We start from the raw sequence: 246281 nt of genomic DNA on the forward strand, positions 1-246281 counted from the left end.
GTGGGGACTTCATCAAGAAGTTTTTGCAGAAATAAAATGTCTTTGGGGACTTCCTCAAATAGACATGATAACGTCACGCCTCAACAAGAAGCTTCGGAGGTATTGTGCCAGGTCAAGGGACCCTCAGGCAGTAGCGGTGGACGCCCTGGTGACACCATGGGTGTTTCAGTCGGTCTATGTGTTCCCCCCTCTTCCTCTCATCTCAAAAATATTGAGAATCATAAGACGAAAAAGAGTGCAGACAATACTCATTGTTCCAGATTGGCCTCGAAGGGCCTGGTATTCAGATCTTCAGGAACTGCTCACAGAAGATCCATGGCCTCTTCCTCTCAGGGAGGACCTGTTGCAGCAGGGGCCCTGCGTGTTCCAAGACTTACCGCGGTTACGTTTGACGGCATGGCGGTTGAACACCGAATCCTAGCTGGGAAGAGTATTCCGGAAGAAGTCATCCCTACTCTGATAAAGGCTAGGAAGGAGGTGACGGCAAAACGTTATCACCGTATCTGGAGGAAGTATGTTTCTTGGTGTGAAGCCAAGAATGCTCCAACAGAAGATTTCCATTTGGGCCGTTTTCTCCACTTTCTACAGACAGGAGTGGATATGGGCCTGAAGTTAGGCTCCATTAAGGTACAGATTTCGGCCCTATCTATATTCTTCCAGAAAGAATTGGCTTCTCTCCCTGAAGTCCTGACTTTTGTAAAGGGAGTGCTACACATCCAGCCCCCTTTTGTGCCCCCAGTGGCACCATGGGACCTTAACGTGGTGTTACAGTTCCTAAAATCTCACTGGTTTGAGCCTCTTCAAACGGTTGAATTAAAGTTTATCACTTGGAAGGTGGTCATGTGTTGGCCTTGGCATCTGCAAGGCGGGTGTCCGAATTGGCGGCCTTGTCTCATAAGAGCCCCTATCTCATTTTCCATGTGGATAGAGCAGAGTTGAGGACTCGTCCTCAATTTTTACCTAAGGTGGTGTCATCGTTTCATATGAACCAACCTATTGTGGTGCCTGTGGCTACGGGAGACTTGGAGGATTCCAAATCCCTTGATGTAGTCAGGGCCTTAAAAATTTACGTAGCCAGGACGGCTCGGATTAGGAAAACAGAAGCTCTGTATGCGGCCAACAAGGTTGGCGGTCCTGCTTCTAAGCAGAATATGGCTTGCTGGATCTGTAACACGATTCAGCAGGCTCATTCTACGGCTGGATTGCCGGTACCAAATTCGGTAAAGGCCCATTCCACTAGGAAGGTGGGCTCTTCTTGGGCGGCTGCCCGAGGCGTCTCGGCTTTACAGCTTTGCAGAGCGGCTACTTGGTCGGGGGTCAAACACTTTTGCAAAATTCTACAAGTTTGATACCCTGGCTGATGAGGACCTCATGTTTGCTCAATCAGTGCTGCAGAGTCATCCGCACTCTCCCGCTCGATTTGGAGCTTTGGTATAATCCCCATGGTCCTTATGGAGTCCCCAGCATCCTCTAGGACGTAAGAGAAAATAAGATTTTAAACCTACCGGTAAATCTATTTCTCCTAGTCCGTAGAGGATGCTGGGCGCCTGTCCCAGTGCAGACAAAATTCTGCAAGACTTGTATATAGTTGTTGCTTACATAAGGGTTATATTACAGTTAAGATCAGTCGTTGGCTGATACTGTTTTGTTCATACTGTTAACTGGTTACGTATATTCCAGGTTATACGGTGTGGATGGTGTGGGCTGGTATGAATCTTGCCCTTAGATTAACAAAAATCCTTTCCTCGTACTGTCCGTCTCCTCTGGGCACAGTTTCTCTAACTGAGGTCTGGAGGAGGGGCATAGAGGGAGGAGCCAGTGCACACCCATTCTATACTAAAGTCTTTAGAGTGCCCATGTCTCCTGCCTGCGGAGCCCGTCTATACCCCATGGTCCTAACGGAGTCCCCAGCATCCTCTACGGACTAGGAGAAAAAGATTTACCGGTAGGTTTAAAATCTTATTATTAAATGTGTGATTTTATCCAATCCATCCAGTTTATGTATTTGTATTACATGAAATAAAGTAGTGTTTTGTATATTTATTCCTAGACTGAGAATCTAGGAATACTAGGGAGACTGACTATCCCTAGTTTTAACTGCTGCTAGGAAAAACTGCATCTGTATAGATTCATACTTAGTATATCTGATTTTTCTTTTCTTGCCACTGTACCTCCACTAGCCTTACCTCTGGACATACTCCCCTTGTCAGAGTTAGAAGAGCAAGGGAATAAAAGAATTGGATAGTTCCCGCTGTACAACCTAGAAGGATGTGGAGCCGCTAAAAGTAATATTCCTCATCACAATTTCCTTGTAGATAAGAGGGCAAATGGGAAGAGAAGGAGCTGCTGGCTGCACACAAGGCAGAAAGGCCTAAAATCATGTACCACACACCAGGGCCCAGCAGTGAGGGATGACTGCCATGCAAATGTGACTGCCTAAATAACCTCTGTCTATTGCAGGACTTTAATGACAACCAGCCTCCATCTGACTGCCATGCATCCACTTCTCCTAAAGTTCCAATGCTAGGGTTCCCTGACACCTGCAAATCTGATACCCACACCAAGAGTAGTTAGGAGACACTTCTCTTACTGCCACAACTCCAGTGTACTCTCAGGTGCCTGTCCAAGTGTGATGGCTGGAGATGTGGAATTCATTTCCTGTGTTGGTAGTAGCAGGCATCCCCAGCTGCAACAGTGGAATAGCAATTTAAAAAGTGGTCAAAGACTGCGTAAAATAAACCTGTAACAATAAATGACTGCTAAAAGATGACATTGCATGAAGCCATACTCTACTATGAGGTCTGACAATTAAGTTCGAGAACTTGCCACAATGTGCCTGCTGTGGCAGCACTGGACAGAAACCTAAGTATTGTCTAATGACATTGACATATCAGCATTTCACAGCTGTTTTGTTGATCTACGGCAGTCTCTTCCTGGGTGGCATCTATTGTTGTCTGTGTGTGTTTTGGTGTGCTGTCGCGAGAATGTTGGAACTTGAAGTAGCGCAACGAACAAACATTACATTTGTTGTTAAAATGGACAAGAGTGGAAGCAGAATCAGAGAGCTGTTAGTGTAAGTTTTCAGGGATAATGCTATGAAGAAAACAGCAGTTTACAAGTGGGTGAAACAATTTTCTGAGGGAAGAGAAAGTGTCACTGACAGAGAGATCAGGATGACCAGATACGAGCAGAACTGAAGAAAACATTGCAAAAGTTTGTCAAATTGTGCGTGAAAATCGTTGGGTGACTGTCGGGAGCATAGCAGAACAAGTAAACATCGAAAGAGAATCGGGAAACTCTTAACTGATGAAATTGACATGAGGAAGGTGTGTGCAAAAATGATCCTAAAGGATCTAGCCAAAGAACAAAAGTACCTGCTCACACGACACTTGTCTGTGAGGGAGTTTTTAGCTAGTAAACAAATAACTGTGTTGGAACACCCTCCCTATTCACCGGATCTAGCACCCAATGACCTTATTTTCTGCTCCCGAAGATAAAGATAATGTTTAATAGAAGGCATATTGATGGCATTAGGAGTAATATGACCGGTCTGAAGGCCATTCTACAAAACCAGTTCTAAAATAGTTTTAAAGGGTTGACTAGGTGCTGACATCGGTGCATAGCTTCCCAAGGGAAGTACATTGAAGGTGACCGCAGTGATATTCAGCAATGAGGTATGTAGCGCTTTTAGCGATGAGTTTGTGAACTTAATTGTCAGACCTCGTATAACTTACATTGCAGTTAGGAAGTCATTATGCGATCCTGTACCATATGATATTGTATAAGATATCGGATCGGATCATGTGTACACACTACAAATGATGTCGAATGAAGTCTAGAAACAAAGTCATCACTGGAGTTCAAAACCACACAATGGGCCTAATTCAGGTTGGATCGCAGTAAGCAATCCAACCACAAAAAAATATGAAAAAGATGCGGGCGCATGCACAGCGCACGTCCTGCGCATGCGCCTGCATTTACTGTGGGGGAGACGCAGAAAATGTGATCGCTTCTGCCTGTCAATCAGGCAGAGGCGGGGCAGGGGGGCGGCAATGCATCATTTCCAGTGCAGAGCGTCCCGGGGGTGGGGGGGGGCTGCGGAGGCCGGCAAATGGATGGGGGCGTGATCACGGTGGCAGCGTGGCATCGCACGCAGCCTCCGTGATCGGAAACATGGCGTCAGGCTTTCCTGCGGGCGCTGGAAAGGAGGCAACCTCAATTTCTGCTAAATGCGTGGCCCCAGCATGCAAACAGAAGGATTGCAAATTCTGCTAATTAGCAGAATTTGCAGTCCTCACTGAATTAGGCCCAATATCACCTCATCAAGACTGCATGCAGTCCGACGTATGACGTTGAATGCGACCCGCAGGAGCGCGCATCGTATGTCGGATCATGTGCACACATTATGTAATATCATTCAGGACCGATCAATATTGTTCGGATCGTAAACGATATTGCATAGTGTGTACGCAGTATTAGTCTATAGGAGTATCTGATCTCAAGCAAGTCCAGTACATTTGCATTTGGAAAAATGTATTACAGTGATTAATAATTACTTGGATGCTTGTACAATATTTTGAATAAAGTCTACTTTAATATATTGTTCACTGCACAGGAGAAGAGGGGAAAAAATAACAATACACAATTCACCATACTGCCCAACAGTCAGTTGTTGTTCCAGGGGGGAAATGTATATATATATATATATTTATTTATTTATTAACTATTTGTTTTCCTAAATTGGCAACCAAAACACATCTTTTTTTCCCCATACATTTTATCCTGGTAATCACGCCAGTTTTAGTGTGCGCAGAGCTACATAAAGCAGCTCTTGTCTTCACTAACTGTTCAACTAACTGTAAACTGTTGTAAGAATTTATTTTAAATCTCCCTTTCTAGCCTAACACTGGCAAACTTTTTTAAAATATAAGTAAACGAATGACATTGACTTGACTAGAAACATCTTCTACTTCTAGCATCCGTAGTGTTACATCTGGTCTAGTGTTTTCCACACTGGACTGTTTTCGACAATGTGTGCTTTGGCCTGGAGAAGTCTGTCACGTATGTCATCAAGGTAAGGTTTGCATGTAACCTGTAATAAATTGCATATATTTAGGCACAATTTCTGATGAAGTGGGATATTACAGTGGCATTCCTCCCAACATGACCCTTTCCAGGAGAGACAAAATGCTCTGTTCCTGGACTTCCTTCTAATTTAGGATTGCTGTCACCTGCGTTGAAACACCTTTGGTATCAATTAACCTGTTCAACATAGGTGACGGCAATCCTAACTTAAGAGGGAAGTCCAGGAACAGAGTATTTTGTTCCTCCTGGAATGGGTTATGTTGGGAGGTATGCAGGGGTTCTCAAAACTCTGGACCCCAAACAGATCACGTTTTCCAGGTCACCCAGCAGGTGCACAGGTGTATTCATTACTCACCGACACATTTTAAAAGATCCACAGGTGGAGTTAATTATTTCACTAGTGATTCTGTGAGGAGACCTGGAAAACATGCACCGTGTGGGGTCCTGAGGACTGAGTTTGAGAACCCGTAGTATATTATGCACATTACATCAAACACACTTTATTGATCTAATGTGAATATTACAGTATTAATATAAAAAATATTCACACTGTAGGACATTGTTTTACCTTCTGGCAGTGCATGTTTGTTTTACGCAATTCACTTCTCTCTTCCCAAAGCCCTCCTGTCAATCTAATTTGTGTAATTATTCTTATGCAATATAATGGTTTATCAGCCAGGTGTAGTTTTATTAAGGGCCTGGACTCACATCTGCTGTAGTGGGGCCATATGGAGAGTGTGGAAGAATGCCCAGGGAAAAAAAAGAGGAAAGTGGTCATAGCCTCAACTATCTAGTATGTGCCCTTGTTAAAACAGTAGATCCAGTATTCCTATATCGTACAGTCAACTGTGCACCTACTTTTTAATGTGCCATGTAAAAATAGGATTTTAATTACCTACCAGTAAATCCTTTTCTGGTAGTCCGTAGAGGATGCTGGGGTCCACATTAGTAACATGGGGTATAGACTGGTCCCTTGGGAGCCATGGGCACTTTAAGAGTTTAATAATGTGGGTTGGCTACTCCCTCTATGCCCCTCCTACCAGACTCAGTCTAGAAACTGTGCCCGAGGAGACGGACATTCTTTGAGAGAAGGAAATACACAGATAGTGGTGAGATTCACACCAGCTCACACATAACAGAAATCGAAGCTAACCAGCTTGAAACAATTCAGTAACGGCTGAACAACAGCACTTAACCAAGTGACAATGCAGTACTTAACCAAGTAACAACACGGTACTTAACTAAGTAACAAATGCAGGAAAATGAAGCGCTGGGCGGGCGCCCAGCAACCTCTACGGACTACGAGAAAAGGATTTACCGGTAGGTAATTAAAATCCTATTTTCTGTTACGTCCTAGAGGATGCTGGGGTCCACATTAGTACCATGGGGATGTACCAAAGCTCCCAGTACGGGAGGGAGAGCGCGGAGGCTCCTGCAGAACTGATTGACCAAACTGAAGGTCTTCAGAAGCCAAAGTATCTAACTTGTAGAACTTAGCAAACGTGTTTGATCCTGGCCAAGTAGCCGCTCGGCAAAGTTGTAAAGTCGGGACACCCTGGGCAGCCGCCCAGGAAGAACACACTTTACGAGTAGAGTGGGCCTTAACGGATTTTGGACACGGCAAGCCTGCCATAGAATAAGCATGCTGGATAGTACACCTTATCCAGCGAGAAATCGTCTGCTTAGAAGCAGGCCACCCAACCTTGTTAGGATCATAAAGGACAAACAGAGCGTCCGACTTTCTGTGATGTGAAGTTCTCTTCACATAAATCTTCAAAGCCCTTACAACATCCAAGGACTTTGAAGTAATTGAGGAGTCAGTAGCCACTGGCACCACAATATGTTGGTTGATATGAAAGCCGATACAACCCTTTGGAATGCTGACGCGTCCTGAGCTCAGCTCTATCTTCATGGAAAATCAAGTAGGGGCTCTTGCAGGACAATACCCCCAATTCCGACACACGTCTAGCAGATGCTAATGCCAGCAGTGTGACCGCCTTCCAAGTAAGGAACTTGACATCAACCTCCTGTAAAGGTTCGAACCAATCCGACTGCAGGAACTGCAGCATCACATTTAGATCCCAAGGTGCCGTAGGAGGCACAAAGGGAGGCTGGATGTGCAGCACCCCTTTCAAGAATGTCTGAATCTCAGGGAGGGCAGCCAATTGTTTCTGCAAGAAATTGGACAAGGCCGAAATTTGGACTTTTATGGAGCCCAACCTCAGGCCCACATCCACACCGGCTTGCAGAAAGAGGAGAAACTGCCCTAGTTGAAACTCCACCGTAGGAAACTTCTTGGATTCACACCAAGACACGTACTTTGTCCAAATTCGATGGTAATGTTTAGATGTTACTCCTTTCCTAGCCTGTATCAGGGTAGGAATAACCTTGTTCGGAATGCCCTTCCGAGCTAAGATCTGACGTTCAACCTCCATGCCATCAAACGTAGCTGTGGTAAGTCTTGATAAGCGAACGGCCCCTGTTGCAGAAGGTCCTCTCGAAGAGGAAGAGGCCTCGGATCTTCCAACAGTAACTCGAGAAGATCCACGTACCAAGCCCATCTTGGCCAGTCCAGAGCAATGAGGATTGCCTGAACTCTTGTTCTTTTTATTAGTTTGAGAATCCTTGGGATGAGTGGAAGTGGAGGGAACACATACACTGACTTGAACACCCACGGAGTTACCAGGGTGTCTATCGCCACTGCCTGTGGGTCCCTCGACCTGGAACAGTACCTCCGAAGCTTCTTGTTGAGGCGGGAGGCCATCATGTCTATTTGAGGTACGCCCCAAAGACTTGTCACCTCTGCGAACACCTCTGGGTGGAGGCCCCACTCTCCCAGATGGAAGTCCGCTTCCCAGTTGTCCACTCCCGGAATGAAGATTGCTGACAGCATCACCGCGTGTTTTTCCGCCCAGAGGATGATCTTTGTTACCTCTGACATTGCGGCTCTGCTCTTCGTTTCACCTTGTCGGTTTATGTAGGCCACTGTCGTTACAATGTCCGACTGAACTTGAATGACCTGATATTCCAGAAGATGTGCCACTTGCAGAAGACCGTTGTACACGGCCCTTAGTTCCAGAATGTTTATCGGAAGGATGGATTCCAGACTTGACCACCTTCCTTAGAGGTTTTCCCCTGGGTGACTGCTCCCCAACCCCTGAGACTTGCATCCGTGGTTAGGAGGATCCAATTCTGAATCCCGAACCTGCGGCCTCTAGTAGATGAGAAGTTTGCAGCCACCAGAGGAGTGATATTCTGGCTTTCAGTGACAGACGTATCCTCTGGTGCATGTGAAGATGAGATCCCGACCATTTGTCCAGGAGATCTAGTTGGAATCTTTCATACTGTAGAGCCTCGTAGGAGGCAACCATCTTTCCCAGAAGGCGAATGCACTGATGAACCGATACCCGGACCATTGCCTGTATCACCAATGCTTTCTCCTCCGGCAGAAACACCCTCTGTACTTCCGTGTCGAGGATTATCCCCAGGAAGGACAGTCCACTTGTCGGCTCCAAATGCGACTTTGGAAGATTCAGGATCCACTTGTGATCCTGGAGTAAGTGAGTTGAGAGAGCAATGCTCTGTATCAGCTTCTCCCTGGAAGACGCTTTTATCAGCAGATCGTCCAGATAAGGAATTATGTTCACCCCCTGCTTGCGGAGGAGTAGCATCACCTCTGCCATGACCTTGGTAAACACCCTCGGTGCCGTGGAGAGGCCAAACGGCAGTGCCTGGAACTGATAGTGGCAGTCCAGCAGCGCAAATCTTAGATAAGCCTGGTGAGGCGGCCAGATCGGAATATGAAGGTATGATTCCTTGATATCCAGGGATACTAGAAATTCCCCCTCCTCCAGACCTGAGATCACCACTCTCAGAGACTCCATCTTGAATTTGAATTCCCTCAAATAAGGGTTCAATGACTTTAGATTCAATATTGGCCTGACCGAACCGTCTGGTTTCGGTACCCTTGTTTGTTAAGTGAGGTGGAACTGGAACAATAACATTTGCCCTTAGCAATTTTTGAATGGCTTCCTGTAGGATAGCACTTTCTGTCAGCAAAGCTGGTAAGCCTGATTTGAAGAATCTGTGAGGTGGAAGTTCTTGAAACTCCAGTTTGTACCCCTGGGCAACAATATCTTGTACCCAGTGGTCTAGGCCTGATGACGCCCAGACATGACTGAAATTTCTTAATCTTGCTCCCACCGGCCCGATCTCCAGGCTGGGAGGTCCACCGTCATGCCGAGGATTTTGAGGAAGCAGAACTCTGTTTCTGTTCCTGTGAACCTGTTGGTGCAGGTTTTCTGTATTTCCCCCGACCTCCTCTAAAGAAAGTGGAAGGGGGTTTGGAGTTGGACTTCTTAACTTTCGCGGTCTGAAAGGACTGCATGGTAGACGTAGGATAAGATTTCCTAGCAGGTGGTGTAGCTGAGGGAAGGAATGTTGACTTACCTGCAGCTGCCGTGGAGATCCACGCATCTAACGCTTCACCAAACAGAGCCTGACCTGTGAAGGGTATGTTCTCCACACTCTTCTTGGATTCCGCATCCACAGACCATTGGCACAGCCAGAGTCCCCTGCATACCGAGATAGCCATGGAAGAAGCCCTCGCATTGAGATGGCCAAGGTCCTTCATGGCCTCCACCATGAAACCTGCAGAGTCCTGTATGTGACGCAAGAACAATTCAATGTCACTTCTATCCATAGAGTCTAATTCCTCTAGTAATGTGCCGGACCACTTTACTATGGCTTTAGAAATCCACGCACAAGCAATAGTAGGCCTTAAAGCTACGCCAGTAGCTGTGTATAAAGATTTGAGTGTAGTCTCAATCTTACGGTCAGTCGCTCTTATAAAGCGGTGGACCCTGGGACAGGTAAAACCACTTTTTTTAGACAACCTAGATTCAGAAGCATCTACTACAGGTGGGATTTCCCATTTTTTCCTGTCCTCCTCAGGGAAAGGAAAGCAATGAGAACGCTTTTTGGAATCTGGATTTTTTTCTCCGAGTTTTCACAGGATTTTTTAAATGCGTTTAATTCCTTAGACGCAGGGAATGTAACAGAGGATTTCTTAGTATCAGTAAAGTAAGTCTCCTCTGCAGGCTCGGGTACCTTATCAGTAATGTGTAAAACGCCTCAATCAGAAGTTGCACCCCTTTAGCAAGGGATGTATCTCCCCCCTGCATATCCCCATCACTGCCCCCTGTATCAGAGTCGGTATCAATGTCAACTTGCATTATCTGGGCAAGAGCACGCTTCTTAGGGTAATTAATTGGGGTCTCTGAAGAGGTAGTGGGAGCTGAATACGACAAAACCTCAACAGACTTTTTCAAAACCTGTGTTTTAGTCTCATTATGAGCTATCCAAGATGAAATCTGGGATATCATTCCCCTAATAGAATCCACCCATGGGGGTTCGGATTCAGAAGGCTGAGACAGTATATCACAGTCCTGAGTACAAGGAATAGACTCTTCTGGAGAAGATACACACTCTGCAGCACAGGATACAAAGTTCTTAGACATGTTTATGTGAGCTATACAAACACACACACACACACACACACACACACACACACACACACACACACACACGTAAATGTCAGACAAAGTACCTTCAGACAGACACAGAGTATAGGGAGTCAGCCACACAGCGCCCCAGTAGGCAGTTTATACAGTAAACAGCCGGCGCTGACTTAATAGATTAAACAGTTAATATCTCACTCCCTCCCCTGTCTATAACACCCTGGCACTGCAGAGGTATGCTGGAGTTATGTGGAGGGCAGCGCTCCCTGTCAGCGTCTCTTCAGTGTGATCTGCAGGGAGAAAATGGCGCTGGTGAGTGCTGGATCCGCTCTGAGGAAGAAGCTCCGCCCCCTGTAATGGCGCGTCTTCCCTTACTTAGAGATTTTACTGGCCTGAGGTAAATCTGCAGCAAACAGTAGGTTAGACCTTGTAAGCTATACTTGACCAGTGTAGGGTAGTAAGTAAGGAAAGTAAGAGAAAAGTAGATTTCATTTTTGGGAGCAACATTACAGAAGGTATATAAAGTGATGGCACAATTTCTGGGATGTTCCTCACTTTGTGGATGGGTGCACAGCCACATTTACTCTGCAAAAATTTTATTGGCAGAGTAAACCTGAACCCGAACATCTCTACTTTTAATTAGATGTATTTTGAGCCTTCTCTGTTGTATACATTTTCGCCCTCCCATACTTTCCAAAGGGACAGCGCACATAATGCTTAAACACGTAACGCCCCCTGTACCAGTGACGCTTACACACGCAACGCCCCCTGTACCAGTGACGCTTACACACGCAACACCCCCGTATCAGTGAAGCTTACACACGCAATGCCCCCTGTACCAGTGACGCTTACACACACAACGCCCCTTGTAGCAGTGACACACACGCAACGCCCCCTGTACCAGTGACGCTTACACACGCAACGCCCCCTGTACCAGTGATGCTTACACACGAAACACCCCCTGTACTAGTGACGCTTACATGCACAACGCCCCCTGTACCAGTGACGCTTACATGCGCAACGCCCCCTGTACCAGTGATGCTTATACAAGATGCAATGCCCCCTGTAGCAGTGACACTTACACACATTATGCTGCACAGTCACACATACACCACATACACACATGCACATACTGTACATACATTACATACACACATATACACAGATACTGTATACACACACATACTGCATACATATATATATATATATATATATATTTCTCTAACGTCCTAGTGGATGCTGGGGACTCCGTAAGGACCATGGGGAACAGACGGGCTCCGCAGGAGACATGGGCACTTTAAGAAAGAATTTAGATTCTGGTGTGCTCTGGCTCCTCCCTCTATGTCCCTCCTCCAGACCTCAGTTTGAATCTGTGCCCGGACGAGCTGGGTGCTGTTCAGTGAGCTCTCCTGAGCTTGCTGTAAGAAAGTATTTTGTTAGGTTTTTTTATTTTCAGGGAGCTCTGTTGGCAACAGACTCCCTGCATCGTGGGACAGAGGGGAGAGAAGCAGCCCTACTCTCTGAAGCTAGGTCCTGCTGCTTAGGCTACTGGACACCATTAGCTCCAGAGGGATCGTACACAGGATCTCACCCTTGTCGTCCGATCCCAGAGCCGCGTCGCCGTCCCCCTCGCAGAGCCGGAAGACAGAAGCCGGGTGAGTATGAGAAGCAAAGAAGACTTCGAAATCGGCGGCAGAAGACTCCGTTCTTCACATGAGGTAACGCACAGCACTGCAGCTGTGCGCCATTGCTCCATACACACCTCACATACTCCGGTCACTGTAAGGGTGCAGGGCGCAGGGGGGGGGCGCCCTGGGCAGCATATGGACCTCTGTTGGCAAAAGTAAACATATATACAGTTGGGCACTGTATATATGTATGAGCCCCCGCCAAAAAGATATGTATTTTAGCGGGACAGAAGCCCGCCGTCGAGGGGGCGTGGCTTCTTCCTCAGCACTCACCAGCGCCATTTTTTCTCCACAGCTCCGCTGAGAAGAAGCTCCCTAGGCTCTCCCCTGCAGATCACGGTAGAAAGAGGGTAAAAAGAGAGGGGGGCACATAATTAGGCGCTAAAAACACAAATACAGCAGGTACTGGGTTAACATTAAGTTACTGTGTTATTCCTGCGCTGTCTCACCAAAGGGCCTTGTGGGGGAACTGTCTTCAAAAAGAGCATTCCCTGTGTGTGTGGTGTGTCGGTACGCTTGTGTCGACATGTCTGATGAGGAAGGCTATGTGGAAGCAGAGCGGGAGCAAATGAATGTGGTGTCTCTGCCGACAGCACCGACATCTGATTGGATGGATATGTGGAAGGTTTTAAATGATAATGTTAATTCCTTACATAAAAGGTTGGAAAAAGCTGAAGCCTCAGGACAGTCAGGGTCCCAACCCATGCCTGATCCTATGTCGCAGAGGCCGACAGGGTCTCAGAAGCGCCCACTATCCCAAATTATTGACACGGATACCGACATGGATTCTGACTCCAGTGTCGATTACGATGATGCAAGGTTACAGCCAAAATTGGCTAAATCCATCCGTTATATGATTATAGCAATTAAGGATGTGTTGCACATCACAGAGGAAACCCCAGTCCCTGACAAGAGGGTTCATATGTATGGGGAAAAGAGGCCGGAGGTAACCTTTTCCCCCCTCACACAAGCTAAATGAGTTATGTGAAAAGGCTTGGGAATCTGCAGATTTCCAAAAGGATTCTTATGGTGTATCCTTTCCCGCCAACGGACAGGTTACGCTGGGAATCCTCCCCTAGGGTGGACAAAGCTTTGACATGCTTATCCAAGAAGGTAGCCCTGCCGTCACAGGATACGGCTACCCTCAAAGATACTGCTGATAGAAAACAGGAGGGTACCCTGAAGTCCATTTATACACATTCAGGTACCTTACTGAGGCCGGCAATCGCGTCGGCTTGGGTGTGTAGTGCTGTAGCAGCATGGACGGATACCTTATCTGAGGAATTTGATACCTTAGACAAGGATACTATATTAATGACCCTGGGGCATATTAAAGACGCTGTCCTTTATATGAGAGATGCTCAGAGAGACATTAGCCTACTAGGTTCTAGAATAAATGCTATGTCGATTTCTGCCAGAAGGGTCCTGTGGACTCGGCAATGGACAGGTGATGCCGACTCAAAAAGGCACATGGAGGTTTTACCTTACAAGGGTGAGGAATTGTTTGGGGAGGGTCTCTCGGATCTGGTCTCCACAGCTACGGCTGGAAAGTCAAATTTTTTGCCATATGTTTCCTCACAGCCTAAGAAAGCACCGTATTACCAAATGCAGTCCTTTCGATCACAGAAAAACAAGAAAGTCCGAGGTGCGTCCTTTCTTGCCAGGGGCAGAGGAAAGAAGCTGCACAACACAGCTAGTTCCCAGGAACAGAAGTCCTCTCCGGCTTCCACTAAATCCACCGCATGACGCTGGGGCTTCACAGGCGGAGCTAGGCCCGGTGGGGGCGCGTCTCCGAAATTTCAGCCACAAGTGGGTTCACTCCCAGTTGGATCCCTGGGCAATAGATATTGTGTCTCAGGGATACAAGCTGGAATTCGAAGAGATGCCCCCTCACCGATACCTCAAATCGGCCCTGCCAGCTTCCCCCTTAGAGAGGGAATTAGTGTTAACTGCAATTCACAAATTGTATCTTCAACAGGTGGTGGTCAAGGTTCCCCTCCTTCAACAAGAAAAGGGTTATTATTCGACCATGTTTGTAGTACCGAAACCGGACGGTTCGGTCAGACCCATATTGAATTTAAAATCCCTGAACATGTACCTGAAAAGGTTCCGGTTCAAGATGGAATCGCTGAGAGCGGTCATTGCAAGCCTGGAAGGGGGGGATTTTATGGTGTCTCTGGACATAAAGGATGCATACCTTCATGTCCCCATTTATCCACCTCATCAGGCGTACCTCACATTTGTGGTACAGGATTGTCATTACCAATTTCAGACGTTGCCGTTTGGTCTCTCCACGGCTCCGAGAATATTTACCAAGGTAATGGCGGAAATGATGGTGCTCCTGCGGAAGCAGGGGGTCACAATTATCCCATACTTGGATGATCTCCTCATAAAAGCGAGGTCAAGAGAGCAGTTGCTGATCAGCGTAGCACATTCTCTGGAAGTGTTACGGCAACACGGCTGGATTCTAAATATTCCAAAGTCGCAGTTGGTTCCTACGACTCGTCTGCCTTTCCTGGGCATGATTCTGGACACAGACCAGAAAAGGGTTTATCTCCCGATAGAGAAAGCTCAGGAACTCATGACACTGGTCAGGGGCCTATTAAAACCAAAACAGGTGTCAGTGCATCACTGCACTCGAGTCCTGGGAAAGATGGTGGCATCATACGAGGCCATTCCCTTCGGCAGGTTCCATGCGAGGACCTTTCAATGGGACTTACTGGACAAATGGTCCGGATCACATCTTCAGATGCATCGGTTAATCACCCTATCCCCCAGGGCCAGGGTGTCTCTCCTGTGATGGCTGCAGAGTGCTCACCTTCTCGAGGGCCGCAGATTCGGCATTCAGGACTGGGTACTGGTGACCACGGATGCAAGCCTCCGAGGGTGGGGAGCAGTCACACAGGGAAGAAATTTCCAAGGTCTGTGGTCAAGTCAGGAGACTTGCCTTCACATCAACATCCTGGAACTAAGGGCCATATACAACGCCCTACGTCAAGCAGAGACCCTGCTTCGCGGTCAACCGGTTCTGATTCAGTCAGACAACATCACCGCTGTGGCTCATGTAAACCGACAAGGCAGCACAAGGAGCAGGGTGGCGATGGTGGAAGCCACCAGAATTCTTTGCTGGGCGGAGAATCACGTCACTGCACTGTCAGCAGTGTTCATCCCGGGAGTGGACAACTGGGAAGCAGACTTCCTCAGCAGGCACGACCTCCACCCAGGGGAGTGGGGACTACATCAAGAAGTCTTCGCACAGATTGCAAGTCGGTGGGAACTACCACAGGTGGACATGATGGCATCCCGCCTCAACAAAAAACTACAGAGGTATTGCGCCAGGTCAAGGGACCCTCAGGCGATAGCTGTAGACGCCCTGGTAACACCGTGGGTGTTCCAGTCGGTCTATGTATTCCCTCCTCTTCCTCTCATACCAAAGGTGTTGAGAATCATAAGAAAAAGAGGAGTGAGAACAATACTCATTGTTCCGGATTGGCCAAGAAGGACTTGGTATCCAGATCTGCAAGAAATGCTCACGGAGGACCCGTGGCCTCTTCCTCTAAGACAGGACTTGTTGCAACAAGGGCCTTGTCTGTTCCAAGACTTAGCGCGGCTGCGTTTGACGGCATGGCGGTTGAACGCCGGATCCTAGCGGAAAAAGGCATTCCGGATGAGGTCATTCCTACGCTGATAAAGGCTAGGAAGGACGTGACGGCTCAACATTATCACCGTATATGGCGAAAATATGTTGCATGTTGTTAGGCCAGGAATGCCGCTACGGAGGAATTGCAGCTGGGCCGTTTCCTTCACTTCCTACAGTCAGGAGTGACTTTGGGCCTAAAATTGGGTTCCATTAAGGTCCAGATTTCGGCCCTACCCATTTTCTTTCAAAAAGAGCTGGCTTCTCTACCTGAAGTTCAGACGTTTGTTAAGGGAGTGCTGCATATTCAGCCCCCTTTTGTGCCCCCAGTGGCACCTTGGGATCTTAACGTGGTGTTTCCTGAAATCCCACTGGTTTGAACCACTCAAAACGGTGGAATTGAAATATCTCACGTGGAAGGTGGTCATGCTACTGGCCTTGTCTTCGGCTAGGCGTGTGTCAGAATTGGCGGCTTTGTCGCATAAAAGCCCCTATCTGGTTTTCCATGCGGATAGAGCAGAGTTGTGGACCCGTCCACAATTCCTGCCAAAAGTGGTTTCATCTTTTCATATAAACCTACCTATTGTGGTGCCTGTGGCTACTCGTGACTTGGAGGATTCAGAGTTGCTTGATGTGGTCAGGGCTTTGAAGGTTTATGTAGTCAGGAAAACAGAATCTTTGTTTATCATGTATGCTTCCAACAAGCTTGGTGCTCCTGCTTCAAAGCAGACTATTGCTCGCTGGATCTGTAACACGATTCAGCAGGCTCATTCTGCGGCTGGATTGCCGCTGCCAAAATCAGTTAAGGCCCATTCCACTAGGAAGGTGGGCTCTTCTTGGGCGGCTGCCCGAGGGGTCTCGGCATTACAGCTGTGCCGAGCGGCTACTTGGTCAGGTTCAAACACTTTTGCAAAGTTCTACAAGTTTGATACCCTGGCTGAGGAGGACCTTGAGTTTGCTCATTCGATGCTGCAGAGTCATCCGCACTCTCCCGCCCGTTTGGGAGCTTTGGTATAATCCCCATGGTCCTTACGGAGTCCCCAGCATCCACTAGGACGTTAGAGAAAATAAGATTAATCTTACCGGTAAATCTATTTCTCGTAGTCCGTAGTGGATGCTGGACGCCCGTCCCAAGTGCGGACTTCTTCTGCAATACTTGTATATAGTTATTGCTGCAATAAGGGCTATGTTATTGTTGCATAAGGGTTGCACTGATGCTCTGTTGTTGTTCATACTGTTGACTGGGTAAGTTTATCACGAGTTATACGGTGTGATTGGTGTGGCTGGTATGAATCTTGCCCTGGATTTCCAAAATCTTTTCCTTGTACCGTCAGCTCTTCCAGGCACAGTTTCTCTAACTGAGGTCTGGAGGAGGGACATAGAGGGAGGAGCCAGAGCACACCAGAATCTAAATTCTTTCTTAAAGTGCCCATGTCTCCTGCGGAGCCCGTCTATTCCCCATGGTCCTTACGGAGTCCCCAGCATCCACTACGGACTACGAGAAATAGATTTACCGGTAAGTAAAATCTTATTTTATATATATATATATATATATATATATATATATATATATATATATATATATATATATATATATATATAATATGAGACATTCCTATAACATGAGAATCCCTCTTCAGCCACAAGAAAGAAACCAGCACACCAGCAATAATCAATCCAAAAGAAGCTCTATTTCAGCATGGCAACAGTCAGAGTTGAAACCACATTATTTTCCAGTAAGGATAAACATGATACATCACATGTCCCTCTGGTGAAAAGGAGAATCCTGATCCCCTCTGCCCAACAGCTGTTTCGATGTCACCATCTTCCTCAAGGGCATCCATACTAACACTGAGCCAAACGCTGCCATTTATCCACAGCCTGACGCCTGTCAACAACCTCATAATCCCACTCACCTGTCCATACTAACCACCGCCACCTGAGACCAGTCACGTCCGCACCGCTCAGGGCCGGAAGTCCCCGTCTTGGAACGCATTCAGTCCGCAGTGGAACGCACTTCCTGTCCCGGCTTCCGTCACGGGAGCACCATACATCCGCATGCATCCGCATGACGCGGCCGGGCGCTCACGTGAGCCAGTCCAGTGCGTGTGTAAAAAATTCACCTAGGCAACCGGGGTAAACAAAGCCTTCTCATAATATAGGCTCATCTAGAACCATACTTTGGTTATCACAATGCTGAGATCCCAATATACCCGTAAACCTTAATGTGACAGGGACTGAGGCATGCCTGACAGGCGCCACACTGCGGAACCTATGTCGGATCAATACAGAACCCAAAATCAACAACAGAAAACAAAATCAAAAAAAGCATACATGACATTATATACATACAGTTCTTTATATATATATATATATATATATATATATATACACACATACATACATACATACATACATACATACATACACACAGATACTGTATACATATACGGTCACACACACTTTCACTCTTTCCAGCCACTTACAGTACATAAAGAAGTCTGACAACTCGTCCTCCTGTGTTTGCAGGCTGCAGCCTGGTCCTGTGTAGCTCCACCCCTTATTCCCATGTACCTCCACCCACCACGCTGCACTGTGAGTGTGTGACAGGGGAGGGGGAGAGGACTCAAGGAGGCTTCATGATGCCGGCGCCGCTGCATGTCATAGAATGTGACAGGCGCAGCAGCCGACATCAGCAGGGGAACTTAGCACTGGGATGCAGAGCGGGGAGAGCGCCTCTCCCAGCCTGGTGCCTACCTGCTTTGCATTTACTTACCTTAGTCCCAAATGTTTCAACCTTACATGATTAATTTAAGAAATGTATTCTAAATATTACATGTAGTGATAGGGCTGGTTCTAAGGTTTTAGGAGATTCTCCACTACCTCTGCATTGGGTAAGGGCCGGCTATAAGAACCCAACATGGGTTTAATGCTCCTTGGAATCTTTTACCTGTGTGGGTGCTATAACTTGCTGGAAAGGGACGTGTATCAAGTTATAACACCCTAATGGGTAAAATGCTTTGAGGGGCATCAAATCTGTTTTGGGATTTCAGCATCTACACTGTGAGGTTGATACACAGTACTCACTGTACACATAATGAGTGTCTACTTCATGACTGCATACCACTCAAACCTACTGTAGGTGTACTTCTTCTTAGCAGAGCCTCTCCCAAGAGAGGAGAGTTGCATTAGACCAGTGCAACCCCAAGGCACTTTGCAGTACGCATTCAGTGCACTTTAAAAGTGAGATAATGGTGGTCATTCCGAGTTGTTCGCCCGTTGCCGATTTTTCAGTCGCACTGCTGATCGGTGAGTGATTGACAGGAAAGGGGCGTTTCTGGGTGGTAACTGAGCGTTTTCCGGGAGTGTGCTAAAAAACGCAGGCATGTCAGGGAAAAACGCGTGAGTGTCTGGAGAAACTGGGGAGTGGCTGGCCGAACGCAGGACATGTTTGTGACGTCAAACCAGGAACTAAACGGACCGAGCTGATCGCAATCTAGGAGTAGGTCTGGAGCTACTCAGAAACTGCAAGAAAATATTTAGTAGCAATTCTGCTACTCTTTCGTTCGCTATTCTGCTAAGCTAAGATACACTCCCAGAGGGCGGCGGCCTAGCGTTTGCAATGCTGCTAAAAGCAGCTAGCGAGCGAACAACTCGGAATGAGGGCCAGTGTACAGCAAACGTAAATGCAAGCAAAGTTAACATAGTAAAATATAACCTTCACATATTAAACTTACCTTTGCTATAGTTAAAATGCTTTTAACTATATCTGCGCTATTATGGGCAGGAATTATTCGCAAATTACTTCCAAGGAATCTATTCAATAAATAGGAAAACAAAGTATATTTAATATGTAGAGATTGATTTACACAGGGAGCATAGTATTAAAAAGTCAATGACAAGGTTATGAAAATTATGGGTGATTAACACATTCTCTACTGAATTCACACCCAGAGGTGGCGGCTTCTAAAAACCTGTGCTTCCAATCATGTTTATGCATAAAATTTAAAAGGGTAACGAATTTACTAGTAAAACACTATTCGTAAAAGCATTGCCGTTTTACATTTTGTGCACAAAAACAATTGGAAGCACTGGGTTTTTTAGAACCTGATGCTTGGTAAATAATCCCCCTAGATTCACCGTGTGGATTTCTGTTCAGTAAGTTATTGGTGACCTGCAGATCTGTGCACTCCAACAGGGATCGAAATCCTCAAACAGCTCTAGAACACTGCTATTTCACAAAGCCGCGCACTTTGTAGCCAGAGGCCAGCAAGCATAAAACTGAGCATGCAGCTAGATGAGTGATATTGCTGTGGACAATACCTGTGATGATTCCCCTGTAAATACCACCAGTTCCTGATAAAGAATAGAAGTGAGAATACAGAACAATTAATGGGGCAGATGTATTAAACCTGGGAAAGGGATAAAGAAGTGATAAAGCAGTGATAAGCGCAAGGTGATAACGCACCAGCCAGTCAGCTCCTAATTGTCATTTTTCAAATCCGTAATGATTGGCTGGTGCGTTACCACCTTCCACTTATCACTGCTTTATCCCTTCTCCAGGTTAATACATCTGCCCCAATAGACTTTATATGAAGCTTTTTATGGATCCACATGGTTTTTCCTATGTTTACAGTATTATTTGCATACTGGCCAGTGACTGTAATACATACTTATGTTCAGTATACAGCCCAATGCTTGGCATATTTTATTTATTTATTTATTAACAGTTTCTTATATAGCGTGATGATACAATGATAAGACAAAACTGGGTAATAACAAACAGAGGTAATCTTACAATCTATGGGGAAATAGGCATTGATACACAAGGATAGGGACTATCGCATAGTTGACCACTAGATTGCAAAGGTTCTTGGTGGGCTGCGTGATATCACATCACAGCAGTGATGTACCAGGGTCAGGAGGGAGGGAGAGTGAAGAAAGAAAATATGTGTGGATATGTGTGGACTGTACTGTGGGGATATAATTGGATAGGAAAGTTTGTGAAGGTAATGTGAGCGGTTCTGGAATTTGATAAGCTTGTCTGAATAGGTGAGTTTTCGGGGGAATGTTTGGAGACTAGAGGAGAGTCTTATTGTATGTGGTAGTGGATTTCACAGAGTGGGTGCAGCCCGAAGAAAGTCCTGTAATCGTGCATGGGAGAAAGTAATGAGTGTGGATGAGAGACATAGATCTTGTGAAGAGCGAAGGGGCCGGGTTGAGAGATATTTGAAGATAAGCGAAGAGATGTACATTGGTGTAGTTTGGTTAATGGCCTTGTGTGTGAGTAAAAGTATTTTATATTGAGTACAGTAGGATACAGGTAGCCAATGGAGGGACTGACATAGTGGGTCTCTTCTTAGTAAGACCAGTTAGGAGACTATTACAATAATCAATGCGGGAGATAATGAGAGCATGGATTAGAGTTTTTGCAGTGTCTTGTATGAGGTATGATCGTATTTTGGATATGTTTTTTAGATGCATTTAACATGATTTTGAGACAGATTGAATTCGGATAACTAAGGACAGTTCAGAGTCAAGGATGACACCTAGGCAGCGAGCTTGTGGGGTACGGTTTCAACAGTGATAAAAATATCAGGTTGGTAACTACTATTGACCGGTGGAAATATTTTAACTGTTTTGGAAATCTTAAGTTTGAGGTGACGAGATGACATCCAAGATGAAATGGAAAAGGCATTCAGTGACACGGCCCAATACAGTTACAGATAAATCAGGGGAGGATAGGTAGATTTGAGTATCATTTGCGTACAGATGACACTGAAATCCAAAAGAGCTGATTAGTTTCCCAATAGATGAGGTATAGATTGAGAAAAGCAGAGAACCTAAGACTGAGCCGTGCAATAGACTTTAGACTCAAGACTAGAGTACAAATTCCATATAATTGGTATTAATCCCCCATGTTTATTTTCCTGTCCATTGTATTAATGGGTTGTGGATGGAATCCCGACGGTCGGAATCCCGAAGGTCAGAATACCGACTCCGGGATCCTGGCCACCAGAATGCCGGCAGTAGGGCGAGCACTAGAAAGCACCTTGCAGGCCCAGTGGCTCACTGCACTCACCACAGGTTCTATTCACACTCTATGGGTGTCGTGGACACCCACGAGTGGGAATAGCCCTGGCGCAGCTGTCAGCATTCTCGGCGGTCGGAATCCCGGCATCGGAATTCTGACCGCCGGGGATATTAACTATATCTCGTATTAATGATCAGTGTATGCATGATGCCCAGTGTATTGCCCCATTATCTCAACTTACCCTGTTATCCCATAAAAGACAACATTTATCAAGCAACATTTAAACAAAATCACAGGATTTTCATAGTTTCTTTTGCTGGTGATCTTGCCTATCAGTATGTGTCCTCCCCTTCACTAAGTGGCTGTGGTAAGTAGTATCACCAAGTAGCATTGGGCCCTTTCTGGTACACCTGGCCTGTGGATTAGTTTTTTCCGTCACATGGTTAACTATATTATGAACTCCATCGATGGCAACATCAATACTTATCATCAATTGTTGGAATCCACTGACAGAAAACCATTGATGGTTCAAACCATCAATGAGTGACATGTGACGCAGGTAATCAGAAAAGACGGGCGTGGATTAGCAGCTGTGCTATGGAGTGTGTGCCTAACAATCCGCCATTATCCTTTGTCACCATTATATCTCTGGCATTAGTTTTTTTTGCAGACCATTGATTTTAAACCATCAATGTTAACTTAATGCTGATGGTCAACCCTAGTGTGAATACCATTAAAGATAGTAAGTTACAAAGCTCTCATAGATATTTGTCTAGATATAATAGTGCCCCATTACTGTATATTATCCTTTTTCCACACCTTTGGCAGTCATTTCTTCATAGTGTAGTGATATATTTAGTTACTTATCTGTCATGTTCTTTTCTTGGTCCAATGTAATTCATTTGTTTAAAAAAAACTTTAAAGACGGGACACTCAAAAAGGTACCCAATGCAAAGTGAGTTAATGTACAGTGGGGGTAATTCAGAGTTGATCGCAGCAGCAAATTTGTTAGCAGTTGGGCAAAACCATGTGCACTGCAAGGGGGGGGGGGCAGATATAACGTGCAGAGAGAGTTAGATTTGGGTGGGGTGTGTTCAAACTGAAATCTAAATTGCAGTGTAAAAATAAAGCAGCCAGTATTTACTCTGCACAGAAACAAAATAACCCACCCAAATCTAACCCTCTCTACAAATGTTATATCTGCCCCACCTGCAGTGCCCATGGTTTTGTGCAACTGCTAACAAATTTGCTGCTACGATCAGGTCTGAATTGGCCCCAGTATGCCCTCCTATCTAAAAGCCCATATAGACGGGCCGATGCAGGAGAGATGTGTGCTGAGCGAACCGCTCAGCACACATCTCTCCCACCGCTCAGCGCAATCTGTGCTGAGCGTGCGGGGGGAAACGGGGGGGCCGCTCACTTCACCCAGCGGGTGAAGTGAGGGACCCGCTAGATTGGCCTGCATGCAGGCCAATTTAGCACCAGCGATAGCGATGCGCGGGGCTGCGCATCGCTATCGCTGTAGGGGGTACACACGGAACGATCATGCTCAAATTCTAAGCAATCTAGTCAGATTGCTTAGAATATTGCTCCGTGAGTACCCCCATTTACAGACATACAGCAAAGGGTGTGGTATGACAATGTCAAATTATTGACATTCGTCCTGTAGACCCCGATGTAATGTTGACATGTTAGAATGTTGACATATTATCCGTGGTGCCCCAGTAGTGACTTATCTGCTCCTTGCAGCGGCTACAGCACAACTTCCGCGTCCCTGTGGGCATGTGACTGTGATCAGAGATGTGGTACTCCAGCATTCCGGTAAGTATTCCCTAACCCTCCCACCTGCAGCCTAACCCTAATGTTGTCATTCTGACAATGTTGGTGTGTTGCTTGTAGACATTTTTACAATGTTGATACCATAACTTGACATTGTGATTGTAAATCCCATCTTAATGATTAGATCCCCCAGCAAATGAGTTGCAGTCTCCTTGTCAGATCCAGTTAACCTGTTTTTGGAGTGTGGGAGGAAACCTATGCAAACAATTGGAAACTCCACGCATAAGGGCCATGACTGGCAACTGACCTCCGTGTCGTGAGGCAATAATGCGAATTACTGCACTATTCTGTTTCCCTGTACACTTTCCCATAGTAAGTGTGGCACAATAATATATATTGCTATATATTTGAAACCGTAAGGGGGGAATGTAATAGGGTGTGAGAATCGTAGAGTGAGAGATTTTGGGAACATTCCCCTGATTTTTTAAAGTGGCAATCATTTACATGGCAAAATCAACCTGGTTTTGCCATGTAAATTATTGCCACTTTATAAAAAAAAAAAAACACAGGAGAACTCTTCCAAAATATCTCACTTTAAGTGTCAGAAAATCCAAATTGTATAAATGAGTGATTCCCAAACATGGTCCTCAAGGCGGGAGGCAGTCAACTGACCGCCTGTCGGGATCCCAGCGATCAGGATACCGATGCCGGAATCCCGACACCTGCTGAAATACCGGCAGTCGGAGTCCTGACCGCCGGTTGGTTACCCCTCCTGGGTGGTGGTCCACGCCACCACCCGGAGGGGAATAGGAACCTGTGGCAACCTAAGGTAGTCACCGGGACCGAAGCGTGGCGAGCCCACGAGGGGACACGCTGCGCTCGCTGCCGGGATCCCGTCTGTCGGGCTCCCGGCGTCTGTCTCCTGACCGCCTGGATCTCGTACTGATCCCTAACAGTGTAGGTTTTAGGTATAGCCATGCTTAAGCACAGCTGGTCTAACCAAATTGACTGAGGTACATGGATATACCTAGAACCTGGACTGTTGGGGTGCCTTGAGGACCAAGGTGGTAATTCAGACGCAGCAAATTTGTCAGCAGTTGGTCAAAATCATGTGCACTGCAGGTGTGGCAGATATAACATGTGCAGAGAGAGTTAGATTTGGGTGGGTTATAATGTTTGAAATATATATCCCTATACCGTATATATTATGGTATAGATGGAAGTGCTCATTCCCTGGTTCTGATCTAGGGAGGTGTGTTGGGTTTTGCTTCTAAAAGATGTTTGTGTAGGTGCTTGTTAGAGAATTTACTGAATGAGTGCTGATGTCAGCCCTTGCTGTTTTAGGAAGGTATGGCCCCTTGTTATAAAGAGGAAAAATTACCTCTTGATAGATTCATGGTAATCTTTAAATATTTTCAGTGAAATAAAATGAATAGGCCTGCTTAGATTTTCAGCAAGATCGCTCCGTGTGTAGCCCTAACAGCGATAAGCGATGTGCAGCCCCGCGCATCGCTATCGCTGGTGCTAGATTGGCTTGCATACAGGCCAATCTAGCGGGTCGCTCACTTCACCCGCTGGGTGAAATGAGCGGCCCCTCCGTCTCCCCCTGCACGCTCAGCGCTGATCGCGCTGTGTTGAGCGCCGGGAGAGATGTGTGCTGAGCGGTTCGCTCAGCACACATCTCTCCCGCATCGGGCCGTGAGTACTGGCCTTAACAAATAGATTTGGGACACCCATATTTAAAAGTCGCGCCTTTGCTGGTGTGTTTTTCATGTTAAAATTTTTTAGAACTGTAATTACCCAACTTGGATTATTCAGCTAATGCCAATATTTTCATAATTTTCCAATAGCTATATTGCAAAGACCTTTGCTATGAATGAAAACTGACTGCACAAAAAATAGCTTACAATTATATGTATTATGGCATTTTCTTTTTTTCAATAATGCTGTTGTATTCCTTGTTCAAACTACATTACAAAATATGTTTAGTTATAGAAGAATGCACTTACTGAATACACAAGTTAGCCAGGGATCTACAATAACTAAAGAATAATTTACAATCTAAATATTGCATGTACCTCAGCTGAATCCGGAACATTAGGTCCCATTCCTCTGGCCCATGGAGAGCGGCCACTATCACTAAGAAGCTGTTTCGATGAACAGATATGAATTGTTGTATTCTAACAAATACTGTTTCTCTCTGCATTCCAAGGAGTTCCTGAGTGCTTGCCAACAAAAAAGCTATGCCTTGATACAGAGGGAAAAACATAAGACATGATGTAACGATTAAATACATGTGTCTAATGCGATAAAAGAGATCATAGGCCTTGATTCAGAGTTAGGAGTAATGTGCACCATACACCTAGGCGGTGATTGCCCGTCCTGCCATTTCCGATCGGCGGACTCCGATGATCGGCCGTTTGACAGCAGATAAGCAAAATCCAGCATGTTAAAAAAATCCCTGACTTACAGATTCCGATCTTTATTGGGTCGGAATCGGCAAATGAAGGATTTCAAACATGTTAAATTGTGCCGATCCCCTGCCCCAGAAATCGGCAGAACACCGAATGGCCACAATTAATCCCAGATGTATGGGTTCCTTAAGACCAAAAAAGAAGAGCAATTTTCCCCTGGAATAAACTACAGTATGTTGCGAATACTGAATATTTTTGCTTGTAATGTACAAATACTCCACAGATGCGTTTTTACACTGAAGTTTAGGATTACGCTAGGACATGCGCTTCACAACTAGAAATATCTGTACTTTTTAAGTGTGTTCTAACTGCAGTGCAGATTGCGTAAAAGCAAAGGGGGAAAAAAGGCACAGTCAGGCCCATAATGTGTAAGTACCAATATATATCAAATAAGTTTATAACCATTGAGTTCAAAATTTACAAAGACAGTGGAATTAATTATGCCACAGTTAGAAATAATATAGGCTAGCATTGCATAAGCATTATAATAGTCCAGTCACCACCACACAAAATCACTCTTTTGTACGCATGCAAATCATGAAGGGTTTAGCATCTTTAATGTCTGTTTACGTGGCTGACATAGACAGTACTATGGGGGGAATTCAAATGTTATCGCCCCCGATCTGCTGTCTAAAGTGACGAGAGATCACAGAGGGTGATATACAATTGATGTCCCCTATTGCACTGATCGAGCCCATTAGTACCGAGTTTAGCCACAAAAAGCGGCAAAACCCGACTAAACTAATGGGCACGATTGGGAAAAGTGCCTTTTGGGCACCCAAATGGATCACTTTTCACACATTGCAGCTTGCCACCCTTTGCGGGTGCGAGCTGAAATGTAGACACCGGAAGCTGATCACGCCCAAACGGAGCTACATTAGAATAGCTCCGTTTAATACCATGTAGTACACAGGACATATAGCGCACTCAGTGGTAACATGCAACCATATACAAATAATTCGTAATAGAGTAAAAAAGGATTCACCCTTCTTTTTAATAACTTGAATGTATCGACTTGATATTATTCCAACATCCAATAACGAATCTAAAAAACAAGCGTTTCTCTTGCCACACAAAACAGGTAGGTGTAGGAGAGACACATATAAACAAATATAGTGTAGTATTTTTTAAAACACCATTCATTTAAAATCCCAAATGTACACTTACAAACGTAAGTAAAATCACAGCGTGTATAGAGGTATCCTGAAAGGCAAAACTGCTCCAAGATGATTTTCTTTCAAACCGGTCTTTCAACACAGAACCTAGGAGAACAAAACCTCTAATCCCTGGACACTTTGCAGTGTATCCAAGTAAAGAGGGATAAGAATAATAGTGCAGCAGTTCTTCATTAAAGGTAACAAGATTTAATACTGATTGCACTTACAAACACATAAAAAATGACAGCATAAAGGAACTCCAAATAAGGCAAATTGCAGACAAACAGGGCTTCCGTCACCTTCCCAGATGGAACAAAGATGGGAAAAGGGGGGATGAAGTCCGGAATTCCAGCCCCTCAGACAGCGATTCCTGATGTCCGTTTGTGCATGGAGTCACACGTAGGTAGTCCCGCTTAACGCGTTTCAGACCATATAGGTCCTTCCTCAGAAGCGTACAGGACTAGTTTACAGAGCCACTATATATACCCCCACACAAAAAAAACACAGGTGAAGTCACTCGCCACTAACCGGCGTGTCCGGCAAACTGCGCATGCGTTCGTCATCCGGAACCCGGAAATCCGATGCATTCCAAATGCGTTCCACGCGGCCGTCGGATCCAAAGTGAAGTTCCTTCGTTTTGTCTATAGAACAATATTTGTGTACAGGTTAGTTACTCCCAGCGCTTAAACGAATAATAAAAGATAATTATCTATTAAAAAGAACCAAAGACCAAAGTAGATTCAAAAGTATAGAAATTTATTTGTTAGAAAGGAAAGATTTTCTTTTCTGTATATTGTTTCTACGTCCAAATGGTTCAGCTAGAAACTACTAGAGGACTATTGCACATATAGTTCAATACAGAATAAAAAAAATAAAAAAGGGTATCAGAAAAATGAAAATAATATGTGGTATCTAAAAAAAAATGTATATAAAAGCATTTATACATGCATGCAATAATAAAAAAGGGGAAAACAGGCACGTAGTTTATATTAAATGTGTGTGTGTTCCTAATACCGGTATACTTACACAATAAACACTTGACGACACATATAAAAGGAAAAAGAAGAAAGAAGAAAAAAGATAATGAACAAATAAAAAAGTACAGCTGAGCCGCGGATTGGACTCACGCTTCTGAACGCTGACCACCGTTGCTAATATCTTTTGTCTGCCGGCAGACACCTGCTTCTATTTATCTGCATGAGATCTGAACAAGCAGCCTAATATGCACCAGTGGGATTAATCAAGAGCGGTGAGTGCACTATGGACTTATCCTGATCAACTATTACTGCCTCACTAGTGATCAATTATACTCCCTGACTGGAGAGACTTTTCAGACTTTCAGAACTTGATACAAGTAACAACTTACAATACAGCAGCAATATAGTAGCCACTAGAAGTTAAACAGCTTCATTCTAATGGATTTTTCTTAATAGAGTAAACCGCAAAAGCGTGTCTATTGAGTACTTTTTTATTTGTTCATTATCTTTTTTCTTCTTTCTTCTTTTTTCTTTTATATGTGTCGTCAAGTGTTTATTGTGTAAGTATACCGGTATTAGGAACACACACACATTTAATATAAACTACGTGCCTGTTTTCCCCTTTTTTATTATTGCATGTATAAATGCTTTTATATAAATTTTTTTAGATACCACATATTATTTTAATTTTTCTGATACCCCCTTTTTTATTTTTTTATTCTGTATTGAATTATATGTGCAATAGTCCTCTAGTAGTTTCTAGCTGAACCATTTGGACGTAGAAACAATATACAGAAAAGAAAATCTTTCCTTTCTAACAAATAAAGAAATTTCTATACTTTTGAATCTACTTTGGTCTTTGGTTATTTTTAATAGATAATTATCTTTTATTATTCGTTTAAGTTTAAGCGCTGGGAGTAACTAACCTGTACACATTTAACAAGGGCCAGTGGAATCCCTTACCCTCCTTAGCTGCTACTTAAACTCAAGGTATTAGCGCAGTCCTCACAACATATTTCTAATATAGAACAATATTTCCCAGGGTTCGTAGTTCCGGAGGATAGTGGTCCTCCCAAGCAAATAGTAAAGTCCATAAGAGTCCATATATCCATAAAAACAAAAAACAATAACAACATATTAAAAAATACATATTAAAAATCCGATAATTCATTAGCCCCATAAAGTGCAACATGCATGGAAAGTGAACAAAGTGGCAGAAGAAATGAAAAAAAAAAAATATATATATTTTTTAAAATACAGGTATATTAATGGGGATTTAATTAAGTCAAAAAGCATTTCAGCTCAAAGTCCCCATTAAGTCCCTTGGGAACAAGGGTCTTTAGTTCATAAATCCATTTCATCTCAGATTGTGATAGACGTTTATCTAAATCTCTTGTTCGCCACTTGGGTAGGATTTGTTGTAACCCACAAAAGTTTTTAATATAGCATTCTTTGCATTTATGTACCTTTTTAAAATGGGCTGATACTGTATGAGTCTCAAGGCCCTTGCGGATGTTATATACATGCTCCGCAAGTCGAACCTTGAGGCTTCTTGAGGTCTTCCCCACATACATCAAACCACATGCACACTCCAGTACGTATATTACATTCCTGGAGTTGCATGTGATAAACTCCCTAATTGGGTATATTTTGTTGTTCGCCTCAAACTGTTTAAAGTTACTTTTATTTGATTTGACTGTTTTACATAAAAGGCATAAGCCACATCTGTGGAACCCTTTTGTTCTTATACTTTGTCTGGGTTCTCCATCTAAGGTGCTTGATACTAATTTATCTTTAAGTGCAGGTGCCTTTCGATAAATAAAAACTGGATGTTCAGGGATTAAAGTCCCTAATACGGGGTCTTGTTTCAAGAGATTCCAATTCTTTCTAAAAACCTTTTCTATATCTTTATGACAAAGATTATACTGGCTGATAAAAGCATATTCAAATCTATTGTCCCCATTAGGCAAAGTGACCCGTTGTTTAAGTAGATCTTCCCTTTCAATAGTATCGACCCTATTTTTTGCTTTCTCTAAGATATCAGGCTTATAACCTCTCACTAAAAATCTGTTGTTGAGGTCTTCTAACTGTTGCTCACAAACAATGGGTTCTGAACAGTTTCTCTTTACCCGACATAATTGGCCAAAAGGTATTCCATCTAGCCAATTGGTATGGTGGTGGCTAGTCCTTTCTATAAACCCATTTGAGTCAGTTGGCTTTCTGTAGGTCTTCGTGTTCAGCTTTCCTTGTTTTATATAAATATTTAAATCTAAAAAGGATACTTCATTTAAACTATGAGTAAAAGACAACTTTAATGATATCTCGTTGGAATTTAAACTGGTGCAAAAATTTAGGAAGGAAATTTCGTCCCCACGCCAAATAAACAAAATATCATCAATAAAGCACTGCCAGGACACCAGGTTTGCCACCAGAGCACCATCTTTCCATATCTGTTGCTCCTCCCAGTACGCCATAAACAGATTTGCATAAACGGGGGCGAACCTGGTGCCCATGGCAGTGCCAATCCGCTGAATGTAGAAGGAACCATCAAAATAAAAATAGTTATTTTTTAAAATAAATATAATACTATTTAAAATAAAGGACTGCAATTTATCGCTTAGATTGCTTTTCTCTAGAAAAAAAAAATGCTGCTTCCAGCCCAGTTTCCATCTCAATAATAGTGTAGAGCGTGCTTACATCTGCGCTACACAACAGATCACCTTCCTTCCATTCATAAGTAGAAATTTTTCTCAAGACGTCACTTGTGTCTTTCAAATAAGCTCTAGTGGTTACAACTTAGTGGTTGAAGATAAAAATCTACTAGTGCCGATAACTTGCTTGTTAAGCTGTTACAGCCCGATATTATTGGGCATCCAGGGGGGTGTATGGGGTCTTTATGGATTTTTGGCAAGATGTATATTGTTGCTATTGATGGGTGAGGAATGTTTAGGAACTTAAATTCTTTCTGTGAGATTACTTTATCTTCTAAGGCCTGTTTCGTTAGACCCAAAAGCTCCTTTGTTATCCTTAAAATGGGGTCACCTTTAAGTTTATGATAAGTCTTACCATCATTTAGTTGTTTGAAAATTTCTTTCATATAAACATCTTTATCCATTAATACAACCCCTCCCCCTTTATCGGCTGGCTTTATTAATAAATTAGTATCATCCTTTAATGCTTTAACAGCGTCTAGCTCTTTCTTTGTCAAATTCAACCTCCCTTTTCTGTATTTATCATTTTCTTGATTAAGAATACGTCAATTTCCTCACAGACTACTTTATTAAAGCAATCTATACAGCTTCCTTTCGACCTTGTAGGATAAAAGGTAGATGGTGCTTTAAACCTAGATTTAGAGGGTATTTATACTTGGGGATTCGACTCTATCTCACTCTTTAAAAAATGTCTTTTAATCGTTAATTTTCTGACATATATTTGAATGTCTAAGAAGGTATTGAACGGATTTGGTTTGTTTGAAGGTGCATATTTAAGACCTTTTTTTTAAAACAATGGTCTCTTGCTCTGAGAGTACTCTACTACTCAGATTGAACACCTTCCCTTCTTCCTCATTGCCAATATTTGTTATCAATTCCTTAGTTTTTAATTGTTTGTCCTGTTTTTTACTGGACGGTATTCTTTGTTTGGTACCTCCCCTTTTTCCTCATTTTATTTTCTTACTTGGTTTCTTCCCCAATAAGGGTCTTTCCTTGGGTTAATGGGATCCCACTTTAAAAAAGAAGAAGAGGTATTGGCCTCTTCATGCTCTTCTCCATAATGTTCCATTCGGGTGGGATAACTATTATATGAGTCTAGATCTACCGGGGGATCATACCAATTTTTATTTCTATTCGGATATTTCCTCATTTCCCAATTTCTGGGGATTTCGAAATTTGATCTAGTTCTATTTCTCCAATTAGTATTTCTATTTGTATATCCATCGGATTGCAAATAGATTTCTCTAGAGGTGGTCGAATTATCTCCTTTATAGTGCCGATTTCTGTCTATCCTAAAAGGTTTTTGCCATTGATGGATCTCTGATCTATTTTTATGAGATTTATTGTTATTCCAAATCTGTACTTTATTGGATTAAACAAATTTTTTGATGTTTTTAGAAATTTTGGGGGTTTCTAAAGGCTCTACCTGATCATCCTTAGTTTAATTAACGCGTTAAGCGGGACTACCTACGTGTGACTCCAGGCACAAACGGACATTAGGAATCGCTGTCTGAGGGGCTGGAATTCCGGACTTCATCCCCCCTTTTCCCATCTTTGTTCCATCTGGGAAGGTGACGGAAGCCCTGTTTGTCTGCAATTTGCCTTATTTGGAGTTCCTTTATGCTGTCATCTACACCTACCTGTTTTGTGTGGCAAGAGAAACACTTGTTTTTTAGATTCGTTATTGGATGGTGGAATAATATCAAGTCGATACATTCAAGTTATTAAAAAGAAGGGTGAATCCTTTTTTACTCTATTACAAATTATTTGTATATGGTTGCATGTTACCACTGAGTGCGCTATATGTCCTGTGTGCTTCCTGTTAATTTTAATCTATTCTTTGAGTGGTTGTGGATTGCCTCTCTAGCACATAGTTCAGCTGCACCTGGTGGTTTTATTGCGCACATTCTTGGAAATTTTATCTATAATACCATGTAGTGGCTGCTGGCCAAAAAAATATTTGAATTCCGCCCATTAAATGACAAGGGGCCAGATGTACTAAGCCTTGAAAAGTGATACATTTCACAGTTATAAAGTACCAATCAACCAACCCGCTCCTGACTGTAATTTTTCAAACCCAGCCTGTAACATGACAGTTAGGAGCTGATTGGCTGGTACTTTATCACCATTAAATGTATCTCTTTTCAAGGCTTAGTACATCTAGACCAAGTTTTTTTTTAAAGTGCCTTAGCAGGATAGGTGCAATACAGATGTCTGTCTAGGCAGCCTGTATCTTTTTATTTTTTGTTTACCACTATGAAGGTAGAGGAAGGAGGTTTCGGTCATGGACCTCCTGTTGTCATCACACGGCACCCAACATGGGACTTGTCATCCTGCACATGAGGTACTGACACCATCAGACCTGTAGTGAAGGTGTGGCATGAGGGTTCAGCTTATATGTAGAAGTAATGTCACTATCTAAGATAAAGATTATAAAATTACAGTATCTATAATATGTGTAGGCTTTGTATTTGTGCTACAGGTGGGTTCAGGGTCGGACTGGCCCACAGGGGAACAGGGAAAACCACTGCCTGTGGGCCCACCGCCTCCTCTAGGGATTAGGTTCCAGACTGTATCCGAGTGCACTTTAATTATATATTATACATATGTTACTTTATACTGCACAGGACTATGCACCCAGCCCATGCACTCTCTTTCGTTTAACCGGGCCTCTGTGGTGGTTGGCCACACCTCCACTATTGCCTGGCCACACCACTGCATTTCCCCGGTGGGCCCTTCTTGCCTTAGCCTGACACTGGGTGGGTTACAGGTAATCTTTTACCCAGTTTGTATTACATTCTATTCACATTCTTCTTGGTAAAGGAAGGATGCTGTAACAACGCTCACATACAGTACAAATGGTGGTTCCTATGCTTAATGATAAGTGTATATGTGTATGTAGTACAAGCCAGTGGCTGTACCAGACCACAATGCATTTTAGGTACACATTCCTGATAACATGACAGAAGTGATGCGCTTAATTCCTACAAGTATAGTACATATTAGGAAGCTGGAGCTGACTTATCACCTCCAGTCACTAATGGAACTAGCATGGTTGGTTACAGTTTCCAGCAGGCAAGCACCACTAGAGAGAATTTGACAGTCTCTCAAGTTTTTCAAAAAACTGCATTCCATATGTCCAATGTGTTCTTATCTAGAATAACTAGGAGGTTCTGCAACAAGCCTGCTCCATTTGTATGGATGAAGTGGATTGCATAGGAAGGTTGCACCTTACACTGTTTGCTAGCTCAGGGTAAGCTGCAACCCGCCAGGTACGTGTTCCCCTGTCGTGTATGAGAATTTTTTTAAATGATTATTATTAAACACAACGAAGGGGTCAGTGCAGAGTGACTCATTATGCTGTGTGCCGCTGCTGTCCATCCGTCCGCCGCTCTGCCCCCAAATAATGTGCAGTAGAGCAGCTGACAGGCTGAGCTGCCAGCTGTTGTCAGTGCATCCCAACCGGAGGAGGAGATCTAATGTCACAACACCGACATATATATATATATATATATATATATGAAATCTCAACAGCGGCACACAGGACACGATCACAGCGTCATTTGGATGAATATCAACGTTTCAAACCTTTAATGGTTTTTCGTCAGGATACATAATACAACAATCAGAAGTGACTTACCTAAATACCCGCCACCATACACGTGAGGGACCCGCTCGCCGGCGCCGCACGCAGCTTCCGGAGTCAGGCGCCCATCTATGACGTCATCGCACCTCCGTGCGTTTGTTGTCATAGCAACATACACCATTGTGACAATACACTGAAAAGATATATAAACAGACTTTCAACGCATTGTTCCTTGAAAAATATCAACCGCCTTAATCCTACATTGTTATGCACACCAGTGCCTGCAGGAAAGTACTGGTGTCAGAACTGTTATGCACTCCAGTGTCTGCAGGAATGTACTGGTGTTTGAACTGTTATGCAAAACAAATGGACTCACAGACAAACTGGGGAATATGACATAACGTACACAGAAGGTGATAGGGTAACAAAATACACACAAAGTGAACAGAGAAGCCCAGAGGCTAAGGAACTGGGTATCTCCCTTGTATTAGAACTGCTCAGATGGAAATAGCAAGATGTTGTGTTTTAATACGTAGAGAACCCGAAATGCTGTTGCTAAGGGCAACAGCAAAACCCTAAAGGGTTACCAACGGGTGTGGCAGTAAACTCCTTGGTCAGAGATGGAATGATAGACACAAGGAGAGACTCCACAATCCTGATTCTCACTTGCAGTGCACACGTTTTAGCTTACTGCCACTAAACTGACCCCTGACACCTAGCACAGTGAGACAGGATTAGACAGGCAAGTCTTAGAATACAGCCGCAAACTTGCTAAGTTCACAGAGTAGTAACAGAACCCCAGCAAGCTAAACGACTGACTCCAGTCTTACTGCTAGGTCTGGATTGGCAGAGTGTAATACCAAATCCCCAGGCCTATTTGCAGTAAGCAACAAACAAATACAAAGCTACACAGTACTGGCTAACTTTCATGAACTGACTAACCAACAAAGATTCAGCAGCATCTGCTTACCCTGAAAAGAGGCCTTATAAAGCAGGTGCTGTCCACGCCCCACTCAGACCTCACAGACTGTGAGCACAAAAACCAGCACCGGATCCCCTGCCGTGCACAGAGCCTATAACCACTGCACAGCAAAAGACCCGAACCGGAGTATCAGCTGCACTCAGGTTACTCCACTAGCACTTGTCTCCCGGTTGCCATGACGACGTGGCAGCACAGGGCAGGAGACCCTAACAGTACCCCCCCTCTGACGAGGGGTCAAAGAACCCCTACCACCGGGTTTATCGGGGAACTGCGAGAAGAAAGAGCGTATCAGTCTGGGGGCATGAAGATCACAACTGCGCACCCACGACCGCTCCTCCGGGCCATACCCCTTCCAGTGCACCAAAAATGACAGCCGACCCCGAACCACCTTGGAGTCAAGAATCCTTTCAACAACAAACTCCCTCTGGCCACGTATCAGAAGAGGGGAAGGTCTTCCACTGGAAGAAGGATTACTAATCGCCCGTTTTAAAAGGGAACAATGAAATGTTTTATTGATACCCAAAGAACGGGGCAGATCTAACTGAAATGCCACCGGATTGATAACCCTGGTGATCTTATAAGGGCCGATGAACCGGGGCCCTAACTTATGAGATGGCTGTCTCAACTTCAAATTCTTGGTAGACAACCAGACGAAGTCTCCTAATTTGAAGCTGCAGGGTCTTTTCCGCTTATCAAAAACCCTTTTGGTCACTAATGACACAGACACAAGGGCTTTCTTCACTTTCCGCCAAATACCTCTAAGGACCGAAACCACAGAGGAACCACCAGGCGTGGAGTCCAGGGGGTCAAAAGAATTGGCCTTAGGATGATGCCCATACACACAAAGGAAGGGAGAGATCCCTGTAGCAGAGTGAGCCGCGTTGTTATAGGCAAACTCCGCCATGGACAGATGAGCAACCCAGTCAGTCTGACACTTGGAGACATAACACCTGAGGAACTGCTCCAAGGACTGGTTCACCCTTTCAGTCTGCCCATTAGACTGCGGATGGTAGCCTGACGACAAGCTGACAGAAATCTGGAGATCGGAACAAAATGCCCTCCAGAATTTGGCCACAAACTGGGATCCGCGGTCAGAGACCACATCAAGTGGCAACCCGTGGAGACGCACAACATGCAGCATAAATAATTCAGACAGGCGTCTGGCTGATGGCAGCCCAACCAGTGGAACGAAGTGCGCCATCTTCGAAAACCTGTCAACGACAACCCAGATGGCTGTCATCCCCGAGGATTTGGGCAAGTCCACCACAAAATCCATTGAAATGTGGGTCCATGGCTTAGATGGGATAGAGAGTGGATGTAATGGGCCAACAGGAACCCCTCTAGGAGTCTTATTTTGGGCACAGATGTCACATGCCCGAACCCACTGATCCACATCCTTAGCCACCGAGGGCCACCACACCGCCCTAGATAGCAACTCCCGAGTTCTGGCAATACCCGGGTGACCTGCCGACTTCTTGGCATGGAATTCCAGGAACACTCGCTGTCTTAACCTAGGAGGCACAAACAAAAGACCTACCGGAAGGTCTGGAGGAGCCTGCTCCTGTGCTCTAAGGACTAATGATAAGAGGTCCTGGGTAATGCCCACTTTAATACATGATGGGGAAACAATGGGCAACGGCTCCTCGGTGGTCTCCTGGATTGGAGCAAAACTCAGCGAGAGCGCATCAGCCTTGATGTTTTTTGACCCAGGGCGATATGTTATCAAAAAATTAAAGCGAGCAAAAAACAAAGCCCATCGTGCCTGCCTGGCATTGAGACGCTTCGCTGACTCTAAATATGCCAGATTCTTATGGTCAGTGAGAATTGAGACCACAAACTTTGCCCCCTCAAGCCAGTGTCTCCACTCCTCGAGTGCATCCTTAATAGCCAACAATTCCCGGTTACCCACGTCATAATTCATCTCGGCAGGCGAAAATTTACGGGAAAAGTAAGCACAGGGATGAAGGCGATTATCAGACACTCCCATCTGAGAAAGCACTGCCCCAATACCCATCTCAGAGGCATCCACCTCCACCACAAAAGGACGCTCTGGATCTGGGTGTCGCAGCACCTTGGCCGAAACAAATGCCCTTTTGAGACGGGCAAAAGCCGCTTTAGCCTCACAAGACCAGTAAGCAACATCCGCCCCTTTCTTAGTGAGTGCCACCAAGGGCGCCACTATAGACGAAAATCCAGCGATAAATCGTCTATAAAAATTCGCAAAGCCCAGGAAACGCTGAAGCGCCTTCAAACTAGTGGGCTGCACCCAATCCAGGACTGCCTGTACCTTGGAACCCTCCATTTGGAAACCTTCTGGGGAGATAATATATCCTAGAAATGCGATTTGCTGAACTTCAAATTCGCACTTCTCCAGCTTCGCCCCAAGCCGGTGGTCTCTGAGTTTCTGGAGGACTAAGCGTACATGCTTCCGATGTTCCTCCAGGGAATGGGAGAAGATTAGGATGTCATCTAAGTATACAACTAAGAATCTATCCAAATATTCCCTGAGCACATCATTCATGAAATCCTGGAAGACTGCCGGGGCATTACAGAGCCCAAAAGGCATCACCAAATATTCATAATGCCCTGAGTGGGTATTAAAGGCAGTCTTCCATTCATCCCCCTCTCTTATTCGGATTAGATTGTACGCACCGCGTAGGTCAATCTTAGAAAAAATGGTGGCAGTACGAAGCTGGTCAAACAAGACCGAAATGAGAGGCAGTGGGTATGAGTTTTTAATCGTGATACGGTTCAATTCCCTGAAGTCGATGCAGGGTCGCAACGAACCGTCCTTTTTACCCACGAAGAAGAACCCCGACCCAACTGGAGACTGTGAAGGTCTGATAAATCCCTTAGCCAAGTTCTCCTGAATGTACTCTGCCATAGCCTGAGTCTCAGGACGTGACAGGGAGTACAGCCTGCTCTTGGGAAGCTTAGCATTTGGCAACAAATCAATGGCACAGTCATAGGGGCGATGGGGAGGTAGTACCTCTGCAACTTTTTTGGAGAACACGTCCGCAAAATCTGCATAACACCCTGGCAATCCTGGCAAACTTAGCTGCGAGAGCCTGACTGGGAGGCTCAAGCAACTCCTGAAACAATCAGTACCCCAACTAAGAATCTCCCCAGAGACCCAGTCAAATTGAGGATTGTGGGCCCTTAACCAGGGTAACCCCAACACCAATGGGGCAAAAGTACAGACAGTCACATAAAAGGACAATTTTTCAGAGTGTGTGGCTCCAATAAACAAAGAAATCTGGCTAGTGCAAGAGGTAATTTTACCTTGGGATAATGGTTCCCCGTTTAACCCACAAATCTCAATTTCCGATGCCAAGGGTACTAAGGGAACAGAGCGTTTCAGGGCGAATTGGCGGTCCATAAAAACCCCGTCGGCCCCACTGTCCACAAAGGCCTCAGTCTTGACAGTTTGACCGAGGATCTTCAAGGTCACCGGAATGATAAAAGTCTTCTTGGGAAATTCTGACTTCTGGCCTGACAGGATATTTCCCATCACCCTCAGGCCCTGAAGTTTTCCGGCTTTTCTGGGCATGATACTACCACATGACCTTTATTCCCACAGTACAAACACAAGCCCTGCTGTCTCCTCCGCGTCTTCTCACGCGAGGAGAGGCGGGTAGCCCCAATCTGCATAGGCTCCTCAGAAAATTCCTCAGAGTCTGAGGTTCCCTTGGGAAGGAAGGAAATCTCAGTCTCCCTTTCAAGCCTACGCTCTCTCAGCCGTCTATCCACCCGGATGGATAACTGCATGAGCTGATCCAAGCTATCAGGCAAGGGATATTGTACCAGTTGGTCCTTTATCTGGTTAGAAAGACCTCTTCGGTACTGGTGTCTCAGGGCTGGGTCATTCCACTGGGTATCATGGGCCAACCTCCGAAACTCCGTACAGTAAACCTCAACTGGCCTTCGCCCTTGCTTAAGGATCGAAATCTGAGCCTCGGCTGAGGCCGTCTTGTCAGGGTCATCATACAACATGCCCAGTGCCGTAAAAAAAGCATCAACACTTTTAAGCGACGGACAGTCAGGCTGCAACCCATATGCCCAGACCTGTGGGTCTCCTTGTAGCAAGGAAATCACTATGCCCACCCGCTGAATCTCCGAACCAGAAGACTGAGGCCTAAGCCGGAAGTATAGCTTGCAGCTCTCCTTGAAACAAAAGAACTGCGAGCGATCTCCAGAAAAACAATCCGGGAGATTTACTTTCGGCTCCTTAACCCCTGCAGGTGCTGCTGCTGCGGGAGCTCCGCCAGCAGCCTGGGAGGTGTGCATTTTAATGGACAAATCATTAAATTGTCGAGTCAGGACCTGCACCTGATCGACCACCTGTTGCAACGTATTTTGAGGGGTATGCTCCATATTCCCACAAAATTTCAACAGGAGTATTAGGCTGCTGAATATGTTATGCACACCAGTGCCTGCAGGAAAGTACTGGTGTCAGAACTGTTATGCACTCCAGTGTCTGCAGGAATGTACTGGTGTTTGAACTGTTATGCAAAACAAATGGACTCACAGACAAACTGGGGAATATGACATAACGTACACAGAAGGTGATAGGGTAACAAAATACACACAAAGTGAACAGAGAAGCCCAGAGGCTAAGGAACTGGGTATCTCCCTTGTATTAGAACTGCTCAGATGGAAATAGCAAGATGTTGTGTTTTAATACGTAGAGAACCCGAAATGCTGTTGCTAAGGGCAACAGCAAAACCCTAAAGGGTTACCAACGGGTGTGGCAGTAAACTCCTTGGTCAGAGATGGAATGATAGTGTCAAAGTCAGAAAAATATCCCCATACACGCTGCCATATTTGCACCTCACGCTGGTCCGCGCTGCGCATGCGTGCGCTTTCCCGTGATAGCGCATACCCGCTGATGCGTGCACCCGCTCGCATCAGTATGCGTATTTACGGTAAGGAGTATGTAGTCGTAGCGTGCGACCCAATCGTTACATATTTCCACAATTAATGTAGTTTGTAGATCATGGTCCCTTTGATAGATTCTGAAAGTTTGGTTAATATAGAATGTCCCTGAACGGAGGAATCCCTCTTTGTATTGTAGGAAGGGTCTAACAGGAGTCATACAGTAGTGTTTGGTACCCATCGGAAGAGTATTTAATTAACAATATTCCGGTGTTGGTTTGGAGCGTATTAATCGCTCATGCGGATAGTTATGGACATAAGAAGTTTATGTCCATTTCTATTATTTACGCATACTCAGGTATGCGGCGGGAAACCTAGTTTCCCACCCACCTGAGCTGTTTGAAATCGTCACAGCCCACCTGTATGAATCACCCTATGACCTTTTGTTATTATGCGAAGCCGAATTCCTGCGTCCAATGGACAATGAGGTTGTAGGGACCATTAGATTGCATTGTGTGAGTAGCATAAAAGACGGGCCTGTGGCATCCAGCTTTCACTTCTCATCAAACGGTTCTCATTGCTGATAATCGGGAAGCTGGATGTCCAGAGGCGCATGCGACCATACCCTTTGTGCGTAAGTTTTTCTCCGTAATCATATTGTCTTACTGTGAGCCAATCTCTCTCTCTCCGTCTCTCTCTCTCTCTGTCTCTCCCTTCTCTTTCTCTCGTATCTCCCATTGACTAGTATTGTATTGTATTAGATCAGCATAGTATTGTATTGTATTTCTTGTATAGTTATTCGGTTAGGAAGTCTCTGTTATATTGTAGTGTATCATTTGTACTGTGATTCTTTTTGCAAGTATAATAGTTATAATACAGATAATAGGCTTTGGACCCTAAACCAGTATCTGTGTATTTCCTATAGTTTTAAGTGTTCACTTGAGCGTCGGTGACGCTCAAGCAGCTTTGTAGTTAGTCAGGTTACACAAGGTTGCACTTACACCCTGTATTCACATTAAGGTATTCTGTGTATTTCATTGATAAAAGGTTTAGACATAAAGGTATAGCGTTGTGAGCGTCTGCGCCGCTGGTGATCTCCTCGTGGTCTCGAGCGTCCGCTACGCCATAGCGAATCATTACTCTAGTCATCACCAATAACGTGCTGTCCTGTGATCACTGGGCCGTGAGCGAACGTGACGCTTGAGCGTCTCGCCTACGGCTAAGCGATCGTTACGCAACTAGCGTACCCTTACGGTACTTCTTAAGTAAACAGCGTACTGTGTTCTTAGACTTCATTAAGGGTTGTTTATACGACAAAGGAATTTAGCATTGTCAATTGGGGACTCGTCCTGTCCTTCTCATATCTGCACTAGGTAGATCAGCAGACATTATCCCCCAGCAAAGGGTGGGAGGTTGTCTCGCAGTGCTGACGGGATAAGCGTCTGCTTCACTTAGATAAAGAGTGCTGAAGGAATCCGGGAACCGGAAGTAAGAACAAAACGCTTGTGTCTTTTAAAACTGTTTATTTCTCTTCTGTCTTGCGTATACACGCACGCATACATATATATCTGCATTTCTTTTTCAATTTCGTATATCACTATTCCTGTTTGCCAATTTTTATAGTTGATAGAAAGTACTAAAAGAGACTTGCTGTTATTTCATAGTTTAAGAATAGAGGTAATAGTTAAAAGTGTAGACAAACACACAGGTTTGCCTGGGAGATAAGGCAAAGCCAGTGGGGTACGCGGTAGATGATCAGGGATCGTTTACATTGATAAAAGAAATTGTGTTACGGTGGATCTTTTGTTTTGCGTACACGTGTCTCTAACAAAGACTAGCGTACGCAATCCAAAGGCAGACGCACGCAGCGTACATTACGCAACGTAGCGTCCGGCTACGCCCACGTAGCTCAAGTTGTGAAAAGGCGATAAGTAACGCACAGCGGTAGATAACGCGACGCGGTAAATAACGCAAATCTATTTTTGGAAAATTTGAAATTTAGTTTAACAGATCCTGCTCCTAATTGGTAACACAGCTGGGCTAAAGAAAATTTCTGCGCAGAAATAGATATAGAAACGAAAGTGTACATGTGTTGAGTGAGTGTGTTTTTATTACATAAGTTTATATAACTTAGAGGTTGAACCAAAAAGAAATCGGGTAGGACATACGTGTAAGTGACATATACGGTGGCTAAGGAGGCATCCTTGGTTAAATAAAATATGAGCATTAGAGTATAGCGGACCAGTATACAAGACCAGGAGGTCAGACCAGGAGGTCGTACAGAACAAGACCAGGAGGTCATAAGGAGACAAAGAAGGTCCGCTATAAAGGTACAAGAAGCACAACCCCGGGGGTTGGTGCTAAAACCCATATAGGCCATTGGAAGCTCTGGCTGAAGGAATCCGCAGCCGCAATTTTCGATTCCATTGATCTCTCAGTACATAACAGGTAGTGCTTATGTACTGAACGATTGTACCGCACGTAATTGTGTGCAGTAGTTAGTAATCTGACCTAATACCATTAGAGTAAAGTGGTCACAAACGCTATTTGTACATTCTGACGTGATTTGTGTAATTTTTTATTTTTAAAGGGAAGTTCGCTGGTCACTCAGGAACTATCTAACAACCCCACCTTTACTGGAAAGAGTAAGTGTCCTGCGGGTAACCCTCGTATGTTCCAGTAAACAGAAGGTTTCTGGTAGGGCCCTGTATCGAGTACGCCAGCACCATATCGGTGTGATCAGGTCGTATTGGTCGAGGTGGGCGAGTGAGTGGGGTACTCGGTAAACCGCCACCGCCGGCCTATTTTGAATAATTTGGTTTGCTGTAAGGGTTCGCTGAAGACCGTGATATAAAGATCAAAGGAGTAGTAAGCAACACCTGCAGATTATGGGGGCCAATTGTTCAGGTAGGGGGCGATCAACCTCGGTTCGGGTTGATTCAGAGAACCGACCAGTCGGGTCGGCAAGGTACATCATGTGTGAAAAATACGGAAGTCACACAGAGGTTTTATGTGATGAATGGGAGAGAATGACTGTACAAGACAGGGAGAAATTCCCAAGAATAGGTAGCTTCAGTCCAGAAGTGTTACAAAATTTAAGGAGGAGGATATGTCTCATAAAATCAACAAAGAGACGAATTCAGCATCATGATTATTTACAGTTGTGGCAACAGGAAGGTGAGATACAGAGAGGTTTGGCTCTGGCGGCGGGATCTGGGGCAGTCAGGAAACTGATAGCCACAGCCCCGCCACCACCATACATAGCAGGAGAGAAGTTGATTACGGAGAGAAACGCACTGGGTTGTAAAACACAAACACTTAGTAACCCTGTAAATGTTAATGATGTTAACCAAGTAACTCATGCAAGTATTAACCCGTGCAAGTTGTACCCTGTTTTGAACTTTCCTCAGGAGTGTGATCAAGAAGACGATCCAGCAACAATTTCAGCTCTCTCTCTCGCAGCCACCATAGCAGAGACCACAGTAGGCACAGCAACACCCACGAGATTAGCAAAGGCCCCTAGCGGAGGGATAGGTGAGGTCGTGTCAACGGGTAAGTACGGCACCATGCATTATACTGAAACAATTTCACCACAAGTTGTAGAATCTACACAGAATGAGGTTGTTAGAGTTAACCCTGTTAGAGTAATAGCAGTTCCCAATGGGAAAACAGATGTATCAGGAGCCACTCCCATAAGGAACATTGCCATGTACACTCCATTTTCCCGAATGGAATTAAGAACAATAGTGTCTGAATTTCCTGACCCCAGGAAAGACTTAGTTGCTAGCCAAAAATACATCAGGGATCTAGGTAACACTGTAGAACCCAACAACAAGGATTGGCAGATACTGCTAAGAGCTTGTTTACCTTCAAATGTCGACTCAGTTCAATTCTTAGCTGATTGTGGACTAGATAAAGATGTACCACTTTCAGATGTGTACAACAAAGATAACGTAAAAAGGATAAATTTACAGCTAAAGGAGTATTTCCCAGCCGTTGTTAAATGGAACAAAATATTCTCCATTAGACAAAAAGAGTCCGAAACGGCAACAGAATATTTTCATCGGGCACTATTAGAAATGGCAAAGTACACTGGAATAGAAGACATTAGGACCAACCCAAACCACCAAGAAGTAGCAGTATCTGTACTGATGGATGGTTTAAAGGAAACATTAAAGACTAGGGTTCAGACCACGCAACCATGTTGGCGAGGTCTGTCGGTGTCCACATTGAGAGAGGCTGCTATTGATCACGACAGAAACATCACTAGACACAGGGAGTCGCAAAGTGATAAGTTGATGTCAGTAAGTATACAGGCGCTGACCACAAGGCAGCCTGCGTATGTACCACCGAATCCTGTGGGTAAGTCAAGTGTAATAACATGTTTTTCTTGTAACAAACAGGGACACTATGCACGAGACTGTAGAACAAAGAGTGTACAAAGATCTTTTCAACCCCCTAGACAACGACACGACACACGACATTGGGAGCAGGGTCCACAGAGGCGGAGTTTTGAGCCACATACAGGGGAAACAAAAAGATACCCCCCGAACAGAGATTGGCATGCCTCTGGTAGTTCCCAGCTAACTCCCCCACAAGTAGTTGCTGCCAAAGGGATTCAGGGAGGTCAGCATACCCAATAGGGGTGTGGCCATACCTGTAATCTGCAGCCAGTGAAATTGATTGCCAGTCTTGGAAGTGAACCAGAGATTGCAATCAATGTAGCTGGTAAAACCTTAAACTTTCTTGTAGACACAGGGGCGGCCAAGTCAGTGATAAATTCGACAGTGGGCATGAGAACCACTGGTAGGACAGTTCCAGCCATGGGAGTAACAGGAGTAGTCCAGCACTACCCTGTTAGCAAACCAGCCGAGATTACAATAGGGCCTTTGCATACCAAACATTCGTTTTTGCTAGCTGCATCGGCACCAACCAATCTCCTGGGAAGAGACTTACTATGTAAAATGGGTTGCGTCATTTATTGTACTCCTGAAGGTGTATTCTTGGACATTCCTGAGAATCACGCTCAGGAAGTACGAGACATGTTAGACTCCCCATCAAAATTAATGTCACATCCCATTATGACAAATAGGAATCCATCCCAAATAGAAGAGATGACATCTCAGATACCAGAGTCACTTTGGACAAAAGATGGACAGGACACTGGATTAATGGCAAACGTAGCTCCAGTAGTTGTACAAGTAAAAGATGGTAGGATAGCTCCAAAAATCCCACAGTATCCTCTGAAGCCAGAGGTGGAGTTAGGAGTTTTCCCAGTAATAGAGCGCTTGCTACAACAGGGCATTCTAGTAAGAACGTCCAGCACAGCAAATAGTCCCATCTTCCCTGTTAAAAAGAGTGGGGGGAGGGGTTACAGGCTAGTGCAGGATCTAAGGGGGATTAACAAAATAGTTGAGAGTCAGTTCCCCGTAGTGCCTAATCCAGCTGTCATCCTAATGCAAATTCCTCCCACTGCCAAATTTTTCACTGTTATTGACCTCTGTTCCGCATTCTTTTCGGTACCTCTGCACCCTGACAGCCAATATTTGTTTGCATTCACATACAGAGGAGTCCAATACACGTGGACTCGGTTACCCCAAGGTTTCATAGATAGTCCAAGTATATTTTCTCAGGCTTTGCATGATTGTTCACAGTCTTTCCAACCGGAGAGTGGATCAGTATTGATACAGTATGTAGATGATTTACTACTGTGTTCAGATTCGCTGGAAGCTTCCCTGAAGGATACGAAACAGCTCCTGTTTCATCTTTCAGACACAGGACATAAGGTTTCCAAAGACAAATTGCAATTATGCCAACCTAAGGTAAAATATTTGGGACACTGTCTAACACAAGGACTGAGACACCTGACCGCTGATAGAATCCAAGCCATTAGAGACATGACACTGCCACAAACCCAGCAACAGATCAGGACGTTTTTAGGAATGTGTGGGTATTGCCGTAATTGGATCCCAGGGTTTTCCATATTGGCGTTACCTTTGCAGGAAATGGTCTCCTCAAACAAACCTGATAGGATCTCGCATACAGACGAATCCGAAACAGCATTTGAGAGACTCAAACAGTGCCTAACGCAGGCGCCAGCACTAGGTATGCCAGACTATGGGAAACCCTTTGAACTATACGGAACAGAAAGTGCTGGTTGCGCAGCAGGTGTACTAACCCAAAAACACGGTGATGCCAGCAGGCCAGTTGCATACTACAGCGCTCAGCTAGACACGGTAGCGCGATCCCTTCCCACATGCTTGCGTAGCGTTGCGGCGATAGCATTGCTAGTGACAAAAAGCGAAGATGTCGTGCTAGGCCACAACCTCACAATCCATACACCACATGCAGTATCTGCCTTATTGAATTCTGCCCAAACCAGACACGTCTCATCAGCAAGGTTTACAAGATGGGAATTGGCATTAATGGCCCCAGTAAACATCACCATAAGGAGATGCAGCGCATTAAATCCTGCAACATTTCTCCCAGGTGTGCCTGGTCAGACACAAAGGGTGGAAGGTGAGAGTGATGGGGAAGGAGGATTTAATACAAAGGAAGATGCACATGATTGTATGGAATATTTGACCCAAAATTTTACCGCAAGGCCTGACATCAGTGACAATCCACTGGAAGATGCAGAACTCACGTTCTACACTGACGGTAGTTGTCATAGACAGTCAGACTCGGGAGACTTGTGTACTGGATACGCAGTCGTAGATGACCAAGACACCATAGAAGCGGAACCGCTAGGTCCACCTCACTCAGCCCAGGTTGCTGAACTGGTCGCCCTAACCAGAGCATGTGAATTGGCTAAGGGTAAGTCAGCCAATATCTACACCGATTCTAGATACGCCTTCGGGGTAGTACATGATTTCGGAGCCCTATGGCGCCTCAGAAATTTCATGACGGCAGCTGGTACACCGATAGCGCATGCAGCTTATATAAAAAGGCTTCTAACAGCGATACAGGAACCCGACAGAGTGGCTGTTATCAAATGTAAAGCACATACATATAGTCAAGACCCAGTGTCACTTGGTAACAGCCGAGCAGACGAAGCAGCTAAGCTTGCAGCTGCTACCCCCATACAGACAGACACCACACAACTGATGGTATTTAATACCATCAACACACAGAAGTTGTGTGAGATGCAGAATTTGTGTTCCACACAGGAAAGAGCAGTCTGGAAGGCAAAGGGATATGGCCAGGAGTCCTCAGGGCTCTGGACGGATGGACATGGTAAACCAGTGGCCCCCAGAGCATATCTTCCATGTCTGGCTGAAGCAGCTCATGGGTTGACTCATCTAGGCAAGGAGGGGATGTGCAAATTGGTAAGAGCATACTGGTGCGCCCCAGGATTCTCCTCTCATGCGGGTAAAAGAGCAATGTCATGCCTTACCTGTCTGAGAAAGAATATTGGAAAAGCAATACCTACAGAACCATCCCATATCCCACCTGCCGGCGGCCCTTTCCAGGTAATACAAATTGACTTCATTCAATTACCCCCATGTCGAAATTTGAAATATGTACTTGTTTGTATAGATGTTTTCTCGAATTGGGTCGAAGCATTTCCAGCAGCTACAAATACCGCTATGTTTACAGCTAAGAAAATTGTGCAGGAATTTGTATGTAGATATGGTATCCCTAGAATAATCGAAAGTGATAGGGGTACCCATTTTACCGGTGATGTCTTTCAAGGAATGTGTAAATTAATGGGTATTGATAGCAAGCTGCACACTCCGTACCGTCCACAGGCGAGTGCGAAGGTCGAAAGAGTGAACAGCACTATTAAAAATAAATTGAGTAAAGTAATGGCAGAGACAGGATTGACGTGGCCAGAAGCTTTACCCATTGTTTTGTATAGCATCAGAACCACTCCCAGGTCCCCTCTTAACCTGTCCCCTTTTGAAATTCTGTTTGGTCGACAACCGCATGTCATGATCAACCCCCAGGATGATTTGAAATGTAACAATGAAGTAACTGTAAAATACTTGATTAACATGAGTAAGCAGTTGAGGAATCAAAATGATAATCTGAAGTTGGTGATTCCTGATTTACCAGATAGTAATTGTCATGACATTGAACCTGGGGATTATGTAATGATACGAAATTTTCTACGCTCAGGTTGTCTTATTGATAGATGGGAAGGACCATACCAGGTCTTATTGACTAGCACCACAGCATTGAAGGTTGCTGAGAGAGAGACTTGGGTCCATTCATCCCACTGCAAAAAGGTTGCTGATCCAGAGAAGTCCCGTGATAAGGAACAGACGGTAGAGGTTGTATCACTGGAGTGTCTGTTCCAGGAGGACTGAGGCGGCACCTGAGCCTTGAAGACCGAAAGCAGTTGTTGACTCCCTTCTCCCTTTTATTGTTTTTCTCCACTCCCCATCCCCTCTCCCTTAAAATTTCTTTTTCCCCCTTCTCATTCTTCTCTATTTCCTCCTCAAAGATGGACTTGCCCCAAGAGACTGTGATCCGGATTTTGATGTTAACCATGATGTTGACCAGAGCAGTCTGTTCCGGCGAGAGTACCATAGAGGTCGAGAGAGGTTCTGGAATGGGTTCCGATTATGATGATGGAGGCGTAGTTTTCCAAGATCAACCAAACCAACAAGCAAAGGCGAGTATCAGAAAACGATCCGATAGAAGAAATTGTGATGGATTGTTAGCTGAAGAAAACTGTATCTGTAGGCTCTGTGACAATTTGATTGAGGATGGGTGCATAAAGAAATGCCAATCCAGTTTTAATATCCATATGGACCGGCATCCATTGAGTGACTATCACTCCTTAGTGGGTAACGTATTAAACCAAACAGATTGTTGGGTATGCTCTCAAGTACCTCAGGGTCATAGCAAATCAGGGCTAGTACCATTTCCCTTAACGTTAGGGGAGGTACTTGAGCTAAGTGGTGGGAGACCGGTGGACCGGAGGTTTAACATCTCCAGCCCTCCTAGTTTGAAGCTCCACCAATACCATGTGGATAGGTCCCTCTTATGTTTTAATATCTCCAATCCCCGTAAGCCGGGAAATTGGGAAGTGTCATGGAGCAACCTTACCATGACCTTTTCACACAGAGCAGATAGAATGCCTACAGATACAGAGCTTGTACGCCACATAGCCAGTAGAGGAAAATCTTTCCGGTATCGATATACCTTAGGAAATAGGATTACGAGAGTTGGAGAAGTATCACCAGGATACTGTGCACATATCGTACAAACTGATACATGCATTAAGCAGATGGAAGAATTAGGGTCAGGAGATTTCACCTGGAAGGTGTGTAATATGGTAATGTCCTTCTCTGTCCCATATGTTCTCCCCGATGATGCATATTTCATATGCGGGAGAAAGGCGTACAAGTGGCTTGCCCCAAACTCTGAAGGATTGTGTTATATTGGAAAAGTATTGCCTGAAGTGATGACGGTAACACATGACAAAATGAAAGACATACACCGTGGTGCCCAAGCTCCTTATACTCACACTCATTACGAGCACCGAGTTAAAAGACAACTGTCAGAAAGGTTAGAGCATCCGGCCTCTGATCTTATCCATGAATCCACCGGGATTCAGGTTCTGGTAGCGTTAGATTTCACTCGCACCGCTCGAGGAGTGATGAATTATAGATACATTTCCGCACTCGCCAATTTGTTAGATAATATCACTGAAATGTATGATGACACGTTCAGATACACTGGAAGAGAACTTCAAGCTTATAAAACAGAACTAGTTCAGCATAGGATGGTTCTTAATTATCTTACAGCAGTAACAGGCGGATATTGTGTTACATTGGCAACACAGTACGGCATAAAGTGTTGCACGTATATCACAAATAGCACCGAGGATCCGGTAGAGGTCATAGACCAAAAGATGGACGATATTCTCCAATTAAAATGGGAATTTCGCCGAAAACACAATCTCACCCTTGCCGCTGTAGGAAATGAGCTGACTAGTTGGGTGTCATGGTTGAACCCGCGAAATTGGTTCTCCGGTTTAGGAGACTGGGCTCAAGGAGTCATAATGGATGTTGGAAAGTTTCTCCTATGTATCTTAGGTGTTGTTATATCTATTGGATTGATATTTAGATGCGGGCAGGCTTTAATGAGGTGCAAACAAAGTACAAAAGTGATGAGCTTGAGGAGTGAGGAAACTGTAATTAACCTGGATTTGATTTATGACCCAATGATAGAAACCAGGATGTGATGAAAAATGCGATTATACGGTCCGTTTCTTTCACCTGTTTTTCTGCTTTTCCCCAAGATACAAAGACCCCCTTGGACGAGGAAGTTGACGAGACGCTATACAGACAACAGACAAGCACCAAAGATGAAGTTTTGACCACTTGAGAAATGGACATTTGATGAACTTTGCCATGGATCCCCAGTTTCCCTAGTATTTTTAAACTCACGCTAGCCCAACATTTTTTGTAAATCTGATGGCACTGACAAAGCTATTTGCTCATGCCCAAGGAGCAATACAGCGCAAAGAAGACGACTCTCAACAGATACCGAACAAAACTTCAACAACAGATGTACATTTCCCTGACATAGAATACCCCCGCATTTACCGTAATTATGTCTTTTCTTCATTTCTACAACCCTCAGGTAATGACACACATAGTATAGGGAATACAGGCACAGATATCAGCAATCACATATTCCCCCATTCATGTATCATCAACTAAAATGTGCTCCCCATTTTGTTCAAAAGCCGAAAAGAGCTCGGTAAAGTTTGACAGCCCATCCACAGACCTGTACCACGGGATAAGAAGGAATTCAAATGTATACTTCGCAATACCTCGAAGCTTGATTTACCACACGTACGGCACGATGATACATGACCCTCCAAACATGGACTCATACACACATACTTCTGCTATTTCACTAGGTCATACCCTCTTCACACCTACTCCTCTCTTCTTCCTTACCCAACCATGGAAATGAATTAACCCCTGACTTATATTTTTCTCCTTTTTGAAATGTTTTGAAGGTGGCAGTTATTATTGACTGCCAAAGGGTGGACTGTCAAAGTCAGAAAAATATCCCCATACACGCTGCCATATTTGCACCTCACGCTGGTCCGCGCTGCGCATGCGTGCGCTTTCCCGTGATAGCGCATACCCGCTGATGCGTGCACCCGCTCGCATCGGTATGCGTATTTACGGTAAGGAGTATGTAGTCGTAGCGTGCGACCCAATCGTTACATATTTCCACAATTAATGTAGTTTGTAGATCATGGTCCCTTTGATAGATTCTGAAAGTTTGGTTAATATAGAATGTCCCTGAACGGAGGAATCCCTCTTTGTATTGTAGGAAGGGTCTAACAGGAGTCATACAGTAGTGTTTGGTACCCATCGGAAGAGTATTTAATTAACAATATTCCGGTGTTGGTTTGGAGCGTATTAATCGCTCATGCGGATAGTTATGGACATAAGAAGTTTATGTCCATTTCTATTATTTACGCATACTCAGGTATGCGGCGGGAAACCTAGTTTCCCACCCACCTGAGCTGTTTGAAATCGTCACAGCCCACCTGTATGAATCACCCTATGACCTTTTGTTATAATGCGAAGCCGAATTCCTGCGTCCAATGGACAATGAGGTTGTAGGGACCATTAGATTGCATTGTGTGAGTAGCATAAAAGACGGGCCTGTGGCATCCAGCTTTCACTTCTCATCAAACGGTTCTCATTGCTGATAATCGGGAAGCTGGATGTCCAGAGGCGCATGCGACCATACCCTTTGTGCGTAAGTTTTTCTCCGTAATCATATTGTCTTACTGTGAGCCAATCTCTCTCTCTCCGTCTCTCTCTCTCTCTCTCTCTCTCTCTCCCTTCTCTTTCTCTCGTATCTCCCATTGACTAGTATTGTATTGTATTAGATCAGCATAGTATTGTATTGTATTTCTTGTATAGTTATTCGGTTAGGAAGTCTCTGTTATATTGTAGTGTATCATTTGTACTGTGATTCTTTTTGCAAGTATAATAGTTATAATACAGATAATAGGCTTTGGACCCTAAACCAGTATCTGTGTATTTCCTATAGTTTTAAGTGTTCACTTGAGCGTCGGTGACGCTCAAGCAGCTTTGTAGTTAGTCAGGTTACACAAGGTTGCACTTACACCCTGTATTCACATTAAGGTATTCTGTGTATTTCATTGATAAAAGGTTTAGACATAAAGGTATAGCGTTGTGAGCGTCTGCGCCGCTGGTGATCTCCTCGTGGTCTCGAGCGTCCGCTACGCCATAGCGAATCATTACTCTAGTCATCACCAATAACGTGCTGTCCTGTGATCACTGGGCCGTGAGCGAACGTGACGCTTGAGCGTCTCGCCTACGGCTAAGCGATCGTTACGCAACTAGCGTACCCTTACGGTACTTCTTAAGTAAACAGCGTACTGTGTTCTTAGACTTCATTAAGGGTTGTTTATACGACAAAGGAATTTAGCATTGTCAATAGACACAAGGAGAGACTCCACAATCCTGATTCTCACTTGCAGTGCACAGGTTTTAGCTTACTGTCACTAAACTGACCCCTGACACCTAGCACAGTGAGACAGGATTAGACAGGCAAGTCTTAGAATACAGCCGCAAACTTGCTAAGTTCACAGAGTAGTAACAGAACCCCAGCAAGCTAAACGACTGACTCCAGTCTTACTGCTAGGTCTGGATTGGCAGAGTGTAATACCAAATCCCCAGGCCTATTTGCAGTAAGCAACAAACAAATACAAAGCTACACAGTACTGGCTAACTTTCATGAACTGACTAACCAACAAAGATTCAGCAGCATCTGCTTACCCTGAAAAGAGGCCTTATAAAGCAGGTGCTGTCCACGCCCCACTCAGACCTCACAGACTGTGAGCACAAAAACCAGCACCGGATCCCCTGCCGTGCACAGAGCCTATAACCACTGCACAGCAAAAGACCCGAACCGGAGTATCAGCTGCGCTCAGGTTACTCCACTAGCACTTGTCTCCCGGTTGCCATGACGACGTGGCAGCACAGGGCAGGAGACCCTAACATACATGCACTGGACTAATATAAAAAATACAATGTCATTTAATCACTTGACATGAAAGGTTAAGGCGATTGCTCAAACAGCCATAGAGCAGAACATAATCATAATGCAATATATATACCACAATATATCTGCTGCATTTAGAAGATGACTTAGTAAGGATCCATTTATAAAGCTCTCATACTAGAAAGAGCCAATACTTCATTAATTAATTAGAGCAAGATAACGGGAGCATTTCATTTAAGCCCCTTTGGCGCTATTACATCTAGTTTATTGATCCAAAAAGATTCTTTCCTAAGGAGTAATTTACCCCGATTGCCCCCTCTACGTAAGGGCGGGACATGGTCAATCATACGGTATTTTAAACTTGCCAAACTATGTTTTGCCTCCACAAAATGCCTCGCCACTGGTTGGTCCTTTATACCTCCTGCCAATGCCGCCCTGATCGCCGACCGATGAAGGGTCATGCGCTCCTTGAACTTCCTAATTGTTTTCCCTATGTACGATAGTCCACAAGGACAAATCAATTGATATATTACATAGGTACTATCACACGTCAGGCGGTATCTAATGGAATACTTTCTTCCAGAATGTGGATGAAAAAACGAGTCGCCTGACAGAAATCCACATGTAGTACAGGGGCACTTGAAACAGCCATTACTATGGGCCATAGTCTTTTGGAGGTCTGGTTAATGATAGGTGATCTCACATTGAACTTATTAACCCATATCAATTTGTTGGCTTTAGTTACAATTTCTTTCTTTTTCAAAAGATCTTCTCTATTTAACATAAGAATTTTACTCTATATGAACAGAATCATACGTACCATTTTTACTCAATAACAGTCTAGTGGCAGATAAACCCTCACAATGAGGGATGACCGTGTAAAGGCCTGACACGTCGGCCGTAATCAGCCATAGATCATCAGGAAGAGGAGGTAATTGCAGAAGTTTATTCAACAAACACAGCAGTTTGTTGACTCCATACTACAGCCAATTGTACAAGGACATAAACATTTCCTTTTGGATACAACATCCCTTTTGAATAAACTTCTGCAATTACCTCCTCTTCCTGATGATCTATGGCTGATTACGGCCGACGTGTCAAGCCTTTACACGGTCATCCCTCATTGTGAGGGTTTATCTGCCACTAGACTGTTATTGAGTAAAAATGGTACATATGATTCTGTTCATGTTGAGATTTTGATTAATTTACTTGAGATTCTTCTAACAAGGAATTTCTTTATGGTGGAGGGCATATATTATTTGCAGACGACCGGTTGCGCAATGGGTTCTGCCATGGCTCCGGCGTATGCGAATACATATATGTTTGCTATAGAAGATGAGATCTTTTTTAAGGATGCAGACATTATGTCCAAGGTATTTTTATATACCCGCTTTATAGATGACTTAATAATTTTTTGGAGTGGCAGCAAAGATGAGTTTATGAGGGTTGTGGAGGATCATAATAACTCGGATTCTCCTGTAAAATTAACCTGTAATATGAGTCAACTGTCTGTCAATTTTCTTGATGTATGTATTGCTATACAGGATGGAAAAATTTCCACCACGGTATATATAAAAGATACCGACCGGAATTCAATTTTACATTTTAGTAGTTGCCACCCTAAGTCACTAAAGATGGGATTGCCATACTCTCAAATGATACATATTTTTAGGATTAACTCTAACCCTGAGACAGCAATGATCCAGATGGATCAACTCATTGACAAATTTGTAACACGTGGCTATAAACGTAAACATCTTGTAGATACGAAGAGTAAAATTCTTATGTTAAATAGAGAAGATCTTTTGAAAAAGAAAGAAATTGTCACTAAAGCCAACAAATTGATATGGGTTAATAAGTTCAATGTGAGATCACCTATCATTAACCAGACCTTCAAAAGACTATGGCCCATAGTAAGGAGTGATCGTGAAGTGGGGATCCCTGATCACTCCCTCATGCACTGTTATTCTCGTGGGAATAATCTTAGGGACATTCTGGTTAAAACAGATTTACCTAGCCTAATCCCAACCACTGTAAAAACTTTTTTACCCCGGGCCAAAACGGCTGTTTCAAGTGCCCCTGTACTACATGTGGATTTCTGTTATCAAGCGACTCGTTTTTTCATCCACATTCAGGAAGAAAGTATTCCATTAGATACCACCTGACGTGTGATAGTACCTATGTAATATATCAATTGATTTGTCCTTGTGAACTATCGTACATAGGGAAAACAATTAGGAAGTTCAAGGAGCACATGACCCTTCATCGGTCGGCGATCAGGGCGGCATTGGCAGGAGGTATAAAGGACCAACCAGTGGCGAGGCATTTTGTGGAGGCAAAACATAGTTTGGCAAGTTTAAAATACCGTATGATTGACCATGTCCCGCCCTTACGTAGAGGGGGCGATCGGGGTAAATTACTCCTTAGGAAAGAATCTTTTGGGATCAATAAACTAGATGTAATAGCGCCAAGGGGCTTAAATGAAATGCTCCCGTTATCTTGCTCTAATTAATGAATGAGGTATTGGCTCTTTCTAGTATGAGAGCTTTATAAATGGATCCTTACTAAGTCATCTTCTAAATACAGCAGATATATTGTGGTATATATATTGCATTATGATTATGTTCTGCTCTATGGCTGTTTGAGCAATCGCCTTAACCTTTCATGTCAAGTGATTAAATGACATTGTATTTTTTATATTAGTCCAGTGCATACTGACATGTAGGATTAAGGCGGTTGATATTTTTCAAGGAACAATGCGTTGAAAGTCTGTTTATATATCTTTTCAGTGTATTGTCCCAATGGTGTATGTTGCTATGACAACAAACGCACGAAGATGCGATGACGTCATAGACGGGCGCCTGACTCCGGAAGCTGCGTGCGGCGCCGGCGAGCGGGTCTCTCACGTGTATGGTGGCGGGTATTTAGGTAAGTCACTTCTGATTGTTGTATTATGTATCCTGACGAAAAACCATTAAAGGTTTGAAACGTTGATATTCATCTAAATTACGCTGTGATCGTGTCCTGTGTGCAGCTGTTGAGATTTCGTATTTACTGCTGTCATGCAGTTATGAGGGCACCGGACCAAGCTGTTTGATTCTATATGGGAGTGCCGAATCTTTGTGCTGCTATATATATATATATATATATATATATATATATATATATATATATATATATTTCTGCAGCGGGATACACTGGGTTCCACAGGGATAGCATCGGGGTGTAGAGTAGGATCTTGATCCGCGACACCAACAGGCTAAAGCTTTGACTGTTCCCAAGATGCTCAGCGCCGCCTCCTCTATAACCCCACCTCCGTGCACAGGAGCTCAGTTTATAAGTTGGTGCTTGCAGTGCAGGCAGCTAACAGGCAAGACTGCTCCAGCAGCCCTCAGAAGAGCTTTTTAAAGTCTTCAAGGGCTGCAGCAGAGGCACTGTCCGTGCTAGATGTCATTCTGACATCTCCTGCTGCAGCTCCATCACCTCCCCCAGCGGCGCTGTATATTCCCGTGTCCCTGGTTGCCAGGTACTTACAGCGGAGGCTCCGGTTCTCTTCATCAGACACACACACCAGCCGCAGCTCTCCGGGATCACGTGGCCGCACTCAGGGAGGAGGTAAGAGGGTCCCTCAGACGGAACCCGCTGGAAATCGCGATCCGGCACGGCTGGTGAGAGGCAGGCCGCGCGCGCTGGCGTGGACACTGTGGTAATACAGGGACCCCACTAGACCACCAGAGCAGGGGCACAAGTCTGTTTTACTAAAAACCGTTTACATATGGCCCACAGTACCCGGTGGTGAAGTCCAGCAAGGGGATAAGGCTCTGACCTGTAGCACCTCCCCCAGCCCCAGGGCGCCATTTATAGTAAATGTTCCCGCCCTGGAGCTGTATCTATCTCTCTCCCTCACTCCCTGTCAGCATTTAGGCGCCATCTTCACATGCTGAGCTTATCCTAGGACTGTTTGGGCAAAGCCTCCTCTGTAAAGCCGCCTGCATGTCTGAAGTGCTGTGCATTTTACAGGACACTTGAGTATTCTACATGTCTGTTGACAGTGTTAGTTAATTACTTCAGGGCTATGTAGTACAAGTACCCTTTGATATACATCCAGTCTTTACTGTGCATTGATATATCTATTGATCTGTATAGCTTTACTTAGTATTACGTATTGCTAGTCCAGTGCAGTTTTATTGCTTGTCATAATTTCTGCATTGTACATGTGAATGTGTGTGTGTGCATATAGCTGCTGCGTAATTTATATTCCATTTATCTCACTCAGATTGCTATCCCTATATTCTGTACCCTGAGGGGGGCTAAGTGTGTCAGGGTGATTTGATATAGGTATTTCACAGGATATACTTATTGTGTGTTTTTCTCTGTAATTTTCAGTCACTATATAGTATATACCTCTTGAATCCTCTGTTTGTACTATCACAGAGGGTTCTTGATTAGGTATTAAACTGCTGATATTGTACTGTGTTGCCCGTGGTTCACGCTTTCATATTATGTCAACTTCAAGGGGCGACGGTACTGCGGCTGATCCCACACTGCGTGGTGGTGACGCTGCAGACACAATGGAGAACATAGCAGCGGAGGGTTCAGGTTCTGGGGGCTCCTTGCCCCCAGTAGAGCCGTAGCAACGGGGGCCCATAATGACCCACCTTGGGCTACTTTTCCTCTCTACTAAATACGCTGGTAACTAGACTTTCGCCCCCTATGGGACCTCAGGTGCCGGTACAGCCGCATTTTGTCCCTGCGGTTAATCCTGCGAATCACTCTATGAACAAACAAAAACCTAACCCTCGCCCGCCTAAGACCAAGGGGTCCTCTTCGCGGGCCATTACTTCCTCACAATCCACCCATGTTCCAGACACTTCGTCTGATGAAGATGGCATATATACTGACCCCTCACGCACAGACCCAGATGTTTCTGATGGGGAATCTGTTTCACAGGTGGATGTTCCTGACTTGTTGGAGGCTATCAGGCTGATTCTTCAAATTGATGATGACCCAGAACCTGTTGTTACCTCTAAGAAACCAGATGGGTTTAAACGTCAGAAGGTTATTAAACAAGTTTTGCCTCATGCTGACCACTTAGTTGACATACGTCAGGAATCCTAGGAAAATCGAGGAAAGAAATTCACACCTTACAAGAAGATGCTGGCTCGCTATTCCCTTGCTGCGGAGCTAAGTAAGAATTGGGAAACACCACCGCCGGTGGATTCGAAAGTGACGCGGCTGGTAGTGTTGTCTGCTCTGCCTGTAACTACCATCACCTCTCTGAAAGAACCGACGGACAAGCACGTGGAGGGTTTCTTAACAGCTATTTACACCCTCGCAGGAGCTGTGCATCATCCCACTATTGCAGCTACCTGGGCTGCAGAAGCTATTGAAGCGTGGGCTCAGGAGGTGGAAGCAGAGCTGCCATCCAACTTTTCTGATAATGCTAGACAAATGCCTCTCGTATATTGTCACAGCATCTCATTACGTTAAGGAGGCGGCTTCTGATGCCGGTATTCTGACGACCAAAGCTTCTACTACGTCTATTTTGGCCCGCCGGATTCTCTGGTTACGGTCCTGGTCTGTGGATCTGGACTCTAAGAAAACCCGGGAGGTGCTCCCTTTTAAGGGAGACATTCTTTTTGGTGAGGATTTCAACAAGATTGCGGCTGACTTAGCTTCTGCTAAGACGGCATTTCTACCTAGTACTGCTCCTTCGGTCCCGAAGGTTAAGAGTACTTCCTTTCGTTCCTTTCATCCTCCAGGTAAAGCAAAGGGTCAGGCGTACCCGAAACAGGCTTGCACTTCCAAAACCACTAAGCCCAAACCTAAATGTGCCTGGGCTGCCCGTCAGCCTGCTTCCAAATCAGACAAGCCTGCTGCATGGCGTGGCGGACCTCCCCCTGGGGGATCCTAGGGTTGGAGGCCGACTTCTAAGGTTTACCCAGGAATGGTTGAAGACCACTTCAGACGCCTGGGTATGGGAAGTCGTCACTCACGAATACACCATATCCTTCAAGAATCGCCCCCCTCATCGATTTTCCCTGACAGACATCCCTTCGGATTCGGTGAAGGCAAAAATTCTTCATTTGGTGGTACAATCCCTCCTGGACACAGGAGTGGTAGTACCGGTGTCTCTGGCTCAGAGAGGCAAGGGGTACTATTCACCGCTGTTCCTAGTCCTGTAACTGAATGGTTCCTCCCGGACCATTCTCAACCTCAAGTCCTTGAACAAATATGGTGAGTCTCTCCAAGTTTCGTATGGAAACTCTTCGCTCTATTGTTCTGGCTTTGGAGCCTGGGGACTATATGGTCTCCCTGGACATACAGGATGCTTATATCCATATTTCTATTGCCATGTCGCAACAGCAGTACCTGCGGTTTGCTATTGGCAACCTCCATTATCAATTTCGGGTTTTACCTTTTCGTTTGACCACGGCTCTGCGAGTCTTCACGAAGGTCATGGCGGTAATGACTGCTTTACTCCGCCGTCAGGGTGTCAGAATCCTACCGTATCTGGACGACTTGCTGATCCTGGTGAATTCCCTAGAAATTCTCCTCCGTCATCTGGATCTCACGGTCCAGTTTCTGCAAGCCCACGGGTGGCTCATCAACTGGAAGAAATCCTCCTTGGTCCCTGCTCAGAGCATGGTGTACCTGGGGGCATTGTAGGACACTCACAAACAACGGTTGTTCTTGTCTCAGGAGAAGGTCCTGAACCTTCAGGACAACATTCGATGCTTCCTCTCTCGTCCGCGAGTGTCGATTCACTCGGCGATGCAAGTACTAGGCCTCATGGTGTCGGCTTTCGACAGGGTGGAGTACGCTCAATTTAATTCCCGCCCTCTGCAGAAGCTGATTCTTGCCAAATGGGACGGCCTGCCTCAGCAGATCAGGTTTCAAATGATCTCATTGTCTCCGGAGGTTCGTCTGTCACTGAACTGGTGGCTTCAGTACCAACGATTGAGCAGGGGTCGTCCCTTCTGGATCTCCAACTGGGTCCTTCTGACGACGGATGCCAGTCTGAGGGGTTGTGGTGCATTGTTGGAGCCGGTCAGGGTCGGTGGACCAAGGAGGAGTCTCTCCTCCCGATAAACATTCTGGAATTGTGGGCAGTGTTCAATGCTCTGAACCTGGCCCAGCATCTGATACAGAACAGGCCTGTTCAAGTACAATCGGACAACGCCACCACGGTGGCGTACATAAATCATCAAGGCGGTACTCGAAGCCGCATGGCAATGATGGAAGTGTCAAAGATTCTTCAGTGGGCGGAACGCCATCTACCAGCCATATCGGCGGTGTTCATTCTGGGGGTCCTCAACTGGGAAGCGGACTACCTCAGTCGTCAGGACGTACATGCGGGAGAGTGAAGCCTCCATCCAGAAGTATTTTAACTCCTAGAGGACAAGTGGGGCCTACCAGAAGTAGACCTGATGGCGTCTCGACACAATCACAAGGTTCCGTTCTTCGGAGGAAGGACAAGGGATCCTCAAGCAGCGTTCGTGGATGCACTGGCAAATCCATGGAACTTTCGGCTGCCGTACGTGTTCCCTCCAGTGTCACTTCTGCCCAGAGTGATAAGGAAGTTCAAACAAGAAGGAGGAATCCTTCTTCTGATCGCTCCAGTGTGGCCCAGACGGCATTGGTTCTCAGACCTACAGCGCCTATCGATAGAGCGTCTTCTTCTACTTCCACAATGCCCAGACCTCCTTGTTCAGGGCCCTTGTGTATACCAGGATTTGGCCCGGCTGGCTTTGACGGCGTGGCTCTTGAAGCTTCCGTTCTGAGGGCCAAAGGCTTTTCTGAGGTGGTCATTCAAACCATGTTGAAGGCCCGTAAACCGGCTTCTGCTCGGATTTATCATAGGGTCTGGAATTCTTACTTTGCTTGGTGCACAGCTAACAATCATGACGTTTTCAAGTTTAGTACGGCCAGACTTTTGGCCTTCCTACAACGGGGCCTGGACTTGGGCCTTCGTCTGGCCTCCATCAAGGTTCAAATTTCTGTCTTGTCGGTGTGGTTTCAGAGAAGAATTGCGACTCTGCCTGATGTTCATACATTCACTCAGGGTGTGTTACGGATTCAACCTACCTATGGAGCCTGTGACTCCTTGGGATTTGTCGGTGGTTCTGGAGGCATTGCAAGAGTCTCCATTTGAACCTCTTGTGTTTGTGGACCTTAAGTGGCTTACTCTTAAGGTTTTGTTTCTTCTGGCTATTACCCCTGCTAGACGGGTTTCAGATTTGGGTGCCTTATCCTGTCTGTCTCCCTTTCTGATTTTTCACCGTGACCGGGCAGTCCTTCGGACACGCCCTGGTTATCTACCTAAGGTGGTATCTTCTTTCCACCTTAACCAAGAGATTGTGGTCCAGGCCTTTATCTCTCCTGAATTGTCATCCAAAGAGTGGTCTTTGGACATAGTACGGGCTCTCCGTATCTATGTGAAGAGGACAGCTTCCATTCGGAAGTCTGATTCTCTCTTTGTACTTTTTGGTTTTCACAAACGTGGCTGGCCTGTGATAAGCAGACCCTGGCCAGATGGATTAGAATGGTGATTGCACATGCTTATGTACAGGCTGGCCTTCCAGCTCCTGCTACCATCAAAGCCCATTCCAATCGGTCTGTTGGACCTTCTTGGGCGGCCCGCCATGGTGCGACCCTTGAACAATTGTGCAAGGCGGCTACGTGTTCCTCAGTGAACACGTTCATAAGGTTCTATGCCTTCAATACTTCCGCCTCCCAGGGTGCTTCCTTTGGATGCCGGGTTCTTGTGCCCGCTACAGTGCATCCCCTCCCATGAGGAACTGCTTTAGGACATCCCCGATGTTATCCCTGTGGAACCCAGTGTACCCCGCTGCAGAAAAGGAGATTTATGGTAAGAACTTACCGTTGTTAAATCTTTCTGCAAGGTACACTGGGTTCCACAGGGCGCCTACCCTGACGCACTTAGCTTCTTTGGGTTTGTACGGCATTAGCCGCTGATACCTTCTCCTGTCGTGAGAATGTGGTGTACGTGGCTACTAACGGTTGTCGTCTCTTTTGCCTGCTACTGCATTGGACTGGTTAACGAAACTGAGCTCCTGTGCACTGAGGCAGGGTTATAGAGGAGGCGGCGCTGAGCATCTTGGGAACAGTCAAAGCTTTAGCCTTGTGGTGCCTCGGATCAAGATCCTACTCTACACCCCTACACTGGGATCCACAGGGTTCAGATGTGAGAACATCAGACATTCATTGAAAGACATTATTGGATGAATTAATTTAGAATTTTTATGTCAGGTTGTGTATCAGTCTGTATTTTAAACTTTGTCAGGTTGATAAAGCCTAATAATTATCTTATTTAAAACACTATAAAGAGGTTAAGAGACACAGTACGCAATTGGCGCACGAGGTACCGTAAGGGTACGCCCTTAGCGTAGCGGACGCTGTATCGGGAGCGAGCCGCTCGAGCGACACAAACGCTCGCGAGAATACGCTGTTGGTATCGGGCACACTATAGGTGAGCGACTACCGTAATGCTACGCTATCAGCGTAGCGGACGCTCGAGACCACGAGGAGATCACGAGCGGCGCAGACGCTCACGAGATAACAATCAGTAGACCTTGAATATAACACACAGAAAGGATATTCTTATACTGTAGACCTTGTACTGAAACACTGTAGCGATATAACGCTGCTTAACCTTGTTTACACTAAAGCTGTTTGAGCGATAGAGACGCTCCTATTACCCTCTGCAATATAATGAACACACAATACCGGTCTAAGGGTCTAACGCCTTTTAAGGAAATGAATGAACGTTCAATTGCAAAAGAATAATACAATACAAGTTATACACTACCAAGATAACATAAAATACCTAACCAAATCACTACACATAAAATACAATAAAGATACAATTACATTTAAAGGGGGAAGGAGAGAGAGAATGGCTTATAACATTAAATAAGAGACAATATGGTTGCAGAGAAACTTGTGCATAAAGGGAAACAATCGCATGCGCCTTCTGGATGTCCAGCTCCCGATTATCAGTGATGAGAACCGTTGAAGAGAATAGAGAGCTGGCCCAGATCGGCTTGTCCTTTTATACACTACACACAATACAGTACAATGGCCCCTACATTCTTATTGTTCATTGGACACAGGAATTCGTCTTCGCATTATAACAAAAGGTCATAGGTTGATTCATACAGGTGGGCTGTGACTATTCCTAACTGCTCAGGTGGGTGGGAAACTGGGTTTCCCGCCGCATGGGTAATAAAGTGCAAATACAGTAAATGTTCATAAACTTCTTATGTCCATAACTATTCGCACGAGCGATTAATCCGCTTCAAACCAACTCCGGAATATTGCTAATTAAATACTCTTCCGATGGATACTAAACACCACTGTATTACTCCTGTCTGACCCTTCGTATCAAACAAAGAGGGATCTCTTTGTCTATGAACATGCTACATTAACTAAACTTTCAGATTCTATCAAAGGGACCATAATCTACAAAATACATTATATGGTTAAAATATGTTACGATTGAGTCGCACGCTAGACGTATACAAACTCTACCGTAAATGCGCATACCGTGCGCCCGCGGGTGCACGCAACAGCGAGTATGCGCACGCACGGGAGAGCTCATGCACGTGCAGCGGGGACACGCATGAGGTGCAAATATGGCAGTGTGCAGCGTGATATTTTTCTGACTTTGACAGTCCACCCTTTGGCAGTCACCAATAACTGCCACTTTCTAAAACATTTCAAAAAGAGAAAAATATATGTCATGTATAATACATTTCTATGATTGGGTAGGGGAGGAGATGAGAAGGTAGGAAAAGGGTATGACCTAGTGAGATAGCAGAAGCATGTGTGTATGAATCCATGTTTGGGGGGGTCATGTATCATCGTGCCGTACGTGTTTTAAAATCAAGCTTCGAGGTATTGCGAAGTATACATTTGAATTCCTTCTTATCCCGTATTAAGGGTCTGTGGATGGGCTGTCAAACTTTACCGAGCTCTTTTCGGCTTTTGGTTGCAACAAAATGGGGGAGCACATTTTAGTTGATGATACATGAGTAGGGGGGATATGTGGGTGCTGATATCTGTGCCTGTATTCCCTATCGACTATGTGTGTCATTACCTGAAGGTTGTAGAGATGAAGATAAAGAACAATTATGGTAAATGCAGTGATAAACTATGTGAGTTTAATATACATTTGCCGATTGAGGTCTTGTCTTGTCTTGTCTTGTCTCGATGTGCATGTTGTCTGTAGTCTCTTTGTGCTTTTGCCAATAAACGCAAGCAAAGCTTTATCAATGTCCATAGACTTACAAAAAGTGTTGGGCTAGCGTAAAATTAAAGGTACTAGGGATATGGGGGGTCTATGGCATAGTCCATCAGTTGTCTGTGTAAAAGGTTGTCAAATTCTTCTTCCAAGCGGATGTCTTTTTACCTTGGAGAGAAACAAAGGAGAAACGGGTGAAAGAAACGGACCGTGGAATCACATTTTCATCACAACATTGTCTCTATCGTTGGGTCATAAACCAAATCAGTCGTTGTTATTACAGTATCTTCACTTCTTAAACTCATCACTCGGGCGCTACGTTTACACTTTGTTAAAACCCGAACGCATCTAAATATCAGACCTACCAATATGATGACACCCAGAGTACACAAAAGAAATTTCCCTACATCCATGATAATTCCTTGAGTCCATTCTCCTAAACCAGAGAACCAATTTCGTGGGTTCAACCATGACACCCAACTGGTCAGCTCATTACCCACAGCGGCAAGGGTGAGATTGTGTCTCCTGCGGAATTCCCACTTTAATTGGAGAATGTCGTCCATCTTTTGGTCTATGACCTCGACCGGGTCCTCGGTGCTATTCGTAATATAAGTGCAGCATTTTACGCCGTACTGCGTTGCCAGTGTGACACAATATCCGCCTGTCACTGCTGTGAGATAATTAAGAACCATCCTATGCTGAACCAGTTCTGTTTTATAAGCTTGAAGCTCCCTTCCGGTATACCTAAAAGTGTCGTCATACATTTCAGTGATATTGTCTAATAAATTTGCAAGCGCTGATATGTATTTATAATTCATCACTCCTCTGGCGGTGCGAGTGATGTCTAACGCGAGTAGAACCTGAATCCCGGTGGATTCATGGATCAGGTCAGAGGCCGGATGCTCTGTTCTTTCTACTAGGTGGCGTTTAACGATGTGCTCGTAATGAGTGTGAGTATAAGGAGCTTGGGCACTGCGGTGAATATCCTTCATTTTAGTGTGGGATATGGTCATTACCTCAGGCAGTACTTTTCCAATATAACATAACCCTTCTGAGTTTGGGGCAAGCCACTTATACGCCTTCCTCCCGCATATGAAATATGTATCATCGGGGAGAACATATGGGACGGAGTAGGACATTACCATATTACATATTTTCCATATGAAATCTCCTAACCCTAATTCTCCCATCTGTTTAGTACACGTATCAGTTTGTACGATATGTGCACAGTATCCTGGTGATACCTCTCCAACTCTCATGGTCCTACTTCCTAGGGTATACCTATATCGGAAATATTTTTCCGCTACCGGCTATGTGGCGTATAAGTTCTGTATCTGTAGGCATTCTATCGGCTCTGTATGAAAAGGTCATGGTTTGGTTATTCCATGACACTTCCCAATTTCCCGGCTTTCGGGGATTGGAAATGTTAAAACATACTAGGGATCTATCCACATGATATTGGTGGAGCTTCAAACTAGGAGGGCTGGAGATATTAAACCTCCTGTCCACCGGCCTCCCACCACTTAGCTCAAGTACCTCCCCTATAGTTAAAGGGAAGGGCACTAATCCTGATTTGCTATGGCCTTGAGGTACTTGAGAGCATACCCAACAATCTGTCTGATTTAACACTCTACCCACTAAGGAGTGATAGTCACTCAATGGATGCCGGTCCATGTGGATATTAAAACTTGATTGGCATTTCTTGATGCACCCATCCTCAACTACATTGTCACAATGCCTACAGATGCAATTTTCTTCAGCTAACAGTAAATAACATGGCTGCTAGATCGTTTCCGGTACTCGCCTTTGCTTGGTGATTGTGTTGCTATTGGAAATTTACACCTCCGTCTCAGTCATCAGAAACCTTTCTGGATCCTTTCTCGACCTCACTGGTACTCTCACCGAAACAGACTGCTCTGGTCAACATCATGGTCAACAGGAAAATCCATATCACAGTCTCTTGGGGCAAGTCCATCTTACAGGAGGAGAAAAGGAGAAATTTGTAATGGGGGTACAGAAAAACAGTTTGAGGGGGAGAGAAACTTGTTACGATAATTAGTTCTCTAGTCTTGTTGTTCTTCTTGTTCTGCTGTCATCTCAAAGGTGCTGTCTCTCAGTCTTCCAACCGAACATTCTGGTGATACAATATTTCTTCCAAACCAGCGATCTTTCTGTAAGGAGCAAAAATCTTGCATCACCATTTGTCTAACTGATGTGTGACATACCATCTTTAAAACATGAAAACATGAGTGAGAAGAGAGAAAACAAAAAAAAACAACAGAGAGAGAGAACAATTCATATACATATATATTACATAAACCAACAATAAACATCAACAGGAAAAAACATTTTTCAAACATTTTCAGATCTGTTGTTCATCATCAGGCTGTCATATCTACATGTCCAATGGTATCCTTGCTCAGTCCCTCCCACCAGCACCTCCATACTCCACCCTTTGTATCTGGCCAGGATACTTTGATGCGGATAGGTCATGCTGGGGTTTGGTAGACTTCTGCAAAGACCAAGTAGCTATGCAATGTTTGAGTCCTGCCGATAACCGTCAGAGATGGGGAAAAAGAAAACATTTCACAGATACATTACAAATTTTACCCGGTCATTCCTGTGTCTTCAGGGAATGACCTCCCAATTTGTTAACAATAACCTCAGGCTTACCATCAGTCCTAATGATCACCTTTCCAGACTACATATCATGGGTGTGGCCCAAAATTCTTCCTATATGATCCCTGATTATAATTTGATGTGTCATAACTTTGCTCGTGTTCTTGTCTAGGGGGTCTGACTTTATGTGAGCTGTTACAGTTACTGGCATAATGCCCTTCTCTTTTACAAAGATAACAAACCCTGGGCTTCCTCCAAGTGTCAGTGACCTGAGGTCTTGGTTGATTTGATGCCTCCTCAAACGCTCGGATGCTCATCACCATCAACCGTTTTCCCTGTACTTCCCTGCTTCCTTGGATATCATGGTTATGTTGTTGTCTAGGGGGTTGATATGACTTTTGTCTACTTCTTGATCTACAATCTCTTGCAAAGTGTCCCTCTTTATGACAATTGTAACAGACTTCCACATTTGAATTTCTCGCAGGGGTTTGGGGCTTATGCTGGAGTGGTCTTGTGGTTAGGGCCTGTATACTTGCGGTCATTAACCTATCACTTTGTGACTCCCTGTATCTAGTGATATTCCAATCATGGTCAATAGCAGCCTCTCTTAATGCGGCCACCGAGATATTTCTCCAGTTTGGGTTGGTGGTCTGTACCCTTGTTCTCAACACCTCCTTTAAACCATTCATTAACACAGATACTGCTACTTCTCTATGATTTACATTTGTCTTGATGTCCGTGATCCCAGTGTTTCTAGCCATTACTTGCAGTGCTCGATTAAAATAATTGGAAATACTTTCCCCTTCGTTTTGTCTTATGGAGAAAATTTCATTCCACTTGACAACGGCAGGGAAATACACTCCCAACTGTCGGTTGATCTGCTTAATACATTCCTGATTGTGTTCCTCCGTTTGAGGTACTTCTGTGTCTAATTTACAATCAGCAATAAATTTCGCAGGGTCAACACTGGAGGGCAAACATGCCCTCAGCACTGTCCGCCAATCTTTGTTGGTGGGTTCTGTTGAGTTTCCTAGTTCTTTAATAAATCTCTGACATGCAACTAGATTTTTTCCTAGGATCAGGGAATTCAGACATAATTGCTCTCAATTCCATCCGGGACCAGGGACGGCGCATTGCACTGTCCTTGACGGGAATGCTTCCCTGATCTTCAGTCTTCCCATTGGGGACTGTGATCACCCGGACAGGACTAAATTCAATTACATCACCTTGTGTTGGTCTTACAATATGAGGTACATTTGTTTGTGCGTGATATATAACACCGTACATACCTGTGGACACGACCTCACCTGACCCTCCATTAGGGGGTTCGATTACTGCCTTTACCGATTTGGTCGCGTCCACCTGGATGTCTTGTGTGATGGCTGCTGGAAAAGGTGCCGACATCGTGCTGGGCTCACGTTCTTGCTTATAGTCCTGAGGGAAGTTTAACATGGGGTGCGACTTGCACAGGTTAACATTTGTAATTTTTACACTTTCATTTTCATAAACATTATTACATTTGTTACTTTCATTCTTAATACAGTTACTAAGTGCATTTTTATCGTACCCCATTGCGCCATTCTCTGCAACCATAATCCTCTCCATTGCCATGTCTCTCTTCCCAAGATGAGAGTCAGATATGTAAGTTAAGTTTCTTTGTATTTCACTTTCCTTTTGCCATAACTTTAAACAATCATAATGTTTGATCCGTCTCTTTGCTGATTTAATGAGACATATCCTTCTCCTTAGATTTTGTAACACATCTGGGCTAAAACTACCTACCCGGGGAAACTTTTCCCCGTCATGCACAGTCATCCTTTCCCATTCATCACATAAAACCTCTGTGTGTGATTTCTCACACATTACATACCTTGCCGACCCGATTGGTCGGTTTACTAAATCAACCCGAACCAAGGTTGATCGCCCCCTACCTGAACAACTGGCCCCCATACTTGCAGGTGTTGCTTTCACTACCTCTGACCTTCAAATCAGGGTCTTCAGCGAACCCTTACAAAAACCAAGATGTCCGGGGCAGGCCGGCGGCGAAGTTTACCGAGTACTCCACTCACTCCTCGCCCACGTTGGCCAGTACTGCAATCACTGATTCAGAGCTGCTGTACCCAACCAAGGGCCCCTATGAACCTTTACTTACTGGGGCGTGTTGGACCTACCAGTCCCCAGCAAGTATCGGTTGTTGGATAGTTCCCGAGTGACCAGCGAACCTCCCTTAAAATAAAAAAAATTACACAAATCACGTTAGAGTGTACAAATAGCGTTTATGACCCCTTTCGTACGCAAATGGTACTGGTCAGGTTACTAACTAATGCACACAATTACGTGCGGTACAATCGTTCTGCACATAAGCAACTAATCTTATGTGCGGAGCGACCAGTGGAATCGAAAATTACGGCTGCGAATTCCTTCAGCCAGAGCTTTAATAGCCTATATGGGTTCCGCACCAACCCTTCCTGGTGTTGTGCTCTTTTCTCTATAGCGGACTTCTTAGTCTGCTGTACCTAGACCTCCTGGTCTGTTCCGGACCTCCTGGTCTGTGCTACAGTAGACCTCCTGGTCTGCTATACTCTAATGCTCAAATTTATGTTTAACAAGGGATGCCTCCCAAGCCACCATGCACGTCACTTACATGTATGTACCTCACGAGAACTCGACTTCTTGTGGTTCAACCCAAAATTGTAAAAACTTATATATACAAACACTCACCACATGTACACTTTAATTTTTTTTTTTTCTGCGCAGAAATTCCTTTCATTCAGTAAACAGTCTAGACCAGATGAGTCGCAAATTGGAGAAGGATCTGTTAGCTTAAAATTTTGGACACTAAAATTGACTTGCGCTATTTATCGCGTTGCCTCCTTTTCGCCTGTTAAAAATAATACTATCGTGTGATTTGAATTATGTGGGCGTACCCGGACGCTCCGTTGCGTAATATACGCTACGTGCGTCGGCCTTTGTGTTGCGTACACTAGTCTCACCCTTTTGTTAGAAACACGTGTATGCCAGCCAGATATGTCCACAGCGTTTATCAATGTAGATGATCTTTAATTGTATTCATCTACCGAGCACCACACAGGTCTCTCCTTGTATCTTAGGCAAAGCTGTGTGCGTGCTTTACAAATTACCCCTTAATGTATTACTTTTACTCTTTAACTACTAATAGCAACAAATCTTTCTTAGCACGTTATCAATTGTGAAATGGCAAACAGGAGAGTGATAAGTGAAAATACACGAATGAAAAGAAATGCAGATATATGCGTGCGTGCGTGCGTACGCAAGACAGAACAGAAAAAAAAAACAGTTTTAAAAGACACTAGCGTATTGTTCTTACCTCCGGTTCCGGATTCCTTCAGCACCCTTTACTAAGCGAAGCAGACGCTTATCTGGTCAGCACTACGAGGAATATTACCTCCCGCCCTTTGCTGACCGATAATGTCTGCTGAAATTACCTAGTGCAGATATGTGAAGGACGGACGAGCCGCCAATTGATAAAGCCTAATAATTATCTTATTTAAAACACTATAAAGAGGTTAAGAGACACAGTACGCAATTGGCGCACGAGGTACCGTAAGGGTACGCCCTTAGCGTAGCGGACGCTGTATCGGGAGCGAGCCGCTCGAGCGACACAAATGCTCGCGAGAATACGCTGTTGGTATCGGGCACACTATAGGTGAGTGACTACCGTAATGCTACGCTATCAGCTTAGCGGACGCTCGAGACCACGAGGAGATCACGAGCGGCGCAGACGCTCACGAGATAACAATCAGTAGACCTTGAATATAACACAGAGAAAGGATATTCTTATACTGTAGACCTTGTACTGAAACACTGTAGCGATATAATGCTGCTTAACCTTGTTTACACTAAAGCTGTTTGAGCGATAGAGACGCTCCTATTACCCTCTGCAATATAATGAACACACAAAACCGGTCTAAGGGTCTAACGCCTTTTAAGGAAATGAATGAACGTTCAATTGCAAAAGAATAATACAATACAAGTTATACACTACCAAGATAACATAAAATACCTATCCAAATCACTACACATAAAATACAATAAAGATACAATTACATTTAAAGGGGGAAGGAGAGAGAGAATGGCTTATAACATTAAATAAGAGACAATATGGTTGCAGAGAAACTTACGCATAAAGGGAAACAATCGCATGCGCCTTCTGGATGTCCAGCTCCCGATTATCAGTGATGAGAACCGTTGAAGAGAATAGAGAGCTGGCCCAGATCGGCTTGTCCTTTTATACACTACACACAATACAGTACAATGGCCCCTACATTCTTATTGTTCATTGGACACAGGAATTCGTCTTCGCATTATAACAAAAGGTCATAGGTTGATTCATACAGGTGGGCTGTGACTATTCCTAACTGCTCAGGTGGGTGGGAAACTGGGTTTCCCGCCGCATGGGTAATAAAGTGCAAATACAGTAAATGTTCATAAACTTCTTATGTCCATAACTATTCGCACGAGCGATTAATCCGCTTCAAACCAACACCGGAATATTGCTAATTAAATACTCTTCCGATGGATACTAAACACCACTGTATAACCCCTGTCTGACCCTTCGTATCAAACAAAGAGGGATCTCTTTGTCTATGAACATGCTACATTAACTAAACTTTCAGATTCTATCAAAGGGACCATAATCTACAAAATACATTATATGGTTAAAATATGTTACGATTGAGTCGCACGCTAGACGTATACAAACTCTACCGTAAATGCGCATACCGTGCGCCCGCGGGTGCACGCAACAGCGAGTATGCGCACGCACGGGAGAGCTCATGCACGCGCAGCGGGGACACGCATGAGGTGCAAATATGGCAGTGTGTAGCGTGATATTTTTCTGACTTTGACAAGGTACACATTACTCACTGCAAATGTACTGTTCAAGGACAATATGTGAATAAATGTATTTTAATGATTCTGTGGTCAAATAATCTTGGAAAAGAACCTACATCTAAAGCTACCATTACACAGCTCCCTTAGACATTTTTTTGTTTCTTATATATTTATATATATATATATATATATATATATATATTTTTATATATATATATATATATATATATATATACCAACAAGGACAAATGAGGCGGCACTCAGAGTCTTCAAACAAATTAAGAAATTGTAATGGTGCTTCAACGTTTCGGGGTCTCCCCCTTCATCAGGATTAGTGCAGTACAGAACAAAATATACTTAAATAGAACTTACCCCCCTTCAGGAACATCCCCTCCAGCGTGCGTCCGTGGCCGCGCCATCCCGGCGTCCAGCCCACCGCCCTCAGCGTCTCAGCGGAAGTGACGCGTCGGCGCCCGGAGGCGCGTCCATGGTCACGCTGCCTAGCAACAGAGAGGAATGTAAACACCCATTAGTGATACAGGGACGTGATCCTTACTTGAAATCACTGTTCTTATGCCTGTATACTTATCATACAATAGTGTTAAAAATTGGTGTGCTCTCTTGATTTGGTGCTAGGTGATAAAACATTATTTGCATATACATACAAACAACTTTTTTAAAAAATTTCAAAAAATTAATAAAAAACAAGTGAAAACCACTAATAAAAACACAATATCACATTAACATGTACTGGTGAACCCACCCTTTTGACTCCACCTCAATCTATAATTACCTCAATTCATATATATATATATATAAAGCATAACATAGCAAAACATGGACATTTACAGATATCCTGCACTGGTTTTACTCTTTAAGCCGGCTAACATATTCTTCTGCTTGCTGCTCTTAGCTAATTCATTTCAACGCGCAGTGGCCGGGGGACGCCTCGCATCCTCTCTAAGCGGAAAGTCTCCGCTGGTATCCTGCTGACTCTAAATAGAAGAACAGCTATCCTGCCTAGATAAAGTTAATGAGACCCAAATTGTCATTTAACCCAGCGGGTCTAAGTGTATTTAGCCTATGGATCCACCTAGACTCTAATTGTAAGAGTTTTTTACCTCTGTTATTGCCTCGCATAGACTCAGGTACATGGTCTATAATTCTATGTTTGAAGGTGGCCATGGTATGTCTATGTTCAACAAAGTGTTTTGCTACAGGTTGGTCCCCCTTGCCTGATGCCAGGGCGTTCCGGATGGCCAACCTGTGTTGTGCCATCCTGATTTTAAACTGGCATTCAGTCTTGCCAATGTAGTATCTGCCACACGGGCAGATGATGGCATATACTACAAATTTGGTAGTGCAGGTTAATGGCCATTTAATGGGGATTTTTTTTCCTGTACAGGGATGTGTTATACTATCTCCTACCGACATATGCGAGCAGGTTGTACACCCCGTGCATTTAAAGCAACCATTTTTGCGTTGCAGGAAATGCTTTGGGGTTTCCTTAAATTTTGCCATGTCTGTTTTGACTACCATGTCCTTGATGCTCCTTCCTTTCATGAAACTGAGCATCACTCTCTGATGGCGGAACATTGGTAAATCAGGATCTGTCGCTACTAGCGGCCATAGTTTCTTTACCTGCTTTTGTGTATGGTTACTATGTGCATTGAAATCACACACCCAGGGGATGACATCGCCCAATTTTTTTGCACCCTTTGGTACTAAACTTTCGATTCTATTCTTACTTAGGGCTTTTTCTCTGGCCTGTGCTAATAGTTGCCGTGGGTAACGTCTGGCGAGCAATCTGGATTCCATTTCATCCAATTGCTTATCTCTCTCAGCAGGGCCGTCTTGACAGTAGTGTAGGCCCCTGGGCACAGCAATGCGCTGGGCCCCCTACCCATCCTTCAGAGGTAGGGGTGGGGGGTGCTATCAGCGGCAGCTTTGATGTCCCGCGGGAGGTAGAGGGTGCTCTATCTTCTGCTCAGCATGTAGGACCTGGAGCAGTAATTTCTGCTAATTTCACCTTTACTGCACAGATGGTGCTAAACTGTAGAAGGGGGCATTGGGCTGAATGAAGAAGCCCTGGTACATGACTTCTGGGGTGGTAGGGGGTGTTTAATACGTAGGGAAGGGGTGGATAGTGGAGTGGGCTTAATATTTGTTATTTTTGTGTGGGAGGGCAGCTTGCTTGACTGCAGATATCTCAAGTTCCTGAAAATGTATTTCTTAGCTTTACGGGATAAAAAATCTAGAGAGTCCCACCTTTCATATGGTTCTGGGGACTTGGGGATCAGAGTTCAGGAGCCAGAGCAATTCACCAACGAAAATCTAAAACTGCATATTAGGCGTGTGGAGCTGAAGCAGGGACCATCTGCTGGAAGGCTGATATCTCTGGTTCTGGGCATAGTAGAGACAAGCTGTCAAAGTTCACCGAAAGGGGAGAGTCACAGCTTTTGGATTATACCCTTGGAAAAACTCTAAATCAGACAGTACCTGAGATATCTGGCTGGGAAGAGCAATTAACAGGTTTGGATGGGGACCACTGGTTTTAAGTCGGATATCTCCGGTTCCCCAGGGCCGATTTTCAAAAATCTGGTACCCCTGGAAAGAGGGGACCCTCAGCTATCAGCATAGGGCCCTTAAACTCCTGGGGCCCTTGGGCAAGAGCCCATTGAGCCCATACGAAAAGACGGCCCTGTCTCTCAGCTATATTGCTGTTAATCCTGCACACTCTCAGGAGTTGAGAATACGGTACACTCCTGACAGTGGATAATGGATGACAACTGTCGTATCTAAGGATGGTATTACGATCAGTTGGTTTTTTGTAAAGAGATGTCACAACTATGCCATCCTGTACACTAATCCTCAGATCCAAAAAACATATGTCTCTACGACTGCTACTCAGTGTCAATTTGATTGGACTATCGGTGGCGTTGTGTGTTTCAACAATCTCTTGTAAATCAGTCGCCTCGCCATGCCACATTAAAAACAAATCGTCTATGTATCTGTAGTATTGAAACAACCTACTAGATACCAGGTGTTAGGCGCCGGGGTCCGCTCGTCGGTGCGGCCCGGCGCCTAGCAACCAGGGACGCCGTGCACTTTTAAGGTGGGAGATAGGGTATGGTTGTCGACTCGTAACATTAAACTTCGACAAACCTCAGCTAGATTGGGCCCCAAATTTATTGGACCATTTCATATTATTAAAAAAATCAATCCAGTTGCTTTCCGGTTACGTTTACCAAGAGCTCTCCGGATCGGAAATACGTTCCATTGCTCCCTGTTGAAACCATACGTTTCTTCCAGTAGATTTCCTGGGAAGATCTCTCAGGGGAAATCACCAGTAGATGTACAGGGTCATCAGGAGTTCTTGGTGGAGAAGGTTCTCGATTCCAAATTGTCCCGGGGTCGGCTTTATTTTCTGGTGCACTGGAGAGGCTATGGTCCAGAGGAAAGGTCTTGGGTCCTGGATAAGGATCTCCATGCCCCGAGGCTCAAGAGGGCATTTTTTCGGGAATTTCCTCGGAAACCTGGCTTTAGGGGTTCCTTGACCCCTCCTCAAGGGGGGGTACTGTTAGGCGCCGGGGTCCGCTCGTCGGTGCGGCCCGGCGCCTAGCAACCAGGGACGCTGTGCGCGTACAGCCGCCGGCTCCCTGGCAACGCTGGACGCCGGGCGCACGGAGCCGCACGGACCCTAGCAACGGGGACGCCACTGACGGACCGCGTTCCCCGTTGCTGGGTCCATTTTAATTAATAGGACACCTGTTTCCTGGCCATGCAGCTAGGCAGCTGTATGGCATCTAATCCAATCAGCCTCTAAACAGCTGATTGGAGGACTCCCTGTTAATTACACTTCCTGGGCTTCTCACAGACGCCGGTAATAGCTTCTTGCATGATGTATCTGTTTGCTGAGAGTGTTTCCAGTCCTGCTGTATCCGGTCGTTCCTGTTCTCAGTTGTCCTGTACTCGGAAGTCGTCATCTGTTCCTGGAGTCCTGACTGAGCACCTTTGAACATCCAGTGGTGTTCGTGAGTCACGGCGTAGCCGTGTGTTGCGGCTTGGCCGCTTTATCATTTATTATTTATTATTTGTGTTTCGGAGTTTTTGCGGAGGATTCCGCTCCCACAGATCCACTCTGGTATCCAGCGGTGCTGGGTAGGAGTAACGGACTAGTGGATTTTGGTTGTCCTTTTCCCTGGCGGGTTTCCGCACATACCTCAGCTTTTGTCAGTTAGCTTGTAGCCCCTGGCCTGGTTGTTTAGTCAGAGGGCCCCTTGTTATCACCCTGTCTCGGATTTCCCTTTGTCTCCCATTAAGACCTGAGGGGGCATCGGAGTTGGGCAGACATAATCCGCCCTTCAAACGCGGCTGCCATGGGCTCAAGCAACCATAGTCTCGCAGGGGATTTCTGACAGCACGGGCGAGACAACGGAGTTAGGGCGCCAGGGGCTACTTTCTATTCCCGCTTCCTTCCCCAGCATTACGTTCCAGTGCTCCGGTCCTTGCAATAGGACCTCCTCAGACCAGAGTGCTGGAATCATAACATTATTACCGGCCCCACCCAAACTTAAAATTAAACAGGGTTTGATTTTTTCCTTATTCAGTTTTGTAAGATTTATCGGCCTCATGAATCCCACTGGTTTAGGGCCAAATCCTGGCCAGCTCCTAGTTAGCCAGATTCAAGAACTTACTCAGATGGTTCAGGATCTTTCCCTTCGGGTGAAGTCGCAGGAAGATCTTTTACGAACCTCCCCGAGGGTAGTCCCTGAACCAAAAATGCACTTGCCTGACCGCTTTTCTGGTGATAGGAAGGAGTTTTTTTAATTTTAAAGAGTCCTGTAAACTTTATTTTCGTTTAAGACCAATCTCCTCAGGTACTGAATCTCAGCGGGTCGGAATTATTATTTCTTTGCTCCAGAGGGATCCTCAGACCTGGGCTTTTGGTTTAAAAGCAGAGGATCCGGCATTGTTGTCAGTAGACGCCTTTCTGGGGTCTTTAGGGCTTTTGTATGATGACCCTGATAGAGAGGCATCCGCTGAGAGTCAGTTACGCGCTCTCAGACAGGGTAGAAATCCTGCAGAGGTTTATTCTACGGAGTTTCGCCGTTGGTCGAACGACTGTGGCTGGAATGACCCAGCCCTGCGCAGTCAGTTTCGCCTCGGCTTATCTGAGTCTATAAAAGACAGTCTCCTTCAGTATCCCGCTCCTGAGACTCTCGATAAACTCATGGAGCTTTCTATTAAGATTGATCGTCGTCTCAGAGAGCGGAGGGCTGAAAAAGGAGCACCTGTCAGGTCTACTCCATGTGTATTTTCCATTCCTGAGGACATAGAGGAGCCCATGCAGATGGGTCTCTCCCGGCTGTCTCCAGAAGAAAGAGCCAGAAGGCAAAACTCTGGTCTTTGTTTGTACTGTGGGGGTAAGGGACATTTTGCCCGTAATTGTCCGAATAAGTCGGGAAACGCCTCGACCAAGTGAATTGTGAGGGGGTTCACTTTGGTCTGCAGCTTATCTCCTCGAATAACTCCCTTTTAGTCCCAGCTAAAGTTTCCTTTGGCAGCCTCAGTTCTTCGGTGTCGGCTTTTGTTGACAGTGGAGCTGCAGGGAACTTTATGGACTTAACGTGGGCCAAAGCCTTGGGTATTCCTCAGTTAGCTTTGGGTAGGTGTATCACCATGCATGGTTTAGATGGGAGTCCCTTGTCCAATGGGGTTATTTCCCTCTGTACTACTTACGGTAGGAGCTCTTCATTCCGAAAAAATTGAGTTTTTCCTTACCCATTGCCCAGCAGTTCCAGTGGTTCTGGGTCACCCTTGGCTGGCCTTTCATAATCCCATCATTGATTGGCAGTCGGGGGAGATCTCACAATGGGGTACCATCTGTAATAAGGAATGTATTACATTTCCCGTCAGAATAGCTGCTGCCATTCCCGAACCCATTCCCGTGGAATACCAGGACTTTGTTGATGTATTTTCCAAGGGCAATGCGGACATTCTGCCTCCCCATCGGCCTTATGATTGTGCTATTGAGCTAATTCCTGGTGCCACATTGCCAAAGGGAAGGTTATATGCATTGTCCGGGCCAGAAACTGCGGCCATGAATGAGTATGTTAAGGAGAGCCTAGGGAAAGGATTTATCAGGCCATCTAAATCCCCTTTAAGTGCAGGCTTCTTCTTTGTGGAGAAGAAAGATGGATCACTCAGACCTTGCATTGACTTTAGAGCCCTGAATAAGATCTCAGTTAAAAATACTTACCCTCTGCCACTGATTTCTGTCCTCTTTGATCAGCTGCGTTCGGCTGTGATTTTTTCTAAAATTGACCTGAGGGGAGCGTATAACCTCATCCGAATCAAGTCGGGAGATGAATGGAAGACGGCGTTCAGTACTCAGTCGGGTCACTACGAGTATCTGGTGATGCCGTTCGGCTTGTCTAACGCTCTGGCAGTTTTCCAGGATCTCATTAACGATGTGCTCCGTGATTTTCTAGGAAGATTCGTGGTCGTTTACTTAGACGACATCCTGATCTATTCTGACTCTATTGAACAACATGTTAACCAGGTGCGTCAGGTTCTTCAAAAATTACGTGAAAATCACCTATATGCCAAGCTGGAGAAGTGTGAGTTTCATGTCACGGAGGTATCCTTTTTAGGGTACATTATTTCCCCTCGGGGATTCTGTACGGAACCTAAGAAGCTCCAAGCCATCCTTAGTTGGGCGCAACCCACCAACTTAAAAGCAATTCAGTGCTTTTTAGGGTTTGCGAATTATTATAGAAGATTTATTCATGCTTTTTCCGACCTGGTTGCTCCCATTGTGGCACTGACTAAGAAGGGAGCGGATCCTACCAACTGGTCACGTGAAGCTGAGTTATCCTTTCAGGCCTTGAAACAAGCTTTTGTCTCAGCCCCAGTCCTCAGACATCCCAACCCTGAATTGCCCTTCATTGTTGAGGTTGATGCCTCGGAGGTTGGAGTGGGGGCTATCCTATCTCAGAAGGATCCGGACTCTCTAGAACTACATCCTTGTGCCTTTATGTCCAGGAAATTCTCATCCGCTGAATCCAACTACGATGTTGGTAACCGGGAGTTACTGGCTATTAAATGGGCTTTCGAGGAGTGGAGGCATTGGCTTGAGGGAGCAACACATACCATTTCAGTATTGACTGACCACAAAAATCTTCAGTACATCGAATCAGCTAAGCGGCTGAATGCCCGGCAGGCTCGTTGGGCTTTATTTTTTACTCGTTTCAAGTTTATTATCACCTTTAGGCCAGGTTCCAAGAATACCAAGGCGGATGCCCTGTCACGCAGTTTTCTTCCAGTTCATAATAACAGTCCTGTTACTCCCATACTTCCGTCTTCAGTCATTTGGGCAGGCCTCACATAAGATTTATTTACCCAGTTAAAGCAGCTTCAACATCAAGCTCCTGGAAATACTCCTGCTGGTCGTCTTTACGTCCCTGAGTTTTTGAGAGCTACTGTTTTGACTGAGTTTCATGATAGCAAAGTTGCCGGGCATCCGGGGATCTCTAAGACTTTGGAATTAGTCTCCCGCTCAGTATGGTGGCCTGGTCTTTCTAAAGACATTAAGGAGTTTGTTTTTTCTTGTCAGGTCTGTGCACAGCATAAGGTTCCCCGTTCCTTGCCTATCGGGCAACTTATGCCCTTAAATGTTCCTCTCAGGCCATGGTCTCATATTTCCATGGATTTTGTGGTAGACCTCCCTCTGTCAGCCGGATTCCGAGTCATATGGGTGGTAGTGGACCGTTTTAGCAAGATGGCCCATTTCATTGCTCTTCCCCGACTGCCATCTGCCCAGGGATTGGCAGTTTTGTTTCTCCGCCATGTTTTCAGACTTCATGGGTTGCCCACTGATATTGTTTCTGATCGGGGTCCACAATTCATTGCACAATTCTGGAAGTCTTTTTGTGCCTCATTAAAGATGAAATTGTCTTTAACATCCGGCTACCATCCCCAATCCAACGGGCAGACCGAGCGAGTTAATCAATCATTAAAACAGTATTTGCGTTTGTACTCAGCCAAACTCCAGAATGATTGGTCCGAGTTTCTTCCTTTGGCGGAGTTTGCTTACAACAATTCTTGTCATTCCTCCACTAATGTGTCTCCTTTCTTTTCAGTTTTTGGTTTTCACCCCAGAGCTAATTCTTTTTTTCAACATTCCTCTGTTTCCTCGCTAACCTTAACCTCTCATCTCAGAGTCATTTGGAAAAAAGTGCACCTTGCTCTCAGAAAAGCGGCATTTCGAGAGAAAAATTTCTCTGACAGGCTCCGGCGTCCTTGCACTTTTAAGGTGGGAGATAGGGTATGGTTGTCGACTCGTAACATTAAACTTCGACAAACCTCAGCTAGATTGGGCCCCAAATTTATTGGACCATTTCATATTATTAAAAAAATCAATCCAGTTGCTTTCCGGTTACGTTTACCAAGAGCTCTCCGGATCGGAAATACGTTCCATTGCTCCCTGTTGAAACCATACGTTTCTTCCAGTAGATTTCCTCGGAAGATCTCTCAGGGGAAATCACCAGTAGATGTACAGGGTCATCAGGAGTTCTTGGTGGAGAAGGTTCTCGATTCCAAATTGTCCCGGGGTCGGCTTTATTTTCTGGTGCACTGGAGAGGCTATGGTCCAGAGGAAAGGTCTTGGGTCCTGGATAAGGATCTCCATGCCCCGAGGCTCAAGAGGGCATTTTTTCGGGAATTTCCTCGGAAACCTGGCTTTAGGGGTTCCTTGACCCCTTCTCAAGGGGGGGGTACTGTTAGGCGCCGGGGTCCGCTCGTCGGTGCGGCCCGGCGGAGCCGCACGGACCCTAGCAACGGGGACGCCACTGACGGACCGCGTTCCCCGTTGCTGGGTCCATTTTAATTAATAGGACACCTGTTTCCTGGCCATGCAGCTAGGCAGCTGTATGGCATCTAATCCAATCAGCCTCTAAACAGCTGATTGGAGGACTCCCTGTTAAATACACTTCCTGGGCTTCTCACAGACGCCGGTAATAGCTTCTTGCATGCTGTATCTGTTTGCTGAGAGTGTTTCCAGTCCTGCTGTATCCGGTCGTTCCTGTTCTCAGTTGTCCTGTACTCGGAAGTCGTCATCTGTTCCTGGAGTCCTGACTGAGCACCTTTGAACATCCAGTGGTGTTCGTGAGTCACGGCGTAGCCGTGTGTTGCGGCTTGGCCGCTTTATCATTTATTATTTATTATTTGTGTTTCGGAGTTTTTGCGGAGGATTCCGCTCCCACAGATCCACTCTGGTATCCAGCGGTGCTGGGTAGGAGTAACGGACTAGTGGATTTTGGTTGTCCTTTTCCCTGGCGGGTTTCCGCACATACCTCAGCTTTTGTCAGTTAGCTTGTAGCCCCTGGCCTGGTTGTTTAGTCAGAGGGCCCCTTGTTATCACCCTGTCTCGGATTTCCCTTTGTCTCCCATTAAGACCTGAGGGGGCATCGGAGTTGGGCAGACATAATCCGCCCTTCAAACGCGGCTGCCATGGGCTCAAGCAACCATAGTCTCGCAGGGGATTTCTGACAGCACGGGAGAGACAACGGAGTTAGGGCGCCAGGGGCTACTTTCTATTCCCGCTTCCTTCCCCAGCATTACGTTCCAGTGCTCCGGTCCTTGCAATAGGACCTCCTCAGACCAGAGTGCTGGAATCATAACACCAGGCTGTTAGTGAAAAACAGATTGCGTTCCACCTTGGTTGGCTAAAAAAATTAAATGAACAAGTTGAACAATATAAAAACAGTTTACTGAAGTTCAAAAAAGAAAAATTAAATAAAGTGCAGCTTGATTACGCTCACCATCGTGTGTATCCCTGGCTGGGTTCTACCACCAATATTACCACAGGGGGTAAATTTCAACGGTTTCGTAAAACCAGACAAGTGGAGCGTTCTGACAACACATCAGCCAGTGAATCCGATGAAGCACACAGGCCCTCACCATCTACTCTACAGCATGAGACCCCTTTAGGGGCAAGCTCCCGTGCAGGGCTTCCAGCACGGGGAAGAAACAGAAATGTGACATATGTTTTTTGGATCTGAGGATTAGTGTACAGGATGGCATAGTTGTGACATCTCTTTACAAAAAACCAACTGATCGTAATACCATCCTTAGATACGACAGTTGTCATCCATTATCCACTGTCAGGAGTGTACCGTATTCTCAACTCCTGAGAGTGTGCAGGATTAACAGCAATATAGCTGAGAGAGATAAGCAATTGGATGAAATGGAATCCAGATTGCTCGCCAGAGGTTACCCATGGCAACTATTAGCACAGGCCAGAGAAAAAGCCCTAAGTAAGAATAGAATCGAAAGTTTAGTACCAAAGGGTGCAAAAAAATTGGGCGATGTCACCCCAGAAGTCATGTACCAGGGCTTCTTCATTCAGCCCAATGCCCCCTTCTACAGTTTAGCACCATCTGTGCAGTAAAGGTGAAATTAGCAGAAATTACTGCTCCAGGTCCTACATGCTGAGCAGAAGATAGAGCACCCTCTACCTCCCGCGGGACATCAAAGCTGCCGCTGATAGCACCCCCCACCCCTACCTCTGAAGGATGGGTAGGGGGCCCAGCGCATTGCTGTGCCCAGGGGCCTACACTACTGTTAAGACGGCCCTGCTGAGAGAGATAAGCAATTGGATGAAATGGAATCCAGATTGCTCGCCAGAGGTTACCCACGGCAACTATTAGCACAGGCCAGAGAAAAAGCCCTAAGTAAGAATAGAATCGAAAGTTTAGTACCAAAGGGTGCAAAAAAATTGGGCGATGTCATCCCCTGGGTGTGTGATTTCAATGCACATAGTAACCATACACAAAAGCAGGTAAAGAAACTATGGCCACTAGTAGCGACAGATCCTGATTTACCAATGTTCCGCCATCAGAGAGTGATGCTCAGTTTCATGAAAGGAAGGAGCATCAAGGACATGGTAGTCAAAACAGACATGGCAAAATTTAAGGAAACCCCAAAGCATTTCCTGCAACGCAAAAATGGTTGCTTTAAATGCACGGGGTGTACAACCTGCTCGCATATGTCGGTAGGAGATAGTATAACACATCCCTGTACAGGAAAAAAATTCCCCATTAAACGGCCATTAACCTGCACTACCAAATTTGTAGTATATGCCATCATCTGCCCGTGTGGCAGATACTACATTGGCAAGACTGAATGCCAGTTTAAAATCAGGATGGCACAACACAGGTTGGCCATCCGGAACGCCCTGGCATCAGGCAAGGGGGACCAACCTGTAGCAAAACACTTTGTTGAACATAGACATACCATGGCCACCTTCAAACATAGAATTATAGACCATGTACCTGAGTCTATGCGAGGCGGTAACAGAGGTAAAAAACTCTTACAATTAGAGTCTAGGTGGATCCATAGGCTAAATACACTTAGACCCGCTGGGTTAAATGACAATTTGGGTCTCATTAACTTTATCTAGGCAGGATAGCTGTTCTTCTATTTAGAGTCAGCAGGATACCAGCGGAGACTTTCCGCTTAGAGAGGATGCGAGGCGTCCCCCGGCCACTGCGCGTTGAAATGAATTAGCTAAGAGCAGCAAGCAGAAGAATATGTTAGCCGGCTTAAAGAGTAAAACCAGTGCAGGATATCTGTAAATTTCCATGTTTTGCTAGGTTATGCTTTATATATATATGAATTGAGGTAATTATAGATTGAGGTGGAGTCAAAAGGGTGGGTTCACCAGTGCATGTTAATGTGATATTGTGTTTTTATTAGTGGTTTTCACTTGTGTTTTTTATTAATTTTTTGACATTTTTTAAAAAAGTTGTTTGTATGTATATGCAAATAATGTTTTATCACCTAGCACCAAATCAAGAGAGCACACCAATTTTTAACACTATTGTATGATAAGTATACAGGCATAAGAACAGTGATTTAAAGTAAGGATCACGTCCCTGTATCACTAATGGGTGTTTACATTCCTCTCTGTTGCTAGGCAGCGTGACCGTGGACGCGCCTCCGGGCGCCGACGCGTCACTTCCGCTGAGACGCTGAGGGCGGCGGGCTGGACGCCGGGATGGTGCGGCCACGGACGCACGCTGGAGGGGATGTTCCTGAAGGGGGGTAAGTTCTATTTAAGTATATTTTGTTCTGTACTGCACTAATCCTGATGAAGGGGGAGACCCCGAAACGTTGAAGCACCATTACAATTTCTTAATTTGTTTGAAGACTCTGAGTGCCGCCTCATTTGTCCTTGTTGGTATCCATCTGGTAGCTATACCTGGAGGAGGGCACCGGAGCAAGTCAGCCCCATTGCCGGGGCACTGCCCAGTGCCGGAGCATAGAACTGGTTATATATATATATATTTATATATATATATATATATATATATATATATATTTATATATAATACACACACATGTATAGACCACTGCAAGAAAATGTATTTGGGCACAAATCCTCTTTATACCACATTCATGCACTTAAGAGCTCGTTGTTATTCAGTAATAATGCCCTTTATTAAATAACACATTTCAATATACTGCTATACCCAGGGTTCAAACATATAACCTGTTGAATTCTAATCAAACACCCTACTCATTGAGCTATTTGATCCTGCATAAAAACTATGAGAACTTTATGAAGCTACTGGTACTTTGTAAAAAAAAAAAAAAAAAGATTTTACTCACCGGTAAATCTATTTCTCGTAGTCCGTAGTGGATGCTGGGACTCCGTAAGGACCATGGGGAATAGCGGCTCCGCAGGAGACTGGGCACAACTAAGGAAAGCTTTAGGACTACCTGGTGTGCACTGGCTCCTCCCCCTATGACCCTCCTCCAGACCTCAGTTAGGATACTGTGCCCGGAAGAGCTGACACAATAAGGAAGGATTTAGAATCCCGGGTAAGACTCATAACAGCCACACCAATTACACGTATAACTCGTGATACTATACCCAGTTAACAGTATGAATAATAACTGAGCCTCTCAACAGATGGCTCAACAATAACCCTTTAGTTAAACAATAACTATATACAAGTATTGCAGACAATCCGCACTTGGGATGGGCGCCCAGCATCCACTACGGACTACGAGAAATAGATTTACCGGTGAGTAAAATCTTATTTTCTCTGACGTCCTAAGTGGATGCTGGGACTCCGTAAGGACCATGGGGATTATACCAAAGCTCCCAAACGGGCGGGAGAGTGCGGATGACTCTGCAGCACCGAATGGGCAAACTCTAGGTCCTCCTCAGCCAGGGTGTCAAACTTGTAGAATTTAGCAAATGTGTTTGACCCCGACCAAGTAGCTGCTCTGCAAAGTTGTAAAGCCGAGACCCCTCGGGCAGCCGCCCAAGAAGAGCCCACCTTCCTCGTGGAATGGGCTTTCACTGATTTAGGATGCGGCAGTCCAGCCGCAGAATGTGCAAGCTGAATTGTACTACAGATCCAGCGAGCAATAGTCTGCTTTGAAGCAGGAGCACCCAGCTTGTTGGGTGCATACAGGATAAATAGCGAGTCAGTTTTCCTGACACTAGCCGTCCTGGAAACATAAATTTTCAGGGCCCTGACTACGTCCAACAACTTGGAAGCCTCCAAGTCTTTAGCAGCCGCAGGCACCACGATAGGTTGGTTCAAATGAAAGGCTGATATCACCTTAGGGAGAAACTGGGGACGAGTCCTCAATTCTGCCCTATCCATATGGAAAATCAGATAAGGGCTTTTACATGACAAAGCCGCCAATTCTGACACACGCCTGGCCGAAGCCAAGGCCAACAGCATGACCACTTTCCACGTGAGATATTTTAATTCCACGGTTTTAAGAGGCTCAAACCAATGTGACTTTAGGAAATCCAACACCACGTTGAGATCCCAAGGTGCCACTGGAGGCACAAAAGGGGGCTGAATATGCAGCACTCCCTTAACAAAAGTCTGAACTTCAAGTAGTGAAGCCAGTTCTCTCTGGAAGAAAATCGATAGAGCCGAAATCTGGACCTTAATGGAACCCAATTTTAGGCCCATAGTCACCCCTGACTGTAGGAAGTGCAGAAAACGGCCCAGCTGAAATTCCTCCGTTGGGGCCTTCCTGGCCTCACACCACGCAACATATTTTCACCAAATGCGGTGATAATGGTTTGCGGTCACTTCTTTCCTAGCTTTAATCAGCGTAGGAATGACTTCCTCCGGAATGCCCTTTTCCTTCAGGATCCGGTGTTCAACCGCCATGCCGTCAAACGCAGCCGCGGTAAGTCTTGGAACAGACAGGGCCCCTGCTGCAGCAGGTCCTGTCTGAGCGGCAGAGGCCATGGGTCCTCTGAGATCATTTCTTGAAGTTCCGGGTACCAAGCTCTTCTTGGCCAATCCGGAACAATGAGTATAGTTCTTACTCCTCTTCTCCTTATTATCCTCAGTACCTTGGGTATGAGAGGAAGAGGAGGGAACACATAAACCGACCGGTACACCCACGGTGTCACTAGAGCGTCCACAGCTATCGCCTGAGGGTCTCTTGACCTGGCGCAATATCTTTCTAGCTTTTTGTTGAGGCGGGACGCCATCATGTCCACCTGTGGTCTTTCCCAACGGTTTACAATCAGTTGGAAGACTTCTGGATGAAGTCCCCACTCTCCCGGGTGGAGGTCGTGCCTGCTGAGGAAGTCTGCTTCCCAGTTGTCCACTCCCGGAATGAACACTGTTGACAGTGCGAACACATGATTTTCCGCCCATCGGAGAATCCTTGTGGCTTCTGCCATCGCCGTCCTGCTTCTTGTGCCGCCCTGTCGGTTTACATGGGCGACTGCCGTGATGTTGTCTGACTGGATCAGTACCGGCTGGTTTTGAAGCAGTGGTTTTGCCTGACTTAGGGCTTTGTAAATGGCCCTCAGTTCCAGAATATTTATGTGTAGGGAAGTCTCCTGACTCGACCATAGTCCTTGGAAGTTTCTTCCCTGTGTGACTGCCCCCCAGCCTCGAAGGCTGGCATCCGTGGTCACCAGGACCCAGTCCTGTATGCCGAATCTGCAGCCCTCTAGAAGATGAGCACTTTGCAGCCACCACAGCAGAGACACCCTGGTCCTTGGAGACAGGGTTATCAGCCGATGCATCTGAAGATGCGTTCCGGACCACTTGTCCAACAGGTCCCACTGAAAAGTCCTTGCATGGAACCTGCCGAATGGAATTGCTTCGTAGGAAGCTACCATTTTTCACAGGACTCGCGTGCAGTGATGCACCGACACCTGTTTTGGTTTCAGGAGGCCTCTGACTAGAGATGACAGCTCCTTGGCTTTCTCCTCCGGGATGATAAAGCTAAATATTTATCTTATTTAAAACCCTTTAAGAGGCCTAAGAACACTGTACGCTATTGACGTATGGAGTACCGTAAGGGTACGCACGTTGCGTAGCAATCGCTTAGCCGAGGTCGAGACGCTCAAGCGTCACGTTCGCTCACGGCCAAGAGATCACAGGCAGGCACACTATTGGCTGCCGACTAACGTAATGGTTCGCTATAGCGTGGCGGACGCTGTATCGGGAGCGGGCCGCTCGAGCGATACTAACGCTCGCGAGAATACGCTGTTGGTATCGGGCACACTATAGGTGAGCGACTACCTTAATGCTACGCTATCAGCGTAGCGGACGCTCGAGACCACGAGGAGATCACGAGCGGCGCAGACGCTCACAATGTTAAACCTTTAAATCTAAACCATAAACAATGTAATATGCAGTAAAACCGTAGTGTAGAGATAGGGTGTAGATGCAACACAGTGTAACCTTATTAACTTAAAAGCTGTTTGAGCGTCACCGACGCTCTGTGAATACTTAACACTATAAGAAATACACAGATACCGTGCTTAGGGTCCAACGCCTAATATATATATTATGAATGTTATACTTGCAAAAGAATTAATACAATACAAGTCATACACTACAATATAACAGACTACCTAACCAGATAACTACACAGGAAATACAATACAATACTATTACGTTTAGGAGAGTACGAGAGAAAGAAGAGAAGAGAGAGAGAGAGAGATATGGCCCATAACAACACGAAAGACAATATGATTGCGGAGAAAACTTACGCACAAGGGGAACGATCGCATGCGCCTCTGGACATCCAGCTCCCGATTTTCAGCAATGAGAACCGTTGAAGAGTGAGCTGGATGTGATCGGCTTGTCTATTTATGCCCCACACACAATACAATTCAATGGTCCCTACAATCTCATTGATCATTGGACACAGGAATTCCTCCTCGCATTATAACAAAAGGTCATAGGTTGATTCATACAGGTGGGCTGTGACGATTTCCAACTGCTCAGGTGGGTGGGCAACTAGGTTTCCCGCCGCATGGATAAGTAAGTGCAAATAATAGTAAATGGACATAAACTTCTTATGTCCATAACTATTCGCACGAGCGATTAATCCGCTTCAAACCAACACCGGAATATTGCTAATTAAATACTCTTCCGATGGATACTAAACACCACTGTATTACTCCTGTCTGACCCTTCGTATCAAACAAAGGGGGATTTCTCTGTTCATGAACATTCTACATTAACCAAACTTTCAGATTCTATCAAAGGGACCATGATCTACAAAATACATTATATAGTGGAAATATGTAACGATTGAGTCGCACGCTACGAACACATGAACTCTACCGTAAATGCACATACCGCGCGCCCGCGGGTGCCCGCAACAGCGAGTATGCGCACGCACGGGAGAGCGCACGCATGCGCAGCGCAGACCTGTATGAGGTGCAAATATGGCAGTGTGCATCGTGATATTTTTCTGACTTTGACAGTCCACCCTTTGGCAGTCCACAATAACTGCCACTTCCTAAAACATTTCAAAAAGAGAAAAATATATGTCAGGGGTTAATACATTTCCATGGTTGGGTAGGGGAGGAGAGGAGAAGGTAGGAAAAGGGTATGACCTAGTGAGATAGCAGAAGCATGTGTGTATGAATCCGTGTTTGGGGGTCATGTATCATCGTGCCGTACGTGTTTTAAATCAAGCTTCGAGGTATTGCGAAGTATACATTTGAATTCCTTCTTATCCCGTGGTACGGGTCTGTGGATGGGCTGTCAAACTTTACCGAGCTCTTTTCGGATTTTGAACAAAATGGGGAGCACATTTTAGTTGATGATACATGAATGGGGGAATATGTGATTGCTGATATCTGTGCCTGTATTCCCTATCGACTATGTGTGTAATTACCTGAAGGTTGTAGAGATGAAGAAAATACATAATTACGGTAAATGCAGTGGTATTCTATGTCAGGTAAATGAACATTTGTCGGTTGAAGTTTTGTTCGGTGTCTGTTGAATGCAGTCTTCTTTGTGCTTTTGCCCATAAGGTGCGAGCAAAAAGCTTTGTCAATGTCCATAGATTTACAAAAGTGTTGGGCTAGCGTAATTTTAAAATTTCTAGGGAAACTGGGGATCTATGGCAAAGTTCATCAAAAATCTGTGTATCAGGTTGTCAAAACTTCTTCTTTAATCCATCTGTTGTCTGTATATCGGCTCATCAAATTCCTCGTCCAAGTGGGTCTTTTTACCTTGGAGGAAAACGGAAAAACAGGTGAAAGAAACGGACCGTAGAAATCGCATTTTCATCACATCATTGTTTCTACATTTGGGTCATAAATCAAATCCATTGGAATTACAATTTCCTCACTCCTTAAACTCATCACCCTGGTACTTCGTTTGCACTTCATTAAAGCCTGACCGCATCTAAATATCAAGCCAATCGTTATGATAACACCTAAGATACATAGGAGAAACTTCCCTACATCCATTATGACTCCTTGAGCCCATTCTCCTAAACCAGTGAACCAATTTCGCGGGTTCAACCATGACACCCAACCAGTCAGCTCATTACCTACAGCAGCAAGAGTGAGATTGTGTCTCCTGCGAAATTCCCACTTCAGTTGGAGAATATCGTCCATCTTTTGGTCTATGACCTCGACCGGGTCCTCGGTACTATTTGTAATATATGTGCAACATTTCACGCCGTACTGCGTTGCCAGTGTGACACAATATCCACCTGTCACTGCCGTGAGATAATTGAGAATCATTCTATGCTGAACTAGTTCTGTTTTATAAGCTTGAAGTTCTCTTCCAGTATACCTAAACGTGTCATCATACATTTCTGTGATATTGTCTAACAAATTTGCGAGCGCAGATATGTATTTATAATTCAAGACTCCTCTGGCGGTGCGAGTGATGTCTAACGCGATTAGAAACTGAATCCCGGTGGATTCATGGATCATGTCAGAGGCCGGATGCTCTGTTCTTTCTATCAGGTGCCGTTTAACTACGTGCTCGTAATGGGTGTGAGTATAAGGAGCTTGGGCAACACGGTGTATATCTTTCATTTTGGCATGTGATACAGTCATTACTTCAGGCAGTACTTTTCCAATATAACACAACCCTTCAGAGTTTGGGGCAAGCCACTTATACGCCTTCCTCCCGCATATGAAATATGCATCATCGGGGAGAACATATGGGACGGAGTAGGACATAACCATATTACACATCTTCCATGTGAAATCTCCTAACCCTAATTCTCCCATCTGTCTAGTACACGTATCAGCTTGTACGATATGTGCACAGTATCCTGGTGATACCTCTCCAACTCTCGTAATCCTATTTCCTAGGGTATACCTATATCGGAAAGATTTTCCTCTACTGGCTATGTGGCGTACAAGCTCTGTATCTGTCGGCATTCTATCTGCTCTATATGAAAAGGTCATGGTTTGGTTACTCCATGACACTTCCCAATTTCCCGGCTTTCGGGGATTGGAAATGTTAAAACATATGAGGGATCTATCCACATGATATTGGTGGAGCTTCAAACTAGGAGGACTGGAGATATTAAACCTCCTGTCCACCGGCCTCCCACCACTTAGCTCAAGTACCTCCCCTATCGTTAAAGGAAATGGTACTAGTCCTGATTTGCTATGACCTTGAGGTACTTGAGAGCATACCCAACAGTCTGTTTGATTTAGCACACTACCCACTAAGGAGTGATAGTCACTCAAGGGATGCCGGTCCATGTGGATATTAAAACTGGATTGGCATTTCTTGATGCACCCATCCTCAACTACATTGTCACAGAGCCTACAGATACAGTTTTCTTCAGCTAACAATCCTTCACAATTCCTTCTATGGTCAATGCTATCGGATCGTTTTCTGATACTCGCCTTTGCTTGTTGATTATGTTGTTCTCGGAAAACTACGCCTCCATCTCTGTCATCAGAACCCATTCCAGAACCTCTCTCGACCTCCATGGTACTCTCGCCGGAACAGACTGCTCTGGTCAACATCATGGTCAACAGGAAAATCCGGATCACAGTCTCTTGGGGCAAGTCCATCTTATAGGAGGAAACGAAGAAGAATGAGAAGGGGGAAAAATAATTTGAGGGAGGGGGGATGGGAAGTGGAGAAAAACAATAAAAGGGAACAGGGAATCGACAACTGCTTTTGATCTTGTGATTCTCAATGCTCAGGTGCCGCCTCAGTCCTCCTGGAACAGACACTCCAGTGATACAACTTCCTCTACCGTCTGTTCCTTATCACGGGACCTCTCTGGATCAGCAACCTTCTTACAATGGGACGAATGAACCCAAGTCTCTCTCTCGGCAACTTTCAATGCTGTAGTGCTAGTTAATAAGACTTGGTATGGTCCTTCCCATCTGTCAATAAGGCAACCTGAGCGTAGAAAATTCCGTATCATTACATAATCCCCAGGTTCAATGTCATGACAATTACTATCTGGTAAATCAGGAATCACTAACTTCAAATTATCATTTTAATTCCTTAGCTGTTTACTCATTTTAACCAGGTACTTTACAGTCACTTCATTGTTACACTTCAAATCATCCTGAGGGTTAATCATAACATGCGGTTGTCGACCAAACAAGATTTCAAAGGGAGACAGATTAAGAGGGGACCTGGGTGTGGTTCTGATGCTGTATAGTACAATGGGTAAAGCTTCTGGCCATGTCAATCCTGTTTCTGCCATAACTTTGCTCAGTTTATTTTTTTTTTTTTTTCAGTATTATTTTTTATTAATCACCGCAATTATCAACATCAATTTACAATCTGTGCATAGAATACATTATATTATTCAGCAATGTGTATTCAAACATCAATTAAAATCAGATAAAGTAATCATATCACAGTGAAATAGAGTAATCAATGTTAAAAGACCATCCATTTATCTATAAGACAGTGTATAATTTATCAGTTAGAACTGTAAACTAAAGAGCATTATAGTACTGTCATTTACAATACACATTGCCAAGTGAAATGACGGAAGAGGGAAGGGGAGAAAATGGGGGGGGGGGAAAGAGGACGAAGAGCCGCACATGCCCGCAAGAGCCAAACCTCGAAGTGTCAGTTATGAGCAGTAAGAGGGGGGAAGCCATTAACCGCACTTTCTCATACTTCAAAGGGGAGATCACCTGCAACTCTTCTCTGGTGGAACCACGTTGTGTTCGTAAGTGATTCTATAATTCTGTTCCGAAACTCCCCGGGCAAAATAGGGAAATAGCTTTCCCAAGTTTCAAAAAAGGGCGAAGCCAATCGTTCTTTATTCAATGAAGTTTCAATCCAGTCCATATTAAAAATGTGGAACAGCTTATTTCTAAACATCTGCATAGAAGGCGGGGAAGCAGAAATCCAACACTGCAGTATAGACTTGCGGGCAGCTGCGCTTATGGCTAACAATAATTTCCTGCAACCCTTAGCAACTCTTTGTGTAGTAGGTACCGTCCCGAATATTGCCCATTCAGCGTCAAATGGAATGTAATTGACCAGATGCTCCAAGGAGAACTTCCTCACCGCCAACCAAAATCTCCGGAGCAAAGGACAAGACCAGAAGCAATGGAGGAAGTCTGCTCGGGGGGACATGCATCTCAAACAGTTATGAGAAGCCGTCATACCTGCCAAGTATTGCCTATGGGGAGTGAAATACGACCGGTGAAAAATGTTCAGGAACATTTCTCTATATTGTTCAGCGGGCAGTAGTTTACAACAACTGCGGAGATTTTTTAGTATATCGTCGCATGACAAGGAGGGGAACGAGGATATCCATTGACTAACCCCCGAGGTAACCCGCCCGTGTTCCATATGTTTTCTTAAAATCGAGTAGTGCCAAGAAATAGCCCTTTTATTCGGTGGAGATAATCGAAGCATACTATCGGTGGCATTTTGCCAATCTTGCTCTGAAAGAGCCCTAATGATTGAGCTTGCATAATGTTGTGCCTGGAAGAATGCCAAGGGGAAACTATGAAGAACTGGGTATTTTCCCTTAGCTTGTTCAAACGTCATCAGACTTTTAGTAGACGTGTCAACTATATTACTTATATCTTGCACTCCTCCCCTCTTCCACAATGTAAAGGGGAAGGATGCTAATCCACTTTGAAAGTCCGGATTGGACAGAAATGGCATAAACAAGGATTTATGAGCATTTAAATTATTTTGATGGCGTAGGATATGCCACACCTTCCTCGTGGACCACAACAGTGGATTTTCTCGTATTACCTGATCAATTTCTGCATCATGTTGATGTAAGAAGGTAATTAAGTTACCCTCCGACAGAAATTGTTTATCCAAAGACGAGTCTGTATAGATTCACTATCGTGTAACCAATCACGTAAATGTCTTAAAAGAGATGCATGGTTATAGTGTGTTATATTCGGGAAATTGATACCTCCATTGCCCCTGGTCTGTTGCAGCTTCACCAAGGCGATCCTGGGACGCCTATCTTTCCACAAAAATTTTCTGAATAGAGCATTGATCTGTAGGGTGTCTTTTTGCGTTAAAAGGAGTGGCAAAGATTGAAATAAATAGAGTAGACGTGGAAAGGTGACCATTTTTATTAGACTTGCCCTACCTAGGTAAGATAGCAGGAGATGGCTCCACCCCCCGAGCTCCGCCGCCATGGATGAGATAGCCTTAGTGATGTTTAGCCGGTAGAGAGCCGATGGCGATTTTGGCAATTGAATCCCCAAATAGGTTATGTGCGACTTGGCCCAAGACAATGGCAGGTGACTACTCCACTCAGGCCGGGTAACCCCTGGTTTCAGAAATAAGCCCATAGATTTAGACATATTCACCTCAAAGCCCGATACCCGCCCAAAATCAGTCAATATATTTAAAATTATGGGTAAAGAGTCTTGGGGGTTGGATATATGCAATAGGACGTCGTCTGCAAAAGCCGTAAGGCGGGTTTCTACTGTTCCGATTTTGATTCCCTTGTAGGAGGGGGAGGCCTGAAGAATTCTAAATAGCGGGTCAATTGCCAGGTTGAACAATAGGGGCGAAAGGGGGCATCCCTGGCGTGTGCCTCTTTGCATATTTATCATAGGGCCACGTACTCCGTTGACAATCAAGGATGTAGTAGGCGAGGAGTAGAAATATTGAATTAGTTGTATAAATGATGGGGTGAATTCTCGTTTCTCGAGGACCCCAAATAGATGGGGCCAAATCACTGTATCAAAGGCTTTATGGGTATCTAGACTTAGTAGCATGCAATCAGGGCCCATGGGTTGAGAGGCGGCAATTACTGACGCAAGAGCCGTTCGTATTGCCTTTACTGAATGGCGCCCCTTAACAAATCCGACCTGATGGTGCGTGAGCAAGTCAGGGAGAATGTTTTGGAGTCTATTAGCCATGATTTTTGCAAAAATTTTAAAATCATTGTTTAGCAATGAAATTGGTCTATATGCGTCTACCTCATTAGGGTCCTTGCCCGGTTTGGGGATTAGTGTAGTATGTGCCTGAGAAAATGAGGGGTATGTCGGAGTGGTTTGAAAGAGTGTTCTGTAAAGCTCAAGAAGGGTAGGGGTAATCTCGGTTTGGAGAAGTTTAAAGTATATTCCCGTGTATCCGTCCGGACCCGGGGACTTGTGTGGCAGGAGATTACTAATCACCGCTTCAAGCTCTTCCTCTGTGATGTCTGCCGACAGTATGTCCCTCTGAGCCTGTGTAAGTACAGGAAGGTTTGCATCAGTCAGTAGTTTAGAATGTAAGTCAGAGTCAAAAGATTTTGCTGAATATAGTTCAGTATAGAACTGAGTAAATTTAGATAGTATCTCTGATGTCTTAAGGAGAAGTTTACCCGAGGTTGAATCCTTTATGGAAGATATAAAAGTACGTTTCTTCCCAGGCTTCGACATCATAGATAGTAATCGTCCTGGTTTATTACCCCAGCGATAGAACGAATGTTTGGTATAATCTAAGCGTTGGGTTGCCTGTACAGTCAAAAAGGATTCTAACAATTTTTTGTGTTGCAAATAGCCCTCCAATGTTAGGTCAGAGGGACATCTGACGTGTTCCTGGAAACTGTGAGAGACCGCAGATTGTAATGTGTGATATTTTCGGGCGGCTTCTTTTTTTAATTTTGTAACATATCCTATAATGTGGCCCCGCATCACCGCTTTGGATGATTCCCAGAAAAGCACTGGATTTTCCCAGTGTTCAACGTTGTCATCTACAAAATTGGTCCAATTGTAAGTTAGAAACCGTTTAAACTCTTCTGATTGCGCCAGATAATCTGGGAATCTCCAAAAACGGTCTCGAGGGCAAGCGTTCTGTAAATAGAGAGATAAATGAATCGGGGCATGGTCAGATATTACTATGTCTCCTATATCAGTAGATTTAACTTGGGTTAAAAGTGAAGAGGCCACCAGGAGGTAGTCGATACGTGACATCGAGTTATGTGCTCTAGCGTGATGCGTGTATGTCCTATCTGTTAAATTCAATAGACGCCAGGGGTCCCCCAGATGAAACATATTTTTCATCTCTTGTATGCAGCGCCAACATTGTGACGTTGTTCGGGCAGCAGGTGGAGATTTATCGATGCTTGGGTCATCTACCGTGTTAAAGTCACCGCCAATAACCAAAGGATATAACGTACGACTGGCCAGTTTCTGACCCAGGTCACGAAAGAACTCGCTCTGGTTTACGTTGGGAGCATATAGATTGACTAGAGTGTATTTGGCTCCCTCCAGCTCCACATCTACCACCACAAATCGGCCATTAGGGTCCAGCATTGAGTCAAATATAGAATATCGCAAGTCTCTATGGAAGAGAATGGCCACCCCACGTGATTTTGAGTGATAGGATGCCGATATGCATTCCCCAATCCACGAAGCCCGGAGAGCAGAACCACCCCCCGCCACCCAGTGGGTCTCCTGCAAAAAGATTAACTGAGGGCGTGATCTACGAATATGTGTAAGTACCTTTTTGCGTTTTATAGGAGAATTTAGTCCTCCTACATTCCATGACAACAGAGAAACACTAGAAGGGGCTCGACTTGCAGGGTCGTCATTATTTTGTGCTGCCATTCAGGCTGTTAAGGAAATGATCCATCCCAGAAAACAGGCCTAAAGTCCCTCCGTGCGGCCCCACGTCCATCCCCCCCCCCCCCAGGGAAGGCAACAAGTACACAGAAAATAATTGAAAACAGTGACAAAATGCGGTGTAAACATTTTCCATATAACAAAATTACAAAACATATAGCATGGTGGAGGAACATCTGCTCCACCGGATAAACTGGAGGGCCCCTTCCTGGATCAGGAGGGGCGCCCCTGAGAATCCACAAAAGTGTATAAATCAGGACATGCAAAAAAAAGGTCATTGCTACAATGTAATACATTTTGTATGAGAAATCTGGGGCCTATAGCCCAAATTTTATAGAATATAATCTATCAAAGTATGTTAAAGGTGCAAATCTTAATCGTTAAAATTACTCAGGAACCCCCTGCAGACCCCGCTACAGAACTAGGTGGAGAGGGTGAACGCCGTCTTTGAAAATGGTCTTTGGCTCTCTGCGGGTCAGTAAAAATTACTGGTCGACCATCAATCATCACTCTTAGTTTAGCTGGATAAAGGAGCGCAAAGCGCTGGTTTTGGTCAATTAACATTTTGCATACCTCAGAGAAGGCTTTTCTTCTCTGCGTCACCAACGTGGAGAAATCTTGGAAGATTAAGACATGATTGCCATCTAAGAGTAACTTTTGTTTGGCTCTATAGGCCGATAGCATCCGTTCTTTGGCCCTATAATCCAAGAACTTGGCTATGACCGGGCGAGGTCTAGAGTCCTCACGTTGTCTCTGGGGGCCTAGTCTATGCACTCTCTCTAGTTGCGGTACATTAGAAATGTCCGGAGAGTCTAAAGCTTGAGGGATTCTGATACTAATATATTCATCAAGTTGGGCGTCTTTGACTGACTCAGGGATACCAATGAATCGCAGATTACTCCGCCTATTTCTGTTTTCTAGATTATCTAGCTTTTCTGTTAAGGCGTCAATGGTCTGCGATTGAGAGGCAACAGTCACCTGTAATGAATGCACAGAGTCTTCTGTCGCACTGGTGCGTTGTTCTACTTCCTCTATTCTTGCCGTATTGGCATCAATTTTAGCCAGAGAGGCATCAAGACGGGCATGTAGATCTTCAAAACGTTTATCCATTAAAGGCATTAGCATGGAGATTACCTCTTTTGCGTTTTCCGTGGATGACGGAATAGCAACGCCTTGAGGAGTTGGGGTGTGGGCTGAGAGTCCTCCCGTGGAAGAGGAAGATGATCCCGATGGGGATGGGGGATTCTGCGATTGTGCAGAGCGTTTTTTATTTCTAACCATGTTTGTATCAGTGGGGAATATTGATGAGTTTGGAGTAGTTGTTCTAGACACAAATCTGTCCATACCCGGCCTGACCGGCCACCTTCACTGAGCTAACTAAATAGGCGCCCCAGACGGCAGGATAATTGTTACTCTGAATTTGTTTGCACCAAGGAAGGGCTATAGGCTCACCATAGGGGAGATTTTTTCTTTTTTCACATATTATTACGAAAATATCTTAGGAATCGTCTGACACAAGTCATACCTATCCAGTATGTGAACTGGGGGTGTGTGGGGACGGAGAATAGAAGAGAGGGGAGAGAAGAGAGAGAGAAAAGAAGAAGGGGAGAAAGAAAAAAGAGAGAGAGAGAGGGAGAAAAAAAAAAAAACCCCCCCAATGTGTTTTGAGATGTTATAAATCAAAATAAGTAAATATAAGGTGGCAATGACCAAGGGTCCTCAAATACTAATGTATTAATCTGAGATGGCGTGGGTACACAAAATCGGCCGCCACAAGTGCCGTTGTCATTAGGCGTCAGTGTATCCCAGGCGTGTATAGTAAGGGGATTTCAAGGCCCACCTTTAAATTCTAATATAACTATTTGACAGGATACTGATAACCTATAATTAAGCCCGCAAGGAGCTCACTATATCAGTGAGGTATTCAAATTACAACGATTTGAGGTTACAACCTAGACATAGTAAACAATACGGATAATAGAACAGTGTGAAGATATCCTCCTGCAATACAGAGGAAAGCAAACTATCCCACTTCAGGCACTGATTTTTGAAACAAAAACTAAAACAAAAAGATAATACTAGTGTCTCTGACAGGAATATAAAGCCCCGGGTCTACGTAGCCTGCATGTGTATCACAGAACATATAATTCAGTGAGCAGGGAGCGATTCGTTCCCGTGTGAGGTAAGGGCATGAGGTTCCCGGATCGTCCGGGCACAAGCACCGTGCTGTCAATGTTCATGCAAAAAGTCCCAGCTGAGATATTAGTCTCAGTCGCGAGGATTCACAAAGTTTAAGTGTTACCTATACCTCCCCAAGTCAGAACGAACTCACCAGGCAGGAGACGGCGTGAGCAAAGACACACGGCAGGTCATCAGATATTCCGCAAGGCGTGAGATGTAACAGTCAAGAATGAACCAGCGGGCAGGTGCAGTCTTCTTGTTAATGTGCCTTCTGTAGCCAGGAAGGCCCCGGGAGATGCTTTACCCTACCGCTGCCAACGAACCATCAGATCTTTCTCCAGTCCAAAGGATAGGTGTCCACCAACAAGGGTATCGAGGAGTGTCTAAGTTGCCTCCTTGCGAGCGGGGGTACCGAGCGAGGAGACCACGTCCAGCGGGGTTGGGTATCTGGGATGTGTCTAGAAGTCAGCCTGCGTTGCATACGTCTCTTTCCCCTATTATGCCGCGGGTTTGTTGTTTGATGCTTATAATACAATGAGCGGCGGGGGGGTGCATCCACCGTCGCCTTCCGATCCAAGGCACTCGGACCCTACTGCCAACAGCCCATGCGGAGTACAACGGCAGGGGAATTCAGCAACCTGCAATGGTGCTGCACGGCATCTGCATCAGCCTCAGGCAATCCTAGCAGGGTTCAGGGTAGTGGGGAGTTTCCAAGGGGCATCGTCCATGTTCCGCAGTCCTGTCCTCCAACGAGGAAATGTCTACAGGGTATGTATCCACACGCAGGACCCCCTCTCTGTGGATACCCAGCAAGTTTGGTGCTGGATGTCAGTGTAGATACGAGTGTGCGGGCGTATCCGCCGCCTCCGTCCGAGTCACGGCTCCGGGCCGTACCACCCAGTTCCCTGCAGCTCACAGCGGCGAGGGCCCGCTGCATCCAGCCTGCAACAGCATCTCACGGCCCCCGTCGTAGAGAGCAGGCTTCAGGTGCAGGCTTTCACAGTCTCATATATAGATGAGATTCACTCACCTCTGTTCCCACACTTGCAACTAGTGAAGTAGCGGGATCTCAGTCAGGCCGTCACCGTAAGCGGCTTCTCCCTCGCCGGTCCGAGCTCAGAACGAGGAATTGTCCAATTTTCATCTGCACGGGTGAGCATCTGCATGTGTGAGACCCATTAGACAAGGGCCCTTGCAATGTTTAGGTGCTTGAAGGTTTCCGATTATGTCAGATCAGGCGTCCCTCGCTCCACGCCAGTTTTCGCGCCAAAGCAATGGCGGTCATTCGCGCCTTTCACAAATCAGGCTAGACTCCGGTGTAAAGACGATCTCCCGGCCCGCAGGTGGTATTTTTAGGGACCACACTGTCTCAGCTCCCTTAGGCTATAAAAGTTTCTCGGGTAGAAGCGCTCTCCGAGTGTGTTAAGGAAGGGATATAGCTGCTTCTGCCGGGAGGACTGTTAAGATGCGGCCATTCTGGATGCCCCGCCCACCGGAAGTCTCCTCAGTTTATTTTTAATAGTGCTGTTCACTCTTTCCACCTTCGCGCTCGCCTGTGGACGGTATGGAGTGTGCAGCTTGCTATCAATTCCCATCAACTTACACATTCCTTGAAAGACATCACCTGTAAAATGGGTACCCCTATCACTTTCAATTATTCTAGGGATACCATATCTACATACAAATTCCTGCACAATTTTCTTAGCAGTAAACATAGCGGTATTTGTGGCCGCAGGAAATGCTTCGACCCAATTTGAGAAAACATCTATACAAACAAGTACATATTTCAAATTTCGACAAGGGGGTAATTGAATGAAGTCAATTTGTATTACCTGGAAAGGGCCGCCTGCAGGTGGGATATGAGATGGTTCTGTTGGTATTGCCTTTCCGATGTTCTTTCTCAAACAGGTAAGGCATGACATTGCTCTCTTATTTGCACAAGGTGAAAATCCTGGGGCGCACCAATATGCTCTTACCAACTTGCACATTCCCTCCTTGCCCAGATGAGTCAGCCCGTGTGCTGCCTCAGCTAAACATGGAAGATATGCTCTGGGGGCCACCGGTTTACCATGTCCATCTGTCCAGAGTCCTGAGGACTCCTGGCCATATCCCTTTGCCTTCCAGGCTGCCTTTTCCTGTGTGGAACACAAATTTTGCATTTCACACAACTTCTGTGTGTTGATGGTATTAAATACCATCAGTTGTGTGGTGTCTGTCTGTCTGGGGGTACCAGCTGCTAACTTAGCTGCTTCGTCTGCTCGGCTGTTACCAAGTGATACTGGGTCTTGGCTATATGTGTGTGCTTTACACTTGATAACAGCCACTCTGTCGGGTTCCTGTATCGCTGTTAGAAGCCTTTTGATGTGAGCTGCATGCGCTATCGGTGTACCAGCTGCCGTCATGAAATTTCTGAGGCGCCATAGGGCTCCGAAATCATGGACTACCCCGAATGCGTATCTAGAATCGGTGTAGATATTGGCTGATTTGCCCTTAGCCAATTCACATGCTCTGGTTAGGGCGACCAGTTCAGCAACCTGGGCTGAGTGAGGTGGGCCTAGCGGTTCCGCTTCTATGGTGCCTTGGTCATCTACGACTGCGTATCCAGTACACAAGTCTCCCGAGTCTGACTGTCTATGACAACTACCGTCCATGTAGAAAGTTAGATCTACATCTTCCAGTGGGTTGTCACTGATGTCAGGCCTTGCGGTAAAATTTTGGGTCAAATATTCCATACAATCATGTGTGTCTTCCTGTGTGTTAAATTCTCCTTCCCCACCACTCTCATCCTCCACCCTTTGTGCCTGTCCAGGCACACCTGGGAGATATGTTGCAGGATTTAATGCACTGCATCTCCTTATGGTGATGTTTACGGGGGCCATTAGTGCCAATTCCCATCTTGTAAACCGTGCTGATGAGACGTGCCTGGTTTGGGCAGAATTTAGCAATGCTGACACTGCATGTGGTGTATGAATTGTGAGGTTGTGACCTAGCACTACATCTTCGCTTTTCGTTACTAGCAATGCTATCGCAGCAACGCTTCGCAAGCATGTGGGGAGGGATCGCGCTACCGTGTCTAGCTGAGCGCTGTAGTATGCTACCGGCTTGCTGGCATCACCGTGCTTTTGGGTTAAGACGCCTGCCGCGCAACCAGCACTTTCTGTTCCGTACAGCTCAAAGGGTTTCCCATAGTCTGGCATACCTAATGCTGGTGCCTGCGTTAGGCACTGTTTAAGTCTCTCAAATGCCATCTCGGACTCGTCTGTATGCGAAATCCGCTCAGGTTTGTTTGAGGAGACCATCTCCTGCAAAGGTAACGCTAGAATGGAAAACCCTGGGATCCAGTTACGGCAATACCCACACATTCCTAAAAATGTTCTGATCTGTTGCTGGGTTTGTGGCAGAGTCATGTCTCTAATTGCTTGAATTCTATCAGCGGTCAGGTGTCTCAGTCCTTGTGTTAGACAGTGTCCCAAATATTTTACCTTAGTTTGGCACAATTGCAACTTGTCTTTGGAAACCTTGTGTCCTGTGTCTGAAAGATGAAACAGGAGCTGTTTCGTATCCTTCAGGGATGCTTCCAATGAATCAGAACACAGTAGTAGATCATCCACGTACTGTATTAATACTGATCCACTCTCTGGTTGGAAAGACTGTAAACAATCATGCAAAGCCTGGGAAAAGATACTTGGACTGTCTATGAAACCTTGTGGTAATCGTGTCCATGTGTATTTGACTCCTCTGTATGTGAATGCAAACAAATATTGACTGTCAGGGTGCAGAGGTACCGAAAAGAAAGCGGAGCAGAGGTCAATAACAGTGAAAAATTTCGCAGTGGGAGGGATTTGCATAAGGATGACAGCTGGATTTGGCACTACGGGGAACTGACTCTCAACTATTTTGTTAATCCCCCTTAGATCCTGCACTAGCCGTTAAACCCTCCCCCCACTCTTTTTAACAGGGAAGATGGGACTATTGGCAGTGCTGGACGTTCTTACCAGAATGCCCTGTTGTAGCAAGCGCTCTATTACGGGATACACTCCTAACTCCACCTCTGGCTTCAGAGGGTACTGTGGGATTTTTGGAGCTATCCTACCATCTTTTACTTGTACAACTACTGGAGCTACGTTTGCCATTAATCCAGTGTCCTGTCCATCTTTAGTCCAAAGTGACTCTGGTATCTGGGATGTCATTTCTTCTACTTGGGATGGAGTCCTATTTGTCATAATGGTATGTGACATTAATTTTGATGGGGAGTCTAACATGTCTTGCACTTCCTGAGCGTGATTCTCAGGTATGTCCAAGAATACACCTTCAGGAGTACAATAAATGACGCACCCCATTTTGCACAATAAGTCTCTTCCCAGGAGATTAGTCGGTGCCGATGCAGCCAGCAAAAAGGAATGCTTGGTATGTAACGGCCCTACTGTAATCTCGGCTGGTTTGCTAACAGGGTAGTGCTGGACTACTCCCGTTACCCCTATGGCTGGAATTGTCTTACCAGTGGTTCTCATGCCCACTGTCGAATTTATCACTGATTTGGCCGCCCCTGTGTCTACAAGAAAGTTTAATGATTTACCAGCTACATTGATTGCAATTTCGGGTTCACTTCCAAGATTTGCAATCAATTTTACTGGCTGCAGATTACAGGTATGGCCACACCCCTATTGGGTATGGTGACCTCCCTGAATCCCGCTGGCAGCAACTGCTTGTGAAGGGGTTAAATGGGAACTACCAGTGGCTTGCCAGTCTCTGTTCGGGGGGTATCTTTTTGTTTCCCCTGTATGTGGCTCATAACTCCGTCTCTGCGGACCTTGCTCCCAATGTCGTGTGTCGTGTCGTTGTCTAGGGGGTTGATATGAGTTTTGTGAATTTTTCACTCTACAGTCTCGTGCCATGTGTCCCTGTCTATGACAAGAAAAACAAGTTACCACATTTGACTTACCCACAGGGTTTGGTGATTTATACAAAGGCTGCCTTGTGGTCAGGGCCTGTATACTTACGGCCATTAACTTATCACCTTGGGACTCCCTGTGTCGGGTGATATTCCGGTCGTGATCAATAGCAGCCTCTCTCAAAGTAGCCACAGACAGACCTCGCCAACATGGTTGCGTGGTCTGTACTCTTGTCTTTAATGTCTCTTTTAACCCATCCATTAGTACAGATACTGCTACTTCTCGATGGTTTATGTTTGTTTTAATGTCCTCTATACCTGTGTACTTTGCCATTTCTAGTAATGCCCTGTGAAAATATTCTGCAGCAGTTTCTGACTCTTTCTGTCTAATGGAGAAAATCTTGTTCCACTTAACTACTGCTGGGAAATACTCCTTTAACTGTAAACTTATTCTTTTTACGTTATCTTTGTTGTACACATCTGTAAGAGGTACATCCTGATCTAATCCACAGTCAGCCAAAAATTGAGCTGCATCGACATTTGAGGGTAAACATGCCCTCAGCAATACCTGCCAGTCTTTGTTATTGGGCTCTAAAGTGTTCCCTAGGTCTCTGATGTATTTCTGGCTGGCAACTAAGTCTTTCCTAGGGTCAGGGAACTCAGACACTATGGTTCTTAATTCCATTCGGGAAAATGGGCTGTACATGGCAATGTTCCTAACAGGAGTGATTCCTGTTGTGTCAGTTTTCCCATTTGGCACTGCTATTACCCTAACAGGATTAAGTCTACTAACATCACTCTGTGTAGGTTCTACAGCCTGTGGTGAAATGGTTTCAGCGTAGTGTATGGTGCCGTACTTACCTGTAGATACGACCTCACCTATCCCTCCGCTAGGGGCTTTTGTTACTAATCTCGTGGGTGGAGCCGTGCCTACTGTTGTCTCTGCTATGGTGGCTGCTAGAGAGAGCGCCGATATTGTTGCCGATTCGTCCTCTTGATCACACTCCTGGGGAAAGTTCAAAACAGGGTACAACTTGCACGGGTTAATACTTGCATTGGTTAACTTATTAACATTTACACAGTTGCTAAGTGTTTGTTTGTTACACCCTAATGCGTCATTCTCCGCAACCAATTTCTCTCCTGATATGTATGGTGGCGGCGGGGCCGTCGCTATCAATTTCTTGATAGGATTAGATCCTGCCGCCAGAGCCAATCCTCTCTGTATTTCACCCTCCTGTTGCCATAACTGCAAATAATCATAATGTTGGATTCGTCTCTTTGTTGATTTAATGAGACATATCCTCCTCCTTAAATTTTGCAACACTTCTGGGCTAAAGCTACCTACTCTTGGGAATTTCTCCCCGTCATGCACTGTCATTCTCTCCCATTCATCACATAAAACCTCTGTATGTGAACCATATTTTTCACACATTACGTACCTTGCCGACCCGACTGGTCGGTTTACTGAATCAACCCGAACCGAGGTTGATCGCCCCCTTCCTGAACAATTGGCCCCCATAACTTGCAGGCGTTGCTTTCACCACCTCTGACCTTATTTCAGGGTCTTCAGCGAACCCTTACAAAAACCAAAATGTTCACGATAGGCTGACGGTGGCGGTTTACCGAGTACCCCACTCACTCGCCCACGCCGACCAATACGACCCACACACTGCCTTAGTGCTGGCGTACTCGACCCAGGGCCCCTATGAACCTCTATTTACTGGAACATGCGAGGGATATCCGCAGAACACTTACTCTTTCCAGTAACTATTGGTTGTTGGACAATTCCTGAGTGACCAGCGAATTTCCCTTCAGAAAATAAAAAATTACACAAATCACATCAGAGTGTACAAATAGTTTTACGACCGGGTTTGTACACAAATGGTACTGGTCAGATTAACTAATGTACACAATTACGTGCGGTACAATCGTTCAGCACATAAGCAACTAATCTTATGTACTGAGCGACCAGTGGAATCGAAAATTTTGGCTGCGAATTCCTTCAGCCAGAGCTTTATTGGCCTATATGGGTTTTGCACCAACCCCCTGGGTTGTGCCCTTTTCTCTTTTATGGCAGACTTCTTAGTCTGCTGTACCTGGACCTCCCGGTCTGTAGTATGACCTCCTGGTCTACTATTCTCTACTGCTCAAATTTTATGTTTAACCAGAGATGCCTCCCTAGCCACCATGCACGTCACTTACATGTATGTACCTCTGCGAGAACTCGACTTCTTGTGGTTCAACCTGTAAAATTGTATAAACTTATATATACAAAAACACTCACTCACCACACGTACACTTTTGCTTCTATTTCTATTTCTGCGCAGAAATTTTCTTTAGACCAGATGTGTTGTGAATTTGGAGAAGGATCTGTTAATCTAAATTTCGGATTTAAAATAGATTTGCGCTATTTATCGCCTGATGCGCTACTTATCGCCTGTTGCGCTATTTATCGCCTGTTGCGCTACTTAAAAATCAACACTGTCGTGTGACTTGAGTTACGTGGGCGTACCCAGATGCTCCGTTGCGTAATTTACGCTGCGTGCGTCGGCCTTTGCGTACGCGAGTCTCAGCCCTTTGTTAGAGACACGTGTACACAAAACCAATGTCCACCGTAACACAACTAACACGTTTATCAATGTAGATGATCCTCGATCGTCTACCGCGCAACACACCAATCTCTCCTTTTACCTTAGGTAGAGTTGCATGTGGGTTTTACACTTTAACTATGAAATAGCGACAAATCTCTCTTTGCACGTTTTATCAATTATAAAATGGCAAACAGGAGAGTGATATATGAAAATACACGAATGAAAAAGAAATGCAGATATGTGCGTGTGTACGCAAGACAGAAATAAACAGTTTTAAAAGACACTAGCGTGTTGTTCTTACCTCCGGTTCCGGATTCCTTCAGCACCCTTTACTAAGCGAAGCAGACGCTTATCCAAACAGCACTACGAGGAATATGACCTCCCGCCCTTTGCTGCTGGATAATGTCTGCTGAAATTACCTAGCAGAGATATGTGAAGGACAGGACGAGCCGCCAATTGATAAAGCTAAATATTTATCTTATTTAAAACCCTTTAAGAGGCCTAAGAACACTGTACGCTATTGACGTATGGAGTACCGTAAGGGTACGCACGTTGCGTAGCAATCGCTTAGCCGAGGTCGAGACGCTCAAGCGTCACGTTCGCTCACGGCCAAGAGATCACAGGCAGGCACACTATTGGCTGCCGACTAACGTAATGGTTCGCTATAGCGTGGCGGACGCTGTATCGGGAGCGGGCCGCTCGAGCGATACTAACGCTCGCGAGAATACGCTGTTGGTATCGGGCACACTATAGGTGAGCGACTACCTTAATGCTACGCTATCAGCGTAGCGGACACTCGAGACCACGAGGAGATCACGAGCGGCGCAGACGCTCACAATGTTAAACCTTTAAATCTAAACCATAAACAATGTAATATGCAGTAAAACCTTAGTGTAGAGATAGGGTGTAGATGCAACACAGTGTAACCTTATTAACTTAAAAGCTGTTTGAGCGTCACCGACGCTCTGTGAATACTTAACACTATAAGAAATACACAGATACCGTGCTTAGGGTCCAACGCCTAATATATATATTATGAATGTTATACTTGCAAAAGAATTAATACAATACAAGTCATACACTACAATATAACATAGACTACCTAACCAGATAACTACACAGGAAATACAATACAATACTATTACGTTTAGGAGAGTACGAGAGAAAGAAGAGAAGAGAGAGAGAGAGAGATATGGCCCATAACAACACGAAAGACAATATGATTGCGGAGAAAACTTACGCACAAGGGGAACGATCGCATGCGCCTCTGGACATCCAGCTCCCGATTTTCAGCAATGAGAACCGTTGAAGAGTGAGCTGGATGTGATCGGCTTGTCTATTTATGCCCCACACACACAATACAATTCAATGGTCCCTACAATCTCATTGTTCATTGGACACAGGAATTCCTCCTCACATTATAACAAAAGGTCATAGGTTGATTCATACAGGTGGGCTGTGACGATTTCCAACTGCTCAGGTGGGTGGGCAACTAGGTTTCCCGCCGCATGGATAAGTAAGTGCAAATAATAGTAAATGGACATAAACTTCTTATGTCCATAACTATTCGCACGAGCGATTAATCCGCTTCAAACCAACACCGGAATATTGCTAATTAAATACTCTTCCGATGGATACTAAACACCACTGTATTACTCCTGTCTGACCCTTCGTATCAAACAAAGGGGGATTTCTCTGTTCATGAACATTCTACATTAACCAAACTTTCAGATTCTATCAAAGGGACCATGATCTACAAAATACATTATATAGTGGAAATATGTAACGATTGAGTCGCACGCTACGAACACATGAACTCTACCGTAAATGCACATACCGCGCGCCCGCGGGTGCCCGCAACAGCGAGTATGCGCACGCACGGGAGAGCGCACGCATGCGCAGCGCAGACCTGTATGAGGTGCAAATATGGCAGTGTGCATCGTGATATTTTTCTGACTTTGACAGGGAGAAACACTTTTTTCTGTTCTGTGTCCAGAACCATCCCCAGGAACAGTAGACGTGTCGTAGGGACCAGCTGTGACTTTGGAATATTTAGAATCCAACCGTACTGTTGTAGCACCTCCCGAGATAGTGCTACCCCGACCAACAACTGCTCCCTGGACCTCGCCTTTATCAGGAGATCGTCCAAGTATGGGATAATTAAAACTCCCTTTTTTCGAAGGAGTATCATCATTTCGGCCATTACCTTGGTAAATACCCTCGGTGCCGTGGACAGACCAAACAGCAACGTCTGGAATTGGTAATGACAATCCTGTACCACAAATCTGAGGTACTCCTGGTGAGGATGGTAAATGGGGACATGCAGGTAAGCATCCTTGATGTCCAGTGATACCATGTAATCCCCCTCGTCCAGGCTTGAAATAACCGCCCTGAGCGATTCCATCTTGAACTTGAATTTTTTTATATAAGTGTTCAAGGATTTCAAATTTAAAATGGGTCTCACCGAACCGTCCGGTTTCGGTACCACAAACATTGTGGAATAGTAACCCCGTCCTTGTTGAAGGAGGGGCACCTTGACTATCACCTGCTGGGAATACAGCTTGTGAATTGCCTCTAGCACTGCCTCCCCGCCTGAGGGAGTTGTTGGCAAGGCAGATTTGAGGAAACGGCGGGGGGGAGACGTCTCGAATTCCAGCTTGTACCCCTGAGATACCACTTGAAGGATCCAGGGATCCACCCGTGAGCAAGCCCACTAATTGCTGAAGTTTTTGAGACGGGCCCCCACCGTACCTGGCTCCGCCTGTGGAGCCCCAGCGTCATGCGGTGGACTTGGAGGAAGCGGGGGAGGACTTTTGCTCCTGGGAACTGGCTGTATGCTGCAGCTTTTTCCCTCTACCTCTACCTCTGGGCAGAAAGGACGCGCCTTTAACCCGCTTGCCTTTCTGGGGCCGAAAGGACTGTACCTGATAATACGGTGCTTTCTTTGGCTGTGAGGGAACATGGGGTAAAAATGCTGACTTCCCAGCTGTCGCTGTGGAAACGAGGTCCGAGAGACCATCCCCAAACAACTCCTCACCCTTGTAAGGCAAAACTTCCATGTGCCTTTTAGAATCTGCATCACCTGTCCACTGCCGAGTCCATAATCCTCTCCTGGCAGAAATGGACATTGCACTTATTTTAGATGCCAGCCGGCAAATATCCCTCTGTGCATCTCTCATGTATAAGACTGCGTCTTTTATATGCTCTACGGTTAGCAATATAGTGTCCCTGTCTAGGGTATCAATATTTTCTGACAGGGAATCTGACCACGCAGCTGCAGCACTGCACATCCATGCTGAAGCAATAGCCGGTCTCAATATAATACCTGAGTGTGTATACACAGACTTCAGGATAGCCTCCTGCTTCCTATCAGCAGGCTCCTTTAGGGCGGCCGTATCCGGAGACGGTAGTGCCACCTTCTTTGACAGGCGTGTGAGCGCTTTATCCACCCTAGGGGATGTTTCCCAACGTGACCTATCCTCTGGCGGGAAAGGGTACGCCATTAGCAACCTTTTAGAAATTACCAGTTTCTTATCGGGGGAAGCCCACGCTTCTTCACACACTTCATTTAATTCCTCAGATGGGGGAAAAACTACTGGTAGTTTTTTCTCCCCAAACATAATACCCTTTTTTGTGGTATCTGGGGTAACATCAGAAATGTGCAACACATTTTTCATTGCCTCAATCATGTAACGTGTGGCCCTATTGGAAGTTACATTAGTCTCATCGTCGTCGACACTGGATTCAGTATCCGTGTCGACATCTGTGTCTGCCATCTGAGGTAGCGGGCGTTTTAGAGCCCCTGATGGCTTTTGAGACAGTTGGGCAGGCACGAGCTGAGAAGCCGGCTGTCCCACATCTGCTATGTCGTCAAACCTTTTATGTAAGGAGTTGACACTTTCACGTAAGTCCTTCCACAAGTCCATCCACTCAGGTGTCGGCCCCGCAGGGGGTGACATCACATTTATCGGCAACTGCTCCGCCTCCACATAAGCCTCCTCATCAAACATGTCGACACAGCCGTACTGACACACCGCACACACACAGGGAATGCTCTGACTGAGGACAGGACCCCACAAAGCCCTTTGGGGAGACAGAGAGAGAGTATGCCAGCACACACCAGAGCGCTATATAACACAGGGATTAACACTGTAACTGAGTGATTTTCCCAATAGCTGCTTGTATACACAATATTGCGCCTAAATTTAGTGCCCCCCCTCTCTTTTTTTACCCTATGTAGTCTGGAAACTGCAGGGGAGAGCCTGGGAGCGATCCTTCCAGCGGAGTTGTGAGGGAAAATGGCGCCAGTGTGCTGAGGGAGATAGCCCCGCCCCTTTTCCGGCGGACTTCTCCCGCTTTTTTGTAGGTATATCTGGCAGGGGATTTTACACATATATAGTCTCTATGACTATATTATGTGTAGTTTTGCCAGCCAAGGTACTTAATATTGCAGCCCAGGGCGCCCCCCCCCAGCGCCCTGCACCCATCAGTGACCGGAGTGTGAGGTGTGCATGGGAAGCAATGGCGCACAGCTGCAGTGCTGTGCGCTACCTTGATGAAGACCGAAGTCTTCTGCCGCCGATTTCCAGGACTGTCTTCTTGCTTCTGGCTCTGTAAGGGGGACGGCGGCGCGGCTCCGGGACCGGACGATCGAGGTCGGGCCCTGTGTTCGATCCCTCTGGAGCTAATGGTGTCCAGTAGCCTAGAAGCCCAAGCTAGCTGCAAGCAGGTAGGTTCGCTTCTCTCCCCTTAGTCCCTCGTAGCAGTGAGTCTTTTGCCAGCAGATCTCACTGAAAATAAAAAACCTAAAATAAACTTTCTTTTTCTAGGAGCTCAGGAGAGCCCCTAGTGTGCATCCAGCTCAGCCGGGCACAAGATTCTAACTGAGGTCTGGGGGAGGGTCATAGGGGGAGGAGCCAGTGCACACCAGGTAGTCCTAAAGCTTTCTTTAGTTGTGCCCAGTCTCCTGCGGAGCCGCTATTCCCCATGGTCCTTACGGAGTCCCAGCATCCACTTAGGACGTCAGAGAAATCAGCATTGCAATTGAGCAGATCTATATAGTGTGCAGCCACACATCCAATCTCTTCCAGCCACACACTGCATAGATCTGCTCAGCCACAATGCTGATCATTTTTTCACAAAGTACAAGGTAAGCTTCAAATAGTTAGAATTCTCTAGCTTAGAAATCTCTAGCTTTCTATGCGAGGGCAGATAGCGCAATGAATAAATTGTCTGACTGCAATGCCACAGGCAATGGGTTTGAATCTTGGTTATGTCAGCATTTTGAAATGTAATAAAAGGACATTGTGACTGAATAACAAAGAAACTTCAAGTTGAGTTCATGAATGTTATAATAAGAATTTACTTACCGATAATTCTATTTCTCGTAGTCCGTAGTGGATGTTGGGGACTCCGTCAGGACCATGGGGAATAGCGGCTCCGCAGGAGACAGGGCACAAAAATAAAGCTTTAGGATCAGGTGGTGTGTACTGGCTCCTCCCCCTATGACCCTCCTCCAAGCCTCAGTTAGGATACTGTGCCCGGACGAGCGTACACAATAAGGAAGGATATTGAACCCCGGGTAAGACTCATACCAGCCACACCAATCACACCGTATAACTTGTGATCTGAACCCAGTTAACAGTATGACAAACGTAGGAGCCTCTGAACAGACGGCTCACAACAAATAACAACCCGATTTTTTTGTAACAATAACTATGTACAAGTATTGCAGACAATCTGCACTTGGGATGGGCGCCCAGCATCCACTACGGACTACGAGAAATAGAATTATCGGTAAGTAAATTCTTATTTTCTCTAACGTCCTAAGTGGATGCTGGGGACTCCGTCAGGACCATGGGGATTATACCAAAGCTCCCAAACGGGCGGGAGAGTGCGGATGACTCTGCAGCACCGAATGAGAGAACTCAAGGTCCTCCTCAGCCAGGGTATCAAATTTGTAGAATTTTGCAAACGTATTTGCCCCTGACCAAGTAGCAGCTCGGCAGAGTTGTAATGCCGAGACTCCCCGGGCAGCCGCCCAGGATGAGCCCACTTTCCTTGTGGAATGGGCCTTGACAGATTTAGGTTGTGGCAAGCCTGCCACAGAATGTGCAAGTTGAATTGTGCTACAAATCCAACGAGCAATCGTCTGCTTAGAAGCAAGAGCACCCATCTTGTTGGGTGCATACAATATAAGCAGTGAGTCAGACTTTCTGACTCCCTCCGTTCTTGAAATATATATTTTCAATGCCCGGACCACGTCCAACAACTTGGAATCCTCCAACTCGTTAGTAGCCGCAGGCACCACAATAGGCTGGTTCAGGTGAAACGCTGACACCACCTTAGGCAGAAAATGAGGACGCGTCCGCAGTTCTGCCCTGTCCGTATGGAAAATCAGATATGGGCTCTTATATGATAAAGCCGCCAATTCTGATACTCTCCTGGCTGAAGCCAGGGCCAGTAGCATGGTTACTTTCCATGTGAGATACTTCAGCTCCACCGATTTGAGCGGCTCAAACCAATGGGATTTGAGAAAATCCAAGACTACATTAAGATCCCACGGTGACACTGGGGGCACAACCGGGGGCTGTATATGTAGTACTCCTTTTACAAAAGTCTGGACTTCAGGAACTGAAGCCAATTCTTTCTGGAAGAAAATCGACAGGGCCGAAATTTGAACCTTAATGGACCCCAATTTGAGGCCCATAGACAATCCTGTTTGCAGGAAATGTAGGAATCGACCCAGTTGAAATTCCTCCGTGGGGGCCTTCCTGGCCTCACACCACGCAACATATTTTCTCCAAATGCGGTGATAATGTTGTGCAGTCACCTCCTTCCTGGCTTTTACCAGTGTAGGAATGACCTCTTCCGGAATGCCTTTTTCCTTTAGAATTCGGCGTTCAACCGCCATGCCGTCAAACGCAGCCGCGGTAAGTCTTGGAATAGACACGGTCCCTGCTGAAGCAGGTCCCGTCTTAGAGGTAGAGGCCACGGATCCTCCGTGAGCATCTCTTGAAGTTCCGGGTACCAAGTTCTTCTTGGCCAATCCGGAGCCACTAGTATCGTTCTTACTCCCTTCTGCCGTATAATTCTCAGTACTTTTGGTATGAGAGGCAGAGGAGGGAAACACATACACTGACTGGAACACCCACGGTGTTACCAGAGCGTCCACAGCTATTGCCTGAGGATCTCTTGACCTGGCGCAATACCTGTCCAGTTTTTTGTTGAGGCGGGACGCCATCATATCCACCATTGGTTTTTCCCAACGGTTCACAATCATGTGGAAGACTTCTGGATGAAGTCCCCACTCTCCCGGGTGTAGATCGTGTCTGCTGAGGAAGTCTGCTTCCCAGTTGTCCACTCCCGGAATGAATACTGCTGACAGTGCTATCACATGATCTTCCGCCCAGCGAAGAATCCTTGCAGCTTCTGCCATTGCTGTCCTGCTTCTTGTGCCGCCCTGTCTGTTTACGTGGGCGACTGCCGTGATGTTGTCCGACTGGATCAACACCGGCTGACCCTGAAGCAGGGGTTTTGCCAGACTTAGAGCATTGTAAATCGCTCTTAGCTCCAGTATATTTATGTGAAGAGACATCTCCAGGCTTGACCATACTCCCTGGAAATTTCTTCCTTGTGTGACCGCTCCCCAGCCTCTCAGACTGGCATCCGTGGTCACCAGGACCCAGTCCTGTATGCCGAATCTGCGGCCCTCTAACAGATGAGCACTCTGCAACCACCACAGAAGAGACACCCTTGTCCGTGGCGATAAGGTTATCCGCTGATGCATCTGCAGATGCGATCCGGACCATTTGTCCAGCAGATCCCACTGAAAAGTTCGTGCGTGGAATCTGCCGAATGGAATCGCTTCGTAAGAAGCCACCATCTTTCCCAGGACTCTTGTGCATTGATGTACAGACACTGTCCCTGGTTTTAGGAGGTTCCTGACAAGTTCGGATAACTCCCTGGCTTTCTCCTCCGGAAGAAACACCTTTTTCTGAACCGTGTCCAGAATCATTCCCAGGAACAGCAGACGTGTTGTCGGGGTCAACTGAGATTTTGGAAAATTCAGAATCCACCCGTGTTGTTGCAGCACTACTTGGGTTAGTGCTACTCCGTCCTCCAGCTGTTCTCTGGACCTTGCCCTTATCAGGAGATCGTCCAAGTAAGGGATAATTAATACGCCTCTTCTTCGCAGAAGAATCATCATTTCGGCCATTACCTTGGTAAAGACCCGAGGTGCCGTGGACAATCCAAACGGCAGCGTCTGAAACTGATAATGACAGTTTTGCACCACGAACCTGAGGTACCCTTGATGTGAAGGGCAAATTGGGACATGCAGGTAAGCATCCTTTATGTCCAGGGACACCATAAAGTCCCCTTCTTCCAGATTCGCTATCACTGCTCTGAGTGACTCCATCTTGAACTTGAATTTTTGTATGTACAGGTTCAAAGATTTCAGATTTAGAATAGGTCTTACCGAGCCGTCCGGCTTCGGTACCACAAATAGCGTGGAGTAATACCCCTTTCCCTGTTGTAGGAGGGGTACCTTGACTATCACCTGCTGAGCAAACAGCTTGTGAATGGCTTCCAATACCGTCTCCCTGTCTGAGGGAGACGTTGGCAAAGCAGACTTTAGGAACCGGCGAGGGGGAGACTTCTCGAATTCCAACCTGTAACCCTGAGATACTACCTGCAGAATCCAGGGGTCCACCTGTGAGCAAGCCCACTGTGCGCTGAAATTCTTGAGTCGACCCCCCACCGTTCCTGAGTCCGCTTGTAAGGCCCCAGCGTCATGCTGAGGGCTTTGCAGAACCCTGGGAGGGCTTCTGTTCCTGGGCAGGGGCTGCTTGCTGCCCTCTCTTACCCCTTCCTCTGCCCCTAGGCAGATATGACTGTCCTTTTGTCCGCTTGTTCTTATAGGACCGAAAGGACTGCGGCTGAAAAGACGGTGTCTTTTTCTGTTGGGAGGGGGTCTGAGGTAAAAAGGTGGATTTTCCGGCAGTTGCCGTGGCCACCAGATCCGATAGACCGACGCCAAATAATTCCTCCCCTTTATACGGCAATACTTCCATATGTCGTTTGGAATCCGCATCACCTGACCACTGTCGCGTCCATAAACTCCTTCTGGCAGATATGGACATCGCATTTACTCTCGATGCCAGAGTGCAAATATCTCTCTGCGCATCTCGCATATAAAGGAAAGCATCCTTTAATTGCTCTATAGTCAATAAAATACTGTCCCTATCCAGGGTATCAATATTTTCAGTCAGGGAATCCAACCAGACGACCCCAGCACTGCACATCCAGGCTGAGGCGATGGCCGGTCGCAGTATAACACCAGTATGTGTGTATATACTTTTTAGGGTAGTTTCCAGTCTCCTATCTGCTGGATCCTTGAGGGCGGCCGTATCCGGAGACGGTAACGCCACTTGTTTTGATAAGCGTGTGAGCGCCTTATCCACCCTAGGGGGTGTTTCCCAGCGCGCCCTAACCTCTGGCGGGAAAGGGTATAATGCTAATAGCTTTTTTGAAATTAGCATTTTTCTATCTGGGTTAAACCACGCTTCATCACATACATCATTTAATTCCTCTGATTCAGGAAAAACTACAGGTAGTTTTTTCACCCCCCACATAATACCCCTTTTTGTGGTACTTGCAGCATCAGAGATATGCAAAGCCTCCTTCATTGCCGTGATCATATAACGTGTGGCCCTACTTGAAAATACGTTTGTTTCATCACCGTCGACACTAGATTCAGTGTCTGTGTCTGGGTCTGTGTCGACCGACTGAGGTAAAGGGCGCTTTACAGCCCCTGACGGTGTCTGAGACGCCTGGGCAGGTACTAACTGGTTTGCCGGCCGTCTCATGTCGTCAACTGATTTTTGTAATGTGCTGACATTATCACGTAATTCCATAAACAAAGCCATCCATTCCGGTGTCGACTCCCTGGGGGGTGACATCACCATTATCGGCAATTGCTCTGCCTCCACGCCAACATCGTCCTCATACATGTCGACACACACGTACCGACACACAGCAGACACACAGGGAATGCTCTTATCGAAGACAGGACCCCACTAGCCCTTTGGGGAGACAGAGGGAGAGTTTGCCAGCACACACCCAAGCGCTATAATATATATGGGAACAACCTTATATAAGTGTTGTTCCTTATAGCAGCTTAAATATATCCAGTATATCGCCAAAAAATGCCCCCCCTCTCTGTTTTACCCTGTTTCTGTAGTGCAGTGCAGGGGAGAGTCCTGGGAGCCTTCCTCACAGCGGAGCTGAGCAGGAAAATGGCGCTGTGTGCTGAGGAGAATAAGCCCCGCCCCCTATTTCGGCGGGCTTTCCTCCCGTGGATTTAGATAAGTGGCATGGGTTAAATACATACATATAGCCTTAATGGCTATATGTGATGTATTCTTTTGCCTTAAGGTAATAAAATATTGCTGCCCAGGGCGCCCCCAGCAGCGCCCTGCACCCTCCGTGACCGCTTGGTGTGAAGTGTGTGACAACAATGGCGCACAGCTGCAGTGCTGTGCGCTACCTTCATGAAGACTGAAAAGCCTTCTGCCGCCTGTTTCCGGACCTTCAATCTTCAGCATCTGTAAGGGGGGTCGGCGGCGCGGCTCCGGGACGAACCCCAGGGCGAGACCTGTGTTCCGACTCCCTCTGGAGCTAATGGTGTCCAGTAGCCTAAGAATCCAATCCATCCTGCACGCAGGTGAGTTGAAATTCTCTCCTCTAAGTCCCTCGATGCAGTGAGCCTGTTGCCAGCAGGACTCACTGAAAATAAAAAACCTAAAAAACTTTTTCTAAGCAGCTCTTTAAGAGAGCCACCTAGATTGCACCCTGCTCGGACGGGCACAAAAACCTAACTGAGGCTTGGAGGAGGGTCATAGGGGGAGGAGCCAGTACACACCACCTGATCCTAAAGCTTTATTTTTGTGCCCTGTCTCCTGCGGAGCCGCTATTCCCCATGGTCCTGACGGAGTCCCCAGCATCCACTTAGGACGTTAGAGAAATAGGTATTAGCGACAGAAGGGGTCAGGGTAGGAGACATTGGCAGTCAGGAAATGCTGGGCTTCAAAAAGGGGGGGATGCTGCAAGTGAAAGTAATTAAAACAGATGATTGACAAGTGCCGCCTACAGCGCCCCCTATCCTGCAGTGCTATGTGAGGTGCTACCACTCTCTCCCTGTCATCACTCTCCCTGTCGCTCATTGTTGTCACTCTCTCCATGTCGCTCACTGCTGTCACTCTCTCCATGTCGCTCACTGCTGTCACTCTCTCCATGTCGCTCACTGCTGTCACCTTCTCCCTGGTGTCACCCTCTGCTGTCACTCCCTGGCGTCACTGCGGTCACCGTTTCCCTGACATCACCCTCTCCCCCACTGCTTTTACCTTCTCTCTGGCATCACCCTCTCATGCACTGCGGTCAGCCTCGCCCTGTCACTCACTGCTGTCACTGCCTCCTTGGAATCACTCTCTCCCTAGTATTACCCTCTCCCTGTCGCCCACTGCTATCATTCTCTCCCTGGCGTCACCCTCTCCATGTTGCCCACTGCTGTCACTCTCTCCCTAGCATCACACTCTCCCTGGTGTCATATTCTACCTGGTGTCACATATTCCCTTTGCCCATTATTGTCACCCACTGCTGTCACCATCTCCCTGACGTCACCCTCTCCCTGTTGCCCACTGTTGTCACTGTCTCCTTGGAGTCACTCTCCCTAGTATTACCCTCTCCCTGTCGTCCACTGCTGTCACTCTCTCCCTGTCACCTACTGTTGTCACCCTCTCCCTGTCACTGACTGCTGTCACTCTCTCCCTGGTATCACCCTCTCCCTGTCACTCACTGCTGTCACCCTCTCCCTGTCACCCAATGCCTCTTCCCTGTGTCACTATCTCCCCATCACCCTCCCTCTCCTGTCATCCTCTGCCTTTTGCAAGGTGTCACCCTCTCCCCGTCATACGCATACGGCATTCCCTTTATGGGTACTTCTCTTGTGAGGTCACACCCTCGTTGCAAGACAATGCCCCTTTTCTGGGAGCGGTGTGCCTGGTGCCCCCCCCCCCCCCTGTAATTTTGTCCTAGGTGCACACCTGCGTGTATACATTATACTATAACATACATCATTAATTAACGTACCAGATAGAGGAAAAATAACACATCCACTTTGCACAGACTCTGAAAAACGAACTTTATGCTGTTGGTTCAACAATGAGGCTGTCACTTCATGATCCTGTGGATGGAACATCATGGTATGCAACATAAAAACCAAATTGTGTTAGCAGTGCTGAGCAGTTATGGCATCTCTATATGTCAGGCTGTCATTTGGAGCCCACTCATCATAACCCCCATGATTCTCAGCACTGGGCCTTGCCAAGTATAGGATCTCTGTATCTCCTTATTTTTCATGCATTTTTATTCCCAGCTTAGAACCTCCATGGACAAATATATACAAATGTCTTTAACCACTTGCATGGCATGGTTGCACCAGATGTGACCATGCCTGCAAGTGCTCTATCTGACCTGGTCGCACAGTATACAACCAGTCAGATAGAGAGTGTTAGCAGCGGCAGGGAAGAGAAACTTCCCTCCACCGCTGCTGTCAGAGGGAACGGAAGGTCCCTCTGCCTCCCTGCACTCTCCTCCACTAATTGCCGTGCTGATGATCACTGCTGATCGGTCAGCACGGCAGGACCCCCCCTCCAGTGGCTGCAGACAATGGCAGCTGTTGGGGAGTGTAAATGAACCCTCCCAAGTCACCCCCAGACCCCCCCCCCCCCCTGTATACCTGATGGCTGTATAATATATATATATATATATATATATATATATATATTTTAACTAAAATCATTTGGGATTCATGTTATTCATCTAATTCACTCATAAAAAAAACCGACAATTTCGTAGCGGTTTTTGGCAAAATAAATCGTGAGTTAAGTGGTTAAGGACCACTGCAACTACAAGAGATGACCTCATAGGTGAATTTATTTGGTAACACTTAAGTTTGTATAAGATTCCATACTATATAGGTTTATTATTAGACAATTATGTGTCTTTTTTTCACCTATTCCAAAAATGAGATTTATGGTAAGAACTTACCGTTGTTAAACCTCTTTCTGCGAGGTACACTGGGCTCCACAAGGATTCACATCAGGGGGTGTAGAGTAGGATCCTGATCCGAGGCACCAACAGGCTCAAAGCTTTGACCTTCTTCCCAAGATGCACAGCGCCGCCTCCTATATCACCCCGCCTCCCTGCACAGGAGCTCAGTTTCTCTAACCAGCCCAATGCAGTAGCAGGTACCAGAGATGACAATCGCTCGTAGTCAATTACACCACACACCGCAGGAGAGGGTGTCAGCGACTATGCCAATACCAACCCAAAGAAGCTAAGTGCGTCAGGGTGGGCGCCTTGTGGAGCCCAGTGTACCTCGCAGAAAGAGATTTAACAAAGGTAAGTTCTTACCATAAATCTCGTTTTCTGTTGCGGGGTACACTGGTCTCCACAAGGATTAACATCAGGGATGTCCCAAAGCAGTTCCTTACGGGAGGGGACGCACTGTAGCGGGCACAAGAACCCGGCGTCCAAAGGAAGCATCCTGGGAAGCGGCGGTATCGAAGGCATAGAACCTTATAAACGTGTTCCCTGAGGACCACGTAGCCGCCTTGCACAATTGTTCAAGGGTCGCACCCCGGCAGGCAGCCCAAGAAGGTCCAACCGACCGAGTAGAATAGGCCTTAATGGTAGCAGGAACTGGACGACCAGCCTGTACACAAGCATGTGCAATCACCATTCTAATCCATCTGGCCAGAGTCTGCCTGGAAGAAGGCCAGCCACGTTTGTGAAAACCAAACAATACAAAAAGAGAATCAGATTTCCTAACGGAGGAAGTTCTCTTCACATAGATACGGAGAGCCCGTACCACATCCAAAGACCGTTCTTTGGGAGACAACTCAGGAGAATTAAAGGCCGGACACACAATCTCTTGGTTAAGGTGGGACGAAGACACCACCTTAGGTAAATACCCTGGCCGTGTTCTAAGAACCGCCCGGTCACGATGAAAAATCAAATAGGGAGACTTACAGGATAAGGCACCCAAGTCCGAGACCCTTCTAGCAAGAATAGGACCTTAAAGGAAAGTCACTTAAGGTCAGCAGAGGCAAAAGGCTCAAAAGGAGACCCTTGCAAGGCCTCCAAAACCACTGACAAGTCCCAAGGGGCCCACCGGTGGCACATAAGGAGGCTGAATCCGCAACACACCCTGAGTGAACGTATGGACATCAGGTAGGGTGGCAATCTTTCTCTGAAACCAAACCGACAAGGCAGAAGTGTGAACCTTCAGGGAGGCCAGACGCAAGTCTAGGCCCTGTTGTAGAAAAGCCAATAATTTGGCCGTACTAAACTTGAAAACGTCATGATTATGAGACGCACACCAAGTAAAGTAAGCATTCCAGACCCTATGGTAGATCCGAGCAGAAGCCGGCATACGGGCCTTCAACATAGTTTGAACGACAGCCTCAGAAAAAACCCTTGGCCCTCAGGACGGAAGCCTCAAGGGCCATGCCGTCAAAGCCAGATGGGCCAAGTCCTGGTAAACTCAAGGGCCCTGAACAAGGAGGTCTGGTCGTTGTGGAAGTAGAAGGGGATGATCCCACGAGAGACCCAGTAGATCGGAGAACCAGTGCTGCCTGGGCCAAGCTTGAGCGACTAGAAGCAGGTTTCCTCCTTCTTGCTTGAACTTCCGTATTACTTTGGGCAGGAGTGACATAGGAGGGAACACGTACGGTAGCTGAAAGTTCCATGGAATTGCCAGAGCGTCCACGAACGCAGCTTGAGGATCCCTTGTCCTTGCTCCGAAGACCGGAACCTTGTGATTGTGTCGAGACGCCATCAGATCCACATATGGAAGTCCCCACATGTCCACGAGAAGTTGAAATACCTCCGGATGGAGGCTCCACTCTCCTGCGTGCACGTCCTGACGATTGAGATAGTCCACTTCCCAGTTCATGACTCCCGGAATGAACACTGCGGATACGACTGGCAGATGGCATTCTGCCCACTGAAGAATCCATGATACTTCCTTCATTGCCATGCGGCTTCGAGTGCCGCCTTGATGATTGATATACGCCACCGTGGTGGCGTTGTCTTACTGTACTTGAACAGGCCTGTTTTGTATTAGATGCTGGGCCATTGTCAACGCATTGAACACTGCCCGCAGTTCCAGAATATTTATCGGGAGTAGAGACTCCCCCTTGGTCCACCGACCTTGAAAAGAGTGGTGTTCCAACACCGCGCCCCAACCTCTCAGGCTGGCATCCATCGTCAGAAGGACCCAGTTGGTTATCCAGAAGGGACGGCCCCTGCTCAATTGTTGGTCCTGCAGCCACCAGCTCAGTGACAAGCGGACCTCTGGAGACAATGAGATCATGTGAGATCTGATCCGGTGAGGCAGGCCGTCCCATTTGGCCAGAATTAACTTCTGCAGAGGGCGAGAGTGGAACTGAGCATACTCCATCATGTCGAAAGTCGACACCATGAGACCTAGCACTTGCATCACCGAATGTATCGACACTTGCGGACGAGATAGGAAGTTTCAGGACTTTCTCCTGAGACAGGGACAACCAGGGCTGGTGCAAGGTGTCTCGGCACCCTAGGCAAAACTTAAGCCTACTCCCCCCTCCCTTAGAATTTGACGGCAGATCAGAACCACTTGGCCCATCTAGTCTGCCCTTTTTTTTATTAATTTTTTTTTTCTCTAACCTTATTTGATCCTTATTTCTTTGTAAGTATATCCTTATGTCTATCCCATGCATGTTTAAATTGCTCTACTGTCTTATCCTTTACCACCTCTGATGGGTGGCTATTCCACTTATCCACTACCCTTTCTGTGAAGTAATTTTTCCTCAAATTTCCTGTGAACCTCTGTTATTTACGTTACTTCACAGTAGTGCCTCTTATTGATGTTACGTCATACAGTAGTGCCCCTTATTCATGTTACACCACAGTAAAGCCCATTTACGTTAAACTACATATTACGCCACACAGTAGAGTCCATTCAAGTTCTGTCACAAAGGGCCCATTCACGTCCTGCCACACCGTAGTACTCCTTAAACACATTTTGCCACACAGTAGTAGTGCCCTTTATAACATATTGTAATACAGTAATACCCCTATACATTATGCCACTTACACATTATGACACACACACAGTAATGCCTGTTATAACATTATGCCACACAACAGTATTGCCCTTACACATTATGCCACATTATGATTGGCTGCAGATCAATGAGCTCTGATTGGCTTGCGGACGGCTCCAGATTCAAAATAATGGAGTCATTGTCTCTCACAGGGCTGTCAGCTGGTGCATAAAACAAAAATGTGTGGCAGTGCTGGAGCAAAAATGCAAATATATATAGTTCAAGGTCTGAACATGGGACCCCCTGGGTAGAACGTCATTAAACTTGTTCAGAACAGTAAAACACGTACCGTCACTCACCAAAGGTTACCATTTCCATTACATGCCCACGTGGATAGTGAAACTGATAGCCCAAAGTATCCCACATTCTGAACTTGAGCATGTATGTATATATATATATATATATATATTATATATATATATATATATACACATACACACACACACACACACACACACACACAAAACAATTATATCAATGGGATGCAGTTAATTTGCTAGCTGTCGGGATTCCGGTGCAACAGGGATATTCCCACTTGTGGGTGTCCGCAACACCCATAGAGTGGGAACAGAACCTGTGGCCACCTAGCCCGCAATGTGGTGAGCGCAGCGTGCCCATGAGGGGACTTGCAGTGGACGTCCCACTGCCGGCATTCTGGTGGGTGGGATGCCGCTGTCGGGAATGTGACAGACGGCATCCCACCCGCTGGTAAACCATACGGAACCCATAAATAAATAAATTATATATATATATATATATATATATATATATAACAAATGTTCTGTAGGCGGCACTCACGGCTCCAAAGAAAAGAAGACAGGACGCTGTCTGACTTATATCGACGTTTCAATGTTTCCAATCAAACATTTTCATCAGGATCAATGTTTGATTGGAAACATTGAAACGTCGATATAAGTCAGACAGCGTCCTGTTTTCTTTTCTTTGGAGCCGTGAGTGCCGCCTACAGAACATTTGTTACATATGGGTGATTGCATGGTCACCATTGGAGGGCACAACATTATACAAGCTTATACACATTGCATTGAGGAGTGCCGCAAACAGACTTTGTATATATATATATATATATATATATCTCATTTTGTGTACCCCCTTGTATATATTTTATTAATCACCTCACCCCTTTTATACATTGTGCCTATCACACCCCCCAGCCCCCTTCCATTATATAAATTATAGCGATCAACCCTTATGTAGTGCACTATCATGATGCCATACATGATTATCACTTACTTATTTTGATGACTGTGGCTGGGCATACTTTTTGTCATAGATGTGGCTTGCAGGGCCAGGGCAGGAGGTGGAGCTGGCTAGGGTCGGGCAGATACAAGGGAGCCGGGAGCAGGCGCCAGGCGGGCGGCCGCCAGCAGCTTGCGACAAGCGGTGGACGGCTGAGGGGGCATGGAAGGCTGAGGGCAGTGACCGAACCTCCCTGCCTACGGCCTTGAGAGGGGCTGCTGCAGGGCGAGGAGGGAGAGGACGAATCCGCTGCTGCCTGTCCGGCCAGTATATAGACACAGCAGCATCGCACCAAATGCCTGGCTCTAGCCAATGAGAGGTGAACGGGAGCCGCAGTTGTTCCCGCTCGTTGCTGGGCGGTTGTGTCTGGGATCCGTCAGCAGAGGGGGCGCGGCAAGGTGAGGACAACTAACAGTGGTGGCTGCGGCTGGCCAGACCCGCGCCGCGGCAGCCACTACATAATAAGCCATTTACTACAAAATAAGCCGGAGCCTGCCGCCCTTTAGTGGCCGGCGCCCATAGGCAGCTGCCTAAAGCTGCCTAATGGTAGCGCCGGCCCTGGGGACAACCGTTAGTTGTGAGTGTCCAATAACGCTCCCAGGTGTAACATGCTCCGAGCAGGCACCAGGGAGGATTTCTTCCAGTTGATCAGCCACCCGTGGGATTTCGTGCACTGGACCGTCAGATCGAGATGACACAGGAGAAGTTCTGGGGAATTTGCCAGGATCAACAAATCGTCCAAGTACGGTAGGAACCTGACCCCTTGACGGCGGAATGTAGCCGTCATGACTGCCATTACTTTGGTGAAAACTCGGGGAGCCATTGTCAAACCAAAGAGTAACACCCGAAATTGGTAATAAAGGTTTCCCACCGCAAACTGCAGGTACTGTTGATGAGATACCGCAATAGGAATATGCAGGTAGGCATCCTGTATGTCCAGGGAGATCATATAGTTCCTAGGCTCCATGGCCAGAACAGTAGAGCGCAGAGTTTCCATACGAAACTTGGAGATCCGCACATGCTTGTTCAAGGACTTCAGATTGAGAATGGGCCGCGAGGACCCGTTCGGTTTCGGGACTAGAAACAGTGGTGAATAATACCCCTTGCCTCTCGGAGCCAGAGGCACCTGTACTACCACTCCTGTGTTTAGGAAGGAATGTACCACTGAATGCAACGTGTTTGCTTTTGCCGGATCCAGAGGCACATCTGTCAGGCAAAACTGCTGCGGGGGATGATTCTTGAAGGGTATGGCGTAACCTCGAGCGACTACTTCCCTCGCCCAGGAATCTGAAGTGGTCTTCAACCATTCCTGGGTAAAACCTAGAAGTCGGCTCCCCACCTTGGGATCCCCCAGAGGGAGGCCTGCCCCGTCATGCGGCAGGCTTGTCAGTTTTGGAAGCCAGCTGACGGGCAGCCCAGGCATGCTTCGGTCTGGGCTTGGCAGGTCTGGAAGCACGAGCTTGCTTTGGGTACGCCTGACCTTTTGCTTTACCTGGAGGACAAAAGGGCCAAGGGAAAGTACTTTTAGCCTTCTGTGTTGAAGGAGCCGTACTAGGTAGGCAAGCTGTTTTAGCAGCAGCCAGATCAGCCACAATCTTATTGAGGTCTTCCCCAAAGAGAATGTCTCCCTTGAAAGGAAGCACCTCCAGGGTCTTCTTGGAATCCATATCCACCAACCAGGATCTCAACCAAAGGATACGTCTGGCCAAGACGGACGTAATAGTAGCTTGGCCACCAGCACCCTGGGAGGTACAGAGAATCCATGGTAATATACGAGAGACATTGTCGAGCATGCTCAGATGCATTGGAAGGCTACTCTGCCTCTAGCGTCTGAACCCTCGCCTCAACAGCTTCAGTAGCCCAAGTTGCTGCAGTGGTTGGCCTACGCTTTCAAAGAACCCTCCACGTGTCTATCCGTCAGTTCCTTCAGAGAGGTGATGGAAGTTACTGGCAGAGCAGAAGAAACTACCAAACGCGCCACATGAGAATCTACATGGCGAGGAGTTTCCCAATATTTTACATAGCTCCGCAGAGAGAGGATAGCGAGCCAACAGTCTCTTATACGGTGTGAATTCCGTTCCCAGATTATCTCATGAGTCCTGACATGTGTCAGCCAGGAGTTGAGAATGAGGTAAAACTTGTTTAACTACCTTCTTACGTTTAAACCTATTCGGCCTTTGACAGTCTCAGGCTCAGGAACATCAAACACCTGAAGAATGAGCCTAATTGCTTCAATCACATCCGGGACATCCACCAATGATTTCCCTTCCCCATCAGAAACATCTGTGTCAGTGTCTTGTGGGATCAGTAAATGTACCATACTCCTTAGAGGAAGTGTCTGGGATAGCAGTGGATTGGGTGGAGGTAATGGCCCATTTAGAAGACGACTTAGTCTTAGGCGGGCGAAAGTGACACTTAGATTTAGTCAGTGACCGGTTCAAATGCTGTAACTGAGTTGAGATTTGATCTGCCCATGGTGGATTAATAGCAGGGACCATAAACTGCTGCATCGGCACAGATGGTCCCACAGGGGGGTGCCAATTTAGTTACAAGCGTGTTTAACAGCATGGAAAACGTAGCCCAAGTTGGGCCCTGTGATGCCCCAGGTGCTACCGACCTATTGGGGGGTAAGGAACCCCCTGAACCAGAACTCTCAGCTGCCAAAGTTTCCTCCATCACGTCTGTGGCCTCACTACCACGCAGTATGGGAGAAACCCCAGCGTCATTGGTGGTCATTCCGAGTTGTTCACTCGCTAGCTGCTTTTAGCAGCATTGCAAACGCTAGGCCGCCGCCCTCTGGGAGTGTATCTTAGCATAGTAGAATAGCAAACGAAAGATTAGCAGAATTGCTACTAAATATTTTCTTGCAGTTTCTGAGTAGCTCCAGACCTATTCCTAGATTGCGATCAGCTCAGTCCGTTTAGTTCCTGGTTTGACGTCACAAACACGCCCTGCGTTCGGGCAGCCACTCCCCCGTTTCTCCAGCCACTCTCGCATTTTTCCCTGACACGCCTGCATTTTTTAGCACACTCCCGGAAAACGCTCAGTTACCAACCAGAAACGCCCCTTTCCTGTCAATCATTTACCGATCAGCAGTGCAACTGAATAGCGCTGCACGAACAACAGCAAAACTGCTAAGTTTTTAGTTAAATAACTTAGCGCATGCGCTCTGCGTACCATGCGCATACGCATTTAGCAACAAATCGCAGCATAGCGAAAATCGGCAATGAGCGAACAACTCGGAATGACCACCATTGCCACGTGTAGCAGACATAACTATGTGCACAGTATTGGGCAACGAGGTACAAAGTGTAACGGCAATATACCCATCTAGAACTCTCATTAAAGCGTGCCTAAGGTAGCACAGACTGTGAGTTCAATAGATATAGATTATATGGTGACTATAAATCACAAGTAAAAATACACCGTCAGTATATCTTGTGATACAATCCTATATTAAACCGAAAGAAAAACCTGAAACACATTGCCCCCTCAGGTATAGCAATATAGGAATAGCACGCTGAGTGAAATACCTTGCAATAAGGCAACCACGCAGCAGCTACATGCACACACACAGATATAGTCACACACGTACCATGCAGAAATTATGTACCATAAAACTGCACTGGACTAGCAATACAAAGTAATACTCAGTATGGCCAGTGGTCGAAGTGGGGCGGTATACGGCGGTATGGTATACCGCCACTTCTCCACAGACCCGGAAGTATTTATTTATTTATTTTAATTTGCACTGCAGTGTGCGCTGCGTGCAGCCTCGAGCCAGCACAGAGAAGCAGCAGGGGCGGGGAGGAGTGGCCAGCCTAGTAATCAGCAGCACTACTACGTCAGTGTCCACGTGTAGCCGCCCTCCCGCCCGCAACACCAACGTTGGAGCCTGCCCGCACCGCCAGACCACCGCTGGAGCCCACCGGCCAGACCACCGCTGGAGCCCGCCCACACCCCACACCGCCGCAGAAGCCCGCCCACACCCCACACCGCCGCTGGAGACCGCCCGCACCCCACACCGCCGCTGGAGACCGCCCGCACCCCACACCGCCGCTGGCGACCACTAGCCACATCACCGCTGAAGCCCGCCCGCCATCCTCACTACTTTCATTAAATTAACCTACAGTAAGTGTTTTTCTGCTGCCATGCTGTGGCACTGTGGGGGCATCTGTATACCTGGCACTGAGGGGGCATTTGTATACCTGGCACTGAGGGGGCATTTGTATACCTGGCACTGTGGGGGCATTTGTGGATGTGGCACTGTGGGGGCATTTGTGGATCTGACACTGTGGGGGTATTTGTGGATCTGGCACAGTGGGGGCATTTGTATACCTGGCACTGTGGGGGCATTTGTGGATCTGGCACTGTGGGGGCATTTGTATACCTGGCACTGTGGGGGCATTTGTGGATCTGGCACTGTGGGGGCATTTGTATACCTGTCACTGTGGGGGCTTTTGTATACCTGGCACTGTGGAAGCATTTGTGTACCTGGCACTGTGGGGGCATTTATGGATCTGGCACTGAGGAGGCATTTGTGGATCTGGCACTGAGAGGGCATTTGTGGATCTGGCACTGAGGGGGCATTTGCAGTGTGGGCATTTGTGGATCTGGCACTGTGTGGGGAATTTGTGGATCTGGCACTACAATGTGCTACAATGTGAATTTCGGCTCATTCAGTGTGCTACAATGTGAGTTTCGGCTCATTCATGTGAGTTTCGGCTCATTCAGTGTGCTACAATGTGAATTTCGGCTCATTCAGTGTGCTACAATGTGAATTTTGGCTCGTACCGTGTGCTATAAGGTGAAAGGGGCACCCTTTTGGGTGACCAGGCTCCTTTCTCTGGAGCGCGCGCGCGCCTTCGGCGCGCACATAATTGCATCCTTGACTTTTGCATACCCCAACTTCAAAATTTCCACTTCAACCACTGAGTATGGCTATATGTGTTAACAATAGATATAACAATGCACAGTAAACACTGGATGTATATCACAGGGTGTTTGTACCACACAACCCTGAATGTATGCCCTCTTTCTTAACTATCACTGTTCCAGTGACAGGTAGAATACTTAAGAGTCCTGTAAGAAGCACAGCACTGGCAATTAGGTGGTTCTACTGAGGAGGATTTGCCCTAGCCATCCTAGAAACAGCGCAGCTCAAGCTATGATGGCCATTGGTCAGGAGTGAGGGAGATATGCAGCTCCAGGGCGGGAACATTGCAGAAATGGCGCCCTGGGGGGAGGGGCCTCAGGTCCGATCTGCTCCCCCTGCTGGCATCCCCACCGGGCGCTGCGGGCAGTAATAAGCGGGGTTAAACCCCCCCAGACCTGTGCCCCTTAACTGTCCCTGGTGGCTAGTGGAGCGGCTGCCCAGTAATCAGTGTCCACGCCAGCGCGCCCGCGGCCCACCTCCTACGGCCGTGCTGGATCGCGATACAGTGCGGGCACAGAAGCCCCTTACCTCCCCCTTGTCAGTGGCCTCGCGATCCGGGAGGTTGGAGTGTGTGTGACTGACCTTTGGAAGAGACCGGAGCCTCCGCTGCAGTGACCCGGCAACCAGGGCGTGGGAGTATACAGCGCCGCTGGGGGTGATGGAGCTGCACCAGAGACGTCTTTTAGACATAGCCTGCTGCACCCCTTGTAGATTCTTCTTCTTTTCTGTCAAATTTAAAGCTAAGAATAGGCTGCCGGCACCAACTACAAACTGAGCTCCTGTGCAGGGAGGTGGGGTGATATAGGAGGCGGCGTTGTGCATCTTGGGAAGAAGGTCAAAGCTTTGAGCCTGTTGGTACCTCGGATCAAGATCTTACTCTACACCCCCTGATGTGAATCCTTGTGGAGCCCAGTGTACCCCGCAGCAGAAACAGCAATAACCTGATCAATTGAATAAACATGCTAAGAAGGAAAACCAGCTATCACGTGTAGGTTTCTATAACATGGAGACATATGGAGTGAGCATATTACATACCGCCTACTTTTGAAAAAGCATTTCAGGGAGACTGTGAAAGTAACACGTATCAGTGCGGACATGTACAGCTACATCTGAGGCCTGTCCTAAAAATGACTTACATCCAAATGTAAATGAGCCCCAAAGTAAGATCTACTTGTTGAAGAAAAGACACTGATATTTTTCATGATTTATTTGAGTATTGTGTTTTACAAGAGGTATCATATACTGTAAGTGGCCATGAGAAATCTTATTTAAAATGCATGTAGTAATAGGGATCATTGGGTCTTATAACCAATGCAGGGGAATTGCGCTGATGAGCCCATTTGAATGTATGTATCTCTGATTTATTTCCCCCCAAAAAAATGTAACAGCTGCATAATGGGGATAAGGTGTAATCAGGGAGATTGATGCACTATTCAAGGAGTCAGGGAGATTGCGCCTATTTCAGGGAGTGTCTCCTGCAAAATGCGGGAGAGTAGGCAACTATGGCATATTATTGTGTACAGGTGGCATGTATGTGTGTGCCCATTTATTATTCCATCACGTGCTAGAATGACTGTCATGTTGCAGAAGTAATGTCGGTTGATCTCCTAACTTGAGACATAATTAGGTGGTTTTGTAAAATGTTCTTTATATACATCTAATAAAATTATGATCCATTAAGAGCATGTTCAGAAGAGCATTTTGAGGGTTTTTAATGCTAAATTCTAAATGGACAATGCTTCATGAACTGTGTCAGTTTATCACATGGTCGATTGTTTAATCTGTGGCTCAAAGATCAATGCCAGAATATTACTGATGCTGCAATATAGCTCTGTATTTCATACGACCAGGGCCACCATCAAGGGGGTTCTGGGGGCACAGCTGTCACAGCCCCAAACTCTCTGACAGAGAAGGAAGAGCTCGGGAAGCTCATGCCACCGTCCGCCTGCCAGTCCCCATCCGTGTCCCTGTCTGTCTGCTGCCCTCTTGACAATATCCCTCCCAAAATGGACGCCGCCTCAGAGGAGACAGTTATTAAAGATACTAGAGGAGCCTCCTCTAGTATCTTTAATAACTGTCTCCTCTGAGGCGGTGGCCATTTTGGACGTCTTCAATACTTAGAAGCATGCAGGTGCGAACAGAGGCCCCCATCTAGACTACAGACCCGCAGCAGCGGGTGGGGGAATCTCCTCACAACGGGTATAAACCCTGAGAACGAGCAGAACCCCTGACAACGAGCAGGTTCTGGCAGCATTAATGTGGCGGCATAATATGGTGTCAGGGGCAATACTGTGTGGGGCATAATATGGTGTCAGTAGCATTATTGTGCAGACATAATGGTGCAAAGGGCATAATATGGCTTCGCATGTGCATAGGTGTTTTATTCTATTTTTAAAAAAAATATATTTATTTTTTATTTTATTTAATTTTTTCCAGGGAGGAAAGGTGGGGTGCTGCCTATTTTGTCAGTCCTGGGCCCCACAATTTCTGATGGTAGCCCTGCATGCGACGTCTGGATGACCAGGTCACCCAGACTACACATACAGTAATTAGGATGAGCAGATCAGCCAGACCACACATAACTAGGATTTACAGATGAGAAAGACCACTTATAATTAGTATGAACAGATGTGAAAGACCAAACATAATTAAGGTGACCAGAATAGTCATTAACATTCAAAAACAAATGAACACAGACCCTCCAACATGACCCGCCCCACTAGGTACAAAATGTTCTGTTTCTGGACTTCCCTCTTAATTTATGATTTCCATCACCTGTGTTGAACTAGTTAAATGATAAAAAAGCTGTTTCTTCACAGGTGATGGCAATAATAAATTAAGAGGGAAGTCCAGAAACAGATCATTTTGTACCTAGTGTGGCGGGTCATGTTGGAGGGTATGTGAACATGCTGCATGAATTACATGGTAATCCGCATGCATACCTCCCAACATGACCCCCTCCAGGAGGGACAGAATGCTCTGCTCCTGGACTTCCCTCTTAATTTATGATTGCAGGCACCTGGCTGAAACACCTTTCTTTTCCATTAACCTGTTCAGCACAGGTGACAGCAATCATAACTTAAGAAAAAAGTCCAGAAGCAGAGCATTGTGTCCCTCCTGGAGAGGGTCATGTTGGGACGTATGCGCATGTATACTCAGTATATTTTCATGTAGTGGATGGTGGATACAGTCTGACAGGATCTATGCTAATTATAAAAAAGATAGAGCATCTGAAATTAAATTCACTCCATAATCTATATGGCAGAACTGGTCAAGCTGCTTTTCCCCCTTTTTCTTCACAGTGAATCAAATTTCATGAAGTATCTATTAAAATGAAGAGGGAAGTCACTTTACTTGGGTAGTTGTGTCATTTTATTTACATTTCACAATTAATCCTGTATTTCAGAAACAGATTTTTAATTTTTGGAAATTGTGCTATAAAATAGTGGGGATGATTCAGACCTGATCACTGCTGTGCATTTTCACACAGCTGGCGATCAGCTACAGGGGGTAATTCCAAGTTGATCGCAGCAGGAAATTTTTTAGCAGTTGGGCAAAACCATGTGCACTGCAAGGGAGGCAGATATAACGGGTGGTCTTCAGTATGCCGACTGACGGGATCCCGGCGCACAGTATACCGGCGCCGGGATCCCGACAGCCGGCATACCGACACTTATTTTCCCTCGTGGGGGTCCACGACCCCCCCGGAAGGGAGAATAAAATAGTGTGGCGCGCGTAGCGAGCCCGCAAGGGGCTCATTTGCGCTCACCACACTGTCGGTAAGCCGGCGGCCGGGCTCCCGGCGTCGGTATGCTGGTCGCCGGGAGCCCGACCGCCGGCATATCGTAGTGAACCCAAATATAACATGTGCAGAAAGAGTTAGATTTGGGTGGGTTATTTTATTTCTGTGCAGGGTAAATACTGGCTGCTTTATTTTTACACTGCAAATTAGATTGCAGATTGAACACACCACACCCAAATTTAACTCTCTCTGCACATGTTAAATCTGCCTCCCCTGCAGTGCACATGGTTTTGCCCAACTGCTAAAACATTTCCTGCTGCGATCAACTTGGAATTACCCCCCATGTGCAGTGCAGGGGAGGCAGATGTAACATGTGCAGAGAGAGTTAGGGTGTGTACACACGGTGAGATCTCTGCTATGTTCGATTTTGACTATGCGATTTCCCTTGAACTCCCCCAGAGCCCAGATAGCACAGATTGTACAGATTTTGACTATCTGTGCTTGAGATTTTGTCTATGTACGATTTTGACTAAGTGCCAATTTTGACTATACTTTGTACTAGATTGTACACTAGATAGTCAAGATTGACTTGCCTGCACAGTCTATCTAGCCTTACGATACCGACCCCACGGGAGCGAGCATCGGGATCGAATCTGTTTCGCAAGCTGCCTAGCACCATGAGATATGCACTAACTTTTCATAAGATTTTGACTATATAGTCAAAATCTTACAGATTTATCTCACCGTGTGTACACACCTTAGATTTGGGTGTGGTGTGTTCAATCTGCAATCTAATTTGCAGTGTAAAAATAAAGCATCCAGTATTTACCCTGCACAGAAACAAAATAACCCACCCAAATCTAACTCTCTCTGCAAATGTTATATCTGCCTCCCCTGCAGTGCACATGGTTTTGCCCAACTGCTAACAAAATTCCTGCTGTGATCAACTTGGAATTACCCCCATAGACCGCAATGCAACAGGCATTGCCGGACAGCGATAGGCTAGTGCGAAAATATCAATCGCACAGCCATTCGCAAGCTGATTGACAGGAAGAGGCCATTCGTGGGTGGTAACTGACCGTTTTCTGGGAGTGTCAGGGAAAACGCAGGCTTTCCCAAGCGTTTCAAGGGAGGGTGTGTGATGTCAGCTCTGGACCAGATCAGCCTGTTCTCATCGCACTGTAGGAGTAAGTCCTGGGCAGCGCACAGACTGCACACACTGGAAAAATCATTCAATGGTGAGTGAGGTGTAAATGGATTTGCAGCTGTCCGCTGACTGAGGGATTTTTTGCAGCTCGGCGTACACATGCGATCGCACACTTGCACGGCGAATATACACTCCCCTTGGGCGGTGACTCTCTGAACACAGGACAACAAATTTAGCATCCCAGTGATCAGGTCTGAATCACCCCATGTGTATGTTAAAATGTCCGTATAAGTGCACAATACCTGCAAAGTGTTGCTCACAATCACAGTGGTGCTCCAGGCCTCAGTCTTCTTTGCAGCTGGATTGGCCATTTTGTGCTGTCAACTGTAGGGAATATTACAATGTTTTCTGGGGACTCAACCAACTATTATATCAAAAAACCATTTGGTTAGATTAAGCAAACTATGGCCCTCATTCCGAGTCGTTCGCTCGGTATTTTTCATCGCATCGCAATGAAAATCCGCTTAGTACGCATGCGCAATATTCGCACTGCGACTGCGCCAAGTAATTTAACAATGAAGATAGTATTTTTACTCACGGCTTTTTCATCGCTCCGGCGATCGTAATGTGATTGACAGGAAATGGGTGTTACTGGGCGGAAACACGGCGTTTTATGGGCGTGTGGATGAAAACGCTACCGTTTCCGGAAAAAACGCAGGAGTGGCCGGAGAAACGGGGGAGTGGTTGGGCGAACGCTGGGTGTGTTTGTGACGTCAATCCAGGAACGACAAGCACTGAACTGATCGCACAGGCAGAGTAAGTGTGGAGCTACTCTAAAACTGCTAAGTAGTTTGTGATCGCAATATTGCGAATACATCGGTCGCAATTTTAAGATGCTAAGATACACTCCCAGTAGGCGGCGGCTTAGCGTGTGTAACTCTGCTAAATTCGCCTTGCGACCGATCAACTCGGAATGAGGGCCTATATGTATGGAACACAGTGGGGCAGATGTATTAAGCCTGGAGAAGTGATAAAGCAGTGATAAGTGCAATGTGATAACGCACCAGCCAATCAGCTCCTACCTGTTAATTTACATATTGCAGCTGATTGGCAGGTGCGTTATCGCTTTGCACTTATCACTGCTGTATCACTTCTCCAGGCTTAATACATCTGCCCCACAGTATTAAACTGATTTTTAAAACCTCATTAGCTTATGTTTGTGAGCACACAATACATTTCCTAGAATGAGTTCTACAATGGTGTAAAATTAATTGGGACATAGCTTGTTTTTTTGTATTCCCCACCCACCCTATTGCCTGGAACGGGGTAAGTGTGAGATACAAGAAAAAGAAAAAACTACCAGCGCTGGCTGATCATGTATGTAAAAACACAATCTAATATCCAAAAGGCTTAATAGATAAAATATCACATTTATTTCACATGTATAGACATATAAAAGAAAAAAATAGATATATTGTTTGTTCTAAATGAATAAAATATGCGATAATAAATGCCACAAGGTGCCTGAATTATTGGTAAGTCCACATTTGGCGATTAGTAACACTCAAGGAGACCAAAGTCACTGGAGATGTCCATCACTAATCGGTTATTTTTTGCATAAAACCGAAAGATTGCAGATGTGAGGTATTTACCAGTGATCCTGGAAGCAGATTGTGTCCACCTGTAGTATAGCTACACATGGGTGAACCACTTTTCACAGTAGGAGACTATGGAAAGTGATTCACTCGGCTTGTAAAACAATCTGATGGACGGCGGCAGCTAGCGATGATGCGGGAGCGCGCCTCGGCGCTAATCGCCCGCCCATACACACTGGCCGAGTTTGAGCTCTAAGTAGCTCAAAATGCCCACAGTGAGTTACTTTGAGCTCAAAATCAGCAAGTGTGTACGGGCAGTAAGGTCCCTTTGCTATTTATTTACATATTATTTATAATGACTGTCCACATTTCCCCTTAAGTTTCAGTGACGCAGATCGCTAGATTTACTGACTCCAGCAGTCAGCAAGATCACAGCCATTGAAGTCTGCCAGGCATTCCCAACCTCGGTCCTCAAGGCATACTAATAGTGCAGGTTTTAGTGATATCCAGGCTTCAGCACATATGGTTAAATCAACTATGAGGGACTACTTAAATCACCTGTGCTCAAGCATGGATGTCATTGCTATTGTGCCTCAGGGGCTGAGGTTGGGAATGTCTGATATAGGGTGACCATATTATCCCTTTTACCTGGGACGCTCATGGATTACACAGGTTCTGTGGCTGGCTGACTTCAAGCCTACATTTCAGCTGGCTTTAATCAATCACAGAACCTGCGTAATCCATGAGCGTCCCAGGTAAAAGGGATAATATGGTCACTGTATGATATATGCTTTTGAATTACTTATTGTAATGCTTACTTTTCCTGGGTGTAATATCCATACTAAACATAGAATATATTAACATGAAACAAGAAAAATAATATTCACTTGACAAATTCTGTCTTTAACCTGACCTAACTGTGACTGCCGGAGGACAGAACAAGGTGAAATGAGTGTTATCTGTCCATTTGTGAGCTCACATAATGGGGGTCATTCCGAGTTGATTGCTAGCTGCCGTTGTTCGCTGCGTAGCGATCAGTGAAAAAATGGCTAATCTGCGCATGTGTATGGTCCGCAATGCGCACGCGCGTCATATGGGTACAAAGTCCATTGTGGTTTTGCACTGGTTGTAGCGACGATTCCAATCACACAGCCGGCCGCAAGGAGCTTGACAGAAAGTGGGCGTTTCTGGGTGTCAACTGACCGTTTTCAGGGAGTGCTTAGAAAAACGCAGGCGTGGCTGAGCATTCGCTGGGTGGGTGTGTGACATCAACGCACACGAAGAGTAACTACAGGGCTACTCTTGTTTTGCACAAAACCATTTTGTAGGCGCTCTGCTGCACAAGCGTTCGCACTTCTGCAAAGCTAAAATACACTCCCCAGTGGGCAGCGACAATGCGTTTGCACGGCTGCTAAAAACTGCTAGCGAGCGATCAACTGGGAATGACCCCCAATATCCAGTACACGTACACACCATTCTCTCTGTTACAGACAAAAAAACACAAAACCTTAATTTGTCACAACTAATTTACACAAGACTGTATAACCTCAGCCTCTGCTGTTCTGTAAATTGTGACATGCCATGAGGACTGTGCTGCCCAACCAAAACTGCATGATAATGGAAACCATCTATATTAATGATTAACAAATATTGCTAATCTCCACCATAATGGAGAATGATGTTGAATTTCTTCTTGCTATGTAATGTGGGATGAGATCATTCAGGGTGATCAGACTATACACTAGTAATCTTCCAGCCTGCATGGTAACATTTGGTCCCTGCCACACTCTAATGCATAGCTGCGCACTGTCCCTAATTAACATGACCATGTAATATACATAAATTGTGTATCTGAATAGATCCCCCAGTGGCATTGTCCATCCACCCCAGCCAGTGTCCATAGGGTAGATGCTAGAATCAAGTGGGCTAAGGGACCTTTTCCGTCTGGGGGAGGAGTCACAACACAAGGGGGAGGAGCTAGGCCAGCGGGATAGTTCCTCTACTATCCACGCCACCAACTATTACCTTTAGTAATCAGGTGGCGAGCGAAGCAGAGCGGAGCGAGCCACCGAGCCCGAAGCGTGGCGAGCGTACTTTTCGGGTACCCTGTTCGCCCGTAGCTCCTCCCCCTGGTGACGTGTCTCCTCCCCTAGATATGTCAGAAGGTCCCTTCTCCCACTCCGAAATAGAATCAACCGTATCCATAGGTCCCTATTGAAGCTCCACCGCGTTCCACAGTGGCAATAAACTCTCAAAAGTACAGTATCTCTAGAAATACTCTTTGGCCCATAGATTACTAGTAAAAGTTTAAAAGTCAAAGTCAAAAGGAAGATGATAGATTGATAGATAGATAGATAGATTCTCATTTTTTTTCTCAGCATGGTACCACCTCTCATTATGTTTAGAATTAGGTTGTGCAGCAGTCCAAATTTACATCATTCACAGACATTTCGCATCAGCGGTGCAGCACAGCCGATGTTCCATACAGTATATGCAGATAAGCCAGCGCATCTGGCAGTGTGACCTTCCCTACACTTGTTGCAAGCTCTGACGGCACAGCTAGGCGGGCATTTGAATTCAAATGCCTGCCCAGCTGTGACATCTGGACAACATATCGATTGTCCGATTGATAAGTGTAGATGCTTAATTGAATCCGTTGCTCTGTTGGCGCAATGGTGCATCTGCCGTCATGTCGCTGTAGTGTGTACCCAACACTAGCAACAGCTGGTGGGCTTGGCCAGCAAGCATATGATTTTCCGCTGAAAGCAGGGAAGTGACATTTTTCCATTACTAACCTGCTGACATTAACAGTGAAGCTGCACCTGTCCAGCAGGCTAGGATGTGCACAGAGCACACTAGCAGCTAGAGGTGGCTACTGCTCACTGAGGCAGATTATCTCTCAGCACTGAAGGATGAGGATGCAGTCTCACTCTCTCTAACTGACACACTGGCCCTCATTCCGAGTTGTTCGCTCGCTAGCTGCTTTTAGCAGCATTGCACACGCTAAGCCGCCGCCCTCTGGGAGTGTATCTTAGCATAGCAGAATTGCGAACGAAAGATTCACAAAATTGCGAATAGAAATTTCTTAGCAGTTTCTGAGTAGCTCGACACTTACTCTGCCACTGCGATCAGTTCAGTCAGTTTCGTTCCTGGTTTGACGTCACAAACACACCCAGTGTTCGCCCAGGCACTCCCCCATTTCTCCAGCCACTGCCGCGTTTTTCCCAGAAACGGCAGCGTTTTTCACACACACCCATAAAACGGACAGTTTCCGCCCAGAAACACCCACTTCCTGTCAATCACACTCCGATCACCAGAACGAAGAAAAATCCTCGTAATGCCGTGAGTAAAATACCTAACTTTTGAGTAAAATAACTAAGCGCATGCGCTCTGCGAACCATGCGCAGTAAGCGACTAATCGCAATATTGAGAAAATCGGCAACGAGCGAACAACTCGGAATGAGGGCCACTGTTGTTATCCTCATATTGTTAAAATGGACATAAAAACCCTTGGCTATGGCTATGTCAGTGTCCAGCACTCCCTCATCTGAGAAAAGTAGTTTCAGTGAGAATACGAAGCCGTGCAAACGCTTTGCCGCCGCCCACTGGGATTGTATATTAGTTTAGCAGAAGTGCGAACGTTTTTATCGCAGAGCGCCTGCAAAAATTTTTTGTGTAGTTTCAGAGTAGCTCAAAACCAACTTAGCGCTTGCGATCACTTCAGACTATTGATTTCCGGATTTGACGTCACACACCCGCCCAGCGTTCGCCCAGCCATGCCTGCGTTTTCCCTGGCACGCCTGCGTTTTTCCGAACATTTCCCTGAAAACGGTCAGTTGCCACCCAGAAACGCCCACTTCATGTCAATCACTCTGTGGCAACCAGTGTGACTGAAATGCATCGCTAGACCCTGTGCAAAACTGCATCGTTCGTTGTGCCCGTACGTCGCGCGTGCTAACTGCCAATTTTTGGCCTGATCGCTGCGCTGCAAACAAATGCAGCTAGCGATCAACTCGGAATGACCCCCCTGGTTCAGAGATGTACATTAATCCATCGATTAATGAACATCTCCGAATGTTTTGGGGTCTGCGCAAGACCCATTCTGTGCATGTGCAGAACCAGTCCTGCGATACTGTGTGCAGTTCCCCCAAGCCTCTGCCTGGCATTTGGGGGGCGGCATGGGGATGTTCCTGGCCAACGATGTTGGATCCCTGTGTGTGAGGTTGGTCGCAGTGCTGGGATCGCAGCTACATGCAGGAGGCGTCTCTTCTACTGAGACATCAGTACGCATGCAGCATTGCGTTTTCATCCATCTCTGAATCAGGCCCATAGTACCTTATGACCAATTTAACTCAGATTCTGAGGTAAAACTTTGTTCTATTCATTCAGGTTTTTCCTCCATATTATGACAAGTATTTTGCTACAGTATTAAAAATAAATATTTCAATAAATACAAACAATATGGCTTCTTCACAGGGATGCCTGTCAAGGCAAATCTATTGTATAATTCCCTGGAACTGTCCAGAGCAGACAAATATATCCTGTCCGGGTATGGGCCATTAGGTCGACTACACTTAGTTCGACAGTCATTAGGTTGACCACCATTGGTCGACATGCAGTAGGTCGACATGGACACTAGGACGACACGGTCAATAGATCGACATGGAAAAAGGTTGACATGAGGTTTTTTACTGGTGTTGTTTTCTTCGGAAAGTGACGGGAATCCCCAATTAGTGCACCGTGTCCCCTCGCATGGCTCGCCATGCTTCGGGCAAGGTTCCTTGCTCCGCAGCCGCTGCGCTCGGCACAGTTTACCATTTTCAATTGTAGTCCACGTGGATCGTAAAGTATGAAAAAGTTAAAAAAATGAGTAAAAAAAAAAAACTCAAGTCATGTCGACCAATAGTGGTCTAATGCATGTCGACCAATAGTGGTCGACCTAATGACTGTCGACCTAATGACCATATCCCTCCTGTCCAGAGCAAACAGAATAGTACTGCCCATAGCTGGCATAGTGCTTCAGCCTGGAGCTGGCATCAAGAGTATGTAGAATGAAAGCTCTCACGAGCAGGGCCCTCTTCCCTCATGTTCTTATCCTTTTCTTACTTTAATAATCTTCAACTGCACCAAATGCAACGGTCTTCTACCACCTGATACTTATTCCAGTGTCATCTGCTGATGTAACTATGTTTTTTTACCCTGTACTTGTCCTATATTGTCGTCAACTGTAAGTTTCTGTTTTCCTGTTTGATTATTTGTTTATGTACTCTGAAATTGGGTGCTGCGGAACCCTTGTGGCGCCATATAAAACGAGATTTATGGTAAGAACTTACCTTTGTTAAATCTCTTTCTGCGAGGTACACTGGGCTCCACAAGGATAGACATTGGGGGTGTAGAGTAGGATCTTGATCCGAGGCACCAACAAGCTCAAAGCTTTGACTGTTCCCAGAATGCACAGCGCCGCCTCCTCTATAACCCCGCCTCCCTGCACAGGAGCTCAGTTTTTAGTTAACCAGCCCAATGCAGTAGCAGGAAAAGAGACGACAACGGTTAGTAGCCACATACACCACACTCTCACGACAGGAGAAGTGTCAGCGGCTAATGCCATACCAACCCAAAGAAGCTAAGTGCATCAGGGTGGGCGCCTTGTGGAGCCCAGTGTACCTCGCAGAAAGAGATTTAACAAAGGTAAGTTCTTACCATAAATCTCGTTTTCTGCTGCGGGGTACACTGGGCTCCACAAGGATAGACATTGGGGATGTCCTAAAGCAGTTCCTTATGGGAGGGGACGCACTGTAGCGGGCACAAGAACCCGGCATCCAAAGGAAGCATCCTGGGATTCGGCAGTATCGAAGGCATAGAACCTTATGAACGTGTTCACTGAAGACCACGTAGCCGCCTTGCACAATTGTTCAAGGGTCGCACCTCGGCGGGCCGCCCAAGAAGGTCCAACAGACCGAGTAGAATGGGCCGTAATGTGAGCATGAGCCGACAGACCAGCCCTCACATAAGCATGTGCAATCACTATTCTAATCCATCTGGCCAAAGTCTGCTTGTGAGCAGGCCAGCCCCGTTGTGAAATCCAAACAGTACAAAGAGAGAATCAGATTTCTTAATGGAAGCAGTTCTCTTCACATAGATACGGAGAGCCCGTGCCACATCCAAAGACTTCTCTTTGGGAGACAGATCAGGAGAAACGAGTGCCAGAACCACAATCTCCTGGTTAAGGTGGAACGAGGAAACCTCCATAGGTAAATATCCGGGACGAGTCCTAAGAACCGCCCAGTCATGGTGAAATATCAGATATGGGAAACTACAGGACAAGGCACCCAAATCCAACACTCTTCTAGCTGAAGCAATAGCCAGCAGAAACACCACCTTAAGGGAAAGCCACTTAAGATCAGCTGAACCAAGAGGTTCAAACGGAGACTCTTGTAACGCCTCCAAAACCACCAGCAAGTCCCAAGGAGTCACAGGCGGGACATAGGGAGGTTGGATACGCAACACACCCTGAGTAAAGGTATGCACATCAGGTAAGGTCGCAATTTTTCTCTGAAACCACACCGACAAGGCAGAAATATGAACCTTGAGGGAGGCCAGACCCTATAGTAAATCCGAGCCGAAGCCGGTTTCCGGGCCTGTAACATAGTTTGAATTACCGCCTCAGAAAACCCTTTAGCCCTTAAGACGGAAGCTTCAAGAGCCACGCCGTCAAAAACAGCCGGGCTAGGCCCTGGTAGACACATATGCCCTGAACGAGGAGTTCTGGGCGTTGTGGAAGTAGAATTGGACGCTCTGACGATAGGCCTTGTAGGTCTGAGAACCAGTGCCGTCTGGGCCACGCTGGAGCTATGAGAAGCAGAATTCCTTTTTCTTGCTTGAACTTCCGAATTACCCTGGGCAGGAGTGACACCGGAGGGAACACGTACGGCAGCCAAAACCTCCACGGCACCGCCAGCGCATCCACGAGTGCTGCTTGAGGATCCCTTGTCCTTGCTCCGAAGACCGGAACCTTGTGATTGTGTCGAGACGCCATCAGATCTACGTCTGGAAAACCCCACTTTTCCACTAGGAGTCGAAACAATTCTGGATGGAGGCCCCACTCACCGGCATGTACGTCCTGACGACTGAGAAAGTTCGCTTCCCAATTCAGGACTCCCGGAATGAAGATTGCCGATATGACCGGTAGATGGCGTTCCGCCCAATGTAGAATCCGTGAGACTTCCTTGATTGCCAGACGGCTTCGAGTGCCGCCTTGATGATTTATGTAAGCCACTGTGGTGGCGTTGTCCGACTACTCTTGAAAAGGACAGTTGTGAATTAAATGCTGGGCTAGGTTCAATGCATTGAAGACCGCCCGCAATTCCAGAATGTTGATTGAGAGGAGGGACTCCTCCTTGGTCCACCGACCCTGAAGGGAGTGTTGCTCCAGCACCGCGCCCCAACTTCTTAGACTGGCATCTGTTGTCAACAGGACCCAGTTGGATATCCAGAAGCAGAGCCGGCCATAGGCATAGGCAAACTAGGCAATTGCCTAGGGCATTTGATATGCCTAGGGGCATCAGCAGCTTCTGCTGATTAAAATGATATGCAGCATGCCTATATTCTGTATGTAGCATTTCATATGCAGATACAGCCACAGTCTCACACAGTATATAGGCATGCTGCATATCAGTTTAATCAGCAGAAGCTGCTTGTGCATCCTAGCCAATAGCAATGCAAATAAGATGCATTTTCATTAAGAAAAGGTGCCCGACGTTAGCATTGATGCAAGATTTGTGAGGACACATCTGTATCCAAGCAGAGGTAGAGGTCACAGTGTTAGTGGAAGTGTGAGTGCTGTGTGTATGTGAGTGGGTTGGTTGTGCAGTAGTGTTCAGAATATGTGTAAGGAGCATTATGTGTGTCATGTAAAAATGCATTAATAATGTGCAACATATGTGTAAAGGGCCACTATGTGTGTCATTATGTGTATGAGGGCATTAATAATGTGCGGCATATGTGTAACAGGGTACTACTGTATGTGTGTCATTATGTGTATAGGGGCACTAATAATGTGCAGCAAATGTGTAGGGGGCACTATGTGTGTCATTATGTGTATAAGGGCATTAATAATGTGCGCCATATGTGTAAGGTATATTATGTGTAAAAGGGCATTAATAAAGGTTGTCATAATGTGTAAGGCGCATTATGTTTATAAGGACATTAATGTGTCTCATATGTGTAAGGGGCATTACTGTGTGGAATTGTGTATAAATGCATTACTAATGTGAGGCATTATGTGTATAAGGTGCTCTACTATGTGGTGTTGCATATAGAAAGGGCACTACTGTGTCGTCTAATGTGAATAAAGAGCAATAAGGTGTGGTGTAATGTTAATAAGGAGCAATTCAGTGTGATGTAATGTGAATAATGGGCTTTACTGTGAGGAGTAACGTTTATAAGGTAAAGTGATACTACTGTGGGATGTAATATGAATTATGGACACTATCGCAAGATAAAATGTGAATAAAGTTTTAGTGCTGTGTGGCGTAATTGGAATTGGGGTTACTATTGTGTGGCCATGCCCCTTCCCAGCAAGAAGATGCCCCTTTTTGGGCTGTGCGTCAAATGTGCGAACTGTTCCTATTTAAAATATAGGGGGTATAAGGACTGCTATGGGTGAGGGGTGATGGTGCTGGGAAGGAGGTGCAAGGTCAGAGGCAGAACCAGCGGTGGTGCTAGGGGGCACCAGCCAAAATCTTGCCTAGGGCATCATATTGGTTAGGGCCGGCTCTGTCCAGAAGGGACGGCCCCTGCACAATTGTTGGTCCTGGAGCCACCAGAGCCGCGACAGACGGACCTCCGGAGTCACTGAGATCATTTGAGACCTGATCCGGTGAGGCAGGCCGTCCCACTTGGCTAGAATCAGCCTCTGGAGGGGGCGAGAATGGAACTGAGCATACTCCACCATGTCGAATGCTGATACCATGAGGCCCAGCACCTGCATCGCCGAATGTATTGACACTTGCGGATGAGAAAGGAAGCAAAGAATGAAGCTTCAGGACTTTCTCCTGACACAAGAACAACCTCTGGTTGTGAGTGTCCAATAGCGCTCCCAGATTCACCATGCTCTGAGCAGGGATCAGGGAGGATTTCTTCCAGTTGATGAGCCACCCGTGGGCTTGTAGAAACCGGACTGTCATATCTAGATGACATAGGAGAAGTTCTGGGGAATTTGCCAGGATTAACAAGTCGTCCAGATACGGCAGTATCCTGACCCCTTGACGGCAGAGTATCACCGTCATCACCGCCATAACTTTGGTGAAGACTCACGGAGCCGTTGTTAAACCAAAAGGTAACGCCCGAAACTGGTAATGGAGGTTGCCAATAGCAAACCTCAGCTGCTATAGGAATATGTAGGTAAGCATCCTGTATGTCCAGGGAGACCATGTAGTCCCCAGGTTCCAAAGCCAGAACTATAGAGCGAAGGGTTTCCATACGGAACTTGGAAACCTTCACAAACCTGTCCAATGCCTTGAGGTTGAGAATGGGCCGGGAGGACCCATTCGGTTTCGGGACTAGAAACAGCGGAGAATAGTACCCCCGGCCCCTCTGCGCAAGAGGCACCTGTACTACGACTTCTGTATCCAGGAGGGTCTGTACCACCGAATGCAGAGTGTTTGCCTTTGTCTGGTCCAACGGGACGTCTGTCTGGCAAATCTATGAGGGGTTCGGTTTTTCAAGGCTATGGCGTAACCTCGAGTGACGACTTCCCGTACCCAGGCATCTGAAGTGGTCTTCAACCATTCCTGGGTATACCCTAGAAGCCGGCCCCACACCCTGGGATCCCCCAGGGGGAGGCCCGACCCGTCATGCGGCAGGCTTATCGGACTTGGAAGCTGCTCTTTTTGGCTTTGGCTTACCAGGTTTGGAAGTGCGGGCCTGCTTGTTGTACGCCTGACCTTTTGCTTTACCTGAAGGACGAAAGGGGCGAAAGGAAGTACCTTTAGCCTTCGACACAGAAGGAGAGGTACTTGGCAGACAGGCAGTTTTGGCAGTAGCCAAGTCAGCCACTATCTTATTTAAGTCCTCCCTAAACAGAATATCTCCCTTGAAAGGGAGTACCTCCAGGGTTTTTCTAGAGTCCAGATCCACAGACCAGGATCTCAGCCACAATATCCGGCGAGCCAGGACTGACATAGTAAAGGCCTTGGCTGCTAGGATACCGGCATCAGAAGCCGCCTCTTTAATATAGCGAGAAGCTGTGACAATATATGACAAGCATTGTCTAGCATGGTCAGAAGAGATTTCAGCTTCTAACTCCAAGGCCCATGCTTCAATAGCCTCTGCAGCCCATGTTGCTGCAATAGTGGGCCTTTGTGCAGCACCTGTGAGGGTGTAAATCGCTTTAAGACAACCCTCCACACGTTTATCCGTAGGCTCTTTTAGAGACGTGACGGTAGTGACAGGTAGAGCTGAGGAAACCACCATCCTAGCCACACGTGAGTCTACTGGAGGAGGCGTTTCTCAATTCTTAGACAGCTCTGGTGCGAGGGGATAGCGAGCCAGCATCTTCTTCTGAGGCACAAACTTCATACCCGGGTTTTCCCAGGGTTCCTGACGTATATCCACTAGGTGATCAGAGTGAGGTAAAATTTGTTAAACCACCTTCTGACGCTTGAACCTATCTGGTTTCTTAGGAGGGACGGATGGCTCAGGATCATCCGAAATCTGTAGAATTAACTTAATAGCCTCCAAAAGATCAGGAACATCCACATGTGAACTACCCTCCCCATCAGCAGTATCTGAGTCAGAACCTGTGGGGTCAGTGTAAGTGCCGTCTTCATCAGATGAGGTGTCAGAGACAGCAGTGGATTGTGAGGAGACAAGCGCTCGCTTAGAGGACCCCTTGGACTTAGGCGAGCGATGGTCAGACTTTTTAGTAGTCAGGGACTGGTTCAACTTCTTCAATTGAGCAGATAAATCGACCACCCACGGCGGGTTAGCTGCAGGGACCACATACGGTTGTACCGGCATTAGGGGTCCCATATGGGATGTTAGTTTATTAACTAGCGTATGTAGGAGCGTGGAAAAAGCGGCCCACGGTGGGTCATTATGTACCTCCGTTGCCACAGTCCCACTGGGGGGCAAGGAGCCCCCAGAACCAGAGCCCACAGCTGCTATATTCTCCTCATAGGGATCTGTGGCTTCAGCAACACCGGCAGTGTGTTCAGCCCCAGAACCGTTACCCTCAGAAGCAGACATGATATAACTTGCAGTATCAGGTAACACAGTACAATTGGCAGCAGCAGCACAATACCTCTTACCCAAATCCCTGCGCAGTGTAGTCTGCACTAGCAGAGATAAAGGAGAGATATGGTGACTAAATCACAGAGAAAAATACGTATTAAAGTATATCTTTGTGAAAATCCTATATCAATATAAAACCTGACGCACCAAGCCCCCTCAGGTTATAGAATATAGGGATAGCAAGTTGAGTGAAAGACACGAAATGGACACCACTCAGCTATCTAATGCACACACAGATAGTCACAGTTTGTACAATGCAGAGGTTATTACTAACAATGATACTGCACTGGACTAGCTTATATATATAGCTATATAGTCAATAGATATAACACTGCACAGTAAGAACTGGATGTATATCACAGGGTAATTGTACTAGAAAACGCTGACTAAATGCACTCTTTCTTAACTAGCACTGTCTAAAAAGGCAGGTAGAATACTTAAGTGTCATGTTGTAAAGTCACAGCACTGACAACCAGGCGGCTTTACACAGGAGGATTTGCCCAAGCAGTCCTAGGAACAGTGAAGCTGAGAGATAATGGCGCCCAGACACTGACAGGGAGTAAGGGAGAGAGAGATATGCAGCTCCAGGGCGGGAACATTTGCGGGAAATGGCGCCCTGGGGCTGGGGGAGGGGCTTCAGGTCTAAGTCTTATCCTCCTGCTAGCAAAACCACTGGGTACTGTGGGCTACTGAAAATGGTTTAGAGAGAAAACCTGACCTGCACCCATGCCCTGGTGATCTAGTGGGATCGCCTGTACTGCCACAGTGTCCACCGCCAGCGCGCGTGGCCCGCCTCCCACTGACCGTGCCGTATCGCAATAAAGACCGGGTCCCACACACCACCTCCCGAAGTGCGTCCACGCGATCCCGGAGAGCCCCCGTCGTGTGTGCCTGACGTGAAGAAAACCGGAGACTCCTGCTGTAGTTACCTGGCAACCAGGGCTCGGGAGTGTACAGCGCCGCTGGGGAGAGCTGGAGCTGCAGCAGTGAATGTCTTCTGACATTTACCACCGCTGCTGCCCTTGAAGTCTTCACTTTTTTCTTCAAAAAAAGCTCTTCTTAGGGCTGCCTGGAGCAGCCCCTCTGTTATGTGCCTGCTTACTGCAGCACCAACTACAAAACTGAGCTCCTGTGCAGGGAGGCGGAGTTATAGAGGAGGCGGCGCTGTGCATTCTGGGAACAGTCAAAGCTTTGAGCCTGTTGGTGCCTAGGATCAAGATCCTACTCTACACCCCCAATGTCTATCCTTGTGGAGCCCAGTGTACCCCGCAGCAGAAATAATAGGATTTTAATACCTACCGGTAAATCCTTTTCTCCTAGTCCGTAGAGGATGCTGGGGACTCCAAAAGGACCATGGGGTATAGACGGGATCCGCAGGAGCTTGGGCACACTATAAAGACTTAAACTGGGTGTGAACTGGCTCCTCCCTCTATGCCCCTCCTCCAGACCTCAGTTATAGGAACTGTGCCCAGGAGAGACGGACATTTCGAGAAAAGGATTTTTGTTCAAACAAAGGGTGAGAAACATACCAGCCCACACCACAACATACCGTACAACTGGACTAGTATAAAACCAGATAACCGTATGAATCAACAACAGCAACAAGCTGAATAAACTAATACACATCCCATGTGTAAACAAATACAACCAGTAAACAACAACTGCAAGTAACAGTCCGCACTCGGAAGGGCGCCCAACATCCTCTACAGACTAGGAGAAAAGGATTTACCGGTAGGTATTAAAATCCTATTTTCTCTTACGTCCTAGAGGATGCTGGGGACTCAAAAAGGACCATGGGGTCTATACCAAAGCTCCAGACCGGGCAGGAGAGTGCGGACGACTCTGCAGCACCGGTTGAGCAAACATGAGGTCCTCATCAGCCAGGGTATCAAACTTGTAAAACTTAGCAAATGTGTTTGAACCCGACCACGTAGCTGCTCGGCAAAGCTGAAGTGCCGAGACCCTTCGGGCAGCCGCCCAAGAAGAGCCCACCTTCCTAGTAGAATGGGCCTTTACCGACTTCGGCAACGGTAGCCCAGCCGAAGAATGAGCGTGTTGAATCGTATTACAAATCCAGCGAGCAATAGTTTGTTTAGAAGCAGGATTTCCAATCTTGTTGGAAGCATACAGGACAAACAAAGCTTCTGTTGTCCTGGTACAAGCCGTTCTGGCGACATAAATTTTCAAAGCACTGACCACATCAAGAGACTTTGCAGCCGCCACAGCATCCGTAGCCACAGGCACCACACCACGTTAAGATCCCACGGCGCCACCGGCGGCACAAATGGAGGGTGGATATGCAACACTCCCTTCACAAAGGTCTGAACCTCGGGAAGGACGGCCAATTCTTTCTGAAAGAAAATAGATAAAGCCGAAATCTGCACTTTTATGGAACCCAATTTCAGGCCTGCATCTACGCCAGCCTGCAAAAAATGGAGAAACCAACCCAAGTGAAACACCTCCGCTGGAGCTGCTTTGGTCTCACACCAGGAAACATATTTCCTCCAAATACGGTGATAATGTTTTGCCGTAACTTCCTTCCTAGCTTAAAGGAGAGTGGGGATGACCTCCCCTGGAATACCCTTCCGAGCTAAGATTTGGCGCTCAACTTCCACGCCGTCAAACGCAGCCGCGGTAAGTCCAGAAACACGCAGGGCCCCTGCAACAACAGGTCCTCTCGTAGAGGAAGCGGCCAGGGATTTTCCACTAGTAATTCTTGAAGATCCGGATACCAGGCCCTCCGTGGCCAATCTGGAATGACGAGTATCGCCTGAACCCCTGTTCGTCGAACGATCCTCAGCACCTTCGGAATGAGTGGAAGCGGAGGGAACACATACACCGACGGAAACACCCACGGAGACAACAGGGCGTCCACTGCGCTAGCCTGGGGGTCCCTCGACCTGGAACAATACCTCGGAAGCTTCTTGTTGAGGCGAGACGCCATCATGTCTATCAGAGGAAGTCCCCAAAGCTTTATCACTTCTGCAAACACCTGTTGATGAAGAGCCCACTCTCCCGGATGGAGATCGTGTCTGCTGAGGAAGTCTGCTTCCCAGTTGTCTACTCCCGGGAGGAAGACTGCTGCTCACGTGCTGTTCCGCCCAGCGTAGGATTCTTGTGGCCTCCTCCCTGCTCCTTGTTCCACCTTGGCGGTTTACGTACGCCACTGCTGTTATGTTGTCCAACTGGATTAGGACAGGGCGACCCTGAAGAAGGTTCTTTGCTTGCTGCAGGCCGTTGTAAATGGCTCTCAACTCGAGAACATTTATGTGGAGACAAGATTCCTGGCTTGACCATTTTCCCTGGAAATTTCTTCCTAGCGTGACGCTAGTAAGAATCCTTTATGTCAACTGACGCCATAAAATTTCCCCCTTCGAGACTGGAGATCACCGCTCGAAGAGACTCCATCTTGAACTTGAAAGTTTTCAAGTATGGATTGAGGGATTTTAGGTTCAGAATCGGTCTGACCGAACCGTACGGCTTCGGCACCACAAAGAGGCTCGAATAGAACCCTTTCCCCCGATCCGACGGGGAAACCGGTACCACGACCCTCTGTTGACACAACTTTTGTATCGCATCTCTTACCACCTCTCTTTAGAGAAGAGAAGTTGGCAAGGCCAACACGAAAAACCGGTTGGGGGTCATCTCCTGAAACTCCAGTCTGTACCCTTGGGACACTATTTCTAAGACCCAAGGATCCAGAGCCGAACGAACCCAAACCTGATTGAAAAATCGGAGACGGCCCCCCCACCGGTAGGGACTCCCCCAGGGGAGCCCCAGCGTCATGCGGTGGACTTGGTAGAGGCAGGGGAGGAGTTTTGTTCCTGGGTGCCTGATACTGCAGGCGATTTCCTTCCCCTACCTCTACCCTTTGAAGCGAGGAAGGACGAGCCCTTACCTCTTTTGTATTTATTAGGCCGAAAGGACTGCATCTGCTGATGGGGTGCCTTCTTCTGTTGTGTGGGAACATAAGGAAGAAAAGATGACTTACCCGCCATAGCGGTCGACACCAGGTCAGCCAGGCCTTCACCGAACAAGACACTATCTTTAAAAGTAAGAGCTTCCATATTCTTCTTGGAGTCGGCATCAGCATTCCATTGGTGAATCCACAGCGCACTCCTGGCCGAAATCGCCATGGCATTGGCTCTTGATCCCAAGAGACCAACATCCCTTGCCGCATCCTTTAGGTAATCTGCAGCGTCCTTAATATATCCAAGAATCAGAAGAATATTATCTTTATCAAGAGCATCCATATCAGACGCCAAATTTTCAGCCCACTTTGCAATAGCACTACTCACCCATATCAACGCCACAGCAGGTCTGTGCAATGCACCAGTATTGACGAAAATGGACTTCAAAGTCGTCTCCAGCTTACGATCCGCCGGATCCTTGAGGGCAGCCGTGTCAGGAGACGGAAGTGCCACCTTCTTGGACAATCGGGATAGAGCCTTGTCCACATTTGGAGACGACTCCCATTTTTCCCTATCATCAGAGGGAAAAGGATATGCCATCAAAATTCGCTTGCGAATCTGCCACCTTTTTTCAGGTGACTCCCAAGCCTTTTCACAAAGTGCATTCATTTCATGAGAGAGGGGAAATTTTACCACAGGTCTTTTCCCCTTAAATAAACAGACTCTTGTGTCAGGAACAGCAGGTTCCTCAGATATACGTAAAACATCTTTAATGGCTATAATCATGTACTGAATACTCTTGACAACCCGTGGATGCAAAGAAGCCTCATTTAAATCGACATCGGAATCAGAGTCCGTGTCGGTACCTGTATCTGCCATCTGGTTAAAAGCACGTTTCTGTGACCCTGAGACTGTTTGTACCTGAGACAATGCGTCCTCCACCGACTGTCTCCATGTTTGTGTCTGAGAATCAGATTTATCCAGTCTTTTTGACAATAGAGCCACATTTGTATTCAGTGTACTCAGCATAGTCATCCAGTCAGCCGTCGGCTGTGCCGACAGACACATACTTAAATCTTTTTCTGCAGCCCCCATAACCTCCTCTGGGGAGGAACACCCAGGCTAAGACATGTCGACACCACTTGCCGACACACTCACACTCACACCGTCCACAAACCCGGGGACAGACCCACAGAGAAGCCCTTAGGGAGAACACAGAGAGAGTATGCCAGCTCACACCCCCAGCGCCCATACACTAACCGAAGCTAGTAATATGCTCAGCCCCGGCAATATAAATTGAAAAACACCAATTTTATGTGCCCCCCCCCCCCCCCCCCCCCGGTTTTTCCTCCCCATGTACTTGCGGGAGCTCGGAGGACCGGACAGCGTCTCTGCAGCCCTGTAGAGATAGGAGAAAATGGCGCTGGTGAGCAATGTGCGGCTAAGCCCCGTCCCCTTCCCGGTGCGCTGTAGCCCGCTAAAATTTGAATCTTTAAGCTGGCGGGGGTACTCTATACAGTGATCGGACACTGTATAGCCTTTTATTATGCCAGCCAAACCTCAGTAGCTGCTGCCCAGGGCGCTCCCCCCTAGCGCCCTGCACCCTGTGAGTGCCGTTGGTGAAGTGTGTGGGAGCATGGAGCGCAGCGCTACCGCTGCGCTGTACCTCAGTTACTGAAGTCTTCTGCCGTCACTGAAGTCTTCGGTTCTTCTAATACTCACCCGGCTTCTTTCTTCTGGCTTCTGTGAGGGGGTTGACAGCGCGGCTCCGGGAACAAGCAGCTATGCGAACCAAGTGATCGAACCCTCTGGAGCTAATGGTGTCCAGTAGCCTAAGAAGCAGAGCCCTTAACTAAGAAGAAGTAGGTCTGCTTCTCTCCCCTCAGTCCCACGATGCAGGGAGCCTGTCGCCAGCAGGTCTCCCTGAAAATAAAAAACCTAACATAAAGTCTTTTAGAGAAACTCTGTAGAGCACCCCTAGTGTGTGTCCAGTTACTCCTGGGCACAAAGTCTAACTAAGGTCTGGAGGAGGGGCATAGAGGGAGGAGCCAGTTCACACCCAGTTTAAGTCTTTATAGTGTGCCCAAGCTCCTGCGGATCCCGTCTATACCCCATGGTCCTTTTGGAGTCCCCAGCATCCTCTAGAACGTAAGAGAAAAAGGATAATAATAATAATAATAATAATAATAAGTGGAGACCTGAAATTTGTTTAACCACTTGCCTGACATGGGCCCTCATTCCGAGTTGTTCGCTCGCAAGCTGCTTTTAGCAGCTTTGCACACGCTAAGCCGCCGCCTACTGGGAGTGAATCTTAGCTTATCAAAATTGCGAACGAAAGATTCGCAATATTGCGAAAAGACTTCTCTGTGCAGTTTCTGAGTAGCTCGAGACTTACTCTTCCAGTGCGATCAGTTCAGTGCTTGTCGTTCCTGGTTTGACGTCACAAACACACCCAGCGTTCGCCCAGACACTCCTCCGTTTCTCCAGCCACTCCCGCGTTTTTCCCAGAAACGGTAGCGTTTTTTCAAACACTCCCATAAAACGGCCAGTTTCCGCCCAGAAACACCCACTTCCTGTCAATCACACTCCGATCTCCAGAACGCAGAAAAAACCTTGTAATGCCGTGAGTAAAATACCAATCTTCATAGCAAATTTACTTGGCGCAGTCGCAGTGCGAACATTGCGCATGCGCAAATAGCGGAAAATCGCTGCGATGCGAAGAAAATTACCGAGCGAACAACTCGGAATGACCACCATGGTCGCATCAGATGCGACCATGCCTGCAAGTGCTTTATCTCTCCTGGTCACCCAGGATGCGACCAGTCAGATAAACTGTGCTAGCAGAGGCGGGAAACTTCCCTCCACTGCTGCTGTCAGAGGGACCGGAAGGTCCCTCTGCCTTCCAGCCCCCAGTGTTGCCGAGCTGCCGATCATTGCTGATCAGTCAACATGGCAGGACCCCCCACCCCCAGCGGCTGCAAACAATAGCAACCGCTGGTAAGTGTAAATCAGCGCCCCCCAAGCCACCCCTGTGTACCTGGCAGCTATCCGGGCTCTAAAAACTAAAATCACGATAGTCGCGATGTTACCAAAGTTCTGATGGTGATGATGTTCCCAATCGATGTTCCGATGTATTTTGGGGAAAAATATTCTTTTCCTTTTTTTTTTTACCAAAATAATATTGGATAGAGTCAAATTTATGTTCTTCACCTAATTCACTCATCAAAAAAACTGACAATTTCTGAGCGTTTTTTTTGGGGGGGGAAATCGTCAGTTAAGTAGCTAAAGGGTACTCTCATTATAACTCATTAGCTCTTCCCATAATGATTAATTCTCAAGTCCCTCTTCTGTGGTAGATGGGGATTCTGAGGAAGGGATTGGTACAGCTGAGTCTTCAAAGTCACACTGGACATTTAGGATTAAGGCTAGAAGACACAGTGCTGGTTTCTGTCACAGATATATTGCATACCTCCCAACTGTCCCGATTTTCGCGGGACAGTCCCGTTTTTTGGGGACTGTCCCGCTGTCCCACCCACGGGCCGCAGTGTCCCGCGGTGGGGGGACAGTTGGGAGGCTCATGCATTCGCTGCCCTGCTTTGCAGAGCAGCGGTGAATAGACGCTGTTCACTGCAGCCAAAGGGAGAGGGGGCATGCCAGCGGCTCACAGAGCGCTGGGCATGCCCCCTCAGTGACGAAAACGGGGGCGTGACTCGCGATCGCGGGTCCTCCCGTGAAGCCACGCCCCCTTTTAATTAGGTCACACCCCTTTTTCGGGAGCGCGCCTTCGCCGCGCATGTATCCCTCTTTATAGGAATCAGAAGTTGGGAGGTATGTATATTGCATATTTTCGCCTCTGTAGCAGGCACAAATACACTAGGAAAAAACACACACACACAAATTCTTGTCACTGTGTCAACATAATCATCCTTCTCCTCAGGTATTAGCTGTGAGGAAATAAATGATAATCCCCCTGGTAAAAATGGATTCTGATCATTATGAGACATTTTTTGAGGCAGACACATGTTCAAGACGGATGTTCCCACTAAAAATAAATCCATCCTCACAGGGATGCCTGCTCAGGCACAAACACAAAGGGGGTCATTACAACCTGACCGCATGCTAGCTATTTTTTGCAGTGCTGCGATCAGGTCAAAACTCGGCAAAACTGCGCATGCGTATGCACCCGGGTACAAAGCGGATCGGTGCTGGGCGATGGATTTAACCAAGAATGCGGGTGCGAATATGCACAGCTAGTCATTGCTGGGATGCGTATGCTACATCTGTATGTACTAACGCCATTTTCTTTGTCTGCAGTCTGCCAGTGCTAAATGCAGACTACAATATCGCACTGCACCTGGGTCACTTAGTGCTGCCATAGACACCTGTGGCAGTGCTAAGTGTCCCAGGTGTTACTAAGAAAAGAGGTACTTTACCATCGGGTGTCTTCTCCAGCGCTGGTATCACATACCCTCCAACTGTACCTTTTTGGCAGGCACAGTACCTTTTTTTTTTTTGGTCTGTACCGATTTTTTAAAGTATAGGAAAAGGCCTTTTCTCGTGACCACGCCCTCTTTTCAAATTTGTACCGATTTATATGTGTAAAATGTTGGAGGATATGGTATCACCTCATACTTGCCTACCTGACCCTCTCCATGAGTGAGGAAATGCTCTGTTCCTGGACTTTCCTGGTAATGTATGATTGCCATCACCTGTGGTGAGCTAGTTAATTGATAAGAAAGGTGTTTCACCACAGGTGATGGCAATCATATATTACCAGGAAAGTCCAGGAACAGAGCATTTTCTCCCTCATGGAGAGGGTCAGGTAGGCAAGTATGTATCACCTCCTGTAGCTGCCGTTACCTGCTTCTCCTCAATGAGGAAGCAGGAAGTGAGCTCTGTAAATTTGGCCATGTGTCAATAAAGTTTGTTGAAAAAAAAACACCTCTCTGCTTCCTCTGCACAGGAGGAGACTCTGAAGACCTTGGGAGTCTTGTGTCTGCTCTGCTGCCTACAAGTTAACTACTTGCCTGGTATGGTCGCGCCTGCAAGTGCTTTATCTGACCTGGTCGCACAGGATGCGACCAGTCAGATAAACTGTGTTAGCAGCAGCAGTGAAGGGAAACTTCCCTCCGCTGCTGCTATCAGAGGGACCGGAAGGTCCCTCTGCCTCACTGCACTCTCCCCTACTGATTGCCGTGCTGCCGATCACTGCTGATCGGTCAGCACAGCAGGACCCTGCTCCCCACTCCAGCAGCTGCAGACTATAGCAGCTGCTGGGGAAGTGTAAATTAACCCCCCCAAGCAGGGCTGTTTCTAGCCAATTTGGCTCCCAGTGCGAGATTTAAAAATGCGCCCCCCCATGACATAAAAAAAATGTGCCCCCACCCCACACACACGCACCTAGATAAAAAAAAAAAAATTGCGTGCGCACCCGGCAAGGGGGCGTGGCATCATCTAAATGGGTGTGGCCTCATTTAAATGGGCATGGCCTCGTCTGAAGAGACTACCTCACAATCCAGTTTTTGACCCTGCTCCAACAGATCACGACCACCACAGGAAAAAAAAATTCTACCATATTAAGCCCCACACAGTAATGCCCCCTGCACCATATTATACCACACACTGCAATGCCCTTGATACATTAAATCCCCACACTACGGCAGGCAAGAGTCCCCATTTCACACATTACGGCAGGTGTCCCCATTTTACACATTGAGAGAGAGAGAGAATACTTACAGAGGCGATTACCGCTCTTCGGCCCGCCTCACCAGTCGCTCCTCGCGCCGGCCTTTCCCTCTTCCTAACTTGGATCCCCCTCTGTACTCCGCTCGGGGGGGAGTTTCGCGGAGTGACGGGGTTGCGTCGTGACGTAACGACGCAACCGCGTCATTTCGTGAAACTCCACCCCCCGAGCGGGTTACTCGGGGAGAAATAGGAGGGGGAAGCAGGGAGCCACAGTTAGTGCCGCGGCGGGCGCCCAGTGCGGTTGCTCTGCTCGCCTGCCCCAAGAAACGGCCCTGCCCCCAAGCCACCCCCAGGTCCCCTCTGTATACCTGGAGGCTGTCCCGGATTTCAGTATGAAAGCTGCGATGTTTCCGATGGTCACTATGTTCCCGATCAATGTTTTTATGTTTGAAAAAAAGAAATATATATTTTTTTTAAATCATTTTGGATAGGGTTAAATTCATGTTCTTCACCTAATTCACTCATTAAAAAAAAATGACAATTTCGGAGCGTTTTTTTGGGGGGAAAAAATCGTAATTTAAGTGGTTAAGGGGCTGACTTAACGTACACCCTCCTCGGCGGGTCTGTTATTGGTAACAATTGCGGTAGCCAGCTCCTGCTTCACAGCAGTAGCAGGCAAAGCAAGAGATGCTTTTACACCACTGTAAGTGCCTCCACATAGACCCCATTGGGGTCACACCTAGTACCTATGTCTCTGGAGTATTCTAATCTCTCACATGCAGAACTGTTTGGACCAGTGTTTCTGTCAGGAGCAAGGTCTTGTTATAAGGTTCACAGATCCTTTGCGGCGCTGAAGCCTAGAGCTCAAAATAATTGCATGCAGCCCTTTCTGCAAGGGTATTGTGCTTCCAGAGCTAGATTTTAGAAGAGCGTGCTTACCATAGATAAATGGATAAAGACAATACAAGTTGGTTTCAACTTGCCATTAATTTGATTTCTCAAGTCCCGCAGTCCCGTCTGAATTATATGTTACAAATAGAGGGGGAGTTGTACATCGTGTGGGTATAGCACTTACTGCTTCACCTTCTTACCGACAGAGGAACATATGCCCCTGTCATTTGACACACATCCCCGCAGTCATAGATGGGGGAGAAGCGGTATCAGCGCACATAATGTGCGCAGATACCAATATTCCCCCATAACCGCACTTAGGGCCTATTAGAAGGTTGCTCACAAAAGCAAATTTTTCCTCTAGTGGGCAAAACCATATACACTGCAGGTTTTGGGTGGGGTATGTTAAAACTGAAATCTAAATTGCAGTGTAAAAATAAGCAGCCAGTATTTACCCTGCACAGAAACAATATACTCCACCCAAATCTACATGGTTTTGCCCATTAGAGGAAGATTTAGCTTTTTCAATCAACCTTGAATTAGGCCCTTAACTGCTTGCCTGGCATGGTCGCATCAGATGTGACCATGCCTTTATCTGACCTGGTCGCTCAGGATGCGACCAGGTCAAATACTGCTGCTGTCAGAGGGTCCAGAAAGGTCCCTCTGCCTCCCTGCACTCTCCCCTACTGATTGCCGTGCTGCCGATCACTGCTGATTGGTCAGCACGGCAGGACCCCCCCCCCCCCCTTCCTCCAGCGTCTGCAAACAATAGCAGCCGCTGGGGAAGTGGAAATTAACCCCCCCCCCCCCAAGCCTCCCCTGTGTACCTGGAGGCTGTCCCGGCTTTCAAAATGAAAGCAGCGGTTTCCTATGTTCTGATGGTTGCAATGTTCCCGATCAATGCTTTGATGTTTGGGGAAAAAAATATTTAAAAAAAATATAAAAAAATATATATATTTTTTTTATTTTTTTAAATAAAATTATTTTGGATAGGGTTAAATTCATGTTCTTCACCTAATTCACTCATAATAAAAAAAACAATTTCTGAGCGGTTTTTAGGGAAAATTATTGTCAATTAAGCGGTTAATACATCTGCCAAGTTTGCAAACACATTTTTTAATAGATGATCAGTCATAACTTCCCAAATAAAAAAAATATACAAAAATTCCGATGTGTCATTATTATTATTATTATTACATTTTATTTCTAAGGCGCCACAAGTGTTTCACAGGGCCGTACAAAGGACAGTGCAGGAAGACAACACTTAGCATTACAGTAAATAAATAACAGAAATAGAGTACAGAAAACAAGGAGCACCACACATTCTCAAGACATAATACAGCTAAGATGTAACGATTGAGGGAGTGATCATCCTACTACTAGGGGCTGGCGGCCATAGATGGAGATGAGCCTTTACCAGCAGAAGAAAAAGCGGGTAAAGATGGTCATTGCGTAGGGGAGAGCTGTGAGTGAAATGTGTTGAGACGAGGGCTTAGATAACAAGAGGAAAGAGGGCCCTGCTCTGAAGAGCTAACAATCTAGTGGGAGGGGTCGACAGACAGATGACAAGAGGTGCAAGCATGCGGGAGGTAGCCTGATGGCAGTATGCAAGCAAAGCTGAGATGTTCACGGCATGAGGCAGGGGGATGGAGGCGCGGCCTCAGGACTGGGTTATGCATCGGGAGGGTATGCTTTGATCAATAGTCTTGAACACGAGCATGGGAAGCAGTGACCAGGGCGGTGGAGAGGCGACGGTCATTGGTCGACCGTAGGGGGCGGGAGGGAGTATGAAGGTAGAGAAGGTTGGAGATGTAGGGAGCAGTGAAATTAGAGATGGCCTTGAATGTGAGGGTGAGGAGTTTGAAGAGGATTCTGTAGGGGAATGGGAGCCAGTGTAGATTTGTCGAAGGGGAGTGGCAGATGTGGTGCGGCGGGAGAGGAAGATAAGCCTAGCTGCGGAGTTCAGGACAGATAAGAGGGGAGCAAGCGAGGCCAGTGAGGAGAACATTGCAGTAGTCGAGTCGTGAGATGACCAGTGAGTGGATGATAAGTTTAGTTGCACTCTGGGAGAGAAATGACCTGATATGAGCAATGTTGCATAGCTGGAACCGACTGGATTGTGCCAGAGCTTGGATGTGGGGTGCAAAGGAGAGGGAGGAGTCAAGAGTGACGCCCAATCAGCGGAGTTGGGGAATGGGGGAGATGGTGGTGTTGTCAACAATGATGGAGATATTGGTCAGGGGTGTCGCTCTGGATGGAGGGAAGATGATGAGTTCAGTTTTGTCCACGTTGAGCTTCAGAGAGCGCTCAGACATCCAGGAGAAGATTGCAGAGAGGCAGCTGGAAACCTGAGAGAGGACAGAGGGGGACAGATCAGGAGAGGAAAGGTAGAGTTGTGTGTCATCCGCATAGAGGTGGTATTGAAGGCCAAAGGAGTTAATGAGCGCACCCAGGGAAGAGGTGTACAGGGAGAACAGAAGGGGGCTAAGGACAGAACCCTGAGGGACACCAACAGGAAAGATGGAAGGGTGTGAGGTGGTGCTGGAGGCAGACACAGAGAAGGAGCGGTTAGTGAGGTAAGAAGAAAACCAGTGAAGGACAGTGCTAGAGAGGCCAGCGTTTTGGAGTGTGCGGAGGAGGAGAGGATGATCTACGGTGTCAAAGGCAGCAGAGAGGTCCAGAAGGATGAGCAGAGAGAAGTGGCCCCTGGATTCGGCCTAAATCAGGTCATTTTTGACTTTCACCAGGGCAGTCTCAGTGGAGTGGAGTGGGCGAAAGCCAGATTGTAGTGGATCAAGGATGGAGTTGTCAGAGAGGCAGCTTGTGAGACGGCTGTAGACCAGTCGTTCAAGTAATTTGGAGGCGAAAGGGAGAAGAGAGATGGGGCGGTAGTTAGTGGGTGATGAGGGGTCGAGGTTGGGTTTTTTGAGAATAGGTGAGACCAGAGCATGTTTGAATGGTGAGGGGAAGATGCCGGTAGAGAGGGACAGGTTAAAGAGGTGAGCAAGGTGGGAGCAGGCAGTGGGGGAGAGGGAGCGGAGAAGACGGGAGGGAAGGGGTCCAGGGGGCAGGTGGAGGGGGGAGGATAAGATGAGGGAGTGGACTTCCTTTTCTGAAGTGGGACGGAAGGAGGACAGGTTGGGATAGATGGAGGGGAGGGAGGATGGGGGCAGGGGGGTAGCAGAGGGGTGACGGCAGGAGATGTCGTGTTGGATGTCCTCAATTTTGGAGATGAAGAAGGAGGCAAAGTCAGTGGCAGTGAGGGAGGAGGGGAGGAGGAGGGGGGCGAAGGAGAGTGTTGAAAGTTTCAAAGTGACGGCGTGGACAGAAGAACTGAGAAGAGATGAGTGCTTGGAAAAAGGATTGCTTGGCGAGGGAAAGAGCAGAGCTGTAGGAGGAGAGAATAAACTTGAAATGGAGCAAGTCCGGCAGAGAGTAAGATTTCCTCCAGGAGCGTTCAGCGGAGCGTGAGCATTTTTGTAAGAAACGTGTTAGTGTGGTGTGCCAGGGTTGGGGTTTGGAGCGGTGGAGGGGGACAGAGGAGAGGGGGGCCACAGAGTTGAGAGCAGCGGTTAGGGAAGAGTTATAGAAGGAGGCTGCCTGGTTGGGACAAGTCATAGTGGAAAAAGAAGAGAGGAAAGTCTCGAGGGAGGACATGAAAGTGGGGTTGAGAGACCTGAGATTGTGTCTGGTGGTGGTGGGTCTGGGCGTGGAGAGGAGGAAGGAGGATGAAAGGGTGAAATAAAGCAGATGGTGGTCAGAGAGAGGGAAGGAAGAGTTTCAGAAATCAGAGATCACATCGGTGGGTGAAGACAAGGTCGAGGGAGTGGCCGAGATTGTGAGTAGGGGTGGAGGTCCATTGAGAAAGTCCAAAGGAGGTGGAAAGGGCGAGAAGATTAGTGGAAGCAGCATTAGTGATGTCAATAGGGATGTTATTCAGACCAGTATTAAATACAAGAGTTCTAAACAGCTTTTCAAAACCCATAAGATTCCGTATGGAAAGTTTGCATGACATTCCCTTTTTACTAAACCAGAATGGTTTCTGTGTTAAAAATACATCTAAACAACAGTAGGTTACAGTTTTATTGGAAAGTGCTGTTGTACTACTGTTCAGTCATGTTATTTTACTCCTGAAACACACCTTATATATTCATACCTCCCAACTTTTTAATGTTTATAGTCGCGACCAAAAAAGGGTGTGTGGCCTCTGCCGGTAGGGGGCATGGCTTCCGATGGGTAGGCGTGACCTGTTTTCCTTCATTTTGGGGGCATGCCAATTGCTCCCCGGCTCACCTCCCATCACATGCGCACAGCATGTATTCAGAGATCACTTGCTGCTTTGTGGAGCAGAAAAGCTGATGATTTAAGGCTCCCCAAACTGCCCCCTGCCTGTGGGACACTGCGACCCGCGGGTGGGACAGTGTCCAAATGGCGGTACTGTCCTGCAGGAATCGGGACAGTTGGGAGGTATGTATATTGTCCATTGGAATAATAGTAGTCAGCTCATCTCTCCACCTGCATGGAACAGCGAGCGGTTCAGATGTGTCCTCATAAGTCTAGCATCTATATCCCCTGAAGCGCACCTGGCTAGTGGCGTGTTATATCAGAGGCGGATTATAGGCGGGCGGCCATCACCGGGCCCCCACACATTCACAACGATGGGGGAGAGGAAGAAGGGAGGGGAGTGGAGCTCTCTGAGTTGTCCTTCGGCATCACGCGCTGACTGTCCATGCACCTACAGTATACTTATCCATAATACAGAGATTTGGTGTCTAGGAAGCATGAACTGACACATCACATTAATGCTAGGAGAAAAAGGTTGAATCAGCACTAGTGTTCAAATGTTAATTATCATTATGACAAAACCAATATCAAACTACAGTTTGTATTCTTATCACATGTAGTATACAATTGATAGTGCTCCCGGAATTTTTGTAGAAAGAGATTACATAAAATGGTGAGAGAGCCACAAAGACAAAAATGGTCTTCCTGGAGCACTCGCCTATTTATTAACATTATTTTTACTAAAATAATGTGAAATGAGGTGTTTTCACACCCGTTTCACATTATTTTACTATCACTTAAATGTATTAAAGGGCTTTTGGATCAGTTTTCATGAAAAACTGCTCCAAACCCTTTAATTCACTTTTTTTTTTTTTAGTAACCAACATCGCGTTCCCCATACTTATAATGGGAAATGCGATCTGGGCCGAATTTACAAAAAAAAAAAAAGTGACTTTTTTTTTGCAGTGAGCCCTGTGATAAATCACAGGGCAGCACTGGAGATAAGCTGCCTTCTGTCCATCTTTCTCTGCCCCCTGGCAGATAAAGCTGTGCGGGGACCGGCCAATGTGACCAGCTCTGTGTGTCCAAAGGAAGTTGATCACTTGTAAAAAGTAAAAAAACAAAAAAAAAGTAAAAAAAAAAACCCAAAACCATACTTACCAGTCCAGGAGCCGGTGATCGGTGCTCCGGTGCGGGCTGCCGGGTGCCGGGTCCTCCATGTGCTGCAAAATGGCAGCTCGCTTTACAGCACCAGGGGTCACAGAAGCGCTCAGGATCTGGCGCCCGGCAGCCCTGCAGGAGCAGCGATCACCGGCTCCTTGGACTAGTGATTATATGTATCATGGGGGGGTCTTTGGCGCATGGGGGGGAATTGTCGCGACAGGGGGGCGGGGTGATGGCAGTAGCGGCGAAGTTGACAGTGGCGGAGCAAGCGCAGCAGGACATCAGGGTATTTTTCCTGAAAAATACGCTGATGATGCTGTGGACAGGCATCGCAGGGAGAGTTTGCTTGCAAACTCTGTCCCTGCATGCGATAATTGATACATCCGTGCGATGTAATCAATTATCACAGTGCATATTCGGGCGATTTTGTCACACCACATCTGCATCCTTGGATGCGGATGGTGATAAATAGGCCCCTTAGATATAAATGTAAATAGTAAATAGATACAAAGAGATATTTTTTATTTTATTTTAATAAGGGTGATTAATATTGACGCTTTAAAAACAAACTTTTAATAGATCTTTAATAATAATATACTTTATTTGTCATTAACAAAACGGCAACGAGATGTCAATGAAATACAATATGGGCATTCAGTGCAATAAGATAAACAGTAAAACCATACTACATTTCTAAAAGATTAGCACTAAGTCTGGTGATCGTTTAACAACTGAACAGCTGTTGGAAAGAAACTGGTCGACATGCGATTTGTATGAGCAGGAACACTCCTAAAACGTTTTAAGGATGGCAATCTTTCAAAGATCAAACAATTTGGATGACTCTCATCAGCGAGTATACACCTAGCTTTCCTTAATACACTTTTAATATAAAAATCCTTCATACAGGGCAGGGACACCCCAATGATCCTACTAGCAGTTTTGACCACATGTTCAAGGGAAATACGTTCCGCTACAGTGCAATTTCCAAACCACACTATCATTCCGTACGTCAAAACACTCTCTATGATGCTACGATAAAACCTAACTAAGGTACTCGTACTCAACCAGACAGCCCTGAGTCTCCTCAAGAAGAAAAGGTGTTGCTGCGCCTTCTTAATCAAAAAAATACTATTCAAGGACCAAGTTAGATCATTTGAAATGTACATGCCCAAATATTTAAAAGAAGCCACCTCCTCAATCGGCTTTCCATCCAAAAATACAGGAAATAACGGTCTATTGCTAAAATCAACAATCATTTCCTTAGTTTTGGATGTGTTTAAAATCAAACAATTTACTTTACTCCATTCCTGTAAACGTAAAATTTCAGAGCTATAAGATATCTCATCATTTCCACTTATCAGACCAACAACCGCTGTGTCGTCTGCGAATTTCACCACTTTAACAGGATCAGAGACTGAAAAACAATCATATGTAAATAATGAGTATAATAACGGGCTCAAAACACACCCTTGCAGAACCCCCGTGCCTATGCGGACCTCACCGGACACAGATTTACCTAACCTAACTACTTGAGGCCTATCGGTCAAAAAATTTAAAATACAGTTGCACGTAAACCCGTTTAAGCCCAAATTAAAAAGCTTAAAAACCAAAGATGCCAGTACAATGGTGTTAAACGCAGAACTAAAATCCACAAATAAAACTCTCACACAAGTCCCTTTCTTTTCTAAGTGGTTCTGTGCCTGATGTAAAACAGTCAGAGCTGCATCCACTGTAGACCGATTCTGCCGATAGGCAAATTAAAAAGGATCAAAATTTGCAGGAAAATAGGTTTGATATGTTTTAACATCAATCGTTCAAAGCATTTCATAACTAATGACGTTAACGCAATAGACCGATAATCGTCTAAACATTTGGGCGAGCCCTTTTTGGGTACAGGGATCATTTCTGTAAACTTAAAACAGTTTGGTATTTTACAGACCTGTAAAGTGGTATTAAATATTACCGTAAAAATCCCAGCTAATTCGTTACTACATTTTCTAAGGATTTTACCTTGGATCCCATTTGGGCCAGCAGATTTACCCATGCTGACACCTCTGAGACACTTCAGTAGTAAACTAATATTTATCCTTATAAAATAATGTAGGGATATTTAGATCCCAAGGTATCTGTATTAGTATAATCCTTGTTATAGGGGTGTCAAATCCCCAAATTTGAACGTCCCCTTGTTTTTGTTCTATCTATTGTATTAATCTGAGTAAAGGTGCAGCATTGTAATATGTACAGTTGCCATCTTTTTTTATTTTTTTCCAGATCTGGTCATATAATTTTTTGGAGGAATATTAACACGTGGGAACACTGAAGAATTGAGATACAGTATATATACTCTTTTTCAGATCGACATACAAGTGGTAGACTTTATATTGCAGTTTAGATAACGGTAACGGGATTAAACGGATCGGGGGTCCGGCTACCTGGTGAATTTTAGACAAATTTCTTTGGCAAAAACAGTATTTAACCCTAATTATTGCCAGGCGCTAACACATTCTCGCACATTTTCACTGTTCACTTTAAAACCGGGTATCTGAACCTCGTTATAACTTCACCCAAATTTGGGGATTTGACACCCCCATAACAAGGATTATACTAATACAGATACCTTGGTACCTAAATATCCCTACATTATTTTAAAAGGGTAAATATTAAAAGTTAGTTTTTAAAAACCTCATTATTTTTCACTCTCATTAAAACAAAATAAAAAATATTTCTTTGTATCTATTTACTATTTAAATGTATATCCAAGAGTGCTCCAGGAAGAATTTTTTTGTCTTTGTGTGTCTCTCACCATTTTATGACATCTCACATTTAGGCAGAACAAGGAGTAGCTTTGCTGTACGGGATCTATATGGCTCTATGTAATATGGAAATCTACTGTACTTTGTACGCTGTTTCTAATAACTTATATGGGATGTCACAGGGAGGTCGAGGCAGGGTTGGACTAGCCCACAGGGGTACAGGGGAAACCGCCGGTGGGCCCCACTGCCTGGGGACCCACTCCTTCCTCTAGGGATCAGGTTCCAGACTGTGCACTTGTATTGTACATGGTAGATATGTTGCATTACACTGCACAAGACTATTGTGCATTTCAAGCCTCCATGGAGGCTGGCCACACCCCCTTTGTAGACTGGCCACACCCCTAAGTATGGGCCCCTATGACTGCATTCCGCAGGTGGGCCCTTCATACCCCAGTCCGATACTGGCTCGAGGTGGACTCTGACCAGCGCGGGAGTTTTCTAAACTCACAGCATTGGTAGCCTCGAAGTGATGGCCATCAGCCAGAGGAAAAATCTGTGTGCTGGCCCCTCCCGCCGAGTTAGTGCTCCTATCCACCACCGCAGCCCAATGTCTGTACCCCGGTGATCTGCAGGGGTACAGTGCGACACACTACTGGGAATAATGGGGGTGTCCTGCCCCACCATACACTTGCCATTATATATATCTTCAGCACCATGGGAGAGTCCCAACATGCTCATGCCCTGATTAGACATCCAAAGCTGTGCTCCTTTACAGTGCTGTTAAGCTCCACAGTTATACAGTATCTGTTTTTGTTATTCTTTTTTCTTCTCTCTATTTCGCCCTCATCTCTCTCTCTCTCTCTCTCTCTCTCTCTCTCTCTCTCCCTCTCACTTGCACATCTCATACTTGCCGATATTGGGGGTCATTCCAACCCGATCGCACGCTGCGTTTCTTCGCAACCGTGCGATCGGGTCGGAACTGCGAATGCGCGATGGAAGATTGACAGGAGGAAGGCGGAAGCGGGTGTCAACTCACCGGTTTCTGGGCGTGGAGATCCAAACGCAGGTGTGTCGAGGCATTTGGAGGGCGGATGTCTGACGTCAATTCCGGGACCTGCAACACCGGATTGATCGCACAGGGTAAGTAACACTTACCCTGGTTTTGTTCTACACAAAACTTTTTTTTGCATAGCAGGGCTGCACAAGCGATAGCAGCCTTGCTATGCAAAAATACGCTCCCCCATAGGTGGCTAGTTGATTGCACGGACAGCAAAAAGTTGCTATGTGCTATCAACTCGGAATGATCCCCATTGTGGCTGCCCCCTTCGGGAGGAGTCAGCCATCTAGGCAAGGCGAGGATATGGTGCAGCACACTGGGGGGGTGTCCACGGGTGCTGCTGCTGGGTAGGTGCATGTCCACAAATTCCTGTCATCGCAGACCCACCCCCGCCCCCAATGCTAATATTACAGGCATTGTGCGGCAAGGGGGCGGGGCCACGATGACGTGATTCACGTCATCGGCCCTCTCGGCCGCGGGAGGATGTGAGTAGTGGTGGGTCGGGAGACTTGCCCCCTTCTGGGGGGCGGGAGCACCACCCGATTTTTAGGAGCCTCCCGGCCATTCCTGGAGAGTAGGCAAGTATGGCTCATCTCCAGCTCTCTCTTTTCCCCATTTCTTTCATCCCATCTCCCTCTCTCTCTCTCTCTCTCTCCCTCCCTCCAGGTTTTGCTCAGACGGCTATGTTTCAATATGGATTCAGTTGTGTATTTACGCTAGACAGCCAAACCAGAAAAATGCATGATGGTCTCTTAAATGCAGGGCCGGATTAACAATAGGGCAGAAGGAGCTGCAGCTCCAGGCCTCCCCATGAAAATAGGCCCACAAGAAACTGGCAGCATTCACAGGAAAAAATGTTTTCCTATCACAAGCTGCCCACGCCCATCATCCAAGGCCCCATGCAAACCCTGCTGAGCCGCCACCTCCCCTATCTCCCTCTTGGATCCAGGTCTCTGGCATTGAAAATAGCGGTGGAGAGCTTTACACCAACATTACATAACTTCCACCCCCGGGGTGGAGCTGGGGGGGGGGGGAGAGCAAGGGTGCATGATAGAAAGCTGTATAAATGGATAGGTAGTGTGGCTGGTACTGGTTGTTATGGTCACCGATTAGTGATTAGGATATTTGGTGGTGGAGGGAGTATGAATGGGTGTGGGCTTGAGTTTGTCTGGACTCCTATAAGATAAGGGACAGGAAGATTGATGGTTTAAAAGGTTAAAGAGGGGAAAAACCCCAGATGGTATATTATCAAATTTAGAAAGCCTTGGTACACAAGATACATTGATGACATCTTTATGCTTTGGACAGTCGGGGTGGAAAAACGTGATATGTTGTTATCTGAGATAAATAGTTCAGATTCTCTGATTAAATTTACTTATGTACACAGTTTTGTGGAATCCGTCTTTTTAGATGTTAAGATCCATATTTGAAACAATAAGTTTGAAACTGAGGTACACTATAAGTCTACAGACAGAAACACATTTTTAATGGCCTCCAGTCATCATCCTGAGCCGTTAAAACGCGGTCTGCTGCTATCACAAATGATGAGGATCACTAGGATCAACAGTGACCCAGATAAAACTGCAAGTCATATAAATAAACTTATTCACAAGTTTGTACTTAGAGGTTATGATGTTAAAACCTTGGAAGAGCAGAAATTTAGATAATTTGAGGAATGTCACGTTCAGAACTTCTTCCTAATAGAAAAAACAAGAGGGGTATTTTACCCATGGTGACAGATTATACAGTAGCCAGTCCTATTTTGAGAAGAGCTACACAAGCATTGTGGCCAATTGTGAGGTCCGATCCTGATTTACCAGTCTTTAAGGATTTGTGACCTATGCCGGCATTTAGAAGAGGAAGTAATTTACGTAATCGCCTTGTGCATGCAGATATAACTGGAAGATTTACGTCTAAAACACCTAATGTATACACTAAACCTTCAGGTTGCTATAGGTGTGCTAATTGTGCCACTTGTAACCACTTTATTACGTGTAAATCTTTCAAACATCCGCATAACAACAAAGTATATGATATCAGACATATCTTGACTTGTAGAACCTCATTTGTGGTATTTGTGATAGTTTGTCCCTGTGGATTGTATCACATTGGGCAAACTACCCGTAAATTTAGTGAGAGGATGGCAGCACATCGTTCTGCCATACAACTCATTTTAGAAGGTGTGGACAAACATTTCAAAGAGAAATGTCATTCCCTGTCTTCTTGCGGCTTCTAAGTGGCTGGCCAACTTAACAAACTATTGCAATATTTTGGAACTAACATTCCCTGAATTCAGATGAATTACAGTTTGAAGTGTAAATATTAGGTGAGTGCTGAATTTGTATGATTTTTTTATTTAAATGGTGTGGTCACAAATACCACTGGCACCGCGGATGTATGAGTGCTGTAGGTTCTAGCCTATTGTCAGGGCCATCTTAACAGCAGTGTAGGCCCCTGGGCACAGCAATGCACTGGGCCCCCTACCCATCCTCCAGCAGTAGGGGTGGAGGGTGCTATCAGCGGCAGGTTTGATGTCCCGCGGGCGGTAGGGGGTGTTCTATCTTCCGCTCAGCATGTAGGACCTGGAGCTGTAATTTCTGCTAATTACTCCTTTACTGCACAGATGGGGCTAATCTGTAGAAGGGGACATTGGGCTGAATGAAGGGGCCCTGGTACATGACTTTCAGGGAGGTAGGGGGTGTTTAATACATAGGGGAGGGGTGGATAGTGGAGTGGGCTTAATATTTATCATTTTCCGGTGGGAGGTCAGCTTGCTTGACTGCAGATATCTCAAGTTCCTGAAAATATATTTCTTAGCTTTGAATGGGATAAAAAACTAGAGAGTCTGACCTTTCAAGAAGTTCTGGGGACTTGGGGATCAGAGTTCAGGAGCCAGAGCAATTCACCAACGAACACCTGAAACTGCATATTAGGCGTGTGGAGCTGGAGCAGGGACCAGCTGCTTGAAGGCTGATATTTCTGGTTCTGGGCATAGTAAAGAGAAGCTGCTAGTGCCCATCAAAAGCAGAGAATCACAGCTCTAGGATTATACCCTCAGAAAGTCAGAAAGAACTCGAGACATCTGGCTGAGAAGACTAATTAACAGGCTTGGATGGGGACCACTGCTTTCAAGTCGGATAGCTCCGGTTCCCCAGGGCCGATTTTCTAAAATCTGGTACCCCTGGAAAGAGGAGACCCTCAGCTATCAGCCTAGAGCTCTTACACTACTACCACTACTACTTGTATATATATATATATATATGAGAGCAGTGAAGAACAGCGCCTAAGTATATCTAATAGAGCAACTGGGGTCAAGAAAATTTCTTTACACAACACACCTCAACAGTGAATGAGTGGCAGCTCTTATACAATGTATGAATAAAAATGACGAATGGATTAAATAAAAGCGCCTAATAGTGTCGGTGAATAAAACCTGTGCGGTCAGGTGCAGTTATTAAAATAAATAGCAACTTAGCTCCAAATATTTTCAGACTGATGACACTTTAGAAGCCGAACATGTAAAGAGAAGATAAAAGCAACATAGTGTGCACTGTTTTGAAAAACAATATTTTTCACAGTGGTTTCAAAAAATCAGGAATGTGGCTCATTCCAAAATATTGAGTGAGCGAAACTGATGATTCTTAAAAAAGAAGATAAAAGCTATAAAAGACAGTATTTTCACAAACAGCTTATATGTTAGGAATGTGGCTCATTCCAATTAATATTAAGCAAGCGTAATAATAAAAACAATTTAATGGGCACAATCCTGCCACGCTTAAAGATAACAAACGTACAAGACAATTAACATAAATAGGCAATTCATCTGTCCATAAATGCAGGTAGCACACGTACAGGATTTAATAATTAAAACAGCTTATCTGTCCGCATGTGGGAAGTCCAAAGGGTAAGTAGCAGGTCCCTGTCCCAACGCGTTTCGTCCTATTGTGTGGACTTCATCAAGGGGATAGTCATTATGGGCACAAACAGGAAATTTATAGAGCTAGTGAGAGGTCACATGTTAAACATGTGGGTGTGACATCACTTCCTAAACATAAAAGCTAAAACCAGTATTTATAACAATGGATAGTTGCAATGAAAACAGAGATGTTATATATCAGAAGCAGATCATGTTCGTAAGGAATAAAAAAATAGGATTTAAGTGAACTGAGAGTGATAAAACGGCGGTGGAATGCAAAAGACGCATCAATTTCCGCCCACAATGGCCTTGGAACGCAAAATTACGTCACTTCCGCCGGACGTGTACAAATAGTAAAACTCATATTTACAGGGTAAAACTCATATTCACAGGATATGTGCTGTCTGCGCTTATGTGTAAAAGCACCCGCAGACAGCACTCCCTATATCACTATTAACACACTATTATCCCTATTTCACTCCCTGCACTTTACGTTAGTGCTGTCTGCGGGTGCTTTTATACATAAGCGCAGACAACACATATCCTGTGAATATGAGTTTTACCCTGTAAATATGAGTTTAACTATTTGTACACGTCCGGCGGAAGTGACGTAATTTTGCGTTCCAAGGCCATTGTGGGCGGAAATTGATGCGTCTTTTGCATTCCACCGCCGTTTTATCACTCTGAGTTCACTTAAATCCTATTTTTTGATTCCTTACGAACATGATCTGCTTCTGATATATAACAGCTGTTTTCATTGCAACTATCCATTGTTATAAATACTGGTTTTAGCTTTTATGTTCAGGAAGTGATGTCACACCCACATGTTTAACATGTGACCTCTCACTAGCTCTATAAATTTCCTGTTTGTGCCCATAATGACTATCCCCTTGATGAAGTCCACACAATAGGACGAAACGCGTTGGGACAGGGACCTGCTACTTACCCTTTGGACTCCCCACATGCGGACAGATAAGCTGTTTTAATTATTCAATCCTGTACGTGTGCTACCTGCATTTATGGACAGATGAATTGCCTATTTATGTTAATTGTCTTGTACGTTTGTTATCTTTAAGCGTGGCAGGATTGTGCCCATTAAATTGTTTTTATTATTACGCTTGCTTAATATTAATTGGAATGAGCCACATTCCTAACATATAAGCTGTTTGTGAAAATACTGTCTTTTATAGCTTTTATCTTCTTTTTTAAGAATCACCAGTTTCGCTCACTCAATATTTTAGAATGAGCCACATTCCTGATTTTTTTAAACCACTGTGAAAAATATTGTTTTTCAAAACAGTACACACTATTTTGCTTTTATCTTCTCTTTACATGTTCGGCTTGTAAAGTGTCATCAGTCTGAAAATATTTGGAGCTAAGTTGCTATTTATTTTAATAACTGCACCTGACCGCACAGGTTTTATTCACCGACACTATTAGGCGCTTTTATTTACTCCATTCGTCAATATATATATATATATATATACACACACACACACACACACACATATATATGTATATAAATAACAATTTTTACAACTCCGGCACTCTTCGGGTCCACGATGGGATTGTTCTGCTCCAGTGCCCTCCCCAGGGTCTCACCCTAAATGATAGCTGTGCGATAAGAGGCGGCACTTGGAGACCTTGTAAACTCTTAAAACGTGTATTAAAGTGCTACATTGTACCAACGTTTCGGGGACCACCCCCTTCATCTCCGAGTGCCGCCTCTTATTGCACGTATATATATATATATATATATATATAATTCCATATAAGAAATGGCACTCAGAGTCGGCATTAGTAGACAAAGAACAAATCTGTATTGAAGTTGAGTACTTTCGGGGACAGCACCCCGTCCTCAGAACCTTACAGCAGATAAGACAGATCTGTCTTATCTGCTGTAAGGTTCTGAGGACGGGGTGCTGTCCCCGAAAGTACTCAACTTCAATACAGATTTGTTCTTTGTCTACTAATGCCGACTCTGAGTGCCATTTCTTATATGGAATTGTGAATTGGATTATGCTGCACCAGGGCATGCTGTTTTTCAAGTGAGTGCCGGCAATATATGGATGTATATATATATATATATATATATATACACTGCTCAAAAAAATAAAGGGAACACTTAAACAACACAAAGTAACTCCAAGTCAATCACACTTCTGTGAAATCAAACTGTCCACTTAGGTAGCAACACTGATTGATAATCAATTTCACATGCTGTTGTGCAAATGGAATAGACAACAGGTGGAAATTATAGGCAATTGGCAAGACCAATTCAATAAAGGAGTTGTTCTGCAGGTGGTGACCACAGACCACTTCTCAGCTCCTATGATTTCTGGCTGATGTTTTGGTCACTTTTGAAAGCTGGCAGTGCTTTCACTCTAGTGGTAGCATGAGACGGAGTCTACAACCCACACAAGTGGCTCAGGTAGTGCAGCTCATCCAGGATGGCACATCAATGCGAGCTGTGGCAAGAAGGTTTTCTGTGTCTGTCAGCGTAGTGTCCAGAGCATGGAGGTGCTAGCAGGAGACAGGCCAGTACATCAGGAGACGTGGAGGAGGCCGTAGGAGGGCAACAACCCAGCAGCAGGACCGCTACCTCCGCCTTTGTGCAAGGAGGAACAGGAGGAGCACTGCCAGAGCCCTGCAAAATGACCTCCAGCAAACCACAAATGTGCATGTGTCTACTCAAATGATCAGAAACAGACTCCATGAGGGTGGTATGAGGGCCCCGACGTCCACAGGTGGGGGTTGTGCTTACAGCCCAACACCGTGCAGGACTTTTGGCATTTGCCAGAGAATACCAAGATTGGCAAATTTGCCACTGGCGCCCTGTGCTCTTCACAGATGAAAGCAGGCTCTCACTGAGCACATGTGACAGATGTGACAGAGTCTGGAGGTGCCAAGGAGAACGTTCTGCTGCCTGCAACATCCTCCAGCATGACCGGTTTGCAGTGCCGTAACTAGACATTTCAGCGCTGTGTGCAAGAAACCGCATCGGCACCCCCCCATATACAAAAACAGGGCCAGTGCGCTCAAAATATAAGGGGCATGGCTTCATGGGGAAGGAGCATGGCCACAGAGCTCCCTTTTACACATTCCGGCAGGTATAGTACCCTTTTGACTAGTAATGAGCGGGTTCGGTTTCTCGGAAACCGAACCCCCCCGAACTTCACCCTTTTTACACGGGTCCGAGCCATACTCGGATTCTCCCGTATGGCTCGGGTAACCCGAGCGCGCCCGAACGTCATCATCCCGCTGTCGGATTCTCGCGAGATTCGGATTCTATATAAGAAGCCGCGCATCGCCGCCATTTTCACTCGTGCATTGGAAATGTTAGGGAGAGGACGTGGCTGGCGTCCTCTCCGTTTATGTTGATGCATTGCAAATATTTTGTGCTTGCTTATTACTTAATTGTGGGGACTGGGGAGCAGCTGTATATAGGAGGAGTACAGTGCAGAGTTTTGCTGACAGTGACCACCAGTAATACGTTGTCTGCCTGAAAAACACTCCATATCTGTGCTCAGTGTGCTGCATATATCTGTGCTCACACTGCTTAATTGTGGGGACTGGGGAGCAGCTGTATTATATAGCAGGAGTACAGTGCAGAGTTTTGCTGACAGTGACCACCAGTATACGTTGTCTGCCTGAAAAACACTCCATATCTGTGCTCAGTGTGCTGCTTTATTGTGGGGACTGGGGACCACCAGTATAATATTATATAGGAGGAGTACAGTGCAGAGTTTTGCTGACCAGTGACCACCAGTATATAATATATAGCATTACGGTACAGTAGGCCACTGCTGTACCTACCTCTGTGTCGTCATTAAGTATACTAGTATCCATCTACATTCTATACCTGTGGTCAGTGGCGTAACTACTGCCCCCGCAGCCCTCGCGGTGGCTTGGGGGCGAGGGGCTGCGGGGGCGCCACTGACTTAGAACAGATTGACATGCGGACGAGCGTCCGCATGTCAATCTGCAGGTCTCCTTCCCTCCGCCGCTGTAAGGAGGGACACGGAGCGCACAGCGCGCGCCCCCCTGTGTCCCTCCCTGGCTCTCCGGCTGTCTAATACAGGAAGTGCCGTTCGTGAGCTCTGATTGGCTCACGAACCGGCACTTCCTTTATTAGACAGCCGGAAAGCCAGGAGGGACACAGGGGGGCGCGCGCTGTGCGCTCCGTGTCCCTCCAACACAAAGGAGGGGGAGGGGAGTAGGCACTGTGGGGGACTATCTGGCACTGGGGGCATATACCTGGCACTGTGGGGGACTATCTGGCACTGGGGGCATATACCTGGCACTGTGGGGGAATATCTGGCACTGGGGGCATATACCTGGCACTGTGGGGGACTATCTGGCACTGGGGGCATATACCTGGCACTGTGGGGGAATATCTGGCACTGGGGGCATATACCTGGCACTGTGGGGGAATATCTGGCACTGGGGGCATATACCTGGCACTGTGGGGGACTATCTGGCACTGGGGGCATATACCTGGCACTGTGGGGGAATATCTGGCACTGGGGGCATATACCTGGCACTGTGGGGGACTATCTGGCACTGGGGGCATATACCTGGCACTGTGGGGGAATATCTGGCACTGGGGGCATATACCTGGCACTGTGGGGGACTATCTGGCACTGGGGGCATATACCTGGCACTGTGGGGGAATATCTGGCACTGGGGGCATATACCTGGCACTGTGGGGGAATATCTGGCACTGGGGGGAGCAGGCACTGAGGGGGCATATGTGGCACTGTGGGGGAATATCTGGCACTGGGGGCATATACCTGGCACTGTGGGGGAATATCTGGCACTGGGGGCATATGTGGCACTGGGAGCACAGCCCTAGCAACAAGCACTACCCCCTAGCAACGAGCATGACACCCAGTGCATGAAACCCCTGGCAACGAGCATGACACCAAGTGCATGAAACCCCTGGCAACGAGCATGACACCCAGTGCATGAAACCCCTGGCAATGAGCATGACACCCTGAGCTTGAAAACCCCTGGCACCGTGCATGGAACAAAGAGCATGAAACTCCTGGCAACGAGCAGGTAATTTAAAAGTAATTAGAAGCCTTACTGTAGAACTTAATGTGTAATGGGCATTACGGTGTGTGGCATAATGTATCACGGACATTGCGGTGTGTGTCATAATGTGTCAGGCATTACGGTGTGTTGTATACTATATCACGGGCATTGTGGTATAATGTCTCGGGGTCATTGCGGTGTGGCATAATGTATAACGGGCATTGCGGTATGTGTCATACTGTGTCACAGATACGGTGTGTAGCATAATGTGTAATGGGCATTGCGATTCCTGTCATAATGTGTCGGGGGCATTACGGTGTGTGGCATAATGTGTCGGGGGCATTACAGTGTGTGCATATTGTGTCATGTGCATTGTTGTGTGTGGCATAATGGCTAAGGCCATTGCAGTATGTGGAATAATGTATACTGGGCATTACTATAAGGAGGAAAAATGACAAATAATGTAAGGGGCATGAATCAGGATTATTTTTCTTTCCTGTGGTGGCTAACGACTGGGCATGCAGGTTGCAAAACTGGGGTATAAGGTAGTCTTTTCCTGCAATGCCATGCCCCTTTGCGCGAAGCCACGCCCATTCCAACGAAGCCACACCCCTTTGCGCGCATATTTCTCCCTTTACTAGTGCCAATTATGGGGGGTATGGGGGGGGGGGGGGGGGCGCGCCGAATAATTTTTTGGCTCGGGGGAGAAAAATTTCTAGTTACGCCACTGCCTGTGGTGCACTTTAGTTTTGCAGTTTGCTGACACAGTGACCAACAGTATATATAGCAGTACGGTACGGAAGGCCACTGCTGTACCTACCTCTGTGTCGTCATTAAGTATACTATCCATCTACATTCTATACCTGTGGTGCATTTTAGTTTTGCAGTTTGCTGACACAGTGACCACCAGTATACTATATATAGCAGTACGGTACGGAAGGCCACTGCTGTACCTACCTCTGTGTCGTCATTAAGTATACTATCCATCTACATTCTATACCTGTGGTGCATTTTAGTTTTGCAGTTTGCTGACAGTGACCACCAGTATATATAGCAGTACGGTACGGAAGGCCACTGCTGTACCTACCTCTGTGTCGTCATTAAGTATACTATCCATCTGGGGGCGTGGCCTGGCTGTGAATGGAGTCAGAAGCAGAGTTACTGAGCTCCTCTGACTACCAGAGTTTAAAAGCAATTAGACCCCTCTTGCAAACCCCCCTGGGCACACAACGACCCTCACTATTTCCCCAGGCCCCCCTGCTGAGGCCCTAAAGGAACCGCGGAGTCGGGGAGCAGTTTTCACTGCTCCTGCGGATTGCGGCCTTCAGACCAAACGAAGCCGGGACCTCGATTTTTGGGCCTCTCCGAGGAAGGCTCCAGGAACCCGCGGACCGCATCTCGGACTCATTCCGGGGCCCGAATCCGGATAAACCCGCTGCCAGCAGCTGAGGAGGACCCACCCAAGGCCGGCCAAGCACCTCTAGAGAACCATCTACCCGGGGACCCGGAGATAGAAGGCCGGAAAGGGACCGGACGGACGCCCGGCAGACCTCACGCAAGTAAGTCCCTTCACTGCTTGCCGGCACCCCTGTAGCCTCTTACCCTCTCACCCGGCCCCTCACACAGCTGCAGACATCCCCCTGTACACGGTGCATATCAAGAAGGTCCGCGCACCTCAGGCGGAATCGGGGCCTACACGGCTGTGAGACCAGGGCCTCGATTTTCACATCTCCCCGTCGGCGAGCTCCAGGCCCAAGAAGAGTCTGAAACGGGTCCCACAGCGGCGCCCAGCGTACCCTCCGCTTCCCCACATTACTCCACATCCAATCCCAACCCCCCAGTCACCCACCAGACGGGGCCACACAGCCCAAAAGGCACTGGGGCAGCATCTAATCAGTGACTCTTCAGGCCTGCATACTCCACGGCGGCCATCTTGGATCCTCAGGCACCCCTGGTTGAAAAAACTCGGAGTCCTCACTCAATATCATATACTCCGATTCCGGGGTCACCTATATTAGAAGCAACCCTGCAGCCGTGGCCTGGACACCTGTCTGAACAGATCCCTGTAGCTTGCACTTTCACCTGTGTGGTCTCCTATACTCTGAAAAAAGCCTCCGGGATGTATATGTAATTCACCTCCCTTCGGCTGCACGGCACGGGACAACACCCCATCCACTTCACAGTTTTTGATTTTTTCCTATACACCTGCGCAGAGTCATCCTAGATCAAAAGGATCATGTCTAACAGGAACCGTAAAGCACCCCCGGGTGACTCAGCGGCATTCTTCGGCCCTAAACGAGGCAAAAATACGAATCAACACCCGGTCTCACCCGGAAACACACAAGATACGTGTTCCTCTCCGGCTAGATCTGACTCAGCCCTTACGGTCGATGCGGATCCATATGACTCTTTAGTGCAACGCATAGCGACCACATTCAGAGTTGAACTGCGCGCGGCTATCCAAGAACTTAAGACAGAAATGTCCTCCCTGGGGTCCCGCACCGACGCGTTAGAGCGCAAGACCGACGACATCTGCAATTACCAAGATGTGGTCACCCAGGAGGTCTCGGAACTACGATCGGAAGTCGACCTCATACGCGAGCAAGTAGAGGACTTGGAAAATCGCTTGCGCAGAAATAATCTGCGAATACGCAATGTACCCGAGTCTGTGGACACCCCTACACTGCCGGAATTTCTCATGGGCCTCTTTCAACAGCTACTCCCGGATCTCTCGGACGACCAATTTTTGTTGGATCGAGCGCACAGAGCCCTTCGCGCAAAACCACCTCCAGATCAACCACCTAGAGATATTATCCTCCGCATGCACTTTTTCCACATCAAAACGAAAGTGCTCAACGCTTGCCGAGGCACCCCGGCTATCCCATACAAGGGATTAAATCTCCTAGTTTTCCAAGACCTTGCCCCCTCCACCCTCAAAAACCGGAGAGAAATGTTACCCGTCACTAAAGCCTTACGTAACCGCCAGATCCTCTACAGGTGGGGATTCCCGTTTGCCCTACAGTTCACGTACAACGGCCGAACCCACTCAGTTAAGAACCCCGATGATGGACTGTCCGTACTAAGACGACTGGGACTTTTCTCGACCTCTCCCCCTGAATCTTCCTCAGACTCAACGGACAACCCGAAGTCGAGAATCCCCCCGCAAGCTGAGTGGTCGACCGCCCGCTGAATTCCCAGGATTTCTAGTTCAAGGATGAACAGAAGGTTTTTCTTTCCATAAGATTAATGTTTTGGAATCATTGTCTGTATAAATGTTGATGTTTGTCTGTTGGTCTCGCCGGGTGCCGGGGCGGGGCCCCCCGCTGGGTCCCCCACGGACCGTCTTCCCGACGCCCTGAGTTGTCGGCGTCGCGGGTGGAGCGGTGGGGGTGCCCCGGGGTGGCCTCGTCCGGACGCCCGGCGACGACACAATGACGCGTTCGCTTGTATGCTTAAGAATTGTTTATCTCCATTAACGGTTCCATGTTTAAGTTCACCCTTGTTCAATTCTTAGGCTGTGATATTTCAACTGTATACGCCAGGGTATCATCTTTCCTAATACCAAGACCAAGCAGTCGTTGGGTTTACCCACCGACTCCTGCGGTTCAATCAAGACCCTACCTAAAAGATATTGGGGTGTTCCCCCCTCCCTGCCGTGCAGATTACCCCCCTCCCCATGCTCAAGTTCATATCAACCCTTTTTGTGTTGCTATGCTCAATTGACGCCAGACGTTCCTCTGGTCGCCCCCAGGTCTCGCCCCCACAACACCGGACCTCCCTCCCATACGGATGGAGTCCATCAGAGGTGTTGAACGTCGTGTCTCTTAGACTACGACCATACCCGGATACTTGGTTGGCCGCGAGGCCCCAATTTCCCTTGTTTTGTTCTCCCAGCTTTTCCCATCCCGCCCATATCCCCCCTACACAGCTCTGCGCTACCCCCGCGAGGGTTAGACCCTCCCTAAGCCGAAACCGGCTCTGGAACCCCCCATGACTCTTAAATTTGTGTCACTGAATGTCAACGGACTCAACTCCCCCCAAAAGCGTACTATGGCCATCCAATATTTTAAAAAACAAAGGGCGGACATAATTCTTCTACAAGAAACACATTTCAAATCGATACACCCCTCCCTTGCCTCGAGAGCTTACCCCCAGGCCTTCTACTCCACTACCCCCCAAAAACGTAAAGGTACCGCCATTCTACTCCACGCTTCACTCCACTGCGCTGTCGAGAACTCCTTTTCAGACCCCAAGGGCCGCTTCAATATAGTAGTACTTCAACTTGGAAACTCTTTCTTAACTGTGGCCTCAATTTACTCCCCCAATATGGAGCAGGGTTCCTTCCTCAGCGACTTCCGCCCTCAACTGGAAAAAATAACAAAGGGACGAGTGGTCGTCGGTGGAGATTTTAATGCAATACCAGATCTGATATGGGACCGCACCCAATCCAGTAATCCCAGCCCATCGACAATCAGGGAATCCAGACGACTGACAGACTACATAACATCTTCGGGCCTATACGATGCCTGGAGAGTACTACACCCATGTGAACGCACGTACACCCACTACTCAGTCCCCCACAAATTACACTCCAGAATAGATCTATTCCTGGTAGACTCCTCCACTGTACAGGGCTTGGTCAGAACTTCAACTTCCCCGGTGATATGGTCAGATCACTTAGCAGTGTCCCTGACCATCGACTCCTCCCCTGCACTCCCTACAACTTTTCGATGGAGATTGAACACGGCCCTCCTATTGAAAAAAGAATACCTTACCCAGACTACTGAAGTCTTGAAGGAATTCTTTACTCTAAATACCACTGACGAGATCTCACCTGCAATAATATGGGAAGCGCATAAAGCTTCCATTCGAGGTCATTTCATCTCCCTAACGAAAGCGCAAAAACTGAAGGACCTCCGGGAGGTCGCGGATCTCGAGAACCAAATTAAAGAACTCACAGCTCGACACCAGCGTACCCCCAAACGCACGATCTATAGCAAACTCCTGGCTCTTAAAAGCCAATTATATCAAATTCTGTCGGCCAAAGCGGCTAAGACCATGCGATGGCTACAACACAAATTTTATTCTAAGGGTGACAAGGCGGACTCCCTCTTGGCCTCTCGCCTACGGGCCCGCAAACAGAGAAATAGGATCCTTTCCCTAAAAGACCAACAACACAAAGTGACATATGATCCCCAACAAATTGCCCATTGTTTCAGGAATTATTATCAATCCCTATACAATCTCCCCACCCCGGAGGACCCCACCAGTCTACAAAAACGTATAGATAGTTTCCTCTCTTCTAGCTCCCTCCCAACCTTATCTCAGCTTCAGATAGACTCACTTAATCAGGAAATTTCCCCTGAAGAAGTTGATCTCACAATTAAATCACTAAGGAATTCATCAGCTCCTGGCCCAGACGGTCTACCGGCCCTATACTATAAAAAATTCAGTGGAACACTGACCCCGGCTCTGACGATGTTGTTCAATGCTATTTTGGCTGGTACGCCCTTCGACAGCGCCACCACTAGAGCAGAAATAGTGGTCATCCCCAAGCCCGGCCGCGATCCCACGGAGTGTAGTAACTACCGCCCGATATCATTACTGAACTCAGATCTGAAGTTATTCGCAAAAATACTCGCTAATCACCTCGCGGTGATGATCGCCTCTTTGGTCCATCCGGACCAAGTCGGATTCATCCCAGGCAGGCAAGCGTTTGATAACATCAGAAGAGCTATTGATACCCTGCACTTTGCAGACGCCTCCGCAATTCCCTCCTTAGCGATGGGATTAGACGCTGAAAAGGCGTTCGATCGCATATCATGGACATATATGGATCGCACACTTCGACGCTTTGGATTCACGGGCCGATTCCTTACGGGCATTGAATCCCTTTACGCATCCCCTTCAGCCAGCGTCCTAGTAAATGGCCAACTGTCTCCTCCATTCACGATTGCGAATGGTACAAGACAAGGCTGCCCTCTGTCACCCTTAATCTTCGCGCTGATGATGGAACCATTGGCGTCGAGGATCCGCGATTGCCCGGATATCTCAGGGATTACAATTGGTTCCTCTCAATTTAAAATCTCCTTATATGCAGACGATATCCTGCTCACTCTCTCAAACCCCCACATCTCCCTCCCAAACCTTCTACACGTTATACAAGAATTTGGACTCATTTCAAACTTTAAAATTAACGATTCTAAAACGGAGGTGCTAGACTTTCATCTCCACGCCCAGTTAAAGAAATCCCTGCACAGTAATTTCAAGTTTGATTGGAAGAAATCTCACCTAAAATACTTAGGCGTCTTCCTCACTAGACAACACTCCCAACTATTTAAAGCTAACTACCCTGAACTTATTCATAACGTCACTAGAGATCTGCAGAAATGGTCAGATCAGTATATTTCTTGGTCCGGAAGAGCCAACGCCCTGAAAATGAACATCTTGCCTCGACTCCTATACCTATTCCAGGCACTCCCGATACGAATACCCTCAAAGGTGTTCGCAGACTTACAGAAGAAATTTTCACACTTCCTGTGGTCAGGTAAAAGACCCCGGGTTCGCTTCAAGACACTCTACAACAGGAACAGAGAGGGTGGACTTGGAGTACCTACCATTAAATTATATTATTACGCGGCCCACCTATCTCAGGCCGTCTTATGGCACTCACAGACAACGTCACGTAGATGGGTTCAATTGGAATCCGAACTCGTACGTATGAGATCCATCTCCACCCTCCTCTGGATCCCACGAACTGATAGACCACCAGAAAGCGCTAATTTCCCGTCAATATTATTTACTGTCACACTTTGGGACAGGCTCACTAAGATTTTCTCCCTATTGTCCTCCCCCCCCGCTCTGGCACCCCTCTGGAACAACCCGTTGTTCCCCGAGGGACAGCTCGCTCATACTTTCCCACACTGGCAGACGCACGGCCTACTGTTTATTAACGACATAGCACCATCTCGCTCTTTCCCAGCCTTCTCCGATATTCAGAGTAAATATAATCTACCTCCACACTGCTTTTTCCAATATCTACAATTGCGTAGCTTGCACATTGCATATTTACACTCACATAGTTCCTTAACACGCTCACCTCTTGAATCATTATGCTTCCTGCGATCTCCTTCAAGGGGCCTTCTATCATCTATTTACCGGCTCATGCTCACCCATGATCTACCCACAAGGACCCCCCATGAAATAGCCTGGGAAGCTGAATTACAGGACCACCTAGAACCAGACACCTGGGAACAAATTAAACAAAATCTTGTATCCTCAGCGACCTCAATCAGACATAGAGAAAATTTGTTTAAAATTTATGTCCGATGGTACTTGGTACCATCCCGTCTCAGTAGAATATTCCCTTCAGCATCGGACAGGTGTTGGAGGAATTGTGGGTCAGAGGGAACCCTGCTCCATATATTCTGGGATTGTCCTCGGATAACACCGCGCTGGAAAGCCATTCGGAATTTGATATTACGAATCACCGGAGTAACGGTGCCCTTCTCCCCTACTTTCTTCATCTTTCCAAGGCCCCTCCCCGGAATTCCAAAACCTAAACAAAAACTCATTTGGCACATTGCGACCGCACTGAAATGTAAGATTGCCTTCCACTGGAAATCGCATACAATCCCCTCCTTTGCGGCGGTGATTGCGGCTGTATGGGATACGTATCACATGGAGTTCCTCTCTAGCATAATTGAAAGCAGGGCGGAAACCTTCACAGAGGTCTGGTCCCCATGGTTGGCACACTTCAAATGCCCCCCTCCGTTGACATTCGGTTTCTAATATACTAACAAAATGAATAACAAATGCTTGCATTGCTGTATCCCCCCCCTCCCCCCTTCCCCTCTTTCCTTCTGTCTTTCCCACCCCCTTCCTCCAATGTATTTTGAAAAAACTTCAATAAACAGTGTTTAAAAAAAAAAAAAAAAGTATACTATCCATCTACATTCTATACCTGTGGTGCATTTTAGTTTTGCAGTTTGCTGACACAGTGACCACCAGTATACTATATATAGCAGTACGGTACGGAAGGCCACTGCTGTACCTACCTCTGTGTCGTCATTAAGTATACTATCCATCTACATTCTATACCTGTGGTGCATTTTAGTTTTGCAGTTTGCTGACACAGTGACCACCAGTATACTATATATAGCAGTACGGAAGGCCACTGCTGTACCTACCTCTGTGTCGTCATTAAGTATACTATCCATCTACATTCTATACCTGTGGTGCATTTTAGTTTTGCAGTTTGCTGACACAGTGACCACCAGTATACTATATATAGCAGTACGGTACGGAAGGCCACTGCTGTACCTACCTCTGTGTCGTCAAGTATACTATCCATCCATACCTGTGGTGCGTTTCAGTTTTGCACAGTTTGCTGACCACCAGTATATAATATATAGCATTACGGTACAGTAGGCCACTGCTCTACCTACCTCTGTGTCGTCAAGTATACTAGCTTAGTCACACAGTGACCTTGGTGCGCCTCTTTTTTTCTTTGCATCATGTGCTGTTTGGGGACAATTTTTTTGAAGTGCCATCCTGCCTGACACTGCAGTGCCACTCCTAGATGGGCCAGGTGTTCGTGTCGGCCACTTGTGTCGCTTAGCTTAGTCACACAGCGACCTTGGTGCGCCTCTTTTTTTCTTTGCATCATGTGCTCTTTGGGGACTATTTATTTGAAGTGCCATCCTGTCTGACACTGCAGTGCCACTCCTAGATGGGCCAGGTGTTTGTGTCGGCCACTTGTGTCGCTTATTTTAGTCACACAGCGACCTTGGTGCGCCTCTTTTTTTCTTAACATCATGTGCTGTTTGGGGACAATTTTTTTGAAGTGCCATCCTGTCTGACACTGCAGTGCCACTCCTAAATGGGCCAGATGTTCGTGTCGGCCACTTGTGTCGCTTAGCTTAGTCACACAGCGACCTTGGTGCGCCTCTTTTTTTCTTTGCATCATGTGCTGTTTGGGGACTATTTTTTTGAAGTGCCATCCTGCCTGACACTGCAGTGCCACTCCTAGATGGGCCAGGTGTTTGTGTCGGCCACTTGTGTCGCTTATCTTAGTCACACAGCGACCTTGGTGCGCCTCTTTTTTTCTTTGCATCATGTGCTGTTTGGGGACTATTTTTTTGAAGTGCCATCCTGCCTGACACTGCAGTGCCACTCCTAGATGGGCCAGGTGTTTGTGTCGGCCACTTGTGTCGCTTATCTTAGTCACACAGCGACCTTGGTGCGCCTCTTTTTTTCTTTGCATCATGTGCTGTTTGGGGACAATTTTTTTGAAGTGCCATCCTGTCTGACACTGCAGTGCCACTCCTAGATGGGCCAGGTGTTCGTGTCGGCCATTTGTGTCGCTTATCTTAGTCACACAGCGACCTTGGTGCGCCTCTTTTTTTCTTTGCATCATGTGCTGTTTGGGGACAATTTTTTTGAAGTGCCATCCTGTCTGACACTGCAGTGCCACTCCTAGATGGGCCAGGTGTTTGTGTCGGCCACTTGTGTCGCTTAGCTTAGCCATCCAGCGACCTTGGTGCAAATTTTAGGACTAAAAATAATATTGTGAGGTGTTCAGAATAGACTGGAAATGAGTGGAAATTATGGTTATTGTGGTTAATAATACTATGGGATCAAAATGACCCCCAAATTCTATGATTTAAGCTGTTTTTTAGGGTTTTTTGAAAAAAACACCCGAATCCAAAACACACCCGAATCCGACAAAAAATTTTCGGTGAGGTTTTGCCAAAACGCGTCCGAATCCAAAACACGGCCGCGGAACCGAATCCAAAACCAAAACACAAAACCCGAAAAATGTCCGGTGCACATCACTACTTTTGACACATTATGGCAGGCAGAGTCCCCATTTTACACATTACGGCTGCAGAGTCCCCCTTTTTACACATTGAGGCAGCAGTCCCCCTTTTTACACATTACGGGAGATACAGGGAGGGTGAGGATCAGGGTGCTGAGGGGGAGACACAGGGAGGGTGAGGATCAGGGTGCTGAGGGGTAGACACAGGGAGGTTGAGGATCAGGGTGCTGAGGGGGAGACACAGGAAGGGTGAGGATCAGGGTGCTGAGGGGGAGACACAGGGAGGGTGAGGATCAGGGTGCTGTGGGGGAGACACAGGGAGGGTGAGGATCAGGGTGCTGAGGGGGAAACGCAGGGAGGGTGAGGATCAGGGTGCTGAGGGGGATACACAGGGAGTGTGAGGATCAGGCTGCTGAGGGGGAGACACGGAGGGTGAGGATCAGGGTGCTGAGGGGGAGATGCAGGGAAATAGGAGGCAGGAGGAAACGGAGCGCAGCATCAGCGGTGTGTGTATGTGCTGTCAGTGGGGACTCGGAGCGCCGCATCGCAGATCGGAAAGAGATCCGATCTGTGGCGTGTGGCACTGGCAGAGGGCCATTTTAGACAGGGGGTACCCGGGGTACTTACCCCCGGAGCATCCCCCTTAATCCTGTTTGAATCGAGCTGTTTCCGCGTTGGAGGAGAAGGTGGTGGCCGCACCGAGCTGCCTGAGGAATGGATGAGCCGGGCAGCGCTGATCAGTAAGCCGGGAGGGGGCGGAGTATGTGCCGAAGCAGCTGCAGCGCCTTCCCGCACCAATGTAATGCAGGGTAATGTATGTAGTGGTGTGCCCAGCAGACACGGAGCTGAGCGCACAGCTACATACATTACCAGCGCATTCAATCAAAGATGGCCCTGCGGGTGCTGCTGGTCGGTCCTGCGCCTACAGCGCACATGCGCTGTGGGCAAGGCACCGCCAGCACACACCTAGTTACGGCACTGCCGGTTTGGCAGTGGGTCAGTAATGGTGTGGTGTGGCATTTCTTTGGGGGGCCGCACAGCCCTCCATGTGCTCGCCAGACTGCCATTAGGTACCGAGATGAGATCCTCAGACCCCTTGTGAGACCATATGCTGGTGCGGTTGGCCCTGGGTTCCTCCTAATGCAAGACAATGCTAGTCCTCATGTGGCTGGAGTGTGTCAGCAGTTCCTGCAAGATGAAGGCATTGATGCTATGGACTGGTCCGCCCGTTCCCCAGACCTGAATCCAATTGAGCACATCTGGGACATCATGTCTCGCTCCATCCACCAACGCCACGTTGCACCACAGACTGTCCAGGAGTTGGCGGATGCTTTAGTCCAGGTCTGGGAGGAGATCCCTCAGGAGACCATCCGCCACCTCATCAGGAGCATGCCCAAGCGTTGTAGGGAGGCATACAGGCACGTGGAGGCCACACACACTACTGAGCCTCATTTTGACTTGTTTTAAGGACATTACATCAAAGTTGGATCAGCCTGTAGTGTGTTTTTCCACTTTAATTTTGAGTGTGACTCCAAATCCAGACCTCCATGGGTTAATAAATTTGATTTCCATTGATAATTTTTGTGTGATTTTGTTATTCAGCAAATTCAACTATGTAAAGAACAAAGTATTTAATAAGAATATTTCATTAATTCAGATCTAGGATGTGTTATTTTAGTGTTCCCTTTATTTTTTTGAGCAGTATATATATATATATATATATATATATATATAAAAAAGATAATATAATGGGCGGCACTCCAAAGGATTTTCAATAAATCATACAGCTCACCAAGCCAGTTTGCGTTCAACGTTTCAGGTGTCTTTATTTACACCTTTCGTCAGGATACAAATTTTACAAAACAAACATACCTTTTATAACACCAGACACGTGAGACACGCCTCGTCCCCTCTGCTTCCGGCCCCCGGCGCCGACGTCATAGACGCCGTCCCCTACTGCTATGTAGAGGGTAGGCGGAATGGTTGTCATAACAACAATACTAAACAAAGCTTTAGACGCGCTACGTCCAGCTACTGCAAGCCGCTCTAACCCCGCCTAATGGTAGGAGATAGTTGTCATAGCTACCAGCCTAACACACCGCCAGCACGCCGGGCTGCCAGAGCACAGAGCCCAAGGCTAACCATGTGTAAAAACACCGCTATACACGGCGGCTCATTGCCCATGAAGCACTAATGGAACTGAAAGACATCACATTCAGTCCATGTTGCTTCAATGGTAATTACAAAGTGAAAACAAAATTACACCGACACCAAACACCAGGGGGAGCAAAAATAATGATCAGACTAGAGTGATTTCTCCAACATAGCAGTATACTCTATATCATGGCACAGCCCCAAAGATATCCAGGCATTAAATTAGAGGTACAGGTGGATGCCATTAGGGTTCAAATGAAGATTCAACAAACAAGATGTATGTTCATTTCCCAAAACATGGGAACATGTTAGCATCAGTGTTTAAACATTAGTCTAATACATATCCAAAACATGCCCCACAAGTATGTAAACTAAACTCGAGGACTATGCAGACTAAACTAAAAACAAATAATTAAGATTAATAACCCCAATGGCAACCCCTGAAGGCAGATAGGTATGCAGGCTCAAAGGGAAAGAAAATCCAGACAGAATTTTTATAAAAAGCATAGAAGGGAGAGATTTTCATTCAATCCTGATGGGGCAACCGTGTTGAACTCAAAGATCCAACGCGCTTCCAGCTGTAATAATTTCTTGTTGCGAGCACCTCCCCTAGGCATAGGGGGGACATGATCGATGAGTTTATATCGTAAAGCAGCCATCGTATGTCGCGCCTCCCTAAAATGTCTAGCAACAGGCTGTTCAATCTCTTTTCCTTCCAAAGCTTGTCTTATGGCCGACCTGTGTTGCGCTGCCCGTTCTCTAAAGGAGCAGGTGGTCTTACCAATGTAGGTGAACCCACAAGGACATTTAATGATGTAAATCACAAATTTAGACGTGCAAGTTAAAACATGTTTAATGGGAACTTTCTTTCCTGAGTGTGGATGTAACACTACTGGACCTACTTCCAGATACCTGCATGTGGTGCAGCCTGTACATCTATATGAACCTGGTTTTTTAGTAAGGAAATGTGAACGTAATTCCCTTTTCTCTGCCGTGGTATCATTGTGGACCAGCCAGTCCTTAACGTTGCGTCCCCTCCGATGACAGTTCAGCACCCTATATTGGTTCAAAGATGGTAAAGATTTATCTGTCTTGATGATTGGCCACAGTTTCCTGACTTTCTTCCTCACTATTGTGCTTGCAGTATTAAAGGTGGTAATTAGTGGAAGTACCTTCTCTGATGTTTTTTCTTTCCGCTGCAGACATTGTGTGCGTGGGAGTGCCAATGCTTTTCTTTTGGCACTTTCAAGATCCTCAATTGGGTAACCTCTCTCAAGGTATTTCCCAATCATTCTATCCAATTCCAACTCACACTCATCTTGGTTACTAATGATACGTCTCGCACGAAGAAATTGTGAGAAGGGTAAACCCTTTTTCATGGCCGTAGGATGAAAGCTATTAGCGTGTAGCAACGTATTTTTATCCGTAGGTTTATGATAAACCGAAGTCTGTAAGTGATTCTCCTGTCTTGTAATCTGCACGTCTAGATAGTGTATAACGTCAGCACTGCACTCGAACGTGAATTTGATGTTAGCATCCAGATGATTAATAGCCTGCATCCGATCCTTGAATTCTTCTGGAGTGCCAGCCCAAATTAGCAGCAGGTCGTCTATGTAGCATGTAAAAAGTATTAGCCCCTCTGCAAAAGATGGATTCTGTAGGAATAGACGTTTCTCTATATTTAACATATAGGCATTTGCGAAGGCCGGGGCTACATTGCTCCCCATGGCGCAACCGAGCCGCTGGAGATAAAACTGTCCGTCAAAATAGAAGAAGTTCCGTGTAAGTGTCTTCTCCAGTAATGCAAGGAAAAATCCCACATCTGGCCCTTTATAATTGGAGTTGCCAGACAAAAGGGACCTAACGGCCTCAATACCCTCCAAATGAGGGATGTTCGTGTATAGACTCACTACATCCACGCTTGCCAATGTGCATCTTTCCGGAAGCTGCGTAAGATTCTGTAGTAATAATAATAGTTGGGTTGTATCCAACAGGACCGTAGGTTCCGCTTGAATAACAGGCTGTAAAAAAACATCCAGATATTTAGAGATGTTGCTATAGAGGGATCCACGAGCCGAAATTATAGGGCGTCCCGGGGGGGCGTCCAGATTTTTATGGACTTTTGGCAGCAGGAGGAGAATCTGTAGAAGATGTTTATTTTTCTTTATTGAAGCTACGCAAAAGAGAGGTTGACTACCATTTACATGGGGTCACCATCTCCGATTATTATAGGGAACGGAAAATCCCCAGGGGATTTAGGATAAAAAATATCCCCACAATTGGAAGAACCAATCCTGAATTTTGTAGGAGGTGGGTAGCAGTATTGAACAAATGCTCGCTAGATCTGATGATTTTGGTTGTGGAGGAATCCACTAGAATTCTGAATGAAACCAAATCAAAAATTGATGAGATAGAATGCGTCTCTAAACATCTCCTAGTGAATGACACCAAGGATGATTGGCTAAAAAAATTACAGGCCAAAATTGACTCCCATAGGCAAGAGTTAATTAAATATAAAAAAACGAAATTGGCGACCGTCAATAAAGATTATGAAGATCAGACAGTGTACCCCTGGGTTACAGGGAAATTTCCAGCAAGAAATAAAAAGTATTTCCCCAGACGCAACACAAGAAGGTTCTTGACGGACACTGAGGGGTCAGCTGTGGATAGCTCGGCCACTGACTCTGATCAGGCGACAACTTCCAACTCTGGTAAGCCCCCTTTAGGGGCGTTGACACGTGCAAAAGTTGCCCCACGAAAAGATGCCGTGGCAAAACATGGCGGAGTAAGCAAGGGGAGAGGCAGAGAAAAACGCTAAGACCGAAAGGTGATCTCATTATTAACCTTTCCTCCCATGTTTTATCTTCAGATGAAACCTCTTTACTGAACAAGGGATTATCCTTTGTTCCAGTAACTAAGTTTAACCGATTTGATTGGAAAGTGGACTCCTGGAAACATCAGAGAAATATTAAATTAAAGGAATTCTACGGGAAAGGCACATCTGTGGAAGAAGGTGTCTCCAGTAAGCACTTTATACGGCCCAAATCTACATTTGAACCACAAACTCATAATGCAGCCATTAAGAGTTATGCCCGTATGCTGGAAAGTAGTGTTGATTATGAGGCCAGCAAACTATCCAGAATACCTACTAATCTTTCTAAGGGGGAGTTTCAAGCAATGCAAGACCTAAGTAAAAATAGGTCTGTGGTGATAAGGGCTGCCGACAAGGGGGGAGCAATAGTGCTGCAAGATCTATCAGCATATAATGCAGAGATTTATCGTCAATTAAATGATCAAGCCATTTATTGCAAGTTGGGTTCAGATCCAACGATCAGGTTCAAGCAAGAGATCGATATGATCCTGACACAAGCTCATCAAGATGCCATTATTGACAAACAAACTCTGAAAGCACTGACGGTTGATCATCCAATAACACCACTTCTCTATACGCTGCCAAAAGTCCATAAAAATCTGGACGCCCCCCCGGGACGCCCTATAATTTTGGCTCGTGGATCCCTCTATAGCAACATCTCTAAATATCTGGATGGTTTTTTACAGCCTGTTATTCAAGCGGAACCTACGGTCCTGTTGGATACAACCCAACTATTATTATTACTACAGAATCTTACGCAGCTTCCGGAAAGATGCACATTGGCAAGCGTGGATGTAGTGAGTCTATACACGAACATCCCTCATTTGGAGGGTATTGAGGCCGTTAGGTCCCTTTTGTCTGGCAACTCCAATTATAAAGGGCCAGATGTGGGATTTTTCCTTGCATTACTGGAGAAGACACTTACACGGAACTTCTTCTATTTTGACGGACAGTTTTATCTCCAGCGGCTCGGTTGCGCCATGGGGAGCAATGTAGCCCCGGCCTTCGCAAATGCCTATATGTTAAATATAGAGAAACGTCTATTCCTACAGAATCCATCTTTTGCAGAGGGGCTAATACTTTTTACACGCTACATAGACGACCTGCTGCTAATTTGGGCTGGCACTCCAGAAGAATTCAAGGATCGGATGCAGGCTATTAATCATCTGGATGCTAACATCAAATTCACGTTCGAGTGCAGTGCTGACGTTATACACTATCTAGACGTGCAGATTACAAGACAGGAGAATCACTTACAGACTTCGGTTTATCATAAACCTACGGATAAAAATACGTTGCTACACGCTAATAGCTTTCATCCTACGGCCATGAAAAAGGGTTTACCCTTCTCACAATTTCTTCGTGCGAGACGTATCATTAGTAACCAAGATGAGTGTGAGTTGGAATTGGATAGAATGATTGGGAAATACCTTGAGAGAGGTTACCCAATTGAGGATCTTGAAAGTGCCAAAAGAAAAGCATTGGCACTCCCACGCACACAATGTCTGCAGCGGAAAGAAAAAACATCAGATAAGGTACTTCCACTAATTACCACCTTTAATACTGCAAGCACAATAGTGAGGAAGAAAGTCAGGAAACTGTGGCCAATCATCAAGACAGATAAATCTTTACCATCTTTGAACCAATATAGGGTGCTGAACTGTCATCGGAGGGGACGCAACGTTAAGGACTGGCTGGTCCACAATGATACCACGGCAGAGAAAAGGGAATTACGTTCACATTTCCTTACTAAAAAACCAGGTTCATATAGATGTACAGGCTGCACCACATGCAGGTATCTGGAAGTAGGTCCAGTAGTGTTACATCCACACTCAGGAAAGAAAGTTCCCATTAAACATGTTTTAACTTGCACGTCTAAATTTGTGATTTACATCATTAAATGTCCTTGTGGGTTCGCCTACATTGGTAAGACCACCTGCTCCTTTAGAGAACGGGCAGCGCAACACAGGTCGGCCATAAGACAAGCTTTGGAAGGAAAAGAGATTGAACAGCCTGTTGCTAGACATTTTAGGGAGGCGCGACATACGATGGCTGCTTTACGATATAAACTCATCGATCATGTCCCCCCTATGCCTAGGATCGCAACAAGAAATTATTACAGCTGGAAGCGCGTTGGATCTTTGAGTTCAACACGGTTGCCCCATCAGGATTGAATGAAAATCTCTCCCTTCTATGCTTTTTATAAAATTTCTGTCTGGATTTTCTTTCCCTTTGAGCCTGCATACCTATCTGCCTTCAGGGGTTGCCATTGGGGTTATTAATCTTAATTATGTGTTTTTAGTTTAGTCTGCATAGTCCTCGAGTTTAGTTTACATACTTGTGGGGCATGTTTTGGATATGTATTAGATTAATGTTTAAACACTGATGCTAACATGTTCCCATGTTTTGGGAAATGAACATACATCTTGTTTGCTGAATCTTCATTTGAACCCTAATGGCATCCACCTGTACCTCTAATTTAATGCCTGGACATCTTTGGGGCTGTGCCATGATATAGAGTATACTGCTATGTTGGAGAAATCACTCTAGTCTGATCATTATTTTTGCTCCCCCTGGTGTTTGGTGTCGGTGTCATTTTGTTTTCACTTTGTAATTACCATTGAAGCAACATGGACTGAATGTGATGTCTTTCAGTTCCATTAGTGCTTCATGGGCAATGAGCCGCCGTGTATAGCGGTGTTTTTACACATGGTTAGCCTCGGGCTCTGTGCTCTGGCAGCCCGGCGTGCTGGCGGTGTGTTAGGCTGGTAGCTATGACAACTATCTCCGCCCATTAGGCGGGGTTAGAGCGGCTTGCAGGAGCTGGACGTAGCGCGTCTAAAGCTTTGTTTAGTATTGTTGTTATGACAACCATTCCGCCTACCCTCTACGTAGCAGTAGGGGACGGCGTCTATGACGTCGGCGCCGGGGGCCGGAAGCAGAGGGGACGAGGCGTGTCTCACGTGTCTGGTGTTATAAAAGGTATGTTTGTTTTGTAAAATTTGTATCCTGGCGAAAGGTGTAAATAAAGACACCTGAAACGTTGAACGCAAACTGGCTTGGTGAGCTGTATGATTTATTGAAAATCCTTTGGAGTGCCGCCCATTATATTATCTTGTTTGCTGGGCCTTGCAGTGCCACGGGAGGGCACCCAGGTATTTGTTCTCTGCTGTAGGAGTGCCGGTCATAACTGTTTTTATATATATATATATATATATATATATATATATATATATAAAAGCACAACGGAATTTGCTGCTCTGTATAAGAAAAGAAACTGCCAACAAGTAAACATGTTTATACAAATATATAAATATGTATATCTCTCCTTCCTCTCCCACACACACCACAGTCTCTGTATCCTTCCCCAATGACTCCAATCTGCATTCCCAGCTCCCCTTCACCAATCCACGCTTACCACGAGGAGAGACTCACCTGCGCTGCACTCCCCAGTATCCAGAACCGTACACTGCACAACAGGTACCATGCAGCCCTCACACCCCACCAGAAGAGGCCAGCGCACGGCACAGGAATCCTGGGCAGCGAAGCTGCTGCCATGTCCCGTAGCTGCCTGCAATAGAGCTGGACCCTAAAGAGCAAGTGCACACTCGCGCTGCACGGTCACTGATCAACACTCACTGAATTCCCAGCAGTATATACTACTGCACATGTGTATAATGTCCACATGTATATACTGCTGCACCTGTGTATAATGCCCACATGTATATACTGCTGCACCTGTGTATAATGCCCACATGTATATACTGCTGCACCTGTGTATAATGCCCACATGAACCCTTGGGCTTATATATTGTGTGTAAATCTGGCTCTGGTACTAGCCAGTGCCTCCTGAGCCATTTACCTCACCAGAACCAGCCCTAGGCATAGGCAAACTATGCAATTGCCTAGGGGATTTGGTATGCCCAGGGGCACAAGCAGCTTCTGCTGATTAAAATGATATGCGGCATGCCTATATTCTGTGTGCGACAGCGGCTGTATCTGCCTACAAAATGCTACGTAACAGTGTATTGCTGGAAATCACTGTAACGTAGCATTTCGTCTACAGATACAGCCGCAGTCGCACACAGAATATAAGCATGCTGCATATCATTTTAATCAGCAGAAGCTACTTGTGCATCCTAGCCACATAGTAATGCAAATAAGATCCATTTGCATCAAAAACGCGCACAAAGTTAGCAGAGCTGCCAGCTGATTCACGTCAGGCATCTTCTGCTGCATGGTGTATTAAGGCAAGATGTATGAGGACATATCTGTATCCTAGCAGAGGTCACAGTGTTAGCGGCCATGTGAGTGCTGTATGCAGGTGGGTTGGTTGTGCAGTAGTGTTCAGCATACTGTATGTGTAAGGGGCATTATGTGTGTCATGTGCATAAATGCATTAATAATGTGCGGCATATGTGTAAGGGGCATTATGTGTGTCATTATGTGTATAAGGGCATTAATATGTGCGGCATATGTGTAAGGGGCATTATGTGTGTCATTATGTGTATAAGGGCATTAATAAAAGTTGACATAATGTGTAAAGCGCATGATGTTTATAAGGACATTAATATTGTGTGTCATATGTGTAAGGGGCATTACTGTGTGGTATGTGTATAAGGTGCTCTACTGTGTGGTGTAATGTATAGAAAAGGCACTACTGTGTGGTCTAATGTGAATAAAGAGCAATATAGGGCCTAATTCAGACCTGATCGCTAGCAAGCAATTTTTGCAAGTGTGTGAACGCATGTGTAGCAGAGCTGTACAAACAGATCTTGTGCAGTCTCTGCGCAGCCCAGGACTTACTCAGCCGCTGCGATCACATCAGCCTATCCGGGACCAGAATTGACAACAGGAACCCTCCCTGCAAACGCATGGACACGCCTGCGTTTTTCCAACCACTCCCTGAAAACGGTCAGTTGACACCCACAAACACCCTTTTCCTGTCAATCTCCTTGCGAACGTCCGTGCAAATGGATTCTTCGCACAAACCCATCGCTGAGTGGCAATCCACTTTGTACCCGTGCGATGCGCCTGCGCATTGTGGTGCATACGCATGCGCAGTTTAGACCTGATCGTCCGCTGTGTGAAAACGCAGCCTAGCGATCAAGTCCCATAGTTTGGTGTAATGTGAATAAGGGGCAATTCAGTGTGATGTAATGTGAATAAGGGGCACTACTGTGAGGAGTAACATATATAAGGAAAAGTGGTACTACTGTGTGATGTAACATGATTAAGGGACACTGTTGCATGATAAATGTGAATAAAGTTGCACTACTGTGTATCGTAATTTGAATTGGGGGTACTATTGTGTGGCCATGCCCCTTCCCAGCAAGAATATGCCCCATTTTGGGCTGCGCACTGAATGTATGCACTGTTCCTATTTAAAATATAGGGGGTAGGAGCACCAAAATGAGGACTGCTATAGGTGAGGGGTGATGGTGCTGGGTAAGGGATGCAGGGTCATAGGCGGATCTAGCAGTGGTGCCAGGGGGCACCAGCCAAAATCTTGCCTAGGGCATCATATTGGTTAGGGCCGGCTCTGTACCTCACCACACGTCCCTGGACTATATATAATGATAATTACCCCCAGCCCACCTAGTGCCACCTGCATCTCCCCTCCAAGTGGTGGCGGTGGTGGAGTTTGCAGGTTTGGGGTCGCTAGGCTGAAGCTTTGCAAAGTGTGCAGTGAGACCTTGCACCAGCCCTGATGTCACCACACCCCCCTACCCACCTGGAATAACTTCTCTATAGCTCTGATCACACTATCTACGATGGCTCATAATAGGCCTTTCCTAAATTTCAGCTCCAGGTCCATGTGGACCTTAAAACGGCACTGGTAATTGGGTGTAAATTCGTCAAATTCCAATTGCAATTATCCTGCAACATATAAAATGTAGAGCTCCCACAGGTTAGGATTTGGCAGTACTCAGCTCACATTGGTGGTCATTCCGAGTTGATAGCTAGCTGCTTTCGTTCGCTGCGCTGCGATCAGGCAAAAAAAAGGCACTTCTGTGCATGCGTATGCGGCGCAATGCGCACACGCGTCGTACTATTACAACGAACGATGTAGTTTCACACAAGGCCTAGCGAAGCTTTTCAGTCGCACTGCTGGCCGTAGAGTGAGTGACAGGAAGAGGGCGTTTCTGGATGTCAACTGACCGTTTTCAGGGAGTGTTCGGAAAAACGCAGGCGTGGCTGGCTGATCACAGGGCATGTTTGTGATGTCAAAACATGTACTGAATAGTCTGAAGTGATCGCAAGCGCTGAGTAGGTCAGAAGCTACTCTGAAACTGCACAAAATTATTTTGTAGCCGCTGTGCGATCCTTTCGTTCGCACTTCTGCTAAGCTAAAATACACTCCCAGTGGGAGGCGGCATAGCGTTTGCATGGCTGCTTAAAACTGCTAGCGAGCGAACAACTCGGAATGACCACCATAGATCAAATGCATAGGCAAACGCAGGGGGAGTTTCCGGTTGCCTGGAAACTCCCATCCTCTTGGTGAGTGGCACAAACTATGACAATAGCAATGGTATATAATACGATTATTAGAGCTGCTGCCACATCATGCAGTGTAAAGGACAGAGTGGAGCTGCTGCACATGGCCAGTTGTAGCAGCTTCTTCTACCAATTTTGCTGTGTATGTGGATCTGAGTCCTCAATCAGCGCACTGGGCCAGAGAAAAGACAGGAGCCTTACCGTGAGGTGGGAGAATGTGTGCTTAGACAGTGCAGTACTGGTTATATTATGTTTGTGCATGTATTATAGTATGTTTAACCTGTTCCAGATCACTTATTTATATTATTTAAATGTTTGATACAGCCTATACTATAGACCATCTATAGTGTTGAATATTAATACTGTTTTCCATACAGTATCCAGTGGATAACAAGACCAATATTTCCATTAATGTCCAGGGTCTTTAATAGGTTCTTCTGCCGCTACACCAGACTCCCGCACTTACTCCAATGTTCAGTCGAGTGGGAGATTGTGGATTGCACTTGGAAACCCCCCTCTAGAAATCCTGCATTTGCCATTCAAATGGACCAATTCATTAGACTGGAGGGAGTGGAGGGATGAAAAGGTGCTTTCTGTATTATTTCCTCCCTTCTGCTCTTCTAGACACACTGCCTGGGAAAAAATAGGATACATAGACAAATAGAAACTACTGTACTCACTTTTGGCAGACATCTGACACACATTTCCTTATAGTGCTATATAGAGAATATAGCCCTGGTTTCAGCATGTTCTTTCACATACAGTAGGTAAATAAAACGCATGCAGTCACAGCCTGTAATGATCAGTCAGTACATGCACAACATAAACATGGATGTAATACTGTGTACTGAGATAGAGAAGTAGCTGCAAAGATTTGTATAATTAAATCTACTGATTACCAAACTAAATTATTACAACATTTTTTGTACCCAAATAATGCAACATATTTTCAGATACATGTTTTATAGCCGTTCCCAGAGCCAGCCCCAGGCATAGGCAAACTAGGCAACTGCCTAGGGCATTTGGTATGCCCAGGGGCACAAGCAGCTTCTGCTGATCAAAATGATATGCGGCATGCCTATATTCTGTGTGTAGCATTTCATATGCAGATACAGCCACAGTCGCACACAGAATATTGGCATGCCGCATATCATTTTAATCAGCAGAAGCAGCTTGTGCATCCTAGCCACACAGTAATGCAAATAAGATGTATTTTCATTAAAAATAGGCACCCAATGTTAGCAAAGCTGCCAGCTGACTCACGCCAGGCATATCCTGCTGCATGACGTATTGAGGCAAGATTTATGAGAACACATCTGTATCCAAGCAGAGGAAGAGGTCACAGTGTTAGCGGCCGTGTGAGTGCTGTGTGCGGGTGGGTTGGTTGTGCAACAGTGTTTGGCATATGTGTAAGTGTCATTATGTGTATAAGGGCATTAATAATGTGCGACATATGTGTAAGTGACATTATGTGTGTCATTATGTGTCTAAGGGCATTAATAATGTGCGGCATATGTGTATTGACATTATGTGTATAAGGGCATTAGTAAAGGTTGGCATAATGTGTAAGGGGCATTATGTTTATAAGGACATTAATGCATAGAGCAGAAACCCAGATTTTTGCTATGTGTGAACAGAAACGGCCAGGGTCGAATAATATATAATGATAATATATATGAAAGTGTCCCCTTTAAATACACACCAAATTCCAGGGGATATGTGAATGCATCCGACGTTCCTGGGGTTTTGGTGTAGTGTGAATGAGGTCTCAGACCGAGACCCAGGAAATTCCTGGATTGGTATACCTGGTGCCCCATGTATTTCCCGGGTCTTATGTCTGAAAGTGGTATAAATAACGATGTGCTTCTATTTTTAGGGATTTATTTGCTTAAACAGTGGCTATTACAGACCTTGAATTCTACGTTTTTTGCTATCTGATATATTAAAAATCAAGAACACCCCTGGAAATCAAGTAGTTTTGAGTATATTTCAATTATAGCAGCTTTCTCACTAATTACACCTACAGTATTGCAGAGCTTTATACGAACTTTAGAGACACCTACAGTGGAACCCGCATTATCCAGCAGTGGTTTAAGTTCATTTTTTTTTTACATTATTTGTAATAAGGATTGCGTATTGTAGTTTTGTATAGAATTTGCCATTTTATGTTTATGTGCCTATTATACTGACATTGATTAATAAAGTTTTTTTATTGTTTAAATTGTGACAATTGTTGAATAAGTGGATAATCATTTGAACTTATTGTGGTTATTATGTGTTTACTAACCAAAGTATGCTTCTTTGGTATTTAATGTTTTATATTTAATGACCTCACCTCAACTGTATACCGATAAATTCTTACAATGTTTTACAAAGTTCATCCTACAATCAATCAGCAAGGTCTGACACATCTGAGGCAACCAGCTAGCATAGTATTTGAATATATGGCCACTAGTGCAGTGTCGTAAGTAGAGGCCTATTTGATTTAGGTCTACATGTGCACCTGCAGCTGTGTAGGTACCAATGGAGCCAAACCGGGAACTGGCCAAGGAGGAGGGAGCTGTACAGAATGCTTGTCAGAGGCAGTCCCAAGGTACAGACACACCAACGGGCAGTCACAGGGGTAACTACCAGGACACCAACCTCCACGGGCAGACCCCAATGACAGAGGTAAACAGCATACAGCAGAGTATCAGGCGGGCCCAGCAGGTAGCAGCGTTGGTGCTGTAGACGATGATCTGGGAGTCCGGAAATCCTGACCACGGTTTGGGGCTATCCGGACATAGGAGCTCGGTGGGACCCCTTCAGCTTTTGGGCCCCTGGACCTTTGCCAACCTAGCCACCCTGTAGTTACACCACCACAGTAGCGGTTACCTAGCTCTTGTTAAGAAATCCCTACCACTAATTTCTTAAGCAGTTTTCAGTCTGTTTGTATCACTGGCTGTTTTACTTTCTACACATATTGTCTGAGTTTAGTGTAAGGGGAGAAACAGCAATTACCTAATACTTATAGGGGTCAATTCAATTAGACACAAAAGAAGTGAGGGCAACTCACCCCCAGTGTGGCCAGTTGTTGCCCCGCCCCCTCACAAATAACTCACCACACACCGTGGGCGGGCGGATGGGACACATCTTCTCCTCTCTCCCGGCGGCTCCCAGCAGCGTATGATGGCGCAGCGTGATCTCTCGCTGCACGTCACGCTGCGCAGCCGCTAGGAGGAAGCCGGGCAGCGTTTGAGCGTCTTGAGGATGCTAAGCGCTCATCCCTCAATCCCCGGGATTGGAGCTTCCAATCCCAGGATTGAATCCCGCACATTTTTGGGCCTAAATCCCAGGATCCCGCTGATCCCTATCCCGGGATTGGCCTCCCTAGTCACATTGCCAATCTGAAAGGGGTCTCATGCAAGTCACACCCGGGAAGGACACGTGTGTAATTCCCGGGTGCGATCCATTCTAGCAATGTGAAAGCGGGATAAATGTGGCATATAGCCCCACTTGCAGCTGCAAGTAATTCATACCTAACTGAATTGACCAAATAGTGGCTGTAGGACTATGGGTAAGTACCAAACCCTGTAGAGGCAACTGGAGAAATTGCCCAGAGCAAACAGACTGTAACATTTATCGAATACAGTATAGCTAGAATATGATTGGTTGTTATTGACTACTATTCCTGTTTAGAAGTGTGATACATTTCCCCCTTAGTATAAAGCATACATAGCTTAATATTCCAGAGATGGCTCTTATGGAATATCTCCTATAGAATCTTATGGCTCATTGTGTTATATATCTGATTTCAAATGTAACTCAGCAGTGTAGGGATGGCACCAGATTAGCCTTATATACTAGTCTGTATTCTACATATTCAACGTTATATACTATATCGGGGATTTGACTAGAATGGAATCTGCCTCACTTACTGACCATCAGAATAGCCACAGATTTGCACACAATGGGGCTAAATCAGACCTGTTTGCTCGCTAGGGTTTTTTTTGCAATCCTGCGTTCACATAGTCGGCTACCATAGGGCAGTGTATTTTCGCTTTGCAAGTATGCGAACACATGTGTAGCAGAGCTGTACAAACAGATTGTGTGCAGTCTCAGAGTAGCCCAGGACTTACTCAGCTGCTGCGATCACATCAGCCTGTCCAGGACCAGAATTGACGTCAGGGACCCTCCTTGCAAAAGCTTGGACAGGCCTGCGTTTTTCCAACAGGCCTGGTCAAGCTTTTTGCCACACACAAACGCCTTCTTCCTGTCAATCTCCTTGCGAACGCCCGTGCGAATGGATCCTACGCACAAACCCATCGCTGAGCGCTGATCCGCTTTGTACCCATGCGATGCACCTGCGCATTGCGGTGCATACGCATGTGCAGTTTAGACCTCAGTGGCGCACCCAGGGGGGGTTTCCGAGCACCCAGAAACCCCCCTCCACTAAAAAGAAACAACATTTTTTTTTTTTTTTAGCTGCATGAGTATTATTAATGGCTGTCTAGCGTCCTCTGCATCCTGCTGTCTTCCTGGTGGCACTTGTAAGTGCAATAAAAGTTTACTTTATTTTAATTATAGTAAATATATATATCCATGTGCATACATATATACACATGTATATACATACATACATACATATAAACACACACACACATATGATATATATATATATATATACGTGTATATATATATATATATGTACTGTATGTGTGTACACATATATATGTATGCATGTTTAATATGCTATGTATATGTGTATATGTATGTATGTATATATATATATATATATATATGTGTAGATATATATATATATATATATATACACACACAGACACACTAGTTTTACGGACCCAGCATATACTGGGTCACCTCAGTCCCCACCCCCGTGATTGGCTCCGCCCAGTTCTGGAAACCCCCCCATGCAAATCCTGCGTTTGCCACTGGACCTGATCGCCCGCTGTACGAAAACGCAGCCTAGCGATCAGGTCTGAATTACTCCACAATAAATGGGGTCTGCACCTCCTGCGCTCTTATAAAGGAAGTAACTCAAATGTTAATTATATAGGACACTCCAACCGATTAATGGTTCATTTTCCATGTATGCTTATGTAAAGGTGTTTCAAAATGGGTGCAGTAAATTGATTTCTAAATCCCAATTGCTTTGGATGAAATGTTGAAGAGAATCAATAGCTGACAGTTTGTAAAGGACGTTAGAGATGCAACTCGAAACAATTCAACCAATAAACAGTCTGAAAGGAACTCCATAGAGCAGGGTTTCAAAGCCTGGGTTCACTGCATAAAATGCTAGTCATTCCTACCGATGCACATTTGCAATTTCCGTGCTGTAAAACACTGATCAGAGGGAGGACGTTAATATGTTTAGAGGCATCATCCATCACCATGTTGACAAATGGATGAGTACACGTATGGATCACCCTCTATATCGTTACAGGCCTAAGTTCTTGTTTCTAATTAAGACAGTGAAGGTTTCTGGTGGTGCTTTTTCCTAGCAGGTCTTTGGTGCAGTCATTCCATTAGAAGGCAAGGTTGATGTGAATTGCTAATTGATAGTACTTAGTAATCATATTCACCCTTTGTTGCAGCATTTCTATCCTGAAGTATCGCATTGGTGTCTTGCAGTTATATAGAATAGCTACAGTATCGAAGCTGTGGGAGCATTTGAGAAGTTTTCACATAGATAAACCCAGGCCCGGCGACAGGGGGGGGTCAAAGGGGACAACCCTCCCGGGCCCCGAGCTTCAGGGGGGCCCCATCCAGGCCCGGCGCTACCTGCTCGGCGAAGGGATGCAGTGCAGGGAAGCGCTGGGACGGAGAGGCGCTCCCCCTGCTCTGCATTTCTTCCCTGCTGCGCCGTCCTGTCCCCACTGCTACTGCTGTGCCTGTATGACAGGCACTGGCAGCGGCGCTTGTAGCATTAAAATCCTCCTCCCTCCGCTCCCCTCCCCTGTGTGACAGGACAGCGCTGTGTATGGGACAAAAGGGGGCGGAGCTACACAGGACGGAAGGGGTGGGGCTAAACGGGACCGAAGGGGGCGGAGCTACACAGACCAGGCTGCTATAGTGTACAGACTCAGAGGGAGACTGGCTTAGGTAAGTGAAGGGTGAGAGGGAAGTGTGTGTGTATTGTGTGTGTGTGTGGTATGTCTGTGTGCGTTTATGTGTGCTTTAAGGACGCTACTACTACAGGGGGGGATTACGTGTAACGTCGCTACTAATGGGGGGGCCATTACGTGTAACAACGCTACTAATGGGGGGGCCATTACGTATGAGGACGATACTACTACTTGGGGGGGGCATTATGTATAGGATGCTACTATTACTTGGGGGGCATTACATATAACAATACTACTACTACTTGGGTGGCCTTACGTATAAGGACGCTACTACTACTGGGGGTGCACTATGTATAAGGATGCTACTACTACTGGGGGGGCATTATGCATAGGGATGCTACTACTACTGGGGTGCATTACATATAAGGACGCTACTACTACTTGTGGGGCATTACGTATAAGATGAATAAGATTGTGCTACATTGTGGCGTAATTTTGAATGGGGGTACTATTGTGTGGCTATGCCCCTTACTTGTGAGACCACACCCCTTTTCCCGGTGCGCGCCAAAGGAATATGGGAGGGCGCAAATTTATAGTTTGCAGGGGGGCGCCGAACACCCTAGCACCGGCCCTGGCCCCATCACTTGCTTGGTCTGGTTGGTCTTCGCTTTGTTGCCTTCATTATGCTTGCGGCATGCCTCTCTGCCGCCCCGTCCCTGTCTGACGATCTGCTGCCGCTGCCGCTGAAGAGCCGGGCAGCAGAGCAGCAAACACAGGCTACACTGACTGTGTGAGTCAGGACTCCTTATAGCAGCTGCCCGCAGCACTACCTCTGTCCAACCCTGCTCCCTACGTGCCTGGATGGCACCCTCACAGCCCGTCATACTGTATACTATGTCAAGGTACTGCCATATTATTCTATATAAATGTGTGTATGGTGAGTTCTATGTGTGTGTATATATATATATATATATATATATATATATATTAGTGGTGGGCAACGATTAAAATTTCTAATCGCGATTAATCGCATGATTTTCTCATATTAATCGCGATTAATCGCATTGTTATGCGCAAGATTCAATAATGAATTCAAAAGTAGTGTATTGCGCTCCTGATTGGCTGCCAGTACTCGAGTTCCGATTGGCTCGCTGGCGGCCACCAATACACTTGAAATGGCCCTGGCACTGTCACGGTCTCCATGGCTGCCCGCAGCTAACTACTGTATGCACCAACAGCTGGGAGGACGAAGAGAGCTGATTACAACTGCACAGTGCTAGGGGGGGTGATCGCCACAATCACCCTCCGCCAGGGCTGCCATCAGAAATGAAGGGGCCCGGGACTGACAAATGAGGCAGGGCCCCCCTCCCCACACAAACGCTGCCCCATTCCCAGTGGTGCAAGTAGAAAAAATGTCTTACGGGTGTGGCCAGTGCCAGGTATACATGCCCCCTAGTGCCAGATATGCCCCCAGTGCCAGATATCCCCCAGTGCCAGGTACACAAGTCCCCCCAGTGCCAGATATGCTCCCAGTGCCAGGTATACATGCCCCCCCCCCCCCCAGATATCTAAATTCTTAAGGGTACGCCGTACCCACCCGTTCCTGCATACTTGCACCGCTGCCCATTCCTCCCCCCTGCATTCTACAAAACTTACATTTTGAGGGGACCCGGGAGGCAGCAGCAAAGATCGGGACAGGGACAGCTGCCTGCGAACCGCCAGGCAGCCACGGCATGGAGGAACAGAGCTGCAACGCTATTATTACTACAGAGCCTGCGGTGAGCCAATCGGAGGTCACGGGCCGGCAGCCAATCAGGAGCTGCCAAATGGCAGCTCCTGATTGGCTGCCGGTCCGTGACCTCCGATTGGCTCACGGACGGCATTGTAGCTAGAATAGCGCCGCGGCTTAGCCTCTGTCCTTCCAAGGCAGCTGCCGGTGCGCAGCGTTAAAATAATTGTCGCCCGTTAATTAGCTAATGCGTTAACGTGATATTAACGCGTTAACTTGCCCAGCCCTAATATATATATATATATATATATATATATATATATATATATACAAAAAATGTCCCTGGCACTCCGGACTTCCGTTCACCTTGCTCCGGTGCCCTCCCCTCAATCTGCATCTGTGTATATGGTCCTTGTATGCCGCCCATACAAGGACCATATATATATATATATATATATATATATATATATATGTGTGTGTGTATATATGTATAAATTATAATATATATACTGTATATTTTATATATATATATATATATATATATATATAGTATATGTGTGTGTGTGTGTGTGTGTGTGTATATATATATATAATTTTTTTACAGCGACTTTGTGCTTTATAAGGGGGGGGGGGGGGGGAGTCAAGGCAGGGGGGGGGGGCCCGGAGAAATTGGTGTACCGGGCCCCAAGATTTATCTTGCCGGCCCTGGATAAACCTACTCTTTATGATTTACACCCATTACTGGACAAGTGACACAATCACAACTCCACAGGTCAACTTAAGTCTTATAGCTTTTAAATAAATTGTTTGAGCCCTGAATGGTGAATACACTTTTTAACATGCAGTATTTCAGTACAAACTACTACTACTACTAATAATAATAATCTTGGAAATTACTTTTCCTGCTTGAGTAAGACAAGGATCTGGTGATAGGTCGGTCCATGATGTAAAGTACTTTGGCCCTCATTCCGAGTTGATCGCTCTCTAGCTACTTTTTGCAGCCGTGCAAACGCATAGTCGCTGCCCACGGGGGGAGTGTAATTTCACTTTGCAAGTGTGCGATCGCATGTGCAGCCGAGCGGTACGAAAAAGGAGATTTATGGTAAGAACTTACCTTTGTTAAATTTCTTTCTGCGAGGTACACTGGATTCCACAGGGAATAACATCGGGGTGTAGAGTAGGATCTTGATCCGAGGCAACAACAGGCTAAAAGCTTTGACTGTGCCCAAGATGCTCAGCGCCACCTCCTCTATAACCCCGCCTCCGTGCACAGAAGATCAGTTTTGTTAACCAGCCCAATGCAGCAGGAGATAAAAGAGACGGCAACAGTTAGTAGCCACAGACACCACATTCTCACAACAGGAGAAGTGTCAGCGGCGAATGACATACCAACCCAAAGAAGCTCAGTTCGTCAGGGTGGATGCCCTGTGAAATCCAGTGTACCTCGCAGAAAGATTTAACAAAGGTAAGTTCTTACCATAAATCTCCTTTTCTGCAGCGGGGTACACTGTATTCCACAGGGAATAACATCGGGGATGTCCTAAAGCAGTTCCTTATGTGAGGGGACGCACTGTAGCGGGCACAAGAACCCGGCGTCCAAAGGAAGCATCCTGGGAGGCGGAAGTATCGAAGGCATAGATCCTTATGAACGTGTTCACTGAGGACCACGTAGCCGCCTTGCACAATTGTTCAAGGGTCGCACCAGGGCAGGTTGTCCAAGAAGGTCCAACTGACCGAGTAGAATCGGCTTTGATGGTAGCAGGAGCTGGAAGGTGAGCCTGTACATAAGCATGTGCAAACACCATTCTAATCCATCTGGCCAAGGTCTGCTTGTTAGCAGTCCAGTCACGTTTGTGAAAACCAAACAGCATGAAGAAAGAATCAGACTTCCTTATGGAGGCTGTCCTCTTCACATAGATACGGAGAGCCCGTACCACATCCAAAGACCACTCTTTGGAAGATAGATCCGGCGAGAGAAAGGTCAGAACCACAATCTCCTGGTTAAGGTGGAAAGAAGACACCAACTTAGGTAGATAATCAGGGCACGTTCGAAGAACCGCCCAGTCCCGGTGAAAAATCAGATAGGGAGACCTAAAAGACAAGGTACCCAAATCTGATACCCGTCTAGCAGAGTTAATAGCCAGCAGAAACAAGACCTTGAGGGAAAGCCACTTAAGGTCCGCAGATTCAAGAGGTTCAAACGGAGACTCTTGCAAAGCCTCCAGAACCACAGACAAATCCCAAGGAGCCACAGGTGGGACATAGGGAGGTTGAATCCGTAAAACACCCTGAGTGAAAGTATGAACATCAGGCAGGATCGCAATTTTTCTCTGAAACCATACCGACAAGGCAGAACTATGAACCTTGAGGGAGGCCAGCTGAAGGCCCAAGTCCAGGCCCTGTTGTAGGAAGGTCAAAAGGTTAGCCGTACTAAACTTGTAAACGTCATGATTGTTAGATGCGCACCAAGCAAAGTAAGAATTCCAGACCCTATGGTAAATCCGTGCAGAAGCCGGCTCACGGGCCTTCAACATAGTTTGAATGACCGCCTCAGAAAATCCTTTGGCCCTCAGTACGGAAGCTTCAAGAGCCACAGCGTCAAAGCCAGCCAGGCCAAATCCTGGTAGACACAAGGGCCCTGTAGGAGGAGGTCTGGTCGTTGTGGAAGCAGAAGAGGATGCTTTAACGAGAGACCCTGAAAGTCTGAGAACCAATGCTGTCTGGGCCACGCTGGAGCAATCAGAAGTAGGATTCCTCATTCCTGCTTGAACTTCATTATCACCCTGGGCAGAAGTGACACTAGAGGGAACACGTACGGCAGCCGAAAGTTCCATGGAATTGCCAGAGATGCACGAATGCTGCTTGAGGATCCCTTGTCCTTACTCCGAAGACCAGAACCTTGTGATTGTGTCAAGACGTCATCAGGTCTACGTCTGGTAGGCCCCACTTGTCCACTAGGAGTTGAAATACTTCTGGATGAAGGCTCCACTCTCCGGCGTGTACGTCCTGACGACTGAGGAAGTCCGCTTCCCAGTTGAGGATCCCCGGAATGAACACTGCCGATATGGCCGGTAGATGGCGTTCCGCCCATTGAAGAATTTTTGACACTTCCATCATTGCCATGCGGCTTCAAGTGCCGCCTTGATGATTTATGTATGCCGCCGTGGTGGCGTTATCCGACTGTACATTAACAGGCCTATTTTGTACCACATGCTGGGCCAGTTTCAGAGTATTGAACACTGCCCGTGATTCGAGATTGTTTATTGGGAGGAGAGATTCCTCCCTGGTCCAGCGACCCTGAGGAGAGTGTTCGCGAACACCGTGCCCCAACCCCTCAAACTGGCATCTGTCGTCAGGAGGACCCAGTTGGAGATCCAAAAGGGACGACCCCTGCTCAATCGTTGGTCCTGTAGCCACCAGGTCAGTGAGATAATTTGAGACCTGATCCGGTGAGGCAGGCCATCCCATTTGGCAAGAATCAGCTCCTGCAGGGGGCGCAAATGAAATTGAGCGTACTCCACCATGTTGAAAACCGACACCATGAGGCCTAGTACTTGCATTGCCGAGTGTATTGACACCCGCAGATGGGAGAGGAAGCATCGTATCTTGTCCTGAAGCTTCAGGACTTTCTCCTGAGACAAGAACAACCGCTGGTTGTGAGTATCCAGCAGTGCCCCCAGGTGCACCATGCTCTGGGCAGGGACCAGGGATCATTTCTTCCAGTTGATGAGCCACCCGTGGGCTTGCAGAAACTGAACCGTCAGATCCAGATGACGGAGGAGAACTTCTGGTGAGTTGGCCAGGATCAGCAAGTCATCTAGATACGGTAGGACCCTGATGACGGAGTAAGGCCGTCATAACCGCCATGACCTTTGTGAAGATTCGCGGAGCCATGGTCAGTCCAAACGGTAAGGCCCGGAATTGGTAATGGAGGTTGCCAATTCGCAGGTATTGTTGATGTGACATGGCAATAGGGATATGCAGGTAAGCATCCTGTATATCCAGGGATACCATATAGTCCCCTGGCTCCAAAGCCAGAACAATAGAGCGAAGGGTCTCCATATGAAACTTGGAGACCCTCACAAACTTGTTCAAAGATTTGGGGTTGAGAATGGACTAGGAACAGCGTTGAATAGTACCCCCTGCCCCTCTGAGCCAAATGCACCGGCACCACCACTCCCGTGTCCAGGAGGGATTGTACCACTAACTGGAGGGTTTTTGCTTTCACTTGATCCGCAGGGACATCAGTCAGGCAAAGCGAGAAGGGGGACATGTCTTGAAGGATATAGCATATCCGTGAGTGACTTCCCGTACCCAGGCGTCTGTAGTGGTCTTTAACCATACCTGGGTAAACTGTAGAAGTAGGCCTCCCACCCTGGGATCCCCCATGGGGAGGCCCGCCCCGTCATGCAGGCTTGTCGGATTTGGAAGCAGGCTGGCGGGCAGCCAAGGCACGTTTAGACTTAGGCTTGGTGGTTTTGGAAGTGCGAGACTGTTTTGGATACGCCTGACCCTTTGCTTTACCCGGAGGGTGAAAGGAGCGACAGGAAGTACTCTTAGCCTTCGGAGCCAAAGGAGCAGTAATAGGAAGACATGCAGTCTAAGCAGACGCCAAGTCAGCAACAATCTTGTTGAGATCCTCACCAAAGAGGATGTTACCTTTAAATGGGAGCACTTACAGAGTTTTCTTACGAGTCCAAGTCTACCGACCAGGACTGCAACTAGAGAATATGGCAAGCCAAAATGGATGTCGTAGCAGCCTTGGCAGCCAGAACACCTGCATCTGAAGCTACGTCTTTAATTCAATGAGATGCCATGACAATATAAGAGACATTGTCTGGCATGTTCAGAGAAATTGGATGGAAACTCAGCCTCAATTTCTTGAGCCCACGCCACAATGGCTTCTGCAGCCCAAGTAGCCGCAATGGTGGGCATATGCACAGCCCCTGCAAGGGTATATATAGCTTTTAAGCAGCCCTCTACCCGCTTATCCGTCGGCTCCTTAAGAGAAGTGACGGTAGTGACAGGCAGAGCAGATGACACCACCAGCCGAGCAATTTGTGAATCCACCGGCGGTGGCGTTTCCCAATTTTTACTCAACTCAGCCGCAAGTGGATAGCGGGCTATCATCTTCTTGTGTGGGGTGAATTTCTTTCCTGGGTTCTCCCAGGATTCCTGACGTATGTCAACCAAGTGGTCAGAATGAGGTAAAACTAATTTAGTAACTTTCTGACATTTAAACCTGTCCGGTTTCTTAGCTGTAGTAGTAGGCTCAGGATCATCATCAATCTGAAGAATGAGCTTGATAGCTTCTAATAGATCACGAACATCCACCTGTGAAACAGATTCCGCATCAGAAGCCTCATGGTCAGAGTCTGAGGGGTCAGTATACACACACCATCTTCATCAGAAGAGGTATCCGGATGCGTGGATTGAGAGGAAAGCACAGGCCGCTTAGAGAACTTCTTAGATTTAGTCTTAGGCGGGCGAGGGTCAGTAACACTTTTACCCAAAGAGTTATTCAATTGCTGTAACTGAGTGGACAGAGCATCTGTCCATGGCGGATTAACCACAGGGAACATATAAGGCTGAAAAGGCACAGGAGGTCCCATAGGGGGGCGCAAGTCTAGTCACCAGCGTAGTCAGTAAATTAGAAAAGGCAGCCCAGGGCGGACCTTGATGTGTCCCCGTTGTAACAAACTGACTGGGGGGTACAGAACCCCCAAAACCTGAACTCTCCAATGCATCTGGGACATCATAACCACGCACAGCGGAATCAGCCCCAGACCCAACGCCCCCTGTAGCCGACATGATATGAAAGCATAAACCATGGGCGACACAGTGCAATATAAGCAAATATATTACCTAACCCAAACCCCCCCGTGCAGTGTTCACCACACAAACAGAGGATTTCTGAGGTAAAATGTGACTGAAAAACACAGAGAAAAATACAAAATATGTATATCCTGTGAAATACCTATATTATCTAATAACCCTGACGCACTGAGCCCCTCAGGTTACAGAATATAGGGATAGCAGTATGAGTGAGATACACGGAGTAGAGATCACCCAGCAGCTATATGCACACACACACAGTCACATGTACAATGCAGGAATTATGACAAACAATAAAACTGCACTGGACTAGCAATACTATTACTGAGTAATGCTATGTATATAAACACAGATATATCAATGCACTGTAAAAACTGGATGAATATCACAGGGTACTTGTACTAAATAACCCTGAAGTATGCACTTGTTCTTAACGAACACTGTCTAAACGACATGTAGAATACTTAAGTGTCCTGTAAATGCACAGCGCTGATGATACAGGCGGCATCACCCAGCAGTCCCAGAATCAGCTCAGCTACGTGTAATGGCGCCCAAACGCTGACAGGGAGTGAGGGAGACAGAGAGATACAGCTCCAGGGCGGGAACATTTACTCTAAATAGCGCCCAGGGGCTGGGGGAGGGGCTACAGGTCAGAGCCTTATCCCCTTGCTGGACTTCACCACCGGGTACTGCGGGCCTTAATAAAGTGGATTATAGCCTAATCCGACTTGTGCCCTTGCCCTGGTGGTCTAGTGGGGTCCCTGTACTGCCACAGTGTCCATGCCAGCGCGCGCCTACTAATGGCCGCGGCGGATCGTGATTTACAGCGGGTCCTGGAGGACTCTCTTACCCCCTCCCTGAATGCGTCCACGTGATCCTGGAGAACTTCGGTTAGTGTGTGTGCGCCCTGTGAAAAACCGGAGCCTCCGCTGTAAGTACCCGGCAACCAGGGACGCGGGAGTATACAGCGCTGCTGGAGCTGCAGCAGGAGATATCAGCATGATATCTAGCACCAGAGTGCCCCTGCTGCAGCCCTTGAAGTCTTCTATCTTCTTTAAAATAGCTCTTCTTAGGGCTGCTGGAGCAGCCCTGCCTGTGCTGCAGGCACCAACTTACAAACTGAGCTTCTGTGCACGGAGGCGGGGTATAGAGAAAGCGGCGCTGAGCATCTTAGGAACAGTCAAAGCTATTAGTCCGTTGGTGCCTCGGATCAAGATCCTACTCTACACCCCAATGTTATTCCCTGTGGAATACACTGTACCCCGCTGCAGAAAAGTTTTTTGCAGTTTCTGAGTAGGTCTGAACTTTTACTCAGCCCTTGCGATCACTTCAGCCTGCCGGGCCCGGAATTTACGTCAGACACCTGCCCTGCAAACGCCTAGACATGCCTGCGTTTTCCCTACCACTCCCAGAAAACGGTCCGTTGACACCCATAAACGCCCTCTTCCTGTCAATCTCCTTGCGATCGGTTGTGCGAATGGATTCTTCGCTAGAAGCATTGCACAGCAACGCATTGCAGTGCCTATGCAGTTTTGCCATTTTTTTTTTTAACTGATCGCTGCCCTGCGAAAATCGGCAGCGAGCGATCAACTCGGAATGACCCCCTTTGTGCCTTGTTCCTTTATTTGCCACATTATTGAACATTGACCAATAAACATACCAGGTGTCGCAACAAGTCATTAGCGAGGCATTTCAGTAGACTTTTTTTGTTAGCTTTCCAAGGGGGCAAATGTTGTTTATGTACATATTATGCAGCGCTTTTACAGGGAGGTTTTAAATGTCAATGTTTTAAACGTGTTTAAAAATTCTAAAACACTCGTATCACACCAGTGAACCTACTGGACAACCAGGCAAACATGCAGAGAAGATATAAACTCAGTGATATAGAAATGCTATTCAGGGTTTCATTTGACTGCAAATAATCCCCTTGTTTACATGCTATCAAGCAGGATTTGGTGATAATTAGGTTTTGCTATGTTAACAATAAATGAAAAGAACTGAAGACAGAAAAGTTACACTGATCAAGTTATTACAGTATTGAACTGCTGCGTGAAACAATTTGCGTGTCTGAAGTAGACTAAGGGACTTGCACATTGAACACATACCTGTCCATACAGAAGGAAGGATTCTTTCCCAGGATAGCCATATCCTACAACTAGGGAGTATTTAATAAAAAAAAAAAAAAAAAAAAGGATCATGATTTTAAATTAGTAAAATGGATCTTGGGGGACATTACTACCTTTGGAATTTCCCAAAGCAGCCACCAAGGGGAAGAACGGTCAGCATCAACTGCATACAGAATTTTGTGCCCAAAGCCAGCATCTTTATTCCCTCTGAGGAAAGGGCCATTGCTATGGGCAAAGTAACATATTAGGGGCTTGGACTAAACTGACCCATCGTGTTATGGCTTGTGCTAGTCACATTGACATAAAGGATCTGCCGTTCTCCTGGCTGGCGATTACAGTATCTCACACAGAGATTCATGAATGGTTTATCTGGTTCTGCATTCATTAGCTATCAGTTTGCAAGTAGGATTATCAGGATGGCAAAACCAGTGGTGCCAAAGGGAGGGTACTAATTACCTGGGCCCGGGCTGCTGGAGGGACCAACCCTCCCGAGGATAGCTATACTTAATGCCAGGACCATCTTCCCAGTGATATCTTCGAGAAGGTGGCACCCACACATTGAAAGCTAAGACTGTGACACTGTGCCAGAGTCTTTTGCTCTCTAGTCCACATGCTCCATCTTCCTAAATATCACAGGGAATATGTCGCCAGCCTAGGAGTAAAGCCGTTTCCTACAAGCAAGGTAGAAAGCAGGTGACCTCCCCATGCCCGCTCCTATCCTCATCCCCCGGATTAGAATGGCGCCACCAGTTATTTTTAAAATTCTATTATTTTTAGGGCATGTAAACATGCCCCCATTTAAGGGCAACCCCCGCCCCCCCCCCCCCCCTGTCCATTACCTGGGCCTGGCATGGTTCTCTACTCCCTTAGGCAGAACAGCAAGGCTGTAAGCAGGGCCTGATTAACCAATAGGCTGATAAGGCTGCAGCCTGGAGTGCTGGGTCCTGGGGGGGGCGCATCGCCTGCACAATATATTGCGCTGGGATGGGAGTACTTCCTGGTGCCGCTGGAGTTGGGGCAGAGCAAGGTCTCGTGAGATCTCCCTCAGGAACTGTGGGAGCAGAGGTGCCTGCTGAGATTGCCGCCGTCACGGAGGCAGGGATGCCGAGAAGAGGAGATCCCGTGAGAGCCGCGGCTGGCTCTGCTGCTGAGGCTGTGATTAATGCCATTGTCGCCGTTGCCAGCACTGCTAGGGCGGTAAGTGGCAATATGAATGGAGCTGAGACCAGAGTCTGTTACAGATTTTTAGCTGAATGTGAGCAAAAAAATTGGTGGTGGGGAAGGGGGGTGGCCACTTCTGTATTAGCCTAGGGTGGCTCAAACCCTTAATCAGGCCCTGGCTGTAAGTACAGGATTATGCTGCAGCCAACATTAAGTGATGCATTATTCTGTTTCAATGTACTGAAAGGGTACAAAGTTCCCACTGAACACATAACAATTGGCATAACGCTTTCTGTCTATTGATCTGGACAGATATTTAATATAAAGTCTGCAGTTTCTTGCTTCCTATATATGTGGTGGGTTACATAAAATGGCTGGTCACATTTATAAACACGGACTCTGTCCCTCATAGGTCATGCAGGTCTTTCTCAGCTGAAATAAGAGCAATTTTATATGCCATATACAGTTTGTCTTATAGAATTTGCAGGGTAATATTTGCATGTACTGGAACACATTTTCTTAGTCACATATACACAAACAAGACGCAGTTTTAAGATTGTATAGTACATGTTAAAGATTTTATTGAACCTATATGATTACATAAAGGTGCACCTGGTTTACCTTTTGGGATCTTTCTTGTTTTTCTTTACTTACAAACACAATGAATCTATAAACCTTGTATAGGTGTGTATGGAGGACCAGGTTGCTGCTCTGCAGTTGTTCCACAGAAGCCCCATGCAGCACCACCCAAGAGGTACAAGCAGAATGAGCAACCAGGATGATCACTAAAATCCACCTCTCACCAGATTGTTTGAGTGCTGGCCAACAACATTTGTGTGCATCATATAAAACTAGAAGATTGTCAGTTTCATGGGGATAGTCTGACCTGTCTACATAGGTAAGTAAGGCATAATCCATTATTTGACATGACATCAGAGGTCCCAATCTCAAATTGGCCAGGCCTCCCTCCACTTCAGTCTGTATTCCTGACAACCTTAAAATAGGATTTTAATACCTACCGGTAAATCCTTTTCTCCTAGTCCGTAGAGGATGCTGGGGACTCCAAAAAGGACCATGGGGTATAGACGGGATCCGCAGGAGCTTGGGCACACTATAAAGACTTAAACTGGGTGTGAACTGGCTCCTCCCTCTATGCCCCTCCTCCAGACCTCAGTTATAGGAACTGTGCCCAGGAGAGACGGACATTTCGAGGAAAGGATTTTTGTTTAAACTAAGGCGAGACACACAACAGCCCACAGCACAATATACCGTACAACTGGAATAGAATGAAACCAGATAAACATATGAACTAACAACAACAAGCTGAAGAAAACCAATACACAATCCGTGTGTAAACAAGTACAACCAGTAAAAATACAACTGCAAGAAACAGTCAGCACTGGGATGGGCGCCCAGCATCCTCTACGGACTAGGAGAAAAGGATTTACCGGTAGGTATTAAAATCCTATTTTCTCTTACGTCCTAGAGGATGCTGGGGACTCCAAAAGGACCATGGGGGCTATACCAAAGCTGCAGAACGGGCGGGAAAGTGCGGAAGACTCTGCAGCACCGATTGAGCAAACATAAGGTCCTCCTCAGCCAGGGTATCAAACTTGTAAAACTTAGCAAAAGTGTTTGAACCCGACAACGTAGCTGCTCGGCAAAGCTGAAGTGCCGAGACCCCTCGGGCAGCCGCCCAAGATGAGCCCACTTTCCTGGTAGAATGGGCCTTTACTGACTTCGGCAACGGTAGCCCAGCCAAAGAATGAGCTTGCTGAATCGTATTACAAATCCAGCGAGCAATAGTCTGCTTAGAAGCAGGATTTCCAATCTTGTTGGAAGCATACAGGACAAACAAAGCCTCTGTTATCCTGGTAAGAGCCGTTCTGGCGACGTAAATTTTCAAGGCTCTTACAACATCGAGAGACCTTGGAACCGCCACAGCATCTGTAGCCACAGGCACCACAATAGGTTGGTTGATGTGAAAAGAAGAAACCACCTTCGGCAGAAATTGTTGACGAGTCCTCAATTCCGCTTTATCCGAATGGAATATCAAATAAGGGCTCTTGTGAGACAAGGCCGCCAATTCAGACACTTGCCTGGCCGACGCCAGAGCCAAAAAGCATGACCACTTTCCAAGTGAGAAACCTTAACTCAACCTTATGCAAAGATTCAAACCAAGGAGACATAAGGAACTGCAAGGCCACTTCAAGATCCCACGGCACCACTGGCTGTATAAATGGAGGTTGTATATGCAACACACCCTTCACAAAGGTCTGAACCTCCGGCAGGACGGCCAATTCTTTCTGAAAGAAAAAAGATAAAGCCGAAATCTGCACTTTTATGGAACCCAATTTCAGGTCCGCATCTACGCCTGCCTGCAACAAATGGAGAAACCAACCCAAGTGAAACTCCTCCGCCGGAGCTGCTTTGGTCTCACACCATGAACCATATTTCCTCCAAATACGGTGATAATGTTTTGCCGTAACCTCCTTTCTAGCTTTAAGGAGAGTGGGGATGACCTCCCAGGGAATACCCTTCCGAGCTAAGATTTGGCGCTCAACTTCCACGCCGTCAAACGCAGCCGCGGTAAGTCCGGAAACACGCAGGGCCCCTGCAATAACAGGTCCTCTCTTAGAGGAAGTGGCCAGGGATCTTCCACTAGTAATTCTTGAAGATCTGGATACCAGGCCCTCCGTGGCCAATCTGGAACGACGAGTATCGCCTGAACCCTTGCTTGTCGACCGATCCTCAGTACCTTTGGAATGAGAGGAAGCGGAGGGAACACATACACCCACGGAGTGACCAGGGCGTCCACTGCACTGGCTTGGGGGTCCCTTGACCTGGAACAATACCTCGGAAGCTTTTTGTTGAGGCGAGATGCCATCATGTCTATCAGAGGAATTCCCCAACGCTTTGTCACTTCTGCAAATACCTCTTGCTGAAGAGCCCACTCTCCCGGATGCAGATCGTGTCTGCTGAGGAAGTCTGCTTCCCAGTTGTCCACTCCCGGGAGGAAGACTGCTGACAGAGCACTCACGTGCTGTTCCGCCCAGCGTAGGATTCTTGTGGCCTCATCCATAGCCACCCTGCTCCTTGTTCCGCCTTGGCGGTTTACGTACGCCACCGCTGTTATGTTGTCTGACTGGATCAGGACAGGGAGACCCTGAAGAAGGATCTTTGCTTGCAGCAGGCCGTTGTAAATGGCTCTCAACTCGAGAACATTTATGTGTAGACAAGATTCCTGGCTTAACCATTTCCCCTGGAAATTTCTTCCTTGCGTGACTGCGCCCCAGCCTCGGAGACTGGCATCTGTTGTCAGCAGGACCCAGTCCTGGATTCCGAAACGGCGTCCCTCTAGAAGGTGAAAGCTTTGCAGCCACCACAGGAGCGAAATCCTGGCCCTGGAAGATAGAGTTATTTTCCGGTGCATGTGCAGGTGAGACCCAGACCATTTTTTCAGCAGATCCCACTGAAACACCCGGGCATGAAACCTGCCAAACAGAATGGCTTCGTAAGCCGCAACCATCTTCCCTAGTACCCGAGTGCATTGATGAATCGACACACTTGTCGGCCTCAGAAGCTCCCTGACCATGGTCTGGATTTGCAGAGCTTTACCTCCGGAAAAAACACTCTGTATTTCCGTGTCTAGGACCATGCCCAGGAAGGGTAGCCGAGTGGTCGGGATCAACTGAGCCTTTGGCAAGTTCAGTATCCAACCGTGATGTCGCAGAACCGACAGGGAGAGATCCACATTTCTTAACAACTGCTCCTTGGACCTCGCCTTTATCAGGAGATCATCCAAGTACGGGATAATTGTGACCCCTTGCTTGCGAAGGAGGACCATCATCTCTGCCAATACTTTGGTGAAAACCCTCGGGGCCGTGGAAAGCCCAAACGGCAACGCCTGAAATTAGTAATGACAATCCTGCACCGCAAACTTCAGGAAAGCCTGATAAGGAGGGAATATCAGGATGTGTAAGTAAGCATCCTTTATGTCTACTGACGCCATAAAATCCCCCCCATCGAAGCTGGAGATCACCGCTCGAAGAGACTCCATCTTGAACTTGAAAGTTTTCAAATATGGGTTGAGGGATTTTAGGTTCAGAATTGGTCTGACCGAACAGTCCGGCTTCGGCACCACAAAGAGGCTCGAATAGAACCCTTTCCCCTGATCTGACGGGGGAACCAGTACCACGACCCTCTGTTGACACAACTTTTGTATCGCATCCCTCACCACCTCTCTTTTGGGAAGAGAAGTTGGCAAAGCCGACACGAAAAACCGGTTGGGGGGCATCTCCTGAAACTCCAGTCTGTACCCTTGGGACACTATGTCTAAGACCTAAGGATCCAGGGCCGAACGAACCCAGACCCGATTGAAGAATTGGAGACGGCCCCCCACCGGTAGGAACTCCCCCAGGGGAGCCCCAGCGTCATGAGGCAGGGGAGTGCTTTTGGTCCTGGGTTCCTGACACTGCAGGCGACTTCCTTCCCCTACCTCTACCCTTTGAAGCGAGGAAGGACGAGCCCTTACCTCTTTTGTACTTATTTGGCCGAAAGGACTGCATCTGCTGATGGGGTGCCTTTTTCTGTTGTGTGGGAACATATGGAAGAAAAGATGACTTACCCGCCGTAGCGGTCGACACCAGGTCAGCCAGGCAGTCACCGAACAAGACACTACCTTTAAAAGGGAGAGCTTCCATATTCTTCTTGGAGTCGGCATCAGCGTTCCATTGGTGAATCCACAGCGCCCTCCTAGCCGAAATCGTCATGGCATTGGCTCTCGATCCCAAGAGGCCAACCTCCCTCGCCGCATCCTTTAGGTAATCTGCAACGTCCTTGATATAACCAAGAGTCAAAAGAATATTATCTTTATCAAGAGCATCCATATCAGAAGCCAAATTTTCAGCCCACTTTGCAATAGCACTTCTCACCCATACCGACGCCACAGCAGGTCTGAGCAATGCACCAGTATTGACGAAAATGGACTTCAATGTCGTCTCCAGCTTGCGATCCGCCGGATCCTTGAGAGAGCCGTGTCAGGAGACGGAAGCGCCACTTTCTTGGACAATCGCGAGAGAGCTTTATCCACATTTGGAGACGACTCCCATTTGTCCCTATCGTCAGAGGGTAAAGGATATGCCATCAAAATTCGCTTGGGAATCTGCCACAGTTTTTCAGGCGACTCCCAAGCCTTTTCACAAAGCTCATTCATTTCATGAGAGGGAGGAAATTTTACCTCAGGTTTTTTTTACCTTTAAATAAACAAACCCTTGTGTCAGGAACGGCAGGTTCCTCAGATATACATAAAACATCTTTAATGGCTATAATCATGTACTGAATACTCTTGACAACCCGTGGATGCAAAGAAGCCTCATTCAAATCGACATCGGAGTCTGAGTCCGTGTCGGTACCTGTATCTGCCATCTGGTTAAAAGCACGCTTCTGTGACCCTGAGACTGTCTGTACCCGAGACAATGCGTCCTCCACCGACTGTCTCCATGTTTGTGTCTGAGAATCAGATTTATCCAGTCTTTTTGACAATAGAGCCACATTTGTATTCAGTGCACTCAGCATAGTCATCCAATCAGCAGTCAGCTGTGCCGACAAACACATACTTAAATCTTTCTCTGCAGCCCCCATAACTTCCTACGGGGAGGAACACCCAGGCTCAGACACGTCGACACCTCCTGCCGACACACTCACACAGTCCACAAGCCCGGGGACAGACCCACAGAGAAGCCCTTAGGGAGAACACAGAGAGAGTATGCCAGCTCACACCCCAGCGCCCATATACAGAAGTTAGTAATATGCTCAGCGCCGACCATATAACTTGAAAAGCACCAAATTTAAGTGCCCCCCCCCCCCAAGTGCTGCGGGAGCTCGGAGGTCCGGCCAGCGTCTCTGCAGCGCTGTAAGAATAGGAGAAAATGGCGCTGGTGAGCAATGTGCGGCTAAAAGCCCTGCCCCCTTCCCGGCACGCTGTAGCCCGCTAAAATTTGAAACTGCAAAGTGGCGGGGGTGCTCTATACGGCGATAGGACCCCGTACAGCCTTCTTTTACCACCAAAAAACCTCAGTAACTGCTGCCCAGGGCGCTCCGCCCTAGCGCCATGCACCCTGTGAGTGCCGTTGGTGAAACGTGTGGGAGCATGGAGCGCTGCGCTGTACCTCCGTTACTGAAGTCTTCTGTACTTCTCATACTCTCCCGGCTTCTTTCTTCTGGCTTCTGTGAGGGGGGTGACGGCGCGGCTCCGGGAACAAGCAGCTAGGCGCACCAAGTGATCGAACCCTCTGGAGCTAATGGTGTCCAGTAGCCTAAGAAGCAGAGCCCTCAACTAAGAAGTAGGTCTGACTTCTCTCCCCTCACTCCTACGCTGCAGGGAGCCTGTAGCCAGCAGGTCTCCCTGAAAATAAAAAACCTAACAAAAGTCTTTCCAGAGAAACTCTGTAGAGCTCCCCCAGGTGGGTCCAGTCAGTTCTGGGCACAAAGTCTAACTGAGGTCTGGAGGAGGGGCATAGAGGGAGGAGCCAGTTCACACCCAGTTTAAGTCTTTATAGTGTGCCCAAGCTCCTGCGGATCCCGTCTATACCCCATGGTCCTTTTGGAGTCCTCAGCATCCTCTAGGATGTAAGAGAAATGTACTTAGAAACTCGTTAACCATATTCTCACTGCCACCCTAAGTTTGATAACCTCCCACTGGAAAAATACTGATTCTCCCATGCTCTCAGCCCTTAAGAAAATAAGGATGATATACAAACCAGAACATAAAACCAGTATCCTTCATGATTGTACTCACCTTTTCCAAAGTGTTTGGGGGCCATGGTTTGCCGATTTTGAGTCATAACAATTCCTCTTCTTTTGCTACAAGCCCATACCATGGCCCTGCAGTTCCTTTTTGTCATCTCCTTTCTCTTTTACCACCCCTCCCATCCCATAATCATTCCCTCTGATACCACTTCATGTACCAGCCTCTTCCTCCTTCCCTCTACTGGTACACAGAGCTAAACACTATGTAAATGTCATCACTTACCTGTACAACTGGCAGAATGTATTTCAATGACGCTTTTGAACAGCTACAAAGGCTTTTACTGTAGAACTATATTTGTACCAAAACTTGCTTCACTCTTCCATTATGTGAAATTCTCAATGAAACTATTATTTCAAAGTAACATGTAAGGTACAAACTACATCTTGATGTCCATCCTGTAGAAGCACAGGATTGATAATATCCTGGTTGGCTTTTAAACAAGATACCACCTTAGGAAGAGAGGAAGGCTAGGTACGTGAGACAGCCCTGTATGGAGATGCACTGATGTCACAGCATAACCTCTGACCCAGCCAGCCAAAATGCACTATTGCACAAGAACAGCTTGCCTGTGTCTTCTTTTCCACACCGTACACAGCAGAGGACGTGCCCCTGAGTGTCAACTGAATGGAGACTGCGTTCAGTATACCTGGGCATATGGTTCTTCACTCTTAATTTTTCTAAACCTGTGGCAAAAATCTTTAAGTGGCTGCCTAACCAATAAGGAGACAGAAGTTGCATTGTGTCTATCATTTCTCCTAAGCAACACACCTCAACATCACTCTCAATATCTTTCCAGGATTTAGTGTATGATGTATACTTTGCCACTACATAAATGAGCAAACCCTCTGGAATGTTGGATAAGATAATTAAACAACCAAGAAGAGAAACTTTCATAGACAGTGATTGCTATTAGGGTTGTAGACTTTCCAATGGCTTTAGATTTCTTATTGGCTAGCAAGGACAGGGTAGTTCAGTCCCTAAAAATGCAGAGCATATACTTTAGCAGAAAATACAATGCGTGTAGGAGATGAATTAACAAAGAGTAAATGCTAAAGATAATGGGGCTAATGTGGATGTATTTTGGCATATCAACCAGTTTTACCAAGGACAAAACGGGTGTGGTATGCAAGGTCGACAGTAACTAGGACGACAGGGTCTGTAGGTCGACAGGTCAAAAGGTCAACATGAGTTTATGTTTTTTTGGTGTTGTTTTCTCCGAACAGTGACCGGGAACCCCAATTAGTGCACCATGTCCCCTCGCATGGCTTGCGACGTCGGGCAAGGTGCCTTGCGCAAGTTACTATTCCCAATCGTAGTCAGTGTGGATTGTTAAGTATGAAAAAGGTCAAAAAATGAAATAAAATTGTGAAAAACTCATGTTGAACTTTTGACCAGTCAACCTAGACTATGTCGACCTAGAGACCCTGTCGACCAAGTTACAGTCGACCTAGAGACCGGATCCCAGGGAAAACAATAATATACAATTACAAGACACTGACCCAAACTTTTTTTACTTCTGTAGGCCACCACAACTGATTTGAAATGAAACAATGGAGATGCGATTGAAGGGCAGACTTTCATCTTTAATTGAAGAAGTTGAACAAAATTTTGTATGGAATGTTTTGCAATTGTAACCATCTTTAAACACCGTCTCCTATTTTCAGGGGCTCAAATGAAATAGGACAAATTAACCTAATTATAAATACAATTTTAATACTTTGTTAAGAATTCTTTGCAGGAAAGAATTGCTTGAAGTCTGGAACCCATGGGCATCACCAAATGATGGGTTTCATCCTTTGTTATGCCATGCCTTTATTGCAGATGTCTTCAGTTGTTGTTTGTTTATGGGTCTTTCTGCCTTTAATATTGTCTTCAGCAAGTGAAATGCATGGTTGATCGGGCTGAGATCAAATTATTAAATTGGCCAGTGCAGAATATTGCACTTCTTTGCCTCTTGGGTTGCTTTCACAGTATGTTTTGGGCAAATGTCTATCTGTACTGTGAAGCACCTTCCAATTAACTACACAGAATTAGACCAGTATCTTATTAGGTGTGATTATTTTGTGACTGATAAAAAACAACTTACTTTTTGACAGATGGTCATTATCACGCTATCCAATTATAGGCCATTTTTATAGGGCGAAAAACACATGGTATCCGGGATAAGTTCCCGATTCCATGTGTTATTGTGCTCCAATGGCAAGTTGTCGTAGATTATGCTTCAGGTGCCTGAGGCCCGATAAGTGACGAGTATCAGGGCTAACTGAATAGTTCCATCCAAATCAATTAGCTGTAGTATATTACTCCAGCTAATTGGATACATGGGTTGGGTATGGGTGACCGCCACTTGGGATCCCGCCGATCACCATACCGATGCCGGGATCCTGGGGAGTAGAATGCCAGCGGGGTGAGCAAGCACAATTATGCTCCTTGCAGGCTAGCCACAGGTTCTATAACCCCTCTATGGGTATCGTGGACACCAACGAGTGGTAATAGTCCCGGTTAGTTGGCATGCCGACCGTTGGGATTTAGAGGGTGCGGGATGTAGCCGTCGGTATTGTGACCATCGGTTACATAACTACATCCCAGATACATGCCTTCAACTAATCTAAGCAGACCGTAGAACCCAATAAAATTCATAATTTATCCAGCTAGTTCAGTCACATCACCAATAAAACACTAGGGAACTAGTGTCACTGGAAGCCATACAGGAACATGCACATACACTGCCTCCACTGTGTTTTTTTACAAGATGTGGTATGCTTTGGATCATGAGCCATTCCAAGCCTTCACTTTTTTTCTTCCCATCATTCTGGTTCAGGTTGATCTTAGTTTTATCTGTCCGAAGAATACTGTTCCAGAACTAGACAGTCTTTTTTAGATTTTCTTTTTGCAAAGTATAATATTCTTTCTATTTTTAAAGCTTATGAATGGTATGCAGCTTGTGGTAAATCCTCTATATTTGCTCTTGTGAAGTCTGGTAGACTTGGATAATGATATTCCTACCTCCTGGAGAGTGTTCTTCATTTGGCTGGATGTGAAGTGTTTTTTTGATCAATTAACATACATTTCAGGCTTGAGACCGAATGGCCCATTGTTGGATAAGCCAGTTGCCAAGCACTTTCTGTCTCTTTAGTGGTCAGAGCTGTGCGAATTGAGTAGCAATGATTCGCCATTCGATCCCTAAAGCATGTATGTTATATATGTTAATTGATCATATTCCCATGCCTAAACGCGGTGGCGACCGTGAAAAGCTGCTGCAACAGCGCGAGTCACGTTGGATATATCAACTGGACACTTTATCCCCTCGTGGTCTAAACGAACACAATCCCTATAATATTTTTCTTCGTTAGGGGCAGGTAGTGAATTGAGGAAATCCATTTTTGCAAAATACTGTAAATATATTCTTTAACATACTGTACATCGGTTTTTGGTTAGGAATTTTTTTGTTATATTAGTGTATTTGTTTTATTGGGGGCGGCTCTACAGGGGTCAGACTTTGTCTGTCCCTTGGATGCTGTTCTCAGTATTTCTGTTATTAAGTGTTTCTATGTGGTGTCTGTCTCCGGGTACTTCCCTTTTGTAGGTGAGGCTGTAGCACTGAGCACTTTACCAGTAATTGCTAGCTAAACTAGTGCCCATGTTTAGTGTGTCACCATATGTGATATATTGGACTAATGCCCTGTATTTCAACATCCTTTTTAATTTGGTTACCATGGCGACACATTTGTATTGCACTATTTCCGTGTCTTTCCGATGTGCGGTCCATGTTTTGTGGAGCGCGCGCCATCCCCTCCTCTGCCTGTGATGTGGCAGTGATGTTAGACGCGTATTGCGTCACTTCCGGTTCCGGCCGGGATGCGTTCCACGGCTGGTGCAACGCATGTAACTTCCGGTCGCGGCCGTGATTGTCTGGCTTTATACTTTTTGTGATGTTTTTCTTAGATGTATTATGACATCGTTCGGACCATATAATGTCCGTTTATAAATGGTACAGATCCTTATTTGGACAGTTGTCAATTACAGGTTGAGTATCCCATATCCAAATATTCCGAAATACGGAATATTCCGAAATACGGACTTTTTTGAATGAGAGTGAGATAGTGAAACCTTTGTTTTTTGATGGCTCAATGTACACAAACTTTGTTTAATACACAAAGTTATTAAAAATATTGTATTAAATGACCTTTAGGCTGTGTGTATAAGGTGTATATGAAACATAAATTAATTGTGTGAATGTAGACACACTTTGTTTAATGCACAAAGTTATAAAAAATATTGGCTAAAATTGCCTTCAGGCTGTGTGTATAAGGTGTATATGTAACAAATGCATTCTGTGCTTAGATTTAGGTCCCATCATGATATCTCATTATGGTATGCAATTATTCCAAAATACGGAAAAATTCCGATATCCAAAATACGTCTGGTCCCAAGCATTTTGGATAAGGGATACTCAACCTGTAGTAGAATTTAATGCCATTTGAGGCACTTCCTATGGTAATTGCTTGGTGGGAGTGGCTTAGGCCTGCCTCTGTTACTTAAGGGAAGCCTGTGAGACATGTGGTGAATGGTGTTGCACTGGACAGTTGGTCTGTGAAATCAAACTGTCCACTTAGGAAGCAACACTGACAATTAATTTCACATGCTGTTGTGCAAATGGAATAGACAACAGGTGGGAATTATAGGCAATTAGCAAGACACCCCCAATAAAGGAGTTGTTCTGCTGGTGGTGACCACAGACCACTTCTCAGCTCCTATGCTTTCTGGCTAATGTTTTGGTCACTTTTGAAAGCTGGCAGTGCTTTCACTCTAGTGGTAGCATGAGACGGAGTCTACAACCCACACAAGTGGCTCAGGTAGTGCAGTTCATCCAGGATGGCACATCAATGCGAGCTGTGGCAAGGTTTGCTGTGTCTGTCAGCGTAGTGTCCAGAGCATTGAGGCGCTACCAGGAGACAGGCCAGTACATCAGGAGACGTGGAGGAGGCCGTAGGAGGGCAACAACCCAGCAGCAGGACCGCTACCTCCACCTTTGTGCAAGGAGGAACAGGAGGAGCACTGCCAGAGCCCTGCAAAATGACCTCCAGCAAGCCACAAATGTGCATGTGTCTACTCAAACGATCAGAAACAGACTCCATGAGGGTGGTATGAGGGCCCGACGTCGTGCAGGACGTTTGGCATTTGCCAGAGAACACCCGGATTGGCAAATTCGCCACTGGCGCCCTGTGCTCTTCACAGATGAAAGCAGGTTCTCACTGAGCACATGTGACAGACATGACAGAGTCTGGAGACGCCAAGGAGAACGTTCTGCTGCCTGCAACATCCTCCAGCACGACCGGTTTGGCAGTGGGTCAGTAATGGTGTGGGGTGGCATTTCTTTGGGGGACCTCACAGCCCTCCATGTGCTCGCCAGAGGTAGCCTGACTGCCATTAGGTACAGAGATGAGATCCTCAGACCCCTTGTGAGATCATATGCTGGTGCGGTTGGCCCTGGGTTCCTCCTAATGCAAGACAATGCTAGACCTCATGTGGCTGGAGTGTCAGCAGTTCCTGCAAGACGAATGCATTGATGCTATGGACTGGCCCGCCCGTTCCCCAGACCTGAATCCAATTGAGCACATCTGGGACATCATGTCTCGCTCCATCCACCAACGCCACGTTGCACCACAGACTGTCCAGGAGTTGGTGGATGCTTTAGCCCAGGTCTGGGAGGAGATCCCTCAGAAGACCATTCGCCACCTCATCAGGAGCATGCCCAGGCATTGTAGGGAGGTCATACAGACACGTGGAGGCCACACACACACACTACTGAGCCTCATTTTGACTTGTTTTAAGGACATTACATCAAAGTTGGATCAGCCTGTAGTGTGTCTTTCCACTTTAATTTTGAGTGTGGCTCCAAATCCAGACCTCCATGGGTTAATAAATTTGATTTCCATTGATAATTTTTGTGTGATTTTGTTGTCAGCACATTCAACTATGTAAAGAACAAAGTATTTAATAAGAATATTTCATTAATTCAGATCTAGGATGTGTTATTTTAGTGTTCCCTTTATTTTTTTGAGCAGTATATATATATATATACATACACATACACACACATACATACATACATACACACACACACACACACACACACACACATATGTGGAGAGGCACTCAATGATGCTGTGCAGCTGCCGGGGTGCCGTTCCTGCAGACGATATACAGAAGATCCCATGTGCATGGGAAGGATGGCACTCCACGGACTTCCGGAATAGAGTAATTTTATTGCAATAAAATTACTCTATTTAAGAAGTCCGTGGAGTGCCATCCTTCCCATACACATGGGATCTTCTATATTATATATATATATATATATATATATATATATATATATATACACTGTCAAAGTCAGAAAAATATCACGATGCACACTGCCATATTTGCACCTCATATGTGTCCCTGCTGCGCATGCGTGCGCTCTCCCGTGCGTGCGCATACTCGCTGTTGCGGGCACCCGCAGGCGCACGGTATGCGCATTTACGGTAGAGATTGTATGCGTCTAGCAGGCGACTCTTTCGTTACATATTTTCACCATATAATGTATTTTGTAGATTATGGTCCCTTTGATAGAATCTGAAAGTTTGGTTAATGTAGCATGTTCATGGACAGAGAAATCCCTCTTTGTTTGATACGAAGGGTCAGACAGGAGTAATACAGTGGTGTTTAGTATCCATCGGAAGAATATTTAATTAGCAATATTCCGGTGTTGGTTTGAAGCGGATTAATCGCTCGTGCGAATAGTTATGGACATAAGAAGTTTATGTCCATTTACTATTATTTGCACTCACTTATCCATGCGGCGGGAAACCTAGTTTCCCACCCACCTGAGCAGTTGGAAGTAGACACAGCCCACCTGTATGAATCAACCTATGACCCTTTGTTATAATACGAAGAGGAATTCCTGTGTCCAATGAACAATGAGATTGTAGGGACCATTGAATTGTATTGTGTGTGGGGCATAAATAGACAAGCCGATCACATCCAGCTCACTCTTCAACGGTTCTCATTGCTGATAATCGGGAGCTGGATGTCCAGAGGCGCATGCGATCGTTCCCCTTTGTGCGTAAGTTTTTCTCCGCAATCATATTGTCTCTGTTGTTATTATGGGCCATATCTCTCTCTCTCTCTCTCTTCTCCTCTTTCTCTCATTTTCCCTTAAACGTAATTGTATTGTATTTACTGTGTAGTTATCTGGTTAGTTAGTCTATGTTATATTGTAGTGTATGACTTGTATTGTATTATTCTTTTTCAAGTATAACAATCATATAAGGCGTTAGACCCTAAGCACGGTATCTGTGTATTTCTTATAGTGTTAAGTATTCTCAGAGCGCTTTTAAGGTTACACTGTGTTGCATCCACACTCTATCTCTACACCAAGGTTTACTGCATAATACACTGTTTTATGGTATAGTTATAAAGGTTTAACATTGTGAGCGTCTGCGCCGCTGGTGATCTCCTCGTGGTCCCGAGCGTCCGCTACGCTGTAGCGAATCATTACGTTAGTCGGCAGCCAATAGCGTGCCTGCCTGTGATCTCTTGGCCGTAAGCGAACGTGACGCTTGAGCGTCTCGACTACGGCTAAGCGATTGTTACGCAACGTGCGTACCCTTACGGTACTCCATACGTCAATAGCGTACAGTGTTCTTAGACCTCTTAAAGGGTTTTAAATAAGATAAATATTCAGCTTTATCAATTGGCGGCTCGTCCGTCCTTCACATATCTCTGCTAGGTAATTTCAGCAGACATTATCCATCAGCAAAGGGCGGGAGATCATATTCCTCGTAGTGCTGTCTGGATAAGCGTCTGCTTCACTTAGTAAAGGGTGCTGAAGGAATCCGGAACCGGAGGTAAGAACAAAACGCTAGTGTCTTTTAAAACTGTTTATTTCTGTCTTGCGTACGCACGCACATATCTGCATTTCTTTTTCATTTGTGTATTTTCATATCACTCTCCTGTTTGCCATTTTATAATTGATAAAACGTGCTAAGAGAGATTTGTCGCTATTTTATAGTTAAAGTGTAAAAGTAATATATTAAGGGATAAAGTGTAAAAGCACACACGCAACTCTACCTAAAGGTACAAGGAGAGATTGGTGTGGTGCGCGGTAGACGATCGAGGATCATCTACATTGATAAACGTGTTAGTTGTGTTACGGTGGATATTTGCTTTGCGTACACGTGTCTCTAACAAAGGGTGAGACTCGCGTACGCAACTCAAAGGCCGACGCACGCAGCGTATATTACGCAACGGAGCATCCGGGTACGCCCACGTAACTCAAATCACACGGTAGTGTTATTTTAACAGGCGAAAAGGTGGCAACGCGATAAATAGCGCAAGTTTATTTTAGTGTCCGAAATTTAGACTAACAGATCCTTCTCCAAATTTACAACACATCTGGTTTAAAGAAAATTTCTGCGCAGAAATAGAAATAGAAACAAAAGTATATATGTGGTGAGTGAGTGTTTTGTATATATAAGTTTATACAATTTTCAAGGTTGAACCACAAGAAGTCGAGTTCTCGCAGAGGTACATGCATGTAAGTGTCGTACATGGTGGCGAGGGAGGCATCCCTTGTTAAATATAAAATTTGAGCAGTAGAGTATAGCAGATCAGGTCGTCATACTGTAGCACAGACCAGGAGGTCCAGAACAGACCAGGAGGTCCAGGTACAGCAGACAAAGAAGTCCGCTATAAATAAGAGAAAAGGGCACAACCCAGGGGGTTGGTGCAAAACCCATATAGGCCAATAAAGCTCTGGCTGAAGGAATTCGCAGCCGAAATTTTCGATTCCACTGGTCACTCAGTACATAAGATTAGTTGCTTATGTGCTGAACGATTGTACCGCACGTAATTGTGTGCATTAGTTAATCTGACCAGTACCATTTGTGTACGAAACCGGTCATAAAACTATTTGTACATTCTGACGTGATTTGTGTCATTTTTTATTTTCTGAAGGGAAGTTCGCTGGTCACTCAGGAATTGTCCAACAACCAACAGTTACTGGAAAGGGTCAATGCTCTGCGGAACACACTCACATGTTCCAGTATACGAAGGTTCATAGGGGCCCTGGGTCGAGTACGCCAGCGCTAAGGCAGTGTGTAGGTCGTATTGGTCGGCGTGGGCGAGTGAGTGGGGTACTCGGTAAACCGCCACCGTCAGCCTATCGTGAACATTTTGGTTTTTGTAAGGGTTCGCTGAAGACCCTGATTGAAGGTCAGAGGTGGTGAAAGCAACACCTGCAAGTTATGGGGGCCAATTGTTCAGGAAGGGGGCGATCAACCTCGGTTCGGGTTGATTCAGTAAACCGACCAGTCGGGTCGGCAAGGTACGTAATGTGTGAAAAATATGGTTCACACACAGAGGTTTTATGTGATGAATGGGAGAGAATGACAGTGCATGACGGGGAGAAATTCCCAAGAGTAGGTAGCTTTAGCCCAGAAGTGTTACAAAATTTAAGGAGGAGGATATGTCTCATTAAATCAACAAAGAGACGAATCCAACATTATGATTATTTGCAGTTATGGCAACAGGAGGGTGAAATACAGAGAGGACTGGCTCTGGCGGCGGGATCTAATCCTATCAAGAAATTGATAGCCACGGCCCCGCCGCCACCATACATATCAGGAGAGAAATTGGTTGCGGAGAATGACGCACTAGGGTGTAACAAACAAACACTTAGCAACTGTGTAAATGTTAATAAGTTAACCAATGCAAGTACTAACCCGTGCAAGTTGTACCCTGTTTTGAACTTTCCCCAGGAGTGTGATCAAGAGGACGAATCGGCAACAATATCGGCGCTCTCTCTAGCAGCCACCATATCAGAAACAACAGTAGGCACGGCCCAACCCATAAGATTAGTAACAAAGGCCCCTAGCGGAGGGACAGGTGAGGTCGTATCTACGGGTAAGTACGGCACCATACACTATGCTGAAACCATTTCACCACAGGCTGTAGAATCTACACAGAATGATGTTAGTAGACTAAATCCTGTTAGGGTAATAGCAGTGCCAAATGGGAAAACTGACACAACAGGAATCACTCCTGTTAGGAACATTGCCATGTACAGCCCATTTTCCCGAATGGAATTAAGAACCATAGTGTCTGAATTCCCTGACCCTAGGAAAGACTTAGTTGCCAGCCAGAAATACATCAGAGACCTAGGGAACACTTTAGAGCCCAATAACAAAGACTGGCAGATATTACTGAGGGCATGTTTACCCTCCAATGTCGACGCAGCTCAATTTTTAGCTGACTGTGGATTGGATCAGGATGTACCTCTTACAGATGTGTACAACAAAGATAACGTAAAAAGAATAAGTTTACAGTTAAAGGAGTATTTTCCAGCGGTAGTTAAATGGAACAAGATTTTCTCCATTAAATAGAAAGAGTCAGAAACTGCTGCAGAATATTTTCACAGGGCATTACTAGAAATGGCAAAATACACAGGTATAGAGGACATTAAAACAAACATAAACCATCGAGAAGTAGCAGTATCTGTACTAATGGATGGTTTAAAAGAGGCATTAAAGACAAGGGTACAGACCACGCAACCATGTTGGCGAGGTCTGTCGGTGGCTACTTTGAGAGAGGCAGCTGTGGATCACGATCGGAATATCACCAGACACAGGGAATCACAAGGTGATAAGTTAATGGCCGTAAGTATACAGGCCCTGACCACAAGGCAGCCTTTGTATAAATCACCAAACCCTGTGGGTAAGTCAAATGTGGTAACTTGTTTTTCTTGTCATAGACAGGGACACATGGCACGAGACTGTAGATTGAAACATTCACAAAACTCATATCAACCCCCTAGACAACGACACGACACTGGGAGCAGGGTCCGCAGAAACGGAGTTATGAGCCACATGCAGGGGAAACAAAAAGATACCCCCCGAACAGAGACTGGCAAGCCTCTGGTAGTTCCCAGTTAACCCCTTCACAAGTAGTTGCTGCCAACGGGATTCAGGGAGGTCACCATACCCAATAGGGGTGTGGCCATACCTGTAATCTGCAGCCAGTAAAATTGATTGCAAGTCTTGGAAGTGAACCTGAAATTGCAATTAATGTAGCTGGTAAAACATTAAACTTCCTTGTAGATACGGGGGCGGCCAAATCAGTGATAAATTCGACAGTGGGCATGAGAACCACTGGTAAGACAATTCCAGCCATGGGAGTAACGGGAGTAGTCCAGCACTACCCTGTTAGCAAACCAGCCGAGATTACAGTAGGGCCTTTACATACCAAGCACTCCTTTTTGCTGGCTGCATCGGCACCGACTAATCTCCTGGGAAGAGACTTATTGTGTAAAATGGGGTGCGTCATTTATTGTACTCCTGAAGGTGTATTCTTGGACATACCTGAGAATCACGCTCAGGAAGTGCGAGACATGTTAGACTCCCCATCAAAATTAATGTCACATACCATTATGACAAATAGGACTCCATCCCAAGTAGAAGAAATGACATCCCAGATACCAGAGTCACTGTGGACTAAAGACGGACAAGACACTGGATTGATGGCAAACGTAGCTCCAGTAGTTGTGCAAGTAAAAGATGGTAGGATAGCTCCAAAAATCCCACAGTACCCTCTGAAGCCAGAGGTGGAGTTAGGAGTTTACCCAGTAATAGAGCGCTTGCTACAACAGGGCATTCTGGTAAGAACATCCAGCACAGCCAACAGTCCCATCTTCCCTGTTAAAAAGAGTGGGGGGAGGGGTTACAGGCTAGTGCAGGATCTAAGGGGGATTAACAAAATAGTTGAGTCAGTTCCCCGTAGTGCCAAATCCAGCTGTCATCCTTATGCAAATCCCTCCCACTGCGAAATTTTTCACTGTTATTGACCTCTGCTCCGCTTTCTTTTCGGTACCTCTGCACCCTGACAGCCAATATTTGTTTGCATTTACATACAGAGGAGTCCAATACACATGGACTCGATTACCACAAGGTTTCATAGACAGTCCAAGTATATTTTCCCAGGCTTTGCATGATTGTTTACAGTCTTTCCAACCAGAGAGTGGATCAGTATTGATACAGTATGTGGATGATCTACTGCTGTGTTCTGATTCAGTGGAAGCATCCCTGAAGGATACGAAACAGCTCCTGTTTCATCTTTCAGACACAGGACACAAGGTTTCCAAAGACAAGTTGCAATTATGCCAAACTAAGGTAAAATATTTGGGACACTGTCTAACACAAGGACTGAGACACCTGACCGCTGATAGAATTCAAGCAATTAGAGACATGACTCTGCCACAAACCCAGCAACAGATCAGAACGTTTTTAGGAATGTGTGGGTATTGCCGTAACTGGATCCCAGGACTTTCCATTCTAGCATTACCTTTGCAGGAGATGGTTTCCTCAAACAAGCCTGATCGGATTTCGCACACAGACGAGTCCGAGATGGCATTTGAGAGACTCAAACAGTGCCTAACGCAGGCACCAGCATTAGGTATGCCAGACTATGGGAAACCCTTTGAGCTGTATGGAACAGAAAGTGCTGGTTGCGCAGCAGGCGTCTTAACCCAAAGGCACGGTGATGCCAGCAGGCCAGTAGCATACTACAGCGCTCAGCTAGACACGGTAGCACGATCCCTCCCCACATGCTTGCGAAGCGTTGCTGCGATAGCATTGCTAGTAACGAAAAGCGAAGATGTAGTGCTAGGTCACAACCTCACAATTCATACGCCACATGCAGTGTCAGCCTTGCTAAATTCTGCCCAAACCAGGCACGTCTCATCAGCGCGGTTTACAAGATGGGAATTGGCACTAATGGCCCCCGTAAACATCACCATAAGGAGATGCAGTGCATTAAATCCTGCAACATATCTCCCAGGTGTGCCTGGACAGGCACAAAGGGTGGAGGATGAGAGTGGTGGGGAAGGAGGATTTAATACAAAGGAGGACACACATGATTGTATGGAATATTTGACCCAAAATTTTACCGCAAGGCCTGACATCAGTGACAACCCACTGGAAGATGTAGATCTAACTTTCTACACGGACGGTAGTTGTCACAGACAGTCAGACTCGGGAGACTTGTGTACTGGATACGCAGTCGTAGATGACCAAAGCACCATAGAAGCAGAACCGCTAGGCCCACCTCACTCAGCCCAGGTTGCTGAACTGGTCGCCCTAACCAGAGCATGTGAATTGGCTAAGGGCAAATCAGCCAATATCTACACCGACTCTAGATACGCATTCGGGGTAGTCCATGATTTCGGAGCCCTATGGCGCCTCAGAAATTTCATGACGGCAGCTGGTACACCGGTAGCGCATGCAGCTCACATCAAAAGGCTTCTAACAGCGATACAGGAACCCGACAGAGTGGCTGTTATCAAGTGTAAAGCACACACATATAGCCAGGACCCAGTATCACTTGGTAACAGCCGAGCAGACGAAGCAGCTAAGTTAGCAGCTGGTACCCCCAGACAGACAGACACCACACAACTGATGGTATTTAATACCATCAACACACAGAAGCTGTGTGAGATGCAAAATTTGTGTTCCACACAGGAAAAGGCAGTCTGGAAGGCAAAGGGATATGGCCAGGAGTCCTCAGGACTCTGGACGGATGGACAAGGTAAACCAGTGGCCCCCAGAGCATATCTTCCATGTTTAGCTGAGGCAGCTCACGGGCTGACTCATCTGGGCAAGGAAGGAATGTGCAAGTTGGTAAGAGCATATTGGTGCGCCCCAGGATTTTCATCTCATGCAAGTAAGAGAGCAATGTCATGCCTTACATGCTTGAGAAAGAATATCGGAAAGGCAATACCAACAGAACCATCTCATAGCCCACCTACAGGCGGTCCTTTTCAGGTAATACAGATTGACTTTATTCAATTACCCCCTTGTCGAAATTTGAAATATGTACTTGTTTGTATAGATGTGTTCTCAAATTGGGTCGAAGCATTTCCTGCGGCCACAAATACCGCTATGTTTACTGCTAAGAAAATTGTGCAGGAATTTGTATGTAGATATGGTATCCCTAGAATAATTGAAAGTGATAGGGGTACCCATTTTACAGGTGATGTCTTTCAAGGAATGTGTAAGTTGATGGGAATTGATAGCAAGCTGCACACTCCATACCGTCCACAGGCGAGTGCGAAGGTGGAAAGAGTGAACAGCACTATTAAAAATAAACTGAGCAAAGTTATGGCAGAAACAGGATTGACATGGCCAGAAGCTTTACCCATTGTACTGTACAGCATCAGAACCACTCCCAGGTCCCCTCTTAATCTGTCTCCCTTTGAAATCTTGTTTGGTCGACAACCGCATGTTTTGATTAACCCTCAGGATGATTTGAAGTGTAACAATGAAGTGACTGTAAAGTACCTGGTTAATATGAGTAAACAGCTAAGGAATCAAAATGACAATCTGAAGCTAGTGATTCCTGATTTGCCAGATAGTAATTGTCATGACATTGAACCTGGGGATTATGTAATGATACGGAATTTTCTACGCTCAGGTTGCCTTATTGACAGATGGGAGGGACCATACCAAGTCTTATTGACTAGCACTACAGCATTGAAAGTTGCAGAGAGAGAGACTTGGGTTCATTCGTCCCATTGTAAGAAGGTTGCTGATCCAGAGAGGTCCCGTGATAAGGAACAGACGGTAGAGGAAGTTGTATCACTGGAGTGTCTGTTCCAGGAGGACTGAGGCGGCACCTGAGCATTGAAAATCACAAGATCAAAAGCAGTTGTCGATCCCCTGTTCCCTTTTATTGTTTTTCTCCACTTCCCATCCCCTCTCCCTCAAATTATTTTTCCCCCTTCTCATTCTTCTTCGTTTCCTCCTATAAGATGGACTTGCCCCAAGAGACTGTGATCCGGATTTTCCTGTTGACCATGATGTTGACCAGAGCAGTCTGTTCCGGCGAAAGTACCATGGAGGTCGAGAGAGGTTCTGGAATGGGTTCTGATGACAGAGATGGAGGCGTAGTTTCCCAAGAACAACATAATCAACAAGCAAAGGCGAGTATCAGAAAACGATCCGATAACATAGACCATAGAAGAAATTGTGAAGGATTGTTAGCTGAAGAAAACTGTATCTGTAGGCTCTGTGACAATGTAGTTGAGGATGGGTGTATCAAGAAATGCCAATCCAGTTTTAATATCCACATGGACCAGCATCCATTGAGTGACTATCACTCCTTAGTGGGTAATGTGTTAAATCAGACAGATTGTTGGGTATGCTCTCAAGTACCTCAAGGTCATAGCAAATCAGGACTAGTACCATTTCCTTTAACGGTAGGGGAGGTACTTGAGCTAAAGGGTGGGAGACCGGTGGACAGGAGGTTTAATATCTCCAGTCCTCCTAGTTTGAAGCTCCACCAATATCATGTGGATAGATCCCTAATATGTTTTAACATTTCCAATCCCCGAAAGCCGGGAAATTGGGAAGTGTCATGGAGTAACCAAACCATGACCTTTTCATATAGGGCAGATAGAATGCCTACAGATACAGAGCTTATACGCCACATAGCCAGTAGAGAAAAGTCTTTCCGATATAGGTATACCCTAGGAAATAGGATTACGAGAGTTGGAGAGGTATCACCAGGATACTGTGCACATATCGTACAAACTGATACGTGTACTAGACAGATGGGAGAATTAGGGTTAGGAGATTTCACATGGAAGATGTGTAATATGGTTATGTCCTACTCCGTCCCATATGTTCTCCCCGATGATGCATATTTCATATGCGGGAGGAAGGCGTATAAGTGGCTTGCCCCAAACTCTGAAGGATTGTGTTATATTGGAAAAGTACTGCCTGAAGTAATGACTGTATCACATGCCAAAATGAAAGATATTCACCGTGTTGCCCAAGCTCCTTATACTCATTACGAGCACGTAGTTAAACGGCACCTGATAGAAAGAACAGAGCATCCGGCCTCTGACATGATCCATGAATCCACCGGGATTCAGTTTCTAATCGCGTTAGATATCACTCGCACCGCTAGAGGAGTGCTGAACTATAGATACATCTCTGCCCTTGCAAATTTGTTAGATAATATCACAGAAATGTATGATGACACGTTTAGGTATACTGGAAGAGAACTTCAAGCTTATAAAACAGAACTGGTTCAGCATAGAATGGTTCTTAATTATCTCACAGCAGTAACAGGTGGATATTGTGTCACACTGGCAACGCAGTACGGCGTGAAATGCTGCACATGAATAGTACCGAGGACCCGGTCGAGGTCATAGACCAAAAGATGGACGATATTCTCCAATTAAAGTGGGAATTTCGCAGGAGACACAATCTCACCCTTGCTGCTGTGAGTAATGAGCTGACTAGTTGGGTGTCATGGTTGAACCCGCGAAATTGGTTCTCTGGTTTAGGAGAATGGGCTCAAGGAGTCATAATGGATGTTGGGAAGTTTCTCCTATGTATCTTAGGTGTTGTCATAACGATTGGCTTGATATTTAGATGCGGTCAGGCTTTAATGAAGTGCAAACGTAGTACCAGGGTAATGAGTCTAAGGAGTGAGGAAATTGTAATTCCAATGGATTTGATTTATGACCCAACTGTAGAAACAATGATGTGATGAAAATGCGATTATACAGTCCGTTTCTTTCACCTGTTTTTCCGGTTTCTCCAAGGTAACAAGACCTACGTTTGACGAGGAATTTGATGATCCTGTATACAGACAACTGATGGATTAAAGAAGAAGTTTTGACAACCTTACACACAGAGATTTGATGAACTATGCCATAGACCCCCAGTTTCCCTAGAAATTTTAAAATTACGCTAGCCCAACACTTTTGTAAGTCTATGGACATTGACAAAGCTTTTTGCCCACACGCCTTGTGGCAAAAGCACAAAGAAGACTGCATTCAACAGACACCGAACAAGACTTCAACCGACAAATGTTCATTAACCTGACATAGAATACCACTGCATTTTACCATAACTGTGTCTTATCTTCATCTCTACAACCTTCAGGTAATTACACACATAGTCGATAGGGAATACCAGCACAGATATCAGCAATCACATATTCCCCCATTCATGTATCATCAACTAAAATGTGCTCCCCCATTTTGTTGCAACCAAAAGCCGAAGAGAGCTCGGTAAAGTTTGACAGCCCATCCACAGACCCGTACCACGGGATAAGAAGGAATTCCAATGTATACTTCGCAATACCTCGAAGCTTGATTTAAAACACGTACGGCACGATGATACATGACCCCCAAACACGGATTCATACACACATGCTTCTGCTATCTCACTAGGTCATACCCTTTTCCTACCTTCTCCTCTCCTCCCCTACCCAACCATGGAAATGTATTTACACTTGACATATATTTTTCTCTTTTTGAAATGTTTTAGGAAGTGGCAGTTATTGTTGACTGCCAAAGGGTGGACTGTCAAAGTCAGAAAAATATCACGATGCACACTGCCATATTTGCACCTCATATGTGTCCCTGCTGCGCATGCGTGCGCTCTCCCGTGCGTGCGCATACTGGCTGTTGCGGGCACCCGCAGGCGCACGGTATGCGCATTTACGGTAGAGATTGTATGCGTCTAGTGGGCGACTCTTTCGTTACATATTTTCACCATATAATGTATTTTGTAGATTATGGTCCCTTTGATAGAATCTGAAAGTTTGGTTAATGTAGCATGTTCATGGACAGAGAAATCCCTCTTTGTTTGATACGAAGGGTCAGACAGGAGTAATACAGTGGTGTTTAGTATCCATCGGAAGAATATTTAATTAGCAATATTCCGGTGTTGGTTTGAAGCGGATTAATCGCTCGTGCGAATAGTTATTGACATAAGAAGTTTATGTCCATTTACTATTATTTGCACTCACTTATCCATGCGGCGGGAAACCTAGTTTCCCACCCACCTGAGCAGTTGGAAGTAGACACAGCCCACCTGTATGAATCAACCTATGACCCTTTGTTATAATACAAAGAGGAATTCCTGTGTCCAATGAACAATGAGATTGTAGGGACCATTGAATTGTATTGTGTGTGGGGCATAAATAGACAAGCCGATCACATCCAGCTCACTCTTCAACGGTTCTCATTGCTGATAATCGGGAGCTGGATGTCCAGAGGCGCATGCGATCGTTCCCCTTTGTGCGTAAGTTTTTCTCCGCAATCATATTGTCTCTGTTGTTATTATGGGCCATATCTCTCTCTCTCTCTTCTCCTCTTTCTCTCATTTTCCCTTAAACGTAATTGTATTGTATTTACTGTGTAGTTATCTGGTTAGTTAGTCTATGTTATATTGTAGTGTATGACTTGTATTGTATTATTCTTTTTCAAGTATAACAATCATATAAGGCGTTAGACCCTAAGCACGGTATCTGTGTATTTCTTATAGTGTTAAGTATTCTCAGAGCGCTTTTAAGGTTACACTGTGTTGCATCCACACTCTATCTCTACACCAAGGTTTACTGCATAATACACTGTTTTATGGTATAGTTATAAAGGTTTAACATTGTGAGCGTCTGCGCCGCTGGTGATCTCCTCGTGGTCCCGAGCGTTCGCTATGCTGTAGCGAATCATTACGTTAGTCGGCAGCCAATAGCGTGCCTGCCTGTGATCTCTTGGCCGTAAGCGAACGTGACGCTTGAGCGTCTCGACTACGGCTAAGCGATTGTTACGCAACGTGCGTACCCTTACGGTACTCCATACGTCAATAGCGTACAGTGTTCTTAGACCTCTTAAAGGGTTTTAAATAAGATAAATATTCAGCTTTATCAACACACACACATACATACATACATACATACAGGTTGAGAATCCCATATCCAAAATGCTTGGGACCAGAAATATTTTGGATATCGGATTTTTCCGTATTTTGGAATATTTGCATTATTCATGTAAGAAATATATATATAAAACGATATGAGAGGGTGAAAGCTCTTTTATATCGTTTTATATATATTTCTTACATGAATAATGCTGAAACATACAATTGTATCTTCAATGTAAAAGAAAGTTTCATTATCAATTCATTTTAAATTTAAATCTTATAATAAAAAGATATATGTGATTTTAATATGGGTGTTTATATGTGTAAGGTCATCCTCTCTTTATAAAATATCCGTCAAAAATAATCTAACTATATCAGTTTATAAAATAAGTGCGCTCCACAGAGATATTCTCTCTCTCTCTATATATATATATATATATATATATATATATATATATATATATATAATTCTTTTTTTGCAGCCTAGGATGGGGATGGCCTGTTTCACTTGCATTTACTTTTGGTCCTTGAAAAAGATAGGGCTACATATTAAACTGCTTTAATTCCTAAACCCTTCCTCCAATTTAAATTCCTTCAAATTAAAGCTGATAGTCTGCACTTTAAACCAGTCATTATATAACTAACATAAATATGTTTTGGTAAACAACTTAACTGACAAAAATTGAGTCAGTGTCCAAATATATATGGACCTAGAATACACCAAAAGATTTCACAATGTTAATAGCAAATGCTAAGTTTCAGTACCTAATTCGTAATATAATACTTTAAGTATCCTATACAAAAGACAGTGGGCCAAATGTAATAGAGTGAAAGTTTAAAAAACTGAGATTTGGTAAGGATTGTCAGGGTTTTTTTTTTTTAAAGTGGCAATCATTTACACTGCAAAACCAGGTCGATCTTGCTGTGTAAATGATTGCCACTTTAAAAAAAACTGCAAAACCTCACCAAATCTCTCATTTTTTCTAACTCTCACTCTATTACATTTGCCCCAGTATGTCTGTATCTGGGCAGTGGACTACATTCAGCTTCAGTTGCAGTTTTGCGCAGTGGCCTCGAAAATGGGAGAATGCAGTTGCATCGCATTAGCGATACAACCTGAATAAGGTCCAGTATTATTAATTCTATGTCACATTTTCCATGTAATATACAATTAAATATACAAATACAACATAACTAATTACGCAAATATCTGCTGTCTTTTCCTTTAAAAGAAACAAATTGGAATCTGCTTTTGTGCTGCGTATAGACTGCAAACACCAAATAATTTAAACCGATTGCAGAAGCCAAACCAATAATAATCAGTGGGAGCTATTAAGACGCACCAGCCAATCAGAAGTTGCCGATTATTATCATGCACGTGTTTTGCACCAGGAGTTTTTCCACCTGTAAGTGATACAAATTATCCCATAAGCATATGTGTGGCCTACACGAGACATTTGCTTTAAAACACCCTTTCCTTGGTGTACGCTTGCACGCCCCTCCCTCATAAGGCATTGCGAGATGTGATCGGATTTATAGCTGGATAGATTTTGGACAAATTGTTTTGTGCACATATGTAATATAAAAAAAGCAAATGAGCAGATTAACACTACATCATCCCGAATGCTTGGAATTACCGTGCAATGTGGGCAGAACAGAGAGCGTAGTGATCAGTATTACTGCCTCACAGCACTGAGATCATGAGTTCATTTACTGATCATGGCTCATCTATATGGAATTTGTAAATCCAGCATTTGCATGGATTTCCTCGGGGTGCTCCAGTTTCCTTCCACACTCCCAAAACATACTAATAGATTAATTGGCTTCTGACAAAAAATTGGCCCTGTGTGTTTGTGTCACCATGTGAAAGGGTATAAGGATTGTAAACTCAACTGACGCAAAGGACTGAAATAGTCTCTGTAAAGCGCGCGCTATGTAAATAACTGTTCATAAATAAGCAGCTCGTCAAATTGACCAAAAGAAATTGTAATGATTAATTTCTTATTTAAAAAGCACTGGCATAGTCTGCAGCTATTAAATCTTGACATACATTAACAATAGGTTACAGTACATGTAGAAATAAATGTAAAAAACCCCCCTACTGCTAATCCTTATTTAACCCCAAACACACACACAAAAAGTCATAAAATAAATAACTAAATAAAGAAATGTGTGGAATACACATGGCAGTAACATTTTAAAATCAATTTTTATTTACATTTTGGCCTGGTTAAGGCATTGGGAAGCAAATACCGTGATCATTTAAGTTTTATTACACAGCATTCCTACTACTCAAATATCTTCAAGACAAACCGTTTTATTACCGAATACCTCAGAAAGGCGACATGCTCATGTTTTGCTTAAGCAATCAATGCAAAATAATCTCTAAGAAAAAGAAGTTTTCTTGGCACAGATTATATCATTTCATTCTGTTATTTAATTCTTAACCTATGAAAAAAAGATGTATTGTGACGAGACATTTTGCAATGTTAGATTCTCGTGTCTGTTATTATGTAGCACACCTTGGAAGAAAGTTTATTTGCAAGACTTGATAAATCATTGATGCATATGGTACATTGTCTTTATATAATATATACACTCTTCTAGTAAAGGATTTTGTATTTGTTTTTTTTTTGTTTTTTTAAGAAAACTGTATTCTTGCATAATTACCATATGTCTTTACAAGCTGAGTGGTATCATCTGCACACAGCCATAAAATTGTTTGTTAAAACAAATTGATTGATCTGACTTCTTATTTAAATTAACATCATTCAACTATTACCAGAAACAAATTCTGGTGACGACTGTAGGAGAAAATAGAGTGTGGAAATGAGAAGACCAATCTAATGATGGGTTTCTAATTCAAGGATAGTCCATTCTCCATGGGGGGAGGAACACTCATCAGGAGAAAAACTAGTCACTGTGACACTTGTAGAGTCCTCAAATGGAGACGACAGATCCCCCCACGCTTTGCCCTGAGATTTTGAATTATCTCTAGCTAAAAGCAATGTTTGATTGATTAGGTACTGTGCTAGACTGAGATCCTCAGGGACAGAGTTTATAATATCAGCATCTGATCCATGATCAGCTAGCAGCTGCCTTAGCAGTGTCCAGTCCCTCTCTACAAACTGCTGATCTTCGAACTCAAAATCCATTAGTCTAGGTTCGGTCTTCAATCTCTGTTCAATTCCTTCGCCAGGATCCATCTCATATATAGGAGAAAGGGACTTTGGAGGACGATGGTCAAACATGCAGGATTGTGCCAATGAGTCAATATCATCTATGTGCCCTGAAATAATTCATAATACTGTACATTGTAAAATAGTTATGCTCTGTCCCCAGAGTTACTTAAGACGAATATATCATTAAAACATGGGGTACACAGACATTTCACAAACATATATATTCATGTCTAAACAGATTACTGCTTGGAGATTAACGTGAAGGAGCTGGGTAACTTTGAGAAACAAATACGTGGAATTTCTGATACAGAAAATTGGAAGTAGACATTAAAATAAAAAGGTGGCAGCGCGCAATGTTCCAACCCATATATCAGTTCTTTCTACATCTTTAAAATAGGTTAATAACAAATGTGATTATAACACCTTCCCTAAATTGTTGGAGCTAAAGGCTTGGAGTTTAGAATGGCATGGAAATATGAATTCTTCATGGAGAATAAATAATAGTGAGGTATATCTCTTGGCAGTTGGGCAATATCATTAATTGGCAACACTACTTGTGCAGTTGACTGAATTCAACCATCTGCCGGCTTGTACACATATACGTATGACTATGTCTACATGCAAGGATCATTCATAACTAATTAGAAGGGACACTAAAATTATAGCTACCTGTTGTTAGCATTACAGTAAAAGGTGACAAAATTGATAAACCTCTTTAAAATATAACACTTAAATTGCAACATTTATAGACTCACAAAATGCATGTTATAATTCTTCAAATTAAAAGTTTAAGAAAAGAATAAAACCAGATAACGTTTGAGCAATAGCTTTATGTAATTATAAATATACAAATTACATATTTAGATTATATATATATATATATATATATATATATATATATATATATATATATATATATATCTATATATATATATACCATTGCATAAACAAACAAAATACTGTTTTTGTTGGGTTGTTTTCTTATTTACTATGAACTTGTTTGCAGTTACAACTCGCATGAATGTAGGCAAAATTTGGGTTGTACATTTCTGACAATAACAGAAATTCCGCTGATGGCTATGGGGTCTGGTGAAGTGGGAGCTGGTGTATGTGCAGAGAAGCCTGTATGTGGTGGCTATGGGGTCTGGTGAAGTGGGAGCTGGTGTATGTGCAGAGAAGCCTGAAAGCAAAATTGGGGCTACTCACTGAATTCATGGAGCCCAATTATGCCCAGAAAAACAGATGGGGGTCCTCTGGAAAATGAACAGGCAATGGCAAGCTCCAGAGAAGTGGGACGGCAATGGAATGTTATGCCACTCAATCAAAATGTCAAATGCAGCCATTGAGAACAGATGTTGAGTTATAACAGCTCACAATGGGGTAGTTGTATTATTCCCGCACGTATCGTGCGAGTATAGCACTTCTTGCTTTGCCTCTTTACCAAGGCAAAGCTGGAAGCAGTAGCGGAGAGGTGCCAGCGTGGGAGAGTGAAAACACCCCCCTCTAGTAATCTCCACCTGAGTGCACAGCACATCAGCCTAGTGCTGATGTACTGTCTCTCTTCCCCGGCCGGCTCCACTGGGCATATGCCAGATCTTGCTACTATCGCAAGATCTCCAATGCAGCCTAAAATTGGCAGCTCCCACAGTTAGGACAGAGCTGTCCTAGCTGTGGTGATGGCTGTTGAAATCAATAGCAGTTATCAGAATGGTCAGTTCTACTGGCCGTTCATACATTAGGTGGCACATCTGAAAGAGAGCAGCGCTGATAAAGACGGGTGCATACTGCCCCTGTCATGTGCCACGAATCTCCACAGTAACACTTGGGAGATAAGCGGTATCAGTGCACATAACGCTTCTCCCCTATAATGCAGCATAATACATTTACCTCAATGTTCTTTGCAAAGGGTAATGAATGCTGGGATTTTCTGTTAAACAGACGAGGAGACTACGGGGTAAATGTAATAGCTTGCGCATTACAGGCATCTGGGAGTTCCCAACGAGTCTGCCCGGTGTTTTAAAGGGGCAATCATTTAAAAGGCAAAACAGGTTGCTCTTGCCTTTTAAACAATATCCAGTTGAATGGTGGACTGTACCCATGTCAACGTTTAGAAGGTCGACTCCACAATGATGACATGGTTCAACTTGTCGACTGGCACAAGGTTCACATCCTCAAACTGTCAACAGGTTCACAATGTCGGCATCTGAAATTCCACCATGTAAAACGTTAACAGATTCAGGATGCCGACGGTTAGGGACAGGGTGAGAGATACTCACTTGAAGCTGGAGCATTGGAGGTCTGCGCCACATGTCCGCTGGGACCAGGTGTTGGCGCTGCTGCCGGGAGAATCTAACAGTGTCAATCTGATGACTGTTGACCGATCATGCCACACACTTTAAAACAAAACATCGGGCAGACTCGCCAAGAACTCACCGATTCCTGCAATGCGCAGGCTATTACATTTACCCCAACATGTTGTGAAACAGGATACTAACAAAATTGAAAATTGGCCAATCTATGCGATGTGTTAATGCTAAAACTATATAGTACATTACACTATAAAAGACATAAAATGTGTGTATCTCTGCAAATATATAAAATGTCATTATTTAACAAATACATAAACATTAATACATACTGTAAGCTCATATTTTTTATATTATACATACATATATATAATTTGGTTTCTTTACAACTTCAGCTCACTTACCTTTCATGTCCAGTCCCTTGGTTTCTAATCCACAGAAACATATCTTTCATAATCATCTCAGCTGGTCACACCTATAGTTATACTAAATAACACTTCCTGAAGCTGAATAGTGATTGACCTCCAATGCAATGGAATCCAATATATGTTGTGTAACATTGGGACACTGTTTCTCAATGGTCACTTACCAAAAAATTAATTCAATGATCGGCCATCCCATAATTCACTCCCATTAACTTTAATTCTGTCAATTGACTTGAATGTACACTTTACATCTCAAGATACTGTACCAGTAGTTTGTTTATCCTTTGACAATTTTCCTTTTGATATAGAGAGGTGTCCGCTTACATCTAGCCTCCCTACATGTTAAATAGCCCTTCTAGTCGCATCATGCCGTGGCATAACTTGGTAGTGCAGAGCGTCTTTAAGTGCAACTATTACCATTAAAATGCATCTTATTTGCAAAACAATGTGAATAGGACATAGAAGCAGCTTCTGTTGATTGAAATGATATGCGGCACGCCTATATTCAGTGTGGGACCATAACTGCATCTGCATACGAAATGCTACGTTATGGTTTTCCTAAAAAAACACGAACGTAGCATTTTGTATGCAGATACAGCCGCAGTTCACACACAGAATGTAGGCATGCTGCACATAATTTTAATCAGTATAAGCTGCTTGTGTGTCTTAGTCACATAGCAATGTGAATAAGACACATTTTCGTCAAAAAAAAGAAGACAACACCAGACGTTAACGGAGTTCCACGGGACTGGTCATCTCACTCTCGCCAGGCATCTAATGCTGCATGGTGTATTGAGGCAAGATGTATGAGGACACATCTGTAGTTATCAGCCAGGCACAGATCTGAGACAAGCGGCTGCCCATTTTAATTTATGATAAAATCAACAATTTTATAGGCCTCGGCCATTCTAGTTATAACGATTATGTGGATATTATTACTGTTTTAAGGGGACACCATTTTTTTTTTTACAAGTTATGTTTACCAGTACCCAAAATGTGGCAATCATGAAAGTGCCAGCAATACACAAAGCAAGCTCCATCACGGTAACCTCGCTCACTATGTGAAATACGCAGCAACTGAAGTGAGGAAACTGCTCTGAAATTATTATTTTTTTACATCCAACTGTTCCCATTATCTAATGTTTATATATATATATATATATATATATATATTTATTTTACACTTAAACGTTAACCTTACAAATGTACGTATATACAAACATGCTTTCAGAAACCAAGTCAGGGTAAGTAATTAAGTGCATTTTCCCATCAAGTTCTGGCACACAGTATACACTACTCTGTGTGTTTTATTATTCCATGTACATACTTTGGATCTTTCATACCAGGGTGAGCAGTTGCCACTAAGAAAATTGA

The 246281-nt window shown here is 45.9% G+C and overlaps 2 protein-coding genes across 5 annotated transcripts in view; both read right to left on the reverse strand.

Moving 5' to 3' along the window:
• Positions 1 to 4591: 4591 nt before the first annotated feature.
• C9H1orf146 (chromosome 9 C1orf146 homolog) lies at positions 4592 to 155051 on the reverse strand. The gene is made up of 6 exons (XM_063938750.1): positions 154818 to 155051; positions 133889 to 133970; positions 118444 to 118537; positions 25821 to 25989; positions 19667 to 19745; positions 4592 to 5092 (listed from the first exon to the last, which is right to left on the reverse strand). The coding sequence occupies exons 2-6, from the start codon at positions 133955 to 133957 to the stop codon at positions 4988 to 4990; spliced, it is 516 nt and encodes a 171-aa protein (XP_063794820.1). The 5' UTR covers positions 133958 to 133970; positions 154818 to 155051; the 3' UTR covers positions 4592 to 4987.
• Positions 155052 to 241184: 86133 nt separating this feature from the next.
• BTBD8 (BTB domain containing 8) overlaps positions 241185 to 246281 on the reverse strand; it is a 329622-nt gene continuing 324525 nt past the window's right edge. For 3 of the 4 annotated variants that reach the window (XM_063939895.1, XM_063939894.1, XM_063939893.1), the window contains exon 18: positions 241185 to 242283. In XM_063939895.1, coding sequence (XP_063795965.1) covers positions 241838 to 242283 — 446 coding nt within the window. In that variant the 3' untranslated portion in view covers positions 241185 to 241837. Of the gene's footprint in view, positions 242302 to 246281 lie in introns of all 4 variants that reach the window. The other variant, XM_063939897.1, reaches the window with a different exon arrangement.

The sequence above is a fragment of the Pseudophryne corroboree genome, chromosome 9 (genome assembly GCF_028390025.1).
Source record: "Pseudophryne corroboree isolate aPseCor3 chromosome 9, aPseCor3.hap2, whole genome shotgun sequence".
Taxonomy (NCBI): Eukaryota; Metazoa; Chordata; class Amphibia; order Anura; family Myobatrachidae; genus Pseudophryne; species Pseudophryne corroboree.

Excerpts from the sequence above, each read along its gene's own strand:
- C9H1orf146 (XM_063938750.1), bottom strand. The coding sequence starts at position 133,957 with ATGGCCAATCCAGCTGCAAAGAAGACTGAGGCCTGGAGCACCACTGTG. Across the intron at positions 118,538-133,888 it reads TTGTGAGCAACACTTTGCAG|GATCATGAAGTGACAGCCTC; the intron begins GTATTGTGCACT and ends TTCCATCCACAG. Across the intron at positions 25,990-118,443 it reads TGTTATTTTTCCTCTATCTG|GCATAGCTTTTTTGTTGGCA; the intron begins GTACGTTAATTA and ends CTCTGTATCAAG.